Genomic DNA, 243,793 nt, shown 5'->3' on the forward strand with positions numbered 1-243,793 from the left:
AGACTCATGCCTCACACGACAGACCAACATATTCCAGATAGTAGAAATTTGGTTACCTGGTTTGTCATATGGAACTATCTTAAATTCAAATAAATCAATATACATTAGAATCTTCTACTTTCACCAGCTTCTGACTACCATTCTGACACATAAATCCCAGGAATGTGTTACTTTACACCAGAATGATTGAATAGTAAAAAGAGGAAAGGATGCGCAGTAAAGGGTTTAAACTACAAGTACAACAATATAGGCTAGATATCAGGAAAAACTTTTTCACAGTCAGAGTAGTTCAGCAGTGGAATAGGCTGCCTAAGGAGGTGGTGAGCTCCCCCTCACTGGCAGTCTTCAAGCAAAGGTTGGATACACACTTTTCTTGGATGCTTTAGGATGCTTAGGGCTGATCCTGCGTTGAGCAGGGGGTTGGACTAGATGGCCTGTATGGCCCTTTCAACTCTGTGATTCTGTGATTCTGTGTGTTTTATGAGAAAAAGGGGTGACTGGGGTTCACCAAGCTGTGAAGCATCATGGATGACCTCAGACTAGTGAGTAGAACTGTTGTGAAGATAATTTGGAGAGGGGTGAACCAGGTACACAGGCTTAAGCTCAGGGAGGCAAGGTAGGATAAACAGGTGATTGGGCAGATCGTAATGCTGCCATTTCTACTACTGCATTTTTCTTTTGGATTCCCATGGTTGTTAATATACCTCAAAAAGAGGCAGAGGGGGCAAAGACTCTTTGTATGGTGTCTTCAGTATGCACATTCACTTAGAATACTGTTGCTAATTTACAGTCATTTTCTTAAACTACTCAGGAGCTGTACTGCTGGTGAAAATATGGTGATGAAAATCTGCTGGTGAAAATACAAATTTGCTGGTGATCCCTGGCCTCAGAGAAATCTGACTGGCCTCAACCAGATCCAGGACCTTCTCTGCACTGGCTCCTGCCTGGTGGAATGAGCTGCTGGTCGAGAAGCGGGCCCTGATAGAGCTGATGGTGCTCTGCCACCAGGCCTATGGTTGAGGCCAGGATAAAAATAAGGACAACTGTGGGCCTCCCTCCATCTTCATCATGCCACCTTTCCCATCATAGCTCTCCAGATACAGCTGAAGAGCCCTGCATAACAAAATCTCTCACCATAGGTCAGCAAAAATGATAAAATGCCAGGGAGCTAGGGAAGGGTCTAGCAATAGCAAAGTTTTAAACGGTAATGTTTCTAATGGTTTTATGTATAAGACGCTCTGGGTCTGCATGCAGGGAGGGGCAGCCTAAAAATCAAAATTGAAATATAATAATAATACTAATAATACTAATAATACTAATAATACTAATAATACTAATAATACTAATAATATTTATTTACTTTATTTATATCATACTCTTCTTACTGAAACTCAGGGTGGTGGATTACAGAATTTTAAAATGCAGTTATTCTAACAGAAGCCATCCAATGAGCAATAGGATTATAGAATTAGTAAAGGTATCCCCTGTGCAAGCACCGGGTCATGTCTGACACTTGAGGTGATGCCCTCTAGCGTTTTCATGGCAGACTCAATACGGGGTGGTTTGCCAGTGCCTTCCCCAGTCATTACCGTTTACCCCCCAGCAAGCTGGGTACTCATTTTACCGACCTCGGAAGGATGGAAGGCTGAGTCAACCTTGAGCCGGCTGCTGGGATTGAAATCCCAGCCTCATGGACAAAGCTCTCAGATTGCATGTCTGCTGCCTTACCGCTCTGCACCACAAGAGGCTCTTTACAGAATTAGTAGGCAATGCAAATAACAACTGACTAGAAAAGGTAGAGGGATTGCAAAGGTAGAAAACAATATGATAAAAGGAAGATGATACCTAGAATAATCATTGCACAGTTCAGTTATAAAGGCACACCTCTAGACTCTTCCATTCTACAACAATCTAGGTAGACTGGGTCAGTAAATCAGCCCTTGGAAAGGGTACTGCCTGTCAAGCTGGCCACCTCTGGGATGGGATGGGCATCTCCCCCATGTGGGCCTTGGAATCCATATTCCCCTGGCCACACAGCTTTTTGCCTGGCTAGGTGCTGCCTTCTCCAAGCTGCACAGGGCTTGAGTAGCTGCCTTGTGTGAGAGCTAGCTTTCTATGCAAACCTCTTCCCCATTGGGCTGGCCCTGGTCAGGTGTGAGGGAAGGCATGAAACAAGATCAGGAGATGTCCCAGTGGTTACAATGAGAAATCTACTCCTGGTTACAGTTTTATAAAAATGGCTTCCTGAACATTTTTGCGGAATGATGGAAGTGCGGGGACCTTCCTGACCTCTCCAGGCAGGGTGGTCCACCACAGATAATACACATCTTAGTGATTTGCAGGGTGGCACTTTCAGAAGGCTTTGCTCAGATGAGCAAAGTTGTCATTTTGTGGCTTCCTAAACATGTATGTAATTGCCACTTAAAATGGCACAGGGTTAGAAGCAACTCCTTTTTGAAATATACCCAGAGATCATGAGAAGTAAGTATAATTTGTGCTTCACTTTGCACTATAGAGCTTGACCAGAACTGCAGGAATGCCCTGGTAGATTCCTTTCCCCATGTATGCCCCTATGCCCTTGCCAACCACATCACCAGTATCTGCAAAAATAGTTTATCATACATACTGATGGAGACCCGAAGGGGCTGAAGGACCTTTTGTGGCAGCATAGTTTGTATCAAGTTTGGGAAATACTGTTGAGTTTACACTCCTGTCTTCATAACTATTTTGATATTGTGGATAATGTTCTTTTAACATTTTAACAGGATTTTAAGGGTTACTCTGTTTTATCATTTTATTTGTAAACCACTTCCAGACATCATCTGTCGAGACGGTGGGGTATAAATCTAAAAATAAATAAGAACTGTGATTTCCAGAGGAGGCAAAACCCCAGATATAACTGACTGGATAATAATGATTAAGAAAGGACATTCTTATGAAAAGCAAATATGGCACATTCTTTGAAAAGGAAGATATTAAATACTGAAAGCAAAGAGGTCAGTAATTAGGACTCATTGCTTTTAGCCAAGCTTATGCTACATTATATCCTTGTATGGAAGAAAGGATGGAACTGTGGGTACAGATGTAACTTACAATTTACACAGTCCAACGTCCAGTCTTTGAGCCACTGTTTACTTTGGGAATTTGGCTGAACAATGTTTGCATTAGAGATTTAGTTTCTCCATTAAATTAGCATTTGATGTACCAGACAGTCACAGGACTTCTACTGGTTCAGGTAATTATAGAAAGATTAAAACAACTAGCTTCTGTAGGAAAATAGAATTTTAGAAAATAATATATCTTCTGTACTGCAGAAAATTCATTTTAGATTATGAATTAATCCATTGTATTTGGTGTCAATGGCTATATTTAATTTTTGTTTACATACTTTTGTATATATACATCACTCATAATATTCCTTTCTCCCTTCAACAGTAAACAGTATATGGGAAACCTGATCCTTTGCATGTGTATTCAGAAACAGGTATCCCTGTGTTCATGAGAATTGCTGCAAAATAAGCATCTATAGACCTACAGCTATATAGTTCTTACATGGTTTCCATTCACTTTGAGGGTGCACAAGAGAATCCTCATTGGATTGTGTCCTTTTTTTTGTTTGGTGTCAATGAATAACTCCATTTTTGGTATGACAAAAAGTTTTGTCCTTCTCGTTTCCCTACAAAGCATTGGCTCAGTACCTTTTCCTTGACTACAATTTCCATATAGAACATAGAGCATTAGGCTTTATTTTAGCATATTACTAGAGCTAGCCTCAGTTCAACATCAGTAATGTTCATTCAAGTCACTAGTTATGTCATTGGCAATATTTAATAAGTTCCCATAATACTAATTCAGTCACATTCTACACTGTAAACATTGCATGTTAGCTGCTGGGGAAATAGTCAGATTTCTCCAGCAAAAAAAACTGAAATTTCTTGCCCTGTGAAGGAAGATCTACCTTGAGGAAAGATGTTTACATCTTGCCTAATAGCTGAGTAACATCTGTGCAATTATTATGCAAGACTATTCTTGTCAAGAAAAACAGACAGAACACTGGGAAATGCTCATTTCCCCCTATCAATTGTGTCCCAAGGAAAATGGCCTGGCTTGTTCATAATAATAACAACTATGCTTTTAACACCAGTATTGCCGTTCAATATACATGGGTCTTTATATTATAGTAATGGTAATGGTATAGCCTGATCTTGTCAGACCTCAGAGTCTAAGCAAGTTCAGTACTTGGATGGGAGACCACCAAGGGAGACTTTGCAGAGGAAGGCAATGACAAACCACTTCTGCTTAACCATTTGTCTCGAAAACTCTATGGAGTTGCCATAAGTTAGCTATGACTTGACAGCACTTGTCACATACGTGTCATAATGGATATGCACTAAGTTTAAAAAGTAACTTGTGTTATCTCCCAAAGTGTCACATCAGCAGAAGAGAATGGACCGTTCTAGTGGGAGGGAGGAATCCTTGCAGGGTACCTTCTGAGTAGCAGCAATAGTAGAAGGTAATACTGGTGGAGGAAATATAACAGACCATGGCAGCAACACAGAGATACCATTCAGACTTCCTAGCAATGTAACTATCATGCAAGTTTATGTCCCAACTGCAGGTGCTGATGAGGAGGAAATTGAAACTGATGACCCACACTTTTCTTTTCCTTCCATTGTCATTCCTTTGTACCCCCTTGATTTTTAAGGATGTGTCTCTAGCAACCAAGATTATCCATACTACAGTAGTTCTCATTACTAAGTAGGGGTATGAAAGTTGGACAACAAAGAAAGCTGACAGGAAGAAAATTTAGTTCATTTGAAACGTGGTGTTTGAGAAGATGTTTATGGATATTGTGGACTGCCAAAAAGTCAAAAGTTGAGTTTAGATCAAATCAAACTTGAACTCTCCTTAAAAGCTAAAAAAGTTTTTAAGTTATCGTGCTTTGGTCACATTATATGAAGACTCATTGGAAAACAGAATAAGAAAAGTTGAAGGCAGCAGAAATAGAGGAAGACCCAACATGAGAAGCTATGGCCCTCAGTTTATAAGACCTGAGCAAGGCTGTTAATACTAGGATATTCTGTAGCTCAGTGGTCCCCAACCTTTTTATCACTGGGGACCAGTTAACGCTTGAAAATTTTACTGAGGTCGGCGGGGAGGTAGTCTTTTGCTGAGGGACATTGCCGCTGTCTGAGCCCCTGCTCCACTTACCTTCCTGCCGGTGCCCCTGACTTCCTGCCACCCACCGGGGGGCACTGCCAGTAGCATCTGCGCAGTGCCACGCTGAGGGGGAGCCCCAGCCATGGCATATGCCGGAGAGCACCAAAGGTGAGCCGGCGGCAGAGTGGTAGGGCAGCCCCCAAGGCAGCAGCCAGGGAGGAGGATGAGAAGGAGCTGCGGCCTGGTACTCACTGATCTACGGACCGGTACTGGTCATCAGACCGGGGGTTGGGGACCACGGCTGTAGATCATAATTTATAGCATCACCATACGTCAGAAGCAACTTAATGACACTTACATACTAGATATATTCCCAGCATTTAAGACTTCTCACCCTTTCTTGTAGCACTGCACAAACATGCTATCTGAGAAGAGCCAAGTAGAATTCTAAGTTTCCCAAAAGTGCTGTATTATTAGCACTTACTGATCAGTATCCACCAAATTAAATATTGTGGGTCCCAGGCTGCAAGCCATGACCAAAGGGCCCCAAGTTCCTTGGCTTTTGCCCTTTGGCTCACACCTCCGGCCTCTCCTGGACTAAATACCTGCAGAAATAAGAGAAAAATTCAGCCTACAATACATGTATGATTGGCCTATTCACAAATGCTAGTAATCACCTGATATGTCATCTAGAGGTAACCAATGCTTACTTTCAAGTATGTGTGATTAAAATCTTTCTTTGAGACTCTTTCTGAGTAGGAATCCCCCCCCCCCCACACACACACACACAAATGGAAAGCAGGGAAGCCTCCGCATTTAAAGGCAATGTGCACACAAGCTTAATAAACACGATTCATGGGTTTCCTAGGGCTTCCCCCTTTTAAAACTAAATCTCCTTTGATTTGATTCAAAGGGTGAAAGGGGCTGGGGTCTGCAGCTATTTATTTCTTAATTTATTAAAAACATTAATACCCTGCCTTTTGTTAGGGTTCAAGAGGCAGCATGGCAGGGATGGGAAACTACGTTTCTGGGCAGCGATAGTCCAGTGCAGATGCCTGTGCACAATGTTTGTGTGGCTGTGTGATAGGGCAATGGGTGGGGGGTAGGAATGGCAGCTGGAAAAGGCAGGTGCATGATTTCACATTCCCATAGAACCTCAAAGAGCCAGTGTGGTGGTGTAATTTATTGGATTAGACTTCAGAAGGTCCAGGTTCAAATCCTCATTCAGTCATAAAACTTGCTATCCCATTAATGTCACAGGGAACATGCTTCTTTACTGGTGGTACATGTGTACATCTGTTTGTGAGAACGAACACACTTTATAAATGAAACTGGGAACTAGTACCTGGGTGCACATGCATGTACAGGTGTATGTGCACAGAATCTAGTACAAAGATTACTCGATGCACATATGAAGAAAAACCCAGTGTATTCTATACATAGACTGCATGTGTATTCCCAGTAACTCATGAACAGGGCTACTGAATAACAGGATCCAGCTACTATATCTCAGCTATATGGGTTGCTGAGGATAAGCACTGAGATGGGAACCTGTATACTGCTGGGAACTCCCAGAAGAAAGGGCAGGATTAATAGGCGACAATGACTGTATAGCCCAATTCTGGGAAAAGGTATGCCAGAGCGAGCAAGCAGACAAAGACCTGCGGACACAAGGTTTGATAATATACAAAAGTCATGATACTCTGCCACTCTGGCAGGGAATATGGAGAGAGACCTCTCTGGCTTTCTGTAGGGACTTGGGAGGGGGCATTAAAGGAATGGAAAAGAGTTTCCATCCATTTAAAAAAAAGAGACTGGTGCATTAGTGCATTCCAATCTGATCAGTATGTATGCTTCTGTATATGCCAGTTTCCCACCTATATATGGACAAAATAGCACTCCTTTGACTCCTAGGAGGACTTTTAAATAAAGCGGCCAAATTCTAGAAAGGGCTAGTCCACGCATTTCTTTAGTAACCCAAAGTATACACGCTGCAGAAGGCTGAGGTGCTGTTTTCCTTCTTTTTGCAACCGCGTTAAGCACTAGCTGGCAGCATTTGTGCAGTTCCGCGGCCTGGTGGGCAGCAACATAGTGGGCGGGAAAAAAAACAGCAGATACTCTCCCCCCTTCCCAGCTCCCTCTCTCCCAAGCATCGGTGTTTAATAACTGCCTGCCGCATCCACACAAGCCGCCCCCACCCCACCCCACCCCACCCCACCCCACGCGCCGCATTCCTCGCTGGGACTCAGTAGATCCCCGCCGAATTTTGTCCCCTCCCTCTGTTTCCGCGGGGAGGGTCACACAAGAGCAGACGCTTGCGGGGACCTGCACGGGCGTCGTTCATCTCCCTTTCTCCCCCTTAAAAAGAAACCGCCGGCAGGGCCGTGCCTGTCGACTGCGAAACCACCTTAAGAGAGGCCCTCCTCCTTTCCGGGGGGGGGGGTGGTTCTGGCAGGCGTTGCCATGACAAGCATTTTCTTAAGCCCTCGCTGCTTCAAGCAGGAGGGACTCAACTTGTAAAAGGCTGGATTTGAAAAAAGTGGCCGGGGAGCAGAGGGGGGTGGCGAATCTCAGAGGGACCCCACGCTTCTGCCGGTGATTCCTTGCGAGCTGCGCAGAGTTCTTAAGAAACCCCCGAGCCCTGCAGGAGAAGCGGACTCTTTTTTTGGGTTTCGCCCCCGCTCTCTGCTCGCTCTAAACTTCGGGGAGCTCGAAAGCGGAGGCCGTGCGGGGCCCGAAACGAAGGCGCTCCGAGGCTTCCCGGCCGCCCGCCCTCCTTCCCTCCCAGTCGCCCTCCCTCCCATGGAAGTGCGGGGGGCTTCCCCAGCCTGCGGAAGACCGGGGTTCTGGAGGAGGCGGAAAAGCAGCCGGAGCAGCAGCCGCCGCCGCCGCGCATGAGTTGCCTCCGTCGCGCCAAGCCCTTGCTTCGCCCGCTCGGTTTTCTTTCTCCACGCTGGGCTCTGCGCAGAGGGAGCCGCGCCAACCAAACCCGAGCCGCGAAGTTGGAGCGGCGGGGCTGGTGCTCGTGTCAGCCCGCCGGTCTGGGAGAACCCGTCGTGTCTTCCGAGCGCCCGCTGGAGAGACAAAAGTAAGCCGGCTTTCCTGTCCCCTCGCCGTCGCCCTTCCTGTTCCAGGGCAGGACCCAGCTCGCTCTTTCTCAGGGCCCGGCGCGATGGGACTCCCCCCTCCTTCCCTTCCCTTCCCTTCCCCGGCTGAAGAATACGCCGGGAACGGAAAACTGTTGCAGACATATTTTCCGTGCCTGTTTCTTGTGCTAATTCGATAAGAGCAAACTTGAGAAAAAGGCAGATTTGGGCGGGGTGAACTGGAGCGGAGTCTCTCGGCTTGCTCGAGAATCCGGGCGACCGACAAATATTTGCCTGCAGTACTCTGGGGCCGCTTTCTTTTTGGCTCGCGAAAAGCAGCCCCGCGAAGGGGAGCGCTTCGGGGTTGGTTTTTGTTCCCCCTCTCCCCCAGCTATAATTAGCCGTGGAAAATTCAGGGAGTTCCTTGCGTCCACTTGGAATGATTCATAAAAGAAAGGACGAATATTTTTGTCTGAAGGGAAGGAACGAATTCTCTGGGTGGCTGGGCTGTGAAGTCGAAGTTGAATGCCTGCTTCTCCCCCCACCCCCTCTCCTCCGGTTTTGTTTTGGTAACGCTGTCTACAACAGTAATGCGGCTGCTTGGTGAGGTTTTGTGGCGTTCGGTGTTGTCATTTGTCCGTGCTGTGAGATTTTCAAACGATGTGTTGTTTTTTTTTCCCTCCTGCTTTTCGTCACATAAAAGAAATCCTGGGTGGGAGCGTAGCGTGTCCTTGTAGGTTTCATCTTCCTGGCTCGCCGTTTTAACTCTGCAGCTCCAATATTGCAACACTTCTGTGTTAGCCAAGGTGGTTGGGGGAGGAGAGCCGGATTCCTAGGCGAATAGCCGAGCCAGGGCGTGGGGATGGATTTGTAAAACGGAACGGGGGTGGCTGAGAGCCCTGAGGGGGGTGGGGAGTCTCTAAGGCTGCTCCTCTGGCTAGTAAGTAGTAAAGCACGCGGGGCTAAGGCGTGTGCGTCTTGCCTGGGCTGTCTGCGGACACTGGCGTTTCAAGGACAGCGCGGATCCCATCGCGGATCCCACTCCTCTGCGTGTTTAATTAATCTGCAGCCCGATTGATTTTCTTGAAGGGGCGCGTGTGCCATTTAATGTGCTCGAGTGTTTCGCGTGCTGCGTCCAGCCTCTTGGGCTTTAGCACAGTAACCTGATTATTTACCGGTCGGGAGCACAATACTGGGTCTGTGTGTCATCCAGGGCTGGTTCGACGTTCCATTGGAAAAGGGGGAGCTCGATCGCTCTCTCCCCACCTCCTGTCGCAGCAAGGTCCCCCTTCTCTGAGCTGACAAATAAACCGTTGGCTGCCAGACGGACAGATGCAGAAGAGGGAGGAAGCTTGAGACATGCCAGCTAAGCGGTCGCCTCCAAGGGGCGCGGCAGGATGGGGAAAGGAAGCCCGCCCGCCCTCTTTCCCACCGAGGCCTTGCTCGCGCTAAGCCCGAGTACGGGGGACAGAGAGAGCTCTGCGCGGTTGGGCAAGGCGGGAGGAGAAGCGGGGCGTGCGGAGGAATGCTCCGCAACTGCAGCGGCCGGCCGGCCGGCGAGGGAGGGGGCTTCTCCCCAGGGGTGGGAATGGAGGAGTGCGACGCCGCCTCCTTAGGGCGCCGGTTGTCCGAAGGGGGTAGGGTCAGATGCCGATGAGACCCCCTCATGGGTGCCTCTGGGGCGCTGGGAGCAAATGGGGGCAATGCCCACATACCTCAAGCAGGTGGGAAGAAAGAAGTCAAAGAAAGGCCATGATGCTGGGACTTGTTCTGCTGCTAATGTGCCCCCCTAAGTTGAGGAGAATCTCTTTCCCTGTGTCTTGTTTCTCCTGCCTTGCTAGTGTGCCAGGGCCCTTCTACTGTAATGTAATGGGAATTGTGACCCCCTTCCCCATAATCTCCATATAGTAGCCATTGGAAAGCAATAAGAGTGGGCATCATGGCTTACCATACTTACTTGGCCTGTGAAGAAGTAAGCAGTTCATAGCCAGCAGTCTTGAATCTTGGCAGGAGACATGAGGCAGTTAGAGAGGGAAATAAGGAAGGCAAGAGATTGGGGCGGTGTTTTCTTCCTGACACTTTGTTTCTGCTATATATGATGAGGTGTATGGGGCTCAGAAAGGCAAAGGAGCCTAAATAAATAAATAAACAAACAAAAACCTCCTTTGCTGATTTATCTGGCAAGGTTTGCTTTATTTTCACCAAACATATGTTATCTTCTCCAAATATTGATGGGGAGGGGGGCTCTGCAGCAGTGAGCTGCAGTTCAAGGTCTCTTGAAATTTCCCCGGAGCTAAAATGTGCAAACTGTGCCTCAAGAGGCTATTTAACACTCAGTAGTCAGAGCTTTGTTTGTATATCCCCCAGCAGAGACCCTCTCCTTAGGGTGGGCAGAACCTCTGCAGTCTGATACTGCCGGTAGTCAGGGCTGCCAAATGGCTGTATATCTGCAGCAGATGGAACCCCCCCCCCCGTTCTCCCCCCTCCCCACCCTAGCACCCAGGCAATCTTGGCAGGTGGGGAGAATGCACAACCTGACAGGGGGAAATTCCCATCTGCTAGTCAGTTGCTGCTGGGGAGGGGACACAGTGGGGTAAAGTACCTTTCCTGCATCTCTCAAATGTCTAGCTGCTTCTGCAGTCATAACATTTCTCTCCCCTCCCCCTGTGTCCACACTCTAATTGTGGTTCCTGTGGGTCGATATGGCTGCATGCTGGGTTTTCCATAGTTCAGCAATGCCTGCTTTTGTGAAATCTAGAGAAAAGAGAGGATCTTCCCCATCATGATTTCATTCACTGGCAGAGGTATAAAAGGCACCTTTCCCCTCTGAAGTGCTGAAGAGGAGTTTGCAGTGATCTCTGTTTAGCCTGCTATTAGTGCTGCTAACTGTTAAGGGTTGCTTCACATAAAGCAACCTCAGTACCACTCCCTGTGCAGGGAGGATAGAAAACTGAAAGTGGCATGGAGTGTGTGTGCAGAGCAGCTGCCTTCATACACAGTCTCTTCCCTTGAGTGATAGTGACTCCCTAGAGATCTTCCCTGGCTCTGTTGCCAGAGGAGAACCCTTTTAACTGGAGTTTCCAGGGGTTGAACAAGGAGCCTCTCACACACAGAGAGTATGCTGCTGAATCATGTGTCACTGAGGTTACAGCTCCTCCTGTTAATCTTTTGCAACGTCTAGGTGGGGCAGGGCTGAAAAGCTGTCACAGGCAGATAGGAGTGTGCAGATCAAAGTTTGGAGTAAAAGGGGAATAGGATAAACCTGAAGAATTAAAATAACAGAGCTGAGTAAGAATTGACAGACTGTGGCAGTTGAATAGTTTGATTGCATAAGGACTTGGAAGGATCTTGGGATGTTAAGGGTATGAAGATTTGGTTTGTGGATTTCTTTTCACTAGGATTTTGCTGTGTTTCTACCAAATTTGTGTAAGATGAATATAACAGCCCTGCTGGACCAGACCAGAAATCTGTCTGGTCCAGTACCCTGTCTCACACAACCAGTTGCCCTGGAGGATCAACAAACAGGACACAGAGGCCAAGATCTCCTCAGTTGTGCCTCCCAACAGCTAGGTATCCCACTAAAGGGCTGGAAAGGGGAGAGGAAATGCAGAGCTGAGCTCCCTCACTTTGAAATCAGATGTCAGCCTTGTTTCTTTCCTTGGGCTGGTGAATGGAACAGCCACATGGGCTTGCTGCCTGCAGCCATCCCTCAGTTCATTTTTTAAAAATTGAAACAAAATACATTTTTATTTGTTCCATCTTCAGAATGAAAGTCTGTGTGAAAACACTTCCCCCCCCCCCCATGCAAGGGCATGCTGTATTCCATGTTGGGGGAAATGCCTACATGCAAATTATTTATGACAGTTTCTCCAAGGATCCTGGAATAGTATTTTAGAACTACATCTCCATGGAGACTTTTAGGCTGAGATATAGCTTGCCTCAAGCTAACTTTTCAGACTCAGTTGACCAAGGATTTGAACCCAGAACTCACATGTTCCAGTTCAGCAGTGTGGCCACCACACTACACTTAATGCAGGATGTTTGGATGCAGTTATTTTCAGTGGTTTTTCCAGAAGAATATTAAAATTACAATGCCATAACAAGGAATCTTGCAGTTAACTTCTGTGTAACAGGAAAGGAGAAAATAACAGGTGGGCCAATCTAAAGATTGGAGTAACTGTGCTATCGTTTGAGAGCAGGGTCCATAAACAGGTTGCAGACATCTTGTCTGCTTCACCCTGCAATTTGGTGGCTTGTGAGGCTCATTAATTCAAAAATTTATCCTCTTTGGTACTGAAGTTGGAGCTTGCAACTGTAATAAATTTTGTGCCACTAAATATGTTACTGTAATAAACTGTTTCTCTGCCTGGCTAGCTGTTATGAGAACATAAGAAGAGCCCTGCTGGATCAGACTAGTGACCCATCTAGTCCAGCGTTCTGTCTCATACAGAGGCCAATCAGTACCTCTGGACAGCCAACAACAGAGCAAAGAGATCATGGCCTTCCCCTAATGTTGCCTTCATGCTCTAAACCTCTCTGTATCATGTTGAACCTCTCTGTATCATATGTTAGCAGTGGCATGCTATTCAGTTTATTTCATTATAAAAATTCTACCTTCCCTTAGCACCTTGGACTCAAGTTATTCTGTATATAAACATGTCAGTAATGCTTTCATATTCAATAGTGTTGATTCTGTGTTGAGATATACAGATAATTTGGTGTGGTCCTGTAGAAGAATGTGTTGGAAAATTCTTTTTTAAGACCCTCTGGGATCTCTCTGGACACCAAATTAAAATCATATGCATCTAGATGAGACACCAGTGGTATTATGCTGTCCCTCTGTTCCCTTGGGCCTTCCTGGGTCTTTTATTGCTGGTGATGCTTTCAGCTCTTGTTCAATAGTTGGTGCCCCCTGAATTGCCTCTAGCAGGATGGCAGATTCTGTTGTGAATATGTCTGGATATGGAGGGACAGTTGCTCATGTTTGCTGTTTTGGGCTTTTTGTCCCTTGATGTAAAATCATTATCAGGTCTGGAATGCCTTCATCATGAAAACTGTAACACACTACAATAAACTGTTCCCCCCTGATATAGCCTATGTTGGTACTTCTGCTAAGGGAGGAAAAGAGCATTTGCATAGAAAATGGCAGGTCCCAAGTTCAGTCCCCAGAAGTTTCAGTAAAAGGATCAGGTAGTGGGTGATCTGAAAGGCCACTGCCAGTTATAGTAGATGACAAGATGCCACTGACTTTGAGAGACCTCTAGTCTGAGTATAAGCTGGTTTTATGTAAGTTTTGCTGGGCACCATGAGATCCTTTGCAAGCTATGTAATCCTGAAGTCACACGAGAAAACGATACTTGAAATAAAATGCTGGGCTTTCAATACTGTAATCTGGCGAGCACCTGCCTGAGGGTTAGTGCCATTCGGAGTAAACATGTTCAGGGTTGTACTGGGAGCTGTTTTCTTTCTAGGTGTTATGAATGAGCAGGCCCTGGCTGCCATAGCCTTTCTGTTTTCAGAAATAGCTATGATGCACGGCACTGCACTGCACTGCACCAGCATGGTCTACTGTGACAATGAGGCCATGGCAAGGTTTGCACCAGCAGTGTTGACAGGCAGGAGCTCAACTCAGTTGGCCCACTCTCCATCTCTGCTGCCTATCCTCCTTTGCACAGAAGGGCTAGTGCTGTTGCATTGACACCTTGGGGAGAAAAATCAAACTCTGATTCAGTCATGTTGGATTACATTATTTAGAGTTCACCTTTCTCACAAGGCAGATTATATAATGTATATTTGTACAATCCATAGGATGCAGAGGCTTTATAGAACTATTATAGGACTAGAAGAGTAGAAATGCAAAACAGCATAACTGTTAAATGTGCCACGTTGAACTATGCAAGAGGTGGTATTATGTAATTAGAAATCTGCAGTGAGCAGGATAAAAACAATAGGTAATACATCTTAGAAGTATAGTCAATAGTCCCATTCCCTCTACTGAGCCAATTTTCTGAACTATTATTTTATGGTGCAGCTTTATTCCTTTATTTAAAAAAAAATCCTCCTGAGCTGTTCTGTTTTGCATAGTTGTGGAAAGCCAAAGTTGTGACAGCCTTCCAGACTTCCTCAGGCAGGCAGTTCCATGGGGGGGGGGGGGCACTAGATGATGCATGTATATAGGCAGTAGTTGATTTTGCCCACTGAAAAGATGGCACCTGTGGAAGCCCTTTTCAGAGGGTTGAATTGTAATGGCAGGGCATAGGAGGAGCGGTAGTCCTGTTGGCATGAGAGTCCAAGGTCATTAATATGATGCCCGGTAGCTAGAATTGAGCCCGGTAGCTAGGGGAGTGACTGCAGAGTGAGCTTAATATGCCTGCACTGCCTAGCTCTTGATAATAACAGAGCTGCAGCACTTTATACTAACCAGTGTTTCTGATTTTTTTAAAAAATTACTTTAATCAGCGTTTTTGATTTGTTGTTCAGAGGAGACCTATATAGAGCATATTACAGTAGCCTGGTCTTGATGTTACTGTGGTATGGATCCAAGTGGCCAGATCAGCTGAATCAAAGTAGGGGCTACCTTCCAAGCTAAACTAAACTGGACGAAAGCAGTTTTGTTTACAGCTACATTAGTTTCTCCAGTAGTAATGCTGAGCCCAGTATAATCCCTGTTCTCTCAAGTGAGTCAGCAGGTATCAGCTGAACCCAATCAAAAGTGATGACAGTTTTTTTCAAGATTTCAGGCCTCCCAACCAGCCTTATTTTGTCAGGGATAATTATCTAAATCAGAAATACTCTTTTCAGGAGGAACAAGCTACTACAGTTTTTACTTCCTAGGATCTCAGGGTCTTTATTGATCTTCTGCTCCTGTCACTGTTATCTTGATTAACTGGTTACATTGGATCAGCCTTCAATTCACTGCGCTACATCCAGCAATTCTTGGCATAAATTCATCATCTCAGTTTTCTTTTCCCTCCTCTTGTAGAGTGCAGTGTGAATGGTGGCCACCCATTCCAGAGCTTTTTTGGTGATAATGCCAATGCTGTGGAATGGGTTCTCAGTTGAATGAAGAGTTTCCCAATCTGTCAGTCTACTGAGCTGATTGTATAGAATGGGCATATCTGACATGCTCAAATGTTAGATGTTTATCTGTTTACAAGGAACCCACATTCCTGAACTTTGGTATAGCCATGTAACGAGGTGGGAGCGTATATTTTCACGTCCATTCTGCAGAATGGTGCTGGATCTGGAACGGTTTCAAGGGGAAAGTCCCACTTTTAAAATAGTGTTTTTCAACAAGACCTTTTGTGGAACTGAAGCTGGATTGTTCTTTCTAAAACAGGAGAGACCTAGATCGTTTCTTTTGCAGGACAGTGTGATTGTGTATTTTGGGAAGTTTACAAATATGGGAGGTTAGCAAACATGGGGGAGGGAAGATTTAGAAGGCTGTCCACACCTAAACAACAACAAGCAGGGAGTAAACCTGCAATGCATCTTTTGGCTGTGAGCTCTTAAATGCTTCATGAACAAAACTTCTTTTTTCTTTTTTTCTTTTTGGCAAAACATCCAAATAGCAGTGGCAAGTAAATGAAGGGAGACTGGTACCTGCTTGGCTTCTGGGCCTTGCATGTGATGCTGAGGTCTTGGCTTCTGGGCCTTGCATGTGATGCTCAGGTGTGAGGTTGACAATGAAATCTAGAGCTTTCTGTGCTGGGCTAGGCTCCCAGATGGGAAAGTACTATTAGCTACAATTAAATGCATAATTTCTTGGCTCTGAAGACTATTTTAGTCTGACATACAGACTACCTGTGCCTTCTACTTGTTTATTGTTGATTGTGTTCCACTAGCACCTAAACTGAATCTTTGATGCTGGAGAAATTCCAAAGTGCAAGTCCCAGTTCTGCAGAAATTGCAGTCTAGCATTAAAAATTAAGGACATTAAAAAAGGGGGAAGACTTGTTCTATACTTGCAAAATTTAAACAAATGGAGAATTTTAAACTAGCTGTTCACGTACAAAATAATTTACAATTACATCCTCAGAGTGGTCCTCTGAAGTAGTTCAACAGTAGCATCATTCTTGTTGATAGTGGCTTGAAGATTAGTGAGAAGGATCCTCCATGATTCAAAAGGGGAGGCAGGATTCCAGTATCAAGGCCATCAGTGGCATACCTAGCCTTTTGGGAGCCAGCAGCAGTGGGCATGGTGTTATGGGGTTGGGGACTGGGAATGTACCTCATCTCTGATTCTCAGGGGTATATGCCTCTCTCTTTTGGCCAACATCGTAATTATGGTGGGGGAAAAGGCCCTGGCTGGCCTGGCATGAGGTAGACTGCTCCCAGGTTCTATCTCAGAGATGAGCAGGGAAAAGCCCTATGTTTACCAGCCAGCTCTGCTGTTGGCACTTTGGACTGCTGGCTTCCTGAGGGGGGCCACAAGTTGGGAGCAGTCCCTGCCACCTCTGTGTGCCTGCGGCCCCACCGCTCCCTGACTGCCATTTACAAGTGTGGTTGACGAGGAGGAGGTGCTGGAGGCAGCCAGCTGAGGGAGCAAGGGCAGCATGGTAGTTCCCACATGCTTCCCAAGTGGCTCCCAGAGTCCTGGTCGCCATACCCTGAATATGCTACCAAATGTCATCACTAGTTACAAGGAATCTGTACTGTCAGTTAAAAAGTCTTGCTTGGTAAAAGCCCCTCCTTGCCCTACCATCAGAACTGTTTTATATACCAGTATATGTTCTGTGCTAAAAGCTTATGCAGTGTTGATAGAACTTCATGGTTTGTATGGCACTCTGGCTCAGTGGATAATCCCGAAAACAAGAGTCACTCCAGTGTTTAGTAGAGTAGCAGTGCTGAAAATAATCTTCATTTTCAATCTATTCTGGAAAATGGGTGAACAGTGTCATTCATTATAATTACAGTGGCATTCAGTGTTCCTCAAATGGGAGGCATCAACATTGTTGTCTTCCTAGTAACCTGCGACCATTATTTAAATCATCTGAATACTAGGTCCATGAGACGGTGGAAGTAGATGTTTCTTTGGTGGCCTTTTTAAGTTGGTTAGTTAATGACCTAAATAGAGTTGGAAGGGTATACAACTACTGAAGTCAGTGGGTTTAAAAGAGCATAAGTCTGCTTAGGATTGCTTTGCTGATCTTTTCCTGATTTTGCATTGCTGATTTCTGTGCTGTATATAACCTCCGAATGGCCTTGCTGTGATTGTATCAATCCATGGATATTATTAGGGCAGTGGTGCTGCGTGTTTGCCCCTCAAGGCTACTGACTCCTTTGGGGAGCCATTTAGATTGGGTTAAATATCCTTCCTCCCCACCGATGCCGCAGCTCTGATCAAAGTCTTGGCCCCCTGTGGTTGCATTACAGCATAAACAAAACAGAGCCAATTATGGATCTTACACGTTCGGCGTTTGTTTGGCCTCTAATCCAGGAGCATTGAATGTGAGATTCCCTCCCTCCCCCTTCAGTGGTTCTCAGCAGAGTTTGCCAGCTCATGACACAGCCTGCTGGGATGCTCCAGCTTTCCATTTATCATTTGTTTGATTGGTTATGATGGAGCTTTAATGGATGATTTGTCTCTGGAGAGTTACAGTAATATGTTCTCTTTCCATTACTTCTATTTCTCTGGCAAGCCTACTGAAATGCTGTTGTCTCTGAGGCAGGTGGGTAGAACTTTCTTGGCAAGGCAGGAGAAGAAAGTCAGGGACATCACATCACCTGTGGCCCAGTGTTGCCATTAGCAAATGCTGAGCAGTCTTTGTTGTAAGATATTTGCAAAAAAGTTTCATAAGCGTAACATAATCTGAGGCTGAAGCCTTTTGGTCTCCTCCTCCTTTATCACTGCTTGATTGTTTGCAGTGGAGTGTTGTGGGAATTGAGCGTGCATTGCTAACCATTACGAGCTCCAGAGTGGCAAAACTTTGAGAGAGATGTATTCACCTAGTTGTGATATTTTCCCCTCATGCCTCTCAAGGTTAATAGCATAGCATATGAATGTGCTTGACTTTGGGAGGACACTGCTGAAAGTAGAAGAGCAGAATGCAGGTGAGAATAACCCATTAAGGTGCCAGCCTGTTGTTTTTTAAATTGAGAAATTGAAACAAAGGGGCAGAAAAAGAGAAGGAATGTGTTACATCTGCAGTATGCCTTACTCTGTTTTTTGAAGCATGCCACCTGTCTTTGGGCTGCTTCCACTGTAACATTTTTTTTGAAAAGCCCTTGTGAATAATGTGTTTGAGTGCAAAACCTATGTGGACTTTGCCTTCTGGCTTGTTCGTGTTTTGTGTTCCGTTCAGGGAAGAAAGTCTTCCTGAATTGATCCTTACAGTAAAACCTTTCTAGAAACTGATCATCAGTTGTCACAGAGGGTGATACAAGTGGCAGATCTTAACATTAAGAAAAGAAAAGACCCCTACAGCAATGCAGACTTTCAGTATCTGCTGTTAGAGTAGATATTATTCTGCATAGGGTTGAACTGTTAGGGACCTGACAAGCTAGCTCACATCCTTGGCTTGTTAAGTATTCTGTCCTTGACAATGGCATAGAATGGCCTGCATTTTCATGGTTTCAGCCTTAATGCTTTCTGATAGTTGAATAGTTCAATAAGCCTTCAAGTAGGGAGATTACCTCCAAGGATCTCATAAGGGCATCTTTTGTAAGGCTGGTCATCTCTCAGGCTTGTTTGGCCAGACCTTTTTTGCTACCTTCCTGAATATCTATCTACAGGTAATGTACTGATTTGGTAGAGATGCTGAGTTCCAGCTGGTCATGGGAGTGGACTTCTTTGGCATCCTCTGCTAAGGCTGAGGTAATAAAACATCTGACTAAGATGGTGTTTTAATGTGTTGCTTTTGGTTTTATGTTAAAGGATAACAATGTTTCCATTGGTTTATAATCTTCCCATTTTTTCTATAGCATACAGGTTTTGTGGGGGGAGGCAGAACCAATACAGTCTATCTCATTATGTGCAAAATGGAGAAATGATGGCAGAATAATTAATGGAATTATTAATATATAGTTATATTAAATATTAATAGTATAAGTATTAATAACCTTGATGCTTCATTTTCTGGGCCAGGCTGTTTTGGTCCTGTGTTGGAACAAACAGCATTATCATAGCAGTGGCAAATCTGTATAATAACCTTCTATTTTATAACCAGGCAAGAAAGGGAATGCAGCTTGATTAGCGAAATCTGGAAGATCAGTGGCTCCTTAACCTTGATACAAAGTAGGGGCCATGAGAATTTGAAAGATTTCATCTTCTCAGTCTCCCCACTTTTTGTGGTGTGTTTGGTAACACTGTATATACCTCTGATTTATCTTTATTGCCTTTTACACATTATGCGGCTTTCTGCATTCGATTGGGACTCGGGCTGATTCCATGGAAGAGAACAATTGCAAGGCTATTATACTGGCTTCTTTTGTGGTTAAAAACATAAAGCATTTTTGATGCTCAACAGACATTAAAGGTAAAGGTACCCCCTGTGCAAGCACTGGGTCATGACTGACCCTTGGGGTGATGCCCTCTAGCATTTTCATGGCAGACTCAATATGGGGTGGTTTGCCAGTGCCTTCCCCAGTCATTACCGTTTACCCCCCAGCAAGCTGGGTACTCATTTTACCGACCTCGGAAGGATGGAAGGCTGAGTCAACCTTGAGCTGGCTGCTGGGATTGAACTCCCAGCCTCATGGGCAGAGCTTTCAGACTGCATGCCTGTTGCCTTACCACTCTGCGCCACAAGAGGCTCTTTTTAGGATAGTATACATGGTTGTTATATTCCTGCATGGAGATTTGGACTTGGGTTTCTGAATCCAAGGTTGATACTACTATTTTCTGCATCATACTGTTTCACTAATAGGATTCTGCAGCTGTCGATTATTTTACACCTATGATTGTCAACCTTGAGCCGGCTGCTGGGATTGAACTCCCAGCCTCATGGGCAGACAACTTCAGACAACATTTCTGCTGCCTTACCACCCTGCGCCACAAGAGGCTCTATCAACAGACATTACTCTATGTCAAAGAGCATTGATGTAGCACCGATTAACTCTTGAGATGTTTCTGATACCAAAGTAAGAGAGCAATCCTAAGCAAGTCTACTCAAACTTTTGAAAATCTATTTAATGGGTCTTGTACCCAAGAAAGTACTATTAGGACTGCCATATAAATAAGGCTGCCTGGTAACCTAGAGCAGGGGTAGTCAACCTGTGGTCCTCCAGATGTGCATGGATTACAATTTCCACGAGCCCTTGCCAGCATTTGCCTTCCCATGAGCCCCTGCTAGCATTTCCCATGAGCCCTGGCATTTGCTGGCAGGGGCTCATGGGAATTGTAGTCCATGAACATCTGGAGGACCACAGGTTGACTACCCCTGACCTAGAGTAAGAATTCCTTGCGATGATAAGTTAGGGAAGCTATATATGAGGAGGAAAAAGATATGCTGAAATAAAAAAATTATACCCTTAGTGTTTTTTTTTTAAGTACAGCTATAAGGTAACATAAATGACTAGCATATTTGGTACACAGGCTAGTAAAAATGTTTATGGGCTAACGCTATTGCAGAAGAACAGTTTGTTTTTATACCCCGTTTTTCACTGCCCAGAGAAGTCTCAAAGCAGCTTATGATCGCCTTCCCTTCCTCTCCTCACAACAAACACTCTGTGAGGTTGGTGAGGCTGAGAGAGCCCTGACAGGACTGCTCAGTCAGAACAGCACTAACAGAGCTGTGACGAGGTCACAGTCACCTAGCTGGCTGCATGTGGAGGAGCAGAGAATCAAACTCCGCTCGCTATAATTTCCACCAGAATTAAGCCATTGGACAGATTCTTTTCCCCTCTTGTTTGTGTTATTGGGATCATCTACTGCCTTTCAGTAATTGAAATTTGAACAGTAAATATGATCCTATACTCCTGAAGGCATGAGATCTCCATGTAGTTCCTGGCTGGGACACTGAATTATTGCAGTGCATTGAGAAAGTCATCTCAAGATGCACTTTTGTTTTCCCCCATCTCATCCTTTATCTCTGTATATTGTAAATTCTTCTGAGCAGGGACTGCTTTTTATTTGATATACACCCACTGTAGTATAAGAAGCCATCAATTAGAAATTTATGTATTTTACAGCTGAGTACTTGACTACACTGTGCCTAACAAATTGCTGCACTCCATAAAGGAGGGAAAGCTTCATTTGTTCTGAGGACTAATCCCTGCTATTATTATATGGTATAACAGGGTGGAGATGAAAATAGCATCTACTTGCTGGGTTGCAGTAGGGTTCTCTTCACATGTGTTTCTTGGGAGCTGCTCTCCCGTGTTGTGAGATCCCATACACAAAGTTATGTGTGAATGAAATGTTTTAGTGTAAGTGTATGTTTTAATTTATTAGCCACCTTGGTGGCCCTTGTGGGACAAAAAGGTGGGATATAAATTTTGTAAATAAATAAATAAACACATGGGCAAGGGCTTCTCTTCCTGCTTATGCTCTCCCGTGTGGGGGGGAATTATTGAGTTGGAAAAATTCACACAATTGGGGTGGCCAAACTGTGGCTCTCCACATATAGTCCAAGGACTACAATTCCCACAAGCCCTTGCCAACACATGCTGGGCAAGGGCTTATGGGAATTGTAGTCCATGGACTACACCTGGAGAGCCACAGTTTGGCCACCCCTACACATGTCTCAGTAGTCTGGAATCACATTACAGAAAAGCTGCTGTGCGTGCATGTGAAGGGGTCTGAGGGCTGTGATCCCTTGTGGCTGTGTTCTAATGAGCTCATGCCCACATGAAGCTGTCTTATGCCGAATCTGGTCCTTGATCCATCAAAGTCAGTGATGTCTACTGGCAGCAGATCTCCAGAGTTTCTTGTAGAGGTCTTTCACATCACCTACTACCTGATCCTTTCAACTGGGGATACTGGGTATTGAACCTAGGACCTTCTGCATGCCAAGCAGATGCTTTACCATTGAGCCATAGCTCTTCATTATAATTATATAACTTCATTATAACATTCTTTATTCTTAGATAACTTTCTCCTATCTCAAATATACCGCTTCTCTGTGTCCCTTTTGTTGTTTTTGTTTGAGAGTTTAGGCACAGGATGAACAGCCCATGCCCTGGTCTTACCAGAGCCATCTTTCTGAGTGTCTGTATTCCAAACCACCCCAACCCCACCCCCAGCCTGTGGTGCTTGGTCTGTGAAAATAGTGACATTTGCAGTATGTCTATTTGGCGGCTAAGCAAGAGCAGCTGTCAGGAATGATAAAAAGCTTTTTTGAATATTAAATCTAGGAAATGCCTTTTACACACGCACCATTTTTTTTCTTGGCAATTGTCATTCTTTTAAAGAGATTGGAACAGATTTTTCATTAGGTGTAAAATAATGTGCCTTTTCTAGTGTCTGCCATGGTTGAGTTTTTGTGATCTTAACCCCCTTGGTGACAAGATGAGCACAGTGCGGGTTCTGATTCAGATGCTCTTTGTAACTTAGTACCGGCTTGCTTAACAGTGGTTGGTGTTTGTGTTTGTTATATAGATCATATGGCCTATTGTGCTTTGGTTCTGTGCAGAGTTTTAAGAAGGGAAATCTGTTACAAGCAGCAGATCTTAGATAACATGGGATAGGGAGGGAGGATTCTTAACTGCATTTTACCTGTGGAGCATTTGAAAGGCCGGCCAAGGTTACCTTCTCACTGGTTCATGAATCTTAGATATCTGACTTATGATGGTTTAGCAGTATCAAACAATTCTTTAATGTCAGTCTTCTTGGTTAAGTAGCAAACACTATGCGAGGAAGGGGTACTGATGGTGCAAAGTTAAATAGTATGAGAAGGCTCCAACTCAGTGGTAGAGCACATGTATGGCATGCAGAAAGTCACTGGCACCTCCAGTTAAAGGTTCTCAGCAAGATTTGTATGGGTCACTGTTGGTTAAACTGGATAATATTGAACTAGACAGGCAAATGGAGAGACTCCGTATAGCAGCCTCATATAGTCTACTTGGGTTCCTGCTTGGGTTAGGAGTTTGTTCACATCATCATCTATCCTGGAACAACCTTTGCACTGACTGCTTAGTTTACAGCAAGGCCCCCCCCCCCCCATATCTCTTGTAATTATGACAGAGCATAGAGATGACTACCATAATGTGGCAGCCGTGGGATGCGAGACCATCATAAAATGCTGGGAGGTTTTGTCGGAAGGTTCCAAGCAAAGTGTTCTCCTAAAACAGAAGGAGCTCCTTCCAGGTGGACACTCGTTTCAGATGCAAATATGATGCTTTGTAGTACTGTTAGATTTCCAGATATTTTCAAACTCTGGGGAAAATGTTTTTGTTAAATGTCAATTAGTAGCACTCAGAAGAGTGAATTACATGATGATACTTGTTTTCTTACCTAGCTTAAACTTATTTTATAAATTTCAAGCATATCAATGCATCATTTATAACTTGATATATAAGTTGTACTGTTTTGATATATGTATGAAATTCGAAAGTACAAATACATTGTAGTTTTCCACAAGCAACATCTTGAGAGTAACTAATCCTGGAAAGAGAAAGTGGATAGCTGCTGTATCCTATATTTCTTTAGTACACATTTCTTGGTTTCTGCCATATGAGTGATAGGAAAAAATTAAAGTTGAAAATACAACAAATTTTGTAGGACTTAGATAGGAACAGTCTCCTACAGTCATATACTTACTGGAGTGGATTGGGAGGCAAAAGGGGTTCTGACAATGCTCCTGATGGAAGGGAGGGGAAATGGTAGTTAGCCCCTGTCTCACGAGGGGTAGGGTCTGCCAACTTGTAATGGTTCTCACCTACCTTACAAGGGACAGAGGTTACCAACCTGTAGTATTAGCAGCTCATCCCTGTCTCATACAGGACAGGGCTGTCAGTTCTTGGTATCCCATCTTCACCTGCTATAGCACTGCCCTGCAAGAAGCAACTCTCAACTCCCTTAGCGCTGGGCAACCATGACTGCAAGTTGGGCAACCCCCCCCCCCTACAGGCCATTGGTCCACTGGTGCTGGCCCTAATGACCAGTCTGCTCCTGCCTTTTGTTACTGAACTCTTCAGGGGCATATCATTATTACATACATTATAGTAAATTGTAAACAAAATTAATCACATTTAAACAGTAAGCGTCTTTGAGAGTTGTTACGTCAACAATGCACAGTAGTTATTGTTAAGGCTGCAGATTCTTATATACAGTATTTTATGCTACATATTTTGAATGACTGAAGCCTGGTCTTAAGGTAGGACCTTTCTCTCCCTAGCAATTCCCAAGATTTCTAATTTTCTCCCAGACTTTTCTTTGTTTCGCTACACCTGAATCACCTCTTGTTCTAAGGGGTGGAAAAAGCTGGGATCAGGGTTTTTGTTCTTTTGGAGTAAAGATGCTATTTGGTTTCAGCTTCTAGTGTGAGAAGGACTGCTTCCTGAGCTTGCTAAACCTAGAGGTACAAGGGAATTTGGTCTATGGCAAAGCCAAGGGTGCACTACTATGATGCATTTGCCTGGAATGAACTCAGCACTCTGCTAGTTAATCAGCTGTTAAGGAGAGTCATGAAACTCCTTAATTTGTTTTTGCTTTTTTCTATTTCACTCAAGATCCTTTGGATTTTATCTATAAAACTCAAGAAGCAAAATTCCATTAAAAAGCACAAACCAGGAAGCACATCAGAGGAAGTTGCCTTGGGTGATTAGTGGTTTCCAAATTCAAGTGATGAATCAGAGGCTGAAATATGCTGAAAGAGCCCCTGCTTAAGGCTAAACTGGACATGATACAATGGTTCTGCTGGCATTATGTGCCCTATTTTGAAGTTGCACATATATATTTCAGTTCATGTATAGGTCCATGGGGCCAAAGAAAGTATTCCTAAGGCCATTTTTGCTTGAGAAAACAGTGGGGGGGGGGAGGAGCTAGAAGCCCCTCTTTCCCTACAGTGCAATCCTGAGTCCAATCAGTGACTGCAGTACTTTAAAAATGAGTTAATGCATGGTTATGGGAAGGTCAGATTGGTTGTTCAGATCGGGCAAATTAAAATGCCACATTTAATGTGGGCCTTACTACCATGTTGCATAACCTACAGCAGCCTGGACAGTCTGGTTATGTGAAAATACTGTTAGAACTCCATAGTTTCCATAACAGAACTGCAGGTTCCAGGATTCCTTGACTGGGAGCTTTAAAAGTTGAACAGATAGGTTAAACTTGGGTTAAAATTAAAAGCATAAACATGCCTTCAAGAGAATGGCACTAGGATATCTGCATCCCTACTCTGTGGTTTCAACCAGTGGTTTCCAACCTTTTGGGATATGAGGATCCCCATTTAATGTCAAAACATATAATGGACCACCCCTCTCCCACAAAATTGTAGCTATACTGATTAGCATATGTTGATAGCCAAAATATGTAATGACAATTAGGTCAAAATGATAATGCTTAATGTATTAATTTGCAAATCCTTTGCAATAATTCTGCAGTTCCCTGGGTGTCCCCTGCTCCCCAAGTTGGGAGCCACTGAAAAAGAGCTGTTTTTTTGGTACCCCGTTTGCTTACTCCCCAGAGGAGTCTCAAACCGGCTTAACAATCTCCTTCCCTTCCTCTCCCCACAAGAGACACCCTGTGAGATTGGTGGGGCTGAGAGAGCTCTGAAAGAACTGTGCTGGCCCAAGGTCACCCAGCTGGCTGAGTGAGGAGGAGTGGGGAATCAGTTTTCCAGAGTGGAGGCTGCCACTCTTAACCAGTACAGCAAGCTGGTTTAAATCTTTCCATTGTCTTTGTTCTCTTAATGTACATTAATCTCTTCACAAATAACTTCAGTGAAATCAGCTTGATAGCTGTTCCCCACTTGCCAGGGAACTTCTGGTTTGCTGGAAAAGGGACAGATGAGTCCTGAAGGCAGAATTAACCTCTCCCCAGAGGCAGAGATACACTGGTGGAGAGTTCTGTGTGGACACTTAGCCAACAGCCACTCATTAAGCCCAAATGATTTAGTAGAATGTTTAGTCATTAGGGCTGCTAATAGCCAGATTGTTTGGGAAGTGTGGGCTGAGCAGTGAAAATGGAACTGATTTTAAAGGTCATCAGAAAATACCTGCTTCCTCTCTCCAGTTTACCTGTATGTAGGACTGTGCTGATGCCATATTTCCACAAGAATGCAGAAGTGCATATTGCAGAACTAAATGCTAACTGGGAGTCTTGTTTTCTCTCTGTGGTTGTGAAGTTATACTGGAGAGCCTGTAGTCAAAGCAAGCTGAATTTTAGAAGTCAAAAGGTAGCCGAATAAAGTTGTACGGTTGCCAAAGGTTGGAGATTCTGTACTGTATTCAGTTCCCAGCTGTTTCCCATGACTGGAAGAAGCAGAATAAATTGGGCAAATTTGTAGAAAAATAGTATATATACATATATACATATATATTCCCTCTTAGCTGATTATGTACACCCCTGCCCTACAAATATGTAGGAAACACTAGGATACCTCCTTCATGGAAATAATTGACAGGGGAACAAAGGCTTTCTGCAGCATTCTGAGCTAGCACTGAGTTGAACCTATCTATTCAGTGTTTTAGTGGTTGCAAATAATTCCTTTCCACAAGGCTTTGCCCTGGTGTTAGTGGGCATCCCCCCCCCCACAGCTCCTTCCCCAAATGAGAGCACACTGCATCTTTTCAGCTTTCCACAGGGAGGGGTGCCCTGCTGACTCATGTAGTTCTCAACTCTAAAAATAAGCTGGATGTTCTTAAGAGCAGAGGGAGGCAGGGAGAAGGTGTCTATTACCCCCAAGGCAGCCTTGGGGATCCCTTGCCAGAGGGTGGAAGCAGCATTTGTAGAACTTCCATGCTCAGGAAAAGGCAAGCATTGTGGGAAATTTGGGCTGAAGAAGAGTGATGTCTTTTCTAGAATGCCGAAGCTCAAACTTGGATTTGTGGCTCTTTTTAAATGTAACAGGCGCTTAATCAGTTGATCTTTGATAAAGATTTAAATGAATCAGTCAGACTTCTATGTCCAGTCTATGTTCATTTAATTTAGCAAAAACTCTGGATGTATAACAAGTACAATAAAACCTACCAAAACTGATGGCTGCCTGTAATCCAGCATTGCTAGAATTACTTCTTTGTGGGCTTTTCTACATGGGTGTGTTTGTTTTGTACTGCTTTGGTTCCAATGATTCTGAAGCTTGTGGAGCAAGTGTCAAGAAAATCAGGAGTAAGTCAAGTGCATGGAAAAGCCTTATGGACTGCTGCACCTCTCTTCATGATGTAGCCTAATCTGAGTGCTGGGGAGGGGGGGGATCCACACTTCACTTAAATTCCCCACAAACCAATCTACTACTTCTCTTAAACTTACTGTTGTGTTGCTCATCTCTGAATGATCTAATCTGCCATAGATTCAGCAATGATGCTGAGAAGACTTGCTCAAGTAATCCTGCCCTCTGAGCTCTGTGGTCTATGCCAGGGTCCTTTGCAGTGTCCACGAGGGACAGCTGCAACTTTTGGCACTGTGGGATCAGGCTGTCCCTGAGATGAAGACATATGGAACCAATAAAGCAATATCTCCTATTGAAGAACTCTTAACTTTTCCACCCAGCAGCCTGTCAGCATTTCAGTTTATGATGGACTGAAAACAATCTAATGTCCCAGCTGAAATTTCTGTGAGCTTTTCCCTCTGTAGTTCATTGTGATCAGTTTTTCTCAAGGGAGGCCCAAGTATTTCATGTCCTTTCTTTGCCCGTCACCTTTATCTTGCCCTTACTATCTTTGCTTGTCAGCCCTTCCCTTTATTTTACCTGCCTGAGCTGTCTCAAAATAAGTTGCAATTATAGATAAGGACCAGGGCAGCCTTTAAGAATTCCAGACCTCAGAAAACATGGGCATATCCCGTTCTGTTCTTTCCTCAAAATACAGAGCAGCTGACCAAATGAGCACCCAGACATCCTAAATAAATGAGCCTATTTGTGTAAAATCTCTGGTCTAGTTTTCACAAACAACAGAGGAGATTTGTAAGCTGTAGTGCTTCAGGTGCCATTTGTGGGCTGGCTGTGTGGAATGGCTCCTCCATCTGGGGAAAACCAGTCTCCTTCCTAGAACACTAGCACTTCGGGAAAAGCTGCAACCCTATATGAGTTACTGCATATGTTCAGCTGACTAAACAGGCCTCAGAGATGGGGCCAGTGAGTGCGATCCCATACATAGTCACCGATAGTTTGCAGTCTAAACTCTGCACCAAACTGTTACTAATCTCAATTCAAAGCGAATTAGCTACTTTGACCCAGAATTTGGCAAAGTGAAACTGTTTAAACAGTTACTACGTGCATTACTGCTTTCCTCAGGAAAACCCATATCTTTTTTAATAGGAGAAAAGCCACTTATTATAGACATAGCTGGTTATGAAACCAGTGGGGGTGGTAATAAAAAAAATAGTTCTTTTGGACAAATATCTCATTCAATATATTGATTTATTCTAGCTGGGAGTCTGGAAAAAGGACTGGTGATAGCCACAAAATTCCTACAATATCATGTATCTCAGGGAACAGCAAATTCAATAGAATCAAGATCAAATAGTGGCAAATCTCACCCCCCACACATACACCCCATACATACATACACATACACAGAGGCAGAGCAAAGCATGTTTTCTTAATGTTTGTGTCTGGATGGCTTTTCTTACTGCTTAAATTAATATGCAGAACCCACCCTCTTTCTTCCCCCTCACAACCTCCACAAATATATAGAAACTAGCTTCAAAGGCCGTTCCTAAGAACGGGCCTTGAAAGCCCAGTCCCCCCACCCCGCCAGGCAGCATAAGGTGGCTTTGGGCAGGTGGGGTTGGCCATCTTGTTAGCAGGCAGTCAGCAGGCCGGGAGGCGCTCATTAGGGTTAGCAGGCCCTCCACCATGACCCTTTGCCCAGGGCACTCTCCCCTTACCTGCTGCTGGCTCCAGGCACTGAAAGCAAAGAGTCTAGAGTCTAGGGACAGTGGGCGGGAGCTGCAGGGGCAGGGCCAATCAGGGTGCAGCCGGCTTTGCCGGCTGCACCCTGATTGACCCTATTCCAGCTCAGATACCCAGGACACGGTTCCACCCCCCATAGCGGCAACCATGTGTTCCTCACGATGCACCCAACATTTTGTTTACAATGTTATTACAATATTACTGCACATTCACATAAAAGAAGATTCTGTCACTGACAAAGTACATGGTGACGTGGCCACACAACCCCTTTTCAAAGGAAGTATGTCCACTGTATACTACATTGGCCAGACCCCACCTGGACTACTGTGTGCAGTTCTGGAGGCCTCACTTCAGAAAGGATGTGGAGAAAATTGAGAGTTCAGAGACCGACACAAATGATCCAGGGGTGGGGGGGGGGAGAGGAATCATAGTCAGAGTAGTTCAGCAGTGGAATTGACTGCCTAAGGAGGTGGTGTGGTCCCCCTCACTGGCAGCCTTTAAGCAGTGGTTTGACAGATACTTATACTGGATGCTTTAGGCTTATCCTGCATTGAGCAGGGGCTTGGTATAGATGACCTGAATGGCCCCTTCCAACTGTATGATTTTATTCTACGATGCAAGGGTTGGATCCAAATTCAAGAAAAAAATCCCTGAAATGAGTGCCCTTTTGTGGAAGTATTACTATGAAGTTGGAGCATCAGCTGGCGAGTCAACTCACCAGGAAACGGCAGCCAAACTGATGTGCAGAAAAACACTAGGAGAGGCAGGAGCTGCCACGTGGGGGGCTGACATGAAGCTGCTAGGTTGCAACTTGGGAGAATGATGCTTTATCTTGAACTTTGTTATGAAAACAAAGACTGACCAATGTGTACTTCTCCCAATGTGTACTTCTCTCATTTTTTTCATCTACCCCCCTCCTCTGCCCACCCGAGCACGCATGACTCCAGGTATACGAGACCAGAGTGAATCTTAAGACATCATGGATTTCAGCTTTAAAATCCTAATGATATGTTAGTGGTCTAACCTAGCGATCCCCAACCTGTGGGCCGCGGACAACATGTGGTCCTTCGACTAATTGGAGGTGGGCCCCGAAGGACGCCTTCCCCCCCCCCGGCCCTTTACTTCATCCCCCCAGGCCCTTTATCAGGTCAGGGACTGCCTCCGGAGTGAGGGAAGAGCCGACGGCCCGGGTGCTGCGAAAACACGCACGTTTAGTTGTCGTGCATGCGTGTTTTCGCCTGCCTCTTCCCTTCCTTCTTGCTGCCGGCGGGGGAAGGCGGGTGTGGCTGGCGGCGGCCCGGTACCGTGGCCTTTGTGGCCCGCCACCGGGCCGCAGACCGGGGGTTGATGACCCCTGCTTTATAACACACTTCGGGTGTCATTGTCTCCCATCACTCCCAGATGGGACTATCTCGTTGCAGACAAACAAGCTCAAGGTTCCCATTGATTTGTCATTGTCATGAGTTAAAATTTCCATGAAAATAAAATGTTCCTTATGTTCATTGTTGTGGCGTGTCTGTATCTTATTTTGAAGGGATGTTTAAACATTAGCATAGTGATCAGAGAGCGTTAGGGCAGTGGTTGAGAGTAGAGGAGTAAACTACCCCCCCCCCATCGGGCCTCAGTAAAAGGCATTGAGTGGTCCCTGGTGATAAAAAGGTTGGGGACCACCAACAACCCTACTATATTATTAATACAGAGAATAAAATCTTTTTTCTCAGAACCTTCATTTCTAGTGTGAGAGAAGATCCGTTCTCCCAATTTTTGAAAGAATGAGTCCTTTTTCAGCCATATTCATCTTATCTGGAGGTGCTCTGATAGCATAACAGGTGCAATTGGAATGGAAGATTTAAGAAGTAAACTGATGGTTTTGTCATCTAATTTCTCTTTGAATTGCTCATGTTTTCATCCAGATTACAGAAAATCATGAGTGGATGCTGCGTTGGTAGAAAAGGTTGTAAAGCTGTAAAAGGAACTGGTTGAAATTTTGATAGTGACTTAAAACATTTCCTAGCAGTCACACACATTTCCTAACAATAACACACACATGGGGGGGGTGTTACACAGCACTCCTCTGTACTAAAATTAGTCATCTTTTGAAGGAAATGGATGAAATTTCCAAACAAGCATTGTGTTCAACTCTGTGGAGTACAATATTTTATTTACCTCCTGTATTTTATATTTTGGGTTGAGAGGTGTGGTTGTCCTTAAAGTCTACCTGGGGGAGGGCTACAAATTAATTTTGTCCCCTTTGGAAGAAGGGCTTTTATGATACATGTGGTCAGATGCTTAGTAGTCCTGTGCCCTTTTTTCTCTGGATCTGCTGTATGCTCAAAAGTGATTGTGGGCAAGCCATTTCCTCTCTATTCCCAGTTGTCAGGACTGATACCACATGGGACTATTTCTTCATTTGTACTTGTCCATGTGGTGTCAAAATCATATAAAGTAGAAGAGAGAATGGCTTCTGGTTAAGAAATGAGCTACCAGAATGGATTTATATATTTTACTATTGATACTCTGAATTTAGCGTTAAATGCAGGTGACTCTTTCTACTGGAATGCTGTGTGCCTGGGCATTCTTGTCCATTTTTTGCGTCAGTAGTAGCTTCCCAAACAGTATTGCAAAGTGTGATTCAGCATGAGGACAATAGCCTTCCTGTAAAAAAGGGAGCAAGGTTCATTTTGGCATACATGTCTTAACCTTTTGCTTTATTTTCTTGGTATCACTTTGTTAAATCCTTTTGTCAAAACTGACCTTATCTGGGGTAAGCAAATAGGTGCTCCAGTTAATGATTTTTAGAAGCAGGGCACAAGGGCTTAATATGGTCCTCTGAATTCTTAAATATCAGAAGGGATCAAATTACTTTCTTGACTCCATACAGCTTAAGTTTCAGGGAAGAAGAAGCTGTCATGAGCATCTTCTAGAGCTGTAGTTCCAGGTCTTGCAGGTCTGCTACTGAAATACTTTCTCTTAAGGCTTGCTGTCCCATACTTGACCCTGAAGTCATGCATCCAGTGTTTTGTTGTTGTTGTTGTTGTTTTTTTTTTGGGGGGGTGCTACTTGTGCCTATAACCTAGCCTATCAACTACTCTCATTAGGGAATGGTAGTTTAGGAGGTTCTCTAGAATAGTGGTCCCCAGCCCCTGGCCTGGGTACCGGTCCGTGGATCAGTCGGTACTGGGCCACAGCTGCTCCTCACCCTTCTCCGCAGCTGCTGCCTCGGGGACTGCCCTGCCACTCTGCCGCCGGCTCACCTTTGGTGCTCTCCGGCGGCCGCCATGGCCGGGGCTCCCCCTCTGCTAGCAGTGCCCCCCAGGAGGCGGCGGGAAGTCAGGGACACCGGCAGGAAAGCAAGCGGAGCAGGGGCTCAGGCGGCGGCAGTGTCCCTCAGCAAAAGACTACCCCCTCCTGGACCTCAATAAAATTGTCAAGCATTGACCGGTCCCCAGTGATGAAAAAGTTGGGGACCACTGCTCTAGAAGATGAAACAGAAAAAACATTTTGGTTTATTTGTTGAAGGTCAGGTTTTTAAAGCCATACTCTCTTGGGAACCTGTAAATACTTGGGCATGTGCCAGATAAGAAACTTATGAGAGATGACTACTTGCTTAAAAGTGCAAAACAATATTTTAAAACTAGTTTTTGTATTCATAGAAGATCTCCCGGCTGTGCACATTTGCATGTGCTGATGATTGGATACAGGATTATGAAAGCTCTGTGGGAGCAGGTGGGTGGCCTTGTGGGAGCCCTCTAACTCCCAGCTGCCTGGTGTGCTCTCAGGGAAGATTAGGTAAGTTACCATAGAAGAAGCTGCATTGCAATCATGAGTACTTATATGAGAATACAAGGCTGCTGTGTCTTGAAGCAGTGGGCACTTTCCCGATTGAGTTCTGCAGTATGGTAGGCATTATAGAGCTTGGGGCATGCTCAGTTCCTAGCATGGGTACCCTGGTAGCAATAGCCTATGGCTACAGTTTCTAAGCTTCTAGGTCTCTAATACAGCTGTATCTCAAAATGGAGACTTCTTCCTGGAACAAATCAGCTGCATTTACTTGGAACAATAGATGGAAGCATGGCCCAGTATATGAGCATAATGGCATAATGGATTACTCTTGAAGCGTTCTGGTTGACCTGAGTAACTGAATTCTGTTGAGTGGATAAAATGGAGGAGGGGAGAGCCATATGTGCTCCTCAAAGGAAAGGTGGGATAAAGATGAGAGAGTAATATCTTGAATATTAGCATGAGGCAAGTGCTGTGCTGTGGTGTTCTTAGTGACATTGGTCCAGTGGTGTGTACTGTGAAATATAGGAATCTTAGCACCTGGATTGTGTAATGAGATAAATACTCTAAATTTCTGGGGAGCTTTTACCCATGTGTGAATTAGGAATCCATGGAACTGTGTAATGAGCTGGTTTTTCTTCCATCTCTAAAACCTATTTGTTTGGGAACTTGTCTGCCAGGATGTTCAGGTTGACCCTGCTCCATCATTCAGTCTTCAGTACTTGTGCTTCTGTTGGTGTATGATGCACTTAGTCTGGAGGGTGAACTTTATATAGCTTGTTGCAGGAGCCTAGATATTTTTTAATGCTTTAAATGTTTATGCAGAGTTATACTCTGATTGCCTAGAGTGACGTAAAGGTAACCAATTCAGTTTTTGAAGCAATACAAGCAATTTAAATGGTAGATTTCCCACAAATTCCAGAGGAGTTATAGTAAGATGCAGGCCTTAAAATATTTATGGATAATGTGAAATGAAACTAATCGGAACCGTTGCACTAGCTTAATTAACTTCAGCCCAGCCTTATTGAGGGAGAGATCTGTCCGGTTTCCAACTGCTGCAGGCGTAGTCAGTCCCACCCCATCAAGAGGTTTTTGTGGAATTGCTGTTGTGTAATTACTTGCAGTTGCATAAATTTAGATCAAGGCTTAAAGCTGTAAAATAGTGTTTTAAAGTTTCATTACACTATTATAATGTGCAGAGATTAATGCAGCTATTTTGTGTTGAAGTCAAGAGGGACTGAATCTACTTCCAGTCAATTCTTGGCTGTCTTTGAGTTCTAAATTAACAAATATTTTCCTTTCTTGTGTGGTAGTCTATTTTCATTCTCTTCTACATTTTAAGATTGTTGCATCCAAATTTGCACCCATGTCAGCATCCTGCGGCAGTTTAGATATTTCCACTTCAGTGTCACTTTAATTCCAGCTTTTTGCTTGTTTGCACATACATCTGCATTCAGCAAATCTCTGTTAATTCAGTGCCAGTTTACTCTTCAAGCAATCAAAATGCTTATTTGTAGGCCTTGTGACATATGAATAATTGCTGAAAGGTTGTACATGGATGTCACAATGGAGCTCATCACGTGTGTGTGCATGTCTTCTAGTTAAACCTCATTTCAAGAAGACTCTTGTGATCTTCCTTTCTGTACACAAAATACATAGGTGTGGCAGTGCCTACATAGAGGATTTTGCTGTCTAGATAAAAAGATAAACACGTTTTAGGTGATTTTATCGTTTCCCAAGTGCCTGATCTCGCTGTCTTTACTAAGGAAGAAGGGAGGCCCAGTTCACATGTGTACCCTTCCCCCTCTTAAGGGGAGTATGAAAACTACAGCAGAATCTGTTTGCCACAAGTAGGTATACTGGGAAGCCATAGGTAAAGGGAAAGACATTTCAGGCCTTTTTCACATAGGTTTTTTCTCAGGATTCAATGCTTTTGAAAAGTATATTCCACCCCCTTTCCCCAAAGTATCATGTTGCATTAATACACCTCAGGGGATCCCCGGCTTTTCTCAGACCTTTCCCAACCTTGCTTAACTGCAGTGTTTTGAAAAAGATTACAGAAAATCCTGAGTGGCTGCTGTGTTGGTGGAAAGGTTCAGGTTTTCCTGGCTGTGCTCCAACAGCAGCCATTTCCCCCTCTCTATGTGACACTTGAGGGGATTAATTTTTTTTAATTGGGAACTGAATTTCATTATTTCATTTTGTATGCCGCTCCTTTTGTTGTGGAGATGTGCTGTTCACCTTATATATCTGCAGTAAAAAGGGATAGAGACTTAAATGTCTTTGGGGGGAAGTGAAAGCTAGGAATTCAGAGATGCCAACTCACATATTTCTACAACAGTATAGCAATTATTACTATACTAGTAATAAAGCCCATTTATAAAAATGGGCCAAAACCGGGAAGCAGCAAGAGGGAGCATGGAATCAGTAGGGAGGGGTGGGTGGAGGGTGCTGTGTGGGGGCGGGGCGGGCTTACGTGGGTCAGCGGGTGTCTCACCGGTGAAGCTGGTGTCGCGGAGGTCGGGCTGACGGGTCAGGCCGGTGTAGTGGAGCGGGAGTGGCACGGGTGGTAGGGGTTGGGGGCAGGTTGAGGAGGAGGCAGAGGGGAACGGCGGCTGGGCAGAAGTCGGCGCATGCGTGTCCTGTTGTTGTGGCGTGGGTGGGGGGTAGCGTGGGGGAGGGAAGGGACGCATGCGCGGAACCCGGCGCATGCGTAGTTCAGTTTGTTAGCGTGGCGGTAGCCGTGCGGATCGCACGGCCTAGCCGCAGCACTGAGTGTTCCAGGGGAGAACGGGGCGATGGCGGAGAGGTGGCGACGGCGATGAGAGGGGGTGACGGCGATGAGCAAGACGGGCCGACGGCGATGGGCGATACGGTCAGTAGAGGCGTGTCGGAGGGTGGCTGGGTGGGTGGCGGGGTAAAGGGTCGTGTTCGGGGGGAGTGTCTGTTGGGGGAAGTGCGGGACAGTCGTGGGAGCGTGTTGGGGGGATGTTTGCACAGTCGGCAAGGAGGTCGGGCTGACGGGTCAGGCTGGTGTAGTCAGGCTGGTGTAGAGGGGTCGAGGGTCAGGATGGGCGGCCGTTGTTGGTTGGCGGCGGGTGCGGGGAAGCAGGTGGGAAGCGGGAGATGTATGGGGGGGTGAAGAAGTGAAGGGGGGTAGCGGCGGGTGGCGGCTGACCTGGGTCGGACGGCAGCGGAGTTGGGCGGCGGTGGCGTGGTGGTGGCGGAAAGGCTAAATGGGAGGCACGGGATTCCTTCCCTGCTCCCCGGCCAAGTTGGGAGGGCATGCGGCTGCAAAGGAGCAGGGCCGCCGCGTCTTCGACGCGGCGTCCCTTCTCCTTTCCCCTCACTGAGGCGCAGTCCACGATGGGCAAGCAGGCAATGGTGAGGCGCGCTTTGCGCGCCTCACCATTGCCTGCTTGGCCCAGGAGTGACAGTGGGAGAGCCGAATCAGGAGCCGCTTCGCGGCTCCTGATTCGCCCTTTGGAGTTTTTATCACGGACAGCACCCGCCCTAACTCCTCCCAACTTGCCCTTAGCCTTTTATTTATAACCACAGAGCGGTTTACAGATAATAATAAGTTATTGGTTAGAAAAGTAAACTGAAGATGCTTCTGTACCCATTTTCTGGCACCAACCTAAGATTTTATTAGGCCTGGGCTAGGAAATTAGTCTGAGTCAACCTGTGGTCCTCCAGATGCCCTTGGACTACAATTCCCATGAGCCCCTGCCACCGTTTGTAGTCCATGGACATCTGGAGGACCACAGGTTGACTACCCCTGTGTTAGACTAAAGAATCTTATGACAAAGTAAGCGCTTCTTCACAGTGTGTACTTGTGGGATTTTCTACCACAAGTTGTGGCCTCTAGATCTAATGTCTTTTCAAAATGAGTAGATGCATTCATGGAAGAGTGTATATGGAAGGTTGTTTGCTGTGACACCTGAATGGAGCCTCCATGTGCAGAGGCAGCCTGCCTTTGAGCACCAGATTCTGAGAAAAAAGTTGGCTCCAGTTTCTGTCATGTTATTCAGCAGCATTTGCACATATTGGTTCACTTGGGTTGTTGATGAGGCATTTTTCCTGTGCCAAAAAAGCAAGGTGTCTGGCAGCAGAATTCACATTAAAAGCTGACATACAGAAGAGATGTAAGTTGCTATGTGGCCCTCTGCCTTTACTTCCTGTCACTTCCTCCTCTACCTTGTGTTTCTTTTCTTCCTTGTGTTTTTCTGGTTACTGTATATTGTCCTCACTTCATCCAGGCCTTCCATCTGCAGATGTTTACCCTCATCATCTCCAGATGTAACAGTACTTCTCGTGCGGAGCCTTGCATTTAGCAATACTGCATGGCATCAAAGGGAGAGGCATGTGCAAAATTTTGTCACACTGTTTCCTCCTTTCCCCAACATTTCTCTTCTACTGTGCCTTTGCTCTGTTGGGAGCAGCTAGCTATGCCATACTGATGTCATTGCAGTATGCTGCAGTAGAACGTGTAATGCATCAAATCCCTGCAGAATGATGCAGAATGCACTGACTGCATTGTGTGCAGCAGCACAGTGGAGAGCAGGTTGTGATCTGTTCTGAGTTCCCTGCAGGGATTTCTCTGCAATGCTGGACAATATTAGGTGTTCAGGGGATGACCCAGATGTTCTTAACTTTTGACCCTAAGGGAAGGCTTTCTTCAAAGACAAAAAATGCCACACTGTCAGATCGCTACTACGTACATCCATCTTCCTGTTTCCTGTCATGGGTCTGTAGAGGCCGCCTGATTTGTTGGAGACCCGTTGCTTGTCCCTCATTTTTATTTCATGTTTGTACGTGCTGTGGGAACAGGGAGGATTGAAATAGCAAAGAGTGTTTTGCTAGCTATTTTGAGCTCTCCCTCCACTGCTTCAAAATTTGAATCGAAAACAAGTATTGAGAACTTCAAGCAAGTAGGATGCTGAATCCATCAGATACTTTTCTCTAGCAATGGGGAGATACAGTCTACTGACTACTTGCTCTCTCTACCTCTCCCATCCTGATCAGTTACTCATCCAGCCACCTGATTCAGTTTGAAGCCGTCCTCCTGTCTAAGGGAGGTGTCATATTTAACTGAGCCAAGTGGGTTCACTCTGTCCCAATCAGCTCTTTTGGCCATATATCAGCCAATATCTGAAAGAGATTGCATGGGACAAATATTTATCTCTTGGGCAGGGCCTGAAGTGTTGGGCTTTGGTCTGCACAGCATAGAATCATAGAGTTGGAAGGAGCCATACAGGCTATCTAGTCCAACCCTCTGCTCAGTGAAGGATCAGCCTAAAGCATCCAGGATAAGTCCAGCTGCTGCTCGAAAGCTGTCACTTCCTTAGGCAGTTGATTCCACTGCAGAGCTACTCTGAGCACTGTTTTCCCATGATATCTAGCCAATGTCATTCTCCACATAGTTTGAACCCATTACTGTGGATCATATCTTCTGCTGGCAAGAGGAATCTTTCCCTGTCCTCCTCTAAGTGACAACCTTTCTGAAACTTAATGACAGCAATCATATTACCTCTCAACCTCCTCTTCTTCAGGCTGAACATTCCCAAATCGCTTAACCTTTCCTCATAGGGCTTGGTTCCCAGGCCCTGGATCATTCTGGTCACTCTCCTCTAAACCCTCTCAATTTTCTCCACGTGCTTTTTAAAGTGAGTACAGTACACACAGTGCAACCCAAATAATGGTGGCAAGGATTTTTTTTTTTATTTTTCTGCATGCTTCATATACATGGTCTCATGAACCCATACACCACCTTTTAATGTAGATCAGACTTTATCTTGATAGTGCTGGTTGTGGTGAGCGGTTTGACTTGTATCCACTGGAGGATTTCTGCAAAAAAGAAGAGGAAGGGGGAAGTTCTTATTTTCCCTCTCTTCTACCTGTTGCTTCAGACTTCTGACTTGCCTCTCAGGTTTTACCCCGGGATCTTTCTTCCCCAGGATCAATGTTTCTCAGTCCATTTGGGGCAGCAGGAGTTGGAAGAAAGGAAATCATGCTATGTGGATGGGAATTTGTGGAAGTTACTGGGCATATAAGCCAGTGAAATGTAGTGGGATGCTTGAAATAATCAAATCCTCAGCCAGATGGTACTAGAACTGTGGACTTCCTGGATCACAGCTTGCTTTGCTGGCTATTACCCTACTCTGTTATCACAGAAAATTTCATAGAGAACCCTGGATTGATTTGCTGACCTGGTTTTGTTGCAACACCTGGCATTTAGAAACACATAACCACCTGGTAGGGAGTGCTTCTTATTTATCCCAAACTACTTTTGATGTCAGCATTAACATGGTAGAACTTTCACCATAAAGGATGAGCAGTGGCTGAGAAAACGAAAGCTCAGGTCACAGGAAAGTAATATGTTTTTGAGCTTCTCCATATAAAAAGTGGGAGGGAAGAGAGCTCTCACGCAGGATACAAAGGGAACTTCTGAAAAGTCTGCAGCTGAAGCTGTATCACAGTAGTCTTTGTTGTGGCTCTGCCTGTTGAATTGGAGAGAGTGATCAAAGTGGCTGGGACTGTATCTGCCACAATAATCCCATCACTGCCAACAAAATGTTCCCTTTGTGATGCAGTTTCATCATTCTTGGAAGGGACTACAACTTAAAGTAGTCAGGTTTACTGTGCTGGTGAGCTGTGCTCCTGAGCTACACTGCTCAACTAAGAAAAATGTGTGTGTCCATGTGGATGAAGCACATTCAGTGCTAATGTGGTTATGACTTGTGGGTTTATTAGGCTCCTCTCCTGCCCCTTCCAACTGCCCTGGACGAAGGAAAATAAATTATTCCTGACATAGGCTAAACTATGTCCCTTTACCTTACATCTTTTATGCATTTACAGGAAACACCATGGACCTCATGGAATGGACTTTGCGTGAAAACCCCAAATGTGTGTTTTCCATCCTAAGAAATAAAGGCAGTGGGGACATGTTTGGCAAAAATTATTCCTAGAGATTCCCATGGAATATCTTAAAACAGAACTCCCACCTCATGTGCTGCTATTACCTTGTTTTTCCAGCTAGACTTCCGGCAGCTTATAAACTGTTCTGGAGCTCTTACTGTGCTTTGAATGTGGTCCCCCCCCCTTTTCCCCCCTTCTCACTAAATTAGCAGCAGAAACAGGAGTGTGTGTCAGAAAGAAACATTCCATTTTTTGCAGCTGTTTGATTGAATTCAGAGTGGGAATAAAACCAAACCCCCGACACACACACACACAAAAAAGCATTTTATTCTTTTCCTCAGACACCTTTTGTGACATTTGATATCAAAAGAGAATGAGTTCTTATTCTGTATGTGTGTGTGGGGTTTTTTTTTTTTTTTTTGGCCTTCCATTTCTCTGCCCACTAACCTCCTGGAGAATCCTTCACTTGTGCAGTTTGTTCTTCTGCTTTAATATATGTTGGTAGAACCTCATTTTTGCTTTCATTATATGTTTCTCCATCTGCTTTAGTGGCTGAATGAAGGTCCCCCCCCCCCCCCCAGTGCCAAGTAAAAAGTTCAGAGATGTGCATGCTGAATCAGGGAACATTTGTATGGTTTATCCCAATTTTCCCATGAAGTTTAGGATAGTAAAGGTAAAGGTAAAGATATCCCCTGTGCAAGCACCGAGTCATGTCTGACCCTTGGGGTGACGCCCTCTAGCGTTTTCATGGCAGACTCAATACAGGGTGGTTTTCCAGTGCCTTCCCCAGTCATTACCGTTTACCCCCCAGCATGCAAGCTGGGTACTCATTTTACTGACCTCGGAAGGATGGAAGGCTGAGTCAACATTGAGCGGGCTGCTGGGATTGAACTCCCAGCCTCATGGGCAGAGCTTTCAGACTGCATGTCTGTTGCCTTACCACTCTGCGCCACAAGAGGCTCTTTTTAGGATAGTATACATGGTTGTTATATTCCTGCATGGAGATTTGGACTTGGGTTTCTGAATCCAAGGTTGATACTACTATTTTCTGCATCATACTGTTTCACTAATAGGATTCTGCAGCTGTCGATTATTTTACACCAATGATTGTAGCAATGGAGGGCCTGAGGCCTTTAAAGGAGGCAAAATGGGTGTACAGTTCAAAATCATAATTTGAATGTTCAGCCTGGAGAAGAGGAGGTTGAGAAGGGACAGGATTGCTGTCTTTAAGTATTTGAGAGGTTGTCACTTAGAGGAGGGCAGGAAAAGTTTCCTATTGGCAGCAGAGGATAGGCCTGTAGTAATGGTTTTAGACTACATATAGAATGGTACCTGCTAGATATCAGGAAAACATCTGTCACAATCAGAGTTGTTCTGCGGGGAACTCAACTGCCTAAGGAGGTGGTGAGCTCCCCCATGCTGGCAGTCTTCAAGCAGCAGGTGGACAGATACTTTTCATGGATGTTTTTCATGGAAGCTTTAGGCTGATCCTGCATTGAACAAAGAGTTGGACTAGATGGCCTGTACCGCCTCTCCCAGCCTTATGGTTCTACTAGCATGAAAGCCCATTGCAACCAGGAATGATATGGGCACTAGGACCCAGGGGACACTGGCAGGCACAGATATCTCTCTCTCTCTCTCTCTCTCTCTCTCTCTCTCTCTCTCTCTCTCTCTCTCTCTCTCTCTCTCTCTCTCTTAGCAGGAGCCATAGGAGGTAATGAGGGCTCATTAGTAGGAGGGAATCAAGGCTCGTTTGTAGTTTGGGGCTCCTTTGCAGTTTGTCTCTGTCTGTCTCCCTCCCAGCAAGAGCCATAGCAGGTAATCAGGGGTTGTTTGCGGCTTGGCAGGGCTCTCTGTGTCTCTGTGTCTCTCTCTCAGGCGTCTGAGAGCAAAGTGGCTAGCATCCAGGGAAGGAGCTGTAGGGGCAAAGCCATTGATTGGCCCTATTCCAACTCGGAAATCCCGGACACGTTCCACCCCTACCCGCCCAGGCTGTTTAACAAATATTAAGAGGAACAACGGATAAGGATTCCATCACAAATAATCAGGTAGGGTATGATTATCATCTCCATTAAATATAGTGTGTATTGCAGTGGTCCCCAACATGGTGCATGGATAGCTTTCCTAGTACCAACTAGGTATTTTTAGAAAATGGGTGGGGCCAGGTGAGTCTCTTGTCCAGCAAGCTTCTGATTGGCCACTAGAGATGCAATTGCTGTGCAGATTAAACTAATATCATTTTGGCATCAGCTGCCACCACAGCATTGATTTTATCATCTCACTCTTCTTGCCCAGTGTATTTATTTCACCCCTCTTCTCTCCTACACTTGGACTTTCTGTATGTGGTTCGTTGTGTCTCTTGCAGTAGCCATTATGTGGATGGCCCCACCTTCTGCTGTAGCTATTTTGTGGTTGTAACCACCAGTCCATGACAGAATTCCAAAGGTGACCACAGGCTAAGAAGGTTTAGGAGCCCCTGCTGTATTGGAAAACCATGTAAGGAAAAAAATCCATTTTAATTAATATTAGGAAAATGTACACACAAAATGTGTCTAAAATGATGATTCCCTTTTCAAAATTGTAAAAGAAAATTAAATAATGATTGTGAATCAGGCAGCTGGCAGGCAGAGGCAGCATGCCTTAACTGGTATTGTCAGTAGGTGTTAGACCTGGTCTTCACGTACTGCCCATTGAAAACAAATGGCCCTTTAAAGCTGATAGGAGCCTAATGTACTGGAGCTGTCTATCCCCACCCCCGCCCCTGGCAGCAGAAGTAATGAGGGAGATGGAGGAGAGTACCCCTTAGCTATGGCAACCCTCAACCCTTTACATTCGCATTAAAACTTTAAAGTGGGTTTAAACAGTCGTGAGGCAGCTCTTCATGAGCACTCTATTTTTCCTTCCTTGCTGCTACTGCTGCCTTGGAAGGGGGTTAGTCGGTCCATGATGCATTTCTTCTTTAAATACTCCTTAATTTTCAAAGGACAGTTATTTTCAATGGGTGGCTGAAGTGGCCTTTAGATTAGAAATGGTGGCCTTTTTAACTTTAAAGAGCTAATGTACCTCTTGTAGAATAGCAGAATAGCATCAAAACCACATTCCAATGTTTTCTATGTTTATTTGGAGTGAAAATTTCAAATCAGGAGAGTGCCTTTCATGGTAGTGAATACACCTGAGCAAGTACCAGAAATCTTGGGCATTTTATCCAGTCATCATTGTCAGATTGCATACCCCCAGAAGTACTTCTTAGAGTTTTGTTTCAATTGGTAAGGATGAGGTGGCCATTGGTCAATTATAGCTCAGTCTCCAAATTGCTTTTTTTTTCTGGGGAAGACAGAGTGTTTGGTGGCAGAGCTGTTCCAAGCATTTTTGAATGGTACATCTGCCCTTGACCGGCATAAATCTGGCTTTAGGCCTGGTTTTGGAACAAAGGCAACATTAATTCTGCTGGGAGATGGTGGTTTTTGTTCAAAGTTGGAAAGGGGCCCAGTCATCCCTGTTGATACTGTTTGATCCAACTTGGATGTCCCTCCCCCTTTATTTCATTTTTTTTACATTATATACCATTTTATGGAACTACCACAAAAATGAAGTTACAGTTATTGGAATGTAATGTGATAAATGCAAGGAAACAGAAGATAGCATGAATATAAAAGACTTGGGTTTTATTCATGCTATATGGCAGAGTGAAAGGAAACGAGATTTTTTTAAGTTGAAATAGTACAGCTGTGAGATTCACTAGCCTCCCTGAGCTAGAGCAACCCTGGCAGCTACCCAGGAGTAAAACTTAGCTGTGTTGGAGTAAATGACAGGAAAGTGTTCTCAGGCACACACCCTAAGATTAAAACTTCCTTCTCACCCCTTCTTGAATCCATGCAGTCCCCATTGCTGCTGCCTTGTGTCTTTAGCGCTGCCTCTCTGATTGCCTTGTTCTGACTGGGTCTGATCTTCCAGGGCTGTCTTAAGTTCAGTTCTCCCAAGGTTCTAATTTAGCCCTTGTCCCAGGCACTATTCTCCTTATAACTATTGCTTTTGGTCTTCTACATAAGTCTTTCTCTCCCGCCCTCCCTTTAATTAGCCTTCTTACTGCATGGAACAGTTTGAAGTTATATATGGAAAACAGCCTACACTTTCCCAGGAGCAGGGCTTGCCGGGAAGGGAAGCAGGACTAAGCAGCAAGCTGGCACTCTCTGGGAGAGGAGAGCTCTTTTTCCTACTGCACTTGCTTTTTTGTTATTTTTTTAAACTCTTTTGAGGGGGTTGGGCATTTTTTTTTCTTACAGTCATTTCTGTTTTCTGTGGAGAATTTCAGTGGGGAAGCTACAAATTCTTCACTGAGTTTAAGACAACTCCCTTTTCCTGCACCAGTGTTTGCCTTGCATAAGCTGCAGCTGCCCACATATAAGTATATTTACCATACTGAATAGAAGGAAACTTGGGGTATAATGACTGTGAGATTTCACGGGGAGAGTCAACCATTTTTTTTACCCTCCACCTCCCCCCTACCCATACACATCTGGCACTAATGTCATGTGTGGCACAAATAGACCCCAAAGGGAGGCGAAGAAATAAAAAGTTCAGCAGTTTCAGTAGATGCCAAGAAAAAATCACTACTCTATCATTTCCTTTTGACAGTACAAGAATAGTACAGCAGCAAAGGCACTTGGGATGATATTAATGTCCAGGGCCAATGTCTGGCCCATCCTCAGCTGAGGTGTTTGCGGCAAAGTTAGGGATTTTCCTTACATTTCAAGAGCTGTGGCACCAACCCACCTCCTTCATACTTCATGCAGCTAGAACTCCCAGGATGGCACTCTTGGTGGCAGGTAGCCACAACAACTTGATATGGGTTTGCCATCTTGCTCTGGGGCCCCAGAACTTTGAACACTTGCCACTGGTGATGTTCGCTGGTGTTGGGACAACAGAGATGATACCAAGGATGATGAAGCCTCAGAGGCCATTGGGCCAGCTTGGAAGCAGCCAGCAGAAGCCCAACTGTGACAGTCTGGGTGGTGCATGAGAGTGAACCAGCCATGCAAAAGGGGAAGGATCCGGGTCAGGTTGAAGTGACTGAATACCTCTGGGCAAACAGCCAGCTTGGTGTAGTGGTTAGGAGCACGGACTTCTAATCTGGAGGGATGGGTTTGATTCTGCACTCCCCCACATGCAACCAGTTGGGTGACCTTGGGCTCACCACAGCACTGATAAAACTGTTCTGACCATATCAGGGCTTTCTCAGCCTCACCTACCTCACAAGGTGTCTGTTGTGGGGAGAGGAAAGGAAAGGTAACTGTAAGCCACTCCAGGTAGAGACTCCACCTGGTAGAGAAAAGTGGCATATAAGAACCAACTCTTCTTCCAACCAGTGAGAAAAAGAGGGATGGAAAAGGAGGTTGGAGGAGGTGGTGTACCAACCCCTGGCTCAAGTCATAGGTGTGGGGGTGGGTGCTGGTTGGCAGGAGTAGTAGGAAGGAAGTTTAAATGGAGGAAGCAACCAGGCAAGAGAAAAAGAGCATTTTTCTGCCCAGATAAGGGTAACGCTCCAGGAAAGAAAGGGTGGACTAGGATGACCTGCTCCCATCCCCCTTTCTGTTCTGAGGCTTGGGGAGAACCTTGGGAATGAAAGCATGAGGGCCAAGGGGAACCCCAGAGAGAAAGAAGCCTCATGGTAAGAACATCTAATATTACCAATTTCACACACCCCAAGATACTTAGTTTGTTTCAGTTTATCAGGTAGTAGAAATGACCCTCACACTATCAGAATATATGCTGCCATTTATTGTTTGAAAATACTTTGAGATACATGAAGCATTCATTACCAGGCAGTTAATCTAAGTAAGGTTGAATAATACATGGACTATGGTTATGTAGAAGATTGAAAACAAATCTATATCCATTTCCCCCACTTCTCCAAGTCAATTTGACCCAGTTTTGGCTTAAGTTAATAAATTGTAGCCACAGAATCACTATGAACTGTTCCCTTTTATTGTATTAAAAACATCCACAAGAAATTCTGTTTGGACCAGGTCTATATGAAATTTGCCCTCTGATCCACAAATATGAGTGTTGCAAATCCCAATACAGCCTTCTTCTAGAGTAAACTGCAGAGATTCATAACATCAAATCCCAAAGTTCCTGATGCTGGTTGTCAGATGTCTGGATGCCAGCAGGTCCAGAGGGTATAGCCTGCAATCCATGACAATAGGATGTCTCTTGTTTTTAATGTAATATGAGAGTTGTACACCAATGCCTTGTGTATTTTGGGGGAAAATGCATTGCATATGATGCACTGCAGATATTTTATTGGGTTTTTTCCTCCTATACTGAAATATTCCCCTTTTAATATAAGTTGCAGGGTCTTTTGTATGTATAGCTCCACACTTCTATGACAAAGTGCAGTAGCTTAACCAAAGGTGGGAACAAAATAGCAGGGGGACACAAGAACTAAAGTGAGACTGCAGGGCAATTAGAGCTGTTCTTGGCCAGCTGTCTACAGGCTGCTTCTATGTATAATTCTATCATTGTCTCTCTCTCCTCCCTGCCCAATCAGGAGATGGCAACGTAGCTTTGAGTTCTGGTTGCTGCTTCCCCTTAACTGCTGGGACTAGTTTCTAACTCATCCACGATGACAACTATGCCAGTGCACAAGGCTAGAGGATACCAGAATCCCCCCCCCTCCACATAGGATAAGTTATCTTAAGGTTTTGCTAAACAAGCTCATTGGCTATACTTGTAAGGATAAAACATGACTGTTCTGTGTAGCTCTATGAACAAAGAGGAAAAGGAAATAAGGACTTTGTACCAACTGAGCCTCGCTATCAGGATTCCCTGTTATGACCTTGAAATGTGAGACCTGGTCATGGTAGGATACATGCAAAATGTGTAAGCAGCCATACTGGACCATGTAAAATTCAGAACAAGAAACAAAATCCATGTAATACCTTCTGTTAGGTATTACTACCAAAATGGCACAAAACATTGTGCAAATTACCTTAACAGATAAATTAACAAATCGTGTGGGACATGGGATCTCAATTCATTCAGGTATTCATAGGGGCTTAGATGAAAAGTAAGAAAGACAGCTGGATACTGTCTCTCCCAGTGGGAGTTTGACTTTTGGAACTCAACAATAAAATAATGCACAAGAAGGTATTTGGGACATTGATTACTCCTCGGAAGGAAAAACATTTCAAGTTTATCAAAGCCATTGCCAGGGAAACCTTTGATCATGCAAAGCATTTCAGATAAAGGTTTAAAGAACTGCTTTTTTGTAACAGAGTCTTCCACCTGTGCAAATCTATCAGAAAGAACAAAGAGCTGTTTTCATTTTGGGTAGTCTACAAAGCCTTAGCCAAACTTTGGCATCTTTATAACAATTGACATCTTTAAAATGAAAGTATCAGCTGCCCTTTTCTTCTCCTTCCCTCTCTGTGGCATATACATATAGCTATGATGTTCTTCTGGACTAGCCAGTGAAACTAAAAGCATGGTCTCATGATGGGTGCTGGTGTGGCTCAGTGGTTAGAGTAGGATTGAGTGATCCTTGCTCTGCCATGAAAACTTGCTGGGCATTTGTAGGCCAGTCACTCTCTTTCAGCCTCACCTGCCTCGCAGTGTTGTTGTGAAGATAAAATGGAGAAGAGGAAAATGATATAAGACACTATTGGGAGATAGGTGACATCTAAATGGATTCAATCAATCAAACTGAACTCAGTTATGGGTGTGGCAGCTAGACATGCTAACTTTGGCCAGGTCTTCATAGCCTTTTGCTCATAATCATACAAAGCAGCTTTTTTTCTTTCTTTTTTTACTTTTAAATAACTTGATGGCACCAAACAACTTGTGAACAGAGCCCTCCCATTTCATGCAGCTTCCAGGATCTGGCTTGCTCCTAGGCCCTGCAGGAGTTACAGGTTCACACAGGTATTATTGTGAGGAAATGACAAGGCCAATCTTGAGCCCTTAAATGAGATTCAAGATAGGAATCCCTTCACTCTGCTCCCCAAAATAACTTGTGTGTGTGTGTGTGTGTGTAGGCTGTGGCAGCGCTGAATCCAACATCATTCACTCTACTTTCTCTGCTGCCATCTTGCTAACGGGTCCCATTGTTTCATTTTACTCTCACTCTGTATTGAGGTCTCTGCCACTCCCCAGAGCAAAACTGTGGCCTGATCATCCAATCTGGCTTCCAGTGGAGGTGCCAGGTTTATATCTTGAGAGAACACTTGAAACTATAATGGTTTTGATCCAGACTAAATTGGCAATTTCTTCCCCTGCAGAGCAACCTCAAGTCCTTCATTGGGTTCTCCCATCCCCCAGAAGGAAGATTTTCTGGAGATCAGGAGCCTGCTGTCGAATGCAGGAAAGTTCCATTGTACTGATGAATCTTTTGGTCTGGATACAACCCAATAGTTGGTCTGGATACTAGCCAATAGCTGGAAGGAAGGTAGTTGACTAGGATGCTGCAAAAGGAAAGTGGTGCCTGCTAAAGCTACCACAGGAGTAGAATCACTGCTGAAGTTGATTTGTGCAAACTATAAAAAGAAAGAATGAGCAGGTAGAGAGTGGGATGAAAGTTTTTCGGTGTGGCTTTTCAAAATGAGCTTGTTAGATTTGCCATCATCTGAGGATGTTGGAGTTTCTGTATTCAGGTGTAGAAGAAGAAGAGTTGGTTCTTATATGCCGCTTTTCCCTACCCAAAGGAGGCTCAAAGCAGCTTACAGTCGCCTTCCCTTTCCTCTCCCCACAACAGACACCCTGTGGGGTGGGTGAGGCTGAGAGAGCGCTGATATCACTGCTCGGTCAGAACAGTTTTATCAGTGCCGTGGCAAGCCCAAGGTCACCCAGCTGGTTGCATGTGGGGGAGCGCAGAATCGAACCTGGCTTGCCATATTAGAAGTCCGCACTCCTAACCACTACACCAAACTGGCTCTCCAAGTGTACAGTGAAACTCCATTTGAGTCTAGTTCATATTTTCTCCTTCCTCCTCATGGAATTCTTGTTACTGTCTCCTTCTCTGAATGCTCTGCCTTTCAGCACGTTTGAGGGATGATGGCTGAGAGAAGTGGAGAAGCTGGTGTGAGATATTTAAACCCAGGCCTGATCTGTAGTCCTATGAGAGTCAGCCCACTGACCAATAGGTCTTCCTTCTGATTAAACATGCAATTGTGTGTACAGTATTCATTCCAGGCAACTTCCCAGATGAACCACAGTTCTCATATAGGCAGGACTGTGTTAGTGTGCATTTCAATAATCTCATCGCATGAATGTTGTACAGAATTCAGCATTATGAAAACTTCACTCTTAAAATGGTTTCTAGTCCTTCTAGTAATGAAGGTAAAGGAAAGGTATCCCCTGTGCAAGCACCGAGTCATGTCGAACTCCCAGCCTCATGGTCAGAGCTTCAGACAGAATGTCAGCTGCTTTACCACCCTGCGTCACAAGAGTAATGAAGATCACCTTGCAAATATTTGTAAAATTTCAGAAGCCAAAAATTGGGACTTTATTGTTTTCTTTCTCTTTGGGTAACAAGAAGCAGAATGATATATTTGTGATTGTACTCTTTCCCCACACTTGCCTAACTGGCACTAGAAGGCTTTGCTTGTGTTGTCACGGGCCTATGATTTATGCCTAAGGAGTGATTGTGCCTAAGTACCTGTGAGTACCTGACCAACAAATGAGGCATGACATCAGAAGTCCCACCTTTGCTAGCTCGGGTACCCCACCAATTTAGTCTGGAGTAGGAAGAATAATGGGTCAGAGTTTTGAGGCATAGTGGAGGGCAAGCAAAAAACTTTGCAGTGAAGTCATTGCAATTGTGCATTATGTATGGGGTGAGAGATATTAGGGAGAAGGAAGAGACACTTATTCACTGTCTCTCTTCTGATTACAATTCTTAGGTTTGCAGCCAGAGCCACACTGACCCCTGCTAAAACTCTTGCTTAAGGTTTCAGTGAACTGGCGAGGCTGCAGAAAGAGATAGGGGGCCAATTCTTCTTTAAGCTCTCCATGAATTACAAATAAAACACTCATACAGTGATATAAAACAGAAGAATCATAGCTTTCTTCCACAGTAACTTTAAACAAAAAGAGAGCTGGGCTATAGTACTTACATGTTGCTTCAGTTAATTAGTAGCTGCCAATCATCCTGCAACTTTTACCCCACCCCAGCCCCAGTACAACTCACAGAGCAGTTCCAGGTCATTCTGAAAGGGGGAAGCTGCACTGTTCTTTGAGACCCGTAATTCCGACTTGCCATTCAACTTGCACCCCAGCTGCCTAGATGCTCTTAATCTGCTCCTGCAGAATTTAAAAAGGTGGAGTGTTTGTGTGTGCAGTTTCTTTAAACTGCTGAAAAGATTCCTAAACAAATTAAATATTATGCAATGCTGTGCTTCCATAAATATTAAATGACACCTGAGCGATACCCATCTGGTTCATGGTGGTGGTGGGATTGGGGAGTTCCTACAGAAACAATTGCCATCTTCCTGTCTTTTCTTGAATTGATTTTCCCTTGGTGACATAAGCAATCCAGAGAGGGCTCGCCTGGCTAAATCAGTCCTGCCAGAGGAGATCATAGGATGGTTAAGCAATAAAGGTGAGGGACTGCTGTTTTTTTTTCCCCCAGCCAAAAAGTTGTTGCCCTGCCTCATCATGTATTTTTAATGTTGTCCTCGCTAACGTCCTTCCCTCTCATGTGCTTGGGAGAACTGACGTGATACCGCATGCCAGAAACCTCTCTTTGCTGAACTGATTCTGGTCCCAGAGGGCAGATCCTCACAGTCTCTCTTCAAAATGAGGGGAGGCTTCATCCAAAACAATCCCATCCCCTGTGAGCCATTGGAGTGCAGATGGCCCCACATGGAGACTTGGTAGAAATTCTTCTGGGAACAGCCAATATGCCAAGCAGGGGAAATCTCTGCTTGCAGACTCTGCTTCAGTCTGATGCATGGCAATTCCTTTGGGAAGGGAAGGGGGGACATCTCTGTTTGACAGGATTCAATCTTTGTGCTATAAAAGGAAATGAAAAGTGCCCATCCCCCCCTCCATGAGATGTCCAGAGGCCCAAAGACCAAATAATAAGCAACGGTGCTTCAGGACTTTTGTCTGGGGTTCCTAAAACATTGTAGTCATGGGGATTTCCAGGTAATGAAGTCTATGGTTTCCTCCTGGTTACATGCTTCAAGGCACTTAAAATAGGAGTTGTGTTTTTGCCCTCAGAATCTTGATACTCAATTAGGTGTAAACAAAACACTGTGGTGGCAGAACTGTGTGTCAGGATTGCGTCTCTGGAAAATTCCTACAAAATGTAGTTGGGGTGAGATATAAAGCATAGCTTATACTAAAACATCTATACTTTTCTCCCACATCTCACTGTCCCAATCTCCCCCCTCCTACACACCCACACACAATTTTTTATTGTGTTTCCAAAAAAAATCATTTTTAAAATAATTGTTTCTACCCGAAGGGGAGATAAATTGCTCCTAAAACGAGGTTTCAGTGAAAAACTATGGGTAGGAGGGAAAAGGTTCATCTGTACCTGCCGCTACTGCCACTTCTGTCTCCCTTCCCCACTGGATAGGGATTCAGCATGAATTATGTCTTCTCATATTAACTTTCAGCCATAGGCTTGTAGGGCTGAGCAAAAGTTTCTGGTAGACTTTACTGGTCTCAGTTATAGTTAAACTGGCCTCAACCTGGATGAGGGCCTTTTAGGCCCTTGCCTCAGACTGGTGGAACACTCTACCTATTGAGACCAGGGCCCTGCAGGACCTTAAACAGTTCCACTGGGCCCGTAAGACAGATCTGTCTGCCAGGCATATGGTTGAGGCCTAGAACCAGCGTCAAATGCCTGGCCTCCCTATCTGTCCCGTAAAGAAGCACTCCAAAGAGAAGGAGGCAGCTCTTTTTGAAACCATTGGTTTTTAACTGTTAATTTTAATTAACTAAATCAGGTTTTATTTGTTTATTTTATTTTATTATGTAATGTTATATTATCTTGTGAGCCCAAAGGGGAAGTGTGGCATCAAAACAGAGAAAGAAAGAAATAAACCTTGCAGTGGTGGCTGTTGTGATCCTTGGGCCCAGATGCTAAAGACACTACTGTGGAAATCTGTCCTCAGCACATTTTCAAGGTCTTTCAGGCAATATGGAAATGCACTTTAGAAAATTTTAATCCTTTGTGACCTTCCCAAAGTCACAATCAGCAGCAGAATCAGAGCACAATAGTCCTGTGTGTCTTAACCAAAGAACTATACATCCCTCACAGATGGTAATTGCATGTCTCTCCCTGAATTTCCTTCGCCTTGGACAGGCTTCTAAAAAAGATACTAACTTGAGGCAGGGAGGCAGAGATAATACTCTGTCTTCGTTGTCTTCTTTAGACACCTCCCTCCATTAGGAACAGAATGTTTCAGTTGTTTACAAAGAACCATTGGTCTAAGCTCTAGGGTAGCGATCCCCAACCTGTGGGCTGCGGACCACATGTGGTCCGTTGACTAATTGGAGGTGTGCCGCGAAGGACGCCTTCCCCCCCTCCGGCCCTTTACCTCATCCCCCCCCCCCGGCCCTTTACAACACACTTCGGGTGTCATTGTCTCCCATCACTCCCAGATGGGACTATCTCGTTGCAGAGAAACAAGCTCAGGATTCCCATTGATTTGTCATTGTCGTGAGTTAACATTTCCATGAAAATAAAATGTTCCTTATGTTCATTGTTGTGGCGTGTCTGTATCTAATTTTGAAGGGATGTTTAAACTTAACCATAGCGATCAGAGAGCGTTAGGGCAGTGGTTGAGAGTAGAGGAGTAAACTACCCGCCCCACACACTGGGCCTCAGTAAAACTGTCAAGCGTTGAGTGGTCCCCGGTGATAAAAAGGTTGGGGACCACTGCTCTAGGGCAACAGCTTATTTCTCTTCATTAAAGTTCATGGCTATTAAATGTATGCAGTCATGTTTCATTTATTTATTTAATTCATTTATACCTCATCTTTCTCCCCAATGGGGACCCAAAGCAGCTGATATCATTCTCCTCTCCTCCATTTTACCCTGTGATTTGGTTGGGCCGAGAGAGTGTTACTGGCCCAAAGTAACTTAACAGGTTTCCATGGCATGAATCTCCCAGATACTAGTCTGACACTCTTAACCACCATGCCACACTTGTCTGTACAACATTATCCACACAATACAGTGTTCCTATGCAAGAGTGAAAAGAGACACCAGGATTCTGGAAAACAAGGAAGAGAAAATATGGAGATGACACATAGTGCACAGGAAATCATATGGCAACTTTCTCTCATCTCTGTTTTGGACATCCCAGTTGGAGCGGAGAGCTCTTGAGCTTGACAGTTGGACAGCCTCCAGTATATATGCTTTTTGATTACCGTGCTACACTGCACTAGGGCAGAAGCTTTGAATGATTCTGCTAAGAAGCCCCGTCTGCCATAGCTGACTCACAGGAATGTCTGCCATGAAGTTTCCATGGTGCAGCAGCCATCACAAAGACTTTGGGTCTCTCCAGTATAGAAGAATATGCAGCACTCCCAAATCAATATTTGCAGCCTAGACACTGAAGACCACAAAAGCTGACTCATCTATGCAGTATTGTCTAGAAGAGCAAACAAATAACAAACATGGTTAACAGTGGGTTAGAATTTTCACATTTTTTAAAGGCATGGTTCCCATTGACATGGAATTATGTTACCGTGCAATCACATTTCCCCCTATGTGAAATGTTAGCAAATAAATTTGCATTCATTTAATACATTTAAATGTGCACAGTAGTTCATGTAGATTACATTGGACCTTACAACAGTCTGGTAAGGTGGGTCGGTATAATAACTGGACAGGTTTCACTTTGAGAACCTGTTTTGGGCTAAAAGTAGTATATAGAAACTTAACAAAATACTCCTGCATTGCAAGCCATGGTTATGGTGTGGTTAAGTCCATCATGAATGAACCAAGATCTGAGCCGGAGGGCTTCTAGCACAAAACTCATAGCCACTTAAGAGTACTAGTGTTCAACTATTCCTGGTAACTGCCTTCAAAAATACAGTTGTGTGAGACTTTCTCATGATCTCAGACCAATTTATGGGTTGAACGGTGGCACCCAGAAGTAGCCTAAATGCTTCCTTTTATCTCCAGCCTGAATGCTGCTAGCTCTTTGCAACTTTACATGTGGGAAACAAAATAATTGAAGATGGGAGGGAAACTGTCAGCTGTGGATATTTCAATGTTCATTGTTTTCCAAGGTAAAATGGGCAGGGTTCATTTCATCTGCCATGGAGTCTAACCTCTCTTACAGGACTGTTGTGAGGATAAAACGGAGGTGATGAGTACTCTGAGTCCCTACGGGGGAGAAAGGTGGTCAATAAATATGACTGCATAGTTTAGATAATCTGAAGATTGTTGAGTTTGGAACCAGTTCATAAGACTCTTTTTCCTTTGCCAGTAAAATTTCCAAAGTTGCTTTGCCTGCTGAATTCCTTATGGTCTGTCTTTAAGTGGGTCAAGTGGCATTTGTGCAGGGGGAGACTTCTCATGCACTGGATTAGTCTGATTGTGGAGAAGTCATAGCACAGTAGTGGAAACTATTCCTTTACTTGTGCAAAATGCTATCATGTCACAGATGATATGCAACAACCCCATGAGGTTTTCATGGCAAGAGACACTCAGAGGTGGCTGGCCATTGCCTGCCTCTGCATCATGACTCTGCTTAGCTGGGCTATCCAAGTCAGGGTTTGATCCTTGCCTATACAGGTTCAGTTGCTAGCATTTCCCCATAGCAAAGACTGCAAGGGTAAGAGACTTGGAGAGCTGCTGTCCGTCAGAATAGAGAGTAATAATAAAGTCTGCTGCATGTTGTTGCTTATCTCGCCTATATCCATTCAGCTGTGATGACAACTTATTTTTTGGTCATTACCAGATATGGCATGAAAAGTCAGTGAAATGGCTCAGAGTCTCTTGCCCTTAGTTCTATGTGGCATTATCTCATTTTGTATCACACCGTATCTGTATACAGTGTGATCTTACTGCCTGGTAGGATATGAGTGCCCTGTTATTCATAGCACAGTCTTAGATGAGCACTTGGGTGTGGTTTTTATGACTGATGCTGAATGGAACTACTGAACCTATTCTGTCTCAATTAACTCTGTGTGGGTTGGCAATCCATCACTAACCCTAAATGAGGGAAACAGAAAGAGGACTCTGGGACTTCTTCTATAAACTTACTGTCTGCCTAGCTTGCTGGCAAGCTCCCTGGTTGAAGTTGCCTTGGATTTAAGTCTTAACAATCCTGTCTGGACAGGCTCAGGACTTTGTGGCTGCCACAGCATCCATAGGACTGTCTAAGGTCATTTTTTAGGCCCAATGCTTAACAAAAGAGTATGTGCTGGAACATGTTTACTTTAGGGGAGGGGGAGGTTTCTGCTAATCTAGGCCAGATGTCAGTTAAGGCAGTGAGACTGCTCACCCCCATCAGATTTAACCTCTTATCTCTTGTTTAATAAGGAATTGAGGAAAATAAAACACTCAGGGTGATATTTGTTAAAACCCACACTCTGAATCTGAGAGAGCCCTTTTGTAGACCTATGGAGTGACATTGGTGGCAATGGCAAACATTTTGTCACCACATCTATGGATAGCTTTGAATTGATCAGCCTGAATGATGTGTGCACAGGGTTTTGTTCTGCCAGCTCCTGCAAGTTAGTCCCTTGTCTATTCTTGCTTTGTAAAATATTCTAGAAACAAACTTAGTATTGCTTGCCATAGTGATGCATTCATCTATGTTAAAAGGGAATTTCCTGAGAGCGTTCAAAGAAGCTGTGGATCAGGCTTTTATTGAAAAAGCCAGCTTTGGTAAAGGATGACACCACTGATTATAGGCCTGTTTCCATTCTCCCATTTTTAGGCAAGGTGACTGAGTGGATGGCGGAGCAACTTCAGAGTTTCCTGGCTTCACGCCTGGTTTGGGAACAAAGATGGGTTTGGTTGCTCTGGTGGCTAATCTGTGCACATGAATAGAGGCAGTGTCTTTTTGTTAATCCCGTTAGATCTGTCACCAGCATTTGATACTCATGACCATCAAATATTCTTGAGGTATCTGGAAACAGGAAGCGGGATTGGTTTAGTCTCTTTTGACAGAACATTTACAAAGAGTTGCCATTGGAGACACTGACTCATCTGTGACCAGATGTATGGAGTTTCTTGGGGCTGTCTGCTCTTTCCTGTGTTCTTTAATATTTATATGAGGCCCCTAAATGAGATCATCTTTAGTTCTGCAGTTGGATGCACACACCTCTAAAAGTGGCCAGTATTTGAATGGTAAGGTCATTGAAACTGAACCCAGACAAAACCGAGATGCTGCTGATAGGGAAGCCTGATGTTTTTAATGTGAATGACATGCCAGTGGGGTACAGTTGTGATTGGCTGATTCACCCAAAGATTCTTGGGATGTTCCTGACTCAGCCTTGTTGATGGAATAGTGATTTTGGGGTTGTTATAAACTGCACTCTCTTCCTAGCTGTGTTTATCCATGTGTTTGTAAACTCTCTATTAGATTGCTGTAGCATACTTGATGTGGGGCTAACTGTGAAGAAACCTTGGAAGCATACATTGGCTTACCATGTAGCTAGCTGGTTATTAACTGGATCTCACCTTTTTGGCTTTATTATACCTATCCTGAAGCCACTGCGCTGGCTAACAACTTGCTTCCAAACCAAATACATTGTGGTATTACTTAATTTTAAAGCTCTTCACAGCTCAACATCCTTCTTTTCTGAAGAATCACCTTTCCCTATATTAGCCCTGTGACAGACTAAGAAAGCAATTTTGTTGGGCAGTACCTTCATTGTAGTTGGCCCACGGTGGCAACCTGCTCCAGACTCTTCTCTGTCATTGACCTCATTCTGCTGCCATGAGCAGAATGAGTTCAGTGACAGAGGGTGGGATATATAAGTAAAATAAACTTGGCCTACAAGCTTCTCTGTCTGTACCAGAATATGCCTCACAGTCCTTGAAATGAAGGGTCTAGTATTGGTTAGTGGGAGTCTTGTACACTCCATTCTGTCTTCTGATAGGCATCTGACATTTTTTAACCAAGTGATGCCTGTTTAGTAAAAGGCAAAGCGAGGGAGGGGAGAATGAAGTTATGAGGAACCTACACAGCTGAATTCCAAGTATTGGACTGTCTTGTTTGAATGAGCCCACCTACTGGGGGAGCAATATAAAATCAAATTATAAATAAGCTTCAAATCCCGTTCCTAAGAATGGGCCTTGAAAGGGTTCCCTCCCAGAGCCCCCAGCCAGGCAGCTTAAGGTGGCTTTGGGCCGCAGCTCACAGCCGGATCAAGTGGGGCAGGAGCTGGACAGTTCGTTAGCAGGTCTGGGACAGAGCTCCTTAGCAGGCAGTCAGCAGGCCCAGCCTAGCAGGCCTAGAGGTCCTCGTTAGCAGGCCCTCCACCATGACCCTTTGCCCAGGGCCCTCTCTCCTTACCTGCTACTGGCTCCAGGCACTTAGGCGCATCTGAGAACAAAGAGGCTAGAGTCAAGGGACAGAGAGCGGGAACTGCAGGGGCAGGGCCAATCAGGGTGCAGCCAGCAAAGCTGGCTACGCCCTGATTGGCCCTGCCCCTGCAGTTCCCGCCCTCTATCCCTGGACTCTAGCCTCTTTGCTCTCAGATGCGCCTAAGTGCCTGATTGGCCCTAATCCAACTGATTGGCCCTAATCCAACTTGGACAGCCGGACACCTTCCACCCCTTAGCCTGTTTCACGAATATATAGAGGAGCCATGAATAAGGATGAGTATATATATTACCTCTGTGTCTTGTTTTTTCATATGTCAACTATAGCACCAGACAGATTCTTTAAGGTATAATAGCCCTCAAAATTGGACAATAAGGAAGGCTGAGCATCAAAGAATTGAGGCTTTTGAACTCTGGTGCTGGAGAAGACTCTTGCGAGTACCTTGGACTGCAAGGTGAACAAACCAGTCAGTCCTAGAGGAGATCAGCCCTGACTGCTCCTTAGAAGGCCAGATTCTGAAGAGGAAACTCAAATACTTTGGCCACCTCATGAGAAGGAAGGACTCCCTGGAGAAGAGCCTAATGCTGGGAGCAATTGAGGGCAAAAGGGGACGACAGAGAATGAGGTGGCTGGATGGAGTCCCTGAAGCAGTCGGTGCAAACTTAAATGAACTCCAGGGAATGGTAGAGGACAGGAAGGCCTGGAGGATCATTGTCCATGGAGTTGCGATGGGTCGGACACCACTTTGCACCTAACAACAACAACAACAAGCCCTCAAAAAACCTCAGAAATAGCCTTATCATGCAAAGGGTAGGTGAGGATGGAGTTATCGTTCTAGAGAACCTGCAGTTCAGACAAATGTGGAGTGCATAGCTAGGACAGGAATACTTAAGCATCTGCCCCAGTGTGGAAGTGCTGGACAATGCAACTAGGAACAAAATTCACATTTCATTGGTCCCCCCCTACTGGCCCAGAGGTTGTCTGTTTAAAGCTGAGCCCAAGCTGGAAGGATTGGAATAAATGCAGTGGAATTATTCTTACATTTTTGGCTTACAAAATTAACTTTTCAACCCAATGTAATATGCTTCATTGCATTCTCGTTTCTTCCTGGTTCCCTCAATCCATTGCTTAATCCCAAGCAGTGCTGAATAATAAAGAGTGAGGCTTGAATGATTTACTGCAGACACTTGGAGAGACATACCAATGCCTTAGATGGAAAAGTTTCCCATAAGAGCCTTCCAAGAGTCTCCTAAACCCCTGCCGGATTCATCTGCCTGTTCATGAGTACAGCCTTCAAAGGGAAGAGTACCTTGAGGTGCTATAAATACCACTGATTTCCATGGAACAATGTCCCAAGAGTCTGTTTTCTCTGCACCTGGGCACTTTCTGTCATCTGAGGCAGGTGGACTACATCAGTCTGATGGTGTTATCTTGTTAGAAATTGACTTGTTTCCTTAGAGTCAGGGGGGCTTTTGTGAGCTTGGGAAACTTTTTGCAGATGGATTCCTCCCCCACCTTGCAAGTTTATTTGAATTGGTGAGTAACAAGCAGAAAGTGGAAAGATTCATAGTTTCTGTTACAAAATTCTGATGCTTTAAAGCATCATGAAAATGTGATGTGGAAAAGTGGTACTTGGGGAAAAAAGAAAACTCCTAAAGCAGTTCTGCTTTTTATTAGTTAGCATCTTGAGACGACTGATTTCCCTCTTTTGTCTCTGTGTGTGTGCATACATGCATATGGATATTTGTGCTTTTCACAAAGTTTTTATGATTCCATTAAAAGCATTTGTTCTTTTTTCCATTTCCCATCTCTTTTAGATGTGAACATGATAGTCCCTCTGTATAAAAGCCCAATGGTTCATATTGCTGCAGTGGACTCTAGTGTCTGCCTTTGTTTATATCTGAACACACTTGCTCCTTTACCAGGGAGGGACTGACATTAGATCTATAGGTTGGCTGAAAAAGCCGGAAACTATTCATGAGGGGAGGGGGAGCAAGGACTAGACTTCTCTCTACCCACCATTATAGGGATTCAGAGAATAGGGTTCTTACAGACCTGTAGCTATAGGAATGTGTTCAACTATAGCCAGCCATCATGCTGTATTCTGTAGGAAAGGATTAGCATGGGATCATGCAGGGATCGGGGACTTAAGGCCTTCCCAGACAATCCATTTATGAAACAACAGATGTGTATTTGCTGCTCATTTGTTGTATGGGATCCTTTGGGGAGATCTCCTTTTCACAACCCTTAGCCCCTAATTCATTAGGAAAGTGTGATACTTTCCCCATCTAACAGGGCTGTTAAGGAGTTATGAAGAACACAGTTGTATTAAGTGTCACAGAAGCACTATATGCTTTAATATTTGTATGCTTTTTGGGTGGAATTAATGAGCTTTTCCCCCCTTCAAAAGCCAAACCCAACCTGCCACTTGTGGAAGAACACTCACTTTAAAATGTAAGCAAATACTCACAAAGCTGCCTGGCCATTCTATAAACCTTTATAAAATATATTTATTTAGTTTTATATAAGGAAGTATGTCTTTCCTGATAGACATATCTCCCATTTTGTTTATTATTGTGTAAACAAGCAACTCTCCCTCCCCCATTTACTATTTATGAACAGGATGTTATGCTGTTACTTCAGGATTCATTACTATAAATACAGCAGTAAGGGGGAAAGAAGGAGTATTTTTTTCATCTAGTTGATGCTTTACAGGAATCCCAGAGGCAGCTGACAAATCTTCCTGACCCATAAACTCCCTATAATTGCAGTTCTGATTGCTCCACCATCCAATAAATATGCTGTTCTGGAGTTGTCTGAAGCCTGAGTCACTGTATGGGTGCATTACTTTTGTCTCAGCTTCCTGATACCTTTGCTCTTTTTGCCTCTCTCTCCTATTTCACTGAAACTGTCCTGCTGCTTCCTTTGCAGACATGCCACGGTTAGCAAGAAGTGCTCCTTACATCCAAGTGCAAGGTTGGTGTATGACAGAGCTTTGATTGGGAGGAAATCTCATGTGATAATAACTTTTGCACTGAGTGTAGTGGTTAGGAGTGCGGACTTCTAACCTGGCAAGCCAGGTGTGATTCTGCACTCCCCCACATGCAACCAGCTGGGTGACCTTGGGCTCGCCACGACACTGATAAAGCTGTTCTGACCGAGCAGTGATATCAGGGCTCTCTCAGCCTCACCCACCCCACAAGGTGTCTGTTGTGGGGAGAGGAAAAGGAAGGTGATTGTAAGCCACTTTGAGACTCCTTCTGGTAGTGAAAAGCAGCACATAAGAACCAACTCTACTTCTTCGAAAAGAAACTTGCCATTTGGAGTAAGTGCTTACATCTCCTTGGTGAACATGCTCCCCCAGATCCAGCAACATCTGCAATGCAATTTCTGTCTCAGGTTGTGGACTCGCAAAATTGTGCTGCTGGGGTGAAACATGGATAAAGGGAATAGCTAAAGGCGATCTATGGGTAAAGCATGCATTCTCAGGGGTTTCTGGATGGCCCTGGAAGGGTTTCCCAAATGGGTGGGAGGTAATTAATGTTTAATATATTTAAACATATATATTTTAAACATTTATTGGGTGATATTATATATGGCCATTTCAGCCTAACCACCCCTCCCCAAAAATGGCCAATGATAGGTCTGGAGGGGGTGGGAAGGGGAGGGGCCCTAGGTGAGCATGTACACAGCTATGCTTCCCAACCATATTCTGCACAAATGTGCCACTTCTGGAGTATCTCAGAACCTGAAGAATATTTCAGGGGTTTCTTAATGGTAAAAAAGTTGAGAAAGGCTGGGATAAAGGAACATAGACCCCAGGCTCATTTAGGAGATAACAGCATAGAGAAGAGTTTTCTTTTTTATGGCAGTTTTATAGTGCTGGTTGTTTTGTCCCTGGTGGGGAGCATTATGGTTTTTCAGCTAATTGTGTTCATGTCAATCCATGTGATTTCATGATGCCTAGATTGCCCTTGTGTTTGATGTCTAGTCTGATTGGATTGGAGTTGGAAGCTGGTAGCATGTGTGTGTGTTAAATGCCATCATGTCACTTCTGACTTATGGTGACCCTATGAATTAATGACCTCCAAAATGTCTTATCATTAATAGCCTTGCTCAGCATATAACAGTGGCTGATTCATTAATGTGGGCAATAAAGGGACTGTTCACGCCCAAGGCAGTTTGATAGTGTGTCCATGCATTGCCTGTTCCCACTTTTTTTGCCAGTCCAGGAGAGTTAACCCTTAACCCCCCTCACTGATGGTCTTTAATCAGCAGCTGGACAGATAATTATTATGGATGCTTTTTGGCTGATCCTGCATTGAGCAGGGGGTTGGACTAGATGGCCTGTATGGCCCCTTCCATTTCTATGATTCTAAGCTATAACATGCACCTTCATTGACACAAATTTACCAGAATAAAATATATTCTGCATTGCACTTTGTGCTAAAACGTAAAGGTGCACATGGTGTTGGTGGGGTTACATTGGTATCTTTGTCAGCACAGGATTTTGTCCTCCATGCCACATTGTTGCTGCCAGAGAATGTACTCCCCTGCCTTTCAAGAGTTAAGACACTTCTGGGTGCAGCAAGCGATTGCTAGTGCTTACATCTTACAGCTATGCTAATGCGGAACAGAAATTATAGTTCCAGAGGGTAGCTGTTTTCATCTGAAGAAAAACAGCTAGATTCAGATTCAGGTGGTACTGAACTTGAATCTAGCTGCAGAAATGATCTAACACTTTCAGTGGCTGGAATAGCTTTTTAATTCCTAAGTTTTCTTTCTGGTATGTTGGCTAAGCGAGAGAATGGCATGTGCATACCTAAACTTAAGCAATAGCTACTGAATCATTCTCAGGAGCAGAATTGTGAACCTGAAAGAATCTTGTGGTGCCTCAAAAACACATTTATTTGACATAAACTTTGGTGGGATAGTAGCAAACAGATTTTGTGGCTTCCTTTTGGGCTGTACAGCTTCTGAATGTTCCACAGCAACAGCAACAGCTTCTGAATGTTCCACAGATGGGTACAAATGCTCCTTGTATGACTCCAAGAACTGCTTATAGGTGCATTCCACGGCACACAGATCTTAACCCACCCCATAAAGTATGCATGTCAGTGGAGAACCAGCCTGAGAACAGTAACACAGGCATTTTTCTGTTGTGTAGTCCATGCTCCCAACTGCAAAGGATCCAGAAGGGAGAGGCAATTGCCTGCTGGGGAAGGAGTTGGCAGGCGAGACAGTGCAGGGGGGGGGGGGAACACAGCACTGTCGCTTTCTCCCACTTTCCATCATCGCCAGTAAATGTTCTTCGAGGGAACGCATGTTAGCCTTAAGTGTGCTTCCTATGGTAACAGCTCACCCTTCCCATTACAGCCTCTCAAGTTGCAACTCGTCAGAGGAGCTTATGGCTGGCAGGGAGGTGTGTAGGAGTCAACGCCATGTGGGAGGCTGGGAATTTTAATTTGATCTGTTTCCTAGCTGCCTTTGTTCCTCCCTCCTTCCTGCTTTTGCTGGCACTGGAGGGTGGTGACAGGCCTGAGGCACTGGGTACAAAGGGCCAGTTGAAAGGCCAGGTGATGCTGCTTCCCGGCAGGAGTGTCGCTTTTCCCCCTGAATCAGGGCTTTTTTTCCCTGCAGTTAGTGGAAGGTTCATCCAAAGAAGAATGGCAAGGGAGGGAAGAACCATGTGTGCCTTTGCGAGCTGCTTGATAGAAGAATGGGATGAAATGGTCTGGCGGGAGGGTTGTCTTCTGCGATTAGCCCAATGGATGGGAAGGTAATGGACTGGATTTTTCAAGTTCATTTGTGCAGCAAGATACCCTGATAAGAGATGTTGCGGGGTCATGTGGGTGACCTCTGATTCCCCCCACCCCCATTCTGTTGCTTAGGCAGGATTCTTTCGCCTTTTAATAGCCACAAAAATTAAAGAGGTAGAGATAGCCCATCCCTGCATCTCCAGGTGAGAAAAGGCAGCACCTGTTAAATTGCTGTCTTACATGCAGGTGTTTTAAGACATGGCAGCTGGTCAGAAAGAAGTTGTCACCTGCATTTCTCAAGGAGAACGGATGGGTTTTGTAAAACTCTGCCTGTTGCACCATAGGAAAATTACCATTGGTGGAGGCACAGCCTCACAGGATTTTATGATTATAGATGATACTATCCCTTTTGGAAGTGCTTTCTCATTTACCACAACTGTTGTTACCTCGGAGCCTAGTTGTGTACACTGTATATTCCTGATCAGTCAACAGTACTGATGTTTTGCATGAGTGTATCTTAACTTCTGAGCCCTGGTTACTCTGAAGTTTTGTTTCTCCATCGCCCTCAGGCCTATTGTTCCCAATTTACAATAATGACTGAGTTGGCCTGGATCAAGCAAGATGGGGAAGAGAGCCAAACTGATAGTAATTTATAGATTGCAACGTTGATCCTCAGTTCATGTACTATTTAAGATGGCAAAACAAATCAAATTAAATTTTACAGGAAATAAAGATTTGTGCAAATCTGTGGGTTGTCCACAAGTCGTCACAGCTACACACCAGTGTGAAGCTACAGGTTACATTCGTTGAAGTGGGCTGTAGCACACCAATGCCTAGAAAAGGTTCCCACCTCCACTGTTTGGTTAGTTTTTCTTCCGGAATGTGTCTGTACAAGCTAATAAATCTACAGGTAATTGTGTGTGCGCATATAGGGTGTAATTTGGAACACCACTTTCCTGCTCCAGAATTCTCGAAATTTTCAGGGCCTTGAGCAGGCTAACTTCCACACACATTCTTGTTTTTCCATCTCTGAATGATTATTCTCAGTGATCTTTCATAATCCCTTTCATTTCCCCTCCTTTGGGTTAATTTGCAGTGTAAATTTTTCTGCATTCCCAGAGTACCTAGAGACCTCTGCACTGGGGCAAACTATTTTATTACTACATAGTGCATTTTTTGTTTGAAATGTTCTATGAAAAACCCGAGCTAATATTTAGTGGTGGTTTGAGTCCGTTAGTAGCGGTTTCCCACCATGGTTTGCGGCACTTGCTGACTCAAGAAGGAAGCCTGTTTAGCAAGAGTGGAAAGTAGGAAGGGTGTGGTGGAAATGTAATTTTACTCAGGAGTCGAAGGAGAAGTAGATAGGTGTGAGGAAGGGGCAGAGTCCATTTAGTGCTGGCTGAACAGAGGAGGGAATTGTGTAGCTGTCCTCAGTGCTTCTGCTGCTTCATAGTAACAATGCGTACCTGCTTGTTCCTCTCCTGGGCCATAATCTTAAGGTATGGTAAGAAGCTCCCTTATAGAGAAAAGGACCACTTTAAACCTGCAGTTAGAGTGGCTTTACCCTTTTGTAAGCAGCAGCCTATACAGACTAGCAGAAGAAAGGGTGTGTGTGTGAGAGAGAAATAATCTGCTTGCAGTAATTCAACATGTAAAAAGAAGAAACAAAACATTTTTTTACAGAGTGTATTATATTAATTATGAATGAATGTGAACTGCATCATCGCAGGTTCAAAACTTGCCCCAGTCATTAGCTTGCTAAGTGGCTTTAAGTTTCTTAGGGTCATCAGTATTGTGTTGTTGTTGTTTTTTTTGGGGGGGTGCATTCTAAGAGGCAGATGTCCACAAAAGAGAGGATGCAAATGAAGCCAATTAGAATCATTATCCTAACTTATTATCTTTATCTACTGTCACCCAAGGTGGAATGTTGAACACATCTGGTAACTGCCTTTTCTCACTTCCTCTTTCTCTCCTTCTTGCTTGAATGTGTGCGTGTTGGGGGCGGGGTGGGGGGAAATACCATGTAAATGTAGGAGGCAGCTTGTATTCTTAGCTGCTTTCTTCCATAAGTTGCTTTGATTTCCACGCCCACCCTTTTTTTCTCTCTGTTCAGTTAGAAGGAAAAAGGGGAAAAAATCTTCTGGAGATGAGGACTAGATGCACCAGATATGTGTAGGCAGCTCAATTTTCCCCACTTCCTTGACCAGTAGGATCCCCCTGCCCAGACCTCACCTGAGCCACCCGGGAAGGGTGGGCTATAAAAATAAAGTGATGATGACGATGATCCTTCCTCCACCCTCTGAATCTATGGATGGAGCTAGGATGACTCACCTTCACTGCGCCTTTCATTAGTGTCTCTTGACAGATTATAAATAACACAGCTCTTGCTGCAGCTACTAGTCCAGGGGCTTTCTCAGATTCCCCAATCCACCCTACGCCATTGTTGGCTAGCTAAGAACAACTTGCCTAGTTCAGTTTAGTGAGGCACACATCCAGACCTTGGTGGAACAGGATACAATCCAATGTGGAGAGACAACCTGCTTATTAATTTCCCATTTGCACACAGTCGTACTCAGAGGGTATGACCCCAGGATTCAAGTGAACCTCATCCCCCCCCCCTCCTACTTCATCCGTCTGTTCCCTCCAAGGCCACAGGCAAACATCCCACTCACCTGCTAGGTTGTTTCATTGCAACAGGAAGTGCCAGTGTTCCCAGCTGTGCTACTACTTCCATTTCCCATTGTGGTTATTTTGAGGAGGCTGGACCTCCTCTCTGTGCCTTGATTTCCTCACCTTTGTGCTCTGAGAACTTGACACGACAGGCTGTTATTAAAAGAAACATGTATTGTGGTGTGAGCAGGAAGTGCTGCCGCTCTGAAGTTGTGCAGGTGGGCAGTTTTAACTTTTAGCTCTGATGATAAGTGGGTTGGAGAGCATGTGTGCATTTAGCTTTCTTGTCCCCCTTACCCAGCCAAGCACACACCACACACACACACCTTCCTCGGCGCCAGCAAAATCTGAAATGAGTGGAGCAGTCTGTATGCCCTGGCGGTTAATGCACTGCCACTGGGCTATTTAAATAAATCGGGTTTTGCTTCCCCCCATAACAATTTGTAGTGCATCAGGAAAGGATTAGGAAAGGGAGGCTTGCCTAACCTTTCTTAGCTCAGCCAGCTCCCCCCCACCTTTTCAATTATTCTGCCAAGATAAATTTCTGTCCAAAGCAGTAATCTCTGATATGCAGCTTATAAACTAACCGCATATGTCAGGGCTTCTCTGGCCTCTTATTAAGCGGTGGGGGGAAAGAGCGTGTGGAGCTAGACAAGCATGGGGTTGCCATCTTTCCTGCCACACTTGACTGCATTGCTTTCTCTTTCTCTTGCAAACCCCCTGTAGTCTGATTGCCTATTGCTGTGGCAGTTGCCCAGAATATTGATTGCAACCTACTCCATAATGTTCCTGGGGTTGTAGGCAGGAACTAAAAGCATCCAGGTCAGGACAGCTATGCTGAAATAACTCTCAGATAGTATTTGAACAATGTGGAAAGGGACTCTCCCGTTGTTGGGAGAGTATGATGGGGGAGAGAACACTGAAGGATGAAAGCACATTTCTTCACTGTTCTTTCTCTGATATTCAGATAGTAGGATGCATGCTGTTGTTGTTGTTGCCGTCTTTACTCATAACAACAGCATGCCGAGTGAGGAACTTCATGTTGGTGAAAGGTGATAACTTCTAGATATCACTGGCAGCAATGAATGGAGCCCGGAACTAGGAAACATTTACATATGCAGCTTCCATTGTAGAGGTAAGATTACTATTTGGATTGATGTTCCTTTGATGTGGATTCTTTTAGACTCTCTCTCTCTTTGGTCTAGAACTGATTAAAACATGAAATATGTGTGTTTGCAGGTGATCTATCATCCAACTTCAGACTTCCAAGCACTATATTTAGAGGGGTGTGTGTGAGAGAGAAACATCTCCAGAACTTATCTGCCATTGTATTTGCTATGATAGGCATTACTCTAGAAAAGGGTTGATATAAGTACATATTGATGAAGGGAGGATAGTCTGTGAGAGCTGCATACTAGTTCTGACCCCTGCTCCCATTTCAGCATTTGGGTATGGATCCATTGAACTGTCACTGGGCTTTGCTTCTGGAAGATGGCTTTCCCACCCACCTCCTTCCTCCTGCAGAGCTCTATACTCCTGAAAAGTCATCTCCTGGGGGAACTTTGGGCATGGTGTAGTCTCTAATAAGGTCATGAACTTTCCAGCAACCTGTGTCTAGGGTTGCAGCAGAAAAAAGAAGGTCCATCTCCACATAAGCAGAATTGCCCTTCCAGTTACTCAAGGGTAAATTTGTATCCAAGCCTCTATTTTTTAAACACTGGCCAGTTTGATGTTATGGGAACATTTGCTAGTAGACCAGGATATCACAAGAGATCCCCCGATAAGATCCAGCAGATGGCTGCCAGAAGTATGCACTGTCCGAACATAGAAACGATGTCTTGCAATGGCTAACATCATCAACAAATCTTATCCCCCAAGTATACATCTTGCTAATTTGTTTAAAATAATAAGAATACGCTAGTGGCTATCACTGCATCCCATGGCATTGAATTCCACAGGCTAAAATTGTTCCTGGGGTAAAGAGTATTTCAGCTGGGTTGCCAGCACTGGTTGCAGCTGATAGTTTGCCTCCAGAGTTAGTTTATAATCCTACAGGGGTGATAAAATTCCTGTCAGTGTCATTTAAAAAATAATTAGATGAGTGTCAATTGCATGTCAGTATTATTATCCCTGTAAGTTTCATTCCTGGGACAGGCTTGTATATAGAGTCTCTGAATGAAATAGACATGACATTGGTGCACATTTCAATATGTGAAAGCTATATTGATACAGATCTTCAGTCCCTGAGTTTTAATATATATGCAGAATAAGAATCCCTTTCTAACTTTTTAAATTATTATGTTGCTGAAAACCTCAGAGAGAGAGAGAGAGAGAGAGAGAGACATCTCTCATCTCTATCACATATCCCCTCTTAGGGTCATAATTTTTTGGGGGCTAGCACAGAATTAGTGTGACAGCTCTGTTCCTTGCCACCATGCCTGGAGCAGGAGTAAATATATCCAGTTTGAACATGTGGTCAGTGACTGTCCTCTGCTTCCTATTTGGAAATTAAGGCCATTCTAAAGAAACCTTGAAATATGCAGCTTTTTTTTGCAATCCCTGTATGGCTGCCAGAAGTCATACTGTTTGCTTGTTAAGGCCAAGTTGTAGTGGGGGCATGCATGGAGAAAGTGAGAACTGGGCATTTTTCTTCCATAACAAGAGAGTCAACACTGCTGTCTCCACATAGTGTTCTCATGTCTAGAAATAACCCCCAGAGGTAGCACTTAACACATCTCCTCTCCCTGTTTTCCCTCCTTGTGTTGTCTTTGGTGCTTGGCTTCAGATTCTCTCTCTCCGTTCTCTGGCAAAATAACTTCTGCAGAGGTGAGTCAACCTTGCTTGGCACTCAGATATGCTCCAGTGCCAACTGCTAATTAAAAGGTGTGATGGGAGCCTTGTAATCACTCTGTATAAAACACTGTGATTTTCTCTGAGGAGGAGAGGATCATTACCTTATTTAAAAAATATATATATAAAGTCTGTCAAGAAGGTTTTCATTTTATAAACTCTGTTTTTTTAAATATATATATTGATTTTATTTATGCTTAAACACTTTCTGGAAGCACCCTCAGTGCTGATTAAGCACGGTCTAGTCAAACTTAATTCCCATTGGAGAAATTGCTTGTATAGTCGCTGAGGGCTTTGTACCCGTAGTCAGGAAATTACTAGCCAGTAGCAAAAACCTTGTGCTTCTGATGGACAACATTTCTGTGGGCAGAAGGTTTGAGGACTTACCTGGAGCAGAAATTGCCTGCCAGAAGTCTCCTGTAAACCTGTCAACTGCAACTGCATCTCTTCATCAGCTACCTGTACTCTTGAATTACTCAGGAGGAATCTCATAAAGGGAGTGGAAGTCAGCACTACCACAAGGCAGAGTCAGCCTAATGTGTACAAATGCACAGGTGGACAGATGCAGATTCACGTCTATGCAACAATATTTATCCATTGTCACACATCTCCCTTCCCCAGTTGAAGAAGGAGTTGGGTGTTTGTACCCCACTTTTCACAACCTAAAGAACTCCCAAAGTGGCTTATGAAAGCCTTTCTCTCCCTCTCCCCACAACAGACATGCTAAGAGTTTGGTGGAGCTGAGAGAGCTCTAAGAGAGACTGCTCTGTGAGAACAGTACTAGCAGGACTGTGACTAGCCCAAGGTCACCCAGCTTGCCACATATAGAGGAGTGGAGAATCACACCCAGCTTGCCAGATTAGAAGCCGCTGTTCTTAACTGCTGCACCAAGCTGGCTCTCATATGCATGTATGTCTTTTAAGGAAGATGGGGAGGTATGTCACACTTTGGAAGCAGTAGTTGTTAAACATGACAAAGTGTTGGTTTGGGTTTCTTATCCAAGTTATTTCTACCCAAGTTGCTACTGGTGCACTCATCCATCATGGGTTCCTGTAGACAGGTTCAGCAGGCATTATTTACATCTTTTGTGTGTTGATCCAGTTGTTCATCTGATAAGAATGGTTTACTTTTTAGAACATGAAACAGTTCTGAGTAATGTATGGCTAGGGCAGAATTATGGGGCATCCTTAACATACCTTCTCATGCTACTGTGGAAGCAGCTGTCTTGTATCTTCCTCTTTCAGAGGGTCAGAGTATTTTGATTATTGATAAAGCCACAATTGTAATGTGTGTAGATGTCTGTCTAAACTGCTAGAATGTCACCGATACTTTCACACTACATTCAGTAGTGCTGCAGGGTACAAAGCCATTCATTTTGTGTACTGTGGAAGCCAAAGAGATATAATGGTTTAAAATCAGACTTAAGATGAAGGAGCAGGTTCAAATTCCCACTCAGCCCTGAAATTCACTAAATGATATGCAGGGAGGGGCAGTCTAGAAAACCAACAAATAAATAAAATATTATATTAGGTTCCCCCTCTCTAGGTTTAGTCTATCCTACAGGGTTATAGTGAGGCCATGTCTCTTGATTTCCTTGGTGAAAAGACACCAAGTTTAATCCATTTTAAAATTTAATTTAAACATTTTATATATTTTTGCCCATTATTATAATGTAGCTTGTTCCTGAGTTCCTCCATTTCTCAAAGTCACCAGGTAGAACATTTCCCCTACCAGTTGCTGCCCTGGGAGAACCTGTACACACAGCATCACCCCCGTCAAAGCTATTTATTAAATTTGTCCACAGCAACAGAAAGTAAAGAGTGTTCATGACACCCAGGTAGGAAAACAAACAGCTGCTGCTTTAAGTGGCTGGGATGGTTGTCCCAGCCAAAGGAGGTGGGTTGGGGGAAGGAGAATGGTGTGAGGTGGGAGTAGGGGGGGGGAGTGCATTTGGCCAACTCCTTTGTCCTGCCAATGATGACTGACTGGGCTGTCTCAGTTATTGCAGGGGGGGGGAAGTGATGTGCCAGACACCTTAGTGTGAGATATCACAGCCAGACCCAAATGTCGCTTTTAACAGTTATAAAGAAAAGGGCTGCAAATCTCATGTGTATTCAGTTGCGTTCACTTATAGCTGCATGAAACATTACAGAATTTCTGCACTTTCCTTCATCCTTTACAATGTGTGTAGATCACTGCAAGAAAACTGTGAACTCACATTGTAGGAGGCCACAGTGGTCTAGTTATGTGTAGAGCAAAAAAAAACACGTGTGTGCTAACATTTACATCTACATGCAGGTTGCATGCTAATTCCTTCACAGAAGTGCTACCCACACAAGAAGCCTGTGATATTAGAAATATTTGTTACTCTGAGAAAAGCAACATGAACAATCTGCTTTACTATAAAGGCCTGGGGGAATTCACTCTTCTTTAGGGAATAGTTTGGTTGTCTGCATGCTGCTGCTTCCAGATCATGCCTTGATCCACCCTTGCATTCTCAGAGAGGAACCTTGGCTCTGGTTTGGACTCAGGCGAAGGAAGGTGGAAGGGGCACTTCTTTGTGATCCTCTGAAATGTGCTCTGGCACAAATGTGATCAGGATAGGATCCTGTCTCATGGGACAACTGCCAGAGTGCAGCTTCAATTTCCGACTGTAGACAGGTGGTGGTTGGCGGGGTAGAGAGTGTGAACATGGTGAAACTTCTGGCTGAGAGCCTAATCTGATTAGAATGCTGGAAGAGGAAGGAGGGGGATGGGATGTAGGATCCCCACTGTCCTTTGCTTTGGCAAACCAGTGCTGAGGAAGTGTGTTAGGCATGGCTGCTGAATAAATCTGGACACGTTCCCTTGCAGAGTTCCTTTGGATGCTGAAGTGAATAGAATAATAATTTGTGCTTGATCTCTGCTCTTTGATCTTTGACTGGCTGTGCTTGTTCTAATCCTTTTGATCTTTCTCTATCTAATCTGTCTAAAGGTTTTTGCCATGCATGTAGTAGCATAGAATTTTGGCTTCTCTAAGTAGATCAGAACTAGACCTGTTTGCAAAAGCTACCTAGAGAGGGCTAGAAAAACTGGCATGATTCATATATAATAAGCCATGATCCTGCAGAAAGGTTGAGGGAGAAGCCACTGTTCATTGATAGCTTGGAGGCAAAACAGCAAGCCATAGTTTATAGTTTGGGTGTAACCACACTTTGTGGCTTATTATGAGAAGGGGAACGATCCATTTCTAGCCATGTGCAAGGGGAATAGGAGGGAGCGGGCAAGCCAGAGACCTCCCCGACATGTTCTGTAACAACAAATAATGGCTTGTCAGTATGTTCTCCTGATATTTATTGGCTTTCTAAACCACCCTTCCCCTCAAGCAGGCTCGGAGCAGTTTACAACTTGTATGAAGTCACAGTTAAAACCATATTTAATCTTTAAAAGCTCTGTTTTTGTCCATTTCTTAGTCGGTCTGACAGCCTACTTGGTATAGTGGTTAATCTGGTGAGTTGGGTTTGATCCCCCACTCCTCCACATGCAGCCAACTGGGTGACCTTGGGCTAGTTACAGTCCTATTAGAGCTGTTCTCACAGAGCAGTTATCTCAGCGCTCTCTCAGACTTGCCTATCTCACAGGGTATCTGTTGTGAGGAGAGGAAGGGAAGGCAATTATAAGCCACTTTGAGACCCTTAGGGCAGTGAAAAGTGAGTTGTAGAAACCACCTCTTCTTCTTCTTCACATAATGTTGACAACGGGGATGACCTAGAGGGGAATGGCATCAGGCCCCTAGATTTTATTGGCTGTACTAGCTGGCCTCAACCCAACACCTGGCGGAAGAGCACAGATTTGCAGGCCCTGCAGAATGTTGGCTCTCTGGAAGTGGGTAGGCTGTTCTGGAGCAGAGAGCCTTGTTCTGAAGCTCCTTTCAGTGCTAGAGGACTCTGAGGCAGCATCAAAGGGCAAGCATTTCATTATCTTGGTTCATAACATGTAAAGGTTCTTCTGAGAATGAATAAATGTGAAGGGTGGGGGAGAGATGGTGGGCCTGGTTTTGTTTTTTCCCCTTCTGCTTCTGGGGAAAGCAAGGCAGGAGGTAGTTTTGCAATGATATTGCATTGTGAGAGCCAGCTTGGTGTAGTGCAGGGGTAGTCAAACTGCGGCCCTCCAGATGTCCATGGACTGCAATTCCCATGAGCCCCCACCAGCGAACACTGGCAGGGGCTCATGGGAATTGTAGTCCATGGACATCTGGAGGGCCGCAGTTTGACTACCCCTGGTGTAGTGGTTAGGAGTGGTGGCTTCTAATTTTCTACTCCTCCTCCACATGCATCCAGCTGGGTGACCTTGGGCTCGCCACAGCACTGATAAAGCTGTTCTCACAGAGCAAATAACATCAGGGCTCTCTCAGCCTTACCTACCTCACAGGGTGGCTGTTGTGGGAAAAGGAGAGGAAAAGGAAAGCAGTTGTGAGTCGTTTTGAAACTCTTTCAGGTAGAGAAAAGTGGCATATAAAAACCAACTCTGCTTCTTCACATGTCAAAACCATGATTCCCTATCCGTCTGTGAAAGGTAAATGGCATGTGCATGCATAGCCACAATTTGGATCAAGACCATAAGTGGGAAGGAAGAAAATAGAATTCTTCAAATCCTGCCACTAATCAAAACAAGGTTTCCTGTGCTGCTGATGGTGGTGGGTCGCTTACATGAATAACATTGAAATAGATGTCCTAGTGGGAACTGTTTGTGATAGATATACTGTGAAGAGGGAATCCACGCAGGAAGCCCTCGATTTATTCTGATCAGTGTGATCTCACTGGCCCATTGGCACTACCTTGCTTTCTAAAGAGAGCTGTGTATCACTAGCCATGCAACACCACTCTGTCCCAAGACTTGGAGCTGGAGGACTCCACGAGGTGCTATTAGGATTTCAGAGACTTGTGCAGGACCCTGGGTCATCCCTCCTTGTGGTCTTCTGCTTTCATCTCCAATTTTCTTCCCACTATCTGCCACCCTGCTTTGAATTCTTGAGATGATGTTTTTGCAATGATCTTTTTTTTTATAGTACCAGCAGTGATAGGAGCCCTACGGTTTTGTGGTACCTGCTGCACATTGCTTACAGTCTCTGTCTGTTGAACAAACTAGTGATGTAGGAAAGGTCATGACGGACCAATGAGTTGTGAGGCGAAGGGACAGTGTTTTATGATAATGAAGGAGCAGTGAAGGATAAACTAGATTCCTGTATAGCAAGAAAGCAGTCACACAGTCCCCCTCCCCCCAACCACAATGAATTAGAACTAAATCCTATTGTTTTCACAGTGGTTTTCCACCCAAGCAATTGCAACAACATTGGCTTGTAGGAAAATTACTTTGATCGTAGTCCTTGATTCACAGATTGTCCCATCTATCACTTTGCAATCTGTACACTCTTCAAGGATTTTTGAATTCTACCATTTTCACATGTATGATTTGCCCCTTTTTATCCCTACACATGGTGTGCTTCCCCCTTCTGGTCCTCACCCTTAATAGTTAGTCCTTACATGCAGAATTGGATTGTCTCAGATCTTATCCCTAGTTAGCATTCCCTTAATACGACCTAAAGGGCAATGCCACTGGGGTGATGGCATTTGCATTGCAGCCTGCCTCTTGCTGTCCTGCAACTGTTGTTCTGAAAGGCCTTCCCTCTCCCCCCCCTTTCCAATGAATGCAGGATCTCCGCCTGGCAGGACAGAGGTGTAATGCAGCTGTTTATTATTCCGGGCAGGTCCGTCTGCAGCACTGCATCAGCCATCATTTTTCATCAGCTGCTCGCTCGCTCGCTCCCTCCCTCCCCCTCTTCCACACCCCCTTGGTTGTATGCTCATTCTCCTCTGCACCCCCTCCGTGCTTCCCCGTCTCATTTCGCACTTGGCTAAACTCAGAAATTGTCAGAAGAAGAGTCTCTGATGTGAGTGGGTGAATGTGCTAGTTAGGGAGTGGCTGTGACAGCAGCATATTGAATAAGGCTTGGTAGAAATGTTGGGGATGCTGGCTAAGCAGAAGCAGAGGGGCTTTGGTGCATGGGGAGTGGGCTTCTCCCAATTTCACTTTCCCAATCTCCACGTTCCTGGAGCTTGTCTTTTGCAGTGCCCCTGTTGTGTGCAACAGCATCTCTTTTGCCTTCCATTACCAGTGTTCTTTATTGAACTAAAACCTTCATGTACTCATCAAAAGCTCTAAAATGCCACCCTGGCAGGCAGAGCTTTGAGAGCCCCTGTCTTTGGTCTTCCTTAGGTGTCTTCTCCCATATACGGCCTCACTTGCACCTGTTGCAGAACAGACTGCAGTGGATTTTAGACTTCCTGATCTCAGGAATTGCACTCATCTCCTATGGCATCTCTGTGCATTGCAGAAGATTCTCTGTTATAAGGTACATTCATGCAGGCCTGCCTGCTGCCCCATACTGAGTGTGGGTGTATCCAAGATGTCTTGTCTCAGTGATTGCATGTTATGAAAGAAAATTGGCAGTGACAGTTATCCTCCTTGTGGATCTATGATCAGCCTCCAGGAATTTCAAAACCATTGAGGTCAATGGATGGATTCAAGAGGGGGAGACTATATTGCAGAGATGAAGGGTACCAATATTTCAGAGCTTATTGCCTGTTGTTCTTTCCTATTGTATTGAAAACCAGCGTGTATAGTGGTTCGACTGTTGGATCCAGGTTCAAATCACTCTTCCATGGAAGTTTGCTAGTCCAGCCACACACTCTCAGCCTAAACTACTTTACAGAGTTGTTATGAGAATGAACAATGGGAGCTGCTCTGATTTTGTATTCGAGAAAAAAGCCAAGTATGGATAAATAAAGATGGATTCTGTTAACTAGCTGTTTCTATGTGATATACAGACCCTTTTGTTATTTTAATTGAATGCATGGCCTGTTTTATCCTCATCCTAAAGCTTTCAGCAGGGAACCATAGACTTAAGAACCAAACCTAATACCCCTTTTAAGTTAAAACTGTAAGAAATACAACCCCTACTTTTGTGCATGCCGGCTTAATTCTGCTTCCTAGTCTCCACTAAACGCCTTGCAATACTGCCCAAAGGTTTGAAGTGTGACAGATTTCTAGCAGGAGGGGCTTGTGATCCATTCCCTCTAGTGGTGTTGACATGAAGTTGCCGTTTGCTTTGAGCAATCACATCCCGGCATAGCAGAAGGGATAAGTTGCCCTGGTGCGTTGGGTCCCTTCTTCCCAAATATTCACAGATCAACTCCTGTTATTTAACCCAACTCCTCTGCATACCTATTTATTTCTCCTTCTCTAGTGTTTGTTTTTCCAGCTTTTGTAATCTGTAATCTCTATCCAATCTTTCTCTATTTGTAGTCTCTGTCAAATGAATGCTAACCTTTCCCATCTTCCGAAGCATGGACCCCAGATATGTTAAATCAGCTAAATAGGAGTTCCAGATTTTTAAAAGCAAATTCAGATTTCAAATTCAAGCTTCTCCGATTGCATCTTGGAACTCCTGATTCATGCTAAGAAAGAATATTATTTTTGGACCAAAGTGTATTTTTGTCCAACGCTCTAGGCACTTACAAATAAGAATTTGTTTTTTAGGGCATTCTCCAAAACAAATGCAGGAGATTCAGATTACTGAAATGCTGTTGTTGCGCCCTTCTTCCTTATCCTACATGCAGATTGCACAGAAGTTAATAACTGAGGCTGCGCATCCACAGCAGGCAGCATGAAAAGACATCTGGATCCAGAGTGCCAGAAGTGTAATATGAGTTGAAATAGTGTGTAGGGAAATACAAATGGAGAGTGTGAGAGAATATGGCAGGAGAGGTTTTCAGTGTTGCATAGAAATGCATATACAAATTGCATAGAATGGCACTGCAAAAGACCTTGCATCAGGCATTCTCTCTCAGCCTAATGTATTTCAGAGAGTTATTGCTGGAACAAGTGGAAGGAACCAAGTACACCACTCTGAGCTCCTTGAAAAAAATGATGGGATAAAGATGCAGTGGAATAAATAATAAATTTCCAAGGGTCTTAATAATACATTTCCTGGGTTTTAAAGGTAAACCTGAAGAATCCTGTGGTTGTATATCGGATTCTGTCTGGAATGTTGTGTGTGTGTAATCTTGGAAGATGAACAGTCCTTCTGTATTAGAGCCCTTACGTGTCATTTGCTAATGCAACTGCTTTCTACAGACTGACAGATTTGGATTTGAAATGTTGGGGGCATTTTGCCTTGCTGCTGCAGGGAGAGCTTGCTATAATGAGCCAATAGGGCCTTCAAAGAAACCTTTTTAAGGGAAATTTACTGGTGACTTTCCCCTAGCTGAAATGATCCTTTGGACTTTACAACATGTACATTAAATGGTGACCTTTCACTTGTTGAATCTAGAAAGCTCTGCATTAATGACTTGGAATTTTATAGAATAATCAAGCTTCAAGTCCTTGGAATCAGGGGGGTCCATTTGTCTACCAGGCTCTGCTTACATAATATCCTGCTATCTTTTCTCTAATGAGCTTATAATATAAGAAGCAGGCTCTCAAGGGCTCAGTGCCCTTTTAGGGACCTACGTAAGATCAGATTGAGAGCCCTGTTGGGATGCATTTATAGAAATGCTGCCTTTGAAAACAGGGCCATGGATCACTGCAGATCAAAAGCTGCAAGAAAACAAGCTATGAAGGAGAAAATGGCACAGTTTTTTTACCATTCCTGTTTAGATGCATCTTAGGTGAGACTGCCTGATTCTGCAATCTTTGACACTTGCCTAGCAATAAATTCCAGAGTTTAGAGAAGAACATACTTCTGTATATATGGATAGGCTCACACTGCTAGTGTGCCTGATTAAGAACATTGCACTGGAATCCTCTCTCTGTTATCTTGTCCTGTGGAAGATCCTTGAAAGCAAATTGGAATGGAGAACTTTTCCTTCCCCTGCAAGATTTTGTTTTTATCTCCCTTCTTCGAACCTGTGGCAAGGAATCCCCGGCGTTCTAGTTCTGAGAAGGAAGGGAATCTCACTGTTTGGAATGGGAAGATAATGATAGGTGCCCTGCAGGCTCCTCCAGGGGTAATTATGGACCCCTGGATCCACCATAACAATATTAATTAGCTGCCTTTTTTCTTAACTTCTAAGCTCTTTTCAGAAGATGTTATTTGCTATTAAAGAAGGAAAAATAGCAAAAAATATAATCTCCCACTGCCCCTCCCCAACATGCTATTAATCAGCAGGGGTTTATTTAATTGGATCTGCCTTCTTAGCCTCCTACCTCGGGAAGCTTTAATGCCTTTAAACATAGATGCTTGGTAGCTGCACCAGGTTTTATAGGCAGTGGTCCCAAGTCTCCTCCTCTGACTGAGATTGGATCTTCCCCCATTGATGATCTATTTTTGGATTTCTATGTTTTTCACACTGTATTACACCTCTCTTTTATTACTGCTCCCCCAGTTTTACACAAAATTACTATTTCCAAGACTGTTGTTGTTGTCAGCCATTCAGTTGTGTCCGACTTTTGGTGATCATATGGCACAGCTATCACCACAATCCCTGATCCTGCACCACCTCCCTTAGCCATGCAGTGTTCTGGCTGGTGTCCATCTTGATCGTGTCTAACCACCGCACTCTTTGTCAGCCTCGTTTTCTTTTTCCACTGACCAATCCTATCCTAGCATGAAATATCCAAAGTAAGTGAGCCAGGGTTTCATGATTTTGTCTACCAGTCATCAATCTTACTAGCATGAGAAATAAGGGCTATTGTACAGTAATTGGAACAGCTTTATGAGTCACCTTTTTTTGATAGTGGGATGAACACAAATAATTTCCACTCCTCTGGCCAGTTATTAGTTTTCCAGATTTTCTGGTGCAAAGCTGTAATGGTTTTGATTGGTACACATCTCAGCAGTTCCATGGGTATGATGTCAATGCCTGGGGCCTTGTTATTTGGCAATTGACTCAAGGCTTGCTTGACTTCCTCCCCAAGAATGGCCGGCTGTATTTCTTTTTCTATTTCTTTTTCATTTTGAAGAGGGTGAACTTCCATTCTGCATGCATAAAGTTCTTCTGTATATTCCCACCACCTGTTCTTGATGCTCTTTTGGTCAGTCAGTTCCGTCCCTTGTTTATCTTTGATGATACTTTTGTGAACAGCAAATGATATTCCGAACCTCTTTACTTGTGCAAAAGCATTTCTCATGTGCCCCTTTTTTGTAATCATCTTCTAACTACTTGCATTTCTGATTCTAGTAAGCTTCATTGTCAATTCTTGCTGCCCTTTGAAAATCAGCATTTAATTTTCTTACTTCCTCCCTTTTGCTTGCAGCTTTTGCTGCTTTTCTACATTCAGCTATTCCTATAGCTTCATCTGAGGGCCATTTTGATCTTTTTTCTGGCTTCTTGTGCGGTATGTGTTTAATTGTTGTTTCAACAAGAGTTGATTGAATTTCCTGCCAAGTTCATCAGGCATCTTCTCTGTTGCTTCCAATAGTTGAAATCAATTTTTCATCTCCACTGCATATGGCCTATTGTGCACGGCCGCAAACCGGCATGAAGAACGTGGAGGAGGAAGAAGCGAAGCAAACCGCTTGCGCACGGGATGGAACGCAACAGCGGCAAAACCCAGAGTATCCGATTATGCACATGGCTACTCCGGAGCCACTTCTTGTTGTACCCTGGTCCCGGGAAGCTCCACTTTCTTCCGCATCTCGCTAACACGGCTTTTTCGGCGGCATACGTAGCCAATGACAGTTCAGGATCTGAACCACAATCAGCACCTGGATATGTTTTGACAGCTTGGACTGGACCATCGTCAGCTGCATGGGATATAGCCGATTTGGTTCCTGTGTAGTCCATTTGGTGATGTCCAAGGCAACGTTTATGCTGATTGAACCAAGTGTTCATGATGCAAAACCAATTTTCATGACAGACTTTTGCCAGACCTGTATCATTCCTTTCTCCAAATTCAAAGTTGCCAGTAATGTCTTGCTCTGCTTGTGTGTCAACTTTTGTATTGAAGTCACCCATTATGTAAATAACATCCTTCTTGGGTACTTATTTTAAAATGTTTTGAATGGTGGTATAGAAGTCTTCAATTTCTGCCCCTGTTGCATCAGTTGTTGATGTGTATACTTGGATAGCTGTGATATTTATTGGCTTGGCAGAAATTCAAATTGTCATGATTTGATCATTGATCATCAAAGAACTTCTTACTACTTGAGAAATTTTTTTTGGTTACAATAGAGTTGTGTCCTGGATAGTAGATGTTAAAATATTTCAATTGAAAGAAACCATTATTTGTCTAATTCATTAATGCCAAGGAGGTCAGTGTTCAACCTGACCATTTCTCTTTTGACAATTTCCAATTTTCCTTGAGTCAGTCCTTTAACATTCCAAGTTGCTATTCGGTGTATCTTGTAATGCGCAGACCTTTGATTTCACCATTGGCAACATCAGCACCTAGGGTTCCTGCTGGATTTGCCTCAGGTACATCATAAAATCAAGGGCTACATGCTGCAGGTCCTTGCTCCTCCCCAATAACTTGTTGGGTACCTTCTGGCCTGAGGGACTCACCATTTCCAAGATTACATAGTTGTAAAGTGTCTGACCTGGATAGCCCAGGCTAGTTAGATCTTGTCAACTCTCAGAAGCTAGCCCTGGTTAGTAGTTGGATGAGAGACACAGAAGCAGGCAACGGTAAGCCACCTCTCTTAACCTCTTGCCTTGGAAACCTTGTCATAAGTTGTCTACGATGTGGCAGCATTTTTCTCTGCAGTTGTAAAGAGCCTATAGTTTGGAAGTCTTTTTTGCAGTGTAATGAAAGAGCACTGGTGGCTCCAAGAACTGCAGCTTTGATTGATGTTTCACATAATACTTGCCTGCCTTGCAAACTGTTTTAAGGATTCCTTTCATAATATACTTTGAACACTGAAAGCATAATTTGAATGCTGATAGCATTATACTGGTCACAAGTAGCTGATAGCAGAAACTGCACTGTTTGAAACTATACCATTTGTATACCTTGCCCACTGGGTTTCTGTCCTTTATGCCTGGACCCTTATTAGTTGTACAAGAGGTAGAAATTCAACAGGTAATGCTTTGCCGTTGGAGCAGATTCATTATAGGGAAGTTGCATCAGCTGAATTTATAGCACAGGAAAGGCAGCACATTTATTCTAACAACCTCTGCTATCGTTGCAAGACAGAAAAGGATATTCCCCTCTCCTCCCTTTAGGGTCTGCTGCCATAAGATCTACTGATTTCCTATCTTCAGTTACCAGACTGCTTGTCTACTCTGGGAAGGACTTGTAGCTTGTCTCTTTCCCTGGAATCCTGTTTGGTCTCTTAGCAGTAGCTGAAGCTCAATCTAGATGTGAGGCAAGATGATCTAAAAATGTAAACATGCAGTGTTCTAAGGCCTACAGAAGTCTTGCATAAGCTCACCAAACATTTAGGGTTCTTGTAATCTCCATGTTGGCATGGTAACACTTTATATGAGCCATTCTCTTAGATCCCTTTCTTTCCAGGTGGGTGGCAAACGGGGCCTGTTCCACAGTGGTACCTTGGTTGTGGAACCCCTCCCCACAGCAGATGGCAAGTTAGCTTGATTCATCTTAGCTTGGTTTGGGTTATGTGTGTGTGTGTGTGGGGGGGTGTCTTTTTCTCTATGCCCATGATTTTCCCTTCTATGTCTTTGGTTGATTTTATTGTTTTCGCTATTTGCTGAAAGGGTTTAATCGTTCATTTTCTATGGAAGCCACCGCAAAAATACTTGGCTGGGAGGCAGGGTGTAACTTTTAGAGACAAATTTATTATTTAACATACATGGTAACTGAGGGCCAAGTTTACCAAGCCTGTGAGATACTTCCTGAGCAAGCCTTTTTTTAACCTACCCTGCATCATCTTTAAGTTGTACCTGAACTGACGAGACTAGCCCTGTTGTGCACAAACATTTGTAACTTTATTTAATACTCTTGTGGGAGAAAAGTTACTTGAGGAGGAAGGAATCTGGGGGAAGCTGGGTTTGAGAAGTGCTAAGCACATGCCCGCATGCCATAGTCTTGTCTGTATTCTCTCCACTAATGCTGTTTTCATTTCAGAACAAGCAGTGGCAGGGGTCCAGTGAGATGCAAATGCATTAACATACAGTTGGTTTCATGGAATCAAAACATACAAGGTGGCATTCATTGTGGATAAATCCTTTCTCTTTGGGCTAAGAGGTGAATGGCAGTGTCAGAACTCTGTCTTGTTGGCTCAGGAGTTCCTTCTTACTGAATCTTCTCTGTGCAGGGGATTCTGGGTGAAGGATAGCAGTACAACTCGCCCTGTTTTGCTGGGGCTGAGAGGATGTGACTAGGGAGCATAACAGTTTGTCCTTTGAACACTTCCTTACCCCCCTCAGTTCCTCCATCTTCCATCTGTTGCCATGTTCCCTTTTCTATCCTTTTGCAACTGGCGATTTCCTTGAGGCAGATTGTCATTTGCCAATGCTGGATACTCTGGTATGTGGTGGAAGCTGCTTTTTAGCTCATATTATGTTCCTGTGCCTAGTGCAACACAGTGAATGGCAGGCTCTGGCTCCTGCTAGATAACAGTATAATTTCTTTAGTTCAAATCACAGTAGAAGTAGTTATTTTGGTACTCTATTCAAGTGTGGCTAATGCCTTCTTAGTTACCCTCATTATGTTGCTTGTTTATCAAGAAAAGATCTATTCCTCTGAACTAACTCCTCCTCCAAATATTATCAGACCCTCCACCCAGTATTGGGGAGACCGTGGGTTTGAGTTGAAAGAATAGATAAAGGACAAGTAATTAACTTTGTATCCATCCCAGTAGTGAGCATCATGTGTATGATGCAGTCATTGCTGGACTGAGCATAGATAAGGTGTGAAAATGATCATAAGAAATTCAATATTAAATTCATGGTAAGGATTCATGGCAAGGATAAAGTCCATTACACTTTATGGCAAGCAAAATAATTGGAAGGGTGATGAATGAGTTTTGAGGCATATGAGAGAGAAAAATTAGTTCATTAACCTTGACTTGGCAAGACTTATGAAATGCCATAACAGATTGAGAAGAAGTTGCTAGCCTTTGGGAGATGGTCATTATGCTTGGTTTGCTTCCATGCTAGTGTTCTTGTATAGTCTGGTCTGTGAATATGAACCATGTCCTCCCCCCACCCTCCCCGCTTCCATAAAGCATTGTGGGACATTAATGTGACTTCCAGCTTCTCCCTGGCTTTGTGGTGATCTTCCATGAACCTGTTTTACTAAAATGTTTTTGGGAAAAGCTGCAGTAAAGACCTGTGGACAAAGTGCAGATCTTTCCGAGACTGCCCCCAGAGCGGGCTTTTGGGGGTTGTGTTTTTCTTGATAGGTAATTGACATATGGTTATGTCCTCTGGTAGTGTGGGGAAGGGGAAATGACAATGGAGGATGGTGTGAATCAGGGGGTGGGCATTGAAACCTGTGATGTGAAAGCTTCATTGATCCTATAAGTGCCTCTGCATACCCAGCAGCAACTATGTTGGCTTGTGGAAGCAGCCTCCATCAAAAAGCAAAGCAAGTCTCTTTGGTTGTAAATAGCCCTGAGAACAGCAGATCTGTTCATTTAAATCTAGCTCTGCTCCAACCATATAGAGTGCTGAAATTTTAGAGCAAAAGGAAATGGAGTTATAAAGCACCAAAGTTTACCTCCCTTTCTTCTGTTTATTTCACATCCACCCCCAGCTGGGCTCTGTCAGCAGAAGTGTTCATTACTGGAGATGAGAGTATCTGGAAGAAGGCAAACCCCCCTGAAAATTACATAATGAAACAGTCTGTCTCTTACCTGTGGATGTTTACATGCCATTGTTTTTGCTGCTATTTTATGCTTATTATATTTGTCAACCACCTTAGGTTTACAGTCTAACCACCTCTGGTGGTTTTTAAACAAAAAGAGTGCATAAAACCCTGCTAAATAAAGAAGCACCTGGAAGACTCAGGTCCCCTTTATCTGCATATTTCCTTTTGAGCAAATACTTGGTTCCCTCTCCTCTACTTCATCAGTGATTGATTATAAATATGTGAGAGTGCTATGCTGTCATGTGTCATTTGAGCTGCTATGTCCCAGTATCTGACAGGCAGGGACTCTTGGGCTGGATCCTGTCTAAAATTTCCATGCATGCAGTGGGGTAGGGATTTTCACTGAGGGCAGAATTATATAAGCCACTTTAAGTCCTTATTGGGGAGAAAAGTAGGATATGTGTGCAAGTAAGAATGCTTATGTAAATAAGATGCTTTGAGCCCTGAATGCAGTGCAGGATCAGACTTTCCCCTGTGTGCACAGGCACTTTAAGCTTAGGAGGCTGGCAGCAACTTGTTCATGTCATGCTGTGTTTTGAAAGTGCCTAGAATATCTCGGAAGAGCAACATGATCACATGAGTGATCCCCCACTCCTATTCCTTGCACCAGATAAAGGAAAAACTGCTTGCTCTGATGAGTAAGGTTTCTACCTCTGATGCAGGTCCTTCTTTAAAGACAACTGAAGCGATGGATTTAGAAGTATAAAATTCCCCAGCAGCTTCTTCGTAGACATTATTGGTTCTTCAATACCTTCATTCCTGGAACAGATACTTGCATTACATGCTCCATCCCACTGTACCTATGTGTCTATTAGCCAGTCTCCTGGGCCTCTTATTAACCATATTTTTTGTTTCAAATCATTGTCTTGCAGTTTCGGTTGAAGACAGTGTCCAGGGAACCCACCTGTTTCTCTGGGAGATGCACATTGGTTGCTAAGGTCGCTTCTACGGTAACATGCGCATCCTGTTTACACCTTCATCCGAAGAAGTTGGACTTGGCTAGTTTCACCGGCTTCACCTGGGGAGCTGTAGAAGAAGTGTTGTTTCCCAGCTGTCACCCCACCCTTCACCCCAGTCCTGCCATTTCTCCTGGGATCCTCTTTTTTCCCCCAGAGGTTTTGGCCTGCAAGCTATAGAACTGGGCTGCTTTCTGCAAGGAACATCAAAGTTTGTATTGCTGTGATTTTATAGAGGCAAGACTGGTAAAGAATTGGCACACAGCCTATCGTGTGCTGTTTCCTGTTGAACCTGTCAGGGTTGTTGCTGTTGTTTTTGTGTCAAGATGACGAACAACTCTGCAGATCACCATCCTGGGAACTCAGTTGCTGAGGGCAATCATGAGGGGGACTTTGGTTGCTCCGTAATGGACCTGAGGAACCTCATGGAACTTCGCAGCTCAGAGGCAGTCAACAGGATAAATGATACCTATGGGGGAGTGCATAATATTTGCAAGAGATTGAAGACCTCACCAGTGGAAGGTAAGGAGATGTATTGCCTTGATGGGGAAACAAAGTTTTCAGTAAAACCAACTAATCACACTTTGATCTGTTACTGAAGCCATCCTTGGTTTTGGCTGTGCTAGTCAATAAAGAGTTCAGATCCAATGTGTTAAGCTTGCATGGTGAGGCTTAAACGTAGTAAATCATCTGCCCAAGGCCAATATTCTGCATAAAATTATATGACTCAGCAGCAGAGGATATCTGTGTTCTTCATTATAAAGGAGATTTGATATGATAGACATGAAGTATATGTTGTTAAAAGTGAGGACAATCAAATGCTTTATTAACCTGTGGGGGTATCTGACATATGTCAGATCAAATGATTTAATTTATTGCAGGGGGTGTCTCTGAACATCCTCACAAGTCTCCCGAACAAAGGAGCAAGGGGTGGCAGGTTTTTTCTTCAATTCCTGGCAGCTTCTTGCTTGTAGTTAGCAGTTTGTGGGATTTACTGCCTTGAACAGAAGCTGCTAAATTTACATGCCATGGAATGTTCACATGAGCATGAAAACTGGGCATATTCTGCTTGTAGTGAATAAGTTGTGCATACTTCTTGCCTTTAAGCAGGGAATAGCTATAGGCTGAAGTAGCTGCCATAAATCCAGTGGGCATGTGGATTTGTCCATAGACAGAGTTGCAAAGACTGTTTTGGGATACATCAGTGCTGGCAGTGGGGCACCTCTCTCCTGGCCTAGCATTTTTATTAGTACATTTTTCATATTCTCTTCCTGTCCAGCACAAAGAATGGGCTGCAAACATTCCAAAACCAGCAAGACAGGTGAAGAGTTGAATAGTACAAGGAAGCATAAAAGGCTGTAGGGTTCCTTTCTTCTACCTGAGTGACGCCTCTAAGCTCTAATCTGGTGTCCCTGATGCTTTAAATAATTTATGATGCCGACAAAAAGATAATACCAGAATAGTAAGAAGTGAAAATGAAGGAAGAGTTGGAGGTAGGTTTTGCCACTTTACTGCAAAGTCCAACTACTGATAGGGCAGTCACAATGAAGCATTCATTCTTGTTTACTGACCAGGCTGACAGAATTTGACTCTCAGGGTTATCATTTACACAATATCAAGGGACTTTATTTCTTCTGGGAAGATCCAAACCAATGGATGCTTCTGCAGAGAGGTTTCCAACTTCCCGTTCACTCCTTGATTAATAGTCATCAGCAATACTGATTCGATCTGGGGTCTGCCCTCCTAAGGACTATAATTGTACTTTTGTACTCTCTACAGCACAGGAAATCAGCAGAAGGGATCCTGATAGATTCCAGACCAGCCTTTCTCAGACTTTTTACTGTTGAGAAACCCTTGAAACATTCATCAGGCCACACCTTCCTGCCATGCCACCAGAAGTGACATCACCCAGATACTCCCACTGGATATGACATCACCAGGCCACTCCCACAGCACAAGAAGTGACAGCACAGAAATATTTTCAGATAATTGGTGAACAGCACTCTAAGCTACCAATTTGCTTCTCTTCACCAACAGGAGCCTGCAGTGGGAGCCGGCAGAAACAGGGTCAGGGCAGGCCTATGCCACTCCAACTTGCCTCTCACATCAGGGCCCACCCCAACACCAAAAATAGGACTGGAGCAGGTTTATGCTACTCTGCCACTGCCATGCCCTTTCCCCATACCAGAAATAGGACCAGGCAGGCCTATGCTTCTCCATCGCCCCAACACCAGAAACGGGGCTAGAGAAGACCTATGCCGTTCCCCAGAGTTAAAATGAGAATATTTCTCTCTTGGGACTACCACATGCAAGGATTTGTATGACTGGGACTCCTCCCCTTCCCACCCTTCCAGGTGAAACCCTTCCAGAGGCCATTGTGAAACCCCAGGGTTTCACAAAACCCTGGTTGAGAAAGCCTGTTCTAGATAGGAGCATAGAATCATTGAATAATAGAGTTGGAAGGGACCTCATGGGTCATCTAGTCCAACCCCCTGCACAATGCAGGACACTCACAACCCTAAGGCTCATCCACTGTAACCTGCCACCCCCTTGAACCTTCACAGAATCAGTCTCTCTGTCCAATGGCTCTCCAGCTTCTGTTTAAAAATCTCCAAAGATGGAGAACCCACCACCTCCCGAGAAAGCGTGTTCCACTGGGAAACTGCTCTAACTGTCAGGAACTTCTTCCGGATGTTTAGATGGAATTTCTTTTGCATTAATTTCATCCCATTGGTTCTGGTCCATCCCTCTGCTGGGAGGAAAACCAATATATTAGTGCCAGCTGTGGGGCACTGTATGGCAGGTACATTCTCAAAGTAAAGCTGGTGTATGATACAGTAGAAAGACATGTCTGCAGTGGTTGTTTGCTTTTGTTTGACAATTTAAATTGGCAGGGACTATCCAGCACAGGGCGTACTACAAACTGTCCTGGTTTGATGATTGTCTGGTTTCCTTGATTCACCCTAAAATACTCTAAAAATGCAACTGGAAATGTTGAAGCAAACATTGTGACTATTATTTCTTTGAGGAGCCTATCTATTTTGTATAAGCGCAAATATTCAGTTGGTTTCAGAAGGGGAACTTTGCAAGAATGGATGGCAGCTTTGTGTTGTTGTTCAACTTCAGAAATCAGTCCTGTAATGGGACACAATTGAAGATGTGAGCAACACTGTTTTGCATGCAGACATGATCAGCATTATGAACATGAAACTGTGAACCTCCCAGCAGAACATTTTAACCATGATAGGACAAAAGTGATCTAAAATCCAAGTAATAAATTGCACAGATTCACCAAGTTTCTTGAGTTTTGTTTTTCTCTTCTGATCCCATTCTTTTTAATGATAAAATATTGGGCCTTTTTGCCTGTCACATCAGGTATTTGAGGGCAGATGCTTAATAAAAATGGCAATAATCATGTTGAATTAAGAAGCATAGACTGGATGACAGAACATTTTTCCCATTTGGAACTAAATAGTGTTGTTGAACGTTTATATAAAAGTTTTTTAGATATGCAGAATTCTCCAGAAAGTGGCAGCAGTTGGTGAAGTGCCCCACAAGGCCTGGTTCAGGCGCATCTGTGAATGCATGTAGCATTTTATAGCAGTAGTTGGTTCAAAGACAAGACATGGTCTGTCATTGTTTATGTCTTGAGAGAAGGCATGACTGACATCTGCCTTTTCAGCAGAACACTCAAGGCTTCCTAGGAGTGGAGACCACTAGGTCCCGCCAGTTGTCATGCAACACGGAGAGTCAACCAGCATTGGAAAACAGCTGCACTAGGAAGGGTGAGACGCCGACAACCACCCTTTTTTGTGCTTTGAAATCTCTCAGGTTATTATTAGCTCTCTTGTTTCATGGTGTAAGCAATGGATTAGCATATTTCACAGCTGCAATTGGGAACAGGAAGTGGCAAGGGAAAGACAATCTAAAGATGTAATTAGAGGAGAGGGGCTGTCGTAGTGGAAATGCCAAATCTGGCTCACAGAGACATGTATTTCCTGTGCCAAGCAGTGAACATGCAGAGTTGAGGGTGGCCCACTTGATGGGCCTCCTCACAGGGGCAAACCAGGGCTGCCCTGATTATCTTTAAATTTATTTTTATTCATTTATTTATTTATAATTATATTTATATACCGCCGCTTACAAGTGTCTCGCAGCAGTTTACAAAAATGAATAATATACAATAAATCCCCAACAATACCCTTAAGACAATATAAGATCACACTAAATAAGATGGCGAACCATAAAAGATCAGCCTTCCCCCTCTGTTCAGCATGTAGATCAGGAAACTGGGAGCAAGGATCCTAGCTGATCTTCATTGGTCTCAGATGGTATCAAATTAAATAATCAGCTTGTGTTTGCCCCTCTTCCACTAATTCAGGTCAGTTTAGACCCTATGCTTGTTTAGCACTCCCATGCTTGAAACGGGACTGAGAGGTAAACTTAGGTCCTCCCATCCTAGTTCCCAGCTCATATCAAAAATTACAGACTCATCCGTTCTCTGCTCCAGGCACAGTTTAGAGGTTTTGTGGTCCTCAGTCCTTTTGTGGGTCCTTAGATTTTTCCCCTCTATTGTTTCTACCAACAAGAAGTAGGAGGGATGGCAAGGCAGAAGGTGCAAAGGAAAATGAAAGGTGAAAGGCCAGCTTATATGTTAAGGTTTCTAAAGAGATGTTGCCAAGAACAGCCTCTGCTTGGCCACTTCTTTGCATGGTAATTGCAGAAGGGCAGCAAAATGAAAAGAATTTTACATAGCTTGACATTTATTTTGTAATGTCAGACATGTGACAATTGCAATATAGAGAACATCTTATCAAATGGATTGCCACCATCACTTGGGGAGTCTCTACCACAGCTGCTGTTGCTGACAGTGAGGTGAAAACTTATTTTGGGACAGTGATAGTCCATGTGGGAAGCTAGCTGGTCATGTCACAACTGCGAAGCAGGTGTTGTTTCAAGTAGCTTCACTTTTGGTGGCCATACAGTTTAAAAGAGGGTCAGAAGGTAGGACAGCATGCAGATAAACACTGTGTGTGACATGAGGGACTAGCAAATGTGGGAAGGAAACAGGGTCCTTCCCTTAGAGACCCCGCAGTGGCTTGCTGCCCTCCTAACTTCTAGCCAGTTTGGGAGCCAGTTTGGTGTAGTGGTTAGGAGTGCGGACTTCTAATTTGGCATGCCGGGTTCGATTCTGCGCTCCCCCACATGCAACCAGCTGGGTGACCTTGAGCTCGCCATGGCACTGATAAAACTGTTCTGACCGGGCAGTGATATCAGGGCTCTCTCAGCCTCACCCACCCCACAGGGTGTCTGTTGTGGGGAGAGGAATGGGAAGGCAACTGTAAGCCGCTTTGAGCCTCCTTCGGGTAGGGAAAAGCGGCATATAAGAACCAACTCTTCTTCTTCTTCTAGCTCCATTGCCAGCCTTTTTTCTATTCCATTTCTCTCTCGTTGGTGAGGAGGGACTCTGGCCTTTTTCTGCGGTGATTCATACCAGCATAAAGTCTGACTTGGATGCAGAAAGGGAGCTACAAAGTTTGTGCTATGCTGTCACTGATGCTTTTCTCACTTAAGAGCTGGCCAGCTGGACCAAAATGAAGGCCTGCAGATGTAGCACAGGTTCCTAATCACAAGCCTAGCAATGCCATTCCCAGTTTTCTGGCTCTCAGTTCTGCTTTCTGCTCGTATTTTTCCATCCTTTAGAGACTCTGTAATGATCCACTGTGGTTTATTGCTGTTAGCTGTTCTTCGTGTATTTTGAGGTTGCAACAAAATAACTCAATAGGTTAAAGTCATGCATGCCCACAGGCTTTTATGTGCTTCCTGCTCTCTGCTGTTAGCCACTCATGTGTCCCCTCTTTCTCTGTTTTACTTTGTGACTTTGGCTGATTCTGCACAGTGGCAGCTACACCAGACTGCCACCAGTGGATTGCTGCGAAAAGGCATGCTGCGCAGCAGTCTGTGTCCACCTGGTGTCCCACTGAAATGTTTTCCCCCGGGAAGCAAAACAGCAGTGGCTTAGTGCCGCTGCACGGTGGATACCGCGGTGGGGTCTTTATTTTGCTGTAAGGTGGTATTGTGTAGAACACAATCTCACCTTCCTGCAAAGGGAAAATAAATGCCCTGGTCCACTCTGCAGTGCAGCACAGCTTACTGAGGCATTGTGTGCCCCCTCTGAGCCACCATAAGACAGGGAAGAGCCAGGCCAAGGAGGCCTGGCTCTTCCCTGTCCACACGGGCCTGCCGCAGTACCAAAACTCAATGCTTCAGGATGGATGCCAGGCTATGGGCATATTCTGGATAGGAATTTTTTAAATGATGGTAATCCTTGTGGTTGCTAATTCTACAGATGTGACGTTTCCTTCTTTAGCTTGATTGATGTACAATATGTATTAAGGTCTGGCACTAATAGCATGTTGTGAGCCTGAACTGTGGGTAGCTCATTCTGATTCAAAATTAAGTTCCAGTTTCAGTCTTTAGGTTGGATCCAACCAGGTTTACCCATGGTGGAACGCAGAAGAGGGAGACCCATTTGACCACCAGGAAGGCTGTACTGGGGATAATGGGACCTGCATTGCAACAACCCTGTGACATGCAGGACTGTAGTAAGGAAACTAAGTGAGATTGAGTGTCAACTTTGTGTCTGCAGAATGCTCCCATAATGATCCTAGGTGTGCTTACCTGTAGGGATCAATGGGGTGAGTATATCATCACACTCAGTGAATGGATGTTTACAAGCTGGAGTGAGAGCCTGATTGTCTTGAGTGCCAGCACTCTGCAGGCCTAAATGCGGAATTGAGCTACCCTGTTTTCCTCTGTGAGATGTTTTGTTTTGTGCGGATGAAGTGTGGTGGCAGTTTTGATCATAAGTAATGTAGGATAGAAAGTTTTTGTAACATCAAGCACATTTATTTAGTATGCTAGATACCCACAAGTCACACAGGGACTATGCCACTCATCACTGCTAATACGATTCTAAAATGAAAGGTGGGATAAAAATATTTTAAACGCATTAATCATTAAATTTAATAACTGCTCATCTAAATGCCACCTCTGCTTTGTCCCAGATCTGCCAGAGATGACAACATGAGTGTAAAAATCTCATGCTAGCTGGTAGTTCCTCTTTGAGGTCCCTTTTTCCTTCACTATAGAAATGAATCAGCCATCTGTATGAGTGTGTGTTTCTGTGTGTGCCACCTGGACACAGCCCTGAAACTTGGACATCATGAATGCCATGCACAGGATTTTGGATGTTGTTCCCCAGAGCTGTATGCCAGGCAGCATATCTATCACTGACATTTTCCTGTGAGTAGCAAGAGGGAATTATTGAATCCACTTCATTGATGAGCTGTCTGCTGAGATTCTCTGTTTTTCTCTATTAAAATATAGAAGCCCTCTGAGGGTGGTGAATCCCAGCCAAGCAGCACCTGCTGCCAGGAATGTGCATGCTGATTTCCCATCACTCCCAGTGTCAAATCTTTTCCAAGTAGCAAGCCTACTAGAGACCTGTAGATTATTCAGGTGAAAGGGCAAAGTAAAATGAGCTCTGGATTTGGATGTATGTAAAGGCCCTTTGACCTCCAGTGCTAGAGAAGACTCTTGCGAGTCCCTTGGACTGCAAGGCGAACAAACCGGTCAGTCCTAGAGGAGATCAGCCCTGCCTGCTCCTAAGAAGGCCAGATCCTGAAGATGAAACTCAAATACTTTGGCCATCTGATGAGAAGGAAGGACTCCCTGGAGAAGAGCCTAATGCTGGGAGCGATTGAGGGCAAAAGAAGAAGGGGACAACAGAGAATGAGGTGGCTGGATGGAGTCACTGAAGCAGTCGGTGCAAATTTAAATGGACTCCAGGGGATGGTAGAGGACAGAAAGGCCTGGAGGATCATTGTCCATGGGGTCTCAATGGGTAGGACACGACTTCGCACCTAACAACAACAATAAAAGTCTGATTTCCCCAACTTTGAGGTTATCCTCAGCAACTTCACATATATGAAAGACTGCCTCCTTCCATATGTCCCTGTGCACCAACTCTAGCCTTCAGGGAGCCTTCTGTTGGCTGCTCCCCCACTAAGGTGGCATCAACCAGGGCCCAGATGTTTTCCATCATATCTCTGGGTCTATGGAAGGGATGCTCTCCTTGTAGATCTATGCCGGGCTTTTTAGAGGATTTAAATGGCAGGCATCTTTTAAGTGCAGGAAAGAATTTGGGGCTTGCTATTTTATCTTTAATTGGAGTTAAGTGTGTTTTTACTATTATTGTAAGCCATTTTGAACCAAAAGTAAAGGTGGGATATAAGTGCTTTAATAAATAAAATTACAGTAGAAGCCTAGTTATGGTTTGCCCTAACTGGTAGTTCAGTCCTGCTTGGTACAGCCTCACATGGTAGGTGCTGTGTCAGAATTTTCCATAGTGTAACATACCCTCCCAGTAAGGAAATAGAAAAAATCACTTTTAAGAAACAAGGATTTTTACAACATCGCCAGTCTTAGACAGCACTACCATTGCAGCATGGCTTGCTGACATTGTGCAATAGTGGCCATGCATGGAAGAAGCCAATCCTTACCCTGCAAAGCAGTCATGTCTCCATTATGTCATTGTGGCATCACTGTGCCCTCTTACATGCACAAGGGGCCCAGAAGACACAAAGGCATCCCAACATCCTCAGCAGTATGGATCACTATGGTACAGCCAGAATGTGTTCCAGTGATTCCTATAATTGGGGCTTGAATTATCTTACTGTACATAGACTCTACACTAATGACAGCTTAACAACAAAACAAAATCAGAGTCCAGTGGCACCTTTAAGACCAACAAAGATTTATTCAAGGCGTGAGCTTTCGAGTGTAAGCACTCTTCCTCAGACTATGAACTGACCATCATGACATATAAGCAAAAGTTAATCGTGTTAAATTAGTAAACTGTGTCACAACATCGAAATACAGCCATATGATAATTCTTTGCTAAAACAGCCAATCAGTCCCCTTGAATTCAGTTGTAGTTGTAGACAGCATAAGTGATGGATGTTCATGAGATGTCTTTTTATGTTTGTGTGGATTATTTTCAGGTTTTGAAAACCAGAGTTAAACTCGCGTGGGAAAGTTGGATTCATTGGGGTAGATAAATATTCCATGAGAAGAAGATCTATTCCAGAAGCTTTGAAGAAAGGTGTGATTTCTGGACATTTCTCTTAACCTAAAGCATTTTTACCTTCTGTGAAGCTTGAATTTCTAAGGCAAGGTCCTTGACTAACTTGGTGGAGTTTCAACTCCAGGTGTTGGTTTATTTATTTAGATTTTTACCCTGCCCATTCCACCAAAGGACAGGCTCAGGGCAGATTACAAAGAATTTAAAAACCATATAAGTACAATAAATAACAATAAAAGCATTAAAACTCATTGTCATCCAACCTAACCAATATGGTAACAGTCTAAAATAAGTGAATGACAAAATCATTAATGAGAGGCCAGGGAGTCAGGATGAGATAAAAGCTTACCTCAAAGTTCCTACTCCCTCAAATGCTCAATGAAAGAGGGTAGTTCTACAGGCCCTGCGAAAATGTGAAAGGGACTGAGGGCCCAAACTAATGTCAGAAATCCATTCCAGAGGGTTGGAGCTTTGTTGATGATTATGAGGTTTGTTTCAGGATGGGAATCTCCAGCAGGTTGGACTCTCCTCGGAGTATATGGGAGGATACAGTCTCACAGGTAGAATGGTCCCAGACCATGAAAGGCCTTACAAGTCAAAACCAAAACCTTGAATGTACTTTGGTACTCTACTGGTAACCAGTGCAAGTGATACGGCACTGGATAGATACCGTTTCCCAGACTTTTGTTCAGTTCAGCTCTTTGAGCCATTTAAACCTGGCAGCTGAACAGGGCAGGTCTGCCCATCATCTGTGAAGTTTAAGTGACTATGAGATGTTTTAACCCCCTCCCAGCATGGGGAAGTGAAGCAAAGGGGTTAAATCATAGAATCATAGAATTGGAAGGGGCCATACAGTCCATGGCTTTCAAACATTACAGCCTAACAGTGGAGTGGGTTTGCTTGTCTGCTGTTAGATTTAAATGGCTACAAGTCATTTAACCCCTCTGTTTCACTCCAAGGTTAGGACCAGGATCCTTGAGGACAGTGTCTGATCACGTAAGCATTCTCATGAGTTGCAATTGCTGTTGGTGTCCTGATCAGTGTTCCTGGAATAACAGCAGTGAGTCTGATAGATAAATGGGACATGGATTTGATTTGCCTTGCAAGAACTCTGTCGTCCCTCCCTTTTGCTCTTTCAGAAACTTGTAAAAAAAACAGTTTTATTCCAGAGGACATTTGGTGATTTTTATTATGTAGATTCTCTGGCTGACTGTTGGTTTTATGACCAACTGCTGTTTTTTTATCTCTTAATTTCTTGTCTGTTTTTTTAAATATAAAGCCTTTTATAGTGCATGCTATTTTTATAATTGGGCAGGCTGATGGTTTTAGACCTTTTGGGTTTTTTTAGATCTGTTCTATAATTCCGTAATGTTTTATTTTCTTGTGAGCTGCCTAGCATTCCACTTACGTCATAAAAAGCTGTGATATAAATCCCCTAAATAAAACATGATGAAATATCTGCAGGGGTTTTGAGAAGACAGGTATTAGCAGCTCAGCTCTTTGTGCAAAGTGCCCAATCTCCAGAGTCCTTACACCTACTGTGCCTGGCGTCAGGGTGGAGCAGTATAATTTCATGCCCACTCACCTGTGGTATGAGGTGTCCTGCTTGGGGTTCATATACTGTTGAACTGAGACAGCCTGACTGAACCCATAAAGTTTCATTGTAGGCTGAAAGGACACAAGCATGAGTGGCAGTAATATTTTTATAATATTATAGACTGGCTTGAGTAGTGGAAAAGGTGAAGTATAGATCAAATTATTTATTTTGTACTTCTTGAGATGAATGAGAGCGTTTTTATCTTTTAATCTTCTGCTGTTGCAACATTTTACACCTTTGCTGGGAGTACAACCCTGGGCTGAGAAAGTTCAGAGTTGTGACCAGGAGATGCTCCTCCACTGTCTCCCCACCTAATTCTGACCTAAGGCTTCTAACAAGGTTATGCTACCACTGCTATTATACCACATAACATTCCATTGGTGTCAGGATGATATCATGATTGTGCAGAATTCCTTAACATAGTGGGCTTACATTAGCCATCCTAAGCAGAATTACATCCTTCCAGGTCCATCGAACTCAGTGGGCTGAGAAGGGTGTAACTCTGTTTTGGACAACACTGTTTGAATCCTACAGCTCCTTACCCAGCTTCACTGGCATTTAGGTTTGCACTGGGCAAGTGTTTTATTAACAGATTGTCATGGTTGAGTTATTTTATCCCTTCTGGATTGGCATTTGCACTTCTGAGTTGGTACAAAAACTCAGACTTGCCTTTTGCCTTTTACTCTCCCTTTCTGATTAAAAGTATACATTGGATCATGTTTGCTATCAAGAATAGCTTCATAGTTCAGAACTGTTCCCTTCTCCAGAGGCAGTGAGCTGAGCAAACAGCCTCTGCAGAGCATTCTCTGACCACTATATTTACTTCACAGATTGTTCATGCCCCCTATACAGGGTTTTAACCAGTCAGAGTTCCATACATTTTGCCATTTGTTTAACTTTAAAATGTTGCATTGTTTTGAAGGGAGAGCTGTCATGAATCTGAGAAACTGAAGAAAGCCATTAGTAAATCAGCAAAAATATAGAGTATTTTGTTGTCTTTCCCCCCTCCAAAAGCAATGTTAAAAATTCTTTTTGAATGGAAAAAAGTTCGGGTAGCCAACATTAATCCTAAATTGATAGTGATGGAGGACTGGGGACTTTCCTGTTTGTAATTGTGTCTGTCTTGGTGAAAGCAGCTGTAAGACAGTAGGAAGGAGACAAAAGTGATGGCTGTTGCTGGGAAGCAAAAACTTGTGCTGTGAGTCACTTTGATATGAAAAACTTTCCCCTCTCTCTGGGATGAGGCAAGAGTCAGCAAATACAATCTTGACTCACCAACTGGCAAGAACAGTAATGGTAACTTCACTCCTCCAGTCCTTCATTAATACAGTATTTGCTGGCGTATAAAACTACTTTTCCTCCCTGAAAAACATGCCTCCAAGTGGAGGGTCGTCTTATACACCGGGTGCACTTCAGTTGGGATAGACAGAGCTGCCCATAGTGGCCTCCCGATGCCTGCCTGGTGCCCATAGTGGCCTCCCAATGCTCGCCCACCTCATTCTACATTCCATCCAGTATCGTGCGGTATCCAGCACAGCCACGGCCGGTCATCAGTGTGGCTGCGGCGAGCATCAGCAGTGAGATAGAGGTGCCAGTCTTTTCGGCATCACCGGCCCGTTCTGCTCGGCGGGAAGCAGCGGTGCTCTAGCCCGCCCCTTGTCTACGCAGAGCTCACACACACGCACTTGCACACTAGTGCCGGTCACAGGGAGATGCAGGGGCAGGCCGGAGGTGCTGCTGTCGCACTGTGGCCATACAATGGTGACAATGACAGGTACTGTAATGTAATATACAGTACCTATATTTTGAGTGGAAATGTTGGGGGGTCGTCTTATACACCCATATATATATATATGTATATGTATATGTATATGTATATGTATATGTATATGTATATGTATATGTATATGTATATGTATATGTATATGTATATGTAGCATCAGACCAGGCTTTTCTCCTTCTGTTTTGACGTGAAAAGAGCCCTGAGATGTTGGCTTAGCTGAGAGGAAAAACAGCAAACTGCATGGTTGTGGAGATCTGAACCTGGGTTTCCCGGATCCTGGTACAAAACTCTTATCACCCTGACTGTCTAAGTCAGGAACTCGAAGACTTTCTAGACAAAAAGCTGATGAGATTGTGAAACTATTCATGGACTGTACCACTTCTCTCTATGTGGAATTGCATGACTGCCTCGTTTTTAAAAACCCTATACATAGCAAATTAACGTCAGGCTAGAAAAGGCTAGTTTAAAAATGTTTTTCTATGTGCAGAAAATTGTGTATTTTTTACAAAAAGCATGGAAGACAATTTGTTCAGCTGTAAGTGATTTATCGTGTGATTAGCTGCATGTCTAGAGAGGCAAAGCTTATTTATACTAAAGCTTCTTGTTTGGAAAGACAACCCCTGTATGAAATTCTCCAGAGGGCTGTAGATAGGCTTTTGCAGGCTACGGAGTTGTAGGGCAGCGATTTCACCGGTGGGCTAGAGAGCGAGGCCAATGTAGAGCTTCTGCTCTCATCTGTAGGGGGTGCATTGTTCTCTCATCTCATAAGCTGACCTTGTCAAAACAAAAAGTGACTGCAGATACAAATTTCAGGTGGAGTTTTTTCCTTGGGAATCACATTGTTCAGTCCCGATCCTTTAAAGAGAAATGAATATTTTCTTTGCTTGAACAAACAGATCCGTTGCCTTTCTCATAAGCTTTAAATTCCCACTTCTTTCAAACTCTGTTTCTTTCTTATATATGGCCTTCGGTCCTATTGTTTTGTTGGCTTCCTTCTAGACATTTTTCTTGATTGTGAAAGAGGTTTCATGGCATACACACGGTAGCAAATTGGCTGCTGATAAAATATGCTGTCTTAAAAAAGCTTTTCTTAGTCTGTTGTAATAAACCTTGGCTTGGTCTCAACAGATTGGAATGGTCTCAGCGTGAATCCTTATCTAATAATGTTTGCTAAATAAATGTTTCTCACTGAGAGAACAATATGCATCACATGTACATTTGGAAGTAATATTTCAGACGGAGGTCCAGAAAAGGTGGAAGGAAGGAAAGTTGACTAAGGCCAGGTTCTCACTATAATCAGATACTAATGAGATGGCAGAGCATTACAGTAATAGAATGACCTGGACCACTTCAGACTGTAGGTGGTAGATTCTATATTTGGATATTGTTTTGCATTTAAAGTCCATTCAAACACTGCACAGCACTAAGATTCTTGCCCTTTTATTTGTTACCTGAGGTGGTTTTATGATTGTAACCAAACTTTAAATTTTTAACACATTAATTTTATGTAAAAAGAACTGCTGAGTAAGAAAAAGAATATCATTAATCAAAATTATATTTATACAATTTTACATACTAATATATATGTAAATAATATTCAAGATTTGCAGTTTTTATTAAAATAAATATGTTAATTTAATCACAGACAACAAAACAATAATTCTTACATATGAAGAGCTGACAATATTTTCTACAATCTTTTTATCCCTAATGTACCACAGTAATGTCATTGGGAAGATGTTCATGCAGTCTTTTTGGTACTGTTACAATACCATTCAATGATACCAATTCTAGATTAAAGGTGATTATAATTCTGACCCCATAGGATATTATGCAGCAAGGGGAGCTGTCCAAAATATAATTCTATGTTGTTGAGGTGTTGTCTGTTCTACCAGTTTAACATTCTCCCACTGTATTTACACCTCACTTTCCTTTTTGTGTAAATCTGGTATCTGGTTCATATATAAAACTGTAAAGTTTGCTTTACATCAATTAACCTTGTGTCCACATGTTTCCTCCCTGTCTTTATTCCATGTCCTTTGATTCAATAAATTGCTTTTTCGTAAGCGCAAACCATAGTTTATCATTACATTAGAACTGATGAATGGTGACGTGCTTTGTCCTTCAAAGTAGCCTCAAGCCATGATTGTGGGCCCACAGCCTGTTAGGGAGAGAGCATGCAGAACGAAACACAATCAGACAAATGGCCACAACTTTATTAGCCACAATTGGGGAGCATTGATGCAGCATAGGGAGGGTTCCAAGGCTGGACAACTCATCTGTTGCCCAGTAAACTATGGAGTGATCATTCCCGTGGGGGCACCTGGGCACCAGCTGCTAGCTGGTAATCCCTCCCAGTGGATGATGAAAACAAAATGATAGGCTACAGTCTGGGCATGCCACATGATAGTTTAACCCCCCAAACCCTATAAGGGGTTCCCTACTACAGAAGGTGAGCATGCAGTCCCAACCTCCAAAAAACGGATCCATCCCCATGCCCAACTCACCACAAGAGCAAGAAGGGGGACCTGTAGCCAGCAAAGTAGGTGGTGATAATACTATAAAGCCAAGTGTTCATGTCCCACTCCAAGAGATGTATGCCATCATCCCTGAATAATGCTGCTTGCCGGAAAAAAAGTGTTCAATAATGTCACCCTAAAAAGAGTTGACAAAATTCCCTACTGCCTCATACTATATCCACTTGGTTTGATGTGATGGCACCCCTCCATACTCAACATTCCAAAAGCTCTGACCAGAATAATTTTGTGTTTGATAGATGAGATGCAAGGATCTGAAGGTCTGACGTAATGGAATGTAGCAGGTAAGTCATTTTCTCCCAGCTGGATAGTTAAAGCTTCTGGAGGACCATGGTAGAAAACTTGGGTGGAGATGATATCTAGTAGGGAGGCCCAGCACATTCCACTGTGGCCCACCCTGTACATTTGAAGTTGATTGTTGAGCCCCAATGATCTCCCGCAGCTAGTTGAAGATGTGTATTTTTCTGCCCAATAAACAATGCTTATGCTCCATTGGGAGCAGAATGCCATACTATCTGGGAACCCTTACGAATCTGATCCATTTTGGATTACCACAGGAAAATACTGAGCCCTTCCAGATGATATGTATCACAAAGGCTCTACAAGCTCCCTACAATGGAAGGCCCCACAAAAGGCCAAAGGATGAGCAACAAAGCTTCAACATCAGACAAATGGTACCGACCAGGATATTTATAGTGGTGGGCTTCTCAGAGTCACACCTCAAAGGAAAAGCCCATTTCTAACTCTTGATAGCTTGGTGGACTATGAAAGAACTACAAGGATCAGCAAAACCTAAGGCCTTGCGTAGAGTGATATTGCCTCTTAAGTGCAACAATGTGGTCCTGGGTGCCAGGCAGTGCTCATTTAAATGAGCCATATAAGGAAGTATGAGAACCTCAGAGATTGAGAAAGTTGTGCTAAACCCAAAGTTGCCAGGAAAGGTAAAAAGAAAAAACAGCACAGACGTAAGACCTGCGAGTAGAAGTAGCAAGGAATCCCTGTAAAATCAGTCATTCTCAAGGCACCACAGCTTCTCCAGGAATTGGTCTGAGTGCTGCTGTGCTTCAGGGGTTATGGCCTGGAGCCTCTGCTCCTGAATTCAAGACAATACATCTGCAATGTTGTTACTGACACCTGCAACATATTTTGCTGATAAAGTAATGAATGTCACTATTGAGGCAGGCAGGCACAAACCTGTGTACTTAGTGCGTGACCGCTAGTTGATAGCTCTAACCAGGTATTGTCACAACAGAACATAATGCGTTGATTCCAGAACAGGTCATGCGAAAGGACTATGGCCAACAATATTGGAGAAACTCCAGGAAACCCCTTAAGATGCCAGTCCCTGCCCAATGTGAAGGCCAGTGTTGTATATACCAATGACCAGCAAAATATACCTCAAACCCAAGCTGCCAGCTACACTTAAGTGAACCTATACTGTCTTGCAAGGGGATAAAGAAAACTGCCAGGTTGCAGCCCATTCATTTTTTCAAAGAAGTTAATCCAAACACATAAATCGTCCCCAGGATGATCTTAACGTAATGGTGAGGGGTAAAGATGTCAGCTGTAGACCTCAGTAACTGAGCACAGAACGGCCAGCCATGCATTACAACCCTGCATGCGAAATTGAGAAAGCCTGTAGTTCCTTTTTCTTCTTGATAACCTGGAGCAATAAAGCTTTCGGTGTGAAACTGTACTGAGTGAAGAAAAATGCCTGGATAAGTGAGTTGAGTTGTAGGGCCCCCAACAGAGCCAGTTTGGTATAGTGGTTAGGAGTGTGGACTTCTAATCTGGCTTGCCAAGTTCGATTCTGCGCTCCCCCACATGCAACCAGCTTGGTGACCTTGGGCTTGCCACAGCACTGATAAAACTGTTCTGACCGAGCAGTGTTATCAGGACTCTCTCAGCCTCACCCACTTCACACAGTGTCTACTGTGGGGAGAAGAAAGGGAAGGCAAATGTAAGAAGCTTTGAGTTTCCTTCGGGTAGAGAAAAGCGGCATATAAGAACCAACTCTTCTTCTTCTTCTTCAAGTTTTGTCATGTGCCAGTGAGACCCTGAGTTCAGCAGCCAGATTTTAAAATATGGATAAGTGGTTAGTGCATTCAGGAGACCCAGCTGTCCCTATGAGTAAAAAATCATCTAAATAATCTGTAATGTGGGTGCTGCTGGTATGGCCCCTAGTGTCTCATTTCAGAAATCAGCTAAAGGTTTCAAAGGTAGCACAGGTGACAGAACAACTCATGGGGGCACGGCTTTATCAACATACCAGCAGCCATTTAGTTTAACACCCAAAAGTCAAAAATGGGATAAGAGATAGAATTCAGATTGAACATCACACTTAGCCATGAGAGCTCCTGGGCCACATGATTTTTACCAGACATATGGCTTGGTCAAACAAAGCATAATACCCAGAGCAAAATTCAGACGGGATGGTGTCATTTACTGAGGAAACGTTAGGGTCTGACAATTGATGGATAAGCATAAAAGGACCCATAGCTTTTGGGGGGGGGAACAATCCCTAAAGGAGAAACTCTTAGGTTAGCAAGGGAGGGGACTTGAATGGACCAACCACTAAACCCTCCCCAGAATGCTCCTTGACCATTTTAGAAAAGAAAATCTCTAGCAGATTCAAGGTTAGCAGAATCAGTAGCAATTTGGTGCCATATAAAAGGGATACAAAAACCATAAGTAAACTCTTCCTGAAGCATACTGGCAACAGAATTAGGATAGGATGCTAATGTGGACCTGAATTTGGGATAGATGGGTATAGAAGCTAAAGCTAAATTTAAGTTTTCTACATAAGTAAATTTACTTTGTATTGTCAAAGGTGGAAGTGGTGCCCAATACTTCCTCCCTTTTGGCATTAGTATTGTAGGGACATCAGGCAGTCTGAAATGGCTGTTCACCACAATGCAAGCACAACAGCCTAGGATGAAAGTCAAAGCAGGCATCACAATTATGATCAAATTTGTACTTGGTACCATTACATCTACCCTGCCAAAACTTTGCCTAGGTGGATAAGACCTCTTCTCATATGCAGTTCAGCCTTTACAAGCTATATTATATCATTAATGAGGTCCAGCTGGAAAAACTCTAGCATGTGTGGAATCCTCTTCAGAGGATGACTCACCAGTCTCAGAGTCACTACACTGCCTCACAGGAGCTATGCCTCCTGGAACACCTTTTCTTGCACAATGGGCGACTCTGTAATGTGGTGTCCCTGGAATTGTTGGATGAAATGGATTCTGCCAGAGAGCCAGGCCTCCTTCCCTTGACCCTTGGCTTGGAAGCAACAGACGTCTTGGCCCGAATTGTTAGAACCTAATAGAAAACATTCAGATAATTGCTTTGAATGGCGCTGAAGCTAAAGGGGGGAATCAGACTGCTATTGGCAGCTGCCTTAGGCAGTTTTGTACTACTAAGCCTCTGGCCCCTGCTAGTTTTTGAAGGGGGTGCCCTGTGGTGAATTTTTTGAGTGATTTAGCAGCAGCAGAAGCCTTGTTGTGCTGGTTTTCTACTGAGTCTTTTTTGGATGACCTGGAACTAGGGCCAGCAAAGCCTTTTACCTTGTTACCAACTCTTTTGGGAGCCATGCTTAATGCTTCGAGGACCACACTAAATTAATTCACAGTGAAACAACTTAGTTGTTCCATGTACAAATTATCAAATTAGTGCAGTGTGCACTTAACAACAGGAACAGTACCCTAACTCGATTTGCTACATATACATGTGTAAAGACTTGTTTATTCTTATTATCTAAGTGGCCAAAATATACTTAAGCCTTCTACATTAACCGTAATGTTAATAGTAGCATAATACTTAATGTTAATTAATGTTAAATAATGTTAATAATACTTAACAGTAATGTTTATAATAGAAGCTAGAGTGGGATAATATCAAAATTAAATATAATTCTTAATATAAAGGACTATGTATAAATGCCTGAATATAGGAGACCAGCTAGCTTGCAAAGGTGTAAATGGCCAGGAAATAAATGACTGCTGAACAACTGCAAGAAATGCTGCCAACCGCATGGTCTGAAACAAGCCCCAGGCAAAATAAAATTAAGGCAGCTAGGCTTCTGAACAAGTTCCCAAACTACCTATTATTAAAGTTTTATTTATATTTAGAAGATAGGTAGATGGACAGCCAGCCAGATATAGTTATATACAATTTAATTAGTGTACTAATAAATTAATTAAAATTCACAACAGCTATGAGTTACAAGGCAATTTCCCCAGCTGTTGTTCAGGATGCTTCCCAATAAAGCAAAATTGTGTTGGGGGGTGTTCTACTGGAACACAAAGTTCCTGCACTCTGCTGTATGCAGCTGATAATTGCAGAAACATGCCCTCCTAACCTTTGCTCCAAAAACAAAAGCAACCCCATCCCCTTACAACAGCAAGCCACTCACCAAATAAGCACAGCCCAGAAATGTAAAAATTACCAGAATGCTACCAGGTTCTGAAGCCAAATGTTGAAATCCTAATTCCTGAGCAGAGCTGAAATGGGTGTGTTGGTCTTGGGGGAGAGCCCCCAACTTTCCTCAAGCTTAAAGAGCCAACTCAGCTACAACTGGTGCACGCAAGCCAATGAAGCAGTAAGCGTTCAGCAAGGCCTTTGGGTTCATTGGTTCTCACCAGATCTCCAAGGCTAAGCTGGGTTGTACTTTGAGGGGACACTACCAGGACCAAGGTTGCAAAGCAGAGGCAGGCAATGGCAAAAACACCTCTGTTAGTCTCTTGCCTTTGAAACCCTGTGGCGTCACCATAGTGCAGCCGTGACTTTACACAAAGGCAGTGTGAGAACACAAGATTTATTCAGTGTTCTATCTGAACCAAGACCTTCAGTTATGTTTGTACATAACTGTACGACAAATTGAACATCAGCCAGAATTAAGAATAAAGTTCCAAAGGTACCTGCCCTGTGCCTGCAGTATTTTCACCAGACAGAGTCAGAAATTAATGTGATTCATTTTTATAGAATTAAAACTGCTCTTGGAGTGAGGGGAAAATAAATTAATGCTGCATTGTTCTATTCTTTCTCAGCTTCCATGAAGGATTGCTATACAGCCTTTATCAGCTACAGTTCTTTGTTTTTATGGTATTTCAGAATTAATATAAATCCAATCCTGGCCTGGCAGATGTGAATGCATATATTACAAGCATAGTGCAAAGGATGATGTTCACTGACTTTACTATGCATTCCTGAATATTATAGAGCAGATTTCTCAACCCTGTTAAGCCTGTGTGCTCATTTGATATTTTTGAGTCAGAACAGCTGGTCTTCCCTCACCAGACTTGCCTCCTGCCCCTTGCTAGTCCTTAACACTGCTCCTCAGCAGATCAGGGGAGAAGAAAGGGCAGGCAATGATCAGTAGTGTCTCAGCACCAATCAATCACTTCCAGTGCAACTCAGAAGTGTCACTGAAGTATTGCCAGTGATTGCCAGTCACCTCTGGATTGAGCCGAAAGCAATGTTATTGTCAGCAAGCCTCCCCTCCCCCTGAGTCGAAAACCCAATATGTATTTTACCAGTTTGGTGTAGTGGTCAGGAGTGTGGACTTCTAATCTGGCATGCCAGGTTCGATTCTGCACTCCCCCACATGCAGCCAGCTGTGTGACCTTGGGCTCGCCACGGCACTGATAAAAAACTGTTCTGACCGGGCAGTGATATCAGTGCTCTCTCAGCCTCACCCACCCCACAGGGTGTCTGTTGTGGGGAGAGGAATGGGAAGGCGACTGTAAGCCGCTTTGAGCCTCCTTCGGGTAGGGGAAAGCAGCATATAAGAACCAACTCTTCTTCTTCTTCTTCTTCTTCTTCTAAATTTTCATTTAATTGAAACATTCAGGAAGAGCTAATGGAAAGACTTGAGAGAAAGTGACTTGAGAAATGGGAAGGTGGAGAATGAAAGGTGGCAAAGGAAAGAGCACAGATGAGAACAAGGGAACACGAATGAGTTGAAGAACAGCAAAGAAGTCTAGACTAGATTAGAAATCCTCACTCCTAACCATGACACCAAACTGGCTCTTGATCACTAATGGGGTTTTCACAGGTGTGCCAGGGAAGGAGAAACTGGGAATTTATGAAATTAGTAACATCTTACCAGAGATCCTATTGTCTCAAGGAGAGGCATCCCTACTTTAGATGGGGAAAGAAATCAGCCTCTGCAATCCCATTAATCTAATTTAGTGAGTCCAGGAGAGGCCTGGAAACCTGGTATCTGGCTGGTGTCCATGATGGCTGCTCAAGAGCAGATTGTATACCTTTTATTTATTTTTCAATTTATATCATGCCCCTCTTGGCATGCTGGCTTGGGATGGCTTCCAACACTGCATCATAAAAATGTATACAGTAAAAAAAAAAAGTCGTACAATGTTATATTATTTTTAAAAGTCATCCTAAAACAATTATGCCAGCTGTATAGGCAATTTATTCAAGATTGTCTCGCTTTGGGGGGGGGGGCGGGATCCATATAGAGGGAGCCCAGATGGTGTTTAAACAAAGTTGTCTTGTTGTTCATTGGCCCCAGCCAAATGCCTGGTGGAAGAGCTCTGTCTTACAGGCCCTGTGGAACTGACCCAGTTCCATCAGGGCCCTTAGCTCTTCCAGGAGCTTAATCCACTAGTGCAGGGCCAGGACTGAAAAGGCCCTGTCTGAGGCCAATGTACTTCTTTTTTGCCAGGGATCACTGATTTGTCCATACTTAGTGTCCTTTTGAGGGGACACAGTCAGACCAGTACATAGATACACTGGGCCATGACCACATATTGACTTGAAGGTCAACACCAGCGCCTTGAAGTGGATTCAGAATTCAACTGTGAGCCAGTGCAGCTGCCTCAAGGCAGGCTGGATGTGGCTCTTCCATGGCGTATGAGTATGTAGTCATACCACTGCATTCAGGATTAGCTGCAATTTTTGGATCAGCTTCAAGGGAAGGCCCATGTAGAGCACATTACAGAAGTCCAGCCTGAAGGTGACCATCATGTAGATCACTGATGTTAGGTGTTCTGGTGCCAGGTAGGGCTTTAGTAGCTTTGGTGAAGATAGTAAAATACCAGTTTTGCTACCTTAGTGACCTGCACCTCTATTGACAGGAAGGCGTCAAAGATCACACCCAAGTTCCTAGTGGATAGCACAGCAGTCAACCCCACCGTCTTAGAGGGGTTAAGTTTCAGGCGGCTCTGTTTAAACCAGACTGTGACAGCTTCCAAACATCTGACAAATGCTTCTGGGGAAGAGTCCAGCCAGCCGTCCTTTAGGAAATAGAGCTGGGTGACATCTGCATACTGATGGCATCCCAACCCAAATCCCCAAACTAACTGGGCTAGAGGGCACATGAAGATGTTAAATAGAGTGTGAGAGAGTACTGCACCCTGCATTACTCCACAGGTGAGTTGGCAAGGGTGCAAATCATTCTCTCCCACAGTAACCCTCTGTTTGGGACCCTAGAGGAAAGAGATCAGCTACTGGAGGGCTGTCCCCTGTATACCAGCATCAGCAAGGCAGTGAGCAAGAAGCTTGTGATCTACCACATCAAACATTGCCATGGAGTCTAACAACACAAGCAGCACTGACCCACCTGTATCCAGCTGTCATTGGAGGTCATCCATCATGGTGACTAAAGTTGTCTCCACCCCATGGCCAGGACAGAAGCCGAATTGAAATGGGCTGAGACGCAAAGTTTCATCTTGGTATGCCAGGAGTTGGTCCATGGTTGCCCTTCCCAGAAACGCCAGATGTGAGACAGGATGGTAGTTGGCTGGATCCCAGTTCAATTATTTTTTTCCCAGTAGAGGTCAGACCACTGCCTCCTTTAGCCCCCTCAGGCAGTCAAGGAAAAATGAATTATCTCCCAGAGAGGGCCTCCTCTCCTCTTGTCACTTGTTTTAAGGAGCCAAGAAGGACAAGTGGTTGGTCTCACTGACATTAGCAGCCTATCCACTTCCACCAGTGAGAGCCATCTGCAGCCATCAAACAGCTAAGGGACCTCCAGTTCCCATTCTGTATTAAGCATGGCAGGAAGATCACAGTGAATTATTATTATTATTATTATTATTATTATTATTATTATTATTATTTCAATTTATTTCCCGCCACTCCCAAATGGCTCATGGTGGGTTACAGTGTCTTAAAACCCCATTAAAACTCCCATTAAAAGACTTAAAACCATCACAACATGGCAAAAATCCCCTTCGTACCCCCATTACTAAAAGGGGGGGCGGAGGAGAAGGAGGTCAATGATGTTAAGCCCGGGGGGGGGGGAGCAGTCAATGTACTGTGCCAACCCGAGCCTTAGCCATAGACCTTAATTGAGACCTTATCCACAAAATGGTTTGCAAAAACCACGCAACGAATCTCCAGTTGAGTACATATAGATGCTGTGGCCAACATCCATTTCTGCTAGACAGCACATTGCAAATTCAAATTTGAAGCTGTCATGGAAGGATGTTTTATGATTTTATATTGCTTCTAAACTATCCCTCAGAGTGAGGAGGGGTCTGGCTCCTAACACTTCTGCAAACTAGAACAGTACTATTGTGAAAACTGATCCGCTGTGATGCCTTATAGGTTGAAAATTATGTCTCCATATATCTCAACAGTTGTTAAATTCAGATTTCCTCTATGAAGGGGTCACAAACAGAGATATTTATCTATAGCATCCCATTTGACACCCACTAGTCCCTTTGTTTCAGGAATTTTAAAAAAATGTAGGCATGTGTGAAGCCCCATGCTGGAATTCCATTTTCAGTTCCACTTCCCCAGGCCAGAGCAGATTTCTGTGGAAAATCTGTCTGCCCATTGAAAATTCATTTGGCTCAGTTTGCACAGGCATTCCTTCAGTATTGTTAAATGCTCATTTCAGCAAAATCTCTTGATGCTTTTAGACATGCATTTTTTAACTCAGTAATGTATTGTGCCATGGATTGTCTGCAACAGCCAGTCATTCTTCAACATACATGTTCCAGTTGTGCAAATGGAGATGGCACCATGTGAAAAAAAATTACAGTATTGCAGATTAAAACTGATGTGGCTCTTGAGTTGGGTTGAAAGGAAGTATAGAAATGTTTTAAATAAAATAAATATTTTTTTCATAAGAATGAAAAAGACATCAAAGTTTGCAAAGGATTTAGAATCAGGGCTGAGGCACATCGGGGACACCTTTCATGGATGTTTTCTTACAGAAATGCAAAAATGTCTGTTGTGTATAGGGGCAGCTGTACTATAAATGGAAAAAACATATCCCAGTTTCTGAGACCAGCTTGACCCATGTTGCAATACTGCCCTGTGGTGCTGACAGAGAGACTGAGTCTTAGAATCATTGCAGCATGGCAAAACAGGGTGTGTTGGTATCTAGAGCTGGAATATGTTCTCTCCCATGAATTTGGAGTGAGGGCTGCTCCTCATTTATTAATGGTTGCTAACACAATTGAACTGATGTTCTGTATGGTCCTGAAAGAGAATTCGGCCATCATAATCATTGGAGTGCATGAAGACATGTCAACCGTGTTGTATTCTTTTCCCTTCTAAAGCAGAGGCCATTTTGTTGGCTTCAGTTGCCCTCGGTAACATTAATATTAATGTTTAACCATATTTGTCTGTCTATGTATCATGAGGGTGTCACTGCATTCATTATGTGAAAGAGAAAAGTTCTACTCTTTGGAGAGAGAATGCTACTGAAGTAACAGCAGATGTGAGAAGCAGTCACTGAAACAACATGGGGGGGGGGAGCAACAATTCTCAGTTGATTTTATATTGAACATTTTATCCCTTTAAGAAAACACATATGTGATACACCAGTAGTTAAAATATGAGAATACACAGTGCTTGTCCATGCTAGTCTTGCTTACAAGTGGATGAAAAGCTTAAGGTGTTTAGGATAGCTTCTGGAATTTTGGGGGCTGAATTATGAATTGACAGAAGCACATTTTATGTATTTCATTTATACTCTACCTTTCTCTCCAGTGGTAACCCAAAGTGGACACCTGCAAGATAGGTTTTCTCGCCACATAGGCAGGGAGGCAGAAATTAAAAATTCTTCCTCTTTCTCTCTGCAGTGAAACCCCAACTCCAGTTAGGTGACTCTGAAAGCTGAATTGAAAAACTATAAACCTCTCAACAATAACTTTAACTTTTAATAATGAAAATGGAACTCAGAAAGGCAGTACATTGGAAGAAGAATACCATCAATTAATGCTCTTAGAATGGATCCTCTATCCTACCCTTGATGAGTGTCAGGAGTGTCTTAACAGAACATCAGAGACAAGGAAACACTGGAAGGGTAGGAACAGTTAAAATTGTTGAGAGGTTTATAGCTTTTGATTCAGCTTTCTGAGTCACCTAACTGGAGGTGAGACTTCGCCATAGAGAGAAAGAGGAAGCAGAAGAAGAATTTTTAATTCCTGCCTCCCCAGCTATGCGGTGAGAAAACCCATCTTTCAGATGTCCTACCTTAGGAGAAAAGGACCCTTCTCAGTGAGTAGTCATTCTCCTTTCCTCCATTATTCTTCCTAGTTGCCAGTACTTTGTAATGATTTCTGCAGGGTTTCATGCTAGCTAGAGCTTTTCTGTTCCCTGGTTAGTGCTTTCTTTAATCCAAGCTTTCTCTTCTTGCACCACTCATGTGGTGCCCAGGCAATCATTGTGAAACTCTCCAGTTGTTGCTTTTGCAGGATGAGAGAGCCTGGGACAATTACTTGAGTTAACATCAGGACAGCCATCACCATTCTGCTGATGTCATCTAAGGCAGGGATGAGCATGAGCCATGAGACACATTTGTATTAGATGCAGGTCTCCTGATTGCTTCCCTGTAACTTGAAATGAGATTTGTGAGAGATTTGCCTGCATAGTGATGGTTGATTCTGAGACAGAGCGTTCCTCTAGGCATTAATGTTTCTCAGTTGTAGGAACATGAACTAGCTCCATGGAGGAATGCATGGTCGGGGTGGGGGGAGCATTTTAGAACTTGCTTGACTTGGCTCAAGTTATTTAACATTAACTCCAAGGATGGGTTAGAAACAGGAGATGCTTCTGTGTCTGTTTTTCCCTGGAAATCATTGCAAAAAAGAATGCTATGGATGAAGGTGTTACATTGGTTAATTAGCTTGAAAAGTAGTATCTCAAGATCATGTTTTCACATGTATACATCTTAACATGTTCTTGCAAAGGGAGTACTTTAAGCAAGGTGGTAAGAGGAGAAGCATGGTCTTAGACTACAAGTGGAGTATGTACCTATTCCTGAACTAATTGTTAATGTAAATATTACCAGAATGGGGTGCTTGGTCTCTTCCCACTTCTGAATATTTTCCTTCTGGAGAAGGATGTCCTAATTCACATTTACTGAACATGATTTGTCTTGTAAGGCAAAAATGAGGGATGTACTCTTGCTCATTCATAGAGTACATAATCAACAATTCAAATGTAAGGTACACTTCACTGAATTACATGCAATAGGACATTGCTTGGCTTGAGTTACATAGTATAAGCCACATAGTATAAGCCTGTCTTTCCCAACCGTATGCAAACTCACTCTCCCTTTGACCTTCCCCTTTGGTTCTCCATCATGGTGAGCCTTTTCAGTTTTGTAGCAAAACAATGGCATTCTGTTGTGCACCTCCTACCCCAAGTGAAGGGCTTCCTTCCTGAAGCTTCTTGCTCTGTCCCTGGCAATGTCTGCAAATCCAATCAGATCTATTTTCTGTCTCTTTTTCTGGCCTGACCAGAGACTCTAGGCCTGGAACAAATTGACTTGGGGAATGTCATTGCCGGGAAGGTCATGGATGATTTTATTTCAGTTTCTTCTTTGGGTGGATCTGGTAGCCACCTGTTGCCATTACCCCTAGTGCTAGAAAGTCATTTCAGATTGTGGTGGGCAACGTCTGGTTCATGTATGCCTGTGGGGAGGGAGTCCCTCTTTAAGCACTCTTTGTTCCCCAGCTACTCTGATTTCCATGCTCTTTGGATAAATTGATTTTTCTTTCACAGTGGACATTTGTTCAAGCCGGCAGGGTCCAGCAGCTTGAGAAGATTATTCCCTCTTTTTCCCTTCATCCACAGAGGGGAAGAGAAGAGAAGCAATAGGGTCTGGCAAGTTTTCCCAAGTTTGCGTACCTTCCTGCTGGGAACACCTAGCAGCATCCCACATGTCAAAGGAAGCAGCAGCCAGATATTTACACGGCCTGGGGCACTATTCTGACCGCCCTTGCTCAAATGAAGCATCATGGGAGCTGGCAAGTTCTGCCGTTTTTGTATCTTCAGAGACAGTTGGGATTTTTTGTGACTGCTGCACTGGAAAAGCTTACTGAGCTAGAATGACAAATATCAAGAAAACAAATCTTGATATCTCTAGAGCATAGCGCTGTGGGCAAACACTCAAGAGATGTCCTCAATTTCTCTCTCTTTCTGTATCAAAACTGTACTGTTTAATTGGGGGGAAGTCGTGTGCTATCATGAAAGATACTATGCATGCCTAATAATGTCTGGCTACCTATTAGGTTTAACCCCCTTGATGGTGTTGCTTTTGATTACTACCATATATGATACATAGGACTGTCCTTGAAGAATCTTTGGAAGTGCCTAATGAATGCTCGTCACCCATACTTTGAAGGTCTTAATTTGTTCACTGTTTGTTTCCACACACAATTTCAAGTTGAAACCTTGACAAACATTTATATTATGGCAAAAGCATCCTGTCGCACGCTTATGATGGTATATGAGATGGCGGTGAAGGTGGCTAAACGCAAGTTTTATGCTGCATCTATCATGTCCACGAGCTCACACCTGGCTCAATTCTTTAGGGTAGTTCGATCTCTTACTGCCCTCAAGGAAGGGTGTCAAAATTTGGTCAATTGGACTTTGGCTATGAGGCATTAGAGAGCTTTTTTTGCGGATAAAGTCTTGTTGCTCCGCCTGGACCTTTCTGCCATGATTGATACCGAAAGGGAGGGAGGGAGGTAGTCTTTTCTATTCTAGCACCCTGACTATGAAACTCCCTCCCTTGGTGTTGTCTCCTGGCACTTTGTTTGTCATCATAAAGTGGGACAGCAAAATCTGATCTGTCCTTTTGAGCTTTTGATGGTTTACTTTATTTACTTGCTTAATATTGTTGTGTCTGGAGATTCTTTCTCACTCAGGGGTGGTCCATATGGATTTAGTCAGCTATTTTGGAACTAATCTTTTTTTTTTTATTGGTTATAAAGTTTATAGATAGATCCTATAAATCTCTGCTTGGTGAAAGGTGGAGTACCAAATCTAGGTGGCAGGGAAAATATATTTATCTCAAGTTTTTGTCAGTTATCCTACTTGTGAACACTACTGTTATGTAGCTTTTAGGTTGCTGTTTGTTATCTTGGTGCTATTTTAGGTAAATACTAATTATCTGTTCATGTTAATTTTTTGCTTTATCTTGCTGTGTTATTGATTTATCGTTTTAGTACTCCAGCATTTTTATTGTTTTGTAGTATTTGTGTCATGAGCCTTTTCATAAACATTCACATAGAGTGTGCAGGTCAGAAATACTTGTAATAAGTATACATGCAAACAGTTTTGTCATTTACTCTGCCCTAGACATGCCTTTGTGGAAAATAAGTGGAGTGAATTAGGTGCCGCAGTCACTAGTGTTGCTCTTGAAGAGGAAGACCTGTGTTTGGACTTCAGTGTGGTGCAGTGGTTAGAGTAATCAGACCAGGCTCTTGGGAAGCTTGGGTTCAGATCTCGACTCTTCTCTGGAAGCTTGTTGAGTGACCTTGTGCCAGTATGTGTCTCTCAGCCTTTTTGTGAGGATAAAATGGAGAAGGAGAGCACTATAAGTGGCTTGTAGAGTATAAATAACAATATGTTAAAATAAATTTCAACTCATCTTTTGAAATTTGTAGGGTGCTCTTGATTTGGGATTGTCTGTACCAGCATTGTTGCAAGTTTGGCATTTCTGTCATGAGTTTCTTGGAAGAGATGGATGGGTGTGTAACTCTAACACATACATAAGATGGTATACTGAATAGGGATATAATAAAATCCGAGTCCAGTAGCACCTTTAAGACCAACAAAGATTTATTCAAGGCATGAGCTTTCAAGTGCAAGCACTCTTCCTCAGACTAAGAACTCCCTCAGCATCCACTGTGGCCATGCTGAAGCAGTCCTCAGGTGTATAGCTGTGTTGGTCTGAAGCAGCAGAACAAAGTTTGAGACCAGTGGTACCTTCAAGTCCAACCAAGTTTCATTCAAGGAATAAGCTTTTCTCTGCATGCATGCTTCTTCAGTTATCCAAGCTTGTACCTTGGATGTGACTGTATGATGGAAAGAATAGACATCTCTCTGTGCATGAGAGTCTTAGAGAGAGAATTCCTGGCAGACTTCTTTTATGTAGAGCAGTGGTCCCCAACCTGTGGGCTGCGGCCCGGTGCCGGGCCGCGAAGGCCATGGCGCCGGGCCGCAGCTCCCTCTCCCCGCCCCCCCCCCCGCAGCTTGCGGCCCAGGAAGCTTCTTACTGCGGGAGGGGGGGGAAGAGGCCGCGCATTGTGCATGCATGGCCCGCGGGCGCAGCCCGATGCGCGGGCGTGGCCCACGCGGGCGTGGCCCGATGCCCTGCCGGTCCCCAGCCTCAGAAAGGTTGGGGACCACTGATGTAGAGAATGCTGGACAAAGTCAGCAGTGGTAGCCAGTTATTTCACTTGTGCAAAAAGTTGATTAGTTGATGCCAGCTGCTGGTCAGTTTATGATTTCTACTATGTCACATGAATGCCTGAGTCAAACCACTGATCTGTCAGGGTCAGTATTGTCTGCTCTGATTGGCATCATCTCTCCAGTGGCTCTTCACAGTTTTTTGTATAGCTCTATAGTGGCATAATGGTTAAGAGTCGTGGCCTCTAATTTGGAGAGCCAGGTTCCCCACTCCTCCACATGGAGCCATCTGGGTGAATTTGGCTAGTCACAGTCCTGTTAGAGCTGTTCCCACATATCAGTTTCTCTTAGAGCTCTCTCAGTCTCACCTACCTCACAGAGTGTCTGTCATGGGGAGAGAGGGTAAAGGCAATTGTAAGCCTCTTTGAAACTCCTTCAGATAGTGAAAAGCAGGGTATAAAAACAGCTCTTCTTCTACCTGACCTTTCAGTCCCATAGATTGAATCTGGTACCTTTGCATGCCAAGCAGGGCCTCTACCACTAAGACATGGCCCCATCCCATTAAACAGAAAGATTAATCAACCAACCTATTTGTATTGTACAATGTGGGCTAGCCCTTCACATTCCTAAAGCCAAGATAATGATGCTTCATTGGAAGCTCACTCTCTGCCACTACCTCCATTGCTGTACAGAGAGACTGATATAAAGGTAGCTCTGACTTTATACCTAATTTGCTGCTTCATGTAAAAGGCAAAAGTGCAAATAAATGGAATTATTTGGCCAATATGTAGTTGGATTGAAGCAGAGAAAAGGTAAGAGGAGAAATGTGGGAGCTCAGGAAAAAATAACTTCTTCTCTTAGGCCTTTTCAGAAATTTAGGGGGGAAAACTTCTACAAAATAGGGGGAAAACATAGGGGGGAAAACTTCTCCAAAATAGTTTCCCTTTTGGAATGAGAAAAACCTTGTCTTACAAAGAATTTCACTCATTGCAAATGTGCAGCACAAGAGAGTTTGAGAACTTTCCTAATTTTTCCATTAGCAAAATTATAACATTTGGGGGAATATTGAAAAAAAAAACTCATACTCTCTTTCTATATATAGGCAATATTTTTGTTTACATGTAGATAATTTTGGCAACAATTAGTATGTTATGTGTTTAAATGATAACATGCCATTAAAGTATTTTCAGTGTTACAAAGTTTAGCTTGATATCTGAACATGCTAGCCATTCTTCGTATTGTCATTCTCTGAGAGGGTTGCAGTTGAAATAATACACTCTGTTTTGTTTACTACAAAAATTGTTTTTGACTTTCAGATTTTATTTCTTACTACTGTCATGGCAAAAAATTAAAAATACATGTGCTTTGGTGGCATAGGGTACAGCAGTTTGCAGCTCTTTCTCAAATATTTGGTATACTTGAAAAGTTTCTTATAGAAAAATGAAGATATTTATATTTCTGAAGTCTGTAAATATGTATATGCACGTAATACAATTTTATAAATTGTTATAAATTGTTTAATGTTAAATCAGTAAAGGAAGTTTAGGCAAATAAGTGTCACATATCTGAATCCCCCCCACACACACACACATTTGTGCCCCCGCTAAAAATAATGGCCATCCCCCCAGTTTCAAAATTCCTGGAAATATTACATCTCTATTTTTTCTTTAGGAATCCATCTCTTCCCACAGTCCCTTATATGAAAAAGAATTCTTACTTTCTTACTTTCAGAGTCTAGCTCTTTGTTGAATTAATTGCCACCTTCCTCTCACATACATATCACCCTCAGAGAAAGCTGAATATTTCAAGAAAACCAGTTCCCCTTTGTATCATTGCCTCTCCTACTCCATCTGCTGGCTCAGCTGCATCTCACATCCCATCACCAGGGCTGCAGGAAAGGGGGAAGAGGAAAACTTCTGCATTCCTAGCATCTTATGTGATTCATATAGTACATGCTGGTGTTCCTTGGTTGTTTCCAAGGGCTGCTCATATGATTTAGAGGACATTGATAGCAAGGGCAACTTTGGAGAGATGCTGTGGCTCAGTGGTAGAGCATCTGCGTGGCATGCAATCCCTGGCATCTCTAGTTAAAAGGACCAGGTAACAGTGATCGGAAAGATCTCTTTTTGAGAACTTGGACAGCTGTTCCCACTCTGAGTAGGCAATTCTGATCTTGATGGACCTGTAGTATAATTTAGTTTAGCAGCTTTGTATGCCTGTATGCAACTGATATTCCTTAGATATATGTTCAGATAATTCATGAGTTAAAAATTCCAGTGTGGAAAACATGAAAATCTACTAATGCATCAATGCAAAGATGTTGAGCTTCTCTTAAGGCTGTTGTACATTCTAGTCTCATAAGCAAACTTTACAGCACTTAGCCAGAAAAATAGTTTGGAAGTACAATTTAGGGTTGTCAGGACATGTCTAGCAACTGGTGGGAGTCGAGAGAGCCAGAGACTTACATCAGCATAAATATCCCTAGGATGATGATGTCACTTCCAATTTAACCATAGAATTTTGGGTAAACACTAGAGTGTCATCCAACATGATGATATCACCTCTGGCAATATCTATCACCCTGTTTTGCTTGGCATTTTCCTCCGATTTGTCCAGCTGAGTGATGGTGGGCAGAGAGGGCCACCCTAATACAGCTTCCACTGGGAAGTTTCCCTTAGAAGCCCTCCATGTATTTATTTTATTTATATTTATATTTGAGCTTTTATTCTACCTTATCTTGACAGACTCAGAGCAGATCATATCATAGGTAAAATTACATAAATAAAATTCTAAAAATGCAAAAAAATAATTATTTAAAATTAAATTTTAAAATGTCATAAGATTAAAATGCTAATATTGCCCATAGAAATTTGTCTACTGTATGGTGTGAAGGAGTCATAATAGCATAACTATCACTGGGGAATGTATCTTGATGCGGACAGACTGAAGTAATTGAATTCAGATGTCTGATGTCAAGCCCCAACCTTAGGCCTGGTGGAACAATTGCATGCCCAGTGCAATTGTCTGAGGTCCCGCAGGGTTTTGATTCCATTTAGCAGTGTTCCACCAGGCCGAGGCCAGAGCCAAAAAGCCCCTGGCCCTGGTTTAACTGCCTGGGGCCAGAGAACTGAGCTGGTTCTGGTCACTAGACTGTAATGGCATTTGGGGATGTAGTAGGAGAGGTGGCCTGAAGATCTAATTCAGTCCTCAACCTGGAACCAGTGCAGCTGGGAGTGCACAGGGCATAGTTGGGCTCTCCAGTGGGTCTCAGTAAGCTCATCAACCGCATTCTGGACTAGTTAATACTTCCAGATCAACTTCAAGGATAAGCCTGCATAGAGGTTGCAGTAATCCATCTCGGAGGTGACAGTTGCATGGATCACAGTGGCTAGAGTGCGTACTGACAGGGCACTAGTTGCCACACCTGGCAGAGATGATAAAAGACCTGGTGCGCAACAGTTGATAATTCTGACCTCCATTGATAAATGAGTTATCCAGTGTCACACCCTGGCTTTTGACAGTTGCTGAAGTTGTTAGTTGGACTCCATCAAGATCCAGAAGTTGTAGCAGTCTATCTGGGGCATGCTGGTCCAGCCAGAGGACCTCCATCTTAGCTGGATTTAACTTCAGCTGACTCCACTTGAGCCAGTCCTCCATAGCCTGGCCAGAGAATCTTGGAGTGTAGATGGATGTCTACCCATCAACATATATAGCTGAGCTTTATCAGGATATTGTTGACACCTCAGCCTGAAATTTTGGATCAGTTGGGTGCATGTAAATGTTGAATAACATCCAGGAGAGAATATTTACTTGTAGGATGCCACATATTAGGACATGCTGCTGGGAGGTTTTCTTCCCTATTGGTTCCCCCTGTCCCCAACCTTTGAGGAAAGATTGCAGCCATTAGGGGGCTGTAGCTTGAACTCCCTCTTCAGTTAGAGGTTGGGCTAACAGCCCATGATCAACAGTATTGAATGCTTCTGTCTAACAATAACATCAGCACTGATCCACCTAGATCCAGCTGCTTCCGGAAATGGCTTGTGAGGATGACTAATGTTGTCTCCACCCCATGGCCACATTGGAAGCCAGACTGGAATGGATCAAGAGCCAATATTTCTTCCAGGAAACTCCGTAGCTATTCTGCAACCACATGTTAACCAGCTTACCCAGAAATGACAGATGTGATTCTGGGCAGTAGTTGGCTGGGTCAGATAGATCCAGCGCTATGTTTTTCAAAAGTGGCCTGACCACAACTACCTTCAGTCTCTCTGAGAAAGGCCCTATAATTAGAGACAAGTTGATAATATCCCAGAGGGGGCCCCAGATCTCTTTACCACCAGTTTTCACTAGCCATGAGAGGCACGGGTCCAGGGGGCATGTGGTATGCCAAACAGCTGCCAGAGCCCTGTCCACATCGGCCAAATACAGCACATTGAAGTGGTCCAAATTAATTAACTTTTAAACTGTGACCAAAATGAATTGTGCAAACTAGCATTCACCTACTTCGCCTAATGCTTTTCTGGTATAGTTAATTTATTCTGTATAAAGTTTTTAGAAGGTATTTTTGGGCCCACTGGATGGACCACATGGAGCTACAGAATTGCTGAGGCTGTTGGACATGGTTATTCAGTTGGACAAGAAACCAGGATGGGGAAATAATCATATCCATGGTTCCTCTATATATTTGTGAGACGGCTCTGTGGGAGGAGTGTGTCCCGGGCATCCACGAGTGAATACGGACCAATCAGGGTGCGGGCAGCCCATACGCCCGCACCCTGATTGGGCCAGCCCCTACACCCACCTCCCTCACAGTGTGCCTATTATGGGGAGAGGAAGGGAAGGCAATTTTAAAACTGCTGAGAGAGACCTGAGGCCTGCTGGGTGCCTGTGGGTCATTCCCAGGTGTAACAAAGCTCTCAGCCCCACTTCCCTGACAGGATGACTGTTATGGGGGGAGGAAGGGAAAGCGATTTTAAACTGCTTAGAGACACCTGAAGTCTGCTGGGTGACTGTGGACCATTCCCAGTTCTCTCAGACCTCTCACAGCCCCACATCCCTCACAGGTTGTCTATTATGGGGAGATGAATGGAAAAGGTGTTTGTAAACCGCTTTGTGACTCCTTTTGGTAGTAAACAACAGGGTACAAAAATCCAGCTCTTCTTCTAAGGGGCAACCATGAAAGAAGCATGTGGGTACATAACATTATAACAGTAAAAACATGCAGACAGAAGGAGCAAGGCCACAGAAATTGGAAGAATTGGTTGCCATGTAATCTCCCCCAAAGAAGAGTCTCCAGTCTGATTTTTCCCTTCACATATCTGAAGACATGGCTCTTGAAAACTCATCTGTAACCACTATGCCACAATTCCCAAAGGCCAGTCCTCTCCCACACTCAACTAACATTCCAAACCACAGGTTCTTGACACCCATCTCTCCACAGTTGTCCTTATTTTTATCCTGGCCTCAACCATAGGCCTGGTGGCAGAGCACCAGCAGCTCTATCAGGGCCCGCTTCTCGACCAGCAGCTCATTCCACCAGGCAGGAGCCAGTGCAGAGAAGGTCCTGGATCTGGTTGAGGCCAGTCAGATTTCTCTGAGGCCAGGGTTCACCAGCAAATTTGTATTTTCACCAGCAGATTTTCATCACCCGGTGCTTGCACAGGGGATACCTTTACCCGGATGCTACGTTCCCACAGTAAATGTTAGATTCCATGCCTGTAGTTATGTACATAAGTTTCCTGAATGCTAGTGCTGTCTAGGCTATGATATAATCTGAGTTATTTCACATACCATTTCCACATTGGGAACTTTGCTGCCCCAGCTCCTGTGTGGGAACACAAATCCGGAGTGAATGCTCCCCCACGTAGCAGGGGTGAATGCTCCCCTCACCAGGCTGAATGCTCCCCCAAACTCCAGTCTGCAGCCCAGAGTGAAGCCTCTAGTGTAGAAATGGTGACCCTTCCATTCTTTAGGTGCTGCAGCTGGAAGGGAGAATCAGCATATCATCTCTCCCCTCCCCCTGCACTACTTCCCTGTCCTAGTTCATCCTTCTTAGTGGCAGTCCCCCGAACCAACCTCCCACATTGTTCCTAATCATCCCTGGTGTTCAGGAGCAGCTTTGGCAGGGTACAACATGCAATAGGAAAGCAGCAAAAATCCCTTCCACAGATTTGCTTTTTTTATTGTGTGTGAACCAATCCTCAGTCTTTGATCTTCTGTAGATGGTATACACTTGCTGATAATGTGTATTTGCAGGCAGCTCCTGTTTTAAGAAAGGATACAAAGGACGTTTGTAATATAAATAATAAAAGTTGTGGGAGATAAGTGACATGTGTGGTGCTGTAGTTAGAGTGTCAAACTATACTCTGGGAGATCCAGATTTGAAATCCTACTCTACTATAACCTTATTGAGTGACCTCTCAACCTAAACTACCTTACAGGATTTGGGGGAAAATAATGTGGAGTAGATGACTTTGAGTCCCCAGTGGGGAGAAATGTGAGGTATAAATGAAGAAAGGTAAAATAAAACAAGGCTGAGAATAGAGTGATAATATTTCTGTGACATGTTCTCCTTTTCTTGCTTCTAGGCCTGTCTGGGAACCCTGCTGATCTCGAGAAAAGAAGGCAAGCATTTGGTCAGAACTTCATCCCACCAAAAAAGGCCAAAACCTTTCTACAGTTGGTTTGGGAAGCGCTTCAGGATGTCACATTGATCATCTTGGAAATTGCAGCCATAATCTCCCTGGGGCTGTCTTTCTATCGCCCTCCCGGTGGTGACAATGAACGTGAGTAACTTTTTACCCCTGTGTGTACGTAGCATAATGACTCAAGGCAGGCCTCCCATTCCTATACAAGCACCTGGCACAGGAGGGCAATCAGGAGGCTCACATTTTCTATGCAGTTATTATAGCATCCTACTTGCATGTTTGTCTCATATACCTGCTACAATGTGTAGGACCCCAGGTGCACGTTGGAACTGGTCATGAAGGTAGGTGATGCTGAGAAGGGCAACCAAACTTTCCTCTTTTAGAACGTCTAACTGGAGCTGTCTTCAAGGGGAAGATGTATCTTCCTATAGTGAGCAATTTCTTTGAAATGAATGATTCGTTCAGTACATCAATCCCATTTCAAGGCATAGTAATCTTATGCTCCCAAGAAATGACTGATGTTGCCCATTAATCTGTGCTGATTTTTTTCCTGTAGTTGTAAATATACTTTTATATTCTCCTTCCTTACCTGATTAAACATAGATATTTTCCTCAATGAATTCCCTAGCTGACTGACAATGAATTCCCTAGTTTTCCTGCCCAGTTTTTCACATGCCATCAGTCTTGGCACAGTAGGCCTCTCCCTCTTCAGCTTAATGAAATAATACTGAGGAGCAATATAGCATTAAACTACAGCTTGATCAATTAAAGCAGCTGCTCGTAGTGAATTCAACATGCTCTGGAAAAAGATATTTCCTTTACCTTTCTCAAGTACAGTTGTTGGGTAATTCCATTTTGCTAATATAAAAAATCCTTAACACTATTTTGTTCCCATATATATTTGGGAAACAGCCTCCTGGGAGGAGACTGTCCGTGCAGGTCCACCCTGATTGGCCCTCCCCCTCCAGCTCCCACCCTCCCTCCTTGCCTGATAGAAGCCTTGTGGCTGCGGCCTGCATTGTTGCCCACAAGGAGAGAGGCAGCAACAGGGCTTTGTGGCCTGCAGGCATGCTCCTGCTAGGACAGAGCCAGGGTAGGAGTCAGCCCCTAAACCCTGTTGCCGCAGGGGGGGGGGCTTTCCACTAGCCCAGGAAGCGCTCTCGCCATGGCGAGAGCCCGGCCCAAAGGGAGCCTCCCGCAGCAGCTCCACCAGTGGGAGGGGGGGCCTTTCCACTCCCCTTAGCCTGCTTTTTGGCCAAAGGGAGCTGCATCCACTATCTCACGCCCTACTGCCTGCTGCTCCTTTCAATGCCCATTTTTAAAATGGGCTTTGATACTAATAATACAATGTTGTTTTCACTAGCTACAGTATTATTTTTGTTTTCCTATTCTACAATGTTGTGCAGAATGGCTGCATTCTAGTAAATAAATTAGCCTTAGTTTTGGTGAAGATATAAGTAATGCTTACTTAAATACTCTGAATGATATGTGAAGCCATCAAAATTATGACAGTCTGCAGGTTATTGACAGTGTGTCTCCATTAAGCTCATGGTCAAACCCTCATATGGCTGCATAGAGATTAACTGTAGTCAGGGTGCAGAAGAAAAAAAACTGGGACTAAATGTCATCCCACCAAGCTCTTTCATAAAAGAAATCAGTAGTTCCTGTCGTGGTTGTCTGTATTGCTGCTGTAAGCTGACATTTCAAATCGAACTGTATAACTGACAATAAGGGATCTTAGATGGTTGATGGCTTTGAATAAGAAAGAAGGACATGCAGTTCTCTTCCTGGGTCATACTATTTTAGGAGCTCTGGGAGCATTTTGTTTCATGGGAACAGTATATCATATTTTATAGGAAATTGGTTTAAAAGTCTCTCTTTACCAGTGACTAGAGGCTGAATAATTACATATATCCCACATTACATTTATTCTACCATAATAATCAAGGCAGTAAACACAGAGAGTCACTGCACTGTACTAGTTAGAGTGTGATATTAGGATCTGGAAGACCTGGGCTGATTCTGCACTTACTTGGTTTTTTGCACTATAGATCCTGCTGAATTCAGATCGATTTGAACTCGGGTTTTCCTCTATCCCCCCCCCCCAATTGAAACTATAAGTGTTCTGCACTTGATTGGGAAAGCTCAGAGTGAGGAGGGAAGCCAAGTGCAGAAGGAGTCTCTTTCTTTTCTTGAATGGGGGAGCGGGGGGGAAAGAGGAATGGAGACAGGAGGGGGAATAAATCCAAGAGGCAAATCTCTGCTGAGAGAAGTTCGGGCTTCTGTAGTGCAGTCACTTTAAGACAAGCCTTGCAACCGGGAACCAGGAAGTCTTTGAACTGATGCCCTGGCCAATCAGGGAAGACTGTTTTGCCACCAGACACAGAGAAGAAAGTTAATTCTCAAAAAGCAGGATGCTACACACTGATGCCAATTTTTCAAATATCGAGGGTTATATCCACTTCTGGATATCGTGGGGGATATCGCGGATCAATCATGCATGTTGCAGAGGGAAAATTTAAAATGCCCAAAATCAAAATTGAAATTACATTCAGTGTAGATGGCAGGGATTTATTCGGACTGGGTGTGGGTAAAAAGCCCTGTGCAGACTACACCCTCAATTGAAATCCCTGCTTAACCATGAACTCATTGGGTGAACTTAGGCCAGTCACTCTCACAGGGCTGTTGTGAAGATAAACTGAATGAGATCAGCCATGTGTGCTGCCCTGATGCCCTTTTAGGTAGCGCAGGATAAAAAATGGTTGGATAGATTTCCAAGAAATCTCCCATCCAAGCTCTGGCTAGTCCCATGCCAGCCTGGTTTCTGCGAGACTGTTGTATCATGTACGTAAAACCATACTTTCACTAGGAAATTATATCAACAGTGTTGCCATAGAAGACCGAGAATATAACTGGGTGTTGCTTCTGTGACTCTGATTCGTATTACTTTCAGAGCATATAAGGCTTATAAGCTATACTTTTTTATAGAAGTTGCCATTGAGGGTTTCAAATCTCTCTTAGGAACCTAAATCAGGTTTCCCTCATCTCTGAAGGAAAGTTTTCAGTTGGCTTTCCCAGGCTCTTAGAATGGCCCATTATGCACGGCTGCCTAAAAGGCGATTTCGGGTCACAGGGAAAACGCAGAGGGGGAAGAAGCTAAGCAAACCGCTAATGCATGGGACGGAATGCAACGGCGGCAAAACCCAGAGTAACCGATTATGCACGCGGTGACCCCAGCGCCGCTTCTGGTTGCGCCCTGGTCACCCAGAAGCTGCGCTTTCTTCCACGTTTCGCTAACACGGCTTTTTCGGCAGCATGCACCGAATCTGCAGCCGGTTGCAGCCGGCACCATGCGTTATCGGTGATTTTAGTCGCCGCCATTCGACCCCGAATGTGCGCTATTCCCCCCGTGCATAATGGGCCAATCTGAGAACAGCATGAGAATAAAGAGGAAGAGTTGGCGAGGTTGTCTTTGAGTGAGTGACACCTAATAATGCATAGCCTGAGGTAAAATCCCAGTCCCTGGCCAAAAAAGCTGTGCAATATAAAGTTGTGTTCTGTACCAGTTGTCTTTTCAAAGGAAAATGTCCCAGGAACAGTTTGGGCATGAGGGAATGCAAACAATGTGCTAAGGCAATCTTTAAACATCAGAGATGACAAAGAAGAGAATTCAAAGCTAGCCATTAAATCAGTGGTCCCCAGCCTTGGCGCCGGGCCGCGGCTCCTTCTTCCCTCCCCCCCCCCAAAGCGAGAAGCTCGCCAGGCCGTGAGCAAATCGGCCGCCAAAGCTTTAGCGGCCGATTTGCTGGCGGCCTGGAGGGGCCGGGAGGGGGAGCCGCGGCCGCCGGCATGGCGGCAGTCCGTGCATACACGCTCGCGCTGGGGCTGCCGCGTGTGCACGGGCCCCCGGGCCGCCCTCTCCCCGGACTCCGGAGCAGCGGTCCACAGCGGGCGCAAGCTTGCGGACCGCTGAATTAAATAATATTGCTGTTTGCTTGGAAAATGTTTTGCAAAACACAGGAAGGAATAATGAAGATACTCCTTTGGCAATTTTAAGAATAAAGTGTATGTTTATGGTCTGTTTTATGCTGGACTAACTGTTTTAATAAGAGCCTCTTGTGGCGCAGAGTGGTAAGGCAGCAGACATGCAGTCTGAAAGCTCTGCACATGAGGCTGGGAGTTCAAAAGGTTGACTCAGCCTTCCAGCCTTCCGAGGTCAGTAAAATGAGTACCCAGCTTGCTGGGGGGTAAACGGTAATGACTGGGGAAGGCACTGGCAAACCACCCCATACTGAGTCTGCCATGAAAACGCTGGGGGCGTCATCCCAAGGCGATGACTTGGTGCTTGCACAGGGGATACCTTTTTAGCTGTTTATTTATGGGTTTTAATTAATCTACTTTAATGCTTTTTCCTATTATTTTTATTTTGTAAGCTGCCTTGAGCAAGTTTCTGAAGATTAAACAAAGCATCATCACTGAAGTTTGCTGGCAGGAGACATTTTAAGACCCATGAGGAGAGATAAATGCGTTGAGATTATACTGTTAATGCAATAGGTGTGTGCTTAGATATGTGATGCTGCTGTAGATATTTATGCTCACAGCTGCTTCTAAAATATGCCGCAGAGTCCTACAGTTAGGATCTATCAGAGTCTTGGCCTACTGATTTTTGGTTTCTCTGGTGATGGCATTTCTTGTTGTTAATCAGGGGTAGTCAAACTGCGGCCCTCCAGATGTCCATGGACTACAATTCCCAGAAATTCTGAGAATTGTGGTCCATGGACATCTGGAGGGCCGCAGTTTGACTACCCCTGTTGTTACTAGTATCTGATGGTCTTTATCAGTATAAAACTTGTCATGGTAGATCTTATACTGGCAATTTCCTATTGGCTCATCAGTGAGAATGGCCGAGTTGAGTGATGGTTAGTTCAGCCCAGCATCCTGTGCCTGGGAGTGACGAGATAGGGTAGTCCAAGTTTAAGCCTCCCTTCTCTAGCATTTGAAATAGTAAGCCCTCACTGTAGCAGGTAGTAGTAGTTTGTATTTATATCATTCAGGCTTTTTTCAGTTATTCTATGAACTTTCACAAATCCTGTAGAAATTATTATATTTATTTTTATGTCCTGCCATTCTTGGTCCAGGCAGCTCACGGTGGCTCACAACAGCTTAAAATGCAGTACAGAATTAGAACCCTACATAAAGTAATAATTGAAACATAACCCCCCATCCCTCCCTCAAAACCTTCCCCTCTTCCTGGCCACCATTCCCTAATTGGAGAGTATCGGAGGAGGAGCCCAAAATCTCCCCTTAGTCTGGCCTCAAGCTCCATCTTACTGGCTATGCAGAACTGTGTTGGCTCTGGCAGGGCCTGTAGCTCTTCTGGGAGCTCATTCCACCAGGCAGGAGCCATGATCGAAAAGGTCCTGGCCCTGGTCAAAGCCAGATGAACTTCAGGTGGGCCAGGGATCACCAGTTTATAAATATTTGCAGAGTGATGAGTCTGGGGTTCCTAGATTAATTACTCATTACATGAAATCATCTGTTAATTGAATCCAGTACTTGTAGATTTAGTTATATTTGGTTGCATTTGGAGGTACTTTGATAAATAGCCCTGGGAGCAAGGTCACATGTAAGTGTCATCACCATACATCGCTTGTGCGACTGATTAAAATATAGAAATTCCTTATTCACTATTCCTGACTTTACCATAGTTCTCTGAAAATCTGTGATAGCATTCCTTAGCTGACAAACTATACAGATTTTAAAACATCTCTTCATAATAGAATCTGTCCTTGCCTTTGGTATCGTTTTGTTCCCTTTTGTCAAAAATATTTTTATGTTCCATTGTATTCCCCCCCCCCTGAGAATAGCACATGGAATCAAGTTGTGCACACTTGATTTTTCTTTATAGGCATTGTTAGCTTTTTCTTGTGTTATTTCTTTTCTTTGTCCCTAATGGTTCTTAACCTTTCTACTTGCCATTTTGCCTGCTTTGGTACATTTGAGCTGATGCATGCATCATCTATGCACAGCGAGTTTAAACTCAGGGAGGCAATTTAAAGCCCAATATTCTACACTTGCATTAAGTAGCTGTTTCCAGTGTGCATCACTTTGCACTCGTGGTGTTGAATTTCATTTGACATTTTGCTGCCAACTCATCTAGTTTGGTAAGATCATCCTGTTCATAGTCTGTCCTATCATCTTAAACGTTTGACATGTTATTTGCCTGCAATACCCGAGTTATGTCTCCCTCTCTTGCCAGCATAATGTAATTGTTCATTGTATTTCTCACAGGGTAGCCCTGTGCTTTGTCCAGAGCACTTATTTACTGGGACAGCCAACATTTAGGGTTGGTTTGCCTGTTTGGCAATGTCCAGAAAAAATCTTGATAGTTCAGAGAGGCACTGTGTACTTGTGTACCAACTCTGTGTTAACACCTTTTCTAAAACTGATGTTTAAAAATAAAAATAGTGATTTTAATTATAGAACAATCCTATTATTTATTGACAAACTCCTTGGATTTCACTGTTTTGGGTTTCTAGGACAGGTTCCAGCTTGCTTTTAATTCACCAACATCCCTAAGAAAACTCCACCTTATTGGAAGACAGGACATTTATTCCAGGTGCCTGCCCTGTAGCTTTCACTCACTGGAAAGTACTCTAACACTGCTTCTTCCTGGCACCTGGATTATATATTTTCTGTTGCCAGTTGTGTAGTAACAGAAATTATGCTGCTTTCTCTTCTGCTGTCATGGGTGAAATGACAGGGAGTGTAAAGAAGACAGCAGTGTACTGGGAAGAAGCAATGGTGAGAAAGCATCTGGAAATAGGGCAGCAGGCGGTGTATGGGGAGAAGACCCATCCACATTGTCCTTTATGTCTATAGACTGTCCCGGAAAGCTCTGCTGTCAAAGAGTGTAGCCAAATTTACTAACTGGAACACATAGAAGTCGTCTGAGAAACAGGCAACAGAATTCTCAGTATTGTCTCTGTGTCTGCCTGGTAATAACTTCTTCCTTGTGTCCAGAACTCTGTTGCTTACATTGCCTTGGTGATCTTCCTCTGTCTTGATCTGTTCTTTGGAGCTTGTCTGAGAGTGGTGAGTTTTAGCTGCCCCACTTCCATCTTGGGTCCTAAATCCTACTGTGAGTTGAATCTTGAATTGTGCCTCCTGTCCCTCTTTGGCCCTATAATCTGTTCATCAGCTCAACTTGTCATGATTTGGTGCTTTATAAGGCATTTTGCGAATCCTGATCTAACAATGTGCTTTCAGAGAGACTTATGCAAGAACTTTTTTACTATGTTTAGTCTAATATGTCATCTTGTTGGTGGACTATACAGTCTACTTCTGACAGTTTTAGCTTTCACCATATTTTCCCCCTGGCACTGAAGTGATTGCTCTGAGAGCGCTCAATAGGTTTTCTCAGAATACTACTCGGATCTATTCAAGAGGGCTTGCTCCCAGGAAAGCATTCCTAGGATTGCACTGTTACCATGTTTACTTCCACAGGCAACTTTATAGCATTTAAATTTCACACACATGCACACACAATGCATCACTTCAGCTGTCTTCCAAACCTCTGGCACATAAGCTGATTTTCTACACTCAGTAGTTCTGTAATTTCATCTTTTTGAGATTCTTCAGCACTTTTGAATGAATACCATCTGTGCTTTGTGACTTATCGCTGTGTAGCTTATCAACTCACTCTTAAATGTCTCCTATTGAAACATCAATTTGTGACAGCTCTTTAAATTTATTACCTAAAATGTGCCAGTGCAAGTATTACTTCTTAATTCAGTGCCTTATATCCAAGGATCTCTGAGCCCTAAAGGGTTCAAAGCCTGCTTAACGAATTAGCTGATTGTGCCATTAAAATTGAATTAGGAAAATGTTAGATATGCATGTAAGGATATCATGTAGAGGATAGAGTGTAGGATTGGGTGCTGGGGGTGCCTGGGGCTGTTTTAATGCAGCTTGTAACCAGCTAACTGAGAAGTTCAGTTTTTTTTTAATTGAGAAATGTTTGTAGTCCTTAAAATAGCAGAGACTTCTGACAGCCACCTCACACATTATGATTTTAAGTCCTAGGTTTGCTGTAGCCATCTCTTTCTGACATGGCAGTTATATCTTTAGCAGGTGCATGACATGCAGAAGAGTTTTCTTGGCACGGAGATACAGGGTAGGGGGATGCTTTATTGGGTTAAGTCGGTATGTCAGGCAGCTGTTCAATGAACAAGATCTCTGGCTGGTGGAACTTCTAGATGGTTCCCACAAATCATTCTCCTCTTTAATATTCACACATAGGAAGGGATTTTACACAGCACAAGCAAACTGTGTTCAGGCATATAACCATGGTTTTAAAAAGTGTGCATTAACCTGGCTTTTTGCAGGTCTGAATGCTTGCCTTGTTCCTCTTATCTCTTTATTTTGCTGAGCATCCCCGCCACACACACATATGCACATTAATTGGGATCCAAAACCAGAAATTAATCTAGATTTATAATCCTGGTTAGTGGAAGAGTGCTAACTCCAGTTATTTCATGAATGTTAGTGTAAAATACTTTCTCTCATAAAAGGTTTTGCATGGGCTACCCTGTGTGCATTTGGTACTATGAATGCATGGAATTTAGCACTTGACACAGAATTCAGTGTCCAGAGAATCTCATAGCCCTACTCTTATTTATTTCAGTTATACCCTTTCTCCCCAGTATGAGCCCAAGGCAGTTTATGTTGTTCATTTTCTACTCACAACTTCTTTGCAAGGTAAGTTACGCTGAGGGTCTATAACTTGCCCAAGGTCACCCAATCAGCTTCTGTAGCAAACCTGGGTCTTAAATTCAGGTCATAATCTTATATTCTAACTACAACATCACAATGGCATCCTTAATTTGTGAAATTAATTTGTGAATTTAGTTGGTGGCTTCCAATTAATTAACAATCCATATCTGTAACCGCTCTTTGAACGGTATCATATCTTGTTAAGGGCCTTAGAGGTGGAGAGTGGGCGCGGCCGGTCCTGGTGAGGGCCCAATCGGAAGTCACAAAGCACCTTCCGTTTAGGCCCTCACCTGGGAGTTCTAGCCAATTGGGAGGTGCAAAGTGGCTCCCAACACCCCCCCTCCCACACACACACACACAGGGAGCATCAGCCACAAGACGGTAAGCTGCGGCCTCCGTGGGGGGGGGCCAGGGGAAGCCACGGCTTCGGTGGGGGGAGGGAGCTAGGGGTGGCTTCCCTGGGCCCATGGAGTGCACCTGCTGCCTCCCTGGGGCGCTGGGTGTGCTTGGCGCTGGGGGGGGGCTTTCAAAGCCCATTCTTACAAGGGCTTTGAAACCTAGTTACTGTATAAAATCACAACTATTAGCTATTAAAACGTTGGCATTGCTGTGTATGTGTTTTAGAAGCCATGTTTCTAGCCTATATGTCTGGGAAGAGGGGTAATGTTTGGTGGAATCTCAGGGTCAAGGTACATAGTATGATTTCTGACCCTATCTACATTTTGAAAGCCTACAGGGGGGCAATACTGCTCAGGACAAGGCATGGGAAGGAGGGACTCCTAGCTTCCCCCCCCCCCTGTGTGTTTTCCTGAGCTGAAATGGCCTGGGTGGGAATTATTTGCCTTATGTCAGAACTTCAGATAACTTCCCATGTGGTGATATCTGATAGTCCTTTCCCACCCCCATGCTGCAGTCCCTAGCAGAACTGGGTCCCTGGGGTCTTTTAAAATGTAGTTCCCCACAACAGTACTGTAGGGAAAATTAAGTTCCCAGACTCAGCTCACTAGATATTGTATTGTGTAGCTTGATCCTTGATAGAAGTATAGAGTAGGATTAACATGATCACAAGGCAGATTTTCAGTGTTCTGCATAGTTCTTTCCCCACTAATGAGTCACAGATTAAATAATACAAAGAACAAAGCTTATGCAAATTTCCTCACTTTGCATAATTTGTACGAATTGCAGCATTCTGATTTTGATGAAATTCTTTTCTTAAGTATAGAACATATAATTCCACTTTATGCACAAGAAGTGAAAACTGGCCCTAGACCTTCCTGATGCCCCCCTTTTGCTCAAGTCACATAGCAGTCTTGGTTACTCAATTGAAATAGTTAACTGTTAAAAATCTACCTGTAAACCACATTTATTTACTAAGTGTGTGTGCTTTACTCCCCTTTTGTCAGGATCCTCCAAGAGGGCATTCTTTAAAACGAATAACCAAGATTGTTTCAGGCATTGGTACTCTTTTCAAGACCTGACAGCACGAGCTTTCTGGCCTAATGCCTCCTCATCAATATTCTGTCAAGCCTGGTCTATACATGCAGCAGAATGAGGAGGGGAAATCCTGTGGAAGTAGAATAGCCTTTTATTACTTAAGGCTGCAGGTGGCAGATTATATTTTTTAAAGTTCTATCATATGATTTCCAACAAATAAAGTATTTACATATATCTTCCACCATGCAGTAATGGAGGTGCAATCCTATTTATCACATTAAAACTCACCCACCTCTTTCTACTGCACGTGTAAGCTAGACCTCAGAGCACACACCTCTTTCCATTAGTGCTGAGGGAAGTGGAAGGCCTCCTCTGGACCCTCGCAAGCCATGAGTGATACGTTAAGAAATTCTCAAATGAGCCCCTTAGTGTACTTGCTAACATTCAACAGCAGCCACCCCATGAAAGCCCTGAAAACTGAGTGACCTTTGGACTAGGGATGAGCTGAACCATGAAGAAGTAGAATTAGTAGTAGTAGTAGAATCACAGAATAATAGAATTGGAAGGGACCTCATGGGTCATCTAGTCCAACCCCCTGCACTATTCAGGACACTCACCCAATTGCTCATCTACTGTAACCTGCCACCGCTTTGCTTTCACAGAATCAGCCTCTCCATCAGATGGCTATCTAGCCTGTTTAAAAATTTCCAAAGATGGAGAATCCACTACCTCCCCAGGTAGCCTGTTCCACTGAGAAACCGCTCTAACTGTCAGGAACTTCTTCCAGATGTAGTAGAAGTAGTAGTAGTAGAAGAGGAAGAGGAGGAGTTGGTTCTTATATGCCTCTTTTCTCTACTGGATGGAGTCTCAAAGTGGTTTACAATTGCCTTTTGGTTCCTCTCGCCACAACAGACACCCTGTGAGGTAGGTGAGGCTGAGAAAGCCCTGATATTACTGCTTCGACGGAACAGCTTTACCAATGCTGTGGTGAGCCCAAGGTCGCCCAGCTGGCTGCAGGTGGAGGAGTACAGAATCTAACCTGGCTTGCCAGATTAGAAGTCTGCACTACTAACCACTACACCAGGCTGGTTTTATGAACTTAGGCAGATTGTGAGTGGATGGGCAGGAAGAGATGTTCCAGTGTTGTGTCTTGTGGCCCTTCCTTGCATACCCAGGGAATTGTTGATCACCACTGTGGGATGGTAGGTGAATTCCCTCCAGGCCAGGCTGTATTCTGGTGATTTTTGGTGGGGAGGATCACTTGGGCATAAAATTGGAGACATTGTGGGTAGGCAGGTAGTTGTGAATTCCTGCATTGTGCAGAGTGTTGGACTAGATGACCCTGAAGATCCCTTCCAACTCTATGATTCTATGATTCTAAACCAGGAGGTTGATTTGCAAACCAAACAAGCTTGTATTGTGACCCCTGCTTTCTGTTCCCTGGTGCTCAGCTGTTTTTTGTGAAGACAGCAGGGGTTTAGCTGGCTCAGAGCCATTTAAGCCCCTGCTTTTTGTTTTTAATGAACCACCACAAACTGTCTTAAAATTCATGAATATTCTTGGCAGCTCTTCAGTCTATGAACCACAAACTGGCCAAAGTTTGTCACAAACACATATCTGTGTGACTATCCCTACTTGGGACAGTTACACAATCTCAGCCTTACTTACCTTGTAGGCAAGGCCAAGATTGACCATTAAAAGCATGTGGATACATCCTTGTTGGCTGATGGCTTCCCCACCCATACCAGCCATCCCTCTGACAAAAGGGCAGTGCTCTACATGCCCAGGTCCGATGCAAGACAGGAGGGATGGATTATGGAGATTAGGAGCCCCATTCAAGAGGCAAGACAGGGAAGGTAGTGTCACCTGGTTTGGCCCAAACAAAGCAAGGCTGGTGCCTGCTCAAGCTCCATGCAAAGCAAAACAGAGAACTGCACCCAAGCTGAATCCCACAAGATGCAAGGCAAGTTGAGATACCTGGCTCAGCCATGCTCCATGCAAGGCAAGGCTTGTAACAGAATCTGGCATGAACTGAGGCAGAGGCAGCCCTCAACAAAGCCCCACATGAGGCATGGCAAGACAGAGGGCAATGCCTGGCCCAGCTGAACCTAAGGAAAGACAGTTCTTTCTTTCTTTTCTTGAAAGGGTGGGGGGGAGGATTGGAGACAGCAGAGGAGGGGGAGTAAATCCAAGAGGCAAATCTCTGCCGAGAGAAGTTAGGGCTTCTGGAGCTTCTGCTGAGAGAAGTTAGGGCTTCCCCTTTAAGGGAAGCCATGCAACCTGGGAACCAAGAACTGATGGCCTGGCCAATCAGGGCTTTTCTACAATGTTGGAGGCTCCACAGCAAGTTATTTCAGGGAAAGCAGACAGCTACATGCTTACTCATGCTGATTTTTCAAATATCCAGGGTTATATCCACTCCAGGGTATTGCGGGGGGGAAGTAGGATCGTTCCAGATCAATCATGCTTGTTGCAGAGGGAAAATTTAAATCGCCCAAAGTCAAAATGGAAATCACATTCAGTGTAGACGGCAGGGAATTAATTGACCTAGGTTTGGAATAAAAGCTCCATGCATATTCAGCCCTGGTGTGTCAATGAATTTCATTGGCATTCTACCGAAACTTTGTGCTGAGCATTTAGCAATGTTCATCATACTGGAAAGATATTATTGCTGCAGTTTGGAATATTGTAAGCATTTATTTTGCATGCTGCTTCTTTCTGCTAAAGATCTGTCCAGATTCTCTCCACCCCTAAAAAAAATCCACCAAGTCAGCAGTAAAGCACTCTAGAACATTATGTGGAAGGGGAAGTGTGAGCCAGACTACATGAGTGTTATTTTAGTATATTTTCCATCATTGCTCTAGTTCCTAACTCGTCTCTTGGAAACACTGTAGGAAATTCCAAGTCATATGTTAAATATCATAATTGGTGATTGCCTATTGAGGCTGTAGGAAATAGGGATTGGGAATGTGCAGTTATGTACATTTCCACTAATTTTCATTTTTATGCATGTTCAGGAAGACTTTAGTCATGCATTTTTGGCCAGATTTCCCATTTACCCTAGTTTGTTTTGTATTATTTTTCTATACAACCTTTGTACAAATGACACAGAACCAGGTGTCTGTTTTGATACAAATATTTCAGTCCATTTTTATGTAGTTGAGAAACAAGGTAACTACAGATTTATCCCATGTGTGGAGAAACTAGACTAATTGAATTTTCAAACCAAACCAGAGTTGTCATGAAATTCGTTAACATCCCTAATTGGATTATACACCTCCACAATTATAATAAAGCTGCTTTCAGGTGGCATTATTTTAAGTAGCTCCTGTGCATAATAAACACACTCAAAATTAATTCTGTTTAATCATCTGAAACCAATTAACTATGTCATCTAAAAGCATCCTTAAGACTCTTGCATTTGTTTCCCTAACCATGAATCAGGTATCCTAAAAAGATCATGGGCTTACATTCTCACATGTTTTTCTCTTTCTCCTGAGGCATTAGAGCAGGAATTCCCAACCAAGGTTCTGTGGACCTCTGGAGGTCTGCAAGAGCTCCAGAGGGGGTCCACAGCTTTTCTTCTCCTACCTAAATGGATTTGGCCACAAGCTAGGGAACTGGCTGCCTCCACCTGGAGGACTTGGTGGGTAGGTCATGGATGTAAAAATCGAAGGTTGTGGCATGGTATGGGGGGGGGGGGAGTCTGGGCTGTCTTCTCAGCTCCTGCCCCTCTTTCTGGGCTATAGGAGGCAAATATCCGATAGTAGTAGTAAAGGCAGAGGGAGGGAGTGAAAGAAGGATGAAGGGTATAGATGGTTATGCCACTTCCAGGGGCAATGGCAGGGAAGCATGGCTAGCTATCACTTCCAAGGGTCTTCAAAGCCTAAAAATATATTTCAGAGGGTCCTCCATGGTCTAAAGGTTGGAAAAGGCTGCCTTAGAAGCTGCTACAGCTGGAAGGAGGCTGATAGTGATATGAACTTGGGGCACAGGGTTTGCTTGTATGTAAGATATAGCTGGGACTAAATATACTTTCCATTTAAAACAAAGATCCAAGAAAAGCTGCATTATGTATGAGACCTCCATAAATCATCATTCTGTATACTTCCATTAGGCATAGGCAGAAACAGTGACAATGCAGTCCTAATCACAGTTGCACCCTTCTAAACCCATTGTCTTGAGTGGATTTAGAAGGATGCAAGTCTGTTTAGGACTACACTGTGACTTACATAAACCCTTGACTCTCACCCTCTAAGCACTGAAAGTTCTGCTTAGTCTCCCCTCCGGCTTCAAAGCTGTCAGGCTTGGAGTGCACGTTTTAAATCCTATTTTGGCTGCCCTAAAGCTGAAATTCAGGATGGTGAGTTTTGTGGCTGGTCATTACCAGATTCCACATTAGTTCACTACAATTAAGAATTTAAACATGGCTGTAGGTGTAGTTCATTGCCATTTGCTCTGCTGGGCCTGGGAAGAAATTTTCACTAGACCAGATAGCAAGTGGCCTTATAGGGGTGGTTTGCCCATACCCTCTAAGAAGAATTGCTGACATACAACCAAGTAACCCCAAAGCCAGTAAATAAGATTAAACCAGTTAATACCCCAGTCTTCAGAGATACTTATTTAAACAGTAATGATTTTGCCTGCTTTCTCAAAGTGAGCCAGGGTGGGCACTGGCAAGCATCCTTAGAGAGGCAGGGGAAGCAGAGCCACAGTTGACTGGAGGTAGTTGCACTTGATAATGTATTGGGTCTTCTCAACCTTATGACCCTGGTGGGTGGTTTATGCTTGCCTGTTTATCACTCAGTGGTAATGCCAAAGTTTGCCATTCATCTGTAATGGCAAACTATAGTGACTGTACCTGAATTGGAGTGCAGACGGGGAAGAGTGCATAATGTACCTGGATAAGGACAGGCGGAAGAATCTGGGACTTTTAAGTTGAGGTAAGGAGGGGAAACAACAAAGAGAAAGGTGGAGAAAGTGGGTAGAGAGAGATTTTTCATCTTAGTCCTCAGGGGCACCCAGGGAAGCTGATACAGGGAAGCTGGACAATAGCTTCAGGTAGAACAAAAGAAAATACTTCTTTTCTCAGTGAGTATTGTGGAATTCACTATCAGTGTATGTAGTTAAGTCCATGAGCACAACCAGCTTTATAAGGGGGATAAACAGATTCATGGAAGTAGGTCCATGATTCATGGAAGTAGGTCCATGAATGACTATTAGCCATGATGACTAAGGGGAACCTACATATACAGAGACATCCAACTTCTGAAGACCAGTGCTAGCAGGCAGCATCAAAGAAAGGCCTTGGCTTCTGTAACCAGTTCAATGGCCTGCCAGTACAACTGATTGACCATTGTAGGAAACAGGATGCTAGAGTACATGGACCACTGGTCTGATCCTGGAGGGCTCTACTTATGTTGGGTGTGAGTAAAAGGTTTGTTTTGATAACTGTATAATAACTGATGCTATAATATCCTCGGTCTTCTTCATTTAAATGAGGTCAGAAAAGTTTCACCAAGAGAGCCAACTTGGCATAGTGGTTAGGAGCACTGACTTCTAATCTGATGAGCCGGGTTTGATTCCCCACTCCTCCACATGCAACCAACTCAGTAACCTTGGGCTTGCCACAGCACTGATAAAGCTGTTCTGACTGAGCAGTAATATCAGGGGTCTCTCAGCCACACCTACTTCACAGGGTGTCTGTTGTGGGGAGAGGAAAGGGAAGGTGAATGTAAGCCACTTTGAGACTCCTTCGGGTAGAGAAAAGCAGCATATAAGAACCAACTCTTCTTTCTGAAATTCCCTCATATTCACAGCCATTAGAAGTGCAGCGGCTTTGTCGTCTCTTGTATATATGTATGTATTTATTTGATTTATATCCCGCTGCTCTTAAGACTGTCTTGCGGCAGGTTACAATCAATCATATGTACCCTTCTTAATTGTGGAATCAATCTCCAATTTTGATATATTTATTTCCTTCAGTATGTTTTCCCCAAAATTATACCCAAACAAATGGTAACCAAATAAACTAAGCTCGTCCAAAACAATTATTCCAATCTACAGTGGAATTAGACTGGGTTAAGATGGGGACTGCAGCAAAGAAATTAAAAGACGCTAGCTCCTGGAGAGGAAAGCTATGGCAAATCTAGACAGCATCCTAAAAAGCAGAGACATCACCCTGCCAACAAAAGTGTGTCTAGTCAAGGCTGTGGTCTTCCCAGTTGCAATGTATGGCTGCGAAAGATGGACCATAAGGAAAGCCGAGCGCTGGAGAAGACTCTTGCGAGTCCCTTGGACTGCAAGGTGAACAAACTGGTCAGTCCTAGAGGAGATCAGCCCTGACTGCTCTTTAGAAGGCCAGATCCTGAAGATGAAACTCAAATACTCTGGCCACCTCATGAGAAGGAAGGACTCCCTGGAGAAGAGCCTAATGCTGGGAGTGATTGAGGGCAAAAGAAGAAGGGGACGACAGAGAATGAGGTGGTTGGATGGAGTCACTGAAGCAGTAGGTGCGAGCTTAAATGTACTCCAGGGAATTGTAGAGGACGGGAAGGGCTGGAGGATCATTGTCCATGGGGTCGCGGTGAGTTGGATACGACTTCGCAACTAACAACAACAAAGTCTGCCTAGAATTACATATTACCCATTGTCTTTTTCCTTTTTAAAAAGGCAGTAAAACATGGTCATAGTGCTAGTGAGGTCCTAATACACTTCAGCCAGTTGTGGGGTTTCAATACACTTGTTGTAGACCAAGATGCAGTTCAACTATATGGCTGTCACATACCAGGTGTTATTAATCCATGCATGTAATGTACAGAGGATTGGGGAAAGGAATTCTGTATTACATCTCACAGAGGTGCTTAGATTCTATTGGTGAGATTAGAATTCCTTTCCAGTTTTTAACTGATCCCTTGGCAAGTGGTTACATAGCCCAATGCCATTCTTCCTCACCAAGCAGGTGAAGTTTTGAGCGCTAGGTTTGATCCACACTAAAATTTCCATCATTGGAATGTATCCCTCCTTCCTGCCCAATGTTTTAATGTTTCTGTCTGATTTTGAAGCCTGGTTTTAATTGTATAATATTTGACAGTTTTAATGGTTCTTAAGGTGTAATTTTTTATGAGCCTCTTGTGGCGCAGAGTGGTAAGGCAGCGATATGCTGTCTGAAGCTTTCTGCCCATAAGGTTGGGAGTTCAATCCCAGCAGCCGGCTCAAGGTTGACTCAGCCTTCCATCCTTCCGAGGTCGGTAAAATGAGTACCCAGCTTGCTGCTGGGGGGTAAACGGTCATGACTGGGGAAGGCACTGGCAAACCACCCCGTATTGAGTCTGCCAAGAAAACGCTGGAGGGCGTCACCCCAAGGGTCAGACATGACTCGGTGCTTGCACAGGGGATACCTTTACCTTTACCTAAGGTGTAATTTATATTACGATACTTATGTTCTAATTTGTTAGTTGCCTTGGTAGCCCTCATGCAGGCAGAAAGGCAGGATATAAATTTTGTAAAATAAACCTCATCTTTCTACTAATCTTGATGAAATGCTGCTCCTGGAGAATGACATTGGAGGGGGGGGAGTACAGCAAGAAGAGAGATTTAGAGAAATTGCCAGTTTAGTCTGGATACAACCCGTTAGATGAAATCTTTGTAATTGGCTTAGTATATATATTTAAATGAGAGAGGAGTCAGGTTCCTTTGCCTGATTCTAACCAATAGGTAGCACGAACAGGGCAGATTTCCAAACTGTCTGCATAGTGAAACAGTTCTTCTAAGGAGTTGTATGGATTTTATTGGGGGAAGGGAACAGGGCTGATTATTTTAGGAAAAGGTGGCTTGAAATTGCTGCATTAAAGTAAATCCAGATTGCCAGAAAAGAGCAAGTGCGACTTTGCTGTATGTTACATTTCTTAAATCCCCCCTGTTGGTGCCATAGACACATTTTGACTCCTTGTGAACATGTTCCTCATGAACATTCTCTCCATTCCATGGATGAACACTTTTCAGTCATGCACTCTGCACATGTCGACAGTTTCCACCAGGTTTGACAGATGCTTTGTAAAATATTGTCATAGTTACTAAGCAAATAAAAAACATAAATGTTATTAATATGTCAGGGGGAATCCTCCCTTTCCCCTTTGCACTCTGGCCTCCTGATGCAGCATGCCCTTGCCATCCTTAATACAGCTCACTACAAAAATATTTGGAGATGCTTTAGAAATCCTCCTCTGCCGAATTTCTCCCCAGTTTCTGGGGTTTTATATTAGCAGAGTGAAACTGAAATCTAAGATGGAGTGAAACTGAAATCTAAGATTCTTATGAGGTTGCATTTAGGGATATATATGATAAAAGGAAGCTTAAAAAGAGGGGGAAGAGTTTTCATAGAATCATAGAGTTGGAAGGGACCTCATGGGTCATCTAGTCCAACCCCCTGCACTATATGCAGGACACTCACATCCCAATTGCTCATCTACTGTAACCTGCCACCCCTTTGCCTTCGCAGAATCATCCTCTCCGTCAGATCTAGCCTCTGTTTAAAAATTTCCAAAGATAGAGAACCCACCAGCTCCTGAGGAAGCCTGTTCCACTGAGAAACCGCTCTAACAGTCAGGAACTTCTTCCGGATATTTAGATGGAATTTCTTTTGAATTAATTTCATCCCATTTGTTCTTGTCTGTCCCTCTGGGGCAAGAGAGAACAATCCTGCTCCATACTCCATATGGCATCCTTCTAAATACTTGAAGGTGGTTATCAGATCCCCTCTCAGTCGTCTCCTCTCTAGGCTAAATAGACCAAGCTCCCCCAACGTTTCTTCATATGCCTTTGTCTCCAAACCCCTCACCATCTTTGTTGTCCTCCTCTGGACACGTTCCAGTTTGTCAACATCCCTCTTCAATTAGGGTGCCCAAAACTGAACACAGTACTCCAAATGAGGCCGAACCAGAGCAGAGTAAAGCGGTACCATCGCCTCCCGTGGACACGATACTCCATTTGATACAGCCCAAAATCCCATTTGCCTTATTAGCCACTGAGTCACAATGCTGACTCGTGTTCAATGTATCATCTACTAAGACTCCTAGATCCTTTTCGCACATGCTACTGCCAAGACAAGTCTCCCCCATCTTATATTGGTGTATTTGGTTTTTCCTATCTAAATGCAGAACTTTACATTTGTCCCTATTGAACTTCATTTTATTCAGTTTAACCCATTTCTCGAGCCTATCAAGATCATCCTGTATTCTGTTGCTGTCTTCAGTTGTGTTTGCTACCCCTCCCAGTTTAGTATCATCTGCAAATTTAATAAGTATCCCCTCTAATCCCTCATCCAAATCATTTATAAATATGTTGAACAACACGGGCCCCAGGACAGATCCTTGGGGTACTTCACTTGTCACTCTTTTCCAAGAAGATGCTGAACCATTAACAAGTACCCTCTGGGTACGATTTGTCAACCAGTTACTGATCCACCTGACAGAATTAGGATCCATACCGCATTTTACCAACTTGTGAACAAGAATATCACGTGGAACCTTATCAAAAGCTTTACTGAAATCCAGATAAACTATGTCCATGGCATTCTCCTGCTCCAGCAAGGTAGTCACTTTCTCGAAAAAAGAGATAAGGTTAGTCTGACATGACTTGTTCTTGCAAAATCCATGCTAAGTCCTAGAAATCACAGCTCTCAGTTCCAGTTGCTCAAGGACCGAGTGTATGATTATTTGTTCCAAAATTTTGCCAGCTACAGATGTCAAGTTGACGGGTCGATAATTACCCGGATCCTCCTTTTTCCCTTTCTTGAAGATGGGGACAATATTTGCCCACCTCCATTTGTCTGGCACCTCACCTGTTCTCCAAGAAATGTCAAAAATATTGGACAGAGGTTCAGAGATGACATCTGCAAGTTCTTTTAGTACCCTTGGATGCAGTTCATCTGGCCCAGAAGACTTTGTTTCATTTAAAGAAACTAGGTGTTTGTGGACTGTTCCAACAGTGATCCTAGGCCACCATTCCGTCCCCTGTGTTGTGTTACGTTTTTGCCACATTGATCACTATTTCCCTCCCAAGAGAAGACCGAGGAGAAATAGGAGTTAAGCAATTCAGCCCTCTCTTCATCATCTGTTATAATTTCACTTTCTTTCCCTCACAGTGGTTCTATGGTGTCCCTATTCTTTTTCTTGCTTGAAATATAACTAAAGAAGCCTTTTTTTGTTATGTTTAGCATTTCTTGCTAGCCTAAACTCATATTGAGTTTTAGCTTTTCTACCACTCCGCTACAATTATTGGTTATTTGTTAATACTCATCCTTGGTAACAAGGCCTTCCTTCCATTTCCTAAATGACTCTTTTTCCTCAAATCTTTTGACAACTGCTTATGGAGCCAACTTGGCTTCCTTAGGCTCCTTCCATCTTTTCTTCTCAATGGAATTGTTTGTGATTGAGCCTTCAGTATTTCACTTTTAAGAAACTCCCAACTCTCTTGGACTCCCATCTCTTTCTTTCTGACCACTGGACTCTACGCAACATACCTTTAAGTCTGTGAAAATCAGCTTTCCTGAAGTCCAGTCTATACGTATGACTACGTAAAGACTACGACTATGATTGAAAATTCCAAAAGCACTTGGTCACTGCTACCAAGTGTGCCCACTATTTCCACCTCATCTACCAGTTCTTCCCTATTGATGAGAATCAAGTCTAAAATAGCGGATCCCCCGGTTCCCCTCTCTACTTTCTGGGAAATGAAGCTGTTGCCAAGACAAGTTAAGAATTTAATGGAGTTTGCATTTTTAGCAGAGTTGGTCTTCCAACCAATATCTGGGTAATGGAAGTCACCCATGACCACTGTTTCCCCTTTTTTAAAAATTGTGTAATTTGATCTAGCAATATCTCATTCAAGTCCTCTGACTGGCTTGGTGGTATATAGCGGACACCCAGAATAATACCACTCTCATTTCCTACTCCTTTTATATTTACCCAAATACACGCAACTGAACTTTCATGCTCGGGTACCTGTATTTCTTCACAAGTATAAAGATTCCTAACATATATTGCTACACCTCCCCCCTTCTTTTCTTGTCTGTCCCTTCTGAATAGATTGTACCCCTCAATTTTAGTATTCCAATTGTGAGTATTATCCCACCAAGTTTCTGTGATTCCTATTAGGTCATAGCCCCCTTCCTCTATTATGACTACTAGTTCCTCCTGCTTGTTTCCCATACTCTGTGAATTAGCGTAGAGACATCGTAGTCCATCCTTTGTGTGCCTCATGGTTTTGTGTTTCCAATTATTACCCTCCTGTATTAGGTGCTCCTGATTTTGTTCTGATAGATTTCCCTCCTCCTGGAGTGTAATCAATCGTTTCTCTAATCCCCGGACCTTCTCCTCCAGCAAAGCCACTAATTTACACTTGCTGCATTTGTAAAAATTGTCCCTCTGGGGTAAAAAGACAAACATTCCGCAGATGGTACATGTCACTACGCAACCTTCTTCAGTCTTCATGCCACTTTGATCCATCTGAACTGCTCCACAAACAGTCCTACCTTTCACTGAACCCTTCGATTTGTTCCTCAGGCAAAAAGCCAACAGCCAAGAGTCCTTTAGCTCTTACTCTTGGCTCCTCACAGAGTATTATAATTTAATCCAGACCCCAAGAGTCTTGGGTTTTGTTTGTATTGCAAGCAATGGCCTTTTATAGCACAAAGGCCTACTCAGCAGAGGGCGGAGCTTGCAGTCAGCTCCTGAGATAATGTTCTGCTTCTCACAGTTCCTCCAAAGTACAGTTTTAGAAAGCTTAACCCACAGTTTATATCTGTCCTCTTCAAATGCTGAGTGTTGTCTCTTCCTTGGTTCCTACATTAAACGGGCGAGGAATGCCGCTGTATTTTATTGAAGTGGTTGTTACATTTTGTTTTGTGTCACAAAAGTGTAATTACACTTCCATACAACAAGAAAGCAATGTTCAACATTTTTGCTATTTTGTATTTATGTTTCAATGGAGTGCAATTATGCTTTCTAAAATATAAAAATGAAAAAATTAAGACATGCTTATGAAAAGGAATATATTTTTGCACACACTCGGTTAGTTTTGAAGGGCTTCATTTCAGATGAACTTTTACAATATTCAGTAGAAATCGTTTCTTACTCAAAACCTGGGCCAATAGTAGAAGGAATATTTCACTCCCCAAACTAGCCATGTTCCTTGCTTGCTCTTTATTGATAGTCTACAGAGCATTATGGCTTACTTTTCATTGTCCCTTCTGTCATGGGAATCTAACAAATATTATATACATACCTGCAATAATAATGCTGTTTGACTGCATTTTGTGAAATTTTTCGAGCACCAATATTCAAAAAGAAATTTCTCACATCCTTTTGCAGAGTGTGGGCAAGCAGCAGGTGGAGCAGAAGATGAGGGTGAGGCCCAGGCTGGCTGGATTGAGGGAGCAGCCATCCTCTTCTCAGTCATCATTGTGGTGCTGGTCACAGCCTTCAATGACTGGAGCAAAGAGAAGCAATTCCGGGGCCTCCAAAGCCGCATTGAGCAGGAGCAGAAGTTCACAGTCATCCGCAAGGGGCAAGTCATCCAAATCCCTGTGGCTGAGATCGTGGTGGGAGACATTGCTCAGATCAAGTACGGTAAGTGGACGATCATGCCCAACCTAATGATTTCTCCTCCCCCTCGGGTGGCACCTTATTTAACAACTGAGAGGCTTAAAAATACTGGCATACCTGCCCTGCTTCTGTTTTTGTTTCCAGGCAATATGAATGGTCTGCCTTGGTAATGCAAACCTCTGTTTTTCACCAAAATTCCATGCTTCTAAGAATGAAAGTAGCTAGTGTAGGACGTTGTAGGTATGACAGAATAATACAAGCGATTTTGTTTGACATGATGTAGGAGGTGGAAGATAACCGAGTGGGAAGAATGTATGGGCAAATATCGTGAACTAAGAAAGTAACAACTGAGTAATTCAAGGCAGCAAAGAACTTAACTGTTTTGATGAATTGTAGTGAAGAGACAGACAGCAGAGGAAGGAACATTGGGTGGATAGCATTAAGAGAAAATCTATTGGGTGGGGAACAATTTTATCAAAAATTTGCACTGTGAAAAACTCAGCAAGGTGAACACTTAGAATCATAGAATCATGGAGTTGGAATGGATCTCTAGGGTCACCCTGCACAGTGTAGGAAACTTACAACTGCCTGCCCACTCATACTGATCCCAATTTCATGTCCAGATGATTGCCCCCCCCCCAAAAAAAAACCCCCAGAATCTCTGGCCTGGAGGAAATTCGCCTCCAGAACCCAAAGGGGCGATCGACATTTCCCTGGCCATGCAAGAATGGCCACAAGAGCCAAGCACTGACACAGCCCTTCCTGACCACCCACTCACAGTCTGCCTAAGTTTACAGATCTAATGCTTGAGATCTTTGATCCCCTCAAAAATGAGTTTGAAAAACGAGATTTTGTATACTACATTTTCCTTTATTCTCATTAGCTTGATTGTCTGCCTCAAAATCACCAAAATGTCCATACAATTTTGAACTTCATTGGAATTGCCAGAATCCAAAAATCTTTCATTTAAACTATATGTTGGAAACATCAGGTGTATGAGTTTTCCATTTGATGAAGAATGGTCTAAAACTCTGGCAAACTGTTCATTTTCTTTTTTACAGGTGACTTGTTGCCAGCAGATGGTATCCTGATCCAAGGCAACGATCTGAAAATTGATGAGAGCTCTCTAACTGGGGAATCAGATCAAGTCAAGAAGTCTTTAGACAAAGACCCCATGCTACTTTCTGGTAAGCCAAATGTTGTTGTCAGCTGTGAACATGCTGTAAATGTGGGCAAATGAGAACAAAATGCAATTCAATAAGGAGAAGTGCATAGTTCTTCATCTGGGTCACAAAACTGAGAAGCATGCATACTGGATGGGAGATACACCTCTGAGCAGCAGTGTGTGTGAACAATATCTTGTGGTATGTGTGGACTGTAAGCTAAATATGAGCAGACAGTGTGATGCAGTGGTAAACAAGGTAAATGGGCTGTATCATCAGAGGCATCACATCAAAATCACAAGACATCATAGTCCCTCTGTATACTACATTGGTCAGATCCTACTTGGAGTACTGTGTGCAGTTCTGGAGGCCTCACCTCAAAAATGATGTGGACAAAATTAAGAGGGTGCAGAGGAGAGTGAGGAGGATAATCTATGTCCTGGGGATCAAGCCCTTGAGGAAATACAGAGGGATTTGAGTCTGTTCAGCTTGGAGAAGTGGAGGTTGAGAGGGAACATGATTGCTGTCTTTAGGTATTTGAAAGGTGTCACTTAGAGGAGGGTAGGGAGTGGTTCCTGTTTTCAGCAGCGGATAGAATCTGCAGTCATGGGTTTAAACTACATTTAGAATGATACTGTCTTGATATCAGGAAAAGAATTTTCACAGTCAGGGTAGTTCAGCCTAAGGAGGTAATGTGCTCCTCCTCACCTGCAGCCTTCAAGCAGCAGCTGGACAAATACTAATCATGGATACTTTAGGCTGATCCTGCATTGAGCTGGGGGTAGACTAGATGGCCTTTATGTCCTCTTCCAACTCTATGACTCACATGCTTGTCTCAGGCTGAGTGAGCAGGTGAGGAAGTATTCCAGTGTATAATGTTAAAGAAGTAGCCCCAAAAATATTTCATTGCTTTTCTGATCCTTGACTTGTGTGTGGAGGGGGTGTCTGTTGAAGGTGAAAGCATAGGTTCAACAATTTAACTGGTTTTATTCAGGAATATTTTGTGTGAACATAGCTCATATCTGCAAGAATTTCCCTGTTCATTTTAACAGAAGGTTCTTTCCCCTCCATTGAAATGAGTTAGGAGGGCGGAACCCACAGGAGCTACATGCATGCATTGTTACCACTGAGAGCTCTGGAAAGCTTTAATGGCATCAGTTTAAATTTGTGCTCTCAAAGTCGGTCTTTGTATCCCAGTTACTTGACTTCATCTTACAATTAATTATAATTTTATCTGGCCATTTTAAATTCTAGTTCTCCAATGTACTGCCTTTTTTTTTTAACTAGGTACTCATGTGATGGAAGGCTCTGGTCGAATGGTGGTCACAGCTGTGGGTATCAACTCACAAACTGGAATAATTTTCACTCTTCTGGGAGCAGGGGAAGGAGATGAGGAGAAGAAGACCAAGAAAGGTAAGAAAACACAGGAATCAGGCTGCTAAAGGGAAGCATCTTTGGAGGTATCTATAAGTGCATTGATCCTTCGTTGCTGAAGCAGAGCGCACACACACCCGTAGTGTGACTTGATGAATTGGGGGATTTAGGATATGTTGGAAGTTCAATGCCAAGTGCTGTAAGATCAATATGTGGCCAATAAGGGAGGTTTTTCTAATCCTTATTCAACTACAGCTCAACAAGGTGCAAAAATGAGGAGTAACAAGATCTGCTCAATTGAGCCACCTTCTACAGTCACAGGTAACATTTTAAAAAGACTTAGAAGAGAGAAGAGCTGATGTTTATACCCAGCTTTTCCCTATGCAAAGGAGTCTCAAAGCAGCTTGCAAACACCTTTCCCTTCCTCTCCCCACCCTGTCAGGTAGATGAGGCTGAGAGAGCTCTAGAGAACTGTGACTTGCTCAAGGTCACCCAGCTGGCTGTATGTGGAGGGGGAGTGGATCAAACCCTGTTCTCCAAATTAGAGTCTGCCACTCTTAACCACTACACCAAGCTAGACCAATACGTGGAGGAAAGGCCTATCAGCCTCTGGATAGCAGATGCTGTACGCAAATTCAGGGAGGCCTTCACATCCTGCTTGTGGGCTTCCCAAAGGCATCTCATTGGTCACTATTGGAAACAGGATGTTGGAGTACATGGAGCCAGCAGGTTCTTCTTACAACTGTGAAATCGCAAAAGGGAAGCTGACCCATAATTAAAACTATCCAATTCTTCCATGAAGCCCCCTGATCCAAGGACTTCACCATCAAGCAAATGTCTCATCTGCTCTTGTTTATTTTTAAATGACTATTTGAATTTGAAAACATGGAGTCTAATTACATAAAGTTTAATAGAGGAGCATTGTGGGATGCATTGGCACAGACATCATCCTTGAACAATTTGAAAAACAGGGGACATCTGAGAGAATACACCTCTTTCTGTCAGTAAGTCTTGATTTAGAAGTCCCATTAAATCATGCTGCTATGAAAGTAATAATATCTGCCAGATTGTTAATGTATAAAATGCTTCTTAGTTTTCCACATATTCATCATGAGGACCTTATATGTCCGTCTTATTCTCATTTTGTAGAATAAAATCCTCACAATTCAGAAGAATTAATCTGGACAACAGTGATTTGACACTGCTAAATACAGCCATGGGGGGGGGGGGTAGCCAAGCAGCCAACTTGAGCCCAGGCTGTTTCAGCAGTATGTATCACACTATATTGGCTATGGAGTCATATGAGTCTAATTCATGCTGCGTTTCAAGTGGTAGCTTTAGTTTCCGAATAAGGAAACTTCTTTCTCACTTGCCACTGGGAGGGAAAAGAGAACCTTGGTATGTGGTTTACAAAAGCAAAGCCTTGCTCAGTTTCCTTACCATTAGCAGAATAAGCATCTGCACTTTAAAATCCATCTCGTAAGCCAAATGGGGATAAGTACAAATGACCACCTGATGGGGTCTCCAGCATCCTCTCAATGGAAACGATCTAATGGCAGCATTTGTCAAAAGCATTAAAGGAACGCTTGAAGGGAAAGGTGATTATATTGTTTCCTCAGTAGCTGGATGGAGTCAGTCTTGTCTCTTCATGGAACATTTCTTTTTGCTGACCAGGGCAAAAATAACATATCTCAAATTCTTTTTTTTTTTTTTTTTTGGGGGGGGGGGACCTGGGGTTAGGAAGTCAGGTAGGTATACGAGAGGTATACGAGAAGTCAGGTGGGGATACGTTGCTATTTGCCTAACAAAACAATGCTTAACTTCTTTCATGATGGAAAAAATAATAGCCATTTTAAGGTATGTGTGGGTTCCTTTGTGCAAAGAAACACAAACATCAAAAGTTAAGGGATTACTATGCTCGTAGAACAGATTACAGTAGATGAGATTAGAGCTGTGCCTGTTATTTTAGGTATCCAAGTGTTTAGTGTGAACCTCTCCTATATACTGTTGTTGCTGAACTTTAAGTAATTAATCTTAGCAATTTGAATGCCTTCCTGCATAAAATATCCTGCGAGTAGAAAGCTAGAACATCAGGAAAGAAACAGAGATAAAAATTATCTTTGATGTACAAAGGTTTTGGGGGGTTGGTTTTCTTTTCCTTACATTGAGGGAACATTTGAAAATGTTACCTTCTACCTACAAACTGAATTGGTACAGTCAAATCTCAAGATTCTACCATCTAATTCTGCTGGGACTGAAGTGCAATCCTGTGCAGTTGCATATGTATAAATCTCATGGAATTTATACACAAGTATGTATATGTATGAAGGACTACATGTTCACTGTCACTCACTGCAGATTCATTGCCCCCATCACACTTTTTTTGTTGTCCTCCTATATTTGCAAACAAGGAAGTGGGTAGATTTTTCCCCTTGTTTACCCATTTCATTGTCAATTAGGGATTAATTAGCATTACTGATTGGTGAGTGGTAGTTGCTCCAGATTAATTAATCCCAAGTATAAGGAGCCTTATGCATTTGGCAGAAATCTCCATGTAAAATGTCCCAAGGCCCCTTCACGCGAGAAGACAGCGGTCTCTGGTTGCCGAGAATTTATAGAGTACTGGCTTTCCCGCCCTATGTGACAAAAGTGAATCTGCATTTAATTGCCTCCTTCTGTTTGCGCTGTGTGTGAAACTGCCCTGTGCAGACAGGTTGATGCAGTGTGTAACTCTCAAAGTAACATCTAGAACTCAACATCCAGATCGCCATAGGGAAATGGAAGCAGTTTGAGGAAGAATTTTGAAGGTTCTTCTCATTTGGAGCATAGTTCAAGCAGCCTTGGGCTCCAAGTAACAAAGAAGTTCCAGAACATTAGAGTGATCCTGGTTTTTTTAACCATATTAATTTAGGGAGGCTCACCATGACAGACTTTGAGAAGCTCTACATTTGAACCTCTGCTTGGAAGCTGAGTCTCAAAGAGTGATCCCCCAGTACATGTGACATTTGTGGCAATGCTGGGAGCAGGCCTAAAATTTTATCTTGGCCCCTCCACTACACTTCAGTCCAAAGAACATAGTTCTGTTCATTCAAATCCTCTGTCACAGCAGAGTGAGGGCCAAGAGCTGGAAAGTGGGGAATGGCACCGGCATTAAGTAGAGAGGAATGCTGAAATTCTGCAGCCCTGTTGCAGTGATACTCAGCCCAAATGGCAGCTGTGTCATACAGAGCTTTCATCCCATGTCTGGCAACCTGCCCAAGAGAGCACTGAGCCCCCCACCCCCTCCCCACACCAGCAGGGCCATCGATGTCTAGAACCGTGTGCTCAGTGCTCCACCCTTTCTCTCTTTGTCTGAACAGGTAAAAAACCAGGAGTCCCTGAAAATCGCAACAAAGGTAACCAGCCTCTCCATCCTTTGAACCAGCACCACACTAACTACTGAGCATTCCTCCTTCCTTCTTCCCATGAGTCTGTGCTCTTTGTCGCTATGGCGGGAATCTCGCCTTGTTGTTCTAGAAGAGGGTGTAATGATTACCACAGTGCTAGCCCCTCACCTTGCTCTTACTGCCAGCCTCTGCTAATTTAGGATTACATTTTTCCTACATTGGCTTCTTAAATGTACATTTCTTTATGTAGAAAAGGCACATGTCAAAAAACACAGGATTAAAAACAAAAATGGGAGGCTTAGAGGGCCCTAAAAGGGTTCTCTTGCCCCACTGTGAAATCCACAGGGCTACTTATTCTGTGTGCACCATCATATTTCAGTTTTGTGTGACTGAACTAGTTGCATACATGTCAGAAGGTCACACAGGCTGGTGTTTTCCCTATTCCCCCATCCTCACTTCTGAACTTTTTATCAGACCCCTCCCGTGGGTCCAGCATGTGTAGTCATTACACTCTGTTCTTCTCATGGCCTTTTGAATCAAAGTGAATGTCTATTCTCTGATATGTTTCACCCCCTGTTCTTTCCAGGCTATGGTGAAGAAGCCCATTTCTGCACCTGTCTGTTCTCCCTCCCACACCTTCACCTTTTTCTCTTTCTCTTCCTTTTCTTAGCAGTTTTGAGTTTTCCCTCCTGACCTGAACTCCTGGGTTATTTTGGCATTGACTTTTCACCCTGTCATGTCCTTAAGACCTAACCGTGCAGATCAGTTACAAAGCAGCCATACATTCTCCTGAGCTCGCTCCCCATTCAGAAGAGTTGACATCTCACGTTTGCTTCTAATGAGAGATCTGTTTCCAGTCTGTGTACAAAATACTTCTCTGTGCTTGTAAATGATCAATAGACAAGAGATGAAAAGAAGTGCATCGCACAGGAGCCTGCAGCTTGTAGGGTGGGAGCTAGTGGTGGCTTTGTTTTAAAAGGGACTAAATCCTCACCTCTGGCAGCTGACATAGCTTGCTGTGGTTTTGCTGATATGCACCAGTTGAGACTCCACCTTTGGTACTTTATAGTGTCCCAAAGACATTATGGGCTGGATCACAAAGTCTGGGAGAAAAGACCTAACAGATTTACTTCATTAATTGACTCCATTGGTGGGTTGGCCCTTAACCATGCCAGGACATTTCCCAGTGCCCTTGAAAACTGGTATTGACTAAGAGCAAACCAATCTGAGCCTCTGCAGTGCTGGTAGTACTGCAGGGGCTAGTCAGTTCAGCCTCATTGCTAGCAGCAAGGGGCAGCAGAGGCTCAAGCATCACTTGCTGGTTCTGCCAGTGGCTGAATGAAAGCAGAGTGTCCTTTGGCATGCTGCCCAGCTCAGCTTCCTCCTGGGCCATACGAACATCGCCACCCACCCCGGTTGATAGTCCTCATCCACTCATAATTAACCTTACCCATTTCTAACCCCACAAATGTTTTTTGTTTTTACCTTGAGGAGCACTAATGCCATTACAGTGATGTCATTACAGGGCAAAAGGATCTAACGCAGCACAGAATTCCCAGTTTAGATAAAAACTGGTTTTGAATCTCATTGCCTCAAATAGTGAGGTCACAGTGTAAAATAAAAACTAACTTATTTGGTTGGTTTTTCTTTTTAAGCCACAGTTCCTCTAGATATACTTGTAAGCATCCGAGCTCTTAAGCCAATCCAGAGGCACCATAAAGAAGTATTCTCCCTGTCAGTCTAAGAGATGCATTAACCACATTGTGCTTGCTGGGATGTTGGAACAGTCAGTACTGACTTTGACTGAGGAGCAGAATGCTACCTTTATGGCAAGGAGGTCTGAGTATAGACGTTGTTCCCAAGCTAGGTTTTACACCCTCCCACTTGTTGTCTCAGTGAGGTAAGTACTGACAACTCAGTCTTGCAGAAATGCTAATGGAGAAGATGCCTTGCACAGGGACATGCAGCTGGTCAGCAGCAGAGCCAGGAAATAGATCCCCAGAGCTGTGGCCCCTGTGCCTTCTAGCAAGGCAGTCCTTCCTTCCAGCTGTAGTCCACAGAACCGTTGTGTTTGCCTTGGGGGGGGGGGGGTCAAGGGGATTCTCAAGAGCTGGTTCCTTCATCTGTGCCAGGGGGATGTGGAGCAGGACTCCCTGGACGGTCTAGGTTTCCATGTTGCCAAGTGTCTGTGTGTGCTGTTGGGGTTCCTGTGCACTGGATTTTCTCTTTCTCTCTCCACCATCCTTCCTTTTCTCTCTGTTGCGTCTGAAGTTTTGTTTTTGTTTTGTTTTGGGCTCTGCTTCCCATTCACTGTCCCTGTTTGTTTCGCCCTGGATCCAGCAAAAACTCAAGATGGTGTGGCCCTGGAGATCCAGCCTCTGAAAAGCCAAGAGGGGGTGGAAAACGAAGAGAAGGAGAAGAAGAAAGTGAAGGTCCCAAAGAAGGAGAAGTCTGTACTGCAAGGGAAGCTCACCCGCTTGGCAGTTCAGATTGGAAAAGCAGGTGAGCATGTTCTGGGAGTGGCTTAGCAGCTTTCTACAAGGTCTACTCCAAATTAATTAAATGCTTTCTTCTTAAAACAGAATTTTTGCATGGTAAAAGAAAACAGATCCTCACCAGGGTTACAAAACCTAGATACATATCCAGTGAAGATTCCCAGTGCTCAGATCTAACTTAGGGCTCCTGGCATGCCTTTCTGTCTTAATGATGGAAAAGACTATTGATCCACTACTTTCAGTCTGATTCGTAGCAGTTTTCATAGTCTCAAGCAGAAAAAGATCTTCCCTGCAACCTGAAGTCCTTTACACTGGAGAAGCCAGGGCCTGAGACTGGGACCTTCTTCATAAGTACAGTTGAATCCTGCTATTCTTCCCAAATCTTGGAGCTGTGTCTTTGGCCCTAGAATCATAGAGTTAGAAGGAACCTCCAGGGTCATCCAGTCCAACCCCCTGCACAATTTAGGAATTCACAACAACCTGCCTACCCACAGTGACCTCAATTTCATGCCCAAATGATCCCCCCACACCACAAACCTTCAGAATCCAGCCTGGCCTGGAGGGGATTCACCTCCCATTTCACAGTGGTGATCAGCAATTCCCTGGGTATGCAAGGAAGGTCCACAAGACACAAACACTGGTACATCCCTTCCTGCCCACCCACTCATAATCTGCCTAAATTCATAAAATCCGTAGACAGGAAAAAGGTAGTTTTCAAGCTAGCGATGGCAAAAACATTATTCAAACAATATGGTAGCATCACCTTGTGTAATCTGGACATTATATTGTTAATATAGCCAAAAATCCCATTTGCCTTTTTAGCTAGTTCACATTGCTGACTCACTCATGTTCAGTGTATGGTCTACTAAGACCCCCAGATCCTTTTCATGTGCACTACTACTAAGACAAGTCTCACCCATCCTATAGTGATTATCTTCATAACAATCCCATAAAGTAAGGTAGACTAAGCTTTACACACAATATCATCCTAAAGAGTGGCCCTTTTATGTCCAGTGAAGTACACAGGCTTGGGGCCTTACTGCTGTGTAGGCTGATTCCTGGCAAAGTGGAGATTTTGCCCCGTCACAGTCTCACTGGTACAGCGCATGGCTTTTATGTTCCCTATCCAGCCACTCATCATCTTCAGTTGAGGGACCAGAAGTAGCAGCAGGATTAAGGAAGACTTCTATCTGAAATCCTAGAGAGCAGCAGCCAGTCAGAATAGCTAACACTGGATTAGAAGGACACAGTATAAGTCTGCTTGCATTTAGAAGGAGGGGGGCCTGTTCCTCTCTCTGAATGCACCTTCCTTCATCGTGTACCCACAACAGGACGCTCTCATGATGTATGGTCCTCAATGAAGTCTCTTATTTTAATGATTAACTACATGTAGAGGGTTGCAGCAAAGCCACAGTGGCCTTTTAAAAATATTTAGGGGAAAGCCACTTTGGAGCAATGGAGTATGGACAAGGGGCTTACAGCTCTCTCCCTTCCTATCACTTTTCCCAATTCCCAATTCCTCCCTTGTGCAAAATACCTTTTCTTTTCCAGAAAGCAAGCCTGTTTTGTTTTGGTTACATGCATTTGCACAGAGTGTGTAATTAAGTTCTTAAGCCATTCTTGGGAGACCAAAGGTGCCCACCTTAAATTCACGAATAGCTCTTAGGAACTTTCCACCGCTACCCCATCACTGGAATACAGCTAACATAAATCACTGAAAAGTAGTGTGAACTAGTGGCATATATAATTGATATAAAATTGCACTTTGGGTAATCTCAGAGAATCTTGGCAGGTGAATCATCTTGCTGTGGTATTTTTCATACTGTCACACCAAATTAAAATGGCAGCCACTATACTCCAGTTGATCAAAGTGACCAAGAGTCACCCTCCCTGGGCCATTGAAGCTTACTACTTGCCAGCCTCTGGCCTTGGAAACCTCTTTCATTGGGGCTTTAAAAATAACAACTCAAGGACATTATTTGTTTTGTTTGTGGTTGTGCTGTTTGCTCCTAAAGCAGAATCAGAAGTAAAGTTTTGATTTCTCTGTACGTCAGACAGGGTGAGCTGTTATAGTGAATGTTCAAACTCTGATGACCCAATCCAAGTAATTGCCTAGTAAGCCGTCATGTGGTCTTCACGTTCTGAGGTACTTTTGCCAGGCAGTCATTGAGTAAGGAGGTGCTGTTCTCTAACCAGTGCTTGACTACACTTTCCCTCTTCCTGCAGGGCCCACTAAAGCCAAACTCATTCCTACAGCCTTCCTTCTAGTTGTGGCTGGACTGCAGCCTTAGGATATGCTGGAAACTTGTTCAATCTCACCTTGCTATTTTTTCCTCTCTTCCTGCTCAGGACTGATCATGTCAGCCATCACCGTCATTATCCTGGTGCTGTATTTTGTGATTGACACCTTTGGGATTCAGGGCAAGAGCTGGACGGCGGACTGCACCCCTATCTACATCCAATATTTTGTCAAGTTCTTCATCATTGGTGTCACCGTGCTAGTAGTGGCTGTGCCAGAGGGCTTGCCCTTGGCAGTCACCATCTCTTTGGCTTACTCTGTGAAGGTGAGAAGGTATATACTGCCAGGGCATGGAAGAGTAGGCTGGGGGCTTTCTGTGGGATTTCTTTGTTTTCTTTCAGACCAGATTTGTCATTATTAAGTGAGGGAACAGAGTAAATGCCATTGTCTTTTGGAGTTAACAAAAGTACTTTTGTATGTATGTCTTTTATTTTATTTGCTAGAGGGAAATGGAGAAGGAGCTTTAACAAGCTTCAGGGACTTAGGCAAATTGTGAGTACAGGGGCAGGAAGGGATGCACCAGTGTTTGTCTCTTGTGGACCTTCCTTGCATACCCAGGAAATTGCTGATCACCACTGTGGGATGGTAGCTGAATTTCCTTCAGGCCAGGCTAGATTCTGGAGATTTTTTGGAAGGAGATCACTTGGGCATGAAATTGGGGTCACTGTGGGTAAGCAGGTAGTTTTGAGTTCTTGCATTGTGCAGAGGGTTGAACTAGATAACCTTGGAGTTCCCTTTCAACTCTATGATTCTATGACTTTTCTGGAGAGTGGTTAAGTCAAGTGTGGATTCCAGTCAAGTCTGGATTCCTTCAAACCAACCAACTGCTGCCCAGTCTCGCATTTGCTATTTCTGGGTATAGTGGTTGAATGGGTGGTTGCTGAATAGCTAAAGAGTTTTTTGGATGAAACACCGTCTTTTGATTCTTTCCAGTCTGGCTTCCAACCTAGCCATGGGGTAGAGACAGATCTGGTTGCCCTCATGGATAGGAGACAACTGGATCTAGGCAGCTCAGCAATGATGTTCTTATTAGATCTTTCAGCAATGTTTGACACTGTCAATCATGGGCTGCTTGCCCAATGCCTAGCCAACTTGAGAATATGGGGCTCAGCCCCTAAACGGCTGCAATCCTTTTTCACAGGTTAGGGAGAGAGGGTAGCACTGGGGAGAAGATCTCCCAGTGGCATACCCTGATATGTGGGGTTCCATGGGGAGCTATCCTCTCCACAATGTTATTTAACATCTATATGTGCCCCCTTACCCAGTTGGACCAGTTTCAGACTGGGTTGTCATCTGGATGCAGATCATACCCAGCTATATTTGTTGATAAGTGGCCATCCATCCACACTCCCATATTTGTTGGTCAGTTCCCTGGAGGCCATGTTTGATTGGCTCAAGCCATCAATCTTGATGGAGTCCAGCTAACAACTTCAGCAATTGTCAAGAGCCTGGGTGTGAGAAAGAGCCTTTTCAGCCCTGTCCCTGGCATGGTGGAACACTCACTCTAGGGAGATCAGGGCACTGTGAGGCCTTGGACAGTTCCACAGGGCCTACAAGACAGAGCTGTTCCACCAGGCCTAGAGTTGAGGCCTAAAACAGTATCAAAATCCTGGGCACCCTGTTCGAAACACCAGCAAAATTGATATCGGAATCTGAATTCTAGATCTACATCAACACTCCTGCCATAAAAATTGAGGTGGCTATGGAATTAATTAAGGGATCTATTATGGATTTTAATGTTATAATGTTTTATTGAATGATTTTATTGTTAACAATGTTATTACTTACCCTGAGCCTCAGGGGAGAGTCAGATTATAATTAAATGCTTTAGTATGGTTAGGGCTGATCCTGCGTTGAGCAGGGGGTTGGACTAGATGTCCTGTATGGCCCCTTCCAACTCTATGATTCTATGATTCTAAACATTATTATTACTACTACTAATACTGAAACCAGAACATTGACCTCAGAATTCAAAAACGGCCAGCCTCTACCTAAAATACTGAAAGTTCTAATATGTTATTTAGTGCGAATTCTAAATCTCTACAATGTAGCGAGATTAGGTTTTTACATTTTTGATGCTGTATTGAAGACTAAAATACATTTCCTGAGAGAAAAGATTTGCAGGGAAGTCTGGGCCTTTGCTCACTCTTTGGGGGTATCTCATGTTCACTAACTGGTCTGCGCTTGTGGCACTAAGGCTCTCTGAGTACTCCAACTGATTTCTGTGTCTCCCACAGAAAATGATGAAAGATAACAATTTGGTTAGGCATCTGGATGCTTGTGAAACCATGGGCAACGCTACTGCTATCTGCTCAGACAAGACCGGAACTCTCACCATGAACCGTATGACTGTGGTGCAGGCCTATGTGGGTGACACCCACTACCGACAGATCCCTGACCCTGAAGCCATCCTGCCTAAGATCCTAGACATCATTGTCAATGGTGTTGCAGTCAACTCAGCTTATACTTCCAAAATCCTGGTGAGTCCTAGTTTACCTCATTGCAAAGGAGGCTTCCTCTTGCAACCATTTCTGTAATCTGTCAGGGAACATGGCTTCTACAGGTCCATTTGCACACTGTTCAGACTGTTGTCCTGTGCTGAAGAACGTGGTCACATGTGCTGTTTTTCACCATGTATTTAAGGGCATTGTGCAAGCCAGGTATTGCAAACCTAGCCCTAGATATGATTTGTGTGATCTTTTCACCTATTTTGGGCAAATTGTGTAAATCTGGCCTCTGCACAAATGTACATGCATGGGGATTGCCAATCTGACTCAATGCTGTATGCATAAAGCCAAAATACAGTGGAACGGTGTTGGAAAATGCTGAGCACAAAATACAAACAAGCACTGTCAAATATCAAAGCAGTTCTGTTTGTCGCACAATCACAACAATACAAAATTATCAGTGCTCAAAATGCCTCACATTACACACACTTGGGGTCTCTAATTGTATCCTCAAAGTCCTGAGTGCTGAAATATTTTAAGTGTACAGTGCATCCAACAGTTTGAAAAGTAGGCAGGCGGAGTCATTTGGAAGAAAACCAAAAGGCACTAAATCTTCTAATTCAACTCTTGTGTTTTCATGTAACTGTTCCCCCTTTATATCATTGTGCTCCACAGGCAGACAAGGACCCAGTGCATTCTTGTTTCGTAGAAGCTTTTTCCAATGTCTTTTTTGCAGTGTTTTCAAATGCCTCAACAGAGGATGATCTAAGATAAGAAAGTCATCAGTGGCAATTCCCAATGTGTCACCTGATGCTTCAGTGCTATATGCATGCAGTAGAGAAAAACGCATATGCTTACTCCTTCTATCCCCAAACAACCCTAATTGCTGAAAAAATGAAAGGCCACAATAGATTTTAAGATGCAAGCATAGACCTTCGGTCCTGTGTATTTATTTGTTTGTTTAAATCAAATTTTTGATTTGCACCTTTATACCAGATTGATCTATGTGTTGGGAGAAAATAGTACAAAATGAATAGCACAAGTGTGTTTCCTATATATGTGTGTATGCTGGAAACCTGACGTGTGCATAGTCCACAGTTGAAAATATGCAACACCTTTCATAAAATGGGCACTTTGGCTACTTAGACTCAGAAATAGTAAAGTATAATGTGAAGTGAATCTCAAACTGTATAACATTTAAGTCTCCCCAACTCCCCTGTGAGATGGAGAAGTGCTAACCAGGTGGCTTCTCTGATCTGAGGCTGACAAGGAGGGGGCTGAGTCCCAGTCCATTTGTGATCAGAAGGGCCCTCACACAATCTGACAGGTGAGGAAAATCTGCTAATATCCCCTTTTCACAGATGGATACTGAAGTCTAAAAAGATTAAGAGTTTAGACTTTTGAAAGATAAAAATAACTCCTCTCTAGCTAAACTGCTTTGGATTTTTTAAAAGTTAAATTGTAATTTTGTTGGCCATGGGGTGGAGACAGCGCTTGTCACCCTGATGGTCAGCCAACTGGACCGAAGCGGGTCAGCACTGCTAGTACTACTAGGTCAGCTGCATTTGACACAGTTGATCATGAGCTCTTAGCTCACCACTTCACTGACACCGGGATACGGGGGAGAGCCCTCAAATGGCTGATTTTCTTCCTCCGGAGTCACGGACAGAGGGTAGAAATAGGAGAGGGAGTATTGAACTGTGACCAGTTCACATGTGAAGTCCCACAAGGAGCAGTCCTCTCTCCTATCTTATTTAACATCTTCATGTGCACTCTTGCACAGCTGGAGCGGAGGTTTGGGCTGGATTGCCATCAATATGCAGATGACACCCAGCTCTTCCTCCTGATGGATGACCACTCTGACTCTCCCCCAACATTCTTAGCTCAAGCAGAGTCATCTGAAGCTCAACCCTTGAAAGACAGAGGTCCTGTGGCTGGGTAAGAAGGGACCAAGCAAGGAAGCATGCTTGCCCAGCCTGGATGGAGAGCAACTAGCAGTAGCCCATTCTGCCAGAAACTTGGGTGTGATCCTCAATGCCTCCCACTCCATGGAGGCACAAGTCCCGAATGTAGTGTGGCAGGCCTTCTACCACCTATGCCAAGCTACTAGCGCCCTACTTGACCCCAGAACACCTAGCCACAGTGATCCATGCAGCAGTCACCTTTAGACTGGATTTCTGCAACTCGCTCTACGCAGGCCTACCTTTATCTTTGATCCAGAAACTACAATTGGTTCAGAATGCCGCAGCCAGGATCCTCACAAATACACCATGGAGATCCTACATCCAGGTGGTACTCCAAGAACTCAACTGGCTCCCAATTGAATTCTGGATTAGGCTTAAGGTTCTGTTTATTATCTCTAAGGCCATACGCAGTCTGGGCCCAGTGTACCTGAGAGACCATCTTTGGGCCTATACCCCCAAAAGAGCACCATGCTCTGCCACCGCCAACTGGCTAGTAATCCCTGGCCCCAAAGAAGTACATTGGACCTCAGCAAGGGCCAGAGCCTACTCTGTACTGGCCCCCACCTGGTGGGATGAGCTCCCTGAAGAGATCAGGTCCCTGACCGAACTCCCAGAATTCTACAGGGCCTGCAAAAGGGAGTTCCTCCACAAGGCATTCGACTGAGGTTAATCCAATCTATAAACATCCGGCGATCCCTCTCAAGTCATACCCTCCATAATCTGAATGTTTCTGGCCTCCCTAGGGGTTCTGTTATAGTCCTTCTTTTAAAATTGTTCAACGAGTTAACTATGGTAACCTGTTAAACATATATTCACTGTTAGAATTGTTATTGATATATTGTTGTGACTGTTATTAATGTATGATGTTCTATGTATTCTGCAATGTTGCCAAGTAAACCGCCCTGGGTCGTATCCGAGGGCAGTATAAAAATCTAGGTAGGTAGGTAGACAGACAGACAGACACACAGACAGATAGATTTTTACCTTTAAAATTCTACTCAATAGCAATACTCAAACATCCAAAGGTTTGTCATAACATTTCATGATTATGACATTTTTGTCCTGCCTTTCATCCAAGGAACTCAGGGCAGAAGATGTTCCTCTGTTTCCCCCACCCCCACCCCTGAATCTTGTCATTGAAGCATCTCTGTGGAGTAAGTTAGGCTAAGATGGAACTGTGGCCCAAGAAACCTGATGACTTAGCAGAGATTCGAGTCTTGTCTCTCTGGTCCAAGCTCTGTGTTCTGTCCACTGTTCTATGATGGCTGTCAGTGCTGTTGCCTTCATCTTTATTTATTTATTTTGCTGATTGGTCATTAATTCTGTGAAGTGGTCATAGCTGATTTGTGTAATTTACCACTTATTTTTCATTCTGGAAATTCAGCCACCAGAAAAAGAAGGGGGCCTCCCACGCCAAGTTGGAAACAAGACAGAATGTGCACTTTTGGGCTTTGTTCTGGACTTGAAACAGGATTATCAAGCAGTCCGCAATGAGGTGCCTGAGGAAAAACTCTACAAGGTCTACACCTTCAATTCAGTCCGCAAATCTATGAGTACAGTGCTGAAGAACCCCGATGGAGGCTTCCGCATGTACAGCAAAGGAGCCTCCGAGATCATCTTGCGCAAGTAACATCTCCCATAATACACTACCTTTAATATGTGTGTCTGTTTTTCCTTGCACGTCCTATGACTCCTGGTGGTCTATGAAATTTTCCAGGAATCAAAGAATGGGGAACTGTATTGTAAATGAGAGGAGAATCTTCATTAGAAATGGAAAATCTGTTGTGTTAAGAACATTTAAAATGGGGTATCTGAAAGAACCTCTAGCATCTGCAGAAATGTGGTTGCTTTCCCTGGAGAGCTGATTTCCAGCATCATCTGTTTGCTTGTGTTTTAACCTCCCCCCCCCCCCAATCTGAAGAAGATAGGCAAATTCTTTCAGCTCAGTTGAAAAACAGTCAAAATTGCAAGGAGGTTCAGAGTGATGAGAGTTGCTATGCTGTAGGGTTTATTGTCTGTGGGCATCTCTGCACTAGCAGGAGGTGTGGTCAAGGACCAAAAGCAATGCTAAATTTTTTAATTATTTATTTTACAGAAATTATATCTGGCCTTTCTGCCCTCACAAGGACCACCAAGGCAGATAACAAATTAAAACCTACATGATAAAATGGTATTTTAAAATGATTAAAACCAGCCCCCCAAACACACATCATTAAAATGATTAAAACATAGATACAATATAACACAAAGTCATAAAACAGCAAGTAAAACAATGATCAGGAAGGAGGGATCACTGAGGAAACACCAAACGAAATAAAAAAGTCTTCATCCAGTAGGCAGAAGATGACAAAAGAAGGGGATAGACCAGTCTCCTTGAGGACAGAGTTTTAGCCTGCCTGCCTAACCTCAGAAGGCAAAGGTACCCAAAGTAGTTGTAGTCGGGCAGGTTCATGGCGGAAATACAAAACTGAGGGGCTTTTCGCACGCCTTCAAAATCGCACAATGGTTGCCAATTGAAAACGCTACTGATTTGCCGTTATGCACAACATCGTTGACAATCTGCCACACACCTGAAACCGATCCGCAAAAAGCGCTTCCTTGTAGCGCTTTCAGGGAAATCCCGAAAAGTGGATTCACCCTCCGGAAAGCGATACACTCCTGCAACCAATCTGCAACACTAGCGAAAAAGACCTGTGTGTTAACATTGTTGCAGTTTCTACAAAGTCCCTCCCCCTGGCTCTCTCCTCTGATCTTCCGGCGAAGCGATCGCCATTTTTTTTTTGTCCGAGCGAGCGGGGATAAACGCACCAGCGAACCTCTTTCTGTTTAGAGGCTTCCCCGGCTTCAGTCCCTCCCCAGAGTCACTAAGCACAAACAACACTTTGGACACAAACAACAGAGAAGCCCGTTTGCTGATGTATTTTCCCTTTATTTTTTACACGAAAATCGGGCCCGTGAGAGGGGGGGGTTTCACTCGGAGGGAGCGTGGCAACGATCAAACGACAGCTCAAACACACCGGGCAGCTGGATGGGTCTCTCCGTTGCAACAAATCAACACAGATTCGTTGCAATGGGTCTGTTTTTTTTTTAACTTTCTTAAAGGGAAAGGGGCTGTTTGGGAGCATGCTAACGGCTGCCCATTGGCTGCTTGACGGCCAGGGGCGGGACGAGCTTGGCAAGAGCGCTTCCTTTCTAGCGATTTTTGCCGAGACCGGAAGCCTGTGGGAAACGCTACAAAATGCAACTGGATTCCACTACAAAGGCAGGTATGCATAACGACGAATTCCACTATTTTAAATGGCGATTTTTCATTCAGCAACCAATTTGCTACAAAGATCCCGGTGCGGAAAGCCCCTGAGTATCACTTCCAGGAAGGTGCCTTTAATATTGTACTTCCCTGAATCCAATGGTAAAAGGAGCAGAAGTCTCTCTTGAAGAACAAGATCAACTCAGGTGTTACAGAAAAATAAAGCTTCTTTGTAGTCAGTCTTTTATGGTTATCTTTTGATTCAACTGGTAAAACCAAAACAGGTCCCGGGTGTACAATATCCCACGTTCCTTCTATTGCTTCCTCAGTGGCTTATACTTAATTATCAAACATAAAGTCAGTAAATATCATATAATTCAACCAAACATCAAGTTCAAATTTAAACAAAGAATATCAGATGTAAATTCCCACATTCATGACTTTTAGTGAGTTTCAATTCTATTCACTCTTATCTCCTTTCTTCTAAAACAACAATAAAACAATCATATATTTCCATATCCCATCTTGCTTCTGTTTTAATAATATAAGTTTCTAATTCAACTGGTAAAGTCAATTTCCATAAAATTTATTTATTTATTGGATTTTTATACTGCCCTCCCATACAGCTCACCTTATAATATACTTTGGCCAACTGCTCTCTGTAAATGGAGGATCCATTAAAAACTCTCTTGCTGGGCCCTCATCAATAACTAACTGAAACCTGAATAAGTATTGTTTGACCACAAGCCCCATAAACGACAAGTATAGACAATTTACAAAGCAATTAAAGGGCCAGTTTAGAGGAATCATGATAAATCCCAATTAGTATTCAAACCCTGGGACCATTTATTCAATTGCTCTATTCCAAAGAAGCGCACATCTCCGGGGCTATGCCATGGAGATCAAAGTTATTCATAAGTGGGGCATCCTTGACTGAAAGCCGTAAGCAGGACAAGTGCTTGCACACTCTAGCTTATAAATGTTTGGATGATATACCTACATATATAAGTTAACATGGACATATCAAACAGCTTATAAAGCTATTAACTTGGATTTTAACCATTGCTAGGGTTAATAAACTCCTTGATAGGCAACATAAGTTTACGGACACTGCATGTTCCACATTGAAAATTTCCTTTTGGTAATCTTCCCCAATTTCCCTCATCGTTACCAATTCCTTAATGATATGACCCCTTCTCCATGCAAATATTGGTTTATTACCACAGTCTGGTAAATCTGCCACTAGATGCCAGTGCCTGGAAATATTTTTTTAATCTGTTCAGTCTTGTTGGAATATTCAAAGGAACACCCTATCCTATCCATATTTGTCTTAGGTTTATATTTAAGCAAATCCTTCCTTCGTGTTGCCCTATCTCTATTTCTTGCTCTTAAAATAACTTTTTGGGGTATCCCCTTTCTTTTAAGGCAGTTGACAGCCATTTACTAGCTCTTTCGAAGTTTGTTGCCTTTGTATTGGTTCTCCTGTGTCGGAGAAATAGGCCATAGAGCAAATTCTCCTTAAGATGCCTTCGTTGAAAACTAGAAAAATGCAGAAGTGAATTTCTGTCTGTTGGTTTTCTGCATGAGGAAACCTCCAAGATCATAGGGCACAGGTCTATAATATCTAGTGTCCCCAATTGTCTTCTAATTTCATCCTTATAATCTGTCTGATCCATAATTACAATCCAGCTTCACAAGGCTTCATAAGGCTTCAAATTCCTGTTTAGTTAAGAAATTTTTGTCTCTATTTTTTAATATCGCTCAATACAATTTAAATGGCAATGTGCATCTTAAATGAATTATATTTATAAGCCGTAATAAACCCCAATCCTTTCCCCAGTACATTATTTTCAACCTCAGACAATGAGCGTTGGGACAAATTAAACACTGAGTCTGTTCTGACATGTTCCCCTTTGAAAATCCACTTGGAATCTCTATGGTTGCCTTGATTGTCCGATAGGTCTCATGCTACTCCTGGCTGGTAACAATTCTTCCTCCGCTGAGCTAGCTAGATTATCTTTAGAGAGCCAGTTTGGTGTAGTGGTTAGGAGTGCGGACTTCTAATCTGGCATGCCGGGTTCGATTCTGCACTCCCCCACATGCAACCAGCTGGGTGACCTTGGGCTCGCCACGGCACTGATAAAACAGTTCTGACCGGGCAGTGATATCAGGGCTCTCTCAGCCTCACCCACCCCACAGGGTTTCTGTTTTGGGGAGAGGAATGAGAAGGCGACTGTAAGCCGCTTTGAGCCTCCTTCGGGTAGGGAAAAGCGGCATATAAGAACCAACTCTTCTTCTTCTTCTTTAAGGCCCCTTCCAACACTGTACTTCTATAACACACAAATAAGCAATTCTTTAAAGGGCTATAAAAGTAGGCCTTATGCTATCTCTCTTGAGAGTGTCTGCCATAGGAAAGTAAGCAGAGGAACTCTAAGATGCCCCAATATAATTTCACTGAACACAATCCTTGTAAGGAACAAATAGGTATTGTATTCTTCTACATAAAAAATACATGATCCATACAGCAATAAAGCTTTTGCATTTGGTTTTAATATTAATAATTTTATAATAATACAAAAAATTGTATTGTTCTTACCTATTGAGCTACCTCAAGCAGATCTCAGGGGAAAAGGCACATAAACTTTTCAAATAAATAAGGCACTTTTTAAATCATACAGTTAAAAGGGGCCACACAGGCCATCTAGTACAACCACCTGCTCAATGCAGGATCAGCCTAACATCCAGGATAAGTATCTGTCTAGCCACTGCTTGAAGATGGTCAGTAAGGGGGAGCTCACCACCTCCTTAGGCAGCTGATTCCACTGCTGAAATATTGAATTTGAGCAATAATAATAATACCGACTGTGAAAAAATTCCTGATATCTAGCTGGTACTGTTCTACACGTAGTTTAAAGCCATTACTTTTTAAAAAATTAAACTTACAGATGTGCTTAAATCTTTGCCTCTGTTAAGATGGACAGGTTGTATGATATAATGTTTATTTATTTGTTTTTGCATTGATTCAGATGCACAAGAATCTTGGACAAGGATGGGGAATCCCGAATATTTAAGGTGAAGGATCGGGACGAAATGGTGAACAAAGTGATTGAGCCAATGGCTTGTCATGGGCTGCGTACTATTTGCCTGGCATTCCGGGATTTCCCTGCTGGCACTGAGCCAGACTGGGATGTTGAGAATGAGATCCTGTCGGACCTTACCTGCATCACTGTGGTGGGCATTGAGGACCCAGTTCGGCCAGAGGTACCAGAATAGCACTTCTCCTTTTCCTGGGCTTCCCTAGAGCTAGTGACCCAGTCTTATTTGTATCCTTCTCATTTGCTTAACTCCCATTTTGTTCCTGTTGTTTCCTGTTGTTTCTCTTTCTGTTGGTTTTCTCTGCTCCTATTCTTGCACTAGTGACTGCCTTTGGAGAAAACCCCATTAGCATCCTGACTTGTGTCATCTCCTCATGGCCCCCCATTCTGTATGGGGGTTCAATTCCCTGCAGTTATGAGTCACATTTGCTAACAGTTGTGAGGCTCAGTTGCCAGTAAGATGGCCAGAGTCAGTACTGTGTACGGCCCCTGGGAGTTTATACTGTTTGCCGTTTCTTTCTTGATGAATTCACCTCTGCCTTCCATCTGTTGCAAGTCAAGGAGAAATTTAGTGGTGCACCTTTTCGCCTTGTGAATTTGCAGCAGAAAGAAAATGCTGAACCTCTTGAATTTCACCTTATTGTGTTTTTCCTGAAGGTGCTGGGAACTCTTTGTCAAGAAAGGAGGCGGCAACCGGATTTAAAACTTGCACAGAGGAAAGGATTTGAGCAGATCCTGTTGGCCCTGTCCTTGTGCAGTGGTCAGGAACAAGCAAATGCTAAAATTCTTCCTTCGGTGCAACTACTAAAAAGGCCCCATCCAGAATAAGGCTGCTTTAGTTTACAAACTGAAGACTAAGTAGAGATTCTGACAGGTAACAAAGGGGTCTGCAGGAAGAGAGGAATGAGTTATTAGCCAGTAGCCGTCTCCTGCCCCTGCTCCTCCCTGCCTACCACACTCTGTTTTCTCTCACAGCTTTACTGCAAAGATGACAGTCAGATAGCCCATCTAACACAATAAACCCTCCCCTACCTACCTCTTGATTACATTTCAAAGCTAGTCCCCTGCACGCTTCTCTCCTTAATTAGATGTTGAAGTATCTGGGGTTGGGAATGGCTTTGCAGATGCCCTGCATGGACTCACTCGGGAGGCTGTGATTCAATTTGCTGATTTCTTGGTAATGTCTCCTCCCTGCTCAGGCTTGTTCTGTATGAGATAAACCTATTAGAGCAGTGATGCACCGTCGCAGTCTGCAAAACAGCAAGGCAGGAGGCTGCTCTGCCATTCCAGAGCCCTCCCAGCCACTGTGGGGTGGAGGTGTCCCAGCCTCACTAAACAGAGTCAGCAAGGGGATTACTTTGCCTAGAAGCAAGGATGGGGTGGATTCCAGAAGCTGTTCAAAACAAACTTGTTGCTTGCTTTCAATAAAAAGTGAAGGGGGGAAACCTTAATTACTTTTCTGGCTGTTTGCCTTCCCTCACCTACTGAGATAGCTTTTACTCTCTTCTTACAGCTTGAATTTAAAGAAATCATGGAAAGTTCAAGACCAATTTTCTTCATGTAGTACCGATTTCCTCTGTGGAATTCACTTGCGTTTTGGTCTTTGTGAGGAGCATGTTACAATTGTACATGCCTGTGTTTAACTCTCCTCTTTGGGTGCATTCCAACAGAACAACCATTTATGTATTGGAATTAGATAAATAAGTGTGCACATAAATTTCCCTCCGTGTCTTGGGAAGATAAAGTTGGCTTGAAACTCCTAAACTCTGGCACCTCAGCTATATAGCCCCTAGTGCAGCCTGTATTTATACTGTTCCCCACTCCTAAGAGTGGATGTTAATGTTCATGTGCTGTGATGGCACTGCAACACACATTGCGGAGTGCCCACAGATGTGGGCAACGTCATGTTACAAGGGTAGCATACGTGCTGAGGGATTGGCTCCAGTGCTGTGGGGAACCATCTGGCACTGGGTTCCCTGTCCCATCATATGCTTCCAGTTGCAGGTTTTGCATAAAGTTGTTTTTCTGCCTTCTTCCATTTCAGCCTTGTCCATCATTTTCTCCTGTCTCACACTGCCTAGCTTACTGACGCATTGTTTGCCAACAGGTGCCTGAGGCCATCCAGAAGTGCCAGCGTGCTGGCATTACAGTACGGATGGTTACAGGTGACAACATCAACACAGCCCGTGCCATTGCTACCAAATGTGGTATCTTACTGCCTGGGGAGGACTTCCTGTGCCTGGAAGGGAAGGAATTCAACCGGCTCATCCGCAATGAGAAAGGAGAGGTAAGGACAAGGTTCAGGGGAAGGGTGCGGAGGAGAAACCACTCACAGTCTATCCTGAGGGCTGCTTCTTACTGAAGCATGCCTTTCTGTATAGTGCCTTCATCTGTGGTCTCTGGGGGTGGGGGATCCTTGGTTTATTCACAGTAGCTTCTCCTCCTGTGGGAAAGACATTCTGCCCCAAACCACAAGGCTAGAATGAAGAGGAAACTCTCTGTAGTGTCTCGTGGCTATCTTTAACAATACGTGGTTTTGTTATGACATCCCAAAGGTGGAGTGGAACTGGCTGCAGCCAGTTGCTTGCTAATTTATAAATAAACTTGCCACTAAAAGCATCACTATCTTGGACCCATATAAGAACCATTTATCTCTAGATGAAATAATTATGCTGTCCTCAGGATGTCAGATGTCATTAGCCTGTCCTTGGTGAGTGAGATGTTCCAGTGAGAGTTCTCAGAACCTTGCAGTGCTGACATCTGGCAGGGAAAGGGGGGGCTTGTGGTGCTCCTCTTAAGGGCCAACTTGGTTTTTATGTTCGTGGTTTTACCTCACAGGTGGAACAAGAGCAGCTGGATAAGATCTGGCCCAAACTACGAGTCTTGGCCCGCTCTTCCCCCACAGATAAACACACACTTGTGAAAGGTAAGATCAACAGAGGAGGCGGTACCTGCTCCCCAGGGAAATGTCTGCTGGATAGTTGGAGGAATGGGGTTGAGTCTGGAGATGGCAGGGCCTCCCTTGGTGAGTGGGTGTGCTTCCTTAGTAAAATGTTGGGAGTAAAGTGGTTAGATTTGTGCAGCTAAAGCTGCTGATTTGCATTTCTGCTGGATTTTACATTTTGCTTCATGCTATTTTATGTTTTGCTGCCTAGATGGGTTTCTTGGTGCAGTTACAGTTGTGCCCTTTTAACCCCATATGGCAGGTATTATTGACAGCACCGTTGGAGAACGAAGGCAGGTGGTAGCTGTGACTGGGGACGGCACCAATGATGGCCCAGCCTTGAAGAAAGCAGATGTGGGGTTTGCTATGGTATGGACTCTTCTACTCCAGAGAAAACTGTGCTGCAATCTAAAATGGTGGTGGGGGGGAATACTTTCACTTTGAATGCCTTGGCAATTTTGAGCCGATAATCACTGGAGAATAAAAAGGAGAAGTGTATGTGTGTGTGTGTGTGTTTTAAAGTTCTATTTTTATTCTGCTCTATTTTCTGTTTCATTTTTTGCACTTTGCAGAAGTCAGAAATGTTACAGCTCAGGACCGAATCTCCCTGCGCTCAGTAGGGCACAGCAGGCAAGCATTAAGGAAAATTGGTCACTGTAGGGTACCTGCTAAAGGCTTGCTTGGATTTTCTCCCAGCCATGGCAGATTCTGTAGTGATTGACTGCCACCATGTGTCTGTAGCTGAGATTTGCAGTAAACCTCAATATCTCTGGTGCTCGTTGATCAGCTGCTTTGGTTCTTCATGGAGAAGAAAACAATTGAGCAGAGAATTATTGGCTAACTTTACAGTATGGATTTGTTGTAAGGAAGGAAAGAATCAAAATAATTAAGCCACATATAAAAGCGGGGCATTTCATCCCTCAGGTTGCCTTTGTGCTTCCTGCATGCTGAACAGGGGCTTCTTCCAGAACAAATTTGGGACAAAACTAAGGGATTATCCATATCATAGAATCATAGAATCATAGAGTTGGAAGGGGCCATTCAGGCCATCTAGTCCAACCCCCTGCTCAACGCAGGATTAGCCCTAAGCATCCTAAAGCATCCAAGAAAAGTGTGTATCCAACCTTTGCTTGAAGACTTCCAGTGAGGGGGAGCTCACCACCTCCTTAGGCAGCCTATTCCACTGCTGAACTACTCTGACTGTGAAAAACTTTTTCCTGATATCTAGCCTATATCGTTGTACTTGAAGTTTAAACCCATTACTGCGTGTCCTCTCCTCTGCAGCCAGCAGAAACAGCATCCTGCCCTCCTCCAAGTGACAACCTTTCAAATATTTAAAGAGGGCTATCATGTACCCTCTCAACCTCCTTTTCTCCAGGCTGAACATTCCCAAGTCCCTCAACCTATCTTCATAGGGCTTGGTCCCTTGGCCCCAGATCATCTTCGTCGCTCTCCTCTGTACCCTTTCAATTTTATCTACGTCCTTCTTGAAGTGAGGCCTCCAGAACTGCACACAGTACTCCTGGTGTGGTCTGACCAGTGCCGTATACAATGGGACTATGACATCTTGTGATTTTGATGTGATGCCTCTGTTGATACAGCCCAAATTGGCATTTGCCTTTTTTACCGCTGCATCACACTGCCTGCTCATGTTTAGTTTACAATCCGCAAGTACCCCAAGGTCTCGTTCACACACAGTGCTACCTAGAAGCGTATTCCCCATCCAGTAGGCATGCTTTTCATTTTTCTGACCCAGATGCAGAACTTTACACTTATCTTTATTAAATTGCATCTTGTTCTCATTTGCCCATTTTTCCATTGTGTTCAGATCTCGTTGAACTCTGTCTCTATCTTCCGGAGTATTTGCCAGTCCTCCCAATTTGGTGTCATCTGCAAACTTGATGAGTAGTCCCTCCACCCCCTCATCTAGATCATTAATAAATATGTTAAAAAGTACCGGGCCGAGCACCGAGCCCTGAGGTACCCCGCTACTCACCTCTCTCCAGTCTGATGAAACACCATTGACAACAACTCTTTGAGTGCGGTTCTCTAACCAATTTCCTATCCACCTAACTATCTGAAAATCCAGATTGCAGTCCATCAACTTATCCATCAGAACATCATGGGGAACCTTGTCAAAAGCTTTACTAAAATCCAAGTAAATGACATCAACCGAATTTCCCCGATCCAGCAAACCTGTTACTTGGTCAAAAAAGGAAACTAGGTTGGTCTGGCAGGACCTGTTGGAGACAAATCCATGCTGACTTCCTTGGATCACCAAATTGTCCTCCAGATGTTTGCAGATCGCTCCCTTTAATATCTGCTCCATTATCTTCCCCACAACAGAGGTCAGACTCACTGGTCTGTAGTTTCCTGGGTCATCCTTCCTCCCTTTTTTGAAGATCGGAATAACATTTGCTCTTAAAGAGGTTCCGAAGATGATGGACAAGTTCTCTGGAAAGTTCTTTGAGTACTTTCAGGTGCATTTCATCTGGACCAGGGGATTTGAACTCATCCAGTGGAGCTAAATGCCTCTCGACAACCTCTCTATCCATGTTAACCTGCCACCCAGACACTTTCCTTTGGCTACGGCCATCTCTAGATGTGCCTAAACACTTTGACCTGTGGGAAAAAACAGATGTAAAATTGGCACTAAGCCTTTCTGCTTTCTCTGCATCTTTCGTTAGAGTTTGTCCATCCGCACCCAACAGTGGGCCTATTGCTTCCTTTACTTTATGTTTGCTCCTCACATAACTGAAAAATCTTTTCTTGTTACAATGGGCTTCCCTGGCCAATCTTAGCTCACTCTCAGCTTTGGCCTTTCTGATGATTGATCTACAGTGCCTAGTAACCTGTAGGTACTCTTCTTTAGAGCTCTGTCCTTCCCTCCATTTCCTGAACATTTTCCTTTTCTTTCTTAGTTCCTCTTGAAGTTCTCTGTTCATCCAAATAGGCTTCTTAGAGCTCCTGCAGTGTTTTCGTCTTTCTGGAATAGTCATTGATTGAGCATGCAATAGCTCTTGTTTGAGTAGCGCCCAACCTTCACGTGCTCCCTTCCCTTCCAGCATTCTCGTCCATGGTATGACACTCATCATGTCTCTGAGTTTATTAAAGTTTGCCCTACGAAAATTCAACATCCGCATCTGGCTACAAGCTTCCTTGGCTCCCCATCTCAAAAGGAATTCTATGAGGACATGGTCACTTCCCCCTAGGGTCCCCACCTCTTTCACCATATAAATTCTCCTGCAGAGTTGTGGTCCCCTGTTGAAGGGTAGTGATGCTTTGCATTCTGGTGCAGCCTTGGGGACTTACCGCTCCTCCCCTTTCTCATTTTCTCTTGCAGGGCATTGCTGGCACAGATGTCGCTAAAGAAGCCTCAGACATCATCCTGACAGATGATAACTTTACAAGTATTGTCAAGGCCGTGATGTGGGGGCGCAACGTGTATGACAGTATCTCCAAATTCTTGCAATTCCAGCTAACAGTCAATATAGTTGCTGTCATTGTGGCTTTCACGGGTGCTTGCATCACACAGGTAATGGCAGCGGATGGGACAGGATGGATGTTTGAGAGTCCATTCGTAGCACTGCTCCTGCAAAATCACTGCTTAGTCTTGGTGGTTGTTAATGTTGGGCATCTTGATTTTGTGAGCTTACAGGCGGTACAGCCCTAAGCTTTGGGTTTTGCACAGGTCAGTGGGCAAAGTGTCTGTGTTATGGAACGAGGTGGATTAGACTCTAATCTAAGCCGCACTTTCTGAAAAACTTCAAAGGTCCACCTTGACCAGCAATTTCAGCAGAAGCCATTACATTTCATTGCCTACTAATTATCAGGACTGGAGGAGATGTTTTTGTCTCCAGCATATGGCAACTGGAGTTATGGAATGGGGGTGAGGGGAGGGTTGAGTCTGTCATTGGATGTAGAATAATTTTAAGTTGGGGATGGTTTATATTTTATTGTGGGGTTTTAATGTTGTTGCCCACTGTGAGCCAGCTTTCTGGGAGCGGTGAGTAATTAATCTAATAAATAATACATAATAATGATCATACTTAAGTTAGAATGATTTAAATTGGTTATTGGGGCTAATGGCTTACATGGATTTTTGCCCTAAATCATTGCAAAGATGCCTGACTTGTCTGGCACCAAAGACTAAATCAGATGTTTTTGCAATCATATCTGAAGACTACAACTGTGGTTTTGTCCATTCAGTGAATGCTGAAATTCACAGAAATCTACCTGGGGGTTTCTGGCTGTGCGCAAGTGACTTGGGGGTATGCTACCCATACGGTCTTTGGCTTTGCACCCCTTTGATACCAAATAAGGATTTAGCACATTAATAACATTGGTGTATGGCATATCTGCTGTAGGTGAGAAGTGGACAGGACTAGGGGCATGGGGAGAAATGGTCATGGACTAGATGTCTTTGGCACTTCTTGCTGAGGGCTTCTTCACCTTTTGCAGGACTCTCCTCTCAAGGCAGTCCAGATGTTGTGGGTAAACTTGATCATGGATACCTTTGCCTCGTTAGCCCTTGCCACAGAACCCCCATCAGAATCCTTGCTCTTGCGCAAGCCATATGGCCGCAACAAGCCACTTATTTCCCGCACCATGATGAAGAACATCCTGGGGCATGGTGTGTACCAGCTTACCATTATCTTCACATTGCTCTTTGCAGGTAAGTGTTGTACAGTGTTTTATGCAATCTTGAAGGGGCAGTGGTCCAGTGAACCGTGTTTTCTACTGGTTTATGGAAAGCCTAGATTCTGCCTTTGTCCATTGGCAGATTGTTATGGAATATATCCCTGGCAATTTATAGATTAAGTGTTTTAAAATATAAGAAGGGTCCCTTTCCCAAAAAGTACTTTCCTCCTTCCCACACTTTGATATAATGAAAACTGGTCATGCATCTCGCACATCTAATTCTGATAACCTGACTGACCCTATTCTGTGATGTGGATTGCCAGGAACAGGCAGGGGCCATCTGTTCTGTGTCAGTCATTCCACGTGCGATCCTGAAGGCCTCAGAAGTATATCCAACATGCTTCTGAGTGTTTTTAAACTATCCTTGTAAGTGTGCTCTCGTCACACCACAATGCCTCCCTCTCCAAATGCAAGAAACCAATATCTTATCCTTGAAGGGCATTTAGCAATTACCAACGGAAAACATAAGGCATTCTTGTAATGCCATACAGTTTTTCTGCTTCTCATTCCTTCAGATGGTGTGTTTAAATCTGAACAAGTTGACCCAACGAGGGTCTTGGTTTCAGCTCTGCTCAGAGGCCTGCCTTTTTTCCCAGTATCCCCCTAGTAATTCTTTTCCCAAAGAGAATGTGCATTCCATACTGTAAATAAATCGAAGCAAACTATTCTTTGAGGTATGTGTCCAGTTTGCAAAGGAATAGGGTAGCATAAAGCAAAGGAAGTGAGCACTGGCGAGTCCTGAAGAGCTGTCGATGGGGGAACAAGACTGTGATGAGGAACTATTGAGTAGAACAAAGAATTTTTTGTCCTCCACCACAATGTGCTTTATTGTGCCTTATACGAAATGATAAAATGTTGACCACAAATAGCATTTTTATTTTTAATATCGCCTTGTTGTTTCCTCTCCTGTACCACTGTGACCATACCCCAAGTGGCTGGTGGAATGAGAAGGCTCATGGAATGCAGGGAAATATCCTCAGCCAAAGAGCAGCTAAGCTGCTTCTGTGTACTTCCTCAAAAGGTGGAAGTTTTCTGCAAAACATTCACAAAGCTCAAGCAGGCACCCCTGGAATTCTGTTACTACCCCAGGTGATTGTCTAGTTTCCTTCTATGGTTGAGCGAGTCCAGAATTACAATTTCTTTTTTCTATATATTGACTAACACCACTTGGCTAGGTTTTTCCCCCATGTGAACAGGAGGGCTAGAAATTACACTTGCTTGTTTCAAAATGAAAGCTGCCAAGGAGTCAAGCCCAGTGCAAAAGGAAAGGTTCTGTGTTGATTGATGAAGTTCAAGATACTTGCTGTAATCTCTGGTTTGGCTTGTGTCCTATAGTACTGTCATGTAATCATATCACCAATGATGGAGCTTCCATATTATGCCTGTAGTTGGAAAGGAATATTTTATTTTCACTTGAAACTCTTTTCCAATAGGTGAGAAGTTTTTTGATATTGACAGTGGTCGGAATGCCCCACTCCATTCCCCACCTACTGAGCACTACACCATCGTCTTCAACACTTTTGTCATGATGCAGCTTTTCAATGAGATTAATGCTCGTAAAATCCATGGCGAGAGGAATGTATTTGAGGCCATTTTCCTCAATCCCATCTTCTGCACGGTGGTGCTGGGAACCTTTGTTGCCCAGGTAAATAAAACAACTTCCAAGGGGGATAAGGAACCTTAAGACAAAACTTGACAGGTGGTGTTTAATGTGGAAGGGCCAGCTATCTAAAGTTCTTGCCAGAGTCATATTTCTTCCAGTTATCTTGACCAACTGCTGTAGCTCCATATAGAGTTGATGATACACCTGCTCCTTCACAAGGGAAACAGGATAACGTACTTGGTGAAGGAAATCGCATGTCACTATGATTGTGCAGAACATGTTGTGGTTTGATAAGTCTTACACACCTTTTAATTTATTTTCCCTCTGGTTGTGGATGCTTCTACTTGTGATACTTCTTGTGAATCCTGGACTATAGAATCCATATATGTTTCTGCTGAGGATCTCCATTTTTTTGTCCACTTGTCCGATTAAATGCAGTTTCTGAAAGCTCAGACTTCTTCATGTAGAATACTTGAGAAATACCTGGGCACGTGGTGCAGGGGTTTTTTGTTCCACTAAAATCCTTTCTTCATGTGGCACTAGTGCCTCCTGTACTTAATCTAGTATTGTAACTAGGGCAACTCAATACTTTGCACCCCCACTGTGAATTGGTGCACAGGTCTGATGCTCTGGATCCATGTTATGGGTACAGAGACATTTTGCTTAAGTCACTGATGTTACCACTTTTTGGTGACACTCAGTAGCTCATATTGACATTATCAGATATGTGTGTTAGTGAGTGGTAGGTGCATCCATCCTTATTCAAAAAGTATTTACCTGTGTTTTGTTGCAAGTTGTATTTATTTATTATTGTTGTTATTATTATTAATTTAGATTTCTATGACTGCCCTTCCTGGTGCGACAGTTCGGGGCGGATAACAACACAATGATAAAAGCATAACAATTAAAATAACAATAACAATAAAATAGAATAACATGGTTGGTTAAAAGCAATTAAATACAATTAAATTCTTTGCAGTTTTAAAGTATCAGAGGAATCTCTCTCATTTAATACAAAAGGGAGGAGATCTTGGTTAAGTCTGGAAAATGATTTTTATCTGACTTTTTGTTCCCTCTCCAAAACACCTGTGCAAATCCAGGTAACCAGAATGTGGCTTGCAAGTGGTGCCTTGTAATGGTGATATTCAGTGGCTTGGGATCCACCTGTGGCTCTTCTGAGCACTGGTCTTCTATGTGGCACCTGACTCATGTTTTAGGGAAGTGCGCAGGACTCTTACCTGTTGGAGCTTGTAGGCAGTAGTGGTTCACAGAGGAGTGGGTAAGCTGCAAGCCTCCCTGAACTGGAGGTCTCCTGCCAGAGGTGGAAATGAATGTGACTCTTTGAGTTGATGTTAATTGCAAATGTGACTCTCCAGGAACATCAGTGTGAATCCCACAGCCTTAGGTGGTTTGTTTGCCTGTTAATATGCTTGACATATTAGTAGAAGCATTATGTGATAGTAGCTATTTTGCAGGGAAATAATTCTTTCTATATTTGCACATACTTAGTAAATCCTGATTTAGCTATCCTTTTTTTTCTCCTCTTGTGCTACAGATCATCATTGTGGAGTTTGGTGGGAAGCCATTCAGCTGTTCAGGACTTACTTTGAGCCAGTGGTTCTGGTGTATTTTCATTGGTGTAGGTGAACTGCTTTGGGGACAGGTGAGAGTTAAAGCAACTAATGTGATACAATTAGTGGGACATGGGGGTCTACTTAACTTCCTTTCTCTACCAAAATGACTTGGGCTTTCTGGTCCCTTGACTAAGTCCCCTCTCCTCACTGCTCTCCCTTCCTATTTATAGAAAAGAGTCCTGTAGCAATCTGCATGCATTTATTGAAGCATATGAATGTGCCTTATACTGAGTCAGACCATTTGTCCATCTAGTGCAGCATTGTTCTCTGACCAGCAGAGGCTCTGTACAGTCCTTCCCAGCCCTGCCACCCTTCAGCTGGAACCACCAGGGCCTGAAATATCCTAGGGCACTGTGCTGTTGCATCTCTCACAGCTGTGTGACTGTAAAAGCTGATGGTGCTGTTAAGCTCCAGGGAGATACATGAGATTCCTGCAAGATTCCAGTGTTGTTGCCAGGACTCTGGTGATTAAGCCCCTGAGTTCAGAGCAACAGGTGTCAATTCTGTTCTTTCAGCAGATTAAAGTAGGCCAGCATGGATATCTGTTATGACTTGTGGGATTTACTTTGAGAATAAACCCATCCACATTGCAGTCACTTGATTTTATGAGAGCATGTTTAATTTGATAGAGTCAGGAGAAAAACTGCCTCAAAAAACAAAATCAATGAACATTACATTTTATTTGTATCTTTCTGTATTGTTGTTGCTCTTTCTATTCCTTATTGCCTCCTGAAGACAAAATCCAGATACTATAACAGTCATTTTGTTAGTTGCTACAAACAATATGATTTATTGTAGAACTACTTTGAGGGGTTGTAATAGGTCAAAAGGATGGGTGGAACAATATCTTTTAAAGTAAATAAATAAAATTAAAATGGGGTGATACTGGGCCAAGGGAAAGCCAAGGCAAAACACAGTGAGCAAACACCAGGTGTGCAGTCTGGTTCAGAAACAAGATCATACAAGCCACAGAACAAGAAATAATTAATTTGGGCTCTACCTTGTCTCTACAGTTGATTTGCACTGTTCCAACCAGCCAGCTGAAGTTCCTGAAGGAGGCAGGTCATGGCATTACTAAGGAGGATATTCCAGAGGAAGAACTGCCAGAGGGTCTAGATGAAATTGACCATGCTGAAATGGAGCTCAGACGGGGACAAATCCTGTGGTTCCGGGGCCTCAACAGAATACAGACTCAGGTACAGTGGTGATATCTTCTCTTCTATTTGCAGTTCTTAGCAGGGTTATGCCTTAAACAGATTCTATCTCCATGAGATCAGGGCCATATGTCCTAGAGATGGATGAGTAATCAGGTGTTAGGCAGCTACATGACCAAAGCTAGCAATATTGGTGGAAGTGTAGTTGGATATCCCACTGAGGCAACCTTATTAGTCTTCCATTTACTGTCCCAGAAAAAGATGGGCTACTTAATGCTCACTTGCCACTGTTATGAAAAAAAAGTAGGGGTCTAGATTTAAACAAAATTAGAGTTTATTTTCTTGTAGTGTGCATGGAATCATGTTGGATTTCATGGTTTGCCTACAAGTACATGCAGTCTTATGGAAGATTCCAAGGTGAATTTCATTGCTGTGACAAGTCTTTGCTATCCCCTTGAATGCATGCTTCTTTAGAGTAAGTAGCTGTTTAATGAGAGGATGGCCCAAAATGGGAAGTATAAATAGCTGGGAAGGAAAGGGTTGGGTTTTTTTATAGCTTTGGGGCACAGTCTGTTTGCACAAGATTTGCTCAGGTTATACAAATACATAGAATTTTTTAATTCAGAGGGTTTTATTCTGGAGAATAAAAATGAAGTATTTACTTCTTTTATACCCCAGTGGAAACCCAGTGGGAAGCCCCTTTCCTCCATGTTATCCTTACAATCTGTTGAACAGGTTAAACTGTTGAACAGGTTAAACTGACAGCGTATGACTGGCTCAAGGTCTCCCAGCAACCTACCATAGCAGAGCAGGACCTTGAGCATAGATCTCCCAGGCCATATTCCCACACTCTGCCCACTATATCACAGTATCAAACAGGACCACTGACTTTGTGATCCATAGGTGATACAGTGTAATAACTCCATGCACTCAGAAATCACCAGCCCTACCTTCCTATTGCTTTTCTTATTTTTGTCAATAATCTAAGGTCAGTGATGAGACTTCATTACTGTGACCTTCCTGGTGGCATCTGGTTGTATGTATATATATGTTTTATTCTTACGAGTCTTTCAGTTTTAAAATTTAACTTTACTGATGACATTTCCAATTAAGAGTCCTTCTATAATTCCAGATTGAAAATCATCATACACAAAGAGAAATATGAGCCCAATGGTACAAAGTCTGTCTTCCCAGCATATAGGAGATGCTTGCTTATATCATTGTTATAAATGGGGATGCTGGACAACCTGCCAGTTCGGCTCCCATTTTCCAGTGGTGATCAGACAGGTGGACTATTTGCAACCTGTTCACATCTGTTCCAAGGAGCAGGTTGTTGTCATCAGAAGCCAACTCCCAGCTGATCCTACTAGAAGATTTTTGAACTGGACTGTAAAGGGGTTTTTGGAGGAGAAAATCCAGAGCCAACCGCCAGCTGACTGTGGGAATCTGCTGAAAGTCAGGTTCTTCTGATCTCCTATCCTGGAGACTTACTGGGATGCCACTGGTGTAGTGATGAATCAGAAAGCTAGCTAATTTCATTTTCCTTTTACTCACTCCAATCTGTCAGCTTGAACTGTAGAGAAAAGGAGATCTTGTTTTCTGCAGGCCAAGCTGCCAGTTTGGCGGACAGGGGAAGGAAGGAAGGAAGGAAGGAAGGAAGGAAGGAAGGAAGGAAGGAAGGAAGGAAGGAAGGAAGGAAGGAAGGAAGGAAGGAAGGAAGGAAGGAAGGAAGGAAGGAAGGAAGGAAGGAAGGAAGGAAGGAAGGAAGGAAGGAAGGAAGGAAGGAACAGATTGTTGGCTGCATAGGAAAGGATTAGATTGATTGGATTAAAGAAGAAAAGAGAAAAATGCACTTTTCTCGTCTTTCTGGTACATGAGTAGATGGCTTATTGCTTATAATCTCCATCTTCACTGTGTAGTTAGTTTCTGAGGAAGAGGGAAGTAATCAGAAGCCTATTTCCAGATGATTCCTCATTAGCAGAGAGTCAGCTTCTGATTCCCTTCAAAGCTTTCTGTGTTCCACCACAGCAGGACTAGGATTCCAGGAAGTGCTGAGAAATCTGAGCCCAGCCCTCAACTGATTCTCCAATCAGCTGTGAATCAACTTCTGACTGACAGTCAGTGGCAACCTTGTTTGACAGCTGAGTTGCTAAGTGCAAGCTGAATGTATTCTAGTTTGGATCATGGTCTGATTGTGAGCATCAAAAGGATATGTTGGACTGCCAAAAGGGTTTGCTGCAATGTTCGTAGCACCCCAAGTTATAAAATGCTTTCAGTGCTACCCAAGAACATAGAATGCTGTTTAGCCACTCTGTTATTTTATTAGCCTTCTTTCCCATTCTACCTGCTTCTAGATGAGGAGATACTACTTTGACCCTTCTTTTATCTGTGCCTGCCATGACTAGGCATGTTTGACCATTAGGAGAGAAGCGGATGGGGTGATAGTCCCAAAGAATTGGGGAATATGAGAGGCTGGGGATAGAAAACGACTGGATCTCTATGGGATGGAAGCTTTAAGTTAATGCTAAGTCATGACTCATCTTGCCATTTACTTGTATAAGATGAAATCATAGAAATCTGTTGTTATTGTGGTTCAGATGCTTGCCTCCATGACAGGACACAAGGCCCTAAATGAAGAAAAATGGTCTCAGAAGAATGCCTGCATGGAACCTGGACATGAGTGTATATTAGATATGGAAATTGTAATCTCTGCCACCTTAAGGGTGGTTACGTGTACTATGCATGGTGAAATCGTTTGCACCATGCACACAGTCACATGCCAAGAATATAAAGTGACTATAAATCTGATGGAGGCTGCACATGGCATGCAGTTTGAAGCAGGGTATGGTTGTCTCATCTGGAGCATTGTTAAACCCTAGTGCTGATGGGCATCAGCCTAGCAAGATAGCTGTTGCATGTTTCTTGCTGTCTGGATGTCCCACTGAGGTAGGTTATGGGTTCCAAGATACAAAAAGAGACTCTGAGGATCAGAAGTCAATTGCACTGCTTGTAAAGATGGCTGAATGTGGTTTCTTAAGCTGACCTGGTATGAAAAGCTTTAGAGAAGAGCCATTCATTGTTAAGCGTGCTCCTCTCTGTAGGGCAAAAGATGGTAGGTACAACTAGACATGAAATGGTGGTGTAAAATTCCCTTGAGAAGCCCCTATTGAACTAGTAAGGGGAAAAAACAAAGTCATCATATCAAATTTGTGAAAGACCTACTGCACTTGCGGAGCTTTGCATGTTCACTGAATGGACAGTGCTGTCTGCTACAGCAAACACTATGCAAATGTGAGAAGGCTTCCGTTTGTCTGTGTGTGTGCGTAATGTGAATCTTGATCTTCGAAAGAAAAGCTCCCGAAATTGCAGATTGCTCAGAAAAATGCCCTGTATGTGTGTCCCTTCAGGGAAAACAGTGGGGGACTCTTTAGTGTGGCTTGCATGATTAACTATGGAAACTACTTGTATTAGGAAATGAAAACTGCAGCCCTTTCCTTCTTAGCAAGGGCCCTTTGCAGCTGGTACCAAATGTCTTGCCAGAGAAGCTGGAAGCTTGTACCAAATCCAGCAGTTTTTCCTATGCCTTCCTGGGACACTCTGCTGCTGTGATATCTCTGCATGCCTCTGTGCTCTTTCTGCTTTGAGATGAATTGACAAACTGCAGCTGCCATTAGCTTCAGCTTGATTGTTTTGTGACTGCTTGTCTTCTCTTGGCCAAGCAAATGGACCCCATGTGATTCCAGGCCAGGTCCTTGGAGAGAAGCTCAGAACATGGCAACTTCTGTTAAATTGTGTAGCTATGTCCCTTGGTATCCCTTGGAGCCAAGCAATTGGAAACATTCTAATTATCCCACTGATGTTTCTAGACTGTACTTTGGTTGCATCTCTGTTGCTTACAGGCACTCCTTCTCTGTCTGCCCACTGAGCTTGCAGAGTGCTTGTCTACCAGATTGCCACCTCTCACTCACTATCTCACCCTACATGTTTCTGAGGGTAGAGTCTGATTACCCTGGCCATGCATGCATACTCGAAGAAACCCCAGTGGTCTGCTACTTCACTTCAAAATAGCACTGGGAGGGGGGGATTTACAGCCGCAAATGGCAGAGGAGGAGATGCTTTTACCTGTCAAGCTCCCTCCCCAAACATTCCAGGCATGTGGTTGCCCCCACACTTACACACCTGGAATACAGCGGGAGAAGAAATGTGTGTGTGTGGGGGGGGAGACAGTTAAATACCTCCCTTCCTGCTTACCACTGCCCTAAAATGCTGATCCTGCAATTAAGGGTGGGAATGGATGTGCCTTACCCATACACACCTGATTTGAGTTAACGTTTGCGTTTTGCAGTGTGGTTACACTATTCTAAATGGGCTTAGAAGGATGTAACTCTGGTTAGAACAGCACTTTAAAACAATTCCCCCCCCCCAAAAAAAAAAGACACCTGATCTGTTCCTGCATTTAAACATTTATTTGGTGCCAGTTTATAAATAACAATTCACGTTGTTGTGTTTTAAAATAAAACTTGAAATGTTCCTGTGGCGAAAATGGTGCATGAGTAGCTTCATTATTACTCCACAGGCCAGCCAATTGACAGCCTGCTACTACTGGGAAAGGGGCAAGTATGTTGCAGCTGAATTCAGTTGTTTGGAAGTTACTTTGTCTACTCAAAAAGGGATGAGTGTAGATCTAAGCAATCTTCATCTCTTTCACTCAAAGTAGCAGGCCATGAGGGTTTCCTTACACATTTTTACATGTGCTGTACTGCAAACACAAGAATAATTGGGGACAAGACGATAAAGGACTTGGAAGCTCAGTGCCCAGCACCAATACCTGTGGATTAACTGAACTTGTTTATGGGAATGTATGGGTTTTTTCCTCTTTTCCCCTCCTACTTTGTCCCTTATTGTTTGTATCTGTATCCTTTGTCTGCCCCAGCCTCCCCGTTCCTCTCTCCCAATTCCTTTTCCTCTTTTGACTGTGGGACAAAGCTATCTCACTCTCTGATTCTTTGCAGATGGACGTAGTTTACACATTCCAGACCGGCGCCTCCTCTTTACAGGGAGCCCTCAGGAGACAGCCTTCCATCGTGAGCCAACACCACGATGTAAAAAATGTTTCTAGCCCAACCCATGTAGCTCTTTCCTCCGTCAATTCCACTCCCACCACTTCTGCTGCTGCTGCTGCTGCTGCATCTCCTCCTGCGGGCAGTGAGTGATAGTCTATTCAATGCATGACTTCCTAATAACCACCAAAGGGCACTCGCACAGACCTAACCAAACCTGTTCTCTTCCCTTTTCTTTTAACCCATAACTTGACTTATGGTTTCTTGTCTTGAGAATTGGGAGGAAGTACAGGGGGGAAACAATCTCAGTGTACATACAACTTTTTAAAAAGCTCTTGCATTTTTAACTTTGTTTTAAAATTCCTTCTGGTTCTTTTTCTGTTTCTTCTTCTCCTCTATTGCAATTTTTTTATCTTTCTCCCCCTTGCAGGACTGAATTATCATTCCCATACACCCACAGGGGCACAAAATGTTTGATGCTTTTATTAGAGGGAAAAGGGGAGGTATTGATGGCCACTGATAAATATGAAAGTGGGGGAAATGTCTCTCTCAAAAGTGAGATTTTCTCCATAAAGCACTTAACTTCCATAAAACAATTTTTATGTTATCTGGGAGGCCATTTTTCTCATTTGAAGGGTATCAGCAAGCCAAAAGCTCTGGTCCTGTGCAGTAAACTCAACTGAAACTATTTAATTTTGGTTTTCTTGAGAAAACTTGCATATGATCAGCCCAATAGAGTAACATCTTCTGAACATTTATTGTCTTGTGTTGAGCAGTCCTTGAGTGATTCTTAGAATCATGGCTTGCTTCTCCTTTCATTGATTTTTCTTGTGCAAAAGTAATATCTCAGCATTGCAGTTTAAGCATATGATGGATGCTCCTGATTTGGAAAAAGCTTTCATAAGCTAGATCAAGTTTTTTTTTTTTGAGGGGTGGGGGAGATCTCTTTTGGCTCAGACCAGCAGTCTGTGTCAAATGCTAAGGTGTGAAACATGTATGTTGATCCGTGTTGAACATAAGTGAACACATGAAGCTGCCTTATGCTGGATCCAGTTATTGGGCCCATTTTTCTCAGTATTGTCTATTCTGAGTACGGGTAGCCATCCACCTTCTCTGAGGAGGGTCTTTTCCAATAGACATCTCTTGAGATCCCTTGACTAAAGGTGATGGGGGATTGACCCTATGCACCCTTTGCTTGCCAAGCATGTGGTGTGCCAATGGACTATATCCCATCCCCCTAGGGTAGCACTTGTGTATTGCTACAAGATGCTGGAATTCAGTCTGTAACAGGAAGAAAGCCATCCTTAAGGAGCTTATTCTCCATGTAAAGAATGTGCAAAGCTGCAATCCAGAAATATTCCTGTGGCTCTTGCTTATTAAGAAAAAAGAATCACCAGAGCAAAATAAAATTATGACCAAACTAGTGGTATAGTAGCCATTTCTCTCAAGTAGAGAAAACTCATTTCCTGTACCTGCTACCTGAGATCCTGTAACAGGATATAATCAGGGATTTGATTATGAACTGCTGCATGTAAAACTGCTGCTTTGCCATTGAACATTTCCCATAAAAAAGGTGCCAGAATGGCAGAATACTGACCTTTCATGTCAGAATACTGGTTTGCAAAACATAGTGCAAATCAGCAATGTCAGGCCCTTTGTGGGAATTAGGTTCCTAGGCCAGAGTTATGTGCTGTCTTAAACCTAGGAGTACACTTACTCTTAAGCTTTGTGTTCTGCTTCCACTGAGAAATAGGCCTTGCCTGTTTGCACAAACTTGGATAGCTTAGCTGACTTACAATATGATATACAGATATGCAGGCTTTGGGGTTAAAGTCACCTTTGGAGGTAATGTATTACTGTGTATGAAAAAAGTGGCAGGTGAAAAGGAAGTCTGAAGAATAACACATTTTTATTTGGGATTGCCACTTAAATCGACCAGGATGTGGCAATCAATTATGTATTTTGCCATGCTATAAAAATATTAGATGCTTCTTCTACAGAAAATGAAATGAATTCTTCATTTAGAGTCATACACTTGAGACCATGACTACTGATGGGTTCCTGGGCAAGTTAAGAAACAATGTCCAAGATATGTTTACTATTGGCTGCTACTTACTGTATTTGCCGGCGTATAAGACGACTGGGCGTATAAGATGACCCCCTAACATTTCCATATACTCAAAATATAGAGTTTGTTACATTACATTACAGTCCTATGGGCAGCTATGTATATCCCAACTGAAGTGCACCCGGCGTATAGGACGACCCCCCCCCACTTGGAGGCATGTTTTTCAGGGGGGGGAAGTAGTCTTATTCGCCAGCAAATACTGTACTTCTTTAATGTCCCTTCTTGTGGCCCCTGTTTCAAGGACAACTTACTTGCATTTAGTACTTAGACCAGGGGTGGGCAAACTGTGGCCCTTCAGATGTCCATGGACTACAAATGCTGGCAGGGGCTTACGGGACTTGTAGTCCATGGACATCTGGATGTCCATAGTTTGCCTACCCCTGACTTAGACTATACCATCATTTTATTTTTATGCATATGCCCAGAATTTGTGAAGGAGTATAGTTGTCAAATGTCAGTATGGGGGCTTATCCGGATAAACATGTTGAGGTTTTTCTTATTATCCCAGTATCATGCATCATATTTGGCCTAGACAGCCATATGGCAATGATTTATTAACTTTCATGTCATTGGTGGATGAGGTGGGGAGGAGGGAGCATATTACTTCAGTGAGTTTAATGATTTCCCATCACATAATAACAGCATCAAAATTATGCTGTGTCTTTTTAGTTTTGCCTATGCAGTTCTCTACTTCATTCTTGCTATTCTGTAAAGCTGCCCTTCTGCCCCCCTCTCTCTTTCTCCTTCAATACCTGGTGGAAAGTTCTACAGTGTTAAAATTTCACCGATCCCATATACTGTGCTCAAAAAGGCTGATTGATGAGGAAAGGAAGACCTCAGGAATACTTTGGGGGAGGTACCACAACACTGGCTTTGTATAGCCACTTGACTTGCTAATCTTAGAAAGGAACCCTTCTGGGAAAGGAGGTAAGAGTTGAAATGAGCTATGACACTGGGGTACAAAGTAAGGACACTATCACACACATTAAATAATGCACTTTCAATCCCTTTTCAATTCACTTTGCAATTGGAATTTACACTACAAAATGACAAAATCCTCTTGCAAACGATTGCTGAAATGGATTGGAACTGCATTATTTCGCATGTGAGAAAGCGCCCCAGTAAACTGGTGGTTTAGATCCCAAGAAATATTTCTGCAGATGCAAAGATCTTCCTTTCAGAGCATGGTTTTCCTGCTTCCTTCTCTTTAAGCTGCAAGAAATGCAGCATTTTGAGCTGCCATAGGAGGAAGGAAAGCAGCATGAGCAGAAATCAGGTAGCTGGCCATCAGCTGTAAGGTGATTGGGAATGCTGATTACTGGCCATTGCCACTACAACTATACAGGAGAATGTTGAGAATTGGCCCCACAGCACATCCAGCCCTCCCCTATGTTTGCACATTGTAATGGAGTTTTAGTGGTGGCTATCAAATTATTTTTGACCTTCCTGTTTATTTTCATAGACTTGGTTTGCCAGGATTTCTTGCAACAGTTTGGAATACTGTGCGCTCTATCAAGGCATATAAACAGCTTTGCCTTGCTACACTAATATAGCCACCCAAGCAGATAGAACCCAGATACACCGTAGTCTGTGGCTACAAAATGTGCTGCAAGAATGGATTCTATTTGCAGTTCCCAGACAAAATGAGTATGGATGCATAGTTTTTATTTTGAGTGCCTGTAATGTTGGATAATGCTATTTATTTGGGGGGGGGGGTTAATCTGAATGTCCAAAGGAAGATTCACCTGCAAAAGATAAGGGAATGCTGATAAGGTCATGGAGCCTAACTTTTTAAATTAAAAAAAAAACACTAGCCTACCATTATAATGTGTTTTTCCATACAAGAGAAGTTAACAGGAGCTGCAGAAATGAATGATGCTAACATCCTTGTTCAGAACCTAGAGCTTCCAGTGCAGTTCTCTGCCATTGCTCTCTCAGTTCTAAAGCATCCTTTATTAGTTTTGCACTGCCTCTGTGAGCATCAAATGTCCCTTCTTCCTTACCTTGCATCAGACAGTCATGTTCCAGGACTCCTTTGCTGGTTTTGCTAGACCTATTCATGAAGTTCAGGGATATTTTTTTGTCCTAGCTCCTCAGTGCTTCCCATCTTTCCAGCTGTAGAGTGGTTCTATAATTAAGCTGCTGCTGACACACTCTATGCCAGAACTGTAGAATTAGGCATCCATAAAGCACTTAAGACTCTTCTACAAGGTGAACTTCTTTTCCAGGAGATCGCTTGTTCTTTAAATTGCCAAGGCCAATGGTGCAAAGTCAGGTAAAATATATATTTTATTATTAAAGGTAAAAGGTAAAGATATCCCCTGTGCAAGCACCGAGTCATGTCTGACCCTTGGGGTGATGCCCTCTAGCGTTTTCATGGCAGACTCAATACGGGATGGTTTGCCAGTGCCTTCCCCAGTCATTACCGTTTACCCCCCAGCAAGCTGGGTACTCATTTTACCAACCTCGGAAGGATGGAAGGCTGAGTCAACCTTGAGCCAGCTGCTGGGATTGAACTCCCAACCTCATGGACAGACAGCTTCAGACAGCATGTTGCTGCCTTACCAGTCTGCGCCACAAGAGGCTCTAATTTTTTTAGAGGCTCTAATTTTTATTTTATTATTACTCCCCTAAATATCCAAAAAAATTCCCTACACGTAGGCTTCATCAGGGAATCTGTTCATCTTTCAGTCATTCTTCAAAAAAGAATGAATATAAGATCAGTAGGATCTGTGCCTGGCGTGGCTCTTTGTTTTCTTGAAATTATTTTCCCAACACTTAGCCATAACAATGTCTTCAGAGGTGTGGTACCCTGCCCTACCTCTCAGGTTTTGTGGATATGCTGTTCAGCTTTCAGATAATGTTTTTTCCTTTGACATCTTGGTGTGTGCAGCATTCTGAAACCAAAGATTTGTTGCATGATTGCATTTTTTGGCAGGGAATTGGGTTTTGAGTTCCAAAGCTGTTTCTGTTTTAGCTTTTTGGCCTTACATCTCTAATGATGTCATCCAGTGAATCACACCAAGTCTAATTACCTGCCAATATAATATGAACTTGATCTAAGGTGAATAGGGAATGGAAATCCTTTTTAGCAGCTGATAAACCCAAGAGAATATGTTAAGGTATGTTGGATTTTTATGTATCTACTGTGGTTAGTGAATAAACCTTAAACCTGACACTTCCTAGAAAAAGAAGGACCAAGATCTTTCGGATAGCTATCGTGGCTCTAGCAATGACATCTAAGAGTGGATAGAAAAAAAGATGGCTAAAGGTGGAATATGATAGAGACTTGTAAAATCCTATGGTTTTTTCCCCCCTTGTATCATGGTACTAGAATTCTTATCTATAAAGCTTACAGGCAGTAGACAAGACAGACAAAAAGTATTTCTTCACAGAGTGCAAGTGGGTTGGATTCAGTGACTGCAGATGCAAGGATCACAGTTCTTTTCCACCTTCCTCTCACTCCTAGAAGTCCTTTTGAACCCAAAGCAGGTGGTTAATGAATAGCTACATTGGTTGGGAGGCTGCAGTGAGATGGGGAGAACAATATTGCTCCCTTCATCCTTTGCCATCAGCTGAGCTCCACAAATGAAGAAAGCTTAAAGGGCAATTTTGTTCTCTGCCCCTCCACACTGCAGCCTCCTGCCTGCATAGCTATAACTCCATGCGAGTCCCATGACCCCAGGAATAAACTTCAGTAGGGTCAGAAATGACAGCTGGAGAAGAGGGAGGATGCAGGAGCTCTCACTATCCATCTACTTCAAGGGCTGTTCTGTCAATAGGTGTTAGCCAAGTTAGCTGAAATTAGCCTCCTTGTTCAGAGGCAGTATACCTCTGGTTCCTGAAGAGAGACAATGGGAAATGGCCATTACCAGCATGTTCATGAGTTTTCCAAGGGTATCTAGCTGACCACATTGGAAGCTGAGCTGAATGCAAAGTCGGATTCAACAAGATTTTGTTGTTATTGTTGTTGTTGTTGTTGTTCTCAAAATGAATAATCTGGCAATTGAACTCAAAGCAGTCATCAGAGATTATTAAAAGGCAGACATTTAATTCCCATACGACACCATCAGGCTGACTACTTCTCTCCTATAGAGTCTACATGCCTGTTTTCTCCAGTGGGTAATCAATGGAGATAATAGTGTGACATTTGTTACAAAGTAACTATGAAATTTGTTCTGATGACAGCCATAATATAGTGTAGAGAGCTGTACCAGTAAGGTAAACAATTTCACAACGAGTGTGTGAAGAGAAATTGAACATGAGTGAATCAATATAGAGCAATCTTCCCCAACCCCCAGGCTACGGACCGGTACCGGGACGTGGAGCCCCCGGTACCGGGCCATGGTGTGGGGGAGGGCGGCACAGGCACACCAGCGGGCGTACCTCCCTCCCCCCCTTGTTTTGGTGGCTGATCACTCCTGGGCCCCGGCGCAGTGACCTGAAGTAAATACAATAGGACCTTCTCCAGCACATCTCAGAGTGCAGTAAAAACAAAACAACACTGAATTTGCAGGGAGTAATTTCAGTCCATTAGATACAGGGCCAAACTACTCAATATGTTTTTTGACAAGTGCGATCCAGGGGCTAGCTTTCCTTGCAGCCGCTCAGCACTTCAGTTACTCCTCCAGAGTGGTTTCTGCTCACTCCTTCTGTTTCCCATGCTGTGGGCCTGGGCTGAATTGGGCCCCCACAGACTTTTAAAACTATATTTCCAGGGCCCAGCTTACTAAAATTCATGTCAGTAGTTTGGCCCATAGTTTGTGACTGTTACACTCAAATGCCTTATCACAAAATATGTCAATGAAACTCTGAGCTTGGAAATGTCTGGGTTCCACTTACAGACATTTTATGTAGCTTTTATCTGAATTATGCTTTATAGCTGGTCAGTTTGGGTATGGAAACCCTGACTTCCATTCCGCTTCTGCAGAGTGGCATAAGGGAGAATTTGCAGTGGGAAAGCAGTGGACGGGGGGGGGGGGGCTTCCTCTGCGTGCTTTCCTCCAACAGTCCCCCCTCCCAGCTTAGCTATTTTCTTTGCAGCCAACAAACAGAATCCTGGAGCCGTGGCTGGGAGGATGAATTGAAGGGGAAAGCTGGCTGGCTGGTTAATCATTGTCTTCCTACCCATACTTTTCAGCTTGGCGCTTTCCTTTTGCAATGCCACTAGGCAGAGAAGTGGAAACCAGTGTTTGAGTGCAAAAGGCTGGTAACATGCTTCTGTGCCATTAGCACAAGTTATTTTGCTGCCCCCTAGCAAAGGATGGGCATTATGTTGAGGTCTGCCCATTTTAAAAGGAATATGTATTAACCACAAAAATTTGAACATGTTCTGCAAACTTCTTTTCCTTCTGATTATAGAGATGATACTACTGCTGTACTAGATATGATCAACTGGGCACAAAAGGGGGAAATGGGATTTTTGTGTTTGTAAATACACAACTGAAGAACTATTTGGACCTCACATTCAGTAATTTTTTTTTAAAGTTCCAATTCTGTGCCAGTTTTGTGTAAGATATTTATTGTATTATGAAACGTTTTTAATGAGTTTCTGTGGATTGTGCAGTGCATACAAGTCTCCACGGAAATCTGATGTAGTTAATGCACATATGATTAGACTGGTATATGACAAGCTGTGATCTTCACATTTTTATGTTGGTTTGTCTGGGAAAGCATGGCCTTTGCAGAAATGCGCTGCATCCAATCATGAGAAGATGCCTCAGTAGCAATGTCCACAATGCTTTTATGTTCTTGAAAGATGATTTGCACTTTATCCATGTGACCGAGCAAACTGTGAATTTTATTATTTGAGCCTAGGATTTTCAAAATATCCAGAGAATACTGTGCTTTGATATTTTCCTGCCAAATCTGTATAAAGTTGGAATTTCACTGTCCAAGAGCTCAGAGGCCTAGTTTCATGGGCTTCTTTCAAAATCCAGGCCTTCATTTGTAGTGTTACTAGAATTGTTGCACCAGTAAAGAAGAGAGTCTAGCCTGCAAAACTGTGCTCTTAGCTGCTAATACAATACCTGTGCTACAGGTAAGAGTTCCTGCCCCGAGCACCTGTGAGTTCCTGACATAGCAATAGAACAAGCTCTGAGGTTAACAACTGCTCTTGGGAAATGCTGACCATATTCCTGGCATGGTAACTCTGAAGTGGCTCTGGAGCTCCTGAATATGAGTTTCAATTTACCGACTTTTACTCTTGCATGTTCACTGGTATGTTCATCAGTATTGGCATCTGCTTGGACTTGCTGCAGTATGCAGTCTCAGCCTTTTTGTCTGTGTGACACATTCATTCGATTAATCTTGATAGGTTTGAAAATTAAAACTGACACCATCGCTTCCCACCCTAATTTTGCCTTGAAGTAAAACTCACTTTGTGTTTATGTCTAACTTACCACCTTGAACCGTTTCATTTGGGTATTTTTGTTGAACACACAGACACGCATTTGAGAACTATTGTGCTTTGAATGTTCATGCATTTCAAAGCTATTGTCTTAGAAATGTTACATGCTTTTTCTTGCAGCATCTGAAGCCGCCTCATAGTTGGTAGCCCCATCACACATGTAGTGCCTGACCTTTGACCCATCTGGCCGTTCTGATTCTCCATAGGTTCTCTTTCATATTGATTTAATTTTTGCTCAAAACTTCTGTTGTTGTGACTACTGCTGCTGCTGTTGTTGATATACTTGTGGCATTCTTCTTCCCCCTGAAATCCCTGAGGGCTCCTGTGGCTACCACTTACTTTTGTTGCTTGTGTTTTCCCATCCCTCTTTGATACAGATCAAAGTGGTGAATGCGTTCCGTAGCTCCTTGTATGAAGGCCTCGAGAAACCTGAATCCAGAAGCTCCATTCATAACTTCATGACTCATCCAGAGTTCATCCTGGAGGAAGATGAGCCTCGGACCCCATTCCTCGATGGTGCCGAAGAAGACCTGGATGCTGAAGAACCCCAAAAGCAAAGTGGGGAGAGCCCAGGCGAGTCCTCACCCCTCAACAAAAATAACAATGCAGTGGACGGCGATATAGCTGAGGACACCATTCCAGATTCAGAAAGTCCTTTACACAGCCTGGAAACATCGGTTTGACCTCTGAACTTTGATCCTCCTCTTGCTTTTTCCCCCATCATGAAACATAGGCACCTGCACCCAACCACACACTGCGGCCACTTCCTTTCTAAGGGATCATATATCTATGCCTATTTCCTTGCCCTTTCCCCCCTAAATGATGATTTAGCTGTAGGAACCACAGAACCCCATGGTTAGAGTTTCACCGCTTAACAGTGATTTGGCAAGGGTTCCTCCCTCAAGTGAGAAATGGCCATGTTAATATATTTTCTCCTTGAATTGAGAACCACAATGTTTGTAGTAGTCATTTCTGCCTATCAGGTTGCATGCTTAAAAGACACAAGATTCAAATTGTCTGAAAGAGCTATGTGGCCAGCATCTGGGGATGCAACTGTGCCAATAGCGCCTTTTTAACTTGGAGAATCTGAATCATACGTGACTCCACATATTCTTGAGAAGCAGTTGGGAGAATGCCAAGGCAATGTCATTCCTTTATAGAGGAAAGCAAGAGCTAAATCAGTTATTGGATATGAAAAGCGGCCCTGTCTTCCATCGGGCCAGGGGATGATACATGACCCCTGCCATTTTTCTGTTTGTGTATATATTTCTTACTAATCTCTGTTTCCATGGTAATTTCAACCAAACAGGAGATAAGGATTACTCAAAAGTCTTAAAATGGGTTTAAGTGATGTGGTTGCAACTAAGGCCAAAGCAACAGGGGAGTGTGACATCACTGTATTCTCTGAGACTGAAATTGGTGGTGGTGCATGATCTGATAGGTGCTGCATATGAGTTAAGAACAAATTATTTTGGAAATCTGCATTAGTGGAACTGTATGTGTAGGGGTGGTGTGCTTTATCTGATTTTTGCAGTTTTGTCTATCCAGTGAATAACTTCTAGGCCCTATAAAGAAAAGACCCCAAGTTCACTCTTGGTAAAAGACGATCCCAAAGAATGTGGCATAAGCTATAGACTAAGTTTTTTGAAGGATTATTATAGGAAAGGAGTATTATAAGTTTATCTTCAAAGAAGTAAGAAATCTTACAGCCGATCTTCTATAATCATAAGTTAGCAATCCCTGTAGTATCTGTTGCACAAAGGAGTGAAAACACAACATTTCACACTGGTGTGAAAGGCTTTTTTCAGGGAAAACTGCAAATGAGGTTTTATCCAGCTGGAACACGTTATCCGTTACGATACACAGCAACTTCCTAGGGATAAGGCTCTCAATTGTATGGCTTTTCTGTGTTTCTCATTAGAAGTGTTTTCCCTTCTCATTGTACTAAAAATGGCCTCCATCAATTCCCAACATGGTTGCCTCTAGCTATCTAAAAGAATGACAGAGAAGGTGAAACCAGCTCTAGTGCTGAATGCTGATGGGAAGGACGTGCCTCCATCTCAGTATATGTTTCCTAGAATTAAGAAGTTGGCAGACCAAGAGAGAACCATGTTTCAGGCTTGCAGCTGCAGCCCTATGAGCTAACACATCATATCTAACCAAGGGCAAGTTTAGATGAGAAGGATGGGCATCCACAGTTCTCATACCAGAACTATAGTGGTTTTAAACTGTCTGGGTAGATATGGAACTCAACAAATGCTTGCAACCCATCTCTCAAAATGCTGGAAAGTACTGCCTGGAAGCAAAGAGGGAACATAGTGGTTATTAGTTGTGTTAAAGGCTTCAGTGCCTGGTTGCCTTCCCAGTGCTGAAATGTATGCAGCTCTCCTTTGTGATGGCTATCGTTTCCTTTTTTTTCTTTTGAAGAACGCACAGCAGAAACTCCTGTGCCTTGTCTAAGCACTGCCCAAAGCACCGCCTGCCACACAGAAGCTCGGTACTTTGCCAAGAGATAAGTGTTCCTTAAGCAAAAATGAAGCTTAATAAAGTGTTTGGATTTGCTTTAAACTCAACCCACTTCACCTTATGGATTGGTCACTGAATTTCATCACAAGTTCAAGGTAGACCGATGAAAATTCCTTATCTGATGTAAAGAGGACTTGAATGCCAGGCTCAATCAACTGCCAATATCCAGGGGGAAAGTACCTATCATCGACCATCTTAATTGAGAATAAGTCACCATACCATCTCTCATCCACTTATTTTCCTTCCAGATATACCCACTTCATTCCTTTCGTCTGAACTGTACACATTGGGAGGAATGGGGTGGGGGGAGAGAAACTGCCATCTTTGGCTATGAGATCTATTGAATTATATTTTAAAAACTCTTTATCTAATTCTGTTCTAAAGGTTACATTGCTTCAAAGGTCATTTTTCTATTTTAAAGACTTGCAAAAAATGGTGGTGTTAGGCGCTTGCATAAATATTTATGAAATATTTTGGGGAGGGGGCACTGATTTTTTTAATTTGTTTTGATATTTTTATTACCTCAAACATGTCTTGGAAGAAAAAAAAACACTGTGGCACTTACAAAGTCACTCCCAGAAAATCTGTAATTGACAGGTTGCATTGAGGGGTCTGGCCTATGTTTCAGTTCATCTATTTTTCTTTCTGGTGTCTAGCTTCCTCAGTTAAGAGAGGGGCGGGAGAGGGAAAATGATTATATAAATATTATGCAAAAAATATATAGTTTTCTTTAGATCAGAAACATATTTTTAAGTCAGCCATATGTATTTGTTTAAAGGAAACAAAACTGTGAGTTATGTAACTGCAGTGGAATGTGGTCACATGGCTGGCAGTTGAAACTTCGTGATTGGTCAGACTCCAGTTAGCTTCCTTTCTCTGAACAGCCATCTTTGTACTAAAGTCAATTGTGTTATACAGAAATGTTTTTATATAAATTATGTTGATATGGCTGGTTGCTTAAAGTATAAGTGTTCATTGTGCATACATTCTAATGTAATTTTTTTCTATTTTAGTTTCTATGATAAACTGGCAGCAGTCAACTGTCTTAAGTTATTAAGGAACTATACAACTTTTGGTGGTGATGCAATGCTTTAGATAAAACATGGCCTCCAATCCACAGATGCATGTACGTGCACACTTACCAATCAAATGGCTGGCTCACTTGGTTTTCACAGCACTGGTCACTTGCTTGGGGAAAGGGGGGCATTGATGCAGTCCCCTCACTGTGACAAACAGATTGACAGTACTGTTCTAAGTTGACCATGCCAGCCATCTTTCAGGGGAAAGGCATGCAGACCCAATCCAGCAGGGATCAGCACACAGTCAGCCCTAGGTATGAGAAATAGACTTTTTTTTTAAACTCCACATAACATCCTTTGTGTAGATTTAGATTGCACTCAAGCAAGGTGATATACATGTGGAAGCTTGCTTCTGTGTGCAATCTAACCTTGCTGGATCAGGATAGTGGTAGATTATATTTTCTCTGGAACATACCTTGAAGGACTGATGGTCTTTACTGCCAATAAAATGAGCAGAAGAGGAGAGAATAATTGAAGATTGTGCCATGCCAGGCAGGAAATGAGGTAATATCCTGTGAGGCATGTTAGTTTGCTTGGGAATGCTGTGTTGTTTTCTAAGAAAAATACCCTAAACATAATTTTGCACCCAGGTCTTACTAGTAGGATTTTTTTCTTTTGTTAAATAAATTGGCAGATTGGTACCAAAGACATTACATCACTTCCTGTGTGCAATGGAGAATATTCATTTTTAGGATTTAGAATTATATAATTGGTTCTTTTTATTGATTTACACAGGGATCTGACTTAATTTTTCAAAAGTTTTGTGCAATAAGTTTTAAGAAAATATTATTTTTAAAAAAGATGACAATTCCAGAAGGAAAACAAATCTAATGGTAACTTTAGCCATGGGCAAGTATGGAAAAAAATATGTATATTAACCATGCTTAAGGGTGGCATTTATAGAGTAGTTGAAACTTCTGCATGTACTTCACTTGCCTCTTTCACATGTCCCCATTATGGTGGGATTGAGGACCCTTGAAGAGTGAGTCCAACTCAATAGGCCATATGGCAAGGAAAGTCATATTGAAAGAATCTGTCTTTCGAACAAAATCCCCCCCCAAAGTGCCTAGTTCAGCAACTTTCTCTGTTCTATTTTACCTTTAGGTGAGATTAGAGCAAAGGGTTGAGACTGTTGCAGGGCTGATACCAGCCGCAGACGCAAGTATGTAATGGAAATCTCACATGCCCAAATTTCTGCTCTTTCCTTCTTCTCACCTTCCTTCTTACCTCTTCACCTGGGTCCTCTTGACAGGAAATTCTCAGCAAAAACCTTTGATGAAAGAACAGTATCATGAATATAGAGTATTGCTTGAACTAGCTCTCTTTTGTGTGTGATACTTTTAAACCAGCTTCAATATTCCATGGGAGCCAATGCAGTTCTAACCCATTGTCCCTCCATCTTCATTATTTGGATGTGCTTTGTGGTGGCAATATCCTATTTACCAAAAAAAGATGAATCCAAACTACAAAGTCATGTACCCTTTGACATGCCCATGGCTAAGATTACTTGTTTGTTTTTTTCTGCCCATAAATAAATATATATACAGTATTAAAATTAATATTTGTATATATATTTATGTCAAGACAAAACTTTTCTAAAGAAGCATGCAGATAAGAATTTATGGGTTTTTTCTTTTTTCAGTAACTAGTATGATAAGCACTGGTATTTTTGTATAAAAAAGAAAAAAAAACAAAAGACAATATTATGTGGTATGCATGACATTAAAAAAAAAATGGTGGTTTCAAAGCAATATGTACCCTGGTGTGTTTGCCATATTCTAGAGTCCAGCTTAAAGTGCACCTGATCTGTAATTGCATTTTGATATTATTTAATCTCTATGTACAATGTTTTGCATGTATTTATATGGTTCTTGGGAAGAAATTTTGGGATTTGGGTGGGTAGAACTGTGGGATTGGAATGATTGTCAACTAATTTCTTCGGGAACAGTTGAAACTTCAAGCATAGATAATGCTCTGATGGAAAACAGGATGGGGAAACCAAGCCAAATTTTTTTTTAAGGTGCAACAGGGAGGGGGGGAGGGATCATGTTTGAATTAATAAAGCTTTTTTGCCGTTGAGCAGAAACAATGTGCGAGTGCGTTGAGAGAATAAATTGTGCCCACTTGTTGCCGTGATGTCTTCAATATGTGTCCCGCCAGTTTATGAAGTCACTGATTATCTACTGAAGCTTAGATGAAGAATGACCTCAATGAATGTGTCATGGCTTGGAGTCAAGTCATCATGTGACATCTATGCGGATGCATTGTTTTTAAAAAACAACCTAAACGTTTAATCTGTTTTGCAAGTTATCCACATCCAGTGTGCAGATATGCACAAAATGTTTTGTGCTATTTCTAACTTCTGGTCTGTCTCAGCAAGGTCCAGAAAGAGCCATCAAATACTAGTCAAGACTAAAGATACACATGCCAGATTTTTAGAAGGATATTTTAATATAAAATAGCACAGTACAATGTTTTGTTTTGTTTTTTGGCAAATATGTATTTGTTTAAATTGCGGGCCCAAGAAGTGTACAGGAGAAAGGTGAGCAAATATTTTAAATGCAAGGCAGTACTCCCTTGTATAATTATACACAGTATTTCTAAACTGATAATTTTATTCCTGATACCCTCAGACTGGATCCTGTTTTCCACTAATGGAAGTTGCTTCCTCCAGAGAAATAGGTCTGCAGATAATTTTTGCTGATTTCCTTCCCACATGGTTCCGAGGAAATCCATTGATCTCTAGGGAAAGGGATAGCAGATTGTCAAAAATAATGTATCTGCCTCACACGTTTGGGACATGTGCAGTCTCAAAATTGGGCCAAAAAAATAGCCCACTGGAGCCTTCTTGCCTCAAGGAAAATAGCATGGAGGGGGAAGCTAAAGCCCCCCATCCCAGTTGCAGCCCCAGTCCACTTGGGAAGTTCATCTCCTGCTAGTAAAATTTGGCAGTGGGATCATCAGAATGTGGTTGTCTAGTAAGATTTCTGTTGTCCATATTATTCCAGCAGAAAGTGATGTGCTTGCTATATATGAACTGCATTCTACTTCATGAAATTTGATAGAGGGTTTATTCTTTTCAGACAACTATTACCTTGACAAACACAGAATAGCTGCAAAATATGCTACCACATTTTAATGAAGGGATGATCTAGGATATAAAATATTAAATGATTCAACAGCAGTGTAAAATGCTGATGGAGAATTGGTGTTGAATTCCGAAAATGCCATTGATAGGATTTCCATGTACAAGTGAAAAGGAAGTCAAGAAGCCATTGCACACATAGGAGACGTGAGCGTGGAAGGGACGTCATTCAATGAGGCACTAAACTTTACCCCAAGTTTCTTCATGCTTTAGGCAACTTTTAGCTTACAGGAATGTGTAGGGGACTAGAAATGCAATTAGTGCTGTGAAGCTTCCTTCTGAGTATGTGCTGAGTGTCTTATGATGACACTTTAAAAATTACAGTCCAGTAGCACCTTTAGAGCCTCTTGTGGCGCAAAGTGGTAAGGCAGCCGTCTGAAAGCTTTGCCCATGAGTTCAATCCCAGCAGCCGGCTCAAGGTTGACTCAGCCTTCCATCCTTCCGAGGTCGGTAAAATGAGTACCCAGCTTGCTGGGGGGTAAACGGTAATGACTGGGGAAGGCACTGGCAAACCACCCCGTATTGAGTCTGCCATGAAAACGCTGGAGGGCGTCACCCCAAGGGTCAGACAACCAACAAAGGGATACCTTTACCTTTACCTAGCACCTTTAAGACCAACAAGGATTTATTCAAGGCGTAAACTTTCTAGTGCAAGCACTCTTCCTCAGACTTGCACATGAAAGCTCATGCCCTGAATAAATCTTTGTTGGTCTTAAAGGTGCTACTGGACTCTGATTTTATTGTGCTACTTCAGACCAACACAGCTACTCATTTGAATCTACTTTTAAAATTACTTTGTTTGAAGTAGACCCCCAACAGCTTTCAAAACACATTTCTTAAAGAAGCAACATTTTAAAGGGAAAAAAACTTTGCTCGTAGAATTAATCCGTTTCCCTTTTTGAGTTCTATGTTCATCATTTTGGTTATTATTTCTAAAAACAGCTGCATCAGTATTCATGAAGGTTTGTGGCAGTCTCATGAACATTGTTCATGAACCAGCCAAAGTACATGACAAACTTTGGTTCATCAGCTGGGTCATGCCCATCCCTAAGAAGTACATCCCTAAGACAAATGATGATGTATCCCATAGAATCTTGTACTGCAGTGTTTTGTGTGTGCTTGGTACCTCCTCTAAATTTGATTTTTGTAAAGTTAAAAAATGTTCAAATCTATAATGCAGAAGTTTGATTTTCTGGAAGACTAGCAAAATAATTTGTTAAAACTTATCTCAGGCTAATAGGGAAAAAACCCTCTTATTTTCACAGAAGGGCATTGTTTTCTCTTAAGTTCTATCCTTTATGATACTGCAGATTTATTTGCAACAAACCACTGAACCAAATGTGTGCTTGGCAGGATATTAGATGATGGCAGGCCCTGCAATAGTACTCTTGGCCTTCAAAAGTTTCAGTGACACAAAGACTTTAGTGAAAAGCAGTAGAGCTACAGAGCTAAGCATTTCCTATTGGCTGCCTTATCAATGCTGCTACACAAACATGCCAAATTCTGTGTGGCTGGACTTTTCCTTTCAAAGAGCTAATTAATGATTCACATGAGCATTGTCTGATCTCTGTGGCCTATGTGCTCTGTGGTTCTTGTACCGTGTGACCTGTGCTACTTCTTGTGCCATAATTTGGTAGATGTGAAAGCTGCCATCTTTGTGCCTTTCAGCCAGCCCACCACTGCCCAAGCTCACTGTCCTGTATTCCATAGAATTGACAGTGCTGTGAGACTTAAAGTTGCAATCAATTCTAGTGATCTATCAATAAGCTAGGGCCTAGATCTCGTGGGTGTTAGGATTGTATCCTTAGCAATGTAATACTGATCAATGGCTTTTAAAGGGACATTCAGATTTTGCCATTTTAATGGCAAACAGTTCAGACTTTCATTGGAAACTTGCTGGAGGTGCAAAATACAAGGTGATTACATAGAATAATAGACTAGAGACCTTTAGAGATCACATTGCTTTTTTTCCATAAATGAGTTGGCAAGCACAGCCAAATTGTGTGTATCACTTAAGGCCAGCTTTTATTGGGTACAATTGCTTACACTAAAGAGAAACCAACAGTTAACAAAAATTCAACTGGAAAATCAAGCCAGAAGCCTGAAGGCTAAGCAAAGTTAAAAAACAGAATAAAATACAACAATGTATTACTTAGTGCACATAGTTAGAATTAAAAACTACATATAAAATATTATTAAAAACTTAAATCCAGGTTTACAGCAACCAAGAATGGTTGCATGTCCAAATCCAAAAGATCACAATGTCACGTGCATTTCAACCATAATGATCGTCTTCATTGGCCATAATTACATTACACACACAAACTAACTATCTTAACAAAGCCCGTGGCGCCCGCCCGTAAAGGCTTAGTGGGAGGAGTTAGGGCGGGCTCGGTCCGGGATGAGGAAGGGTGCCGATTGGCCCCTTCCTCCGGACAGACCCCAAGGCTCCTGGCAGTCACGCGGAGCGTGGCTGCCGGGGGTTCCCTGCCCGCCGGCCTGACGCGGCGAGAGGCGCAAAGTGCCTCTCGCCGCGTCAGGCCGCCGACCAAGGGAGCCCCCGGCAGCCACGCTCCGTCACTTTTGTGACTTATATACTACCTCCCTGGCCTTACAAAGATATTTTATGTTACAGTAGTTATAGTTTGTGTATGTATGATATAATTGAGACCACTGAAGAAAGCTCTCAAGGTCGCAATGTTTTGGGTCTTTTAATGTAATATCTTAATGTGATAACTTTGGAACTGAACATGCAGCAGCATCTGGGGTGCTGTAAACATGGATTTAAGTTTTTAATGATATTTGTGCATGTAGCTTTAAATTCTAATTATGTGCACTAGCTAATAGTTGTATTTTATACAATTACGTCCACTCCCATTGGATTAAATGAGTTGTGTTAGCGTCTACCCAAGCCATCCAATCAGAATGTTCTGCAGATTTCATTTGCCTTAAACTAGGCCAGCATATAAACACATAAATTAATGAAAAGGGCAGAGCAGCCTTGCTTGAATTACTCGATAAATTTAGCTCTTTTAAAATGGGTGAGAGAGAGAGTGGATTGCACTGGATGTCCTGAATTGAAAGTGAATAGAAGTTAGTAGGCTTTGAGAAACTAGATTTTTAGAACAAGCTCGCTTGTCAGTTGTCCCCCCCTAACCAAACCCTTGTATGCCCAAAAAATGTTTGCTTTTAAAAGCATATGTTGGTGGGGAGGGGGTCCATAGAGCATAAGAAACAGTTGCACCAAATCCAAAAATGGGAAATTATTTATTAAAATAGCTACATTAGTCTGCCTTCATCCTTTCAATAAGTCTTTAGTCTCTTTGACTAGTTTGTTAGCTGTTCTGAGGCCTTGACATTATTGCCTGTTGGCTTCCCAGCCTGTTTCCTAAACAAACTGTACTACATGATTTCCAGAAAACTGGATGGGGGTTGCTCTTCAGGCAAATTCATTTTGCTGTTTAGAAACAAACAAATTGGACCCAGCAGATCACTGCCTCCATCTCTATGGCATAAAAAAAATATTCAGAAAAAATTGAAGTGTATACCAAGCAAAGCCTCACTAGATATCAGTGCCTAGTATTTACTGCCTCTGTCTTCTATGTCTGTCGCCGTCTCTGGTCCTCCACAATGTTTTGCTGGCAAATCAGGCTGAACATGTGAGGTCATCTGTTGTCCATGGGCAAGCATTTTTTAATCTAATTGTAAATAAAAAGATACAAAAATGTAGCCCATTTCTTTCTTCCTGGAATGTTTTGTGTGCCAAGTTTTGGAGGGTTGGTTTCTGTTCTTACTCTCACAGTCCTGAAGATGTGGTCCAAGAATGAGTTTTCTGAATGCTTGCTTGCTGGCTTTTCATTAATAACAATAAAACCCACTTTTCTTTATCTAATTCCACACTGTGTGTGTGCGTGCGTGTGCGTGTGCTGTTTTGGACCAATGTCTGTAGTCACCTTGCATCAGTGGTGTTACAATGGATTCATCTGAGTACATGAGTCTCTGAGATGTACTTGGTGGTACTTGGTGGGGAAAGGCTGCATTTTTTTCTCTCTCCTGCTCTTTTCATGAAAGAATAGCATTGAAGGCTAACATAACAGAAAAGCTGCAAGTGACATGAAAGGTCATGGATTCCTGATTTCCACAGTGACATTATACTTGACCCAGTTGACTTCCTTGCTAAACTCACCCAGATTTTCCATTCTATGGAACTCTAGCAGGGAAGGTAAAGCGTCAACACTGGCACCAGTGAAAGCAGGTTCACCAATGCATAACGGCACAAATTGCTTTCAAAATGATTAATTTGCACTGGCCTAGAAAGAAGTGCCCCATTCAGTGGGATGGTTAAAAATAATGTTCATCAGCTAGTGATCTTTTCAAAGGCATGCATTTCTATCCTGAGCCCTTTTTGGGGTAGTGGATTGGTTATTGATCTCCAGAATATTAGGGAGCCAACTGCCAATACTTATATGCTCTTTGAACATGTTCATAATAATAACTAGCCCACCCTTCCCAGTTGGCTCTGGACAGGTTTAGAGTTTGTATCCCTTATAACATCCCTATAGTGAAGATCAATAATACTGCAGATGAAGAAGAGTTGGTTTTTATACCCCATGTTTTACTATCCGAAGGAGTCTCCAAGCAACTAATAATCACCTTCCCTTCCTCTCCCCATAACAGACACCCTGTGAGGTAGGTGGGGCTGAGAGAACTGTGACTGGCCCAAGGTCACCCAGCTGCCTGCATGTGGAGGAGGGAATCAACCCCTGTTCTCCAGATTAGAGGTCATTGCCCTTGTCCACTACACCAAGCTAGCCAAGATGAGCTGAAGCTGAATACTAAACCAAATCTCATGCTGGATGGTTCTCAACTTGAAGAAAAGAAACTGCATGGCTTCAGTTTTGATCAGGACTGTAATACATGGGGGAATAGCTTCTCACACACAGACACAGGTTTGCTGATCAAAACAAATGCACACATTGTTATTAGCTCTAGAAGGGTCAGAGGATATTTTGGTTTTCTTCTAGGATTAATAGTTTGGGAGAGGAAAGATGAAGCATTTTGCTACCATTTTGTGGAGGGCTAGAGGAAAGATACCCATACTCCACCAAAACAGTAATTGCAGTCTATCTGTATTTAAGATGATGCAGCAATGAAGAACTGGTGGTTTCCTATCTGCAAAGTGCACATCAACAGAATTCCAGGAGGTAATTTAACCCTTAAAGTTATCAGTTTATAGAATCCTGCCAAGAGAGATTTTGAGGAGTGGGCAAGGATTTTCAAACTCCCCTTTTCAGTGGTAACTCATAGGGAGAGGAAGAGCTTATAGAAATGCTTTCCTGTCCCAACAGCTGACTCTAGCACTGCATAGTCAAATAAATTGCACAATAATCAGATTATCTCACATGAAAACAGCAAGTTTACTAATTATGGGCATGATCCCATGAAAGAATGTAACGATCCATTCATTTAAGTTGGACAGGCAAATCTGCTGAAATCACCGTCCACCAACATTTGCATCAAAATGGAGGATGCCCTGAATGGTACAAGGGCTAGTTGTATATTCATAGCCCTTTTTGGATATTTTAGCATACTCTTTGAAAGGATAGGAAGGAATCCTGAAGAAAAGAAGATTCTTTTTTTACATATCTTTGAACATCTCCAGATGGCAAAGCCAGCTATGCAGACTGCACAATTTCAGTGTCTGCCCAATGCCACTCTTGTGCACTGTTAAGAAATGCACACCCAGGTTCCAAATGTTGCCTTCTCATCTGTTGCAATACTTTTGATATTCCAGTTATCAATCCCAGGCTACACCTATTTTTACAAGTGACCCCTCTCCCTCTCCAGCAACACTTTCATATGATATGCTCTTATGGGGTATATCACACTCTTATTTTAAATTTGAACTTTAAATTTGTGTCTGTGGTGAGAATACTAGAGTACACACTGGTTAATCAGCTGTAAATAAGCACAGACAGCCATAACATTTTGCTGGAAGCAAATCCCAGTTATCATCTGTTCACAGCAGGTCATATTGATGGCATTAGTGGAAATGAAATGTTAAACTCTTTCCCCCTTTTCCAAAAGGGGGTGGTGGTTTCAAACAATAAATGCCATTGATGGTGCTGGAGTTAAATGTGGTCTTTTGTTCTCTCTCTTGTTGTCCATTGCTTAAACAAAGATGTTTTGAAATTAAGAATATATAGTCCTACCCCCTCTAGCAAACCCATTACTTTTCTGGGTCCATGTGGAATGTTGTGTTGTGGCCATCTGTTAAATAGTACAGTGCTTCTTCAACTTTAATGATCTGGGGACAACTCCCATTTTTATTCTGCAGCCCCCACTCTCCAGCCAAACTCTCCTCTCTGTCACTAGCTCTCACCATGTAGCAATCCACACACACCAAAGTATAGGACCCATAGGGGCTTCCACTCTAGAGTTCTCAAACAAGAACTCCATCAAATAACATTTTCAAAGCACACTTAAGGAAAATGCATGACCTACAGAAGTGTAGGACCACACCCACAAAAGATCCAGGCACAAGTTTTAATCAGTCCTTTGCATTGGAATGGACCTTGCACCACAAAACCTCCAAGGTGGTTGATAATATCCCCACGGTGGTATTCTGCACCAGCTCAAGCATTCATTTTGTTCCATTTGTATGCCACTATTCTGCAGAGTTTAGATAATAATTTACACTCTAATAAATGCAGTGGAAATATTGGCAAATTTAGATATTATTTGGTAGAATATACAATGGAGTTTTAAGAAGACAAGGTGGAATGGCCACTGTGGGAGATCATTCTGGAAAAGGAGCCCCCCCCCCCACACACACACACACAGTCCCACTGAATCAGTGGAAAGGGCTGCTGATGGTGCCTAGTGGGATTCCCATTAACAAAAACACTAGGATACTGACTGGGAATATCTTTGGTTTTTTAATTTTTAGGATGGTTGGTGGTAGTATGGAAACCCAAGGCATTTGAACAAAGCTATCTCATCTGCAAGGATGATCCTGGTGAGGTACAGTCCATCTGCTGATGCTGACTACCCCCCTCCCACCTCTTAATTCTGTGAGCAAAATGGCATTTCCTCAGGTTTATTACTTTTCCTGGAAGTATCCCAGCTGTCAAATGGGCTGGCAGTTCTGAAACAGGGGGCCTAATGTGCCACTGAATTTAACAACTTTGAGTGTAATATCAAGTTTCTTTGAGAAACTATTTTTTCAAAGGACAAAGGAAAAGCATGGCCATTACTGGCTAACCTGAGTAGAGTCATTTTCAAACACAGTTTCAAGTGGGTAGCCGTGTTGGTCTGAAGCAGTAGAACAAAGTTTGAGTCCAGTGGCATCTTTAAGATCAACAAAATTTAATTCTAGTCATAAGCTTTTGTATGCATTGCGTGTATCTGAAGAAGTGTGCCTGATGCAGTCTTGCAGCATGTTTGAAAAAGAGTCCAGTGGGACCTTTAAGACCCAACAAAGTTTAATTCTGGACATAAGCTTTTCTGTGCACACTTCTTCAGATACACGCAATGCACACAAAAGCTTATGCCCAGAATTAAACTTTGTTGGGTCTTAAAGGTCCCACTGGACTCAAACTTTTTTCAGTTTTCAAACATGCTGCAAGACTACATCAGGCAACCACAGGGCTTTCCTCAGCACAAAGTGTATATTCCTGGAAACCTTTGGCAAATGAAATGTGAGTGCATATAGCGCTACAAAAGTAAAACAGTTAACAAGCAAATGACAAAAAGAAGTCCACATTTACTTATTTACGCCATTTATATCCTGCCTTTCTTCTCAGTGGGAATACAAACCAGGTTACATTTGCCTCTTCTTTATTTTATCCTGACAATCCTGTAAGGTAGGCTATACTTAAAGTGTACGGGCCGGTCCAAGGCCAGCCAGGGAGCTTTCATGATACAGCTGGAATTTTAACCAGGTTCTCCCAGATCCTAGTCCAATACACAAACCCACAAATATGTGGGCATGTCCTACCCAAAATATGTGGGTATGTCCTAAACTTGTCCAAGGGAGCCTCTAATCTAGAGTGGTAGTCACATCATTACATTCCTCCTTTGCTCTAGAGCGTTCCCTATGCATCTTTTGAAAATGCTGAAGATCTTTTAATTTGGGATGGTTTTTTAGTAGATAGGTATTTGATGGTTTTTGAGTAAGAGATCACAGCTCAGTGGAAGAACACATACCTGGCATAAGTCAATTCCTTGGAATTCTTAGAGAATCTCAGGTAGCAAAAAGCCAGAAAGAACAGTACTAAAAAATAATTAAACAGAGTTTTAAGCATACCAAATACATTTTCTACCTCTGTCTTCATCAATTACCAATCAGCTAGAACTGGCTTCTTATAAATGGCTTGACAACACTGAAGTCTTGCCTGGGTTTGGAATTCTTTGAGAAAAAAACATGTAGATAAAGGTAATCTAATACCTGAACATCCCAAAAGCATTTACTAAAGCCCTTCAACCAAAAGCTCCCAAATGAACAGTCATCACTAAATAGGATTAACAACTAGATAAACAACAGAAAAAGAGGGAAAGAACAGTTCTCCCAATGGAAAAAAGCAAGATGATGTGTATCTGAGGGAAAGAGGTGTGCCTGAAGGATCTGAAGAATCAGTGCCATTTAATTTAATCATAAGTGATTAGGAATCAGGAACAAAATGACTTCAGTGTCAGCCAATTAAGTAAATTAAAGATAGATTTGTCCGTTCACAAAGGAAATACTTACTGAAAGCCACTGTCACAAGAAGTTGCCCTGGGTACTAGCACAGATGGCTTTTGGAGTGAGCAAACTCATGGATAAGAATGTGTATTAGCTTGTGCTTAAAAATTAAACCACCATCTACAGAAGCAATAAATACCTAGTACCAAGGGAGTATTGGCTAGGGGAAATAGTTGTTTTCGTTCCCCTTCTTTGTATTTGGATAGCCACTCTGACATGTTGGATTACATTAAAACAGAATACTGGACCTAGTCTGATCTAGAAGGATTTATATTATTATACCTACTGCACAAAACCCCTGTAAATATATAATATTCATGATCCAACCCCCTCTTTTGAAAGATAATAAAACCATATATAACAAAACTGCAACAATGACAATCTTTAGCTCAGAACAGATTAGACTTTTATCTAATTCAGCCCAATAGTGCAGAGTAAAATGTCCTGCACAAGGAGATCCCAGTTCTGGATGCTAAAAGGCTAAAGTACTTTGTCAGATAATGAAATGCAATTCTATTCAAAACTCATACAAAAACTAATTTGAACACATTTTCTTACATTAGCTTTATTTAAAACACAATTACATCTATCTTATAGAATTGTTTAAAGTTATGGTAAACGTGTGTTTTAAGTAATGTCTTCAATAGAAAACAGGGATTACAATTTACAGAAAATAAGGGAGTACATAAAATCAGATTACAAAGGAGTGAAGTGAAGAAAATAGACAGCAATTTCTTCTTAAGCAAACAGTAGCTACTGAAAACAACACAGAAAAGCCTTCACAGTCTCAATAGCACGTCAGTCTGTTTCATACACAACCAGAGGTTCCATTGCTAGTCTTTCGCCTCTTTCGCCATTTCAAAATAATTGGTTCTAACTTCTCTGCAGCAATATTTAGACTATTAGGTTCTTCATGGCAGCCATTGTTAAATAATTTTTAAAGTCGTTTTTTCAGCCTTCACTTCTAGAAGCAAAGCTCTGAAGTGAATTTGCAGAACATAGGTTTTTCCCTGAAGAAATGAATATATTTACAAGAGGTAACCCTTCAAGAGAGGTCCTAAGAACAAAACCATAAATGCAATTTGTATCCCATTCAAAACTAAATTAAAGTAGAATTGGAGTAATTATTAAATTATAGCAATAAGGATGGCAAGGTTGCAAAAACAGAGGCAAGAATGAACAGAAACCATAGTACACAATACACATGAAGGTGTCCTGAAGTGTTCCCAGAAGATCCACAATTCTTGGTCACTTGGTGCCAAGAAAGTTCAGAGGTGGGCAGATTTCAAGACCTCTACAGATTTGGCTGGGAAGGTTTCCAAGACAAGAGTATAACCTCAAACTCTGAGAAAACTGTCTTCCAAAGCTTTGCTGAAGATAGATGACCCAAGCAATGCCAGCACAGTGAGCCATCCAATTCTCAAGTGAAGAACGAGAGAAGAGAACCTGAGAATAATTTTGCATACTCTCACAACTTGCTGAAGGGATACAGGAGAAATGACAGGGACTTCTATGAATTTACACTTGCCACTGGGAAGCACTCCAGCTGGTTCAGAATGAATGGGAAGGACACAATCCTTCCCCAGTATTTTATTTGAACATATTGCTTCATTTTCAATACTAAGAGGGAACACATCCCTACCTATACTTTGACAGCATGTTTGGTCCAAGATTGCATAATGTCCATGCTTCCCATCATTTTTTTTTATTTTAGTATTTTAAACTACACTGCTGACTTTGGATCAAATTAAAAAAACAAACTGCAATAACTCAAGAGTTGACATAGTAACTCCAGAATTAATACAGGAATAACTCTTAAAAATCACAAAACACAGGGAAACTTTGAAATATATAGACAAACAGCTTTGCACACATAGCTGGGAAACAAATACAACAATTTAATAAAAAGCGTCTTGAAGATCATTGAGTTGGCAATGCAAATGGAGTCTTCATGGGATACTGAATGACACTGGAACTTCCCAAAGTGAAACATGCAGGGTTTGTTCTGGTGAGCATCATGGTAAGTGGAGAGTTCTGAAAAGACATCCATCTGACCAGCAGGGCAATTCAGGACAATTTTAATGCAGCAACTGCCGATTTCTTCAACCAGTCCATGTGTGCTTTAAGACTTGTTACACTTCCTCAGCTAGAAAGGGGTAGTCTCAGTTATTTAACAAAATATACATCTTTAGTTTTCTTTCCAAAGAAAGAAACTGTGTGCAAGAATCAACTGTCAATCATTTCAGAAAGTTCTAGCAGGAGGTCATCTTCATCTTTTCCAGGATCCAGATCAATCTCTGCTTCCAGTTTGCCTCCTGAGATTTCCCAGATCAGCTTCTCAAAGTCATCTTCCACTGAGGAGGGAGGCTTCCCAGCACCTGTTGAGCTCAGCCGGCGTGTCTTCACAGCTGCATGTGAAGAAGTGGAGCTTACTGTCTCAGCCTGCAACACGGAGGCTACCTGGTTATCCACATGTAGCTCAGATCTTTACAAAGAGAGAAAAAGAAAAAAGACAGGATCAGATATCTCCAATGGGGAAACAGCCATCATCTCTAAGCATCTGGAGAAATTCTGACCTCTGCACAATGGGAGGTGGTAATAAATTGCTTTAGAAATTCTTCTCGAGCAACAGATATAACGAAGTTATAAGGCCTAAGCAGCACCATGTAGATGTAAATAAGAAATAATTACACCACATGACACACCATGATGTATTTCTTAACAAGAAATAACTCTTCCTAGAATGTTTCATGACACGCCATGGTTCTGTAATATGACAGCTACTAAATAGTATTAGTGAGAGGTACACTTAGGTCAAGTATAAATGACACTATGGGATCCTACACTTTGACTCTAATGTTATATAGATATCTTAAAAACAAAATGAAAGGCTGAAGAATCTGGTGCCTCCCATGTTAGTCTACTGTAGCAAAACAAAGCAGAAGTCCACGGCACCTTTAAAAGCTAACAACATTATCAGAAGAAATGACTTCTGCCTCACAAAACTTCATACTGGAATTAGTCACTCTACAGGGTGCCACTGAAGTATTTTGCTTTGAAGAAATAAGACCAATGACTGGAAACATCAAGTATGTTTTAAAAGAAAAGTCGCACTTTCTAGATGGGGTTGTTGTTAAACCTGTAGGCATTATTAGAATTTTGACTTCTAGAGGACACAATTGCAAAATGGCTGCTTTGGTGACTGGGCCAAATCACAAAGTGACTGGCACGGGACTAATCAAAATGCTGCGAGGTTGCAAGCCAAGCACTCCCCAATGTTGAAGGCAGCTATTTCTCAATAGGTACTCCCTGCAGACACAGTCCTGGTTTCTTCTGAAGCCTTTCCAGCTCAAAGCCAGGTCTATTTGCATTGAGGAAGAAACAGAAAACTCACTGGAGGCATCTATGGTGCCCATGGGAACGATGCTGGGGAAAACTGATCCAATTAACTTTTTTTGTGTGGAATGAATCCCTATCAGCAAGATTACTACCTGGAGAACCAGCTTATTACATATGAACCTACCTATGTAATATTTTCATTAGAAGTGCTTTGGCAATTTTGGAAGTGATATACATAAGAGCCCTCCAAAAGCAGGGTTTTTTGCTTGTTTGTTCATGGGTCATTTCTTGAGACATGTTTCATTATTAGCATTCAGACACATGGCAAAAAATCTTGTTTTCTTGTGCCTTTAGATTCCTCTTTGATCACTTTGCTCTCTCTAGCTGTTCTGCTATTTTCTTGTTATGGTAATTTTGCTGTATGGGTTTTAAACTGATTTGTACTGCATTAATTTAATTGTGAATGCATTATAACTATCTTCATATTATTCAATTAAGTTTGCTAAAATTGATTCCCTGTGCTTGTTTATACCTGGGAATCCAAATCTCAGATCCAAAACAAAAAAACTCTACTCATCCAATCTTACTTCAATGGGGTATTAAAACTTCCAATCTAACTTGCAAAGCTGTTCTAAGATACAACAGAAGTCCAGTGGCATCTTAAGGGCTAATAACATTTATTTCAATAGCACCTAAGAGACAATAACAATTATGTATGTTATTTAATTGGTAGAAATGTATGCCACACTTTTCCACAGAACCTGGCCTGAGGCTGTTCACGAAATAGAAGATGACAGCAAAACATGGCTATAGAGAAATAAAACCTAATAGAATATTACCTGATTTTACAACTCTCTTTCTCAGAAACAGAGGCTACAGCATCCTCTGCAAAGCCTGGAACATTTGCCTAAGAAAACACATAAAAACAAGATAAATCACACAGAGATACACCCAGATTCTCCGCAGGTTCAGCTTTCTTTTTTTTCTCTCCTCTACTTCTCAGACACATATGAGAAATGGCACTTTTCTAAAAATTAAAGTTGAAAACTTACAAAAATATTGCTACTCATGTCGTAAGTCACTTATTCAATCACAGTATGCAGTTTTCCAGATAGTCTAATGCCTCACTATGGCCCATTATGCAGCAGCGCTTCGTTTAAAGTCACCGAGAACACACGCTGCCGCCGCGAGTGCAAGCGCCTCCCAGCCCAGGGCTCCGGAAGACCCGGGTTAAGTGAACGCGGGATCTTCCGGAGCTTCCCAGGTAAGCCGGGGCTACGGCGGCCCAGCGCTGTGCATAATTGGCAGCGCCAGGCTTGTTGGGCCACCTAGCCTCGACCTCCGTGGCGGCACAGAGCTGGCAGGGGCAACCCCCTGCCCATTGCTCCCCCGGCCCCTCCCAACATCCCCCGCCCGTGCCGCTGCACTTACCTCGGCCGGACCTCCTAGCCCCGGCGTAAAGCGCGCGCTACACTGGGGCAACCCAGCATGCCCGCTCCCGTGCGTTCACGGGAAATGGCAGGGCATTGGTGTGCCACCGCAACAGCACGGCGCCAGCGTGCGGAATCTGGCGCCGTGCATAAAGGGTCCATCAGAGGGTTTCAGCATGAATCAGTTTCCTTACCACAGCTATGTTTTCTGTTGGGAGCTCCTTTGTACTTGTGATTGGGATGGGACTCAGAGGTTTCACTGCTGCAATAGCAGCGGGGTGACACTCTGATGCTTTCCTCTTCAATACCTGCTTTGCTGGAGATGTGGGTTTCACTCCAGATGGCTTCATGTTCACCTTTGGTTTGGCTGAAATATGCAAAGCAAGCAGCAGCCAGTCAGTAAATGAACCATTTATTATTTTATTTAGTGCAAGATCAATGGGGGGAGGGGGATTCTTTTCCTCAAAAGAGACCTTTCTAAAATTCAAGTTTGTAAAGCATAAAACTGAATGTTTTTAGAGGGCTGCCAGAACGTTTTGCCATCCAACGCAATCCTGGTGTTTTTCACCCAAAACACTTTCTTGCTAGTCCTTTCCAGATGAAAGTTGTCTCATTATCTTTCTGATATCTTCTTACCATTTGCTGCTGATTAATGTTCTACACGAGAACGCAATCATTCCTGCAAGCCTCTTATCTTAGATCTCACTGTATTATACATAAATGTGTGTGCATGTGTGCATACATGCACATACAGATATATAGATATGGTAACACCTAATACAGAGGAATAAAATTTAGGGTGAATAGATCCATAGACCAGGCTCTAAAGCAGCCTTTCTCAACCTTTTTATCATTGAGAAGCCACAGAAACATTCTTTAGGATGGGAGAAACCCCAGAAGTGGCGTGATGGTGCAGAATATGATTGGGGAAGCATAGCTGTGTACACGCCCAACCGAGGCCCCTCCCCTTCCCACCCCTTCCAGGCTCACCACTGGCCATTTTGGGAGGGGATTCCGGAGATTTTTGGTGGGGAGGGGACCACTTTGGCATGAACTTGGCGTCACGGTGGGTGGTCATGTAGTTGTGAGTTCCTGCATTGTGCAGAGTTGGACTAGATGACCCTGGAGGTACCTTTCAACTCTATGATTCTATTGGGGGGGGGGGTACATTGACATGACCATATATAGTCATCTCACCCAATAAATGTTTAACACATTTAAAAATATATAAACATTAATTAACTCCCACCCATTTGGGAAACCCTTCGAGGGCTGTCAAAAAACCCCAGGGTTTCATGAAATCCTGGTTGAGAACCCCTGCTATAATCGGGACACTTTACATTAAGCTTATGCTCCTTAGGATTTAATACCTGGCAACTGATATCAACCTACAGTTGTTGCTGAGTGCTTGCTACATCTGCATAGGCAATGGAAACCCTTTAAAAAGGAGTTTGCCTTGGTTTTAGAAGTAACGGGTGTTAATGACATTCTGAACAATCAGAAATTCTATTTTTAAATTATCAAAATTCCAAATCAAATTCTCAGCAATCAAATCTGAGTTTTAGTGCCGATTCCAATTCTTAGAGATGATATGAAAGGATATAAAAACCTATTCTGGAATTTGTGTTTCAAAACCTTGTTTTCTTGGACCTCCACAATCAGGTATGAGCAAAGTACTGATGGGCACATGGCAGGAACACCTTGTTCCTTAAATGACTTTCTTCTGTGTCCTAGGGAAATGTGCAAGCAAGACTAGCACGCAATTCAGCTCTTGCCACAAAAAGTTTAAAGCTTAAAAATGAACTATGTTAGTACTTTTTAAAGCTTATTTCAACTTCTTAGACAGGCCAGCCTACTTTTTTCACGCCAGTTACTGTGTTAAAAAAAATGCTATTTACCTTTACCTCTACGTTCCACAGGCTGAGTGGAAAGGCCTAAATCTCCTGATCCCACATGATCTGGCGTTACTTCCTGGGATCTCACCAACAATCTCTTTGTAACTGGACGGATTTTCTCTTTTGTCAGTGGGGTCTCAGGAGGACTTGTAGCCACTGGGGCCTTCCCTGCTGCTTGTTCTTCCTCCCCAGTAGGTGGCATGGTCGCTTGTTCCTCACGGGGATTCCTCTCCTGCTGCTCTTTTATCCGTTGTTTTTCCTTCCTTATCTCTTCTAAGCTCTTCACATAGACCTTTGAATGTGAATTGCTGGTACTGCCATCCAAGGGCTAGTTGGAAATCAGAGGAATAAAAGGGTGAGAAAAGGTCCCCAATGACCATGTATGTTCTCCTCAGCTTACTGGTTCTTATAATGGGGTCCAGACTCCTTATCTTTACCCTAGAAGTGTAATCTGCAGACACTATGAAGAGACAGCACTTGATATCCCTTGATGAAAGCAAGAGTTAACTCAATCTGGCTTCAACTGGCCAGACTGATAGCCACTAACTGTGGAGAACTGATTTGAAGGGGCTTAATAAATGTGAACAGTACAGAACAAAATATCACAGGAAACATATTTAACTATGTAAATAACACAGTCCACACTTTGAAATAGGGAAGACATGTTGTAAGACACTGAAGTACTTCCCACGTTGCCTAGACCCGTGTAGTGCAGCAGGTCAAGAGTTTCCAAATTTCTTTGCCTTTTACATCCATGGCACACTCCTAGAATGGATATATCTGTACCACAAATATAGCCCAATTGCTAATGAGGTCTAAACATAGCCAATAAGATAAGAAAATTAACTCTGTGGAGCTCTGTTGTCACCACTCCTGACTGCAGATTTTAAAACAAAGGCCAATTAATAGCTTTTAGCAGGACCAACTGAAATAACATCATATGCAAACTTCTTCAGAACACTTGATTAATCTGGATGTTAAAAATACAAGGGGAAAAGAGAGAAAAAAGTGTTCTATCTTGAAAGCATCCTGTGTGAAAGCTGAGCAGATATGCCAATTTAAAACACTGCTGGTGTCAAGTTGTACCCTTGACCTTCTGGGCTGAAGCAACAAAAAATTGGAAGCATTTAACTGAAAATGTAGTTCCATTCCAGAAGGTCATGGGTACAATTGGACACTGGCAACCTTTAAAATCTGTACACCTGTTCAGCTTAGCACACAGAAGTCTAACAAGATGAGGCCTTAAGGATCACATCCAAGGGCATCCTTCCAGCTCCTTCCAGCCTAAGGAAGGGTTCTAGAAAACCTGAAAGTTTACTTTAGTTAGTCCTTAATAAAATGTATTGCATGGCTTTTATTTTGAAATTTGCTTTAGATTAAAGGAGTTACTACCAAACCCTTTTGAGAGATACTGGACAGTGGATTCTAGGATGCTAGGTGTTTCTAATATGCAGATTGCCTTATGGTATGTAATGGAAGACTTACCTTTGCAGGGGAATCTGTTGGGAAAGTTCTGGTAGAAGACTTCAGCTCCAAAAACTTCTTTTCTTCCTTTCCAGGAGCTGTTAAACACCACACTGTTAACTATAAGTGAAGAATCATCTCTCCCAATAACTGCAAGCTTGCAGTCTACACAATCAAAAGATTACAGACGAGCCACTACACTCTGTAGCCTACTGCCTTTGAGTACAATGTAATCTGACAGCCACAGTTCACAAAGCTCTATTTATTGGAGCAAGGGCAACTTCTTGCAGTGCTCAAGTAACCTTCCCTTCTTGCCAGTTTATCAATTCTTAAGTGGATGGGCCATTTCAACAACAAGTCTCTTGAGCCCAGCAAATACCTCAGTAACTGTAGAGCTTGAGACCTCTGCCCTTGAAAATGCCGAATGCTGCCCTGGAGCCTGGCTGGGGGTGATAAGGAATTAAAAACTCGTAAGGCTGACTGACACTGCACACTGAGCGGTTAACAACCCAACTCTTATTCACCCTTTCAAATTCCTCCCCTTAATGAAACCTATACATTAGCACTGTGAAGGGGAAAATGGGCTTGGGAACAATGTATTGTCCTCCTAACATCTCGTTTGGCCACTAGCAAACAGAAAGGTTTCTCACAAACAGAAAAGCAGCAAGGGTAAGTTCACGTCACCACACTTAGCATCTTCAGCACTGCAGACATGACATTCCTATATCCTAATTTGCAATAACCAAGAAGGAAGGTCATCATTGTGCCTTTCCTTCTACAGCATTCATTTGCTTCAACAAAGAAACTGAGCACAGGATGAATATTGAAAAGGAAAAAGCTGCCAGATAAGGCATGTGGACTCTACCTGTTGGCTTTGCAATGCAGAGCAATCTTTTCCCAGGGACAACACACTCTGGTTGCATGCGTGTCTTTAAGATGTTTTCTCCACTTTGCTGCATGCGGAGAGCCTTCTCCTGCTTAATTTCTTCAAGTGTTTTGATGCGTACCTCCCTGAAGTCCTTGGCTTTGCCAGAAGGCTCCTCCAGTTTTCTTCTACTGGATACAACTGAAACCAAAGGGCCTTTCTTCTGAGATTCATTCTCAGGCTTTGGTTTGTCAAGGCTCTCTTTTTCAGCTTTTAACCTCTCCTCTTCCAATTGTCGCTGCTTCTTCTCAGCAAGGACTTCCGAAAAGGTTTTGATCCTGACTGCAGGGGAGGATTTTGTCACCGGACTGGGATCATCTGTTACACAAGAAACTTCACCCTTGGGTGGAATTTCTCCTTTTCTTTGGTTGGCTTTCTCCAAGCGGATCTCTTCCAGTGTTTTCACATGGATTTCACCTGTAGGTTTGGCAGCATGCTCTGCACCACCAGAGGGGGGGGGAAACTCTCACTTTAATAAACCATCTTTTCCTTAAGATCATTACTATTATATCTTTTTCTATTGCTCCATAAATGGGGCATCATCCAGGTAATTAAATCATCCTTAGCTAATATTTGCAAGAACTATACACACTTTTCTTGGATGCTTTTGGATGCTTAGGGCTGATCCTGCATTGAGCAGGGGGTTGGACTAGATGGCCTGTATGGCCCCTTCCAACTCTATGATTCTATGATTCTATAATATGCCAATATAATCCTAAATAGGCTTCATGCCTCGCAAATTTTGTAATGCCATGTGCAGATCATATTGCAGCCCATCGGCAGTAGCTTCATATACTGAAGCAGACTTTCAGTCAGAATGTTGAAAGCATATAGCAGCTGCTGATTTCTAATACAAACAAGCACAGATGCTTAAAAGTAAACTGCAAAGTAAAAAGGCTGAGCTTCCTATGGCTACCTGCAAGAAATAATGAGAAAGTGGACTTTAGGATATTCAAACAAAGGCATTACCTGTTTCCATGTTGTTCTGCTCAGCTGGTAAGCCTAGCCTCTCTTTAAGAGATCTGGGAACCTGAACTGCATCAAGGGAAAAAAAGGAAAAAACAGTCTCCTATTTTGTTATTTACAGGAAGAACCACAAATACGTTTATTACTGATCTCAATAACTCTCTCTACAGTATTCTTTAGTTCTTGCAAATTCTCAATTTCTGATTTGAAAAAAGGATTATGTGAAAGCGTCTATTTATGCTTGAACATAACATTTGCTTGACATGCAAAATATGGGGTTGATTTACTGTAGAACTACGGATTTGTCAACCATAGAAAATACATATTCCTGTATGTGAAGACAGCCATTCTCTCTATATCAACAATCTTCTCTTTCCCAAAATAGTAGATGGAGTGATATGTTTAAACAGCTTCTCTTGAAACAGATGTTCTAAGAAAAACTAGAATTACAGTGAACAGGTTTCGCTCTTTCATGTATGTACTGGTTTTAAAAGAAAAACTAGATGATTTAAAAACGAAAAAAGAAGTTTTTATATTTCAGTACAAACACTGCTCTGTAACTGTAGTAAGTGGAATGCATATTACTAATGAAACAGGCATACCTCTCTTTGGTGTTTTCTCAGCATTATCTAAGGAGTCTATTCTCTTTCCCAGTCTTTCAGCAAGGCTGCGTTTTAAGGGAAGGCCACTCTCAGCAACTTAGGGTGGAAAGAAAGGCAGTAGTTCATTTCCATGGTTAGCTATTTATTGAAATATTGATATTCCCCTTTCCTTTGAGGATCAAAGCAGCTTACAGTTCCAAAAACTAAGCATACAAAATAAGTAAAAACCCTATTATTATTATTTTTAAATTAATTTATATGCCACCCTTCCCTACAACTCAGGGCCACTCACAGAATTTCCGGTACATATACAGGTAATATCAAATTTACTTTTTCAATAAAATTACAATTAAATAATTTAAAATAATTTAAAATTTATGTGCACATGCCCCACACCAGCTAAAAAGACCAGCAATTCTTCCATCCATTCAATTAATAAATAAAATAATTGTTACTCTTTTTTACTTCTATAAGTGATCTTTTGATCAAAGGAAGGCTTTGAAAGGCAAGCAGCAGATTAATGGGATGTGAGTTGAAACAGACGTTATCTTATGAAACCTCTCTACTAAAATATCAAGTATAAAGAAAACCCTCCCTGCCAAACATTCTAATTTGTCCTGTAAACAGCACAGACTTTTTGTGGCTTAAAATACAAGACAAAAATGATTGCATTATCAGAACCTGTACAAAGATTTGGCATGCTAGGAATTTTGTAAAACTGCAGAGGGCAACAGGTTTTTCCTCCTCTTCTCACCTGTGGGAGTTTTCCGTTTTCCTAGTCTTTCTGCAAGAGTTAATCGAATCCGGGGCTCCTCTCCTGAAAACGAAAGTGAAATGCTAGTAAGCTAACTATTCTATAAGGGGGAAAAAACCTCATACAGATAGTAGCAGAGATAATTTGCACAATTAAACAAAATGATAGACAATTAGTACTGGATACATGACTGCACTTTTATTTGCATATCAGGATTGCATTTTTAAAAAATGTATCTAATTAGACTATTAGACTGGTGAAAGAATACAGATATTTTAGTATCTACTATGAGACAGGACTGCAAAGTTGGGGAAAATCTATTTATGTGTCATTTCCCCAGCTAATTAACACTCACAAAATAATAAAACAAAATTAAAGTTAGAGTAACTATGAAGCCATCAAACTACAGCTCACTAATCATGTGTATAGAACTGACAGTGTAAAATTATCCATACTGCCGCTGCAGCAAAATGGGTTAATTTTGTTAACAAAGTAATGAAGTGATGATGAACACTTATAGATTTACATCATGTTGTATACCAGCTTGGTGTAGTGCTTAGGAGTGTGGACTTCTAATTTGGCGAGCTGGGTTTGATTCCATGCTCCTCCACATACAACCAGCTGGGTGACCTTGGGCTTGCCACAGCACTGATAAAGCTGTTCTGACCGAGCAGTAATATCAGGGCTCTCCCAGCCTCACCCACCTCACAGGGTGTCTATTGTAGGGAGAGGAAAGGGAAAGGCTGCTTTGAGACCCCTTTGGGTAGAGAAAAAGCGGCATATAAGAACCAACTCTTCTTGTTCATATGCATTTGGGAGTACATTTTATCTTACTGATGTATAATATGTATTTTGTTTTATAAGGTTATTCTGGTTAAAGGCTCAACAAAGTGATGCGACAAGAGCTGCACATTCTTTGTTGCCCTCCTCATGCACTACTCATTTCCAAATGTTGTTACATCCAAAACACAAACTAGAGTCTAACTCCCTGAAAAATGAAGGAGTTCACAAAGTGGATATGCTTCACAGCTGGTCATTACAACTGAATCATGTCTTTATAGAACTCTTAGTATTTCCATGCAAATATTAACAAGAATGCTATTTGAATCTATTGCTTCTTTAAATCAATGAAACTGCATGTGAAATCATCCTGAAAACATGCATGCTTGCTTGCATTAACAAATGCTTCACAGTACACAAGGTTTTAAGACACAGACCTATCTATCTATACCCCTTTTATCTGGAGAGGTGGGTCTGTGCTCTTCCTCTTGAATAACACGTGCTACTTTAGGAATACATCAGCCAAGGAGCGGCATACCAACAGAAGAATCCCACTGATGAACTATGGAGAGGAAAAGTACACCCAAAAAAGCACTACGCTCATAAGCATTGTAGGGTTACCTTGTTTTGTAGATAATGTCACTGTTCTGACCACAGTTCGTACATTTTCCTTCTGTGGGCCTGGAAGGGTCTGGGCTTGGAGAGCAACTTCACTGGGGCTGTCTGTTCAGAACAAAACAAAGCTATATTAAGTTCCGCTATTTATTATTATTTAGCATTTCTATTTCTTCTGAGCACCTGAGGAATATATACGTTTTAGTCTATTTAACAACCCTACGAGGCAGCTTAGGCTAAGAAACAGGGATTAGTGCAAAGTCATCCAGCAAGATTACTGACGGACTAGGGATATGAAACCTATGGTTCCAGGATAAAACAACAATACTTGACCCATTATGCTACACTGGCCCTAATAATCCTTATATCTGTATAGCAACCTGTAAGAGGGATTCTAATTCCCATATAGACCATTTACACACTGGAGGTTTCATGCCGAGCTGCAGAATGGCGTTTTAGTCATGGTAGGTTGCCTCACCTCTTCCTGCACACCCACGGGGGAGCATTTGGCCCGGGTGTGCCTCATCCGCCCCTGATTTGTGCTCTTGCACGTGAGCAGGGGCTGTGAAGTTCCCAGTGCATAAACGGTCATACAGATGGCTTTTCTAAGGTGGACTTAGCGTGAGTTTGGAAAGCTCTCCTCAGCCACAAACTTGCTCTTAGTTACATATTATTTAAAACTAGTAATCAAGCCCACTGTATAAGTAATACAGTGGGCTCTAGGCACGTACCAGATCGTAGGAGGCCCGTCGGGCGGCGGGGCCTCTCCCGGGCGGCGGTCATTTGGCGGGCAGGGAGTCCCCGGCAGCCGCGCTCGGCGCAACTGCCGGGAGCTCCCTTCCTGGTGGCGTGACGCGGCGTGACGCGCTGACGCGCCTGGCGGGCTGACGCGCCATAGAGGCGGAGGGCAGAGCGGCTCCGCGTCAAGGCGAGGGCGCAGGCGCGGCGGCCATTTTGGAAGCAGGCGGACGGAGGCCATGGGCCACGCGGGCAGCTGCGCCGGGATACTCATCAACAACGGGGTACTGCCGGCTGCGTCAGGCCGCCAGGCAGGGAGCCCTCAGCAGCCACGTGGAGCGCGGCTGCCGGGGACTCCTTCGGGCGGCGGCCTGATGCGGCGAGAGGCGCTTCGCGCCTCTCGCCGTGTCAGGCCGCCGGGCAGGGAGCCCCCGGCACCCGCGCAGAACGCGGCTGCCGGGGACTCCCTTGCGGCCAGCCGGACGTGTCGGAGCAACTGCGAGCCGCGCTGTGCGCGGCTCGCAGTTGCTGGGGCTGGGAATCGGAGGGACCAATTGGCAGGCGCTGCGCGTCTGCCAATTGGTCCCTCCGATTGTCTGTCCTGAGGAAGGGTCCTATCCGGACCCTTCCTCATCACGGACACATCCCGCCTTAGGACCCCTTAACGCTTTATATAGTCCGTGGCGCCCGTGGCGCCACGGGCGGTTTAAAGATACTGTAAGCTATATATAGATGCTTAAGGTACCTCACAACAAAAATTTATCAGCAAAATATTTTTAAATCCAGTATCAAAAGCTTTAAAAGACATTTAAAATCTCATATTACTAGGAAAGAAAGAACAGCAAAAATTTCAAACAGGTCAGTTGCTGAAACTCACCACTGATGATGAATTACTACAATGAAGGAACACACACCAACCTGCAAATCCTCCATTTCTGTAAGCAATACATTTCTGTAATGCTGTTAAAATGTCCCAATTTGAAGGGCTGCATACATACTTCAGCCTAGTACTAATTTGATGTCATCAGTTACTTGTAGGTGTGGAAAAATGATTTACACAAAAGTTGTAGAGGCAACCTAAGAATCTAAGCCTTTAACTCAACTGTGAACAGAACTGGTCAGATCTTAATTCACTCTGGCACTACATGATCAGGCTGCATTTCATTACATTATCTTGGCTTATACAATTTCTATTTTTAAATTCCCTTAGATATTAGGGAAGAGCAATGCCTTTGGAATTTAAAATGTTGCAAATCAAAATATCAGCATGCTCTCCTGAATATCAAATAATCAAGGGTCCCCCCATCCCAAAAAAAAGGACTGTTGGGACATCATTCAAACTTTCAACTGAAACACCCATGCTTCTTACAAAAAGCTGGTAAGCATAACTGCATATATACTTGTACTTATGCAGTCATTTGACTTATCAGTTTGAGAAATTGCATTTCAACATGCATACTCCTTTCACAGACCTACACAAGAATTGATACCCAAACTGGATCTCTATTCTGTTCCAAAAAGTAAATTATTATGAAATCACTTTTTTCTACCCTTCATACTTTTCCCAGCTGTTGCAATCCAATGCAAAATCAAGAGTATGATGGCTCCCACTCTTAATTCTTTCAGAATGCTGAAGTAGATTGGCAACAATATACCAGCCTTAAAAAACCCTGTTATAATTCGTATTGCTCGAACATTAGCAACTACACATGAGGGAATCTTCTTGTCTTAAGCAGTAAGTCCTCAAGAGCACGGGGGGGGGGGGGACAGCAAAATCAACTCACCACCTTGCTTCTTTGACTTTTCTTTCAACTTCTTTGACTTGAGTTCTTCAAGGGTTTTGATTCCAAAATTTAAATTATCATCTGAAAAGAAATCCAAAAGTATGAATGACAGTTGTAGATCAATGGTCAGAGATTCAACATTCAGTATCTCCTCTAAAAGTGGGTAGAGTCCAGATGGAGATTTGACTGGCTGTGCAGGTTAAAATAATATTGCAGCAGGAGCTGTCACCACATGGTTGGTTTTTTTCTTTCTCAAACTTGTATTTCCTGGTACATTTTTTTTTTTACATTACCCCTCTTCCTCTCAGCACTTGGCCCTTGTCTCTCAAAAGGCTTGACATCTTGTGGACACAAACTGGCTCATATATTTATGAACATGAGAACTGCCATGAACTTCCACGCAGTTAGTGGTAGTTCATGAAGAGCAGAACTGAGTTTAAATGGCTCTGAGCCTATAAACCCCTGCTTCCTGCACTTCACAAAGTCCAAAGCATTTAAAGGGACTAAAGTTGCATTAAATGCCTTCTCCACTGAGCCCGAAAACAGAAAAGTATTTTAAAAGCCAGAGAAGTATTTTTAAAAATTCAGATTGAATTAATATCCAAAAGCTGCCTTCAGTTAGAATAAATCATACTAAGTTAGATAGACCATGTTCATAATCTTCCAACGACAGAAATAAGCACAAGCAAGCAAGTCAAGATTAGTAGTACAACAATGTCTCAAAAGTAAAAATTGTGAAATTTCAGTATGGGTTTGTCACAAGAATATTGCAATTCACCTTTGGATGATGTCAAGTGCACTAATTCCTCTCTTTACCTTTTTTTGCGCTAACCATTGATTTCCAAGTAGAAACTACTCGTAATCCATTATGGGTCTCTGCATTTGTTTGCTGAAGAGGCATTTTAGAGTCCTCACCTTCTTCAGATAACTGATCTGAAAGGAACAACATATCAAAAGAATCTAATCCCATGCTTATTCAGTAATACTCTTAATTCAATCTAACCGTTTTGTGGGATTACAATCTTAAATTTCATCTGGATTTTTTCACCTTCTTGATATTGGAAAACATAATGATATACTTCTGAATGTAATCATATTTCTAAATAATTGTGTACATTCAATGCTGGCCACACAGTCATTAATCAGTTCCAGCTGTGATATAATGTTTGAGTTTGATAATGTATTGAAATAGATATCTTTTATGCTTCAGCGAAATATATTCTTGCTCACCATCATCATCTTCATCATCATCGGCTGCATTAATTACAACAGGTGGATGTGTAGGGCTGGGAACATTTTCAGAGTTTTCCACCTTCATTACTCCACGCAGCTGGGGGGAAGGATTGGACTGGACTGAAAGCTTATTCTGCTGCAGCGAAATCTGTGTCGTCTTTATATCCTCTTCTACAGATTCAGTCACATTTGGAAGAAGATCTAAAAAGAAGACCAAGGACTCCATAAATTACAAGTATTTAGGCCACTATGCCTGTTAGATATATAACATTAGAATTATATAAATGTTAGCATTACAATCAGCAATAGATTCTGGCCAGGATTAACAACCTTGTTAAGTATTGTTGCTATTAAGACCGCCATGTCTACTCAAAATAGCCAACCAAGACAAGACAGCTTATTCCTGTGGCTGCTTTGAGTATAATCTCAAATGTATCCATTAAAAAATAAGCACTGCCAACAGAAGCAAACAAAAAGTTTATCTAGCAAAATATGTTTGACATTGCTGACGGTGCTTTGGGAGGATAATAATTAGGGAATGGTGGTGAAAAGCCATCACCTTGTTGGGTGTCCTCAATTTCTGATAACATCTCCCAGACTGGAGCTTGATGTGCCACTGGCCAGCTAACATTGTCACTTGGTAAAGCAATATTTTGGAAGCAGTTTCCCCAATGATTTAGGCAATTTTACCAGTACCCCCAAAGCCTCTAATAAGAAGGATTGCATTGCTGTGGTTAAAGTTATCGGAACCACACTGGGAAACCACTTTACACAATTGGTGTGAAAGAAACATTGCTTTTCTTCAAGATACAGGCAAGACTTAACATCTTTTTTAAAAAAATTGTACAGTATCTAGTAGTTTCAGATTTGTAAAAAACAAAATGAAGTTATTCCCTATAACCTTACAGACACACTGTTGGGGAAAGGGAGAGATGATAACTCAGGTATCGCCTCCTTACAGCATTTTTTTAAAGTGTGCATGTTGAACAGCTGTATGAACTCGTCGTAAACACATCACAGCAGAAGAAATGTCCAAGAAAGAAAATGCAACTCACTTTTACTCGGAGGCAGAAAAAGTCCATCAACAAAGCGTCCCTTGTTGTGGTGGAATGCACAGTTCAACTTCTGACACCCCACTGCTTGATTCTCCCAATAGCAGGGAATCTCACTACGTTTTTTCTGTAAGAACAAAGACACTGAGTGTATTTTTAAAAGAACCAACAAGTCCACAACATAGGTCCAATCCATGAGTGTCAGCGCCCATTTAAAGTTTAACAAGGCAATTTAAAAATGCTCTATGGGCCCAATTCAGTACAGTAGGATGAGGTGCATATTTTTCTAGTGCTGAAACAACATGTGAAAGGACATTTTTTTGGGGGGGGTACTTAATCCTGCAAGCCTGATCAGGATAGGGCACCATGGCATTTTTAAATCACCTCAATTGATTTTAAATGGAGCTACCTAAAGATTAGACTCAGGGACACCATTACATGCCGTTCAGCTCTAAAACTACATACTCTTTAAAGCCCAAATATTTTATTATGATGATAAGAAATAACAAATCTTCTATCCCATTTTCAAAAATTACATGTATTGTTTTGGTGACCTAAAACTGCAAAAGCAGAAACCACTTCCTTACAAAGGCCAAAATCCAAAATGCTCTTTTCAAAGAACATATATGGTCATATCACTTTATAAATATTGAACATTTTTTTAAAATATATAAATTAATTAACCTCCCCCCCCCCCATTCAGGCCATCAAGAAACCCCAGGGTTTCAGAAAACCCTGGTTAGCAAAGCCTGCTCTATGTTATCTTTTTGTCCAAATTCAGCAAGCTCTGCATATTTTTACTTCTGCCTTAAATCATACTCTTCTCTTTAGAGTTAAAAGAAAGGCTCCATGCTAAGAATACTACAAACAAGTCTGTCTCAACAATGCCAGCTCTCTTTTACAATCACTACCCATGTCAAATTAACTATGTTTTGACAATGCTTATTTAAGACAAATGCTCACATCAATCTCCATATGTCTAAACCGGCATACACTCCTGAAGCATCGTCCTTCTTGCCACAGGGTACAGATAGTTTCATTCCCCAGGGCAGCTTCACAATGACGAAATGGGCAACTATCTCCCTGTGGAGAATGAAATAAAATAAAAACACAAAAAACTCAGTATTATCTATCTGAAAACTACAGAATAACCAAACAAGAGCAATCCCCTTTCCAGCCAGGGACAAAAAACAAGCACATATGCAATTCTAAGTACTTACAAAATGTAAGTCATTACTGTAAAGATTTGCTGGGAGGAAGAACACTACCATGAAATGGCCCTGAACTACCCAGAGCCAGAAGTGGTGGGTTTACTTTGTTTCCACCTTTAAACCATGATTAACTGCAGTATTGTTTCCATTTCCACACAGAATCAAATGGCAACTGATCATTTATATATAAGAAAAAGTAAAGAATAGCTCTGAAGACTGTGACTGGGTGGCTGTTGTTTTTTGCTCTATGAAGATATTAACATCTGCTGAATTTATCAAATTACATTATATCTAGGGGGAAAGTATACTAAAGCAAACATAATTAGAGAAGCCTGGAAGAGAACACAAACCTTAGCACATGTGGAGTAGAAATAAAAATAACAATCATCTCCCTGGTTAGTCATGCTGGTTGAATCTTTATTGCAAACTATGCTGGAGTGTGAGAGCTGAACACAGGTTTCCAAGTGGCAGCTGGCTGCAACTTGATTTAAACCGGACCAGATCTTCTGTAGGTTTTCTGCTATCTTCTTCAATATACAACCTTGAAAACAGCAATATATATATATATATATTTTAAAGAATTACTTCATATTAGGATCAGAATTTTCACTACTTTTTTTGGCTTCAAAGCCACTGAATAAACTTTGAAGTTGAATAAGTAGGTGGGAAGACAAAAATAAATATCCTATTTTAATAAAGGGTTGGATTGATCCCCAATACTAAAAGTAGTAATAAAATTGTAATTCAGTCCAATTTCTCTGGATTCTAGTATAATTTATTAAGTATTAAGGCCCTGATCCTGTAATGAAGGTTCATTTATTTAGCACCAGAAATAGTTTAAAAAAATAGTATTCAAGAAATATTTTGCTTAGTTCCTACAATAACATTCTTCCTTTCCTGACTGGTGTCCTAAGCAAAAGGAAGGGGAGGAGTGGCTAGAGGGTAGGATATGTAGGCCAAAACACAGGTAGGTTTACCTAGTTAAACAAACAAACAAACAAACAAAACAAACAAAAAACCCTCAAACCCTTTCCACTCAAAGAATTTGCCTCCAGACAGCCTCTAGTTGCTGGTGGGGTTCAGTGATGCTTCCATATGACATTGTCAACACTCGAAGGATGTGCAGCGGCTGGCATGAGTTTTGGCCAGATTTGCCTCACGATGAGGGAAATTGCCAAAACTGGATTTGCTAGTCCTTATCACGCTTCACTTTGGAGAGCAACCAGGGGTAAGCCCGTGTGGAGGGAGAAATGCGCAACCATCTCACTAGCCTTGTTCCGCCCTCTCATCTGCCCTCCCCTCTCCATTTTCTGCTTGCGAAAAACTTGCATTACCAATGAGCTCAGTCCCATTCCACTGATGGTTTAACACACACACACACACACACACACACACACACACAGGAGTCCTGCAGCTATCTTAGCATTCATTCTGTTTTGCTAAAATCTAGAACTGAGTACTAAACTGAGCTGGTGCCAGAATATGCAGTTCCAGTCCATAATACACCACTAAGTTTTACAATTTATGAAAATAACCATGTTTCAGATAAAGTCTAGCACTTAACTTGCCAATTACTTAAATCTTAAAAATAGGATTTACTGTTCTAGTATCTTTTAAAAATATAGGTGAAATTATACAGTCTATTCCGCCAAGCTTCAAAAATTAAAACTGCACTTTTAATTGACATACCTGGTTAAGTTCAGCAATCAACTCTGTCTTCAAAGACTTCCAGTTATTTTTCTCCTGTAGGCCGAATCAACACTCAATCCATGAATTGATAACAATGGAACAAAGATTTTTCTTCCTTACATTGCCAAGGCAACACATCTCATCCTCATTCAAAATTCAGACAGAGGGGTGAGCAATTACTGGAGGAACCAAGTCCATTTGCACAATCAGGAAGACTGGAGACAGTGATGGTTAATTGCCTCTTCAAAATAAACAGTTCATTTAAAGATGAACTTGTGTTTCAAAGTGGCTGCAAAGAAGATCCATCTTCCACAGCCGGACAATTTAGCTTTTTTTTTTTTTTAATTAATACATAATTTTCAATTTCTGGTCTTCAAGATTTCTTCACCTATTGGAAAAAAGGAAAAAATCTTCCCCGATGTTTATTAACTGTATAATAAAAACATACTTGTATGTATAAACTAATGTAAATAGGCATTTGTATCCCTACATACATGTGTCTACACATAAAACAATGTATACACAAGCATGGTCAGTTGAAAATTTTGGTTGGGCTAGTCTCAATTTAAAGCTGAAAGTTAAATTTGAGGAACTACTGTAATTTCTTTTGCATTCAAATACATTTTCTGTTCAGTAGTTCACAAATCAGGTACACAAACATAACACGTGCGTTGTATATATGCACAAGGTGTACATATATATATATACACACACACAATCACTCTTATAACAATCAGTTTTATGCAAACTGTTGCAATGAAACATTATTATGAAGAACGTAACTGCATGATATAGACTTTCAAAACCAGCCTGGTCGTGTCTTCCTGCAGTTTAGGATAGATATTTTAATTCCGCTTTTGAAATGTCTGAATTCTTATCTGCAATATCGCTTTACCATCTCAACGCAAAAAGCTTATATAAGTGCACCATCTTTGGCTGCTTATTACTCATACAGATTGACAATATGCTGCGGACTCAACATCCAAGCGACCAACAACTTGACAGCCAAAGAACACAAAATAAAACCTCATTCATTGAAAGAACATGACTTGTACCTTGATATAATTTCAACTATATAAATTATTTCTTAAAACTGAATAATAAAAGGTTGGAACCTTTTACTCACACAAATACTAGTGTTTATCCTGGATATTTTGGGCAGGGAATTTCCCCAAATCTAAAATAGAGAGAGGAGAAGTTGCTGTTTTGGGTGTCTTTTTAAATATATATATTAGTCATCTATACTGCATTTTTCTGTAAAGGGTATTTACATGTTTTTAACATTAAACCATCCACCAAAAACTCATGGTTAATGGGAGGGGGTTGCATTTAGATTTGGTTTACTTGCACTAATACTAGTGCACTTTAACATGAAGTTTATATTAAGGGAAAAGAACATGCCAAATTCATATTTAGTCATAATTCATGGCATTTAGTCAAAATTCACTGTTACTCCTATATATTCCCACAATAACTGATATATATTTTGGGGGGGAAATATGAAATCATTAATATCCTTAACTAAAAATACTGTTTCATAATCCGTGCATCCCGTTTATAAAGATAATGAAGTAATGCTAGACTATATTGACACTCCTGGAAAAGTTGAGCAATTTTGTGTTCCAATCATACATGTTCTTCTAAGAGCTAAATGATTACTGACTAAGTGGCAATCTTATTCTCAGCAGGTCAATGCAAGCTTAATGATCTAAGCACAGAAAGAGAAATGGTCAAATTCTAATCCTTGTGCTTACATCACCGCTCTCACTTGACTATCAAGCAGCAGCTTGCTAACTGCCACACTGGGCATTTTGTGAGCATGTCCATGGCCCATTATGCACGGCCGCAAAAACGGCGATTTCGGGTCACATGGAAAATGCGGACGGGGAAGACGCAAAGCACACCAGTTATGCACGGGAGTAACCGATTATGCACGTGGCGATCCTGGCGCTGCTTCTGGTTGCGCCCCGGTCACCTGGAAGCTGCGCTTTCTTCCGTGTTTTGATAACACAGCTTTTTTGGCGGCATGCACCGAAGCTGCGGCCGGTTACAGCCGGCACTGTGCGTTATCGGTGATTTTAGTTGCCACCATTCCACCCCGAATGTGCGTTATTGCCCCTGTGCATAATGGGTCCATGAGATGCTTTGAAGGTCATGTGGCAGTTGGAGCCTTTGATGGGCAAAACAAGAGAGCATACTTTTTTAGGCAAAGTAAACTTTGGTATAGCACAGAACATAAACTATAGCCACAGTTCTGTTTACTATCCATCTATTTCACAGCCATGAGTAAACTCACATATGAAACGCCCAAGGCCTAAATGAAAAAAAGAAATAAATGTAATAGAGACTTCTGAAATTCATCTTAAGCGACATCAGCTGTGCAATACTATCAGAACCTAAACAGAACTTTGATCACAGACTGAGTCTTGTTTTGTTGGCACTTACAATGCAAGCTACAAGGAAACTGACTAAGGTAATTAATGGCTACTTGCCAACAAAGGCATCTCCCCTTAGATTCCCCTGCTATGTGTATCAGGGCAGGCAACAGCTGCTTTATTTCCACTGATTGTAGATTTGACAGTCCACTGCCAGTTACAGCAACACCACAGAAAAGCTCTAAACCAAGGCACAAGACTTTTGTTTCAGGGTAAAGGCTTCAAAAGGTAACAACTACACCTCTGAAAGAAGTGTACTAAGAATGAGCCGTGCTGCACGGAGTGAGGAGAGACACAGTCTCCTTTTGCCTTCTGCCACAGCTCAATGAACAGCATGCTTTGCTTGGAGATGTTGCTGAACTACTGATGTTCAAAAGATAGTGCCTGAGTACGATTTGTCAGGTATACTTCATGTCATGGAAGAAAAGCTAGAAAATGAAGCCCTTATTCCTACTTCAGACAAAGCAACTTGCTCAGTTTCCTATAAACAAGCTCGCTCTCTCTTATTTAAGAGCAGAATGCAAATACCCTCCAGAAGCTGTTGTACTTGCAGGTTCTAGTCTTTAAGAAAACTTGAAAACATCCTTAGCATTTTGCCAGTTTTCCCTTTGAACGGCACCCACATTTTGTGGAATTGTTTTCCATGGAAACACTGTCATTACATCAGCACTTCTTGCAGTAAACATGTAGAGTGTGAACATGAGGTCAAATCTTTAGGGTCCTGTGTATCACAGAGCTGAAACTTAATCAGGACTAGGCTCATGTACACTGGTGTTTAATGCATATCTATCATTCACACTTCTGGACAAGACCAGAATATCCATGGCAAAGATGTGGGTTACATAAAGAATGGTGCTACTCTTATTCCTTAAGTCTCCTAAGTTTTAACATACTACTCAGTTCCTCTGTCATCTGTGCACTGAGAAGACTCCTTCCACTAACAGTGCAGCTCTCCCTGTAAGGGAGAGTAGGAAGACTGTCACATGAATTCCCTGCATAGATCTTAAATGAATGTACAAAGAATTCAGAAATGTTGTTATCATGGTGACTATAATTTACAGAGCACTTTCCTAGAAGGAAACCCCAGCAAAGAGAACTGAATGAGATTCTAGTAGACCTACACAAGATGGCACTGCAATTCACTGTAAGCCTCCAAAATATAAACTTCCCCTTTCCTCAGATGCCTGACTGAATGCAGATTTTAAGAAGGTTTTGCTTTTTTAAAAACAGAATTTTAATACAGGATATCACAGTGACACCCTCTTGTTGTGGAAATGAACCTCCAATGCCACAAACTACCACAACAAACTAACACAAAACATATATGGTTGCTTTCGAGAGCAGTTCCTACAAGAATTCAAGGCAACTACTGTCGTAACCCCCGTGACACTAGATCCTAGTGACGCTGCTTTTCAGCATTTCATCGTACCCGGACTGTTAGAAAAGGCCAGGCCAGGCTGTAAATACTCAGACCGGATGTGGCTGAGACCACGCAAATATCTTTGGAGTTAGGCCAGTTCACCCTGCGCTTTCCTAGAAGCGCAAAGGTTCTGACAAGGAGGCGAAAAAAAGAAATGGTTTTCCAAACGCTATCCTGAAGAACCGGGGAAAGGCAGCCCCAGAGCGCACGGAGAGATCCGAGAAAGCAGCAGCAGCAGCACTAACGACTCATCCGAGCCGGGGGCAGAGGGGGAGAGAAGATTCGGGAACCAGCCCTTCGATAAACTTAACAAAACCGACAAGCCACTAAAAGGGCCTCCGCGCGAAACCTCCTTGGACAGTTACTAGGCCGCGGGCCTAAGGGAGGCAGCCGAGAGGCAGGACGTGCAAGGAGGCCCCCGGTCGGGTACCCCTGGCGGGGAGGGAAGAGACCCCCAGGACAGCGCCTCCCGCGCGCAGAGACTTTACCGAACCCCGGAAAGGAGTCTCCGTCAGCAGCCGCTCTTCCGCCACCGCGCTCCTCTCGGGACAGCGGGCAAAGCTCCAGTGATTAGCGTCGCCGCCACTGCCAGCCTCCAAGATGGCTCCGCTCCCCAGGCATGGCTGACTCTGCCCGGAAGTGGGAGGGCGAAAAGGAGGGCGGTGTTCGTCGACGGACTCCAAATGCGCAAGCGAAGGCTCGTTTCCCGGCATGCCATGTGTTAGGGGAGGGAGCCGACGTTGCTTACTGGGAGTTGTAGTTTTCTCTTTGGCAAGAACTGTGCGGAGAAGGGGATTTCAGAATGGGAACAGAAATGCGAAGCCGTGCCTCGGGTCGGAAGGGTTACTTTAGGTGCGCGCAAGCGCTGTCGTGTACACACTTCTAAAAATGCTTATCTTTTAAAAGTAGATAGTAGATTCAAGTGATCCGTGTTGGCCTCTGCAATCTGCTAACCGTTTTCATTGTGTTGTATGTATGCTAATACTCACGGTTCACCTATAAGTTTGAACTGAGTACTTCCATTCCATGACGTTGTACCTGAGGAAGTGTGCATACACACGAAAGCTCTTATACCTTGAATAACACTTTGCTGGCCTTCAAGGTACCACTGGACTCTAAATTTGTTCCTTGGAAAATAGAACAACTGATTGCTCTTGTGCAAATAATGCAGATATTACTATCCTGTATCAGGCGACCAGGCTGCATGTTAAAAGGCAGAATGGAAGCGCAGAAGAGACGCATGAAGTCATCTACCCGAACAGGAGACAAAATGAAAGAAATCTAAAATGGCTCTTCTGTTTATTTGTTCTATCATGTATTGAACTATGGTACTTATTGGTAGTTGGTATGGTATAGCCGGATCTCTCCAGATCTTGGCTGCTAGGAAGGTCAGCACTTGGATGGGAGAACACCAAGGAAGACAGCAGAGGAAGGCAAAACCCTCTCTGCTTCTCTTTTGCCTTGAAGGCTCCTTGCTGGGGTTGCCATAAGTCGGCTGCAACTTGACAGCACATGCATACGAACTATATGTGTTTCTACTGAGCTTTAACATTGACTAGAGAGAGAGAACCATCATGGGAACAGTGTGAAAAAAAGCTGATCATCATCTTAATTAAAGGAGCACCTATGTTCCCGTTTCTCACACGACTCTTCGGCCTTCGCAAGGCTCTTCGACGAATATCTGCAAGCCCGCTGAGATCTGGGACTCTACCAACGACCGCCAATAACCTGAAGAGATGCTAAATCACCATGTAGACTGTAGCCCTTCGGCAGGAGCCATCGCCGCTCCGGCATCCGCAAATACAAAATGGCGTTTTACGCTCTAGGCTCCTGTCAGTTGCGCCACCTCTATGGTCTGGGCGGAACTGACGCTCTGCCTGCGCGGGAAGTGGCGGAGACGTCGGCGGGTTGCGAGTGTGGCCGCGTGTGACCGAGCGGCAGGGAGGCGGCGGAAGGGCAGCGGTTCCGTGCGTGCTTTGTGACGGTCTCGGCCATGGCGTACCGCGGGCAGGGCCAGAAGGTCCAGAAAGTGATGGTGCAGCCGATCGTATCCTTCTGCTGGCGAGCCGAGCCAAGCCAAGCCGCGCCTTTCGGGCCCGGGAAATGGGGGAGTCCGCCAAGAGTGGGGGCTGTTGGCGCCAGGGCAGCAGTGCGCGTGTCGGGTTTTCTTGAGGGGGCGGCGAGTGAGTGGGACTGGGGAGGAGGGCTGTGCAAAAGGAGGTCTGGTTTTGGCGCCGAAATACCGTAGGGCTGTGTTAAGCCTTTCTCGTAGAGGAGGGGTTGTTTGTCTCCCCGCCCTTCAGCTCATTTATCACTTATGAGGAAAGAGTCTCCCTGAGCTGGGGGCAGTGTGGAATCAGAACTTGACTGGGCTGTTGGCTAGAGGACACTACCTGCCACTTTTTGTTTTGAACCAGAAAATGCCGTTTTTTAAAAAGGAAGCGCTCACAAGCAATATTGGATGAGGAGCCAGTTTAAAACACAAACTGGGTTGGAGCTTTTGTGGACCAATCAGCGCCATCTTTGTCATGCTCTTTAGTGAAATTAAACTATGATTTATGTGGGCACAAGCTAAATATGAGAAAACAGCTGCACATTTAACTTTGTTTAGTTGAATAATAAAATCAGAGTCCAGGAGCACCTTTAAGACCAACAAAGATTTCTTCAAAGCATGAGCTTTCGAGTGCAAGCACTCGTCGTCAGACTATGATCTTCTTACATGACAGGGAATCTATAGTCTGACGAAGAGTGCTTGCACTCGAAAGCTCATGCTTTGAAGAAATCTTTGTTGGTCTTAAAGGTGCTCCTGGACTCTGATTTTATTGTGCTACTTCAGACCAACATGGCTACTCATTTGAATCTTTGTTTAGTTGGTTTCTAATGTTGCAAAACATATTCTGAAGTTGGTCAGGGTGCCCAAAATACAGTCTTCTATAGCCATTCATATATAATATATGGGTGTTTATGAATGTCGGGAGCTATATTTGAAAACTACCTCTCTTGTTCTAATATCTGTGTAAAAAGGATGGTTATTCAGAACGCAGTCAACGTATTCTGAGTTCCTGCTCTTAAGTTACTTGACAAGGTGTAAAGTGATGAAAAATGTGGTTTATATTTCTTCTGTTGTTGAAATTGGTTTCCTAGAAACATTGTGTGTTTTTTCCCTTAAGTCACTTAATACAGAACCTCATTTTCAGATATCTACAGAATGTAAGTGAACTCATTTTATTATGCAAAATAAAAATGACTTTTTTAAGGCAGGAGAAATGGGAAAATGGCTACATGGTTGTTTTCATGCTTCTGCATGGTTTCCTGATAAGGCTTTTAAAAGTGTGCCTAAGCAATTTCTAAATGTGTTAGATGTTAAGATGATGATGTCATCCGTTCAGTCGTGACCGACCCTCGGCGATTCTATAGGAAAGTCTTCACCATGCGTCCCTGTCTCTGACTGCTTCTTTTAATTGGTACATGGTCATCCCTGTATTAAGACTTATGACAAATTTCAGTATTATAGTGTTAATTAAACACATGAAAGGCAATGATGAGGTGAGCTTTCTGTAGCAGCTCTACATGGTTAGAACAATAGTGGTGTTGCAAGTAGCCTTTCACCTTATATTTTTTTGTAATATGGGAGTGAATTTTAATTTCATATTTTAACATGTTGAATGCAGAGAGAAGCTAGCTGATTTTGACTTTATTTTATTTATTTGGATTTTTATACTGCCCTTCCATAGGGCTCTGGGCCATTTATATAGAATGTTGTAAAAATAGCTACATAGAACATTATAACATTATAACAATCTGTCAAATAATAATCATAACATAGCATGTCAACCAGAATAGTATTTCAACAGAACAATAACAATGACATATCTCAGGAGAGGTTAAGTTATTCAGTCATGGAAGGGGGCATCTGAGGGACCTGCAGATGTTTTGAGTCAGTCAGCCTCAAGCAAATGCCTGGTGGAGGAGCTCCCTTTTTCAGGGCCTGTGGAATTGTGGAAGTTTGAGCAGGGCTCTGATCTCCTCAGGGAGCTCATTCCACGGGGGGGGGGGGGGAGGACCGAGAAGGCTCTGGCTCTAGTTGAGGTCTGACATGCTTCTTTGGGGTTAGGGATCTGCAGCCAGTTGGAGTATTCTGGAGTGTAAGGCTCTTTTGGGGTATAGGCAGAGAGGCGGTCTCTCAGATACACTGGTCCCAGACTACGTATGGCCTTAAAGGTGATTACCAAAACCTTAAGCTTAATCTGGAATTCAACGGGGAGCCAGCTGAGTTGTTGGAGTGCCAGCTGGATGTGGGATCTCTATGATGTTTTAGTGAGAATCCTGGCCATGGCATTCTGCACCAGTTGTAGTTTCCGGATCAAGGATAAGGGTAGGCCTGCATAGACCGAGTTGCCAAAGTCCAGTCTAGAGGTGACCGTCACATGGATTGCTGTGGCTAGGTATTCTGGGGTCAGGTAGGGTGCTAGTAGCTTGGCTTAGCAAAGGTGGTAAAATGCCAGCCGTGCTACTTTTGTTACCTGGGCTTCCATTGTAAGGAAAGCATCCAGGATCCTGGCAGTGTGAGTTGCTGAGCTACACACTGTCAGGGGTGGGAAGACGCGCTTCCTTCTATGGTCCCTTCCTACTCAACCACAGGACCTCAGTCTTTGCAGGGTTGAGCTTCAGATGACTCTGCTTGATGCATTTCATCACTGCTTCCCAACCTCTGGCTAAGGATTCTGGGGGAGAGTCAGGGTCCATCCATCAGGAGGAAGAGCTAGGTGTCATCCGCATATTGGTGGCAACCCAGCCCAAACCTCTGAACCAGTTGGGTTAGAGGGCGCATAAAGATGTTAAATATAGAGAGGACTGCTCCTTGTGGGACTCCACATGTAAGCTGGTGACGGTTACATACTCTGTGTCCTATCACTATCCTCTGTCCGCGATCCCGGAGGAAGGTAATCAGCCATTTAAGGGCTGTATAATTTCTTTGCTGTCTGGCAGAATAGCTTTACTGAGAGTCATACATCTTGTACTCTGTAGGAAAAGTGGGATGATTCTCTTCACTGTGATAAACTGGAGAAAGCAGAGGCTTTTGCTTGCTCCAAAGTTGAACATGATTTAATAAGGCCTCGACAGAGTTCTGTGCAAGTATGGGTAACTCAGAAAAGGTCTCTGTGTTACCTTGTCTGAGATTTTTACCTACAGCAGTCAGTTTTGAGGAGATGTATGTGGCACATCGAGCCTCTTGTGGCGCAGAGTGGTAAGGCAGCCGTCTGAAAGCTTTGCCCATAAGGCTGGGAGTTCAATCCCAGCAGCCGGCTCAAGGTTGACTCAGCCTTCCATCCTTCCGAGGTCGGTAAAATGAGTACCCAGCTTGCTGGGGGGTAAACGGTCATGACTGGGGAAGGCACTGGCAAACCACCCCGTATTGAGTCTGCCATGAAAACGCTGGAGGGCGTCACCCCAAGGGTCAGACATGACTCTGTGCTTGCACAGGGGATACCTTTACCTTTACCTTTTTGTGGCACATCTGCATAACTCATTATCTTGATTGTTTATTTTGTAGAGGTCCAGAATTCAAGTGTGGCTGTATGAACAGGTGAACATGCGAATAGAAGGATGTATTATTGTGAGTATTGCAACCCTGCTTTCTGTCTTCCCCTTTCCACCAATCAATACATTGGTATTCCAAATGCTATCTTAGAAACTGGCCTCTCTGGTTCAGACATGGTGACCTGTTCCCTATTTCCTCTCCAAAATAAAGTGTTGTTCTGTCAGACTGATCTAGCATAGTAGCATAGTTTTCTTTGTTAGAAAAATTAAGATCACTGTCCCACACTGTCACTATTAGAGCTTTTTGGCTTTATTCAGCCCTGGATCCTTTTTTGGAAGGTATAGAACTGACTTCTTTAAAATCCTTTGTCATTGAGGATTCCTTACTAACAAACAAAGACTAATTTTTGCAAAGAGGAAATTGGTAGATGGAATGAGGAATCGAGGCTTTTAACATACAAATTGGTTATTTTACAGTTTCTCGTTAATTGTTACAGGCTGTCTTTTGGGTTTGAAGCTTTCCTTTCAGATGTTAAGAATTATTTTAAGCTGAGAGGTTTTGTTATTGTGTTTATCCTAAAACATTTATTTTCCTTTTATTTTTGCCTTTTGAGTTCCCCTGAATTCCCCTAGTTCCTAGAAAGTGGGCACTCTAAGCTTGTACTACTGCTTCCTTCCTTCCTAGACGAAACAGTATTCCCATGCCTACTGCAGCCTTTCTCAACTGTTTTACCATAGAAAAACCCCTGAAACAATCTTCAGGCTTCAAGAAACCCCAGAAGCAGTGTGATCATGTGGAATATGGTTGGGAAGCATAGTTGTGTACATGCACACCCAGTGCTCCTCCCTTTCCCACAGCCAGCTTGACGTAATGTTTAGGAGTGTGGACTTGTAATCTAGTGAGCTGGGTTTGATTCTGTGCTCCTTCTCCACGTGCAGCCATCTGGGTGACCTTGGGCACTCCACAGCACTAATAAAGCTGTTCTGGCCAAGCAGTAATATCAGGACTCTCTCAGCCTCACCTACCTCACAGGGTGTCTGTTGTTGGGAGAGGAAAGGGAAGGCGAATGTAAGCTGCTTTGAGACTCCTTCGGGTAGAGAAAAGCGGCATATAAGAACCAACTCCTCCTCCTCCTTCTTGGGGGGGGGTCTGTGACCATATATGGTCATATTACTTGATGAATGTTTTAACAATTTTTAAACACATATTAATAATTCCTTAACTCTCACCCGTTCAGGAAACCCTTCCAGTGCAGTCAAGAAACCACAAGGTTCATGAGAAATCCTGGCCTCCTGAAATGACTGGAGCTCTTTTATACACATAAGAGTCTGAGGAAATTTCTCCTTCCTAACTCAGCTGGAATCCTCTTGTTTCTTAAGAGTGTTCTCCTTCCAATTTGGTCAAATTTGGAAGTTAACACCTGGCTGCCCAAATTCTCACTGCCAAGTAACTTTCTCTTGTTGTTCAGACACTGTGTGGATTAACTGTTAGTAGCAAATCTAGTTCTCACTCTAGAGCTTCTCCTCAAGAGTAGTTGATCAGCTAAAGTTCTGTCAGAATCCGATTCAGAATATGCACAGAAAGATTCCCTGCAGCATACAGGCAATATATCCCACTCAGCTGTTGCTGGGCAAACTGAGGGCTCAGAGCAGCCTGTGACTCTGATTGCCTAATGAGGATTTTTCAGCACATAACCTTATTTTCTAAGTGCTGCCAATTGCTCTGGTGGGAAAGATCAAACAAGCAGTATAATTAGTAGGCATTCTCCTGATTCGCCATCATATAAGGCAGATTCATACAGTTATATCTACATGTTGACTCTCTCACGTGATTATCCTTTGAAACTTTTGTCATGTGATAACTCAGCATAATAGTCTCATTTGATAAGAACAATAAAAGTCAGTGGAAAGCAAGCTACTATGTATTGAACCTACATTTTCCCTGCTTTGTTCTACTTCCTTTAGCAATGTGGCAATTCATTGAACTGTGTTTGACTTACAGGGGTTTGATGAATACATGAACCTGGTGCTAGATGATGCTGAGGAAATCCACTCCAAGACAAAATCAAGGAAACAACTCGGTATGTTTCAGGAAAGGGTAGTGGATATTAACCTGCTTCTTAAGAGCCAGTGTGGTGCAGTGCTTAAGAGTGGCAGACTCTAATATAGAGAACCCCCTCCTCCACAGGCAGTCAGTTGAGTGGTCTTGGGCAAGTCACAGTTCTCTTAGGATTTCTCTCAGTTCTGTTAGAGGTCTCTCAGTCCCATCTACCTGAGGGTGTAGTTATGGGGAGAGGAAGAGAAAGGTGTTTGTAGTAGTAGTAGTAATATTTGTAGCCCGCCCTGCCAACACTCAGGTCAGGTAACATCAGCAAAATCAGCATGCAGTTTAAAAACCTCTAAGCAATTTAAAACCTTTTAAACACTTTGGGACACCTTCAGGTAGTGAAAAGTGGGGTATTAAAAAACAGATTTTTTAATTCTCTTCTGTTGTTCATCAAAGACCAGTGATTATTCATTATGAAGACTGCTGGGAAAGTTTTAAGTTGTAGCTTGTAAACTTTGGGGCACAGAAGGCTATTGGAATGTTTTGACACCTCTGAACTTTCCTGGCTCACTAGTGCTTTGCTTAGGCAGTTAATCATAAGGTGAGAGGTTTATTGTGTGTATAATGTGGCTGGTAGACTCTACTTCTCTTGCAAAAAAAAACTGGATTAAGTAAAACTACTGGTTCAGCTGAAGTACCAGTCAGATTAATGCATCCATCAGTTGAGTGTAGGTACGTATGTATAACTGCATCCAGCAGAACTCAGTGGCTGCAGTCTAGAGAAATGTACAGAAGAGCTGCCTGTCTCTGTGTGCATGTACATACAAGGCTTTCAGCAGTTTTGCCCAATAGCAACTAACTCCCAGCTAGTTTGCCAAACCAAAAACGCTGAAAGTTTGAAAGTTGCTATAGAGCTGATGCTGAACAAAGAGCCAATGAATTTCTTAGTGAGCTTTTATTTCAGTGGTAAATAATTAATATTAAAGACGGCTAGTTAGTTTGAGTGTGTAGAAGGGCTGTTGAATCTCTTCCATATGTTTGAATGTGTAATTATGTAAATGAATTCAAGTGTTATTTGAAAAAATACATACATTTAATATACATAGCTCTAACAGCATTTGTCTGTGTTACAGGTCGAATCATGTTAAAGGGAGACAATATTACTCTTCTACAAAGTGTTTCTAACTAGAAACTACTATTTTCTGTACTCTGAGTATAATGTCAAATCTTGACGTTTGGGTAAGAAGGTGGCTTACATTGAAGAATCAACTTCAGCAACGGCAGACAAGTAAAAAAATGTACTTTGTTTTTATTTAGTTTTGATAACTTTTTTAACATTGGTGTGATATTGTAGTTGTTAGTAAATAAATTTTTTGTTAATAGTTAAATCTCTCTGTTACTAATATCAAAAGTAATTGTATAGAAATACACTTCTTGTGAAAATGGTATAGCAAACAAAACATGGTTTAGGAAGTGTGTACTAAATGTTAAACACATGTATCTACTTTTCTCCCCCTTGGGGAACCTAACAGCTTACATTGTTTTTCTCTTTTCATTTAATTCTCACAACAACCCTGTATGGTTGATTAGGCCATGCAGCAAGGTTTCATGGCAGGCTGGGAATCAGGGTCTCCAATTCAGACTACACAAAAGTGAATTGCAGGGGGAGGTAACAGGCCTCAGCTCATGAATTATTCTGAATTAAAAATGGCTTTCAATTTAATTAATAGTACTTCTGTACCAATTTTTTGCACTATTAAAGCAGTTTCTAAACAGCCAAAGCAAACATTTTTAATTGATCCATTTGAAATTAAAACCATATCAAAAAGTATCCCGGCAAATAACACATTAAAATCAAGTTTTTGGTGGAGGGGTCATTTGGGCATGAAATTGGGGTCACTGTGGGTGGGCAGGTGTTTGTGAGTTCCTGCATTGTGCAGGGGGTTGGACTAGATAACCCTGGAGGTACCTTCCAATTCTGTGGTTCTAAGGCAAAATATTGCCTCACAGAAGACTTAGAACTAGTGGATTGCAAACATTTCTATTAATAATTCCATTTAGAGTTGAAAATGGCACTGGGGTGGGGGTGTTAAACATCTCGCTCCATACTGCCCTGTTCCAGTTCTTTAGGTTTCAGTGTGATACATTGTGCTTTCCATGTTTTTTGACATGTGTAATCTCTAACTAGTTATTAAATGTCTGATGCTGAAACCTCTCCAATCAATATTTCACTGTGTTCAGTGTACCGTATTTGCTGGCGTATAAGACTACTGGGCATATAAGACGACCCCCCAATATTTCCACTCAAAATATAGAGTTTGTCACCAGCCGCAGAGCGACCGTAGCACCTCCGCCCTGCCCCTGCATCTCCCTGTGACCGGCACAAGTGTGCATGTGCGAGCTCTGCGTAGACAAGGGGCAGGCCGGAGTACCGCTGCTTCCCGCCGAGCAGAACGAGCCAATCACGCCGAAAAGGCTGGCACCCCTGTCTCGCTGCTGATGCTTGCCGCAGCCATGCTGATGACCCGCCAGGGCCGCGCTGGATACTGTGCGATACTGGATGGTATGTAGAATGAGGTGGGTGGGCATCGGGAGGCCACTATGGGCAGCTATGTCTATCCCAACTGAAGGGCACCCGACGTATAGGACGACCCCCCAACCCCCACTTGGAGGCATGTTTTTCAAGGGGAAAAAGTAGTCTTATATGCCAGCTAATACAGTAGTTTTTATTGACTTCATGAGAAGCAGCCTCAAAAATATGAATGAGCTCCATGAAAAGGGGTTTTCTGTTGATAGAAGGCATTTCTCCCAGTGGACTGGAGCCTTTTGTTCTGTTTCCCATTGTAGTGTCCTCAGCCCCCCAGGGGTGGCATTTTGGGGATAGGGGACTATTGGAAGTAGTGCGGGAGTGTCAAATCTAAATTTGTAGTGGAGAATCTTCTGGTGAAAAATGACCTTTATAGTAAATCCTGTCATTAAATAGCTGAAACAATGGGTACAAAAGAATAAAAGCTAAATGAATTTTTACTAGCAATTTAAAAAAATTGAGTGTCCCTTGATAAACAATTGGCAATGAAACACTGAGTGATAAAAGGAGTGTCTTGGTTGTCTTGGCATTTAGCTCTCCTGACTTACTGTTGGTTGCTTTACTAATATGGTTGATATCAAGAACTGATCTTTGTGGCAATTATTTCAAGGAAGGGAGGGTAGGTTAATGAACTGTAAAATCTCTTGTGTTGCCACTGGAACTCTACACACAGTAATTGTAAAAGAAGTTGACTATGCCAGTGGTCCCCAACCCCCGGTCCGGGGACTGGTACCGGTCCATAGATCAGTCGGTACCGGGCTGCAGCTCCTCTTCATCCTCCTCCCCAGCTGCTGCCTCGGGGGCTGTCCTGCCACTCTGCCACTGGCTCACCTTTAGTGCTCCCCAGCAGCCACCATGGCTGGGGCTTCCCCTCGGCGTGGCAGCGCCCCCCAGTGAGCGGTGGGAAGTCAGGGGCGCCGGCAGGAAAGCAAGTGGAGTAGGGGCTCAGGCAGCAACATCCCTTGACAAAAGACTACCGCCCCCCCCCCCCGGGCCTCAGTAAAATTGTCAAGCGTTGACCGGTCCCCAGTGATAAAAAGGTTGGGGACCACTGGACTATGCCACCACCCAGGAAGGGAGAGAGAAAAAAAATCCTGCCCTATTATTCAACAGATGGGAATGTTTCTCGCACTACTTGGATGAATTTATTATTGATTGGTTCTTGTTTTATACAGCCCTCTCCTTATAACTTCTCTCACCACCACCCCAATAGCTGCTATGGACACTCCCTGCATCTGGAGTGAACGCCAACTAAAAGTTTGTGCTGGAATAATGTAGGCTTTAACATGCCAGTGGGTTCCACAGCAGACTATTTTTTATTAGGGTAGGTAAAGGTATCCCCTGTGCAAGCACCGAGTCATGTCTAACCCTTGGGGTGACGCCCTCTAGCGTTTTCATGGCAAAATCAATACGGGGTGGTTTGCCAGTGCCTTCCCCAGATTCCCGTTTACCCCCCCACCCCCCCAGCAAGCTGGATACTCATTTTACCGACCTCGGAAGGATGGAAGACTGAATCAACTTTGAGCCAGCTGCTGGGGTTGAACTCCCAGCCTCATGGGCAGAGCTTTCAGACTGCATGTCTGCTGCCTTACCACTTTGCGCCATAAGAGGCTCTTTTTTATTAGGGTAGGGAGCTGCTATTTTGCTAGTGATGTTCAATAACAATTAATAGAATATTAGTTAATGCCAGGATACAGTTTTTCTTGATGGCTTTTTTGGATGTTATGCAATTTCCAAACTATGTTGTAGCATCTGAGGAAGCATTTGTTTACTGTAAGGTATAAAATACAAGCTCAAAAATGTCTCAAGTCCTGAAAAACCTACTCTTGCCAGAATGGAAGTAAGTGTGGGTAGTACTCTGAAGAAACAAGTTGATGGAGACAAAGTGTCCAGCAGAGGGTGCAACTGCACCAGGAAAGGAATTTTTCTAACTCTTGTGGCAGAGTGGAGCTTTCCCCCACATAAGTTCTTTATTGGCTCCACGACAACCTGGAAGACAGATGACTTAGAACTGTAAAGCATAGGACTATTCTCAGCTACCACAGTAGTAAAGGAACATGCTTGCCTGTTTTTAACGGTTGCTCTGCAATCTTGGACGGCTCTGTCTCCTGAGAAATTCCTGTAGTTGAATGGAATGGAGAAAAATGCCTTCTAAGTAACAGTAAAAAAAAAAGTGAAATGAACTCCAGCATTTTTTTAATTTCATGTTTGCTTGACTTTCTGCTTCATGGAGTTTGCTTTGTGTTTGCTTTGCAAGTCTGTACTTTTCCATAATACACAGATTTGCTTTTCCATTGGGCAGGAGCTTGAAGTAATGACCTCATGCACCCCATATTCACTGTGTTATTGCAGGGACTGTTGGCAGCATTAAACTATTCTCTGGTTGCAGGAGTTAGTCTCCTGAAGTCTGCATTTTCATGGTTGGATGGGAAATTGAATTCACAGTGATAGCAATGCTAGGTGGTGTCTTAACTCCTCTAACTTATCCATACAGCACTGGATGTAGTTATCATCAAGAATACCTTCAAATAACATATTTATTACCCTGGCAACTATAGTGATTAAAATGAACGTCTTAGGAACATGAAAAGGCCTGATACAAGCTAATGGAGTCTGTGGCAGGAATTGTTCCTCAGGGAGATCTGTATCCAAGTGAGGTAGGGCAGTCTTAGCACATCACATCGTAGGCTAAGGCCGCTAAGTCCGAGCACAAGTTAGAAACACTAGCAGGGTTAGTCTGTAACTTGCAAACCAGTGTATCCATTTTAACCACCAATTTTGGAAGAAACTATACCCAGTCTCAGTGGAAAACTGAACCCACACACTATAGCAAGAAAGCTACCTGTGTTATAGAGGCTTCTAAGTAACTGCTTTAGTAAGTGTGCCCTGTTGAAGGCAGTCTCTCCTCCACCATATCTTGCCACACCAGCACTTGGCATCCCATTGCATGTACATGATGGGGATAGTGCAATCGATGTCCTGAGGAGGGCTGTTTACTCGTTGGGTTAGATATATTATAGTATTTTGATGCCTGAGCAGAATTTTTTGTTTTTTTGCTGTCAAGGCACAGCTATTT

The 243,793-nt window shown here is 43.1% G+C and overlaps 3 protein-coding genes across 17 annotated transcripts; 2 read left to right on the forward strand and 1 right to left on the reverse strand.

Annotated features, from left to right (window-relative positions):
• The first annotated feature begins 7,619 nt into the window (after positions 1-7,619).
• ATP2B4 (ATPase plasma membrane Ca2+ transporting 4) lies at positions 7,620-201,196 on the forward strand. 7 transcript variants are annotated; one of them, XM_077334619.1, is made up of 22 exons: positions 7,620-8,248; positions 84,386-84,991; positions 120,741-120,938; positions 143,381-143,638; positions 144,676-144,801; positions 146,065-146,190; positions 149,511-149,546; positions 151,878-152,039; positions 154,382-154,596; positions 156,569-156,811; positions 160,127-160,368; positions 165,016-165,250; positions 167,192-167,371; positions 167,923-168,010; positions 168,291-168,397; positions 171,372-171,563; positions 172,490-172,703; positions 174,163-174,374; positions 175,888-175,995; positions 176,980-177,162; positions 182,133-182,222; positions 191,095-201,196. In XM_077334619.1, exons 2-22 carry the CDS (start codon positions 84,796-84,798, stop codon positions 191,398-191,400), a joined length of 3,717 nt encoding a protein of 1,238 aa, XP_077190734.1. In that variant the 5' UTR covers positions 7,620-8,248; positions 84,386-84,795; the 3' UTR covers positions 191,401-201,196. The 7 variants fall into 7 exon arrangements, 6 of the variants coding, with proteins under 6 accessions (XP_077190734.1, XP_077190732.1, XP_077190731.1 ...); XM_077334616.1 differs by having other exon boundaries at positions 7,621-8,248; positions 182,133-182,325; positions 191,095-191,343; XR_013230447.1 differs by lacking the exon at positions 182,133-182,222 and having other exon boundaries at positions 7,622-8,248; positions 191,095-199,914; positions 200,021-201,196.
• A 5,563-nt stretch (positions 201,197-206,759) lies between these two features.
• ZC3H11A (zinc finger CCCH-type containing 11A) lies at positions 206,760-231,187 on the reverse strand. Of its 9 annotated transcripts, XM_077334626.1 has the most exons (19): positions 231,031-231,181; positions 227,814-227,864; positions 226,688-226,741; positions 225,349-225,539; positions 224,751-224,870; positions 223,791-223,914; positions 222,733-222,936; positions 222,319-222,435; positions 221,503-221,583; positions 218,987-219,088; positions 217,586-217,648; positions 216,832-216,927; positions 216,233-216,298; positions 215,204-215,701; positions 214,360-214,451; positions 212,878-213,202; positions 211,174-211,346; positions 210,389-210,456; positions 206,760-208,695 (listed from the first exon to the last, which is right to left on the reverse strand). In XM_077334626.1, the coding sequence occupies exons 4-19, from the start codon at positions 225,400-225,402 to the stop codon at positions 208,437-208,439; spliced, it is 2,442 nt and encodes an 813-aa protein (XP_077190741.1). In that variant the 5' UTR covers positions 225,403-225,539; positions 226,688-226,741; positions 227,814-227,864; positions 231,031-231,181; the 3' UTR covers positions 206,760-208,436. The 9 variants fall into 9 exon arrangements, with proteins under 9 accessions (XP_077190741.1, XP_077190738.1, XP_077190739.1 ...); XM_077334623.1 differs by having other exon boundaries at positions 227,814-231,186; XM_077334624.1 differs by lacking the exon at positions 227,814-227,864 and having other exon boundaries at positions 231,031-231,185.
• A 1,194-nt stretch (positions 231,188-232,381) lies between these two features.
• Positions 232,382-239,853, forward strand: SNRPE (small nuclear ribonucleoprotein polypeptide E). The gene is made up of 5 exons (XM_077334630.1): positions 232,382-232,589; positions 233,726-233,752; positions 236,097-236,159; positions 238,086-238,164; positions 239,264-239,853. Exons 1-5 carry the CDS (start codon positions 232,536-232,538, stop codon positions 239,317-239,319), a joined length of 279 nt encoding a protein of 92 aa, XP_077190745.1. The 5' UTR covers positions 232,382-232,535; the 3' UTR covers positions 239,320-239,853.
• The last annotated feature ends 3,940 nt before the right edge of the window (positions 239,854-243,793 follow it).

The sequence above is a fragment of the Paroedura picta genome, chromosome 4 (genome assembly GCF_049243985.1).
Source record: "Paroedura picta isolate Pp20150507F chromosome 4, Ppicta_v3.0, whole genome shotgun sequence".
NCBI classification, from domain to species: Eukaryota; Metazoa; Chordata; class Lepidosauria; order Squamata; family Gekkonidae; genus Paroedura; species Paroedura picta.

Bases quoted from the DNA above. Each gene is read 5' to 3' on its own strand.
- ZC3H11A (XM_077334623.1), bottom strand. From the start codon at position 225,402: ATGACTAACCAGGGAGATGATTGTTATTTTTATTTCTACTCCACATGT. The intron at 213,203-214,359 runs GTAAGTCTTCCA...ATTTCCAACTAG, and splicing joins CAACAGATTCCCCTGCAAAG to CCCTTGGATGGCAGTACCAG. The intron at 211,347-212,877 runs GTAAATAGCATT...TGCATATTTCAG, and splicing joins TGTGGAACGTAGAGGTAAAG to CCAAACCAAAGGTGAACATG.
- SNRPE (XM_077334630.1), top strand. From the start codon at position 232,536: ATGGCGTACCGCGGGCAGGGCCAGAAGGTCCAGAAAGTGATGGTGCAG. The intron at 232,590-233,725 runs GTATCCTTCTGC...CACTTAATACAG, and splicing joins AAGTGATGGTGCAGCCGATC to AACCTCATTTTCAGATATCT. The intron at 233,753-236,096 runs GTAAGTGAACTC...TTTATTTTGTAG, and splicing joins TTTTCAGATATCTACAGAAT to AGGTCCAGAATTCAAGTGTG.
- ATP2B4 (XM_077334619.1), top strand. From the start codon at position 84,796: ATGACGAACAACTCTGCAGATCACCATCCTGGGAACTCAGTTGCTGAG. The intron at 154,597-156,568 runs GTGAGAAGGTAT...TGTCTCCCACAG, and splicing joins CTTTGGCTTACTCTGTGAAG to AAAATGATGAAAGATAACAA. The intron at 167,372-167,922 runs GTAAGGACAAGG...TTTACCTCACAG, and splicing joins TCCGCAATGAGAAAGGAGAG to GTGGAACAAGAGCAGCTGGA.